The sequence below is a fragment of the Rana temporaria genome, chromosome 2 (assembly GCF_905171775.1).
Source record: "Rana temporaria chromosome 2, aRanTem1.1, whole genome shotgun sequence".
In the NCBI taxonomy this organism is placed as follows: domain Eukaryota; kingdom Metazoa; phylum Chordata; class Amphibia; order Anura; family Ranidae; genus Rana; species Rana temporaria.
This window is the reverse complement of record NC_053490.1, coordinates 11,337,757-11,626,114: the sequence shown is the minus strand read 5'-3', so window position 1 is coordinate 11,626,114 and position 288,358 is coordinate 11,337,757. Positions and strand designations below refer to the sequence as shown.

The window sequence follows — 288,358 nt, the reverse complement described above, 5'->3', positions numbered from 1 at the left end:
TGCTTAAGTGAGGGATAGGAGACTTACTGGCCAGGTATGTTCCTATACACTAAATAAGGTAAGTAGGTAACTAGTGACATATTAGTTAGTAATGATGTATACTTGAGATGTATACTAACTGAGGTGTATGTAGTCTATCTACATATATTGTAGGTATAATTAATGGATTAATCCCTATATCTTGCTGGGGGATATCCGAAATTAGGTCTGGCGGATCTACGCAACACCATTTCTGAGTTTTCTGGAGCACTGTTTTCTCCTTGAACACTTGCTTCTTCTGGACTGACAGCTGCACCTTCATCTTGGACAATGGGGGCCAGTGATGGCTCTTGACTTATGGAGCTTTCTCCCACATTAGAAGGTTCTGATGGGACTGCAGCAGGTGAGCGGATGGCTGGAGTAAACTCTGGAGCTTCTGGTGCCAAGACTGAGGTTGATGGAATGGAACTGATTGGCACATAACCAAAGAAGACGTTTTGGTCAGAAGGGAAGAGAGGATCATCTTCGAACATCAGGAGTGGCCTCTCAGACTCAACTGGCTTGGTGGGCCGCACTTGTGCTGGCTGAACTAGAGGTGGAAGACTTGGTGGTGCAGAAGGAGGCACCAACACAGGCAGGTTCCCTTTGTGACACAGCTTGATCCGGTTTCGGTGGACAACTTGTGGTGCATATCCGGCTTTTTGAACTGAGTAGACATCAGAGTCCGGATAAGGGATGGAAATCACTGTATATGGTTCAGTTTCCCAAAGGGAGTCCAACTTATGGGTTCTAGGATGCTTCTTCAGCCAGACTTTATCACCAACTTGCAACGGCTGGGCAGAGGCATGGCGGTTGTAGTCCTGTTGCTGCCTATAGTGTGCCTCGCCCATCTTTTTGTTGACTATCTCTCTCGCTTCCTGAATCCTTTTCTGATGTTCCGAGACCCACTCCGAAGAGGCTTGGGGGGAGTGGTTGAAAGGTGCTTGAAGTCCAAAGACCCTGTCTTTAGGCAGTTGACCGTGTCGGCCCATCATGAGGTAAAATGGAGTATAACCAGTGGAACAGTGGATGGTATTGTTGTAGATTTCCAACAATTCGGGCATTAGTTGAGGCCACTCTTCAGGTCGGGATACAGAAGCCGCTCTCAGCATGTGGATAAACACCTGGTTGATCCTCTCACAGAGTCCATTCCCTTGCGGATGATAGGCAGTGGTCCTGAGTTTCTTACAAGCATGGAACTGGCACAATTCTTGAAACAGTTGGGCCTCAAAGGCCGGACCTCGGTCGGACAAGACAGTTTCAGGACATCCAAGTATCTGTACCCAATGGGTGTAGAACTTCTGGGCTGTCGTCTTGGCTGTTAAGTCTTTGACTGGCACAACCACTACCCACTTGGAATAGTGATCCACCATGGTGAGAGCATATGAATACCCGGACCGGGTAGGTGACAGCTTGACATGATCCAAGGCGACCAATTGGTTGGGCCTCTCGCTCTGAATGGAATGGAGGGGTGCTTGCGCATTCTTGCGACCATTCTTGGTGATATTGCAGACTGCACACTCACTGCACCACTTTTCAACGTCGCTCCTCATTCAAATCCAGTAGAACCGGCGTCGGATGGTGGCTTCTGTTTTATGGACCCCAAAGTGTCCTGACTGGTCGTGGTAGGCATTCAATACCATGGCGGCATCTCTCCGAGGGATCAGAATTTGGTGTAGCCTTTCACCCGACACTGGGTCCAAGAAGTTCCTGTACACCATTCCTTTGTGCACAAATAGTCTTTTACTCTGACGCCACAATCGCTTCAATTCGTAGTCGTTCTGGCCCCGTCGCAACCGGGGAGGTACCCTCCTGGTCAATAAATACTCCTGCAGATCTCCCATAGTCTGACTTTCTTCCTGTAGGGTCCTCCAGGTATACAGGTCTTCCTGGATTGCTTTAGACCCAGATTCACTCCCCTCGACGACCACATCCTGATTCACGAATCTTTGATAGAAGGGAGGCATCTCCACATCTTCCCACTTGTCCTCCACTGGGGGATCTTCGCCAGGAGCCATGCGTGATAGCACATCCGCATTAATATTAGACTTGCCACTTCGGTACTTGATAGAGAAGTCATAGTTGGCCAGTCTGGAGGCCCATCTTTGCTCAAGGGCACCTAGTTTAGCGGTGTTCAGGTGAGCCAGGGGGTTGTTATCGGTGTAGACCGTGAATGAGGTGGCTGACAAATAGTCCTTAAATTTTTCGGTGACTGCCCACACGAGGGCCAGGAGCTCTAACTTGAAGGAACTGTAGTTAGAATCATTCTTCTCAGCCCCTCGCAGATTCCGGCTGGCGTAAGCTATCACCCTCTCTTGTTTTCCCTGCATCTGGGACAACACTGCCCCGAGTCCTTCAAAGCTGGCATCTGTATACAGTCGGAAAGGCTGAGTATAATCCGGATAGGCCAGGATGGGAGGCTCTGTCAATAGATGTTTTAGAGCCTGGAAGGCCACCTCTTGCTCTTTGGCCCATTCCACAGGCAGCTTGCCATTATAGTTCCCCTTCGCCGTGCCTCGCAGGAGAGAGGTCAATGGCTCGGCAATTTGTGCAAAATGAGGAATAAAGCGGCGGTAATATCCTGAAAATCCTAAGAAGCTCCGAATATCCTTAACGGTGCGTGGGATAGGCCAATTCTTGACAACTTCGACTTTAGCTGGATCAGGTTGGACCCCTTCGGCACTGACGACGTGGCCCAGGTAATGTACTTGTGGCTTGAGTAGGTGGCACTTGGAGGGTTTGACTTTCAGACCATGCTGGATCAGTACTTGGAAGACGTCGGACAGGTGAGTCAAATGTTCCTGATAGGATTTGGAATACACAATCACGTCATCCAGGTAGAGTAGGACACTCTGGAAGTTAAGGTGTCCCAGACATCTCTCCATCAGCCGTTGAAAGGTAGCTGGGGCATTGCACAGCCCAAAGGGCATACTTTTAAATTCGAAAAGACCCATGGGGGTGACAAAGGCTGTTTTCTCCCTATCTTCGACGGCCATGGGCACCTGCCAGTATCCGCTGGTCAGATCCAATGTAGAGAAGTAGGCCGCAGAACCCAACGCGGTGAGTGACTCCTCAATCCGGGGGAGAGGGTATGCGTCTTTATGGGTGATGTCGTTCAACTTCCTGTAATCAACACAGAAACGGATGGTCCCATCCTTCTTCTTAACTAACACCATGGGTGCTGCCCAGGGACTCTGGCTCTCTTGTATTACATCTGCCTCCTTCATGTCGGTTAACAGTTTCTTGACGGTTTGGTACATGCCTGGTGCCACAGGCCGATGCCTTTCCTTGATGGGGGGTTTATCGCCGGTCAGGATTCGATGCTTAATCATGGAGGTTTTTCCAAAATCGGTTGGGTGTTTGCTGAAGGCACTCTGGCACTCCTTCACCACCTCGATGACCCCTTCGACTTGTTCTGGTGGGGTGAGAGATCCTCCTATTTGCAGTTGGCGCCACCAAGGTTCTGGAGAATTTTCGGTAGCCCCTGACACGGTTTGGGCACTCAGCTGTTGGGCCGCCTTCCGTGAAGAGAGTATGTCACTGGAGTCCAAGAAAACAAGTTGGGCCACTGGAGTGTACTTTGGTAGGGTGGTGGCTACGCCGGACAAATTAACTAGGCGGACTGGGACCTGTCCATTCACCAACGTCACTAGGCTCCTTGCAGCTCGGACCAAAGGAAAATCTTCAGATTGTATGGGCTCCAGTAAGGCCTGATAGTCCTGATTCCTTACACCAGGGCGCGCCCGACACCACAAAATTGTCTCTGTGTTCGGCTGCAGGGTCACGGGCCTCATGTCTTGGATCCGAACTTTACCGATTTCTCCTCTCCGGTTCGCGAACTTCTGTTCTGCTTTTAGAATTTTGAGATGGTGTTGCGCAGTCCTCTGACCTGAGGAAGACATGTGGGGGAGAGAGGCATGCAAGGCATCCAAAATATCACTGAAGCAATGTCTCATTATATTCATCCCCAATATAAACTCTGTGGCCCCTGGTACCGTGACATTAGTGACAATTATACCTTGACCTCTAAGTGTGTGACCTCTCAGCTGAATAGTGGGCTCCCAGTACCCATGTCTGGGAATTGGTTTCCCGTCCCCTGCCAGGACACTAAAATCCATATCATCTGGTTCACACAATGAATCGACATTCCAGTACCTATAGAATAGGCCCTTAGAGATGGTAGACACCTGCGAGCCTGTATCAATCAGGGCCTGCAGTTGGACACCATCTATGGTAACATTTACATAGGGGCAGGATGCAATGTATAAGGACTGTCCTGAGTATATTGGCTCTTCTGCTGGACCTGTGATTCGTTTTCCTGAGGGCCGGTCCTCGACCTCAGGGGACGCCCGTTTAAAGCCCAGCATTGCATCTTCCAATGACCGGGTTTGTCACAGAAATCACAGTAAGGCCTACTAGATGGTCCCGAGCGAGGCCCGCTATAACGGGGAGGAGGGGCAGGAGTAGGTCTCTTAGTCTCTGGAGGCTCTCTAAGTACCCGAGTGGTGTGATTAGCCAACTCCTTTACCACTTGGGTAAGCTGGGCAATATCTTGTCTAACCTCTTGAATCTCAGTAATTGTAGTGGAGGCCGGGGTGACAGCCACGGGTGCGGGGGCTGGTGGTAACAGTGGTGCAGGGCACGCCGCCGCACCCATGGGTTCCGTTTTAGGGTCAGGATGCTCCTCAGGGCTTGCCCCCTGCTCTATAACTTGAAGGGCTAGGCGCTTAAAGGCAGAGAAAGACATATTGGGGTTCTGTACAGCTAACATCTTTAATTGCGCCTTGTCCCATTTATTTTGGACCCCTTCTATGAATCTATCCATCAATAGTTTGTTACCCTGGTCAGGGGTGATATTGTCCAGTTTCTGGACTGCCTCCAGGGCATTCTGCAAGGCTACTGCATATGCCCTTAGTGTTTCCCCCGGCTTTTGTCGCCTCTCGTACAGCCTGAGGCGGACCTCTGAGGGTGAGTGGGACTCAAATACCTGATGTAATCCCTCGAAGATCTGATCTACTGTAGTCTTCTCAGAAGTGGGCCAGGTACGGACTTCCTCACGTGCAGGTCCCTGCAACTGTCCCAAGAGCAACAGCACCTGTTGGTTAGGGGGGAGAGAGTAGAGAGAGAAAATGCTTTGGAAGCTCTCCTGGAAATCCTTGAGGGAAAAGGGATCCCCTCTGTAGTTAGGCAACACAGGTTTCCCCAGGTAGAATGGGGGGGCCCCACTGTCATGACGTCGCACTGGAGGTGATCCCGGAGGGGTAGCTTGTGCAGGAGCCGCAAGAGGATCTGGTACATCACCTGCATCTGGTGATCTTGGGGCTGACATGTTGTAGCCTTGTTTGAGTGCGCTGTCACTTTAAGAAACTTTGAGAGCGCTGTCTTTGAGTGCGCTGTCACTTTAAGAAACTTTGAGAGCGCTGTCACTTTAAGAAACTTTGAGAGCGCTGTCTTTGAGTGCGATGTCGTTGAGTGCGCTGTCTTTGAGTGCGACGTCTTTGAGTGCGCTGTCTTTGAGTGCGCTGTCTTTTATTGCCGGACACGTTGCTATGGCTGCGCCCGGCAACTTCCTTTTTTTTTGGTCCGGTCAGCAATTGTTTCCTCCGTGCAACACAGAGTGGATTCTCTAGTTCCGGCTTGCACACTGAAGAGGCGTCACCGCTGGGGCTTGACTGGGCGGAGCTGCGACCGCTCCCGCGCGCGGGAAATGCTGGAAACAATTTAACCCCTTCAGGTACAGACTTTCTCCACTTAACAATGGCAGCTAACAGTCTTTCCTTCACCTCCCCCACCACTTGTATATGCGCCTCGCTGAGTAAATTACTTTCAATGACACAGTTCAGATTCTGGGGGGGGGGAGGACTTGCTTTAGTGGCTGAATGGTTAAGGCGTACACCCGTATCCTGTTCGTGACGCCAGAAAACGATGTGGTGACCGGGGAAGGTGAGCCCCACGGCCACACACATGCGCTTGATGGTTAGCTACTTGGTTCTTGGGGCTAGGAGCCCAGGGTCAGGTGGTATTAACCCTTAGTGAGGGCCAGATGGTATTAACCCTCTCTGTCACGTGACGCCACTGTAGTCTTGGAATACCCCGGGAAACTACAGCTCCGGGGGCCTCCGTATCCCCGCTAGTTAGGATGGTAATAACACAGTCCACAACAGGGATTAAAACAACGAAGGCTTTACTGGCATGAAGGCAGGTGTCAAAATCTTCACATCGTTTAAACAGAGTGTCAAAATATTCTGCAGGCAGTCTCTGGATCACACAGCTGATAATGCTTGAGCTTAGTTGATCATATACTGTATATACTCGGCTGCAAAAGCCGGAATAGTAATTCAGGGCCTATGCTTAACTAGGCTGAAAAATAGATACACTTACTGAAGTGTCTGTAGACTTGAGGCTTTTCGCCGGAATAACGGATTGATCCGATAAATGAGCTGAAGTACTGGTTCTGTAATGTTTAGGGATACTCCACTCTTTGCTGTATTTTCTCCTGGAGGCTTCAGGCCTGCACTGCTTCTCCGACTGTGTTGGCTCTGCCAGGAACTGTGTGTAGTCTAGACTGGCTTAAACAGGAAGTACAATCCCTTATAAGGGCCTGCTCAGACTGAAGCCTATTGGTTGAGAGCTATGGATCATTGAGACTGACCTGTAGTATAACACAACACAATAAGGTATTGTCTAGCATTTAGTCCTCCCGACTCTAATACACATGAACATGAGATGGTAATACGCTCTGACTGAACATGAGATGGCTGGCTAAACCCCTTAAAGCTATACACACCTAATAAACGTATTATCAACCATAACAGTATAAATCACATCATAATTAGCTGAGTCCCTGCAGGGGAGACCCCACAAGCCGAGGGCCTCAATCTGACAGGGCCTACAGCAAATACCTGTACTGGGACACCACAAATAGAGTGAGCACTGAAGTGAGGAGTTGAGCGCCAGACGTCTACTGCAGGCGGCCGCGACTCCAGGCGCGTGCATGCGCCACCCACCCACGACGAGTCACGACGACAGAGTCACATGACCCGCCGGCGACGAATCACCAGACAAGAAGATGATGACAGACGTGATATGACCCCAGAGTCTGCCCGGACTGCCCCCACCCGCGCGCTTAATGTAATCTCGGTAACGCCGCCCATGTAATGGGAACGGCGTTGCCGAGAGGGTAAAAGTAATCTGGTAGATTACTAGTTACCCTCAGGAGGCCAATCGTTACGTAACGGCGTTTATTTAAACGCCGTTACTTACAACACTGCCAATAACTGAGAGCATGGGCCGATTTGATCTGGCGGGGGGCTGCCCCCCTGTCAGGACACAATAGATTATCAGGGGAGATCACGGTACTAACATTGGATCGTTAGTACAGTTTCTATTTTCGTTCAGCCCGCTGGGTGGAATAAAAAAAAACTCAGTGTGTACCAGGCTTTAACCACTTAAGGACCCCTTTACGCCGACATACGTCGGCAGAAGGGCATGGCTGGGCACAGGCAGGTACATGTACGTTGCCTTTAAGAGCCCAGTCGTGGGGTCGCGAGCGACCCGGTCCGAAGCTCGGCGACCGCACCTGCGGGACCCAATCGCCGCGATCGGTCACAGGAACTGAAGAACGGGGAGAGGTGTGTGTAAGCCTAGAGCCGCCTCTGACCCCCATAACAAGATATTACCACCCCCCCTCCCCCATTACAGGATATTACCACCCCCCATACCAGGATATTACCCCCTCCATGCTTTACTGTAGGAATGGTGTTATTTGGATGGTGAGCTGTATTGGATTTTCACCAGATGTATCGTTTGGTGTTGAGAGCAAACAAATTACTTTTTAATCTCTGCAACAGGGACTAGAGAATATAGATCAGGATAGAAGGATAAATTAATGGGGTAAAAAACAAAAAACTCAAAATATTGAGAAAAATCTGCTGCCCTCTGATCTGTGGAAAGACTTGATGACTGAAGTCCACAAACCGTCACCATCAAATGTAACTGAACTTGAGAAGTTCTGCAAAGAGTGGGCAAATATTGCAAAGTCTAGGGGCCAGATTCATAAACGATGTACGCCGGCGTAATTTCAAATGTGCGCCGTCGCATCTTTACGCCGATTCACAAAGCGAGATACGTCCAAAAACATGGCTTCAGCCGTCCGACGTAACTTGCCTACGCCGGCGTATCGCTGGACGCATTCGGCGTTCCCATTATAAATATGCAAATGAGCTAGATACGCCGATTCACGAACGTACTTGCGCCCGGCATATTAATATACGCTGTTTACGTAAGGCGTACGACCGGCGTTACTTTACCCCTCATAAAGCAGGGGTAAGTCATGTTAACTAGTTAAGCCCCGAGCCTGTTTTTCAGATTCGGCGTTTACAAGACTAAAACATTTTTTTTTGCTATAAAATTACTTAAAACCCCCAAACATTATATATTTTTTTTCTAACACCCTAGAGAATAAAGTGGCGGTCATTGCAATACTTTTTGTCACACCGTATTTGCGCAGCGGTCTTACAAGCGCACTTTTTTTGGAAAAAATTCACTTTTTTAAATAAAAAAATAAGACAACAATAAATCTGGCCCAATTTTTTTACATATTGTGAAAGATAACGTTACGCCGAGCAAAATGATACCCAACATGTCACGCTTAAAAATTGCGCCCGCTCGTGGCATGGCGTCAAACTTTTACCCTTAAAAATCTCGATAGGCGACGTTTAAAAAATTCTACAGGTTGCATTTTTTGAGTTACAGAGGAGGTCTAGGGCTAGAATTATTGCTCTCACTCTAAATATCGCGGCGATACCTCACATGTGTGGTTTGAACACCGTTTTCATATGCGGGCGCTACTCGCGTATGCGTTCGCTTCTGCGCGCGAGTTCGTCGGGACGGGGCGCTTTAAAAAAAAAATTCGGATTTATTTTTATTTATTTTAACATTTTTAACACTGAAATAAAAAAAATAAAACATTTGATCACTTTTATTCCTATTACAAGGAATGTAAACATCCCTTGTAATAGAAAAAAGCATGACAGGTCCTCTTAAAAATGAGATCTGGGGTCAAAAAGACCTCAGATCTCATATTTAGGCTTAAATGCAAAAAAAAATAAAAAAAAAAAATTGAAACTGTAATTTTTTCAAATGACAAAAAAAAAATGTTTCTTTACGTCACTTCCGCCCAGCAGAGCTATGGGGACGGGTGAAGGAGATTTTTCCCTCACTCGCATCCCCAGTCAGCAGCCGAGTGCACCCGATCGCCTCCGCCGCTACCGACGGCTACGCTAAGCGGCGGAGGGCGCGGGAGAGCGGCGGGAGGGGGGGCCTCTCCCGCCACCGATAACGGCGATCTCGCGGTGAATCCGCCGCGGAGACCGCCGTTAACGTTGACAGTACCGCCCACTGAACAGATGAATATCTCGGTTGTGGCAGCAGCTGCTGCCGTTACCGAGATATCCATCTTTAAAGTGCCGACGTATAACGACGGTGGGCGGTCGGTAACTAGTTAAGGTATGGACGTCGGAAACGTCGGAACAGCATCGTATTTTACGTTGTTTGCGTAAGTCTTACGTGAAAGGGGATGGGCGTAGGTTACGTTCACGTCGACAAAGCATTGAGCCGTCGTATCTTAGGGAGTATATGCAACGTGATTCTGAGCATGCGTGCGCATGCGCCGTTCTTAAGGCGCTTCATTTACGCGGGGTCACGATTCATTTCCATACAACACGCCCCCTACCAGCCTACTTTGAATTAGGCGGGCTTACGCCGGCCAATTTACGCTACGCCGTCGCAACTTACGGAGAAAGGGCCAGATTCACGTAGAAGTGCGGCGGCGTAACGTATTGTAGATACGTTACACCACCGCAAGTTTTCATCGCAAGTGCCTGATTCACAAAGCACTTGCAATGAAAATCTACGCTGGCGGCCTCCGGCGTAAGCCCGCGTAATTCAAAGGGGCGTGAGCCATTTAAATTAGGTGCGCTCCCGCGCCGGACCTACTGTGCATGCTCCGTTTCGAAATTCCCGCTGTGCTTTGCGCGAAGTGACGTCATTTTTCCGAACAGCGACGTGCGTAGCGTACTTCCGTATTCCCCGACGTCTTACGCAAGAAAATTTTTTTTTGAATTTCGACGCGGGAACGACGGCCATACTTTAACATGGGCTGTGTAAAGTTAGGGCAGCTAAAACAAAGTCTAACTTTGCGACGGCAAACTAGACTAGCAGCGACTTAGCGAACGCGAAAAACCGTTGTGGATCGCCGTCTCTCCTAATTTGCATACCCGACGCTGGTTTACGACGCAAACTCCCCCCAGCGGCGGCCGCGGTACTGCATCCTAAGATCTGACAGTGTAAAACAATTACACCTGTCGGATCAGTCGCATAGATACTCTGAGAGATACGACGGAGTATCTGAGATACTCTGTCGTATCTCCTTTGTGAATCTGGCCCAAAGTGCTTTGTGAATACTGCACTTGCCTGTCTAAGTTGCGGCGGCGTAGCGTAAATGTCAACTTTGACATGCATAGGAAACAGTAGCAGCCTCATCTTTTGCAGACTGTACACTTCCAGGGGATTACATGGACCTAAGCAATGGGTCCAAAATTATATATTTTTTTCAGTAAAGACATAGGGGCAGATCCACAAAGATCTGCCCCGGCGCATCGTATCTGAGATACGCTACGCCGCCGTACCTTACCTGGCTTTAAATCGAATCCATAAAGATTTTGCGCCGTAAGTTACGGCAGCGTAGTGTATCTCAAGCGGCGTAACGGCGCGGAATTCAAATGCGGCGAGTAGGGGTCGTGTTTCATTTAAATGAAGCGCGTCCCCGTGCCGAACGAACTGCGCATGCTCCGTTCCTAAATTTCCCGCCGTGCATTGCGCTAAATGACGTCGCAAGGACGTCATTGTTTTGACGTGGACGTAAATTACGTCCATCCCGATTCACAGGCGACTTACGCAAACGGAAAAAAAAATTTGAATTAAACGCGGGAACGACGGCCATACTTAACATAGCAGGTGTAACTATAGGCCACGAAATAGCAGCTTTAACTATACGCCAGAAAAAGCCGACTAGAGACGCCGTAAAAAAATGCGACGGCCGCTCGTACGTTCGCGGATCTAATAGCTCATTTGCATACTCGGAAAACAACGTGAACGCCACCCAGCGGACGCCAAAGAATTGCATCTTAGATCCGAAGGCGTACGAAGACGTACTCCTGTCGGATCTAACCCAGATGCCGTCGTATCTTGTTTTGAGGATTCAAAACAGAGATACGACGCGGGTAATTTGAAAGTACGCCGGCGTATCAGTAGATACGCCGGCGTACTCGCTCTGTGGATCTGCCCCGAAATTCTCTTTAGTTCACTGAAAAGCTTAGGTAAAATTTTCTTGAAAAATACAATTCTTTTAAATTCACACATTGGTTCACACATGTGCAGTGCAAATTTCCCCTCTGTTTTCACTGCAAATTTCCTAAGCAGCTGTTCAGTGGTTTATTTGCGATTTTAGATGAGGTTCTGATGCAAATTTTTTGAGGCAGCGGGCGGCTTTAACATTAGCTGGTTGTCAACTGGGGCGGGAGCCACGATGGCGGTATAGCGCCGCTAAAAATAGCGGCGCTATACCGTCGGATTTGCAGCGGGATTCGACCGCTAACGGTGCGGTATTAACCCTCGCTAGCGGCCGAGAAAGTGTTAATACCACCCGCAATGCGCCTCTGCAGAGGCGCATTGCGGGTGGTACTGCCGCGGTTTCCCATTGTTTTAAATGGGAAGGAGCGGTATACACGCCGCTCCTCTCACCGCTCCAAAGATGCTGCTGGCAGGAGATTTTTTTCTCTCCCGCCAGCGCATCGCCTCAGTGTGAAAGCCCTCGGGCTTTCACATTGAGTATGCAGTGCAGGGGTTTTTCAGGTGGTATAGCAGCGCTATTTTTAGCGCTGTACCGCCTGAAAAACTCCTCCGTGTGAAAGGGGTCTTAAGGAGCGGGCTGGGAAGCCCTCTTTAACCACTTAAGACCCGGACCTTTAGGCAGGTAAAGGACCTGGCCAGTTTTTGCGATTCGGCACTGCGTCGCTTTAACTGACAATTGCGCGGTCGTGCGAAGTGGCTCCCAAACAAAATTGGCGTCCTTTTTTTCCCACAAATAGAGCTTTCTTTTGGTGGTATTTGATCACCTCTGCGGTTTTTGTTTTTTGCGCTATAAACAAAAATAGAGCGACAATTTTTAAAAAAATTCAATATTTTTTACTTTTTGCTATAATAAATATCCCCCAAAAATATATAAAAAACATTATTTTTTCCTCAGTTTAGGCCGATACGTATTCTTCTACCTATTTTCGCAATAAGCGTTTATCGATTGGTTTGCGCAAAATGTATAGTGTTTACAAAATAGGGGATAGTTTTATGGCATTTTTATTAATTTATTTATTTTTACTACTAATGGTGGCGATCAGCGATTTTCTTCGTGACTGCGACATTATGGCGGACACTTCGGACAATTTTGCCATATTTTTGGGACCATTGTCATTTTCACAGCAAAAAATGCATTAAAATGCAGTTTGGGAGTTAACCAATAGGGGGCGCTGAAGGGGTTAAGTGTGACCTCATCTGTGTTTCTAACTGTAGGGGGTGGGGCTGGACGTGTGACGTCATTGATCGTGTTTCCCTATATCAGGGAACACGCGATCAATGACAGCGCCACAGTGAAGAACGGGGAAGCTGTGTTTACAGAGGGATACTGAGGGATACAGGCATATAACAGAGTATATATAAAAATAATGATTTTTTTATTAACAAAGTATACAAATATACAAAATTACAACATTAAAAACATGAAACAGTGATGCGTGGGTTCCCAAGATGAGGTCCAGAAAGCCCGACGTGTTTCAGGACACTGTTCGTCCCTTCGTCAGGGGCTAGTATGCGGACGGGATCACACTGTGCAACACAAATACAGTATGTGGCTAAAGTTAAAAAAGCTATAAACTATAAGAAAAGAGCTTTTAAAAAATATAAAAATGAAGGAACACTAGTGTCGTTCAAATGCTACAAAGAATTAAACAGGATATGTCAAAAGGAAATCAAGGATGCAAAAATTCAAAACGAACGACAGATTGCAAAAGATAGTAGGACAAACCCCCAAAAAATCATAAACCCATAAATATATTAATAGTAAAAAGGTCAAGTCTGAGCATGTAGGCCCCTTACAAAATAATCTAGAGTGGGTGACTGGGGACAAAGAGAAGGCAAATTTAATAAATGCTTTCTTCAGCTCTGTGTATACAATGGAGCATGGGGGAGCTCATGTCCATAATGGGGGTGGGAGTGACACAACCCCAAATGATACACAATGGCTCAAAAGTGATATGGTCCAGAAATATTTAGACAGAATAAAGGTGGATAAAGCACCTGGACCTGATGGCATCCACCCACGGATCCTAGGTGAGTTGAGCTCTGTCATTTCAAAGCCACTGTATCTAATTTTTAGGGACTCATTAATGACAGGAATAGTACCACTGGAATGGCATTGGGCCAATGTGGTGCCCATATTTAAAAAGGGAACAAAGGGCCAGATTCACGTAGAATCGCGGCGGCGTAACGTATCCTAGATAAGTTACACCGCTGCAATTTTTCATCGCAAGTGCCTGATTCACCAAGCACTTGCGATGAAAACCTAAGCCCGCGGCCTCCGGCGCAAGGCGGGCCAATTCAAATGGGCGTGTGCCATTTAAATTAGGCGTGCTACTGCGCATGCTCCGTTTCCTAACTCCCGCCGTGCTTTGCGCGCCGTGACTTAATTTTTTTGAACGGCGACGCGCGTAGCGTACTTCCGTATTCATGGACGGCTTACGCAAACGACGTTGATTTTTAAATTTCAATGCGGGAACGACGGCCATACTTTAGACAGCAATACACTTGCTGACTAAAGTTAGGCACCAAAAAAAAAGTGTAACTTTGCGACGGGAAACTATACTAGCGGCGACGTAGCGAACGCGAAAAATCGTTGTGGATCCGCCGTAACTCCTAATTTGCATACCCGACGCTGGTTTACGACGCGAACTCCCCCCAGTGGCGGCCGCGGTATTGCATCTTAAGATCCGACAGTGTAAAACTATTACACCTGTCGGATCTTCTGCCTATCTATGCGTAACTGATTCTATGAATCAGTCGCATAGATAGAACAACAGATACAACGGCGTATCAGGAGAAACGCCGTCGTATCTGCTCTGTGAATCTGGCCCAAAGTCTTTGCCAAGTAACTATAGACCTGTTAGTTTAACTTCTATAGTTGGGAAGATACTGGAGAGATTAATAAAAGACCACATGGATGAGTTCTTGCTGGAAAAAAAAAACTATTTAAGCAACAGACAGCATGGATTCATGAAAGACAGAAGTTGTCAGACAAACCTGATTTCTTTTTATGAAGAAGTAAGTAAAACCTTGGACAGAGGGGTGTCAGTGGACGTGGTATACTTGGACAGAGGGGTGGTGGACGTGGTATACTTGGACAGAGGGGTGGTGGACGTGGTATACTTGGACAGAGGGGTGGCGGTGGACGTGGTATACTTGGACAGAGGGGTGGAGGTGGACGTGGTATACTTGGAGAGAGGGGTGGCGGTGGACGTGGTATAGTTGGACAGAGAGGTTGTGGTGGATGTGGTATACTTGGACAGAGGGGTGGAGGTGGACGTGGTATAGTTGGACAGAGGGGTGGTGGTGGACGTGGTATACTTGGACAGAGGGGTGGCGGTGGACGTGGTATACTTGGACAGAGGGGTGGCTGTGGATGTGGTATACTTGGATTTTGCCAAAGCATTTCTTTCTTTGCAGATGACACCAAGCTATGCAGTGGAATAACGTCCTTACAGGATGTCTCCAATTTACAAGCCGACCTCAATGCTCTGTCTGATTGGGCGACTATGTGGCAGATGAGGTTTAATGTTGATAAATGTAAAGTTTTGCACTTGGGGGCTAAGAATACGCATCATACATACTAGGGGGAGTACAACTGGGGGGATCCGTAGTGGAGAAGGATCTGGGGGGATCCTTGGTGAAGAAGGATCTGGGGGGATCTGTAGTGGAGAAGGATCTGGGGGTTCTGGTAGATCATAAGCTCAATAATAACATGCAATGCCAAGCTGCGGTTTCCAAAGCGAGCAAAGTCCTTTCTTGTATAAGAGAGGTATGGACTCCAGAGAGAGAGATATAATTCCCCCCCCCCCCCTGTACAAATCATTAGTAAGACCTCATCTGGAATATGCAGTTCAGTTTTGGGCTCCAGTTCTCAAAAAGGATATGGGGGAACTGGAGAAAGTGCAGAGAAGGGCAACCAAACTGATAAGAGGCATGGAGGAGCTCAGCTATGAGGAAAGATTAGAGGAACTGAATTTATTCTCTCTTGAGAAGAGGAGAATTAGGGGGGATATGATCAACATGTACAAATATATAAGGGGTCCATACAGTGAACTTGGTGTTGAGTTATTCACTTTACAGTTAACACAAAAGACAAGGGGGCACTCTTTACGTCTAGAGGAAACAAGATTTCATCTCCAAATACGGAAAGGTTTCTTCACAGTAAGAGCTGTGAAAATGTGGAACAGACTCCCTCCAGAGGTGGTTCTGGCCAGATCAGTAGATTGCTTTAAGAAAGGTCTGGATTCTTTCCTAAATGTACAGAATATAACTGAGTACTAAGATTTGTAGGTAAAGTTGATCCAGGGAATATCCGATTGCCTCTCGGGGGATCAGGAGGGAATTTTTTCCCCTGCTGTAGCAAATTGGATCTCATGCTCTGCTGGGGTTTTTCACCTTCCTCTGGATCAACTGTGGGTATAGAATTGTGTATATGGAATTGTTCGATATATTTTTTATATATTTTTTTTCGACGTGACTAACTATGTAACCTTACAGGTCCCAGTGCTAATTTTCCACTTCCCTTTGTATGAATACGTAGATAACCTTTTGAAAACTTTCAAACCAGCTTAAACTATGATAATTCTGCCTTCTATATCTTTCTCATGCGTTTTGTTTAAATTACAAAACATATATAAAAGTCTTGCTCATCCCTACTATTTACCAGATTTGTGCCATACATTGATTTAAATTTACACCACATAAATATCCCTGTTTGAATGGTGGTTATTCCTATATCTCTGTGCATTGCATTCACCATGTTTGGTCCTTTGGGGATTTAATCAGAACAGCTAATGAGAAGGAAATCCCCAATGTAGCTCTATTTAAAGGAGTCGGTTGAATGTCTTGGAAGGCGAGGAGAGAAGAGCCTGAGAAGGTACGGCACAAATCTCTGTTGGGGGGGGGGGACGGGGATGATTTTCTTTGCCTTTAAAGTGTAACTAGTTCTGATGATCCTGATGTAGGTCTTTCTGGCACGTTTATCAAATTGGCTGCTAAGTGGGGGATCTGCCTTCATTATCACCACCGGATTAGTCTCAATAACAATATCAAACCCTACATTACCAAAAGTATTGGGACACCTGCCTTTACACACACACATGAACTTTAATGGCATCCCAGTCTTAGTCCGTAGGGTTCAATATTGAGTTTGTAGCTATAACAGCTTCAACTCTTCTGGGAAAGCTGTCCACAAGGTTTAGGAGTGTGTCCACAAGAATTAGGATCACCGCCACATGCTACACAAGCGCCCTGATTACCACCATACACAAGTCCTGATCACTGCCATACCTCATACCAGCATCCTAATCACTGCCATACCTCATATCAGTGTCCTGATCACCACCAGACGCAAAACGTCCTGACCACCTCTATACATAATTTCAGCGTCCTAATTGCGTTAATACCCAAAACCAAAATCCTGATCACCACCATAGACCATACTAGCATCCTGATTACCTCCATACACCATACTGGCATCCTGATCACTGCCATACCAAATACTGGCATCCTAATCATCACCATACCAGTCTCCTGATCACCACCATATCCCATATCAGGATCCTGATCACTGCCCTACACCATACCAATGCACTGATCACTGCCATAGCCCATACCATTGTCCTAATCACTGCTGTACATCATACCAGTGTTCTAAACACTGCTATAACCCATACCAGTGACTAGGCGATCCGAGCGGAAGTTGGAGCGGGTACCTGGCAAAACTAAGTACCCCCCAAAATGCAATGCATGACATTACAAATTTGGCAGGAGAGGAGTACTTAAAGCGGGAGTTCACCCATTTCTAAAAAAAATGTTTTTCTTCCCCTAGATTCCTGCTCGTTCGGTCTAGGGGAATCGGCTATTTGTATTAAAATATGAGCCGTACTTACCCGTTTTCGAGCTGCATCTTCTTCCGTCGCTTCCGGGTATGGGTCTTCGGGAGCGGGCGTTCCTTCTTGATTGACATTCTTCCGAGAGGCTTCCGACGGTCGCATCCATCGCGTCACTCGTAGCCGAAAGAAGCCGAACGTCGGTGCGGCTCTATACTGCGCCTGCGCACCGACGTTCGGCTTCTTTCGGAAAATCGTGACGCGATGGATGCGACCGTCGGAAGCCTCTCGGAAGACTGTCAATCAAGAAGGAACGCCCATTCCCGAAGCCCATACCCGGAAGCGACGGAAGAAGATGCAGCTCGAAAACGGGTAAGTACTGCACATATTTTAATACAAATAGCCGATTCCCCTAGACAAAACGAGCATGAAGCAAAGGGGAAAAAGTGCCCTCTAAGGGTGAACCCCCGCTTTAAAGCAGAGCTTCCCCTTTTTGCTATACTTGGGAGGAATAACAGAATATGTTTTTAGGTGTAATTCTAAGTATGCCTAATGCTGTGTGTTAGAATCTTCTTAATTGACAAATTTGTGTAAAAAAAATACAACTTCATTTTCTTTTCCCACTTTCTAAAAACTTGTGATTCAAAAAAATGACAATTCCAAAATATTTATTATTTGGGGTGTTTTCTTTCCAAAATGTGGTCATTTGTGGGCATTTTCATTGTTCTGGGGCCTCAAAAATTTGAGAGGTAGTCAGGAAATTAGAAGGGTCATTTATGCCTCTAGAAAGCCTGAAGGTGCTACTTGGATGTTGGGCCTCTGTGTGTGGCTAGGCTGTGAGAAAGTCTCACACATGTGGTATCTGCATACTCGGGAGGAGTGGCAGAATGTGTTTTGGGTTTTTAATTATAAGTGTGCCTATGTTGTGTGTGAGATTTAAATTATTAAAATGCCAATGGTTAAAAAAAAAAACATTTTATTTACTTTAATCATTTTCCAAAGTACTGTGCCAAAAACTACAACTTCCAGAAATTTCTTCTTACTAAATACCTCAGACTGCTATCCAAAAAGGGGTCATTTTGGGGATATTTGTACTGGCCTTAAGAAATTAGCTGTCAGTACCTCAGAATTGATAAATTTTCAAATATCGATACCATGGTTTGTAGACTCTATGGCCCAGATTCACGTACAGCAGCGTATCTTTGTGCGGGCGTAGCGCATCTCATATGCGCTACGCCGACATAACATAGAGAGGCAAGGCCAGTATTCACAAAGCACTTGCTCCCTAAGTTACGGCGGCATAGCGTAAATGGGCCCGCGTAAGCCCGCCTAATTCAAAGTCCCCTATGTAAATGAAGGGCCTAACGAATGGCGCATGCGTGCGCATGCTTAGAATCACGTCGCATATACTCCCTAAGATATGCCGGCATAATGCCTACGACGTGGACGTAACCTACGCCCGGCCACATTCACATACGACTTACGTAAACGACGTAAAATATGACGGCTGTTCCGACGTTTCCGACGTCCATACCTTAACAAGACTTACCCCTGCTTTAAGAGGTGTAACGTTACGCCGGACGTACGCCTTACGTAAACGGCTTAGATTACAGCGACAGGCGCAAGTACGTTCGTGAATCGGCGTATCTAGGTCATTTACATATTCGACGAGTAAATCAATGGAAGCGCCCCTTGCGGCCAGCGTAAATATGCGCCCAAGATACGACGGCGTAGGAGACTTACGTCGGTCGTATCAAGCCAAAATTCAGGCATATCTTGTTTCCTGAATAAGGCGCATAGATACGACGGCGCATCCGTGGAATTACGCGGCGTATCAGAAGATACATTGGCGTAAGTCCTTTCTGAATCCGGGCCTATAATTTTCAGTCAGACTAATAAATAATTTACACCTATTTGTTGTTTTTTTTCTTTTTTTTTTCATCAAAAAAATGTATCAGAATCCATTTTGGCCCAAATTCATGAGGAACGATTATTTATTTGCAAAATGTTATAAAAGAAATGAAGAAAAATAAGTTTTCTTTCAAAATGTTTGTCCTTTATTCGCTTAAAAAGCAAAAGAAAAAAAAAAAAAAAAAAGTTATATCAAATAATGCCCAAAAATTCATTTGGGTGTTGCATGGCTGAGTAATGCCCTGTACACACGATCGGTTCATCCGGTGAAAACGGTCTGATGGATTTTTTCATCAGATATCCGATGAAGCTGACTTTCATCAGTCTTGCCTACGCACTATCAGTTAAAAAAAACGATCGTGTCAGAACGCGGTGACGTAAAACACAACGACGTGCTGAGAAAAATGAAGTTCAATGCTTCCGAGCATGCGTCGACTTGATTCTTAGCATGCGCTGATTTTTAACCAATGGATTTCCCCACAGATGATCGTTTTTTTCTATCGGTTTTTTAACCATCAGATAATTTTAAAACAGGTTCTAAATTTTTTCACCTATGGGAAAAAAACTATGGGGCCCACACACGATCGGTTCGTCTGATGAAAAACGGTCCATCAGACCGTTTTCATCAGACGAACCGATCGTGTGTACGCGACATAATTGTCATTCACATTGTGACAGCGCTGAGATCTGAAAAGTGGCCTGGATTGGAAGGGGGGTGATTGGGTCCAGACTTCAAATGGCAGTACACCTTTTGATTTTAGAACCACGTTAAAGAAAATCTGTCCTCCCACCACCCATTGTCCACATGCTCCCCTTTGTCCAATTTAGTGAGCCGAGCAGTGGGCAATCAATCAGATATATCAGTGGGTGGGGGAGTGCTCAATCAAGAGAGCCTGTCCCTTTGCCCTCAATGAACAAAGAAAAAAGTTCCCTTTAATTTTGACTTGAAAGGTAGGGCCCATGTATATGGTTAGGCCTAAGGCAAGCCCCATTGTTTTTTAGTTTACTGGATATGGCACGGGACACATTAGATGCTATCAGTTGCCATTGTGCTGGACTGGGCTTCTGATGTATCCCTGAAGCATTATAGAGGAATGGGCCCCCTCCAGACCTATGTGCCCTTAAATTATCTATTGCTATATACACCCATCTGCCACAACAATAAGACCACTGACAGGTAAAGTGAATAACATTCATTACAATGACATCTGAAAGTGGGTGGGATATATTAGGCAGCAAACATATTGTCCCTGAAGTTGATGTGTTGAAAGCAGAAAAAAAATGGCCAAAGTATAGATTTGAGTGAGTTTGACAAGGGCCAATTTACAATGCCTAGACCAGTGGTTCTCAACCTCAGTCCTCAAGTACCCCCAACAGGCCATGTTTTGGGAATTTCTCTTAGATAAAATAGCTGCCGAAAATACCAAGCCATTGACTCTGATTTAAAGCTCCTGTGCAAGATAAAGGAAAATATGCAAACATGGCCTGTTGGGGGTATTTGAGGACAGAGGTTGAGATCCACTAGCCTAGACAACTGCACCGGAGCAACTCCAAAACTGCAGCTCTTGTGGGATGTTCCCATTCTGCAGTGGTCAGGACCAACCAAAAGTGGTCCAAGGAAGGAGAACAGGGTCGGGCGGTCAAGGCTCATTGATGGAGGTGGGGAGAGAAGGCTGGCCTGTGTAGTCCAATCCAATAGAAGTGCTGCTGGAGCTCAAATTTCTGAAAAAGGCAATGCTGCTTCTCATAGAAAGGTGTCAGAACACACAGAGCATGGCAGTTTGTTGTGTATGGGGCTGTGTAGCCGCAGACCGGTCAGGGTGTCCATGCTGACCTGTATTCACAACTAAAAGTGCCTACAATGGGCACGTGAGCATCAGAACAGAACTACGGAGCAATGGAAGAGGGTGGCCTGGTCTGATGAATCACGTTTATTTTCTTTTACATCATGTGGATGGCCAGATGTGTGTGTATCACATAGCTGGGGAAGAGATGACACCAGGATGCAGTATAGGAAGAAGGCAAGATGGCGGAGGCAGTGTGATTCTTTGTCTGGTGGAGTTCATGTCTTGATTATTCTGGGCTGTTTTGGCAGCAAAATGGGGACTTACTAAGTTTTAGTTGGGTGTTCATAATGTTAGGGCTGGTCTGTGTATGCTAAAACATGGAAACACTCATAGATTAGAGATAAGACTGCACTATACACAGGGGCTTTGATGAGACAGTGTTTTTTCCACATACAGTATATTCACAAATGTTGTGTAGCTAAAACCTCTGTTTTAAATGCAAATTGTTAGTGTATTTTTTTTTGCATAGGGGGACCCCTATGCAAGAGGGACTCCTGCACGTTTCAACTTGCTGAGTCTTCTTCAGGGGGTTCTTTTGAACAATGCAATAGATAGATTCTGTAAAGTACATAACAACCAACAAATAAAATAGAAAAGTACAAAAGATGTATACATACAGCATATCATATATACAAATATCACTCACAATGTGTCGGTTGGAGACCGAAATTATGCAGACACCACCGGGAGGTTTCCAGGTAGTTCTTGGGCTTCAATGCTTTTGTGATGGATCGATGGAGATATCTATGTTCTTGCTTCCATACAGAATATGCATCTGTTGTCTGTATGAATTTTCATCCATATATTGTTTTTTAACTTATTATATATTAAACTTTTTTGCATTTAATTCCATTATTGTTTTTTACTGGTGCCTTTAAAGTCCCTTCCATAGTATTTTTCCCCAGGATGTGGCACCAATAATATCGGGCAATGTAGGCACTTCTGATAGATTTGAGGTATAGCAGATTGATGGGCGGACGGGGTGCTTTCCCGTTATGATGTCGTTCACATCGTGCTGCTCGTGCTCGCTCCCGGGGCACACAGCGATCAGTGATGAGCTGTGTCCCTCGGACGCAGCGTATCCCTGATCAGGGTAACGAGCCAATGATCTAGGCTCTTTACTATGTATCAGCTGTAGGCTCTTTAATATGTGATCCCCGCTGAGCAAGCGGATGATAAAGGAACGGATCTTCACGGGATCCGCCAGTGTTAAAGGGCCTTAATGCCCCGTGCACCCGAGCAGTTTTCCCATCTGAAAAAGTAAGATGAGAGCTTTTTATCGGGAATCCCGACCGTGTGTATGCTCCATCAGACTTTTTCCAACTGAAAAACTGCCAGAAAAAAGAATGAGTGCAGGTTCTCTATTTTCCCATCGGGAAAAAATCCTAGAGGGAAAACCGTTCGTTTGTATGCAATTTCAACGCTCAAAAAAAAACATGCATGCTCCGAATCAAGTCGACGCATGCTCGGAAGCATTGAATTTCATTTTTCTCAGTTTGTTGTAGTGTTGTAGGTCACCGCGTTCTTGACTGTTGGAATTTGGTGTGATCGTGTGTACGCAAGACAAGCTTGAGCGGAATTCCATAGGGAAAACCATCGTGTTTTTTTTTCACAAGAAAACTGCTCATGTGTACGGGGCATAAAGAAAAAAAAATGAATGCAGCCACCACATCTAATGATTGGTAAGCTGTAATATTAGATTTTTGGTTTTGCATTTATTAGCACTTTAATGGCTTAACAATGTTATGACTGATGTCTTTCAAGACCTGCCTAACCAAGTATTCTGTTTGCCTTTTGTCCAGGATAAAAATTTTTACACCTACTCTAAGCTGAGCGAGTCACAATGGAGAATGGTTCCACCATTAGGAAAGACCTTGAGCTTCTTGGACTTGAAGAGATAGAAGGATTCAAATATTTTTACTGTCCTGTTCTTAGTGTTATCTATTTGTGTATTTTGATCTTGAGTATTGTAATTGTGTTTGTGGTATTGGCAAACCCCAGTCTTCATGAACCCATGTACATTCTCATCTGTAACCTGGCGCTCAACGGCATTTTTGGCAGCTCCATATTTTTTCCAAAGTTGTTGATGGACCTTTTGACTTCTACCAAGACCATTTCCCGTGATGGCTGCCTGACCCAATCCTTGTTCATCCTGTTTTATGTCTACCTTGAGATTATGACTTTCTCCGTCATGGCGTATGACCGTTACGTGGCTGTGTGTCACCCATTGCAATATGCTACCTTAATGACCAGTGTAAAGGTAATCAAAGTTTTGATCGGCTCTTCTTTGGTCTTGTTCATCTTACTTTTGGTTTCCATTCTCTTAACGATGAGATTAACACTTTGCGGGACACAAATCAAGAACATTTTCTGTGATAACATGTCAATTTTTATCCTGGCCTGCACAGACACCACTGTTAATAATATATATGGAACATTTATTACCATTATGATCACATGTTTCTTCATGTTAATCATTGTCTTTTCATATGTGCGTATATATATTGTCTGTCTTAGATTATCTAAAGAGTCACGTCACAAGGCAATGCACACCCTGGGCACACACTTGATAAATTTTTCTATTTTCCTCCTCGGATTTTTCTTTGTGGCTATCCGACACAAGTTTGGCCCCATCAACTTGCCTGTTAGTGCCCAAGTTGGGCTGTGTATGCCTTCCTTTGTGATTCCTCCATTAATGAACCCTCTAGTTTTTGGGGTAAGAACGAAGGCCCTGAAATCAAAAATGGTTTTACCTTTCAAAAAGGGTGGATGCACTTCAAAAACTCCTGCACCAAATTAAAAAATAAAACTAATAATAAAACAGTGAGGAAAAAAATATATTTTTTTGTTATTGAAATTGTGAATTCCTCAAGAACAGGGGTCTCCATACCTTCTAAACAAAGGGCAAGTTTACTGTCCTTCAGACTTTAGGGGGGCCGGACTGTGTGTTTTGCGTGTCGGAAAAGCATACAGACTAAACGTTTTCCTGCTAGGATTTTTCCTGGCGGGAAAAAAGAGATCCTGCTTTTTCCGGCAGTTTTCCTGTTGGAAAAAGTCAGATGGAGCATACACACGGAAAATTCCCGACCAAAAGCTCTCAGACTTTTTCCGACTTGAAAAAACGATCGTGTGTACAGGGCATTAGAGGCATACTGCATACCTGGATGAAATAGCGTTTGAGTGGTTGCTTTGCACAAATTTGGAATCAGAACCTAGGTTTGTTGACGGGGCCAGTCCGAGATATGCGCTACATACATATCCTCACAACTCCTCTCACAAGGTATTGGAATGGTACGACAAATAAAAAAATACAAGTACAAGAAAGGACCTTCAATGAAAGGTATCATGGCACAATTATGTAGCACTACCCCTGAAGGAGCTGCTGGTTTAATTTGGGGTCTGCCGTTACCTTACTGTTCACCATACTCGATCTAGGGGTTCAAAAAATGTCTGCACCAACACTTTGGTTTCTTTTTCTTTAAGAGTTTTATTAAACAGGTTCTCCAACAGAGGGGGTAGAGGGATAGGGAAGATTCAGGTACATTGCTTTGCGGATTACGGGTAGTCTTAGATCCAGAGGACAAATCGGTTCCACGCTGGATTTAGCAACCACCGGTTTAGGCCCACTCTCACTGACCTAGCAGCTGGTGCGAAGCTCATTTAAAGTCTCTGCCACAGACTTGATAAGTGTCGTTGGGTCGTTACATAGCCCTCTGCCACAGGATCGTGTAACCATGCACACACTTGGCGAAATTTCAAAGAAAGTACACAGCTCACAATGCCAGGATCTTTCAGCCAGGCCGGCAGCACAGTGAGGCAAGTTGGTCCTGATGCGTCCTTCAATTGAGTCCCCAATTGCTTGGCTTCTTCCCGCAGGCAAGACAGCACAGGACCACCCCTGGACCAGTAGGCCCCCAGAAACTCCTGGGCCTACTTTCAGTTGTGGAGCCTCGGGCCAGCAGGCCCCGAGACCGGAAAAACAGTGTCAGCGCATCCCTGAGGCCAGGAGGGTCATCAGGTCAGGATCAGAAGACCCTGCCAGAACGGTGTCTGTCCCTTAAGTACCCTCCCCCAGAATGCACAGCGGGTTGACCACGCCCACTGAGCTGTTTCTGGGAGAAAGACACCCAATGCACCCAGCCTATTGCATTTTCAATCTTGACTCCCGGTGACAGCGACACCTGCAGGCAAGGAGAACATGTGCAACACAGCTGGACTGGAACAGAAACCCACAATTTGGTATAATCCTCTGAGCTAAACTACACCTCAGGTAACTAAATTTACAAAATAGCCCTGTCGGTCATATGTATTGTCATAATAATCGGTTATGTCAGCTGAATTTTTTTTTGGTACTATAATTGTTACTGATATCTTTGCTCAATAAAGAACCCTTGTTTATTTATTTTTTTTACAAAATAGCGCCTACTAAACAGGAGCAGGGCGCTACACACTCCCCCACAGGCCCGGACTAGGACAAAAAATAGGCCCGGGCATTTTGGAATGAGCAGCCCATGACATCTTAACCGGCCCCTTCTCCACTCTTCATCCTGACTGATCCCCCGGGAGAGGGGGAAACCCTGCAAAGGTGCAGGGGGCGAGGGGAGAGGGAAAGAGCAGGGGGGGCAGAGAGCACCGGGAAGAACCTTGAGAACATGGGGTGGGGTGAGAGCACGGGGGAGGCGGAGAGCATGGGGGGGCAGAGAGCACAGGGGAGAGGCAGAGAACACAGGGAGGAAGAGGAGAGCACAAGGGGGCCGGAGAATATGGGGGCCTGGAGAGCACAGGGAGTCGGGGGTTGGAGAGCACAGGAGGAAGCAAAAACACAGGGTGGGGCAGAGAGCACAGGGAGGGCAGGAGAGCACGGGGGCAAAGAGCACATGGGGGAGGCGGAGATCACTGGGGGAGGCGAAGATGACTGGGGGAGGCGAAGATGACTGGGGGGAGGCGAAGGGCACAGGGGGGGCAGCAGAGAGCATGGGAAGAGGTGGAGAGCACAGGGGGTAGGTGAGGATCAATGGCAACGTAGAGCATGGGAGGAGGTGGAGAGCACAGGGGGGGCTGGAGAGCACTGGGGGGCTAGAGATCACTGGGGGAGAGGCAGAGGGTACAGGGGGCAGTGTAGAGCATGGGGGAGGTGGAGAGCACAGGGGGGGCTGGAGAGCACAGGGGGGGCTATAAAGTACTGGGGGAGAGGCAGAGGGCACAGGGGGCAGAGTAGAGAATGGGGGGAGGTGGAGAGCATAGGGGGAGAGACAGAGGGCATAGGTGGCAACGTAGAGAATGGGGGGAGGTGGAGAGCACTGGGGGGGGCTGGAGAGCACTGGGGGGGCACTGGGGGGATAGAGAGCACTGGGGGGGCTGGAGAGAATTAGGGGGAATTGAAAAAAGCACAGGGGGAGGTGGAGAGCACAGGGGGAGAGGCAGAGGGCACAGGGGGCATGGTAGAGCATGGGGGGAGGTGGAGAGCACAGGGGGAGAGGCGGAGGGCACAGGGGGGGCAGCGTAGAGCATTAGGAAGGTGGAGAGCACAGGGGAGAGACGGAGGGCACAGGGGGGCAGCGTAGAGCATGGGGAGGTGGAGAGCACTGGGCTGGGGTGTTAAAGAGCACTGGGGGGCTGGAGAGCACAGGGGGAGGTGGAGAGCACAGGGGAGAGGTGGAGAGCACGGGGGAGGCGGAGAGCACAGGGGAGGCTAGAGAGCACAGGGGAGGCTAGAGAGCACTGGAGGGGCTAAAGAGCACTGGGGGAGAGGCAGAGGGCACAGGGGGGAAGCGTAGAGCATGGGGGAGGTGGAGAGCACAGGGGGAGAGATGGAGGGCATAGGGGGCAGCGTAGAGCATGGGGGGAGGTGGAGAGCACAGGAGGGAGGCTGAAAGAAGAGGGGGGCTGGAGAGAATTAGGGGGAATTGAAAAGAGCACAGGGGGAGAGGCGGAGGGCACAGGGGGCAGCGTAGAGCATGGGGGAGGTGGAGAGCACAGGGGGAGAGATGGAGGGCACAGGGGGGCAGCGTAGAGTCAGATTCAGAGAGACTTACGCCAAAGTATCTACTGATACGCCGTTGTAAGTCCAAATGTGCGCCGTCGTATCTATGCGTGGTATTCAGGTAACTAGATACGCCTAAATTTTGCCAAGATACGACCGCGTAAGTCTCCTACGTCGTCGTATCTTGGGTGCATATTTACACTGGCCGCAAGGGGCGTTTCCTTTGATTTATGCCTCGAATATGTAAATGAGCTGGATACGCCGATTCACGAACGTACTTGCGCCCGTCGCTGTAATCTACGTCGTTTACGTAAGGTGTTTTTCCGGCATAAAGTTAAACCACCAAAAAGCAGGGGTAAGTCGTTTAGGGTATGGACGTCGGAAGTGCCGTCGGATTTTACGTCGTTTACGTAAGTCGTACGTGAATGGGGCTGGGCGTAAGTGACGTTCACGTCGTACGCATTGCGCCGTCGTTTCTTAGGGAGTATTTGCGACATGATTCTGAGCATGTGCGCGCATGCGCCGTTCGTTCAGGCCATGCATTCACATGGGGTCACGATTCATTTGAATACAACACGCCCACTGCCTTGCTACTTTGAATTAGGCGGGCTTACGCCAGCCCATTTACGTTACGCCGGCGTACATGGGAGCAAGTGCTTTGTGAATAAAGTACTTGCCTCTCAATGTTACGTCGGCGTAGCACATATGAGATGCGCTACGCCAAACTAAAGATGCGCCCGTCTCTCTGAATCTGGCTAATAGATTTTAGGCAAACATTTTTTTTCCTTTACAACTCCTTTAAATTCAGAGATAAGACATTGCCCAGTGTCAGTGCCTTTTTTGTTTGAAATCAGCCATCTGTAGAAATATTTTCCTTGAAATCAGGGACGCCCTCTGTAAAATGGGCAGATACCTACAGTACATACGTTGAATTTCATCAATTTCTAATCTATATCTAGATGAACATCTGAGGCCCCGTACACACGACCGAACATGTCCGCTGAAACTGGTCCACGGACCAGTTTCATCGGACATGTTCGGTCGTGTGTAGGGCCTACCGGACAGTTTTCCGGCCTAGCGTACAGGTTTCCAGCGGACAAAAGTTTCTTAGCATGCTAAGAAACTTGTCCGCTGGAAACATGTCCGTCGGACATGTCCGATGGTTAGTACGACTCATCGGACATGTCCGCTGGTTATGACGTATAACCAGCGGCCCGAAATCCCGCGCATGCGTCGAATTGATTAGACGCATGTGTGGAAGCATTGAACTTCCGTGTTAGAGAACGTCGGTGTGTTCTACATCACCGCGTTCTCTGTCCGCGGGGATTTTGGTCTGATGGTGTGTACAAGGCCTGAGTGTAACTGGTTGGGCATTCTGAAGTTTGATTCCTTTGTCCTTTAATTTTCAATCTTTCAAGAGATCATCCTTTGGGGTTATCTTATCTTCACAATAGACCCTATCAATGATACCCCCTTGGTAGCCTCCTACTCTACATTTCTGATGTTTCCTTTATGAAGCCTTTCCATATTGGAACATTCTCTGCATTAAGGTAAAAGCCTCTTGTGATTAGCTGCCCCCCAACCCCCCTTAAATACTTATCTGAGCCCGATCAGGCTGTGTCTGAGAGGAACAGTGCTGCTTTCTCTCTCTCTCCTCACTGGAGTCAGCAGTGAGAGCCATTTCCTACTGCTTTCAATTAAATCCAGTGAGGAGGGAGAGGGGAAGGGGCCAAGCTGCGCTGTATGTGTCAATAGATACAAACCGCCCATCTTGGGATCAAGCCCATATGAGTGCCCCCATAGCAAACGACTTTCTATGGGGGCACTTGGAAGGGAGGAGGAGCCAGCAGTGCCAGTGGGTAGCCCCAAAAGAAAGAGGTTCGGGAAACCATTGCATAGAACAGGTAAGTATAACATTATTATTATACAGGATTTATATAGTGCCAACAGTTTGCGCAGCGCTTTACATCAGGGAAGACAATACAGTCACAATACAAATCAATACAGGAGGGATCAGAGGGCCCTGCTCGTTAGAGCTTACAATCTAGAAGGGAGGGTCATGTGGAACAAAGGGTAGTAGCTGTGGGAGATGATCAGATGGACTCAAATGAAAATACAGTTGTTAGGTGTGGGAAGGGTAGGCTTCTCTATAGAGGAGGGTTTTCAGGGATCCTCTAAAAGCTAATAGAGAAGGAGATAGGCGGATAGATTGGGGTAAGGAGTTCCATAGGCTTGGAGAGGCTCTGGAAAAGTCCTGGAGACGAGCATGGGAGCAGGTGATGAGAGAGCTAGAGAGTAGGCGATCTTGAGAAGAACGAAGAGAACGATTAGGTTGGTATTTAGAGACTGGATCAGTGATGTAGCTGGGGCAGAGTTGTGGATGGCTTTGTAGGTAATTGTTAGTAGTTTGAATTTAATTTGTTGGGTGAGCGGAAGCCAGTAGAGGGATTGACAGAGAGGAGTAGCAGAGACAGAGCGGTTGGTAAGGTGGATGAGTCTGGCCGCAACATTCATGATGGACTGAAGGGGGGTTAGAGTAACATGTTTATTATTTAAAAAAATGAAGCCTTAGAATCACTTTAATATAAACAAGCTGTAACCCACCTGTGAAATTGAGATCATTGTTATGGAGAAAGTGGTTTAATGCTTGATGAGGTTGATGCTTGCCAGATGATAAATCAAGTGTAAAGTCAACTACGGCATTGAAGTCACCTCAAATTTTGGCCATGTTTATGGGTAGAGATTTGTTTACCACTTAAGGACCGCCTCCTGCACATTTACGTTGGCGGAATGGCACGCCTGGGCACAGGCACGTACCTGTACGTCCCCTTTAAGTGCCCAGTCGTGGGTCGCGCGCCCGCAACCCGGTCCGAAGCTCCGTGACCGCGGCCGCGGGACCCGCAGACCCGATCGCCGCCGGTGTCCCGCGATCGGTCACAGGAGCTGAAGAACGGGGAGAGGTGAGTGTAAACACACCTTCCCGGTTCTTCACAGTGGCAGTGTCACTGATCGTCTGTTCCCTGATATAGGGAAAGGCGATCAGTGACGTCACACGTTCAGCCCCGCCCCCCTACAGTTAGAAAAACATATGAGGTCACACATAACCCCTACAGCACCCCCTAGTGGTTAACTCCTAAACTGCAATTGTCATTTTAACAGTAAACAATGCATTTTTATAGCATTTTTTGCTGTGAAAATTACAATGGTCCCAAAAATGTGTCAAAATTGTCCGATATGTCCGCCATAATGTCGCAGTCACGAAAAAAATCGCTGATCGCCGCTGTAACGGTCAGGGGTTAACACCGTTACGATATTCCATTCCACCAACCCAAGACAGCTTATCGACACTCCACAATCCAGCAGACCGGACCCATTGGATTTCCCCCAGAAAACGAGACACACACAGCTCTGTTCTCTGGTTCCAAACGAATAGATTTTAATGACAAACTCAGGCTCTTTTTATACAGTCAGGGCCAGATCCACAAAAGAGATACGCCGACTTAACTCGATTTTTCTAATTTTACACGGCGTGTATCTTTGCGCCCGATCCTCAAAACGAGAAGCGCCTGAAATTCCGGCTTTTCCGTCCTACCTAAAAAAATTACACCGGCGCATTCTCGTGCGCAAATTACGCTAGGCACGCCGCTTTATTTGATAGGCAAAGATGCAAATGAGGGAGATAGGGCGATCCACAGAATTAAGTGTGTGCGCCGTAGATTACGCCCTGTGCGCACCTGTTAGTTTCCTGGTGGGAATTTACACTTTATAAAAGCAGCCCTAATTTTACACATGCCGTCTGAATGTCTGCTGAAGCAACACCATTCAGGAAGAGCTCAGCACACACACGTTCAGGACTAAAATCTCTCTGCCAAAATGCCAGGACCATCAATGATCCTAGCTGCATTAGTGTCTATAGAGGCACAAAGAAGGAGGAGGGCACAGAGGAGGAGGAGGAGGGCACAGGAGAGGGTATACCGCCCACGCCAAGATTTGTTTGGCATGCCTGCTTCTGAAGTATTCCGCAACTACAGATTTACCCGTGAGGCCATCCTGGAATTAACAACAATACTTCAGGATGATCTTACCAGCCCAACCCAACGCTCCCATGCACTGCAGCCACTCACCAAAGTACTGGCAACTTTGCATTTTCTTGCCACTGGCTCATTCCAACGCACAAGTGGAGGCGTGGCTGGGATGGCACAATCCTCCATCAGCAGGTGTGTGCACCAAGTGGTCCCTGCAATCCTGCGGCGCATGGGAAATCAGTTTCAAAAACCCACCCAGGAGGATCAGCGTTTAAAGACCATGACAGACTTTTATCACATTGCCAGATTTCCACGCACCATCGGGGCCATTGATTGTACCCATGTGGCACTACAACCACCCCATGATACTGAGCACATGTTCCGGAATCGTAAAGGCTGGCATTCCATCAATGTGCAAGTCATCGTAGATGCCCATGGCCTCATCTGGCACGTCTGTGCTAAATTTCCGGGATCCTGCCATGATAGTTATATTTACCGGCAGACCCAGATCTCAAGAGATTTGGACCAGAACATGTATGGAGACAGCTGGCTGATTGGTGAGTGACATGTGTGTCAGGTATGTCCCCCCCATGATGCTCACATCACAAGGGGCACATGCATGACTAATATCCTCCTGTCTTTTCCCTTACAGGTGACTCAGGATATGCCTTGGGACCTCATCTAATGACCCCATTCAGGAACCCCCAAACCCCAGGAGAGCAACGCTACAACCAGGCGCACATACGAACCCGGGGAGTGGTTGAACGGACCTTTGGGCTTATGAAGTCCCGTTTCAGATGCCTGGATAAGTCTGGGGGTACACTGCTGTATTCCCCTGACTTTGTGTGCCAAATAATTGGGGCATGTTGTATACTCCACAACTTTGCCCTCAGAAGGGGACTGCATATTGACCTATGTGATGACCTGACCCCTGACCCAGGCAATACCCCCCCAACCAACTCTACCCGGTCTGCTGAGGGCACAGCAGCCAGGAGACGCCTTGCAGAAGGCATTTTTTCCCAGTAAACGTACATGATTAATGTCACAATAAGAATGTATCTTTTCCCTGTAAATGCACATCAATAAAGTCACAATGATAATGCATGAATGCACACCACTGTGGTTCCTAGCACAGACACATCACATGCACATCGAATTGGATTAGATCCAAGTCCCCCCCCCCCCCTTTGGGACTTGGGAGCAGTAACGCCACGCCACGGCTCCAATTATGTCACTGTGCATTCATACACCATTCAGGAACCTGGGATTGCACTTCTCCCTGGTCCTGGGGATCCCTTCTCCACCAAAACTGAGGGTGACACCCTTAATTTCTCAGGAATGCCACCCCCCCACATTCACACATCATTCACACACATAAATCAAATCATAAGTACAGAAGACCAAATTAAATAATAAAAAAAAAAAATGCATAAACAAAAAAACAAACGTATCCCAGCAAATTAATTAGCGGCGGCGATTGCTACGCCTTGGCTGGGCAGGGGCACGGGCAGGGGCACGGGCAGGGGCAGGGGCACGGGCAGGGGCACGGGCAGGGGCACGGCCACGGCCACGCCGTCGCGGAGGATGTCCATTGGGGGGGGTGAGCTGGGGAAGGAGGAGCCTCCTGGGGGGGTTGAGCTGGGGAAGGAGGAGCCGCCCCTGCTGGCCTGCCCTCCATGGCCCCTGCAATGCGAGTGAGACAGGCAGTGAGGGCAGCCGCATTGGCCTGGCCAGACCTTGTATTGTCCTGCACAGCCTGGGTCAGGGCACTCAGCTCATGGGCCACGCGTGTTGTGGCGGTCTGTATGTCGTTCAAACATGTAATGACCGCCGTTGAGTTGGTGGCCACATCACCGAGTGCCTCCATCATTTCACCCTGGCTGTGCTCCATCTGCGTAAGTTTTTCCAGTATTTTTCCCAGAGTGCGGGTCTGCCGGGCATTGTCCTTCACCACACTGGCCGACAGACGCTCGCCCACAGCCACGGTCTCCTGGGTTGGCCCCCTGGCTGCCGCTGAGTCTTGCGGGCCTGGAGGAGGGAAGAGAGTGACCCTGGTGACTGGAGGCCTGTTGGGGGAGAAGTGGGAGGGGCTACCCCTGATGGTGGCCTGACTGGTGCCAGCCTCAGGGGTAGCCTCAGGGGAAGACTCAAAGGTCATCATATCAGTGGCCAGGAGGACTTCCCGGCCAATCTGCATATTTTCCTCCTCCTCCCCCTCATCATCCTCCTCCCACTCATACTCCTCCCCCTCAACCTCCTCCCCCTCAACCTCCTCATGAGTGGAGGTTTGGCCAATCCCCTCCCCTGGGGAATCCTGCCCTTCTTGGGACTCATCATCAGCCTGTCTTGGGGGTGGTGCTGCAGCCTGGCCCGATGGGCCTGCAACCTCCTGGCCTGCAACCTCCTGTCCTGCAACCTCCTGGCCATCTGTGGAGGACACAAAACAATCACATGTTTGAGGAACCACACACTTGGCACATCTTCCCTTCCCCCCACCCACACATGCTAATCAACAGAGAATAAACAAAAAAAACCTACCTGTCCTCCTAGGAACATCTGACGTATAGCCAGGCAGGCCCACCACCTGCTGTGGGTGGAAACACTGGGCCACTGCCCATTCCTCCTCCGTCAGTCTGACTGGGCAGGGTCCCCCTCCTCCAGTGCCCCTGGTATGGGCGTCGATCCTTGCCATCTTATTCCGGACGACGCTTCTCAGATCATTTATTTTTTTCTGTATGCCAGCGGGGGTCCTAGTCTCCCCCCCCCCGCCGCATTGATCTGGTCGGTGATTTTTTTTATAAGCTGCCTCCTCCTGGCCGGGGTGGTGTTCTGGCTCTCAGGGCCATGCAGAAATCGCCCATATTTCACAATGCCCCGAGCAAGAATTTGCTTCTCTCCCAGGGTGAAATTAAGCTTCCTGCGTTTGGGGGGCATCACATACACCACCCAGCAACAACAAACACACCCGACAAACAATCTACAATACACACCCAAAAACCTGACAAAAATATATACCACAAAAAACTAACCAAAATCTAAACACACAAGGACACAGCTAATAGTAATTCAAAAACAAACACGCACCAACAAACAAACAAAAAACAAACACCAAAAAACAAACACCAAAAAACAATCAGCAAAAACAATAACAAACAAATTAAATAAAGACACTTCTCAAAAACAAACAACAACTAGACTCTCCAACTCCTCAAACACTTTTCTCACAAACACAACTTACCAACACACAAACAAACAGAGCAGAAGCAAATTGCTCATGGAAGGGGAACAATGGGATATACTTTTGCAAGGGAAGTGTGTGTGTGTGGTGCTTTTTAAACACAGGGCGATCCTCAAACTAAGTACACTTGGCCTTTTACCTATCTCACTGATTGCGCCGAGACCAGTTCTGCACATGCCCAGTGAGGTCCCGATTCGTGCGCGCATGCGCAGTACGGCCGGCGCCTCATTTGCATGGGGTCACGGCTCATTACAATGAAGCACGCCCACTTCCTTCCCACTTGCAAAAACCCCGCCTTACGCCTCTGAATTTAAGTTACGCTGGCGCAAATTTAGACGCAAATGCGCTGTGGATACGGCACTTACGACACCAACTTAGGGCAACGTAACTTAAATGACATAAGTTAGGACAAACTAAATTTGCACCGCTGGCTGAGGATCTGGCCCTCAGTAACCAAGTGAACAACGAATCAACTCCACCCACAACACTACACAAGGAACTCAATACACATTTTTTGTCAGACTTTCTGGCACCGAATCTACATTAGTTAGTTACTATCATTTACCCAGACATTGTGACTCCGCAATAAGCTTTTCTCACCTTCTATACAATCCACATTCCTTTATTAAACATAAGTCGGACATCTGACCTTTAGATGGTGCTAAGTCACATCACATATTATCATCAATAGACTTTCACACAATACAGTGTCAATTAGCATAGCACAATGAAATATCTTAGGAGCCAGACTTAATTAACACAATAGACAATAGAATGCAATCACAGCAAGCTTTATCACTACAGCCAGGTAGGTGGAGGTGATTAACATCAATTAACATCTTTAACAATATGTGTCCCCACATTGAATGAATCACACTATATTTGACCTGTTGGGTTAGTTCAGAATTAACCACCTGTAATATTTCAAGAAATCCTGCAATGCATTGTGAATTATCCTTACTGTCCCATCTCATGTAATTTAAGATATCATTTCTCAGTCATCCTATGCCCCTAGTAGACATAGGATGACCCAAGAGTCATTGGTGAAGCTGAAACAGGAGTACCCCGCATCCTTCAAGAGCCTCTGGGTCCCACGGGCCATACCGTTACATCTCTCCCCTTTCGGCAGGATACTGACACAGGAGGGGACCCCAGACGGGTTGACTCCGAAGTTAGTCCATAGTTCCATTCCTCTAATGCCTGGACAACCCATCAGCATTGCCATTTTGCTTACCAGGTCAGTAGCTGATGGTGAAGGTGAATAATGGAATTCAGTTCTGGAACAGTCACTTGCTTTGCTCTCTCAATGGCTCCCAAAACCTGTTGTTGATGCTCTTGGGAGAGATTGGATTGGATTGGAATAAATACTTATAGAGCGCCGAATGCGAGTTGTGAAACTCGCGTCTAAGGCGCAACCTGGGCGCAAATCCCATTTAACCTTTTGACAATTTCAGCCTGTTTGTGCATTTCAATGTTCAAGCCATGGGACATCTCATAATACATGATGTAGTGTCGTTGCATCTCCGATTTTTCACTGGCCAACTTGTCACATTGCAATTTTAGACTGTGATATTGTGCCTGATCTAAGGTACATGTCGGGGAAGATAGTCTTACCCGGGTCTCAGCAGCAAGCGGGTTGGTTCCAGCAGCACGGGTCTGGGCACAGGTAGTCACTGTGTTGGCTTCAGCGGGGTACATCGGGGCGTAAGCAGAAACAAGGGGGGCCAAATCATTCCCCAGTAGTACATCCGCTGGCAAATCCTTCATCACCCCCACATTCACGTGTCCTGAACCAACCCCCCAATCCAGGTGAACCCGGGCAACGGGTAGCCGGAAGACGTGCCTCCCGCCAGTGTCTCCGGTGTGCTGGCTCTCTGGGATGAGGTTCTTCTGTAGCAGGGTCATGGTGGCGCCAGTATCACGTAGCCCATTGGCTACCTTTCCATTGACCCAGACAGTCTGCCTGTGTTGCTGCCTGTTGTCCTGGTTAGCTGCTTGTATTGGATCTGCCTCGTGCAGGACGCCACAATGTTCTTCCTCCTCAACGCAGTAGGTCGCAGGCATGGATGTGTGGGGGTTCCCTCTCTTTCTGGCTGCCTCCATGACTGTGACTGCCTGGGTGGATTCAACGGACAGTCTAGCTTTTTGTGTCCTAGCTGTTTACACCCAAAACACCTGATGGGCTGTGAGTAGTCCTGGGAGTTGAACCTGGGCTGCTGAGAATAAGTGGCTGCTGGAGGTGGTGCTGAAGGGCGGTACGACTGGGGTTGGTGGGCGATAGCCAGAGGGGATGCCGCCGATCAATAATCCACCCGAGCTGTTGTCTTGACCACAGGGTTATCCAGTTTGCGGGCGTCTGTGTATTCGTCCACCAGGCGAGCTGCTTCAGACAAGGAGAAAGGTTTTTGGTCTCGGACCCACTCTCTGACTTCCAGGGACAGTTTGTCAAAGAAGTGCTCCAGCAGGAACACCTGCAGCACCTCTTCCCCGGATTCTGCTTGGCATCCATCGACCCAGTGGGATGCAGTGTGGTGTAGGCGGCATGCCCACTCGGTATATGAGTCTCCAGTCTGCTTGCTTGTCTCTCGGAACCGCCTCCTGTATGCCTCTGGTGTGACGGCATACCTGGCCAAAAGTGCTTCTTTTACCAGTCCATAGTTCATAATATCCTTGTCTGGGATGGCCCTGAACGCTTCACTGGCCCGGCCGGACAATTTCTCAGACACAATGGTAACCCATTCCTCTGTGGGCACCCGGTGTAGGGCACATTGCCATTCAAAATCAGCAAGGTACCCATCAATCTCCCCTTCAGTTTCAATGAAATTCTTAAAAGGAGAAAAATGTATCTTTCTCCTTTCAGTTGGTGCTGCTGTGACTTCTGCTGCTGCAGAACCTCTTTGCCATAGCCAATTTGCGTCCACAGCAGCTATAACTCGGTCTATGATCTCCGGTGGAGGGTTAGGACCATAGTGTGCCAGTCTTAGTTTAACAGCCCGATCAAAACTTGCCTCCTCGGGTGTCCTGTCTGTTACGCTGGGCCTTTCCGTTAAGTTGGGTCTTTCAGCTCCATCCATTTGGACTAGTTCTATGATCACGTCCATCTTCTTACAGTTGCTGGCCGGTCTGTCATGGTTCTCCAGTAAGTCCTTGAGGGAAGGGAGCTTCAGCCGTTCCTACTGTGTCTCCATTGTCCTGTGTCCTCTTGCAGCCGTCCTTTAAGGCTGTGGAATCATCCCACTGCTGTGCCACCAATTGTAACGGTCAGGGGTTAACGCTGTTACGATATTCCATTCCACCAACCCAAGACAGCTTCCGACACACCACAATCCAGCAGACAGGACCCATTGGATGTTCCCCAGAATAACGAGAGACAGCTCTGTTCTCTGGTTCCAAACAGAATGAATACTTTAATGGTAAACTCAGCTCTTCTTATACAGTTAGCAACCAAATATGGACAATGACTCAACTCCACCCACAACATTACACAAGGAACTCAATACACATTTTTAGTCAGACTTTCTGGCACTGAATCTACATGAGTTAATTACTATCATTTACCCAGACATTGTGACTTTGCGATAAGCTTTTGTCACCTTCTATACAATCCACATTCCTTTAGTAAACAAAAGTCGGACATCTGACCTTTAGATGGTGCTAAGTCACATCACATAGTATCATCAATAGACTTTCACACAATACAGTGTCAATTAGCATAGCACAATGAAATATCCTAGGAGCCAGACTTAATTAACACAATACACAATAGAATGCAATCACAGCAAGCTTCATCACTACAGCCAGGTAGGTGGAGGTGATTAACATCAATTAACATCTTTAACAGTATGTGTCCCCACATTGAATGAATCACACTATTATTGACCTGTTGGGTTAGTTCAGACTTAACCACCTGTAATATTTCAAGATATCCTGCAATACATTGTGAATTATCCTTACTGTCCCATCTCATGTAATTCAAGATATAATTTCTCAGTCATCCTATGCCCCTATTGGACATAGGATGACCCTAGACCCAAGAGTCATTGGTGAAGCTGAAACAGGAGTACCCCGCATCCTTCAAGAGCCTTTGGGTCCCACGGCCATACCGTTACAGCCGCCATTAGTATTAAAAAAAAATAATAATAAAAATGCCAATAAAACTATCCCCTATTTTGTAAACGCTATAAATTTTGCGCAAACCAATCGTTAAACAATTATTGCGTTTTTTTTTACCAAAATAATGTAGAAGAATACGTATCAGCCTAAACTGAGAAAAAAAAATGTTTTTATATCTTTTTTGGGGGATATTTATTATAGCAAAAAGTAAAAAATATAGATTTTTTTTTAAAATTGTCGCTCTATTTTTGTTTATAGCGCAAAAAATAAAAACCGCAGAGGTGATCAAATAGCACCAAAAGAAAGCTCTATTTGTGGGAAAAAAAGGACGCCAACTTTGTTTGGGAGCCACATCGTACAACCGTGCAATTGTCAGTTAAAGCGACGCAGTGCCGATTTGCAAAAACTGACCAGGTCCTTTACCTGCATAATGGTCCGGGTCTTAAGTGGTTAAGAAGATATTTGCAAAAACGCACCTGTTTGGAGTATACACGTTTACCAGTTTGTATGGGATGTGGTTGATCTCTCAAATGATGAATGGAAACGTCCCAAAGGATCTGCTGTGTCACTCTGAAGCTGAAGATCCAAAGAGTCCTTAACCACTTGCTTACTGGGCACATAAACCCCCTTCGTGCCCAGGCGAAATTTCAGCTTCCGGCACTGCGTTGCTTTAACTGACAATTGCGCGGTCGTGCGACGTGGCTCCCAAACAAAATTGGCGTCCTTTTTCCCCCACAAATAGAGCTTTATTTTGGTGGAATTTGATCACCTCTGCGGTTTTTATTTTTTGCGCTATAAACAAAAAAAGAGCGACAATTTAAAAAAATATATATATTTTTTACTTGTTGCTATAATAAATATCCACATTTTTAAAAAACAAAAACAATTTTTTCTCTCAGTTAAGGCCGATACGTATTTTTCGACGTATTTTTGTAAAAAAAAAAAATCGCAATAAGCGACTGGTTTGCGCAAAAGTTATAGTGACTACAAAATGGGGGATAGATTTGGTTTTTTTTTACTTGTAATGGCGGCGATTTGCGGTTTTTTTGTCAGCTCTGCGATATTGCGACGGACGTATCGGACACTTTTGACACAATTTTGGGATCATTCACATTTATACAGCGATCAGTGCTATAAAAATGACCTAATTACTGTATAAATGTGACTGGCAGTGAAGGGGTTAACACTAGGGGGCGAGGAAGGGGTTAAATGTATTCCCTCCTTGTGTTCTTACTGTGTGGGGGGAGGGGACTGACTGGGGGAGGTGACCGATGCTGTGTCCCTATGTAAAGGGACACAGATCGGTCTCCTCTCTCCCTCACAGCACGTAGAGCTCTGTGTTTACACACAGAGCTCCACGTCCTGCTGTGTTACCGACGATCGCGAGTGTCTGGCGGACATCGCGGCCGCCGGGCACTCGCATCGGCTCCCGAGCGAGGCGCCGGGCACGTTGTTTCCCCGCTGCGCGCCCCCAGCGGCGCGCACAGGGAACAACAACAGCAGGACGTCCATGGACGTCCACCCGGCACTTGAGAGCCGCGCTGTGGACGTCTTTCGACCATAGCGCGGATCTCAAGTGGTTAATAGCAGTTAAAAAAAATCTTGATGTTGGAGGCGAGAAACACTGTAGGGAAAGCCAGGAAAAACACAGGTACAAGTAGTAGAAGTTGAGTAGTGTGCAGGGTGTCATCCAAGCCTTAGGACTGCGTTCAGGTCCACTCAGTTTCCAAGTGTTGTGGTGCCTTAGAGCAGCGGTCCGAGGGCCAGATGTGGCCCTTTGCTAGCCTTTATCCGGCCCTTGCTCCTACTAATAGGGGGAATACCCCTATTGACCACCAACCCTGAGGCCATATTTATTCTCACTGATGCTGGGCCCGTGACATTTTCTGCCCCTGCTGGCCACAATCCGGCCCTCCCAAAGTCTGAACAACAATAAAGTAGCCCTTTGTTTGAAAAGTTTTGAGACCCCTGCCTTAGAGGTAAGTGGCAAGTTGTCGGCAGGTAGAATACGCCATTCTTTGAGAATGTCTAGGCCAGCTTCAAGGCTGTGGATAGTGAAAGATTTGCCTTGGCAGATTGTGAGTTTAGTGGGAAAACTAAAACCCCATTGATAGCCTATGCCATGGTTCCAGAGGGCTCTGGTTATGGATACCAGCTTCTTTCTGTTAAGTAATGCAGCTTGAGAAAGATCCGCATAGAGCTTAAAGGGTCACTAAAGGAAACATTTTTGTTTTGCTGAAATGGCTGTTTACAAGGTATAGAGACATAATAGTTAACTGATTCCTTTTAAAAACGATTAAAAATAGATACAAATCAATCATATAATGTGCCTCCTAGTTTCAGTTTAGTTTTTGCATCTAGCTTAGTTTTTGCATGTTATTTGATGCCTCTGTGCTGGACAGACCCATAGAGCAGTATTGGTTTGGAAACTGAAACTAGAATCTCCCAGTACTGTGGTGATCAGGAAACAGACAACCAGGAAGTGTCCAGAACAGAGAGGAATTACAGCAACATCAGAGCAAAAACGAACAATGAGGACATGAAACCAGGACTGCAGTAAGGTAAAGGAAGCTATTTAGCTAAAAAAAAAATTCCTTTAGTGATCCTTTAAAGGGGTTGTAAATGTTTGTTTTTTTTTCCTCAGTAAGCTGGGGGCAAGCTTACTGAGGAGAAACAGGAAGTGAGAAATTCAGACAAAGAAAAAAAACATTTAGAAGGGAAATGGAAGGAAAAGGTAAGTGAACCAACAATGCACTAGCTTGGGCGGAGCCAACGGCCGACATGTGAGCAGCGCTGGTCCGGAGCTCCGTGCAGGGCAGACGAATCCTGACCTAATCCTGGGCGACAGAGCAGCCAAACACCGCAGGCAGAGACATCCCCCGACTCCGGATCCTGTGCTGCCCATGCTGGGATGGTCAAATACGGCCGTGCACCGATGGCAACTCCGGAACAACGCCCGGTCCACTTTGCCTGGAAGTCCCAAGATGGCGGCCGCCATGAGGCAGTAGTACAGGGCCCCAGCGCGGAACGGCCTCCGGAGGACGAATGGCCCTCACTATCCGACAACCAGGTGAGCCAGCTACCTCCCAGAACTAAGGGGCCGAAGCGGGGCACAAAGCAGGCCGGATTACAGCCACAGGAGGGGGGGGATGAGGCTTCTGAAGCAGGAGGAGGGGAGCCCTCCCTGAAGCAGATTATGGAGGCCATATACACGTGCCAGACTACCCTCACTGACCACATTGATGGTATCAGGACTGAACTGTCGTTCCTTAAACATGACGTGCAAACCATCAGGGAGAGAGCTGGGGAAGCTGAGCAGAGAATTAGTGACCTGGAAGATGTGGTGCGCCCTTTGGAGAATAAACTGCAGAACGTTCACTGTGAGGTGGGGGCTCATACAGATAAGCTATGGGACATGGAAGACCGCCAAAGGAGGAATAACATACGCTTGGTAGGCTTCCCTGAGAAGGCAGAGGGCAAACAGCCTGAGGACTTCCTTGAGCTCTGGCTAAAAGATACCCTGGCTGACACTACTTTTTCCCGTCTGTTTGCTATAGAGAGGGCACACCGCATTCCGTCTAAACCCCCTCCACCAGGTGCCCATCCGCGTCCTATGATTGCACGTATCCTACACTTTAGAGATCGTGAAAATATTCTGAGGGCAGCTCGCACTGTAGGAGATCTCCAATTCAATGGGAACAGGATCTCTATTTATCCTGATTTCTCTGCTGCTACGCAGAAACAGAGAGCCAGTTTCCTGCATGTTAAAAAGAGACTGAGAGATATGCATATGGCCTACAGTATGATGTACCCTGCGAAGCTCAGAGTGGTCGACGAGGGCAAAGTGTTCTTCTTCAATTCCCCTACAGAGGCTTCAAGATGGTTGGACACCAGGGGGAGGCCCAGTCCAAGAAATGACCACTAACTATATTACATAGGCTGGGCTCTTAATTTGGGCCGTTTTGTTTGTTTCTGCCTGCGCTCTGTTTGATGCTGAGACGGGTGTGGTCAATCCCACTGTGACTGTATGGCTCTGACACCCCGATTTTCCTGAACCGAGCCCTGCCCGGATTCACCAGCACACTTTATATATTGGTTTTTGAGTGGTTTGGGGGTAATTTTTCCTCCCCCCTTTTTTCCAATTTTTTTTTTGCTTTGCTGTTTTTTTTGCTATGGAACTTTGACTTACTGAGTCCGTGTCAACGGCTGTGTTAACATAGACTCCCTGGAGGGAGTAGGTGGTTGGGGGGTGAGACTGATATAATCCCCTGACAATTTGTTTGCTAAAGTTATGGGATACAGGCACTCGGCAGGTTGGGGCTGTGTGCAGGGTGGGGGGAGGGGTTCTATTTCTCTCTGTGAACTTGGGTCGTGTGTCGTTGTCTCTCTCTTGTTAAATCTCCACAGGTTACTATGGTGGACCGCACCGGAGGGGCCCGGAGAAGCCCTGGGTATGCACCTGCGATCCGTTACTTTACAAGATGACGGGTAAGATAACTGTGTTGTCCTGGAATGTCCGGGGTATGAACTCAAGGATTAAGCGTTCCCTGGTCTTTGACTTCATAAAGAGGTATAAACCCCATATTATCATGCTACAGGAGACACATCTCCAAGGTTCTAAGGTATTGGCGTTGAAAAAAGCTAATGTAATGAGGGTAATACATGCTGAGTATTCTACTTACTCTAGGGGAGTGGCCATTCTAGTCACTAAGAAGGCGGCTGCACATATTTTACAGGTTAAGAGCGACCCAAAGGGAAGGTATGCTGTTCTTGTCTGTCAAATGTTCGAGATCTGCATGACGCTAGTGTGTGTATATGTCCCTCCCCCCTTTTCCTTCCAGGTACTTGAAGAAATCCTTACAGCTGCAATACAGGTGGCCCAGGGTCCACTATTACTGTTAGGAGATTTTAACGTGGTGTCAGATGGGTTACTCGATAGACATGGGAGTGTGACTGGTCCACGCCATACTCTTTCCACCTGGTTGGACAACTACGCCCTCACTGATGTGTGGCGGTGTCGCAACCCTGGGGTCAGGGAATACTCATGTCACTCGGGGACGCATAGGACACTATCCAGAATTGATATGGTACTGTCCTCTGTGGATGCGTTACCTCTGGTCTCAGGAGTTAGATACCTCCCCAGGGCTCTCTCAGATCACTCTCCCATGGAGGTCACGCTGACTTTAGGTGTACCTGCTGGGAGACGTTTGTGGCGTATGAAAACGCAGTGGTTGGAGGAGGAATATGTGAAGATCAAATGTAAGACGGCTATTGATCTGTATTGGAGGGAGAATAGCTCCAGCACCTCTGTACCGATTCAATGGGACGCTTTTAAAGCAACTTTGAGGGGGGTGTTTGCCAAGGAAACTAGGGACTTTGCAAGGGCCTTAAACTTAGATGTGAAGCAGGCTGAACAGGCTACTGTAACTGCAGAACGACAGTATATTCAGACCCCATCCCCGGATACCTATAGCTCATGGCAGGACTTAACAAGACAATATAAAATACTACTGACAGATCAGACTATGAAACTGCAACTGAAACAGGCTAGGTCCATTTTTGAGTTTGGGGATAAGAGCGGCCGTCTGCTGGCATTTTTGGCAAAACCCCTATATGCCCCTACATCGATATTGCAGATTAAGCGCCCGACTGGGGAATTAGTGAGCGACTCTCAAGATATCCTGTCCACGTTCCGAGACTTTTATAATACACTATACCAGTCCCAATCTAGCTCTACAGTTCAGGACGTCTCTTCCTATCTAGACGATATGACTCTCCCATCTCTGACGCAAGGTGAGAGTGCTGCTCTTGACCAACCCATAACATCAGAAGAGGTGGCGGGGGCCATTGCTTCTTTTAAACCGGGAAAGTCGCCAGGCTTGGATGGCCTCCCGGCCGAATGGTATCAGTTGTATAAGGAGAGCTTAATCCCTCGCCTCCAAGCGGTGTTTAGCGACGCAGAAAGGGGGGGCATATTACCAGAGTCGATGCGTGAAGCACTGATTGTGGTAATACCGAAGCCGGGTAAGGACCCACTGGAGTGCGAGTCCTATCGGCCGATCTCTCTGATCAACACCGACGTTAAGGTGTTGGCAAAGATCTTGGCGGGTAGGCTACAGTCGGTAATACTGAAACTAATCCACTCAGACCAAACCGGCTTTATACCGGGGAGGTGCACTCAGATGAATCTGAGGAGGTTATATGTCAATTTGCAAGTGTCCCATGCTAACTCTGGTCGGAGGGTGGTGGCATCACTGGATACAAAAAAGGCATTCGACTCTGTGGAGTGGACCTACCCTTTTCCCCTACTTCAAAAACTGGGCCTGGGACCGAGATTTGTGAACTGGGTCAGGTTGCTCTATGCGGAGCCAAAGGCTAGTGTCAGGGTCAATGGCCTCGTGTCGGACTCGTTTCCGATCAGGCGGGGAACTAGGCAGGGTTGCCCCCTGTCACCACTTTTATTCGCACTAGCCATAGAACCCCTGGCGACTAGGCTCAGGGATCGGGCAGACATTGCAGGGCTGCTGGTCGGGGACCTGGAGGAACGCGTGTCACTATACGCGGACGATATGCTCCTATACTTGGGCGATCCCGAGGACTCCCTGACAACCGCGTTTTCCTTGATCCGAGAATTCGGTGATTTCTCTGGATTCCGGATCAATTGGTCTAAGTCGGCGCTCTTTCCTCTGGATCCACAGCCAGATTTAGCTCTACCTGCTCAGTTCCCCCTACAGGTGACAGACCGATTTAAGTACTTAGGAATAACCGTAGAATTACCTATAGAGAAATTTTCGAAGACAAACTTATGGCCAATCATACGAGACTTCGAGGACAGGGTGAAAAAATGGAGGGACCTCCCGCTTACAATGCTGGGGAGAGCCAACCTGTTTAAAATGATCTTCCTCCCAAAATTTCTGTACATCCTTTCTAACGCCCCGGTGGGCATCCCCAGGAAGACCTTTAGATACATCGACTCCCTGCTGACCTCCTTCTTGTGGGGTGGTGGGGCAGTCCGGGTAGCACTGGCTGTGCTGCAGTTGCCGGTGGGGAGAGGAGGTCTGGCGATTCCTGATCTCCGTCTGTACTACCTGGCGTCGCAGCTGGTTCCTGCCCACTGGCGTATGTTCCCCCAGCTGAACAATGCCGCTGTAGCGGTGGAGGCAGCTGTGGCAACCTCATATGAGACATTGCTGAACTTTTTTCATAGAGGGGAGGTCCCGACAACAGATGGAATGGTAATCCTTAGATCAGCCAAAGCGGTGCTTGAGATATGTAGGAGACACACTTTAGACACCCCCCTGCACATGTCCCCTAATGCTCCGCTGTGGTTTAATCCCAGATTAACCGACATCTCTCTGCTGGAAGATGGACATAGGTGGGCCAAATTTGGCCTGGTTTACTTACATCAACTATTTGACAGAGGGGAGTTGAAACAGTTTACGCACCTGAAAAGGGAATTGGGGGTACCCGAAACTTGGAGATTTCAGTACACAAGATTGAGACATGCAACTCAGGCGCAGCTTGGCACCGGGGTAGTGGTGTTAGAAAACACTAAGTTAGAAGCATTACTGTTGAATCCTGAACATACCAAGTTAGTCTCTACCTACTATACTATGCTCATGAGTAAGACAAGACCGAGAGAGGAAAAGACGAGACTTAAGTGGACTATGATAATACCAGAACTGACAGAACCCCAGTGGGAGGAAGTCCTAGTGTCATATCTCCCTACTGTGATCTCGGCAAGGGACAAACTGATACAGCTGCGATACCTGCATCAAATGTATTACACACCACACAGATTATATAGAATGGGCAGAAGAGAGAACCCTGTTTGTCATAAGTGCTTGGTGGCAGAGGGCACCTTTATACATATGGTGTGGGACTGTAATAGGATTCGACCGTTCTGGTCGCAGGTTACGCAATTTATCGCAGACACTTTTGATCTTCCGAACATATGCAGCCCACTCTTGTGTCTCTTAGGTATTATAGAGGATGATATCATGAGTAACAATATGCGAATCTTCCTGAGACTGCTCTTCTACTATGCCAGGAAGCTCATTGTCTTGAACTGGATAAAGAGGGATTTCCTCACTATATCTGCCTGGAAGGGGTTAATCAATGCTAATATTACAATGTACAAAATGACCTATGAAGCGAGGGGAAGCAAGAAAAAATTTCATAAAGTGTGGGGTAGTTGGGTAGACTCCAGGGACACTAACTCTGGAGAGGTGTAAGGGAATATGTTTTCTTGTCCTCTATATACAATGTATGAGACGTATTGTGCAGCTCTGGTGCGGGCGGATCTGGGGAGATGGGGAGGCAACGACACACGACGCTTGGGAGAGAGGGTTTTCTTTTTTTATGTTTGTTTATATGCCCTAAGTTTGGTGGTTTTTATTACTTTACTTTCTGACGGGCATGATGATCTGAACTTAAGATGTATGATATAATCTAGCTACACTGATCTTTTTGTTCAGGAGCCCGAAGTTTGAATAACTAGTTCTCTGTTTACAATAAAAAAGGCTATATGCACTTTAGAAGAATCCATGTTAGGATTACTCCTTACTACTGTTATGGACATGGAAATGCAGGACGGGGGAAACCTTGTTCCTTTAACCTTTTTCCGCCAAATTTGCTACTTTTGACTGTCCTGCATAAGTATTTGTCATTTATATGCAATGCTATATCCTGTAACTGTGTATATGGCTAATAATAAAAACCTTTTAAAAAAAAAAAACAATGCACTAGCTTAACCACTTAAGCCCCGGACCTTTAGGCAGCTAAATGCCTAGGCAAGTTTTTGCGATTCGGCACTGCGTCGCTTTAACAGACAATTGCGCTGTCGTGCGACGTGGCTCCCAAACAAAATTGGAGTCCTTTTTTCCCCACAAATAGAGCTTTCTTTTGGTGGTATTTGATCACCTCTGCGGTTTTTATTTCTTGCGCTATAAACAAAAATAGAGCGACAATTTTGAAAAAAATGCAATATTTTTTACTTTTTGCTATAATAAATATCCCCCAAAAACATATATAAAAAAAATATTTTTCCTCATTTTAGGCCGATACGTATTGTTCTACCTATTTTTGGTAAAATAGGTAGAAAATAAATAAGCGTTTATCGATTGGTTTGCGCAAAATTTATAGCGTTTACAAAATAGGGGGTAGTTTTATTGCATTTTTATTATTTTATTTTTTACTACTAATGGCGGGGATCAGCGATTTTTTTCGTGACTGCGACATTATGGCGGACACTTCGGACAATTTTGACACATTTTTGGGATCATTGTCATTTTCACAGCAAAAAATGCATTTAAATTGCATTGTTTATTGTGAAAATGACTGTTGCAGTTTGGGAGTTAACCACAAGGGGCACTGAAGGAGTTATGCTTCACCTAGTGTGTGTTTACAACTGTAAGGGGGTGTGGCTGTAGGACTGACGTCATCGATCGAGTCTCCCTATAAAAGGGATCACTCGATCGATGCGCCGCCACAGTGAAGCACGGGGAAGCCGTGTTTACATATGGCTCTCCCCGTTCTTCAGCTCCGGGGACCGATCGCGAGGGGGCGACTCGAAACGAATAGCAGCGCCCTCGTCCCAGGATCGCTCCTCGACCGACGCATGTAGTGCGGGGGGGCCCCGATCGGACCCCCGACCCGCGGAAAGGCAGGGACGTACGGGTACGCCCATATGCCTGTACGTGCCATTCTGTGGACGTACATATACATGCGGCGGTCGTTAAGCGGTTAAAGGAACCTATTTAGAAAATAAAAAACAAACCTTTATAACCCCTTTAACTGTGGTATGTGGCACAGGGAGTGAGGGAGAACTTCTTGCCCTAGACATGAGCTTCTCCTTCACATGATAGGAATACATAGCTCCCAAATGTCCCTGATTTCAAGGGAATGTCCCTGATTTGTAACAAAGTCCATCTGTCCATCTTTCCTCCTTGTTTGTCCTTCGTTTTGGTCTGATCTATATAGTTGTATATAAAATTTACTTTGTATCTTTTAAAAAGTGAATCCCAGTGCTAAATATTTCATCCAATTTCTAAATTGATGCATTTGTAAAATAAATAAAAAAACAATATAAAGGAATAGTAGTGGCAAAAAAAGCATTTGTGGGTTTAACTAATTTTTTTTTTTTGTATAATTCTCCTCTAAGGGGGCATGACAGGGTGTGTGTCCCATGCCTTCATAGTTTTGCTAATAAGTGTCTGACGAACCCTTGTCCTCAACAGGACTATGTGCGCCGTAAATGCTTCCTCTATCCAGAACCAGCACTATCCAATACTTTTTTAGTCCAACCAGTCACCAGCCGTACTTCAGTGTAGGGTAAAACATCAGATAGTTCATTAGAACAAGAATACAGTCTTATATACAGTTGAAGAGGAGGTTCCCCCCTCCTGCTCATATTACTCTAACAATACACCTGTAACCAGAAACATAAATTAACATGAGATAATGAACTAATTATCTCCAGACTAGGTGACTCTGAGATATGACCTTTCAGCTCCTAGCCTTGCTGTCTCCTAGCTCCCTGACTACAATACACATTATCATAAATATCAACACAGAACTCCTTCACACAATAGCAGAGTTAATTAACACAAACAACAATGGGTGAAAGACTCTTAGAGCCCACACTAGCCTTATTTACAATAAACACATCATAGCAGACAACAGACAGACAGGTGGCTGGAGTTGATGACATCAGCATCTTCTATGAGCCCCAACATTATGAAGCAGTCACCAATTATAATATGGCACATACGGGGTTCCCAGAGTCTGTGTGTTTTGGGGGGACATGGACTTGAATCCTACCATTACTTCAAGGTCCCCAGGCATACACCTCGCAAAGAGTATTATTCCCTTAAAATCCAGTGCCCATAATCAGTAGGCAAGAGGCTAGCATTCAGTCCTCTCCAAAAGCCTCTGTCTCGGCTAGGTCTGTCACACATCTACCCTTTTGGCAGGAGACTAACACAGGAGGAGACCCCAGACGGGTTGACTCCAAAGTTAGTCCATAGTTCCAGTCCCCTAATGCCTATACCCACACAGTACCCCAAACAAATTGTTCCAAACAGAGCATTACCCACCCAGCCAACCTCTGCCTCTCTCATAGAAGATACCCTCTGCTGGGAGGAAGTGCGGACTGGTCCATCCCCCTGGAATCCCTTCAGCCGCAGGAGAGAAGACAGGATCGGTAGGCTCAGTCCGTCATGCTGCTGGGCATCTGGGCCGACTGCCCAGGCCCCAGCATCCCTGGGGTATACAGGTGGACATTGGAGTCCCATCCACCTTTACAGGAAATCCATCCTCTGTTAGTTGAGGGAAGAGGCCAGAAGCACTTTGCCATGTTGCCAGCACTTCTGCTGGGAACCCCACATCATCTGCTCCGGCTAGCTGTTGGAGAGGGAGGCCTTCTGCCCCGGGTCCCTGGAACTCTGTAGTTGTTGCCGATGCTGGGCAGAGGCAACAACTATAACTATTTCATGCAAAAGGCCCCTCCATGCTGATCTTTCTGAAGTGATTTCTCCATTTTCTTTAAGGTAAGATAGGAATAAGACAACCTTACAGGTCCCAGTACTATTTTTCCACTTTCCTTTGTATGAATACCATTTGAAGACTTTCAAACCAGTTAAACTATGATAATTCTGCCTTCTATATCTTTCTCATGCACTTTGTTTAAATTACAAAACATATAGAAAAGTCTTTCTCATCCCTACTATTTACCAGATTTGTGTCATACATTGATTTAAATTTACACCACATGAATATCCCTGTTTGAATGGTGGTTATTCCTATATCTCTATGCATTGCATTCATCATGTTTGGTCCTTTGGGGATTTAATCAGAACAGCTAATGAGAAGGAAAGCCCCAATGTAGCTCTATTTAAAGGAGTCGGTTGAATGTCTTGGAAGGCGAGGAGAGAAGAGCCTGAGAAGGTACGGCACAAATCTTTGTTGGGGAGGACAGGGGTGATTTTATTTGTCTTTAAAGTGTAACTAGTTCTTATGATCCTGATGTAGGTCTTTCTGGCACGTTTATCAAATTGGCTGCTAAGTGGGGGATCTGCCTTCATTATCACCACCTGATTAGTCTCAATGACAAAATTAAACACTACATTACCAAAAGTATTGGGACACCTGCCTTTACACACACATGAACTTTAATGGCATCCCTGTCTTAGTCCGTAGGGTTCAGAACTGAGTTGGCCCACCCTTTGCAGCTATAACAGCTTCAACTCTTCTGGGAAAGCTGTCCACAAGGTTTAGGATCACCTCCACATGCTACACAATTGCCCTGATTACTACCATACACACGTCCTGTTCACCGCCATACCTCATACCAGCATCCTAATCACTGCCATACCTCATATCAGTGTCCTGATCACCCCCATATGCGAAAAACTGTCCTGACCCCCTCTATACATCATTCCAGCGTCCTGTTGGCTGCAATACCCCATACCAAAATCCTGATCACCACCATAGCCCATACTAGCATCCTGATTACCTTCATACACCATACTGGCATCCTGATCACCACTATATCCCATATCAGGATCCTGATCACTGCCCTACACCATACCAATGCACTGATCACTGCCATAGCCCATACAATTGTCCTAATCACTGCTGTACACCATAACAGTGTTCTAAACACTGCTATACCCCATACCAGTGACTAGGCGATCCAAGCGGAAGTGGGAGCTCTACTTTAAGGCGCTTCTTGGATTTTGGGCCCCTGTAAAAAAGTATCACACATGTGGTATTGCTAGGAATAACATAATATGTTTTTAGGTGTAATTCTAAGCATGCTTAATGCTGTGTGTTAGAATCTTCTTAATTGACAAATTTGTGTAAAAAAAATACAACTTCATTTTCTTTTCCCACTTTCCAAAAACTTGTGATTAAAAAAAAAAAAACAATTCCAAAATATTCATTATTTGGGATGTTTGCTTTCCAAAATGTGGTCATTTGTGGGCATTTCCATTGTTCTGGGGCCTCAAAAAGTTGAGAGGTAGTCAGGAAATTAGAAGGGTAATTTATGCCTCTAGAAAGCCTGAAGGTGCTACTTGGATGTTGGGCCTCTGTATGTGGCTAGGCTGTGAGAAAGTCTCACACATGTGGTATTCGCATACTCGGGAGGAGTAGCAGAATGTATTTTGGGTTTTTAATTACTTTAATCATTTTCCAAAGAACTGTGCCAAAAACTACAACTTCCAGAAATGTACTACGTCTTCTTACTAAATACCTGACTGCTATCCAAAAAGGGGTCATTTTAGGGGTATGTGTACTGGCCTTAAGAAATTAGCTGTCAGTACCTCAGAATTAATCAATTTTCAAATATACTGTAGATACCATGGTTTGTAGACTCTATAATTTTCCGGCAGACTAAATAATTTACACCTATTTGTTGTTTTTTTTTTCATCAAAAAAAATTATCAGAATCCATTTTGGCCCAAATTCATGAGGAAAGATTATTTATTTGCAAAATGTTATAAAAGAAGTGAAGAAAAATAAGTTTTCTTTCAAAATGTTTGTAATTTCTTCGCTTGAAAAGCAAAAAATAAAAAACCCAGTGGTGAAATAAATACCACCCAAATAAAGTTATATCTAAAAATGGCCAAAAATGTATTTAGGTGTTGCATGGCTGAGTAATTGTCATTCAAAGTGTGACAGCGCTGAAATCTGAAAAGTGGCCTGGACTGAAAGGGGGGTAAAAGGGTCCAGACTTCAAATGGTGGCACACCTTTTGATTTTAGAACCACGTTAAAGAAAATCTGTCACTTGACTCATTCTGGCATTCTGTGTAAAGTACCCCGCAACACCCCCCACCACCCATTGGCCACATGCTCCCCTTTGTCTGATTTAGTGAGCCGAGCAGTGGGCAATCAAGTAGATATATCAGTAGGTGGTGGAGTGCTCAATCAAGAGAGCCTGTCCCTTTGCCCTCAATGAACAAAGAAAAAGGTTCCCTTTCATTTTGACTTGAAAGGTAGGGCCCATGTATATGGTTAGGCCTAAGGCAAGCCCCATTGTTTTTTAGTTTACTGCATATGGCACAGGGCACATCAGATGCTATCAGCTGCCATTGTGCTGGACTGGGCTCCTGTTGTATCCTCAAAGCTTCATAGAGGAATGGGCCCCCTCCAGACCTACATGCCCTTAAATTATCTATTGCTATATAAACCCATCTGCCACAACAATAAACCACTGACAGGTAAAGTGAATAACATTCATTACAATGAAAGTGGGTGGGATATATTAGGCAGCAAACATATTGTCCCTGAAGTTGATGTGTCGAAAGCAGAAAAAAAAATGGCCAAAGTATAGATTTGAGTGAGTTTGACAAGGGCCAATTTACAATGCCTAGACCAGTGGTTCTCAACCTTAGTCCTCAAGTACCCCCAACAGGCCATGTTTTGGGAAGTTCTCTTAGATAAAATAGCTGCCCAAAATACCAAGCCATTGACTCTCATTTAAAGCTCCTGTGCAAGATAAAGGAAAATATGCAAACATGGCCTGTTGGGGGTATTTGAGGACAGAGGTTGAGATCCACTGGCCTAGACACCTGCTTAGGAGCAACTCCAAAACTGCAGTTCTTGTGGGATGTTCCCGTTCTGCAGTGGTCAGGACTAGGGATGAGCCAGACCCCCACGTGTTCGGTTCGCACCAGAACCTTCGAACGGACCTAACGTTCGCGCAAACGTATCGAACCCCATTGACGTCTATGGGACTCGAACGTTCGAATTCAAAAGTGATAATTTTAAAGCCCAATATACAATTTATTGTCGGAAAACTGGTTTGCGGACCCGGGTCTTGCCCCAGGGAACATGTATCAATGGAAAAAAAACTTTTAAAAACTGTCGTTTTTTCTGGAGCAGCGATTTTAATGATGCTTAAAGTGAAAAAAAAATGAAAAATTCCTTTAAATATCGTACCTGCTGGGTGTCTATAGTAGTGGTACGTGTTTAGAACTGTTCCTGCACAAAATAAGATTACTATAAGAAAAAAGTAATTTAAGACTGCTTGCGGCTTTAATGTAATGTTTGGTCCCTGCAATATGGATGAAAATCACTGAGGAGAAATAGCATGGGTTTCCCCACCCCTCCCCCCCAGGTCATTACAAGCCCCTTTGGCCCTATATACTTTGAACAGCAGTATACAGGCGGTGCAAACAAGACAGGCACTGTAGGTTTGTTGTTAAGTAGAATCTGTTTGTAATTTTCAACTGGTACTTCTTTAAAGTGTAGCTTCAGCCATACAATCTTTTTTTAGGCTTTTCTGAAAACATAGAGAAGGGTTATCACCCCTGTAACATTTGTTTTGCTGTCTGTGTGCTTCTGTTCAAAAGATTGCACCTCACTTTCTGTCCCAAAGTCAAATGATTTTTAAAAAAATATAAAAAAAATTGTGAAACAAGGATTGTGATTTGTGATAAAGCATCAGTGGAAGGAGACACCTTTTACAGAAGAGAATTTCCCTTCCTAGGGGTAGATTTCCTCTCACTTCCTGTTGTCTCCTTCCGTTTGCAAGTAGGAGTCGTTTGTAAGTTGGATGTTTGAAAGTAGGGGCCTGACGTATATACTCTGCAGAAATTTGGGCCCTAGGTGTTGGTGTTGCCACAATACTGTAAGCCCTCACAGTTAGTCTTGGTGGGCGCTGGAACGCCCTGCTGTGAAATATTAGATCAAGAATTGTAATTACACGCCCCAGTTAAACAGGGGCAGAAAAATTGGGCCTTAGACACTGGTGCTGGTGCCACAACACTGCTACCCCTCACAGATACTCTAGTTGGAGCACAGTAATGAGCCCGCTGCAAAGCATAGCATCAAAAATTTTAATTACACACCCCTGTTAAACAGGGGCAGAAAAATTGAGCCTTAGCCACTGGTGCTGGTGCCACAACACTGCAACCCCTCACAGATACTGTAATTGGAGCGCAGCAAAGAGCCACATGCAAAGTATTGCATCAAAATTTTTTATTAGACTCCCCTGTTAAACAGGGGCAGAAAAATTGGGCCTTAGGCACTGGTGGCGGTGCCCAGAACCGACAATGTTCTTACTAGCTATCAGCAAGATCATTGAGGAGAAAAAGGATATTCAGTCAGCATAACAGGATAGTCACTCAGCATTAGCATAGGCAGTCTCTAAAGGACACTTCCAAAAAATTATTCAGTTACATCAGCATCAGGTGCTTGGTAGCTGGTGTTGATCCAAGCCTGATTCACTTTTATGAAGGTCAGTCGATCGACGGAGTCGGTGGAGAGGCGCACCCTGTGATCGGTCACAAAGCCTCCAGCAGCACTGAAATTGCGTTCTGAAAGAACGCTGGATGCAGGACAAGCCAGTAGCTCAATTGCGTACTGTGCAAGCTCTGGCCAGTGATCCATCCTCAAGACCCAGTAAGCCAGAGGATTTTCGGTGGGGAAGGTGTCCAAGTCTGATTTTGCCCCTAGGTATTCCCGCACCATGTAAACCAGACGCTGGCGATGGTTGCTGGAACCGGTCATACCTTGGGGCTGCGGACTAAAAAATTGTCTGAACGCATCAGTCTGACGGCCACCTTCTCCACCGCTCCTTCTGTGACTCACCGAAGCCTCAGCAACACGTTGTCCAGGACCAGGATTTAGTAATCCCCCAGGTTCTGGGAACGCGTTGCACAGACCTTTCTGCAAGGCCTCCCGAAGATGTTTCATCTTCTGCTCCCTCTGCGACGGCAAGATAAGCTCCGCAACCTTACTCTTGTAACGTAGATCAAGGAGAGTTGCCAGCCAGTAATAATCCCTCTCCTTGATACCACGAATACGAGGATCCTTACGCAGGCTTTGCAGGATCAGGGAGGCCATGCAGCGTAGGTTTGCTGAGGCATTCGGGGCACAGTCCTCTGGGTCACTGAGGACAGGATCCGCAGCCACCTCATCCCAGCCACGTAAAAGTCCATGGGTTCCTTGGGACTGTAAATGATCCCTTGAAGACTGCTGCTGCTGAGTGGTAGGTTCCACCTCCATGCTGATGATACAATCATCATCCTCCTCCTCCTCCTCCTCCTCCTCTTCCTGTGTGCTAGGCGGGCAAGCAGGACCACTGTCTGGATAAAGGGGGCCTTGAGAGGTAAGAAAGTCCTCCTCTTCCTCCCTCTGTTCTGCCTCAAGGGCCCTGTCCATTATACCATGTAGCGTGTGCTCCAACATGTGAATAAGTGATGCATGCACTGTCACTGCTCACCATCCTTGTGGCCGCCTCAAATGGTGACAGGACAGTGCATGCATCCCTGATCAAGGCCCACTGGCATGGGGGGGGAAAAACAAGCTCCCTTGACCCAGTTCTGCTGCCATATTGGCACAGGTACTCATTGATGGCCCTCTGCTGCGTGTGCAGCCACTACAGCATGGCCAATGTAGAGTTCCATCTGGTGGGCATGTCACAGATTAGGCGGTTCTTGGGCAGGTTGTATTCCCTTTGGAGGTCTGTCAGCCGAGCAGTGGCATTATATGACCTTCGGAAATGCACACAGACTTTCCTGGCCTGCTTCAGGACATCCTGTAAGCCCGGGTACCTGCCCAGGAACGGCTGCACCACCAAATTCAGAACATGAGCAAAACAGGGCATATGGGTCAGTTGTCCCTGTCGCAGGGCAGAGAGGAGGTTGGTGCCATTGTCGCTAACCACCATTCCTGGCTTAAGCTGGCGTGGCGTCAACCACCTCTGAGCCTGCCCCTGCAGAGCTGACAGAACCTCTGCCCCAGTGTGGCTCCTGTCTCCCAAGCACACCAGCTCTAGCACCGCATGGCATCGCTTTGCCTGCATTCCTGCGTAGCCCCTTGTACTCCTACGGAGCACGGCTGGTTCAGAGGACACATCAGCACAGGAAGAGGCCACAGAGGAAGAAGAGGAAGGGGTGGAGGAGAGAGGTATGTCACAACCAGTAGTAGTGTTTTGGAGGCGTGGTGGCGGAACAACCTCCAACACTACTGTACCTTGCCCTGCGTCCTTCCCAGCTGCCAGTAGAGTCACCCAATGCGCCGTAAAAGATAGGTAACGTCCCTGTCCATGCCTGCTGGACTATGAGTCAGTACTATGCACCTAACCACTGACCGCCCTGTCCAGCGAGGCATGGACATTGCCTTCCACATGCCGGTAGAGAGCCGGAATCATCTTCCGTGAGAAAAAGTGGTGTTTGGGAACTTGCCACTGAGGTACCACACATTCCACAAACTCACGGAAGGGGGCAGAATCTACCAACTGAAAAGGCAGCAGTTGAAGTGCTAGCAATTTAGCTAAGCTAGCATTCAACCGCTGGGCATGTGGATGGCTGGGAGAGTACTTATTTCGGCGCTGCAGCAGCTGGGGCAGGGAAATTTGGCTGGTACAATCTGACATCGGTGTACCGATAGTAGATTGCCCGCATGTACTACTAGGTTGTGACACACCTAATTCTACACCTTCAGTCCTATCAGTGCAGGCTTCAGAGAGGACTGAGGGTATAGTGGGGTTGGAGATCCCAGCTGATGAGGGGCAAGGGGAGGTCCGCTTTGTTCTTTGGTGTGGGTCTTTCAGGTATGCTTGCCAATGAACTGCATGGCAGGTCGACATATGTCTGGTCAAGCATGTGGTGCCCAACCGGGTGATGTTTTGGCCACGCGAGATACGCTTGAGACATATGTTGCAAAAAGCAATGGTGCGATCTGATGCACATGTCTCAAAAAAGGCCCACACCAAAGAACTTTTGCAGTAACGCTGAGACACAGCAGCGCCCTGCAGAGGCGTAGCTCTTCGATGTAATGCAGTTGGTGTGCTGCCCTTAAGCTGTGCCCTGGAGGGCATCCTGCCTCTTTGGAGATGTGCCTGTGCCTCCTCCTCCTCTCTCCTATCAGGCACCCACGTAGAGTCAGTGAACTCATCATCCCCTCCCTCCTCATCACTGTCGAAAAACTTGGCAGTATGCTGCAGCTGGGGGAACATGACTGCCAGATTGCTGTCCCTCTTGAGCACCCCCTTTCTCTGGGCTCACATTACTGCCTTCCCCTATCTTTGTTCCATCATCGGAGCCTTCAAAACGCTGCGCATCTTCATGCAGCATGTACCCAACACTGTGTTGATACAGTTTGGGGGACTGCTCAGGAGGATATGGTGGGACTAGGGAAGGAGTAAGTGATGCCATTGAGCAGAGAGAAGAGGACGCCTTGGCAGCTAATTTGCCAGACAAAGTAACCTGAGCCTGGGTGAGAGAGGATGAAGACGAGGACGAGGATGGCTTGGTCATCCACTCTACCGATTTGTCTGCATGTTGAGGCTCAACACGGGCAGGTCCCGAAAAGAAGGACGAGCGTGTGCAACGGCCACGTGCTGAAGAGGATGCACCGTGTCCACCACCAGCACTGTTGCCTCTAGATGCAGAGCCTGCTTGCCCTCGTGACTCTCTGCCTCTCTTTGTTGTCCTTCCAGACATTATAAATGGCCTGCAGAGGACAAAGTCAGTACACACACCTCGTAGCTTTAGGTGCAAACTGCAGAGGACATGTGCAGTACACACCAAGTGGGTTTAGGTGCAAAGTAATTAGCACACTGCACCTAAACCCACTTGGTGTATAGTGCAAGTGTGCTAATTACTTTGCACCTAAACCCACTTGGTGTATAGTGCAAAAGTAATGAGCACACTTGCATTATACAAGAAACGGGTTTAGGTGCAAAGTAATGAACACACTTGCACTATAAACCAAATGGGTTTAGGTGCAAAGTAATTAGCACACTTGCACTATAAACCAAGTGGGTTTAGGTGGAAAGTAATTAGCACACTTGCACTTTAAACCAAGTGGGTTAAGGTGCAAAGTAATAAGCACACTTGCACTATGCACCAAGTGGGTTTAGTTGCAAATGAATGAGCAGCACACTTGCACTATCCACCAAGTGGGTTTACTTGCACTGAGCACACATGCAATACAACATGTGAAAACACTGCAGCTAGCACAATCAACTGCCTGACAGATTAGGAACAACTAATCTAACTAAAATATACAGTGTATTTATATATGTACAACTCCTGGGATGTATATATATCCTCTACACACTGTAAATTTAACTAACTAGCCTGCCTGCTCTATCTAGCTAGAAAAAAAAGACAATCTCTCTCTCTCTGTCTGATCTTTAACCAGCGCTGGAACACACTAGACGGGGCCGCCCAGCGGGCGCCCTTTTATAGTGTGGGGCGTGTGCTAAAGCCCTGAGCCATAATTGGCCAAAACCACCCTGGCTCTGGCCAATTATGGCTCTCCGTTTTTTGCGCGCTGTGATTGGCCAAGCAAGCGGGTCATAGTGCATGCTTGGCCAATCATCAGCGCGCAATGCCGCAGTGAATTATGGGCCGTGGCGCGTCACTCGAATTTGGCACGAACGACCCGTTTTGTTCGAATTTCGACGAACAATCGAACAGGCAATGTTCGAGTCGAACATGGGTTCGAGTCGAACGCGGAGCTTATCCCTAGTCAGGACCAATCAAAAGTGGTCCAAGAAAGGAGAACAGGGTCGGGCGGTCAAGGCTCATTGATGGAGGTGGGGAGAGAAGGCTGGCCTGTATAGTCCAATCCAATAGAAGAGCTGCTGGAGCTCACATTTCTGAAAAAGGCAATGCTGCTTCTCATAGAAAGGTGTCAAAACACACAGAGCATGCCAGTTTGTTGTGTATGGGGCTGTGTAGCCGCAGACCGGTCAGGGTGTCCATGCTGACCTGTATTCACAACTAAAAGTGCCTACAATGGGCACGTGAGCATCAGAACTGAACTACGAAGCAATAGAAAAAGGTGGCCTGGTCTGATGAATCATGTTTATTTTCTTTTACATCATGTGGATGGCCAGATGTGTGTGTATGACATACCTTACATCACATCACATACATCACATAGTTGGGTGTTCATAATGTTAGGGCTGGTCTGTGTATGCTAAAAAAAATGGAAACACTCATAGATTAGAGATAAGACTGCACTATACACAGGGGCTTTGATGAAGCAGTGTTTTTTCCATATACAGTATATTCACAAATGTTGTGTAGCTAAAACCTCTGTTTTTAATGCAAATTGTTAGTGTATTTTTTTGCATAGGGGGACCCCTATGCAAGAGGGACTCTTGCACATTTCAACTTGCGGAGTCTTCTTCAGGGGGTTCTTTTGAACAATGCAATGGATAGATTTTGTAAAGTACATAACAACCAACAAATAAAATAGAAAAGTACAAAAGATGTATACATACAGCATATCATATATACAAATATCACTCACAATGTGTCGATTGGAGACCGAAATTATGGAGACACCACCGGGAGGTTTCCAGGTAATTTTTGGGTTTCAATGCTTTTGTGATCGATGGAGATATCTATGTTCTTGCTTCCATACAGAATATGCATCTGTTGTCTGTATGAATTTTCATAAATATATTGTTTTTTAACTTATTATATAATAAACTTTTTTGCATTTAATTCCATTATTGTTTTTTACTGGTGCCTTAAAAGTCCCTTCCATAGTTTTTTGCTCCAGGATGTGGCACCAATAATATCGGGCAACGTAGGCACTTCTGATACATTTGAGGTATAGCAGATTGTTGGGCGGACGTGCTCGCTCCCGAGGGCGCACAGCGATCAGTGATGAGCTGTGTCCCTCGGACGAAGCGTATCCCTGATCAGGGTAACGAGCCAATGATGTAGGCTCTTTACTATGTATCAGCTGTAGGCTCTTTAATATGTGATCCCCGCTGATCCTCACCGGATACGCCAGTGTTAAAGGGCCTTAAAGCCCGGTGCACACGAGCAGTTTTCCCATCTGAAAAAGTAAGATGAGAGCTTTTCATCGGGAATCCCGACCGTGTGTATGCTCCATCAGACTTTTTCCAACAGAAAAACTGACAGAGAAAAGTACAGGTACTCTATTTTCCCATCGGGAAAAAATCCTAGCGGGAAAACCGTTCGTCTGTATGCAATTTCAACGCTCAAAAAAACATGCATGCTCCGAATCAAGTCGACGCATGCTTGGAAGCATTGAATTTCATTTTTCTCGGTTCGTTGTAGTGTTGTACGTCACCGCGTTCTTGACTGTCGGGATTTGGTGTGACCGTGTGTACGTAAGACAAGCTTGAAAACCATCATTTTTTTTTCCACAAGAAAATCGCTCATGTGTACGGGGCATAAAGAAAAAAAATGAACGCAGCCACCACATCTAATGATTGGTAAGCTGTAAAATATTTTTTTTGGTTTTGCATTTAATAGCACTTTGAGTGAGTGAGTGAGAGACTTGTAAAGCGCAACACATGCGAACTGAATCACCTCTGGGCTTAATGGCTTAACAATGTTATGACTGATGTCTTTCATGACCTTCCTAAGTATTCTGTTTGCCTTTTGTCCAGGATACAAATTTTAACACCTACTCTAAGCTGAGCGAGTCACAATGGAGAATGGTTCCACCATCAGGAAAGACCTTGAGCTTCTTGGACTTGAAGAGATGGAAGGACTCAAATATTTGTACTGTCCTCTTCTTAGTGTTATCTATTTGTGTATTTTGATCTTGAGTATTGTAATTGTGTTTGTGGTATTGGCAAACCCCAGTCTTCATGAACCCATGTACATTCTTATCTGTAACCTGGTGTTCAACGGCATTTTTGGCAGCTCCATATTTTTTCCAAAGTTGTTGATGGACCTTTTGACTTCTACCAAGACCATTTCCCGTGATGGCTGCCTGACCCAATCCTTGCTCATCCTGTTTTATGCCCACCTTGAGATTATGACTTTTTCCGTCATGGCGTATGACCGTTACGTGGCTGTGTGTCACCCATTGCAATATGCTACCTTAATGACCAGTGTAAAGGTAATCAAAGTTTTGATCGGCTCTTCTTTGGTCTTGTTCATCTTACTTTTGGTTTCCATTCTCTTAACGATGAGACTACCGCTTTGTGGGACACAAATCAAGAACGTTTTCTGTGATAACATGTCAATTTTTATCCTGGCCTGCACAGACACCACTGTTAATGTATACGGAACAATTATTACCATTGTAATCACATGTTTCTTCATGTTAATCATTGTCTTTTCATATGTGCGTATATATATTGTCTGTCTTAGATTATCTAAAGAGTCACGCCACAAGGCAATGCACACCCTGGGCACACACTTGATAAATTTTTCTATTTTCCTCCTCGGATTTTTCTTTGTGGCTATCCGACACAGGTTGGGCACCATCAACTTGCCTGTCCGTGCCCATGTTGGGCTGTGTATGCCTTCCTTTGTGATTCCTCCATTAATGAACCCTCTAGTTTTTGGGGTAAGAACGAAGGCCCTGAAATCAAAAATGGTTTTACTTTTCAAAAAGGGTGGATGCACTTCAGAAACTCCTGCACCAAATTAAAAAAATAAAACTAATACTAAAATAGTGAGGAAATAAATTAGGAAAGAGGAAGAATAGGAAAAAAAGGAGGAAGAGAAGGAAAAAGGGGGGAAAAAGAGGGGGGGGAGTAGAAACACGAGGATAGCACTCACATGGGCCACATCTGTAATTATATTAGGAAAGAAACAATATCAAGCAGGTGGACATTGATGGTCAGACTTTCAGGCCGAGGAAGTATGTTTTTTAAAAAAAATATAGTTTAATAGCATATAGATAAATTGAACAAAATATACAAAGAATAAAAATAATAATACAAAAAATAATGTTGATTTACAACAATTGACCACTGTACATTCCTCAGAATTTCGCCGTGGGGCTTCACGTAGGTTTTCACATGTCGGGAATCTTTGGTTGACCAACAAGGGGTCAAAATAGAGATCCAGGGATTGGAAATTATGCACCACAGGGAGAGTTGTAGCTCTAAGGTAGACTATATACCTTAGAGCTACAACTCTCCCTGTGGTGCATAATTTCCAATCCCTGGATCTCTATTTTGACCCCTTGTTGGTCAACCAAAGATTCTCGACATGTGAAAACCTTTACTGAAGCTTATTTCTTGACTTGATTGTCTCCACCTGTGTCTTATATGCCCCATGGATGCATCCGCTAGAGGATCATTAGTCATATAAGTCTCTATCTCTCTGCTAAAACTTGTACTCCTCGTCTTCGTCCTGAAGAAGCCCCACGGCGAAACGTGCGTTGGCGACTTCTGAGAAATGTACAGTGGTCAATTGTTGTAAATCAACATTATTTTTTGTATTATTATTTTTATTCTTTGTATATTTTGTTCAATTTATCTATATGCTATTAAACTATATTTTTTTAAAAAAACATACTTCCTCAGCCTGAAAGTCTGACCATCAATGTCCACCTGCTTGATATTGTTTCTTTCCTAATATAATTACAGATGTGGCCCATGTGAGTGCTATCCTCGTGTTTCTACCCCCCCCCCCTCTTTTTCCCCCCTTTTTCCTTCTCTTCCTCCTTTTTTTCCTATTCTTCCTCTCTGGTCCTCTTCCCTTCCCCCCTTTTGAACCATAATAGTGAGGAAATAAAAATATATATATTTTTTGTTATCGAAAATGTGAATTCCTCAAGAACAGGGGTCTCCAAACTTTCTAAACAAAGGGCCAGTTTACTGTCCTTCAGACTTTAGGGGGGCCGGACTGTGGCAAGTGGAAGCAGAAATGGTCCCGATGTCAGTAGGAAAAAATAATGCCCCATTGTTTGTTTCAGTGAAAGCAATTGTGCCCCATTATTGGTGTAAATGGGAGGAATTGTGTCCCCATTGTTGATGTGAGTGAGTGAGTGAGTGAAAAACTTGTGTAGCGCTACACATGCAAACTGAATTGCCTCAAGGAGCTTGGTATCCATTTCCTTCGATTTTTTGCCTTCAGAATAGGTGGGTTTTGAGTTTTTTTCTGAAGACCTGGTGATTCATTTCCATTCGGATATTGGTTGGTAATGTGTTCCACAGTCGAGGTCCTTGGACTGCAAATCTTTGTTCTCCTTTGGACTTGTAGCAGGCCTTGGGTATTTGAAGTAGATTTTGGTTGGTAGATCGGAGAACGCGATTGGGGTTTTGGTATTTTATTTTCTCACATAAATATTGGGGAGCAATTCCTTGTACACATTTGTGCGTCAGGCAGAGCACCTTAAATGTGATTCGGTTCTTTACGGACAGCCAGTGGAGGTACCTGAGGGAGGGAGTGATTGATTCCCAGGGTTTTTTTCCTGTTACAAGTCGTACCGCCGTATTCTGGACGACTTGTAGACGAGCAACCTGGTATTTTGGGAGTCCGAGGTAAAGGGCGGTTGCATAGTCGAGCCTGGAGTTGATTATTCTTCCAACCACTACTGCTGTAGTTGGGCCCATCGTTGGTGTCATTAAAAGGAATTGTACCCCATTATCGATGTCACTGAGCTCCACCTTTAGTGTCATTGAGAGGAATTGTGCCCCAATGTTAATGTGATTTGGCCCCATTATTTGTTTCGGTGAGAGTAATTGCTGTAAATGAGAGGAATTGTGCTCCATCATTGATGTCATTGTGCCCCATTGTTGGTGTCCTTGGGAGGAATTGTGCACCATTGTTGGTGTCAGTGGGAGGAATTGTGCCCCCTTCATTGGTGCCAGTGGGGGGGGGGGTTATGCCCCATTATTGGTATCAGTGGATGAAATAGCTCAAGAATAACATATAGTCCATATTCCCATCACACACGCTCCTGGAATAATCTCTTTAGGCTACCGAGTGCTGTAGCGATCACCAGCTGGATATTGGAACCTCTATACCAGGGGTGCCCAACCAGTGGCCCGCGGAGCCCTCTGATGTGGCCCGCGACCTCCTGCTCTGGGATGGCTGGTTGGCAAGCCCAGATTGCAGGTTGCTGACCTTCCATCTGAGAGCATCAGTGTTGTAAATAAAGCTGGCGGTAGAGGAAGCAATCGGCTTTTCAGAAAGTGCACCACACCTGCAAGATATAATAGACGTTTATGGCAAAGTGCAGCTAACCGCAGGAAAACCACAGGTACACTGCGCCGCAATAGACCAGAGACCATCAGTATAAAAGCAGCCTTAGGCCCCTTTTAAGCGATCGATCTGACCCAATCGGACCCTCCATTCACTTCTATGGATCGGCAGATGTAAACAGACTTTTGTCCATTTACACCTGCCTACCTCCAATCCGATCTGCTAAAAAAAACAGAAGTGGATCTGTCCCCTTTCATCTGATTAGATCAGAGAGCCCATAGAGTAGATTGGGCTGTGTCTGCTTGGCACATGCACAGACACAGACCTGTCATCTGCCCACTCCGCTCATTGTGGCCCGCAACTGGTTACTAAGTCGCTTTAAGTGGCCCTCGGCCTTCAGAAGGTTGGGCACCCCTGCTCTATATTAATTGTAGATATTCGCTAGCACACCAAGGATCATCGATTTCGTCCAAACGGTTTTCTATTTAAGGAAGATCATATCACAATCAATTGATTATCCTTGGAGTGCTGGCTAATATCTACATTTCTCAAGGATAAGTCTACTTTTTCGACAGAGCTTTTCAACTGTATTAAAGTATATACTGTATATAAGCCGAGTTCTTCAGCAAATTTTTTTGTGCTGAAAATGCCCCCCTCGGCTTATACTCGAGTCCTCCTGGCGCTGTGCCCATCTGCAGCCTTATTATCTCCCGGCGCTGTGCCCATCTGCAGCCTTATTATCTCCTGGCGCTGTGATATATTCAGTCTAGTCAATGGCCATGCAGTGTAAAAAAGCCCCGCCTTCTCCTCATCCCCATCCGTGATAGGCTGAACATTGACTGCTGGGAAACCGAGTCAGTGTTCCATCGCAGACAAGGACAAGGAGGAGGTGGCGGCTCTTTGTCACACTGCACGACTAGACTGAATACATAATAGAAAAAACAAAAACTGCGCTAATAGTCACACTAAATAAACACACTATTCATCATCAAGGCATCAACATATAAATGATAGGGTACTCTTACCATGTGTTGTGGACTCAAAACTGCTTTGCAACAGTGAGTCTCAAAAGCTTGGTGGCCTCTTAAGGACCTGGGTCACTGCAACGAGGACTCCCCGGATGTTGCATTACTGTGTGGAGTTACAGACAGAAGAACAGGAAGTGAGGATTTCTCAGAAGAAATAAGGACATTTAAAAGCAAAATGGAAGGATGAGGTAAGTGAAGGAGGACTGCACTAAGGTAAAGGAAGCTATTTAGGGAAAAAAAAGTTTCCTTTACAACCCCTTTAAATAAGGGTTATCAGCCAGTGCATCCCAAAGGGTAATACATTTAAAAGAGGTATTAAATGCCCTGGGTGGCTTAACGCCAACGTTAAAAATGAATATAAAAGCAAAAGAGAAGGCCTTCAAAAAAATATAAGGCTGATGGGACATCATCAGCATTCCGACTGTACAAAGAACTCATAAAGAAAAATAATGCCCCGTACACACGATCAGGCTTTTGCCCGGCCAAACTAACATTTTTTTTTTGTTTCTCCCCCTTCTTCCTGTTTTTTTTCTTATCTTCTAGTTCTTTTTTTTAATTTTTTTTATTTATTTTTTTTTTTTTGTTTTTTTTACTACTCTCTTTCCCTTTTTTCTGTCTTTTGCTGTGTATCAAAAAGATATGTATTGAAGATATGTAAGAAGATGTAAAGTATTCTACTAGTATATGTAGATAGCCCTCACATGAATATATCTGCTGTGTATAGGGTAAAACCCCTGTAATATTTTATGAAAATAATAAAATAATATTGTACCAAACTAACATCGGAATGCCGATGGAATTCCATCAGAGTATGTTCTCTATCTAAACTCCAATGGAATTCCTCGGAAAAAAGTCAGATGGGGCATACACACGGTCGGAATTTCCGATGGAAAAAGTCAGTCGGACTTTTAGAAGCAGACTTGAAAAACATACATAAATAAGTCACTGGGACCAGATGGCTTGCACCCTAACTCAGTTAAGAAACTCAGTCAAATAATTGCCAGACCGATCTTCCTAATTTTTACCAAAAGCTACTGACTGGTATGGTAGCAGCTGATTGGAGAAAAGCCAATGTAGCACCAATCTTTAAAAAAGGACCAAGATATATCCATGGGAACTACAGACCAGTTAGCCTAACATCAATGCAAGCTCTTGCCGGCGAACCGGAGGAAACTGGAGGCTGGAAGGAAAAAATCTGTTTGGTGGACAAGAGAGAAACTCTATCTTGTATCTGGGCGAGTGCAGACCTTCATGCGGAAGCAGGTTTGTCCGCAGGCTTGCAGAACCAGGGGCGCTTCTGCCCTGCAGCGGGCGCCTTAGCACCTTGCAAACTTTTTCCTGCAGCACAGGGCGCATGAAAAAAACGCTTTGGGGTAGTAAAAGAGGGCCCTTGCCTACGACGAGGCTCCTTGCCCTCCCCAGACTGTGGGAGCAGTGTGCTCTTACCACCTGTGGCATCCTTAATGATGTCATCCAGGGACGCCCCAAAAGGCCGCTCACCCTTAAAGGGCAAATCCACCAAGGCCTTCTTGGAGGATCGGTCCGCAGACCAGCATTTCAGCCACGCAAGGCGGCGTAGTACCACCGCGGAGGCTCTGGAAAGCAAGGGAAGCGTATCCAGGGCCGACTCACAGACAAATGTTAGACCCTGAACCAATTATTCAGCCAGGTCCTTGCAGGTCTCGGAAGCATCCTGCTCCTCCAGCTTCTGCAGCAACAACTTTGCCCGTTCAGTCACCAGAGACCCCGCCACAACCGGTCTCACAGCCGAACCCACAACCGTGAACATAGAGCGGGCCACAGCCTCCACTCTCCTGGGAGCAGGAGAGTGGAGGCTCCCACCACAGGCAATGTGGTGGCCTTACCCAGTCTGGACAAAGGAGGGTCCGCTGACAGAGGAGAGACCCACTTTATTTATTTTTTAAGTCCTCCTCAAAGGGATAACGAACCGCAAAGTTTTTTAGGAACAGCAAAAACTTTTTGTGGCGTGTCCCATCCTTACATAGCAAATGCTCCAAATAAGGAGCACAGGGAAATACTTTTTTGCGGTGCTGGGTGGCTTGCGGAACCCAAAAGGGACCGGCGCAACTGGTGCTCCCGCCAAATCCTCAAGTTTGTGAGTATCACGCACCGCAGAATAAGAGCTCCAACAAATTCTATCATTTACTGACCCTGAGGCAGAGTCATCCTCACAGTCCATGTGGGTTAAGCCTGCATTGACAGAGACATCCCCAGAAGCAGGCTCAGGGAGGGGGTACTTTGTACCCACCTACTGGGCACCAGCTGCTTCAAACCTGGCGAGAAACGCCTCAAGTACAGCCGACATTGCCTCAACAGATGCGGCAAGAGCAGGGGAATAAAGTATAACTCAGGCATTGCTGGGGCAGAAACACCAGGTTCAGGTTCCATATTGCCCCACCGCTGTGTACTGCAAGACAGAACAACCCACCGGTCACCTCCTGGCTGCAAAAATAGAAGCAGAGGCCTCCCAGGGACTCACCACCCCACCCAGCTGCAGAGAGAGCTGAAAACCTGAGGTGTGCTCTGATGTGCTGGCTGTGCTGTGTCTGTCACCTCAGGGAAGAATCACAGCGTTTCACAGCGCTAAAACTGTCACAAGAGACCAAGAGATTTCCAAGATGGCCGCCATCTGAGGTAAAAATCACCTCATACAACACAACAGCACACAGCAGCACCCCCCAGAGTAACAACACAGTTCCCCAACACCACATGGGCCCCGGCGGTAATAAAGAAAACTCAGGAGGCCCCCATTCACAGCCGCAACCCAGTCAGGGGAAGGGGGGAGAGGAAGGGGAGAGAGGAAAGCAGGGCGGACCCTCAGTCGACCTCCCCAGGGAAAACACCAGCCATACCACCTTAACTGAGCAAGGGGCCACTACTTACCTGTCCTGCGACCACTGGCTGGAGGTATCCCAGACAGAAACAACGTCCACTAACGGCATGGCTGTCGGCCAGACACACTGTGACAAAGCCATAGAGACCGTTCATATGTGTGTCCTGGAACATGTAGTTCCCCGGCCGCCCCTGGAGCAATGGGGCCTGTCCTGGACGACCCAGAGCTGAGCTGAGGGCCGGCACATGCTCGATGGCCAAACATGGGGGACTACAAGAATCAAGACCCAGCCTGTCACCCAGTCGGCTGTTGATAGAAGAATCACAGGATTCAAAAGTGCAGGAACAAAATAATAAAAAGCGAGAAAATTGCAAGAAAAAAATCTCCAGAGTACAGGAGTGCCTGACTCTCCTGTTAGGCAGAAAAAAACTGGAGCTGCTAGAGCAGGGTGTGGGTTATACCCGGGGAACAACGCCCCCTGAGAGGAGCTGCACTGAGGAAAGTGTTGTTAACACTTAAAGTGCTTTGTTTCTGCCTAACTCTCCTGGAAGGAAGCGGATATAACCCTAAGGTCAAAGGCTGCTGTGTCCGTCCATGAACGGAAGAGAAATCAGTTCTCTTACCCTACCAGACAAGGCTATGCTCTGCGGCCGATCTCAGGACTAGATGGACAGAAATAGAAATCCTTTCGCTACTAAAACTGCTTCCATATGCAGATCACCTGTGTATTAACCACTTGCCGACCACGCTATAGCCGAATGACTGCTACAGCACGACCTGCAGACACAGCTGATCACAGATTGGGGTAATGATCCACTGCTTGGCTCTTTACCACGTGATCAGATGTGTCCAATCACAGCTGATCACGATGTAAACACAAGCTGGTTATTAGCATTCCTTTTCTTCACACTGGCAGCGAGGGGAGAGGAGAGAGTCGAAAACCGGCCTGTGTGACATCTACACTGATAATCAAGGCACTGATCATCAGTGCTGCTTCACCAGTGTCCACCAGAGCCGCTTCACCAGTGTCCACCAGTGCACATCAGTGAAGGAAAAAAATTACCCATTTGCAAAATGTAATAATTAAAGCGGAGTTCCACCCAAAAGTGAAACTTCCGATCCTTGTTCTCCCCCCCCTCCGGTGCCTCCGGGGGGGGAGAGAGGGAGACAGGCTTCCTACCTTTCACAGGTATCCTGTTTCCACTTCCGGGAGCCTCAGCTGCAGGTATTGAGGTCATCTCCCAGGCTCCCTCCGCCACGTTCCCCCGGCCAGTAGGATAGAAGAGCGGAGCCTTGCGCATGTGCAGTATTTAATCACCACTGTTTTTTTTTTTGCTAAATATATGAAAAAATACCAAAAATTTTAAAGAAAAAACATTTAATTATAAACTTAAAAGCAGAGGTCCACCCACTGCTGCAAAAATGAAAAGCCAGCAGCTGCAGCTGCTGACTTTTAATAATTGTCTGTTTTGACCAGCTGTCGGGTACATGCCACCTCCATTGCATGTAAGGGAACCCGGCAGTGTAGTCTTACGTAATTCCTTCAAAATTTTCAGTCTTTTTTCATTTATTTAGCAAAAAAATTAAATTGTGGTGATTAAATACCACTAAAAGGAAGCTCCATTTGTGTGAAAAAAATTATAAACATATACGAGTGCAGTGTTGCATGACTGCTGATATTCAAAATACGACAGCGAAAAAAAAAAATGCTCTGGAGCTCACAATGGATAAAGTCCATATAGTTCCAAAAGCCTCTTTCCGAACAGCAGAGGTTCCCACAGATGTCCTGTTGATAATGCACTTCTTTCATGCCAAAGAACACTTTCTACTTACCGTTCACCGAACACCCGAATTTGCAGGGTGTTGCCAGGTGTTCACCACAACAAACACCCTTCAATACACAAGCTCTGTACAGTGCATTCTGTGCCCTGATTGGGCAAAGCTTTTATCCTCCAAACAAAGCCACATGGATAGTTGCATAACACAGAGGTGAAACCTGGTAGTGGGATTTAAAGGGAAAAAAAGGAGGTTAAAGCTGCGCATTAAACCCGGACTCAGTGTAAACAATAGTCCATATAATAATATTGTTGTCCTTCCTCAATAAGGACTCTGTTGGTGGGGAGAGAAAGTCAATATCCTTCACACTATTTGCATGAGGCTGTTACACATGAAAAACTTCCATCACCACCGTGAATCACTTCAGTCTTCAGTGAGAGCCCACCACCATAATCTCAAGCCGCTTACCAGATACACTGAAATAGAGAGCAGTAGACTATAACCTAGCCGCGGCCTTTGGGGAGACAGCCCACTCCCTGGATGCGAATCTACAACTTGTTCCCGCAGAGGTAACGGCACACCACCATACGATCATATATGGAAATAGCAGGACATAGTGTAATTCCGCCAGGGAAGATTTATTTAAAACCACAAAGTATATAAAACAGGTACTCACATTGTTGAAGTACAAAACGAGCATTTAAAATTGGTTGTTGCTGGCCGGCGAACAGATGGAGCGGAGCCCTTCCTCCAGAACGTGATGACGTCACCGCACGTCCTCCCAGACGAGTTTCGTCATTGGACGTTGTCATCCCATTGACGTCCAATGACGAAACGTGTCTGGGAGGACGTGCGGTGACGTCATGCTCGTTTTGTACTTCAACAATGTGAGTACCTGTTTTATATACTTTGTGGTTTTAAATAAATCTTCCCTGGCGGAATTACACTATGCCCTGCTATTTCCATATATGATCGTATGGTGGTGTGCCGTTACCTCTGCGGGAACAAGTTGTAGATTCGCATCCAGGGAGTGGGCTGTCTCCCCAAAGGCTGCGGCTAGGTTATAGTCTACTGCTCTCTATTTCAGTGTATCTGGTAAGCGGCTTGAGATTATGGTGGTGGGCTCTCACTGAAGAGATTCACGGTGGTGATGGAAGTTTTTCATGTGTAACAGCCTCATGCAAATAGTGTGAAGGATATTGACTTTCTCTCCCCACCAACAGAGTCCTTATTGAGGAAGGACAACAATATTATTATATGGACTATTGTTTACACTGAGTCCGGGTTTAATGCGCAGCTTTAACCTCCTTTTTTTCCCTACAAGTTCTTTTGCACAAAAGCTGCTGCCTCCCCATTGTTTGAGTGATTTTGGTCATCACCAACAACCAATTCCTGTGACAAGCGCAATTTTTCTGTTTTTATTAGTGGGATTTATACATGCATTACATGTGATCTGTTGGACCTTGTTCTATGCTATGTTTTTACTCAAATGTGAGTACATTATATGAAAATAAAAAATATGACAATGCTGAAAGCTGTCCCCGGCAGGAAGGGGGTAAATGTGCCCAGTAGGTAAGTGGTTAAGCTGTTTGCTTGGAGTTGAGCTTTAGGGCCAGGTTACATTTCAGTGTTGGGTTTCGGGATAGCGTGAAGATCAAGTGTGTGGTGCAGTCCGGTACTTGAGAACTAGTTGGCACTGTATTCTTGGCATCCCATATCGGAAAGTTGTGCCAAAACAGGCAGTAACAAAAATGACAGCACAAGCCATGGTTCAAATAGAATAACCAGAATTTATTAAAACACAAAGTTCACAATATCACAAAAAAATGAAAATACAGTTTACAGGGGTAGAAAAGAGAACACAAAGCTTTACAATGAGGTAAACAGAACGAAAAGCAAAAAAAAGGAATCCGGTAATATCTTCCTTACCGTCACTGAGCTGTATACTGCGCCTCATTATAACCGAGGCCTAGAAAACTGCCTGCGAGGAGGTGCAAGAGCCGATAAATCAGAATCATATAGACTGATGAATTGAAGCCATTCATTACAATCACAAATAACGTGTTATATCCAGTAGTCCTCCAAGGCACGGGTCCCCAAACTGAGGCCCAAGGGCCAGATATGACCCTTTGCTAGCCTTAATCCGGTCCTCGGGGCACTATTTATCCCACCAATACCAACAACGGAGCACCATTTCTTCCACCAATACCAATGATGGGATACTATTCCTTCTACTAATTAGGGGCACTCCTCCTCCTCCTATTGACCACCAGGCCATATTTATTCTCAATGATGCCAGGCCCGGGAAATTTTCCGCCCCCGTTGGGCACTATCTAGCCCTTCTAAAGTCTGAAGGACAATAAACTGGCCCCTTTCTTTGAAAAGTTTGGAGACCCCTGCTCTAAATGATAGATAACCCTAGAATATTAAAGAGGGTTTCCCGGTATGGATATTGTTACATAGTCCCATTGGCCCAGCTTGTAGCCATGACTAAGCACTAAATCGGAGTGTGAAACGCGTAGGCTGTTTTCCCTGTGTTCTGCTTGCTTTGTAGTGCATTTTTTATCAATTTTTTAGAATAAAGACAACCTTATGTTTTTTTTAGAGTGCGGCTGTCCATCCCGTCTTTCCTTCTATCAATTGTTTTGTGCATTACCAGCACCCTTGCTTTCCAGAACCATCGCCGATTTTCCAAACATACCCATCTGGAGCGGTTACTCCCTTCCCTTCATTGGTCCAGCTTGACCTAAATGCAACTATGTATATATCCTACCTGTGGGATCCATCTAGAAATGGCTGTATAGACATCACTACTCCAGTGATCTCCAGCCAACCAGCTGCCCATTGTGAACACAGGAAATCAAATGGAAAGCGCAAAAGTTGCGAAGGCACTCTGAACAGTGCCTGTGCCCAGCAACCAACCTCCCGTGTCCACAGTGCAGCAGGACTGCCAACTGGCGTAGGACTAAGTGGAGATCGCTATAGTAACAGCATCTACATCACCGATTTCCAGGGATCACACGGGTATGGTATATGCATAGTGACCAGACAACCAATAAGGGTGCTGCTCAAGGCTCCAGCCGGGTCCTCTCCTGTAGCACACCCATGGGAGAGCTGGCAAGAACAGAGCTCATCCCAGCTCCAAGGATACAAGAAAAGAAGAAAAATTTGCCAATATGTATTTGTATGTAGAAAACGCGTTATATGTGGTTTGACATTAGTAGTTATGAAGCTTAGAGCAGTTTATTGTTCTAGGCCAGGGATCTCCAAACGTTCTAAACAAAGGGCAAGTTTACTGTCCTTCAGACTGTAGAGGGGCCAGACTGTGGCCACCCAGGAGTACAAAATGTCCCAGACTTTGTAAACAATCCCCCGTCATTGGTGTCAGTGGGAGGAACTGTGGCCCATCATTGGTGTCATTGGGGCCCCATTGTTGGTGTTATTGAGAGGAACTGTGCCCCATCGTTGATGTCATTGGTAGAAATTGTGCCCTTTATAAGTGTGAGGGAACAAAATATTTCCCAGAGGGCCAGATAAAAGAAAGTAAAGGGCCACATTCGGCCTCCGGGCCGCAGTTTGGGGACCATTGTTCTAGGCCATCGGCCATTTCAGGCTCATTAGAATAAGCCTGCAGGGTCCTCCAATGAAAAGTGTTGTGTATGAAAATCTCTCTACTTTATCTCAATTATTTTCAGTTCTGATCTCCAGATTTTAGACCTTAAAGTGGAGGTTCCCCCTAAAAAAAAATTCTAACAATACACTCAGAAGACTGATTACACTGCGGGTAGGCTGGGTTTTTTTTTTTTTTCCCGTACATACCTCGTTATCGCCGTTTCATCCCTCGGCTTCCGGGTATGATTCTTGCGGGTCTGGGCGTTCCTAGTTGATTGACGTTCGTCCGACCGACGCATACTTGACATCACGACTTTCCGAAAGAAGCCGAACGTCGCTGCGCAGGCGCCGTATAGAGCCGACTCTATACGGCGCCTGCGCAATGACGTTCGGCTTCTGTCGGAAAGTCGTGACGCGCAGTATGCGCCGGTCGGAGGAACGTCAATCAACTAGGTCCAGCAAGAACCATACCCAGAAGCCGAAGGATGAAACGGCGATAACGAGGTATGTACGGAAAAAAAAAAAAAAAAAACCCAGCCTACCCGCAGTGTAATCAGTCTTCTGACTGTATTGTTAGAATTTTTTTTTTAGGGGGAACCTCCACTTTAAACCTCTGATAACAATATGCAGTTCGTATTCAAATGTCTTTTACACACAGACCTGCACGTTGTAAGGAAAGCAACATCACCCTGGACAGACATCAATAACCGTATGAAAAGTGCGGAAAATGCAATCCCGTGTGATCAATGCCACGACCCGAGATAAGATATCGAATAATTTACAACATGGACAGAAAGCAATATACAAATAACAGCGACGACAACGTCAAATTTTCTTTAAAGAGCGCTTAGGACGGCTCTGCAATAACAAACCCCAGTGATAAACCGAGGAGAATATAATATTCAGAAGAGAACGTTGAGGCTCCAGCGATAGTCTACAGCAAAGCGGCACGCTGGCTGCGGATGTGCGTTTATTGTGCGTTCACCTAAATCTTGAGCTTCTAGCCGTAGAATGCCTTTTTTACACTATTGCGTTATCAGACTAGATTAACATTGGTGTGTTTTATATTGAAAGCCGTCTTAAAAGCACAGCTAATATTTCAGAATCAACATTCACCTCCTCAAGTGCCTTAAAGCGGAACTAAACCCTTCTATTCATTTCAGCCAAGGCGGCTGACAAGAATGTAGCTGAAAGATGGCGTCTACCCCCTGCTGCCCACGCACTGGAGGTATGAGGAAACACAGGAGAGGACGAGCACAACCAAACTTCGGACATCAAGTTTCTACATTCTTCTTGTATTTCAGCCAATTAAGATGTGCTTTTTAGACTATCACATTTGCATAGTAGTGATGTATACTCCATTGTTTCTCAACTCCAGTCCTCAAGGCGCCCCAACTGGTCATGTTTTCAGGCCTTCAATTATTTTGCACAGGTGATTCGATCAGTTTCACTGCCTTAGTAATTACCACAGCTGTTTCAATTGAGGGAAATCCTGAAAACATGACCTGTTGGTGCGCCTTGAGGACTGGGGTTGAGAAACACTGGTATACTCCATTGTTCCTTGTGTAAAGAGCTAAGCACTGGCTTGCAATAAACCAGAGATAAGGAAGTGATTGAACTGAACAGACGTCCAGTGGCCTGGATTCAGAGAGCAATTGCGCCTGCGTAATCATAGTTACGCAGCGCAATTGCTTGCTTGCGCCGGCGTTACGAATACTCCTGATTCAGGAACATCGTAACGCCGACTGCAGCCTAAGGCTCTTATGCCACGCAGATTTTAGGCTGCATTCTTGCGATGACCGCTAGGGGGCGCTCCCATTGTGCTCAGTGTATAGTATGCAAATTGCATACTTACGCCGATTCACAACGTTGCGCGGGCCCTGCGTACGCAAGTTACAGAGTTTCCGTACAGCGTCTTTAGCTTTAGGTTGCCCCTGTAGGGGCAGTCAATGCTAAAGTATACCCGTCGTTCCCACGTCGCGAAATTTGAATTTCACGTCATTTGCGTAAGTGATTCGTGAATGGCGCTGGACGCCATTCACGTTCACTTGGAAGCAAATGACGTCCTTGCGACGTCATTTGCCGCAATGCACGTCGGGAAAGTTTCCCGACGGCGCATTCGCTTTACGATCGGCGCGGGAACGCGCCTAATTTAAATTGCGCGCGCTTACGCCGGGCAATTTTGGCGGCGCGCCCTCGCAATTTACGGAGCTACTGCTCCGTGAATCGAGGGCAGCCGTGCAAATTTGCGGGGGCGCAGGGCAAAATCGTTGCCCTGTGCCTCCGTAATTTATGCGCAATTCTTACTGAATCCGGGCCAGTGTGATTACTCCAGACGTGCACATCTCTACACTTTACAATGAGAAGCAGCAGCAGATATTCAGCTTGAGCTCGATTGCACCTCTGAACCATTACAGCTGGCCCCCTTGGCCTGTGTTTGATCTGCAGCTGCCATGATGCTGCAAATGTGATCGGTAAGACCCCTTTCACACTGGAGAGGTTTGCAAATGCTATTGCGCTAAAAATAGCGCCTGCAACCAACCCTAAAAGCCAGAGGGTTTTCACACTAGAGTGGTGAGCTGGCAGGACGGGAAAAAAAAGTTCTTTAGAGCGGTGTGTATACCCGCTCCTTCCCCGCTCTCGCCCATTGAAATTCACTGGGACAGCGCGGCTATACCACCGGCAATGCGCCTTTGCAGGTTTTAACCCTTTGTGGCCGCTAGCCAGAGTAGCACCCCACAAATGGGCTCTAAATGCTTGTAAGGCATTCTAGGTGTTGCAAAGGCTTCAGATTACACTATACAAAATGTCTCCTAAACCCATCCAGACCAATATTTTGGGGCTGCAATGGCAGCTAAGGTTTGCACCAGCTCGGGACTGGCATATAACGAATATTTTTAGCATTCCTTATAAAAAAAGACGCAGATTATTCTTCTTCAGAAAGGCAACAATTATCCCCCAATTTCACCAGTAAGTAGGAAATCTGACCTGATGCATTAGATTTGCATATGGTGAGGGACTTGGACTTTCAGGAGTTCTCTATTTCTATGTATTACAGTGGAACCTCAGATTACGAGCATAATACGTTCCAGCAGAATGCTCGCAATCCAAAGTACTCTCATATCAAAGTGAGTTTCCCCACAGAAGTCAATGGAAATGAAATAAAAAAATTCCGCATGCGGCCAGAGGTGGGGGGGCACCGGAGAGCCTCAGAAAGGCCAGAGGACACCTCAGCTGACCTCGGCAAACCTCAGAAAGGCTCGGAAACTGAGTAGTTCCGTGTCTTTCCGAGCATTGCCGATCGGCGCTGTTCGGCTCTGCTCGGGTCCCCCGCACCGCAGGCCAAATGCGGTACTGCAGGCCCTATTAGCTTGAATACTGCTTGTCTTGCGAGACACTCGCAAACCGAGTCAAAATAAAAAAATAAAAAAAAAAAGAAGAATTTCAAAATGCTTGTTACTCGTAAACCAAAGTTCCACTGTATATGGAAGAAAGAGAAGGTTGTAGATAAATGTAGAGCGGTTCTACCTTAGCTGCTGAGCGTGATCTCCTACTGCTTCCAAAGGCACATTCTGAACATAGGCTGGTCATCAATAATCCTACTTGCCTGACAACCATCCATCTAGAAGACAAACCCCACCAATGTAGAAGACACCAAAAACCCATAAGTGGTGTTTTATTAGACAAAAAAAAAAAAAACTGGGGTTGTGGTCTTTGGCAACCAATCAGAATTCTTTCTTCAACTGTCCATAAAATGATTGGATGCTGTCGGGTACAGCTCTGGTCTTTCTTGTCTGCTGCTTTCCTAAATGGGCCCGGTAATGAGCGGCTTATCTCATCTGGGAGACCTCCAACAGGTATGGCTGTCCAGACCACATAAGAGTCTTTCACTTGGCCTAAAAAGTCTCATTTGGAGCACAAGCGGACTCGAGGTGCAGCAACAATCAGGAGTGATAAATGCAACATGAATTCGGATTGGTTGCCCCGTCAGAGAGGATAAGAAGCCAAGAGAGAGGGCAAGAAGCCAAGAGAGAGGGCAAGAAGCCAAGAGAGAGGGCAAGAAGCCAAGAGAGAGGGCAAGAAGCCAAGAGAGAGGGCAAGAAGCCAAGAGAGAGAGCAAGAAGCCAAGAGAGAGGGCAAGAAGCCAAGAGAGAGGGCAAGAAGCCAAGAGAGAGAGCAAGAAGCCAAGAGAGAGAGCAAGAAGCCAAGAGAGAGAGCAAGAAGCCAAGAGAGAGAGCAAGAAGCCAAGAAGCCAAGAGAGGGCAAGAAGCCAAGAAGCCAAGAGAGGGCAAGAAGCCAAGAAGCCAAGAGAGGGCAAGAAGCCAAGAGAGGGCAAGAAGCCAAGAGAGGGCAAGAAGCCAAGAGAGGGCAAGAAGCCAAGAGAGAGGGCAAGAAGCCAAGAGAGAGGGCAAGAAGCCAAGAGAGAGGGCAAGAAGCCAAGAGAGAGAGCAAGAAGCCAAGAGAGAGGGCAAGAAGCCAAGAGAGAGGGCAAGAAGCCAAGAGAGAGAGCAAGAAGCCAAGAGAGAGAGCAAGAAGCCAAGAGAGAGAGCAAGAAGCCAAGAGAGGGCAAGAAGCCAAGAAGCCAAGAGAGGGCAAGAAGCCAAGAGAGGGCAAGAAGCCAAGAGAGGGCAAGAAGCCAAGAGAGGGCAAGAAGCCAAGAGAGGGCAAGAAGCCAAGAGAGGGCAAGAAGCCAAGAAGCCAAGAGAGGGCAAGAAGCCAAGAAGCCAAGAGAGGGCAAGAAGCCAAGAGAGGGCAAGAAGCCAAGAGAGGGCAAGAAGCCAAGAGAGGGCAAGAAGCCAAGAGAGGGCAAGAAGCCAAGAGAGGGCAAGAAGCCAAGAGAGGGCAGCCACTGCAGATAAGGAAACGTCACCTACTGTAAAGCAGAGATATAGGCGAGGATAATCTCCAGCATGTCTGGGGTATTTATTTAATCTGTCCTTCACTATAAGACTGCATTCCAAGGCACATCGTCATAATTCTTCATCAAGCGGCATAGCATTGCTGTAACAATAAACATGCCAACAAATACATTGGCTACAGCATGCAAACTCAAAGATGGAGGCAATGCAAAATACCAGCGTGATGCATAATGGGACTCGACGTTCCTCATTGGCTGGCTTACAGTCTGCGCACATCTCACCAACCGATCTTACATTATAATTACAAATATTGTTTTCCCTCACACTAATGTGATAGCAAGTGCATTAAAATGTATAGTGCAATTCAGGCCCCCCCCAGCCCGAGAGCTGCATCTTCAGACCGGGGGAACCACATCATATTACAGTGCAAAACGCTTCTATTACATCAAGCTGAGACCACTTTGAGCCCCCCATTGGAGAATGCCAGACATGGTGCAGTGATCTCCGATCTCTCTGCATTACCAATCTCAACAACGAAGATCTTTCCTGTCTGCTATTAGACCATGGAATGGCCCCAAGTGCATGTCCTGCTCACTAACAGGCCGTATATTCAAAGGGATTCTAATGGGAAGATAAAAGTGGAACTCCGTTCAAATATCTAAACACACTACCTGCCAAATATTCCTAATAAATACCTACACAGCTTCTTACTTCTATATGCAAGGCTTAATAAATGCACTATAGGTTCCAAATTTTTTCTTTTAACCTTTTTTATTTTCAACATTTTCTTTTTTTCTTAAGAATCCTCTCAACACTTAGAATTTTTTGTTTGAAAAAACAATTTCAAGCCCATCAATAAAAAACAAAACAAAAAAAATCTGCATTTCTAGCAAAAAGGACAAGAGAAGAAAAATAGATACAGCCAAAGACCAATGGGAGAAGAGAGTGAGAACAAGAGAAAACAAAATAGCAGATGTAAGAGAGAGACGGAGAGGGAAAGCGAAGGGAGCGGATAAGAGAAGGCAAAGGGAGCGGATAAGAGAAGGGAGCAGATAAGAGAAGGCAAAGGGAGCGGATAAGAGAAGGGAGCGGATAAGAGAAGGCAAAGGGAGCGGATAAGAGAAGGCAAAGGGAGCGGATAAGAGAAGGCGAAGGGAGCAGATAAGAGAAGGCGAAGGGAGCGGATAAGAGAAGGGAGCGGATAAGAGAAGGCAAAGGGAGCGGATAAGAGAAGGCAAAGGGAGCGGATAAGAGAAGGCGAAGGGAGCGGATAAGAGAAGGCAAAGGGAGCGGATAAGAGAAGGCAAAGGGAGCGGATAAGAGAAGGGGAAGGGAGCGGATAAGAGAAGGCAAAGGGAGCAGATAAGAGAAGGCAAAGGGAGCGGATAAGAGAAGGCAAAGGGAGCGGATAAGAGAAGGCAAAGGGAGCGGATAAGAGAAGGCAAAGGGAGCGGATAAGAGAAGGCAAAGGGAGCGGATAAGAGAAGGCAAAGGGAGCGGATAAGAGAAGGCAAAGGGAGCGGATAAGAGAAGGCAAAGGGAGCGGATAAGAGAAGGCGAAGGGAGCGGATAAGAGAAGCCAAAGCGAGCGGATAAGAGAAGGCAAAGGGAGAGGATAAGAGAAGGCAAAGGGAGCGGATAAGAGAAGGCAAAGGGAGCGGATAAGAGAAGGCAAAGGGAGCGGATAAGAGATGGCAAAGGGAGCGGATAAGAGAAGGCAAAGGGAGCGGATAAGAGAAGGCAAAGGGAGCGGATAAGAGAAGGCAAAGGGAGCGGATAAGAGAAGGCAAAGGGAGCGGATAAGAGAAGGCGAAGGGAGCGGATAAGAGAAGGCGAAGGGAGCGGATAAGTGAAGGCAAAGGGAGCGGATAAGAGAAGGCAAAACGGATAAGAGAAGGCAAAGGGAGCGGATAAGAGAAGGCAAAGGGAGCGGATAAGAGAAGGCAAAGGGAGCGGATAAGAGAAGGCAAAGGGAGCGGATAAGAGAAGGCAAAGGGAGCGGATAAGAGAAGGCAAAGGGAGCGGATAAGAGAAGGCAAAGGGAGCGGATAAGAGAAGGCAAAGGGAGCGGATAAGAGAAGGGGAAGGGAGCGGATAAGAGAAGGGGAAGGGAGCGGATAAGAGAAGGCAAAGGGAGCGGATAAGAGAAGGCGAAGGGAGCGGATAATAGAAGGCAAAGGGAGCGGATAAGAGAAGGCAAAGGGAGCGGATAAGAGAAGGCAAAGGGAGCGGATAAGAGAAGGCAAAGGGAGCGGATAAGAGAAGGCAAAGGGAGCGGATAAGAGAAGGCAAAGGGAGCGGATAAGAGAAGGCAAAGGGAGCGGATAAGAGAAGGCAAAGGGAGCGGATAAGAGAAGGCAAAGGGAGCGGATAAGAGAAGGCAAAGGGAGCGGATAAGAGAAGGCAAAGGGAGCGGATAAGAGAAGGCAAAGGGCGCGGATAAGAGAAGGCAAAGGGCGCAGATAAGAGAAGGCAAAGGGAGCGGATAAGAGCAAGAAAGGGAGTGGATAACGAGGAGCGAATAAGGAACAGCGAAGGGAGCCGATGTGAGAGAAAAAAAAATACGAAAAATCGGATAAGGGAGCAGATGTAAAAAAGAGAAAAGGAGAGGATAAGAGAGAAGGAAGTAGAGGAGATAGAGAGCAGAGCCATCATTATCTTTAGCCTTCAGCTACATCTATTTAACCGACTCATTTATAGTGGTTTTTATTAAGAAATATTAAAAGTTTAAGGCATCCAAAAGGATCAAAAGTATTTAGTCTTGGTTCACTTTACTGCGGGTGCAGAATCGCAGGATCTCAACCTGCAGGCAAATGCGCTGCCCTTTAGCAGACACGTGGTGGCGCAATTAACTCTTAATGGCACGCCCATGTATCAGCAAACATGGCAGGGACTTCTTTCCCCTGCGTTCCTGCCGGTGGCAAAGTCCATTGAAATGAATGGGCTGTCTACATTCAGAAGGTCGTAATGTGAACTGAGACTTAGGCCCCATTCACAGAGGACCTGGTAGGACCCCTCCATTCACCCTATATGGACAGGCGGGTATAAACTGACTTGTGCCCATTTATACCTGCCTACCTTCAATCCAGTCCGCAAAAAAAAAAAAAAGCAGAAAAGGGTCGGTCCTCCCCCATCTAGGAGGATCAGATCGCTGAGGATCCTCCTCCCACTCTGCTCTGAGCAGGCGGCGATCGGCGGGCAGATGTGAAAGGGGCCCAATACTTGGCGGAACAACCTTCCAAACACCAATATTGTTTATAAAAATCTATGGAGACTGCACACAAGTGGAGCAGGAAACCTTGGCTGTGAGGTAAAAACAAAAGGTTTTTGTCTGGAAGGGCTTCAAATTGTTTTTTTTTTTTTTTTTTTTTACTTTACCTAAATCTTTTAAAGGAAAAGCACTTTTCATTTTAAAGCAAATAACAAAGCTTTAAAGCAAAATATGACCGTGATATTTCGGCCTTTTATGTATTTTCAACTTGCTTTTTATTGCAGCAAGTTGCTACAAGCAACAAAAAAATAAAAATAAAAATTCTGCTGTAATATCAGCTTACCACAAGAGGGCGCAGAGGACACATTTGTAAAGTGGAGAAGTAAACATTCAGAATGACAATTGTAGCAAAGTCATCAAAAGTAATCAGCAAGGAACTCGGGGTCTTCATAGACCACCCAGCATCATGAATATCATTGGACAGCTATAAAACACAATATTGATCTGTAACTGCTAAGCTATATTGATGAAAGAAGGACCACAACCTAAAGGGGATCCCCACTGTACAACACAGGCCCCCTTTAACACAGAGAACCGCCTTCATGCTGCAACTATGCTGGTAAGTATACCGTATCTGATGAAGGTCCACAATGTCAACTCCTAAGGAGCCGGTGTTTCAAGAGGCCCTGTCTAGATTTCAAGAGCAGTTTGGTTAACAGAACAAGAATGCAGCCTTTGCATTCCAAAGATACTTATGACATCACTGTGATGTGATGATGTCACCAATTGCTTGGAAAGCGAAGGACTTGATAATAAATTTGCTCTCTGGGTAAAAAGCTAAAGACGATGAAACACAGATGTTTACCAGTTTTACCTGCTGGAAGATCTGGCCAGTCTTGTGATTCATAAATCTCCCACACTGCACTGCCAAACAGAACGCCCGTGTGTTTCCTGATCCAGCTTGGCGGCATCCTGTGTCCCCTCTCTGCCTCCAGCCTGCTCATTGGACAACCAAGCAGCATCATCACCTACATGGAATGAGCAACAAGGAGACCCAGGAAGCAGAAAAGCTGAACCAGGAGGAGTCTGAATCCCAGGACTAGCTGAACACAGTTACAAATATTTAAAGTGGTTGTAAAGCGTTAAAGTGATACTAAAAGGTTCACTTTAAAAAACAAAACCAACACGTCATATTTACCTTCACTGTGCAGTTCGTTTTGCACAGAGTAGCCCCGAAGCTCCTCTTCTGGGGTCCCTCCGAGACTCCTCCCCGCAATAGCTAACCCCCTCTGGAAATCTGTCTCCCGAGAGGGTTACATTGCGGGCGCGCTCCCGTGTCATACACTCGGCATACATAGCCGCCCAGTGTGCGAATCAACCCCGCCCCCCGCGTCATTGGATTGGAAGCAGTGGGAGCCAATGGCGGCGCTGCTATCAATCTATCCAATGAAGAGCCAAGAAGACCTGAGACAGATAGCGACGCGGGATCACGCCCACCGAAATTCGGAGCTCAGGCAACTAAAATGGGGGGGGGGGGGGGCTGGACACTGCAAGGTGAAAACACAAAGCTTTACAACCCCTTTAAAGTTTTTCACCTTAATGCATCAAGATGAAAAACCTTTTGTGCTGCAACTCCCCCTAGACCCCCACCCCCTTTCTTACCCGAGACCAATCCAGATACAGCAATGCACACAAGTGCAGCGGCTCCAGCCGCTGTCTCCCTCCTCATTGGACAGATTGATAGCAGCACAGCCATTGGCTCCCGCTGCTTTCAATCAAATCCAATGACGTGGGGGCAGGGCAGAGTCACGCTATGTACGCCGAGTGTATGACACAGGAGCGCGCCCGCAAGGTAACCCCCTTTAAGGAGCCACTGCATCTGCTGCTGTTAATCAAAAGCGGTGACACGGGAGCGGGGGGCAGGGCTGAGTGAATGGACGCAGCAGTGGGATTCGGGAGCAAACACGCACGGGTGCCCCCCATTGAAAGCGGCTTTTTGTGGGAGCTCCTTCTGAAGAGGTAGGGCCTGGAGTGCCGGGGGGGGGGACCCTGTAAGGCAGGGATATGAAATTAGCGGACCTCCAGCTGTTGCAGAACTACAAATCCCATGAGGCATAGCAAGACTCTGACAGCCACAAGAATGGCACCCAGAGGCAGAGGCATGATGGGATTGTAGTTTTGCAACAGCTGGAGGTCCGCTAATTGCATATCACTGCCATAAGGAGAGGATCGGGGCCACTGTGTGCAAAACCATTGCACAGAGCATTTTTAAATGAGGCTTTAGCATCACTTTAATGCGGTAAAACCCGAAACCTACAGGTATTTGCACGCCGTTATTCACCCAGAATTCCAATTTAGAAGCAGCCAATTAAATGGCTCCCTCCCGTAGGCTGACATGACATTGCTCTTCAAGGGACCATTACAAAGTGTGTATCCCCCCCATACACCCTCCTTGTGTCTTCTTGCTGGTTTACATGACACCCCCATCTAACAGTGCCTCAGCAGAAAAGCACAGTAAGCTTCCTATTCTGAAAGTAGAACCACTGAAATGACAGTATAATACTAAACTAAGACAAGTCCACATCACTGTACAGCACCACGATACAGCTAAACGTCTCAGTCTACAGCAAATACACACAAAAAAATACATAAAATGGTACAGAAAAGAATAAATAACAAAAACATCTTTAGAACACAACAAAAAAAAAAGCTTAACACAGGATTTCAGCTTTGGGATCCATCCCTCACTAAAGGCAGCCATTGTGTGTCACTTATTAGGAACTGTTAAAGTGACGTCATCAAGGCATGCAGCATATCTCCCTTGGGAGCGGGCAATCGGCACGGCGTCCTCTGCTATGAAGAATTAACATGCCCTGTCACCTTGCCCATTCTGCTTTTCCCGACTCACGGATTCTTGCTGTACCGGACAGAGCAAATAACTAACCGTTGCCGGATTGTGCCATTTTTGAGTCCTTATAAATTTTATTTAAGCCCTGAAGAAAAGGGGGGGGGTCGTCTTAGAGCCCCTGAAATGCGTTTCATGTTCTACAGGGTTGTCTGTAAATTAAAACGTTTTTGGACTCTCAGACTTTGTTTGGTGGCCTCATTAGACTTTGTACACACGAGTATTCCGAGAAAAAGTAACAGGGTCTGGTTAAAGCTGAATTCCAAGTATGGGGCATAGCCGTGCGCATGGGGTTTGCCGGGTGTGCCTGGGCACACCCTAATCACCTCATGCACATTAGTACTATCGCTCTGTGCGGCGGCACGAAGATGGGAAAGATCTCTCTTGCCGGCTATGCTATAAGTGCTTGCGCTCTTCTTTCACTGGAAAAGAAGGGAGATCAATGTGCCGGTGATCTGCCGATATGGTTCCGGCTAACGTGAAAGTTCGTGCGCAGGCGCAATCTGATCTGCCGATATGGTTCCGGCTAACGAGAAAGTTCCTTTAAGGACTGCGCAGGCGCAAAGTTGCCGACGGAAATCTCCAAACCTCGGCCGGCATCCAGGGCGACGTGGATTTCGAGGAAAGTGGCCAGTCGGCCTCACTTCCTCGCTTTGCTCGGACGGCTCGCTCCGCTTGCTCGGCCTCCTGGCTCTTTTTTTTAACATCCTCCAATCCACGGGGATGTTAAATGAGCCTGGATGCCGGGCGAGGTTCGGAGATTTCCGTCGGCAAGTTTGCGCCTGCGCAGTCCTTGAAGGAACTTTCACGTTAGGGGAACCTTAAGGACAAGTCACCGGGTCATATATATGAAGACACACACACACGTGTTTGAGCTTTAGGGTGCACACGCTAATGCAATAGGCTGCACACACCTTCGAACCAATGTAAGTATGCACGTTCCAAACCCGTGGGATCCCTCTGGAACACTGCAGTAGGTATTGCTAATAACGTCTGCCGCTGGCTTTTAGATCCCGTCCTGAGCAGCTCCCCTGCTGCTTAATGAACACAGGAGGTAGCCTGCTCAGCCACAGAATACATTGCATTTTATCAATGAATGAAATGGTGGAAAAGTGGGGTGTTGATGTCACAACCTCCTTGCCCAATCAAATGAGCATGTGCATTGAGAAAATGCAAAGTGTTCTCATATCACCGGTATTTACACAGCATCAGGGCAGCCGCTTGGCATGGGGACTTGAAGCTAGAGGAGATCACTGTAATAGCGGTGTAGTAGTAATGCCTTACACCAGTGGTCATTAACCCTGTCCTCAGGGCCCACTAACAGGCCAGGTTTTATGTATTACCTTGGGGAGATGCAGACTAGAATCCTGCAATCACTGAGCAGCAAATTATATCACCTGTCATGTATTTCAGTTATCCTGCAAACCTGGCCTGGCGGATTTATCCGCGGATCAGTTCCAGCAGATAGATCCGGTCGTGTGTACGTCCGAGCGGACATTTCCCAGCGGATTAAAATCCACCCGACGGATTTCCAGCGGATTAAAATTTCTTAGCATGCTAAGAAATCTATCCGCTGGAATCCAGTCCAGCGGACTGATCCGGTCGTCTGTACAGACTCACCGGATCAGTCCGTCCGCTCCCATCCCTCGCATGCGTCGTAATGATTTGACGCATGCGTGGAAGTAGTTACCTTCCAGGGTCGTGCACGTCGCCGCGTCATCGTCGCGGCGACGGCGCGGCCACGTCACCACGGATGTATTCCGCGGGGATTTCGATCTGATGGTGTGTACAGCCATCAGATCCAAATCCGCCAGAGGATTTATCCGCTGGAAAATCCTCTCGTCTGTACGAGGCCTAAGTGAGCCCTGAGGACAGGGTTGATGACCACTGCCTTACACTACAGTGATTTCCAGCTTCCATGGGTATCCCAACAGGTATGGCACACACAAACTTACATTGGTCCAAACTATACAACAAAATAGCAAAATAAGAACACAAGGGGGGCGCCAGCTAACTGCAGTATCAATAGGTTTATTACAATTATAAATAATAATAAACCCATTGATACTGCACATAGCTGGCGCCCCCCTGTGTTCCTTTTTGTATATAAAATTTGGCATACTTGGAATTCATCTTTAACGCCTACCCCCTGACCACCTTATATTTTTTTTAACAGTGCTCCCCTGATTTTCCTTTTTTAGTGGCCGTCCCCTCCAAAGATCCAAAGCTTCTGCATATGGGGAGAGCATAGGGCAGTGATGGCGAACCTTGGCACCCCAGATGTTTTGGAACTACATTTCCCATGATGCTTAGCTACTCTGAAGAGTGCATGAGCATCATGGGAAATGTAGTTCCAAAACATCTGGGGTGTCAAGGTTCACCACCACTGGCATAGGATATCTTCTTCCACGATGCAGTGCTCATAGTAGTGGCCAATACTAAACCCAAGTAAAGTCATATGACTAAATGAGGTGAGGTCACTAGATCCCTATAACTTTAATCACGGTGTGCTTTCTGACAATAACTGCAACAGAGGAAGGTTCTATGGGGGAACGCTGTGGAGGTCGGTATAAGGTGGTTGGGGGAAAGGCGGGGAGAGTATTAAACGGACCCTGAACACTTGGGCCTGAATGGGCAAGGCAACAGGTCCTCTCTAAGACAGACCAGGGTTTTCATGGATAGTGAAACTCCTCCTGGCTATCCGTCAAGCATTGGATTTGGTCAAAGCCGACAAACACAAAACATTACAGGGGTAAGCCTGAGGGACACACAAACAGATAAGCAAATCCCTTTTTAGTGTAGTGATGCCCATCACATCAGTAGTGACCTTTTATCACCGCAAGGAAACTGCTGAGCTTGCGATTGTCCACTCAACACAAAAACCTCCCAGAATGGAGTAAACCCACGTGACAAGGCCGTGATCCTGACATGTGGAAACATCTGGACAGTTTGCACTTCACTTCCTGATGATACATTCAGAGGGTTAAGACAAAGCATGAATGGGGTCAGAGAACCGTCAAGGATTCTACATTGCTGGGTCTCCTCACATCGCTCTCCAAATCAGACCATTCTTACTGGGCTCCAAAAATTCCTCCACCAGAACCTGAATGACCTTCTTCAGCTCCTCTTCCAGGAATAGTTTGTCACTGAAAGTATTAAGGGAAAACATATTAATGGGAATGTGTAGAGGTTCTGTACATATTTATTTTTTTAATTATGGTTAGGCCTGGAAAAAATAAGATTTCTTATAGTCAATTGAGGGGCACAGGAATTCAGAAACAGTTGGGTTATACTGCCAAATACAGGAGATCAGGACACTTGCAAACCGAAAAATTAAGTCTATGGCCCAGATTCACAAAGCACTTAAGCCGACGTATATCAAGTTACGCCGAAGTAAGTGCAAATGTGCGCCGTCGTATCTGTGTGCAAGACCCACAAACAGATATGCGCCTTAAAATAGGCTTCACCCTGCCGACGTAACTTGCTTACGCCGGCGTAGAGTGGGTGCACATTTAGGCTGGGCGCATGGTGCGGCTCCCATTGATTAGCCATTCAAACATGCAAATGAGGGAAATACGGCGATTCACGAACCTGCGTGCGCCCAACGCAGCCTACGAGAGGTGCGCGCAAGTTGTACATCCGGCGTAAAGTTATGCCCCATAAAGGAGGTGCAACCCAGCAGCAGACATGCAAAGGTTTGCACCAGGGAACACAGGGAACGTTGGACGTGTGTCTGGCTGGGCGTAGGATACGTTCATGGCATACACAGTGATCCGGCGTATCTTAGGCAGTTGTTCCGACATGGTTGTGAGCAGGCGCAGGGGGATGCGTCCAAGTCACGGCGCATGCACAGTCCGTTAAACGTACTTGTCTGGCGCTCGGCCCATCATTTGCATGGGGTCACGCCTCATTTGCATGGGTCACGCCCACTTGCACCTACGCCGGCCTGCGCCTTTGAAACCCACGCCACGCTGGTGCAACGTTGGGAGCACTGGCTTCCTGAATTCCATGCTTGCCTCTCTGCGCTGCGTCGGCGTGACGCACGGCGTTTGCATTACGGCGGCGTAATATGCGCCCAGCTCTCTAGGAATCTGGGCCTATAAGTCCAAAGATCTTACTTTCTTGCTTGTCCACTAGGGGACGCAGGCAAACAGACTGGACATTCATAGGCATTCCAAATCAGGGGGGGGGGGGGGGGGTGGAAAACAACCACTGATCGGTTCATGAGAATGAATTACGAAGTGTCTGCAGCTCATGACGACCTTAAAGCGGAGGTTCACCCTAAAAACATGTATATAACATTACATTCTGCATACTTCCAACATTTACAGAATGCCGTTTTTTTTTTTTTTGCTGTACATACCGTATTATTGCTATTTTCCACCCGGCGTTCCTATGCAAGGGCGCAGTGTCATGTGGGACTTCGCCCAGATGATTGACGTCTTGAGAAAAGCTTCCCCCCCGGCGGATAAGGCGCGTCACGAAAGTAGCCGAACTGCGAGTCTGCTCTATACGGCGCCTGCGCAGTCAGCTCTACACGGCTCCTAGGTCGGCGCGCAGGGGCCGTATAGCGCCGTATAGAGCCGACTCGCAGTTCGGCTACTTTCAGAAACTTGTGACGCGCCTTATCCGCCGGGGGGGAAGTTTTTCTCAAGATGTCAATCATCTGGGCGAAGTCCCACATGACACTGCGCCTCTGCATAGGAACGCCTACTCCCGCGGGAGTGAGCACCCGGAAGCCGGGTGGAAAAATAGCAATAATACGGTATGTACAGCAAAAAAAAAAAAAAATAGCTTTTTTTTTTTTTTAGATTTGCCCTGATTTCCCCTTTACAGATTACAGAAATCATGGCAATATATGATAACAACATACAATGTACAAGACACTGCAGAACACTCACCCCTGTCCGGGGCTCCCACACATCTCTGCATAGTACTTGATCTTTGGTTCCGTCCCGCTCCTTCTCAGGGTGGCCACACAGCCATTCTGAAATGTGAAGGTGATCATCTGACTGCTCTTACTCACCGGAAGCAACTACAAAAAAGAGGAGGAAAGGTGAGTACAACGTCGGTCATTATCATACAGCAACATACAAATCGCCATCGCTTCATCTCATTCATTGTAAATTCCCATTCCATCTGAAGCCACTTCATGCAATACTATTGGTGTGGTGCATCGCCCACACACTATAAATCACTATTGAAGCCAATCATAAAGAGTTTGTTTGGGCCACAAACAGATTCTAGGAATTCGCTGTGATATACAGTGAGGGAAAACAGTATTTGCTCCTCTGCTGATTTTGTATGCTTGCCCGCTGACAAAGAAATGATCAGTCTTATAATTGTATTGGTCAGTTTATTTTATCAGTGAGAGAGACAGAACTACAAAAATATCCAGAAAAACGCATCTCAAAAAAGTTATAAATTGATTTGCATTTTAATGAGTGAAATAAGTATTTGACCCCTTCGCAAAACATGACTTGGTACTTGGTGGAGAAACCCGTGTTGGTGATCACAGAGGTCAGACTTTTCTTGTAATTGGCCACCAGGTTTGCACACATCTCAGGAGGGATTTTGTTCCACTCCTCTTTGCAGATCCTCTCCAAGTCATTAAAGCGACACTAAAGTTAATAAAAAACAAAAAAAAACAAACAAACATGTTATACTTGCCTCCACTTTGCGTTTCGTTTTGCACACAGTGGCCCCGATCCACGTTTTCTGGGGTCCTTCTGCGGCTGTCTCGGCTCCCCCTCAGCAAGGTGGAAACACCTTCATGCGAGTGAGGTGGAAAGCTCTAGCGGGCGCACTCCCGTGATACAGCGGCGGCCATAGCCACCAACTGTATCACTCGGCCCTGCCCCCCGGCGCGCTGCATCATTGGATGTGATTGACAGCAGCGCCAGCCAATGGCTGCGCTGCTTTCAATCCATCCAGTGCAGCCAATCAAGGGCCAGGGAACCGAAGAGGATGACGGGGACGAGCACAGGACTTTCAAGGGGTCAGGTAAGTAAGGGGGGGGGGGGGGCGGTACTGTCGGATGTTTTTTCACCTTAATGCATCCTATATATTAAAGGTTAAAAAACACCTTGCTCTTCATTGGATGATTGATAGCAGCACAGCCATTGGCTTCCGCTGCCGTCAATCAAATCAATGACGCAGGGCTGAGTGATACACTGTATCACACAGAAGCGTGCCTGCAAGCCAACCCCCCATGGGAGAGTGCTTCCCAGACGGGGGGGGGGGGGGGGGGGGGGGGGGGGTATCTCTTGCGGGGAGGAGCCGAGACAGCCACCAAAGGACCTTAGAAGACGAGGATCAGGGCCACTCTGTGCAAAATGAGCTGTACAGTGGAGGTAAATATGGTATGTTTGTTATTTAAAAAATAAACAACCTTTACAACCCCTTTAAGGTTTCCAGGCTGATGTTTGGTGACTCGAACCTTCAGCTCCCTCCACATATTTTCTATGGAATTAATGTCTGTAGACTGGCCAGGCCACTCTAGGACCTTAATGTGCTTCTTCTTGAGCCACTCCTTTGTTGCCTTGGCCTTGAGTTTTGGGTCATTGTCATGTTGGAATACCCATCCATGATCCATTTGCAAAGGCGGAGGTTCTCACCCAAGATTTAAATGGTACATGGTCCTGGCCATCGTCCCTTTGATGCAGTGAATTTGTCCTGTCCCCTTAGCAGAAAAACACCTCCAAAGCATAATGTTTCCCCCTCCATGGATGACGGTGTTCTCCATGGATGACAGTGGGGGATGGTGTTCTCCATGGATGACAGTGGGGGATGGTGTTCTCCATGGATGACAGTGGGGGATGGTGTTCTCCATGGATGACAGTGGGGGATGGTGTTCTCCATGTAGGACGGTGGGGGGATGGTGTTCTCCATGTAGGACGGTGGGGGGATGGTGTTCTCCATGTAGGACGGTGGGGGATCGTGTTCTCCATGTATGACGGTGGGGGATGGTGTTCTCCATGGATGACGGGGATGGTGTTCTTGGGGTCATAGGCAGCATTCCTCCTCCTCCAAACACGGCGAGTTGAGTTGATGCCAAAGAGCTGTATTTGGTCTCATCTAACCACAACACTTTCACCCAGTTCTCCTCGGAATCATTCAGATGTTCATTAGTAAACTTCAGACAGTCCTGTACATGTGATTTCTTGAGCAGAGGGACCTTGCGGGCGCTGCAGGATTTCAGTCCTTCCCGGTGTTGTGTGTTACCGATTGCTGTCTTGGTGACGATGGTCCCATCTGAGATTATTAACGAGATTCCCCCTTGTAGTTCTGGGTGGATTCCTCACCGTTCTCATGATCATTAGAACTCCACGAGGTGAGATCTTGTGTGGAGCCCCAGACTGAGGGAGAGTGACCGTTGTTTTGTGTTTCTTCCATTTGTGAATAATCCCAACTGTTGTCACCATCTTACCGAACTGCTTGGCGATGGTCTTGTAGCTCATTCCACCCTTGTGTAGGTCTACAATCTTCTCCCCGACATCCTTGGACAGCTCTTTGGTCTTGGCCATGGTGGAGAGATTGAAATCTGATTGATTGATTGATTTCTTCTGTGGACAGGTGACTTTTATACAGGTAACAAGCTGAGATTAGGAGCACTCCCTTTAAGAAAGTGCTCCTAATTTCAGCTTGTTGCCTGTATAGAAAACAACTGGAAGCCAGAAATATTGCTGATTGATAGGAGATTAAATACTTATTTCACTCATTAAAATGCAAATCAATTTATAACTTTTTTGAAATGCGTTTTTCTGGATATTTTTGTATTTCTTCTGTCTCTTACTGTTAAAATAAACTGACCATTAAAATTATAGACTGATAATGTCTTTGTCAGCGGGCAAACGTACACAATCAGCAGGGGGTCAAATACATTTCCCCCTCACTGTAATGTGATTATTTACCAGCACTGATGTCCTTTGACAGAAAATAACTAAGAGATGAAGCTGGTCCTAGGAGAAGAACATGGCTGCTAGAGCGAGGATGCCCCGTAGCATACAGTATGAATAATCCTCCATGAGGCAGCCAACAATAAATGCTCAAGTGCTGTAAATGACAGCGGAAGTAACACTTTACAGCTAACAGGAGAAAACTGCAAACGAAAGTTGTGATTAAAGGAAATAAAGGAAAAGGAAAGGCCAAAGATGATGCTTAGGCTATAGGGGGGGGGGGGGGGACAAAGGCTTACACTTTTCTTGCTCTGCTGGCTGCTGTCGTAGCCGGTGGTCACATCCCTGACGTGGAGAACGCCGTACATTCCACAAGACTGCGGATATCTCTTTGGCCCGGTGTAATTTCTCAGCCGATCAAATATCCTCTTGTTAGTGGCGGGGTCGTAGCTCAGGAAATAGGACGTTTTTGAGATGTGATAACCGTACCTGGAAATTGAAAAAAAAATAAAAACACTACAATGGTGAGAGACTGAACACAACAGAAAGTCCCACCTGTCCAAGGACAGTCAGTATCAGGAGTGTCCAAACTACAGCCTGCGGGGCCACATGGCGGGCCCACTACAAGATTTTAGCCAGCCTGCAGCTGATGTGCACATTCTCTGCTTATTTCCCCCCCCCCCCCCCCCCAACACACAAAGGCAAATGTGCACAGCCCCTGCTTCTCCTCCTCAACAGCCAATGTGCACAGCCCCTGCTTCTCCTCCTCAACAGCCAATGTGCACAGCCCCTGCTTCTCCCCCTCAACAGCCAATGTGCACAGCCGCTGCTTCTCCTCCTCAACAGCCAATGTGCACAGCCCCTGCTTCTCCCCCTCAACAGCCAATGTGCACAGCCGCTGCTTCTCCTCCTCAACAGCCCATGTGCACAGCCACTGCTTCTCCACCTCAACAGCCAATGTGCACAGCCGCTGCTTCTCCCCCTCAACAGCCAATGTGCACAGCCGCTGCTTCTCCCATCAACAGCCAATGTGCACAGCCGCTGCTTCTCCTCCTCAACAGCCAATGTGCACAGCCCCTGCTTCTCCCCCTCAACAGCCAATGTGCACAGCCGCTGCTTCTCCCCCCAACAGCCAATGTGCTCAGCCGCTGATTCTCCCCCTCAACAGCCCATGTGCACAGCCGCTGCTTCTCTCCCTCAACAGCCAATGTGCACAGCCGCTGCTTCTCCCATCAACAGCCAATGTGCACAGCCGCTGCTTCTCCTCCTCAACAGGCCATGTGCACAGCCGCTGCTTCTCCCCCTCAACAGCCAATGTGCACAGCCGCTGCTTCTCCTCCTCAACAGCCCATGTGCACAGCCACTGCTTCTCCACCTCAACAGCCAATGTGCACAGCCGCTGCTTCTCCCCCTCAACAGCCAATGTGCACAGCCGCTGCTTCTCCCATCAACAGCCAATGTGCACAGCCGCTGCTTCTCCTCCTCAACAGCCAATGTGCACAGCCCCTGCTTCTCCCCCTCAACAGCCAATGTGCACAGCCACTGCTTCTCCACCTCAACAGCCAATGTGCACAGCCGCTGCTTCTCCTCCTCAACAGCCAATGTGCACAGCCGCTGCTTCTCCTCCTCAACAGCCAATGTGCACAGCCCCTGCTTCTCCCCCTCAACAGCCAATGTGCACAGCCGCTGCTTCTCCCATCAACAGCCAATGTGCACAGCCGCTGCTTCTCCTCCTCAACAGCCAATGTGCACAGCCGCTGCTTCTCCCCCTCAACAGCCAATGTGCACAGCCGCTGCTTCTCCCCATCAACAGTCCATGTGCACAGCCGCTGCTTCTCCACCTCAACAGCCAATGTGCACAGCCGCTGCTTCTCCCATCAACAGCCAATGTGCACAGCCGCTGCTTCTCCTCCTCAACAGCCAATGTGCACAGCCGCTGCTTCTCCCCCTCAACAGCCAATGTGCACAGCCGCTGCTTCTCCTCATCAACAGCCAATGTGCACAGCCGCTGCTTCTCCACCTCAACAGCCAATGTGCACAGCCGCTGCTTCTCCCCCTCAACAGCCAATGTGCACAGCCGCTGCTTCTCCTCCTCAACAGGCCATGTGCACAGCCGCTGCTTCTCCCCCTCAACAGCCAATGTGCACAGCCGCTGCTTCTCCTCCTCAACAGGCCATGTGCACAGCCGCTGCTTCTCCACCTCAACAGCCAATGTGCACAGCCGCTGCTTCTCCTCCTCAACAGCCAATGTGCACAGCCGCTGCTTCTCCTCCTCAACAGGCCATGTGCACAGCCGCTGCTTCTCCTCCTCAACAGCCAATGTGCACAGCCGCTGCTTCTCCCCTCAACAGCCAATGTGCACAGCCGCTGCTTCTCCCCATCAACAGCCAATGTGCACAGCCGCTGCTTCTCCCCTCAACAGCCAATGTGCACAGCCGCTGCTTCTCCTCATCAACAGCCAATGTGCACAGCCGCTGCTTCTCCTCAACAGCCAATGTGCACAGCCGCTGCTTCTCCTCAACAGCCAATGTGCACAGCCGCTGCTTCTCCCCCTCAACAGCCAATGTACACAGCCGCTGCTTCTCCCATCAAAAGCCCATGTGCACAGCCGCTGCATCTCCCCCTCAACAGCCAATGTGCACAGCCGCTGCTTCTCCTCAACAGCCAATGTGCACAGCCGCTGCTTCTCCTCAACAGCCAATGTGCACAGCCGCTGCTTCTCCTCCTCAACAGCCAATGTGCACAGCCGCTGCTTCTCCTCCTCAACAGCCCATGTGCACAGCCACTGCTTCTCCTCCTCAACAGCCCATGTGCACAGCCGCTGCTTCTCCTAATCAACAGCCCATGTGCACAGCCGCTGCTTCGCCTCCTCAACAGCCCATGTGCACAGCCGCTGCTTCGCCTCCTCCTCAACAGCCCATGTGCACAGCCGCTGCTTCTCCTCCTCAACAGCCAATGTGCACAGCCACTGCTTCTCCTCCTCAACAGCCAATGTGCACAGCCGCTGCTTCTCCTCCTCAACAGCCAATGTGCAGGAAAAATACAACATGTTCTACTTTTTTTCCTGGAACTGCAAACACTGGTGTGAACTATGCTACTGAAGACCATATAACCTACTTTCCATGTATTTTTGATGCACTGGACTGCATGTGATGTGAACTGGCCCTAAATCCTGTTTAATAATTATTATAAAAATAATAATAATAATAATAATAATAATAATAAATTGCATTAATTTAATTAAATTGTATTAATTCATTTGACTGTTATTTTCTGGGCTGATTTCTTGTGAAGAACAGAACTCACTTCTCATATATTTGGACGAGCTGTTGATTTAGGCTCATATTGATGCCGTCTAGATAAGTGGCCATTTCTGCAACCACCGCCGCCGCGCTGACTCCATCCTTGTCCAGCACAGCCGTCCCGCACATATAGCCTGGGGAGATAAAAAAGGAGGCAAGTAATCCAAAGCAATGCAGACAGAGGTAAGGAAGGATATAATAAAATAACATTGTACAAGAGAGATAGAAGAGAAGAGTAGATATGGTGGCCTAGGACATTATTGGACAATTCCAGAGCCAACAGGGCTCCATTTATTCTATAAATGACAGGATGTGAAAGTAGAATAAGATCAGCAATGAAGACTCACCTATCGATTCCTCAAATGCAAACAAGACGGTTTTCCCTTTATCCAAGAGCTCTTTCACTCTTTTTCCGATCCATTTAAATCCTGGCAGAGTATCCTGTGAGAGAAAAGGCCGGGCTTACTTATATTTTGGGAATACTATGCAGGGATCTCCAAACTTTCTGAACACAGGGCCAGTTTACTGTCCTTCAGACTTTGAGGGCAGAGTGTGGCCAGTGAGAGTACAAAGTCAGTAGGAGTAAATAATACCCCATCTTTAGTATTAGGGAAGGAATCGTGCCCCCCGGTGTGGGTGTCAGTGGAAGGAATCGTGCCCCCCGGTGTGGGTGTCGGTGGAAGGAATCGTGCCCCCCGGTGTGGGTGTCGGTGGAAGGAATCGTGCCCCCCAGTGTGGGTGTCAGTGGAAGGAATCGTGCCCCCCAGTGTGGGTGTCAGTGGAAGGAATCGTGCCCCCCAGTGAGGGTGTCAGTGGAAGGAATCGTGCCCCCCAGTGTGGGTGTCAGTGGAAGGAATCGTGCCCCCCAGTGTGGGTGTCAGTGGAAGGAATAGTGCCCCCCAGTGTTGGTGTCAGTGGAAGGAATAGTGCCCCCCAGTGTTGGTGTCAGTGGAAGGAATCGTGCCCCCCGGTGTGGGTGTCAGTGGAAGGAATCGTGCCCCCCAGTGTGGGTGTCAGTGGAAGGAATCGTGCCCCCCAGTGTGGGTGTCAGTGGAAGGAATCGTGCCCCCCAGTGAGGGTGTCAGTGGAAGGAATCGTGCCCCCCAGTGTGGGTGTCAGTGGAAGGAATCGTGCCCCCCAGTGTGGGTGTCAGTGGAAGGAATAGTGCCCCCCAGTGTTGGTGTCAGTCGAAGGAATAGTGCCCCCCCCCCAGTGTTGGTGTCAGTCGAAGGAATCGTGCCCCCCAGTGTTGGTGTCAGTGGAAGGAATAGTGCCCCCCAGTGTTGGTGTCAGTGGAAGGAATAGTGCCCCCCCAGTGTTGGTGTCAGTGGAAGGAATAGTGCCCCCCAGTGTTGGTGTCAGTGGAAGGAATAGTGCCCCCCAGTGTTGGTGTCAGTGGAAGGAATAGTGCCCCCCAGTGTTGGTGTCAGTGGAAGGAATAGTGCCCCCCAGTGTTGGTGTCAGTGGAAGGAATAGTGCCCCCCAGTGTTGGTGTCAGTGGAAGGAATAGTGCCCCCCAGTGTTGGTGTCAGTGGAAGGAATAGTGCCCCCCAGTGTTGGTGTCAGTGGAAGGAATAGTGCCCCCCAGTGTTGGTGTCAGTGGAAGGAATAGTGCCCCCCAGTGTTGGTGTCAGTGGAAGGAATAGTGCCCCCCAGTGTTGGTGTCAGTGGAAGGAATAGTGCCCCCCAGTGTTGGTGTCAGTGGAAGGAATAGTGCCCCCCAGTGTTGGTGTCAGTGGAAGGAATAGTGCCCCCCAGTGTTGGTGTCAGTGGAAGGAATAGTGCCCCCCAGTGTTGGTGTCAGTGGAAGGAATAGTGCCCCCCAGTGTTGGTGTCAGTGGAAGGAATAGTGCCCCCCAGTGTTGGTGTCAGTGGAAGGAATAGTGCCCCCCAGTGTGGGTGTCAGTGGAAGGAATAGTGCCCCCCGGTGTTGGTGTCAGTGGAAGGAATAGTGCCCCCCAGTGTTGGTGTCAGTGGAAGGAATAGTGCCCCCCAGTGTTGGTGGCCACATGCAGCCCTCAGGGTGCAGTTTATAGCGTCAGTGACAACTCTGACCCTGCTGACATCCAAGATGGCGGCACCCAGCAACAGTCTCAGGACTTTTGGATGTCTACACATGGGAGGATTTTACAGGTAAATAACATGCATAACATTTGTTGAATGCATGTATAATCTTATGGGAAGAACGTTGATGAAACAAATGGGTCTCTCCTACTATTCCCCATCTCACCTCATAGTGTAAGCCTTCACGTTTGGCGATGGCTTCCAGGATTTTGGAAGAGACGGTGGTGGCCAGCATATACACATCCCCCGCCTCACATCTCCCTTCTGATTTCTGCCAGCAGAAGAACATCCACCAGCCAAGTAGAGCCGCCAGCTCGTTCCCTGTGAACACCTTCCACTGGTCACTGCAAGACAAAAATGGGTTTATCTTGTAAAACGAATCACCGGAGACAGAAATAAGGGAGCCACCACCGCGGATTTCTAGATGCACTACACCATGGATGCCCTCCAGCTGTTGCTGAACTACAAGTCCCATCATGCCTCAGCCTTTGGGAGTCATTCTTGTAACTGTCAGCCCTGCAATGCCTCATGGGACTTGTAGTTCCGGAACAGATGGAGGGCCACAGGTTGAGCACCCATGCACTACACCATGCATGCCACGTGCTCCTTCATAGCCAGAAGCACCGGGTATTTATCACTGGATGGGATGGAGGAGGACCAGTGAGGAATCGCTGGAGAGGCGACTCTCCCATTAACCCCCCCCCGAGATGAGATGTACGCCAGTGCAGAGGACCAGGCAAGGTGTGTGCTTCCACTGGTATGCAAGGTACCAATTCTGTGCCCTTGCAGTGACTAGTCAACTACTGAAAAACACCAGTCACCGCATAGTCTGAATGGACCCCAAATCAGCCCAACACATTTAAAATGTTATAAAACAATAAGGATTGCAAAGTTTTTTGGTTCATTTTCTTTAAAAAATAGTAGAGAAGCCTTTACCCTGCCAGCATGCTGCAAATAAATAGAGATCCTTGCTTTCTGTTTGGAAGCAGTGGCCCATTTACAGAAGTCTAACACCCCTACCGGAGACAGATCAAGAGTTCTATAACCAGCAGGGAGCACAAGATTTTCAGATTGCAGAACTGTAGGTCTGACTCACCAGGGGACATGCAAGTAGAAAAGCCATTACCCTGCCAGCATACTACAAATAAGGATACTTGCTTTCTGTTTGGAAGCAGTGGTCTCTCTGCAGAGGTCCACCCTTCAAACCCCCACCCTTGCGGAGACAGATCAAGAGTACTATATGTGATGGGAGTCACTTGGAGCGGGGGGCCCGTGGAACCCAGAATCCCTTGGAGAGGTTGGGAAACCATTGTTTCAGCTTCTCATGCACCTCCTATGTGTAAGTAACCCTAATTATATATATATATACACATACACACATACACCGTATTTATCGGCGTATACCACGCACTTTTTTGCCCTGAAAATCAGGGCAAAATCGTGGGTGCGCGGTATACGCCAATACCCGCGCCGAGTTTGAATACTGCACCGACATATACAGAGCGCAGTACACGTGTATCGTCGGGCAGTCTCGGCTCCTCTCGCTCTGACGTCCTGGACTTACAGGACGTCAGCGCGAGAGTAGCCGAGCCTGCCCGACAATACACGAGTGTACTGCGCTCTGTATATGTCGGCGCAGTATTCAAACTCGGCGCGGGAAACGAGCGGGGAGGACGCCGGACCCGACGAAGGAGGACACCCGAAGCCGCAGACGGACGCCGGACCCGACGAGGCCGCCGATGGACGCCGCGCAAGACACCAAAACTGTAAGTACAAAAAAACTTTTTTCCACAGGAATTCGGGGCAACTTTAGGGGTGCGCGCTATACGCGGGAGCGCGCTATACCCCGATAAATACGATATATATATATATATATATATATATATATATATATATATATATATATATATTTATTATACCCCATATATACTCGAGTATAAGCCGATCTAAATTTTACCACAAAAAGCTGGGAAAACGTATTGACTTGAGTATAAGCCTAGGGTGTCCATCTGCATGCCTCACTGTGCCCATGACTAGACTGACGTTTAACATGGGAGTCTATGGAAGGGGTGCCCGGCTTCGAAAAAAATCGGTGCTCCCAGCCGTAAGTCCCCCAGACAACAAAGGTTGCACACTTGTAGAGGAGAAATAGTGCTACATGTGTGCCAAGTTTGGGATCCAGGGGACCTACGGCCGGCCGGTACCGGGTCCCAAAAGACATCAGAGAAATTACCGTTTAACACGGGAGTCTATGGAAGGGGCCTACGACCAGCCAGTACCGGGTCCCCAAATTCCGGGAGATCAGGCACAAAAAAGTGACTCGAGTATAAGCCGAGGGGGGCATTTTTAGCACAAGAAAATGTGCTGAAAATGTTGGCTTATACTCGAGTATATATATTATATTGTCTCATACTGTTGTGAACTCTTTACTGGGTCGTTTGGGGTGTGGCTGTATTCCATTATTCTATTATGTCTGTCTGTCTTGGGAGAAAAGTGTTATGGGATATGTGTTTGCTGTGAGGAGGTAGAGGGGAATTCCTCCAACAGCTCTCCCTGCTGATTGGACAGTATACCCCACCCTGAATGCAAAGGGAGGGGGGATTGTCCCGAGTGTTACCTGTGTGTCAAAGCAGTTCATGTTCAGCAGCCAAAACAAGTACTGCCTAGTTCTTGGTTGTCAGCGGTTGCAATATCCAATATCTATATTCAGACTGGAGGAAGCAGTATATGACGAAAGCACTCAAGCAGAGTGTCGGACGGGGCTCCATTACACTACAAGCAGTAGGGAGCACCTGCTTTTCAGATTTTAGAACTGTAATTCTGACTCAGCAGGGGACATGCTAGTAGAAAAGCCTTTACCCTGCCAGCATACTGCAAATAAGGATCTTTGGAAAATTCTGGCATTCTTATCAATGTTCAAAAAAGATAAATAATTCACAGTAGCGCATTTACCCTTTTTTTTTTTTTAACACTTATTAGCTAGATTCAAGTACATGGCCGCAACTTTGCGGCGGCGTAACTTAAGGCATTTAAGCTACGCCGCCGTAAGTTAGCGAGGCAAGTACATGATTCACAATGTACTTACCTGCTAAGTTACGGCGGCGTAGCCTAAATCGGCGGGCGTAAGGGCGCCTAATTCAAATGTGTTTAAGGGGGGCGTGTTTTATGTTAATAAGGCTTGACCTTAAGTTTTTTACGTTTTTTTTTTTAACTGTGCATGCGCCGGGCGCCTACATTTCCCAGTGTGCATTGCGGCTAAGTACGCCGCACGGGCCTATTGATTTTGACGTGGACGACTTACGCAAACGATGTAGAAAATTCGAATTTCGTAGCGGGAACGGCGGCCATACTTGACATTACTATTCCAATAGGGCCCAGCTCTAACTTTACGCGGCCTATCTCTTACGTAAACGGCGTAAAAGTACTGTGTCGGCCGGGCGTACGTTCGTGAATCGGCGTATCTACACATTTACATATTCTACGCCGACCGCAATGGAAGCGCCACCTAGCGGCCATTCGAAATATTGTAATCTAAGATAGGACGGCGCAAGCCGTCGTATCTTAGATATATTTAAGCGTATCTCTGTTTGAGCATACGCTTAAACATAAGTCGGCGTAGATAGTTAAGTCGGCTTATCTACTGATAAGCCGGCCTAACTCTTACTGAATCTACCTATTATAAGTAGAGGTGCACCGAAATGGAAATTTCAGAACCAAAACGAAACCAAAATAAAAAAAAATGTCAGGCCGAAACCGAAAGACTTTTTTTTTTTTGTATAATGTTAAAACAGTACAGTCGGATTGCAAAAATGTATGGAGCATCGTATCGCTGTCCCCCAATTGCCGCCTATTGTTTCTTTTTTTTTTTTTTTTTTATTACTTTATCACTTTTTTTTTGTAGCTTGTCGTTTAACTTTTTTTATTTTTGTATAATTTTCTTATTTTTAATATTATTTTTCTTATTCTTTACTTTTTAACCACTTAAGCCCCGGACCATTTTGTTGCTAAATGCCCAGGCCAGGTTTTGCGATTCGGCACTGCGTCGCTTTAACAGACAATTGCGCGGTCGTGCGACGTGGCTCCCAAACAAAATTGGCGTCCTTTTTTCCCCACAAATAGAGCTTTCTTTTGGTGGTATTTGATCACCTCTGCGGTTTTTATTTTTTGCGCTATAAACAAAAATAGAGCGACAATTTTGAAAAAAATGCAATATTTTTTACTTTTTGCTATAATAAATATCCCCCAAAAACATATATATAAAACATTTTTTTTCCTCAGTTTAGGCCGATACGTATTCTTCTACCTATTTTTGGTATAAAAAAAAAAATCGCAATAAGCGTTTATCGATTGGTTTGCGCAAAATTTATAGCGTTTACAAAATAGGGGATAGTTTTATTGCATTTTTATTAATTCTTTTTCTTTTACTACTAATGGCGGCGATCAGCGATTTTTTTCGTGACTGCAACATTATGGCGGACACGTCGGACACTTTTGACACATTTTTGGGACCATTGTCATTTTCACAGCAAAAAATGCATTTAAATTGCATTGTTTATTGTGAAAATGACAGTTGCAGTTTGGGAGTTAACCACAGGGGGCGCTGTAGGAGTTAGGGTTCACCTAGTGTGTGTTTACAACTGTAGGGGGGTGTGGCTGTAGGTCTGACGTCATCGATCGAGTCTCCCTATAAAAGGGATGACACGATCGATGCAGCCGCCACAGTGAAGCACGGGGAAGCCGTCTTTACATACGGCTCCCCCCGTTCTTCAGCTCCGGGGAGCGATCGCGACGGAACGGCTATAAACGAATAGCCGTGCCGTCGTCCCAGATCGCTCCCCGCGGGAATCCGACTGCCGCATGTAGCGGGGGGGTCCCGATCGGACCCCCGACCCGCGGAAACGTACATGTACGTCCATCTGCCTGTACGTGCCATTCTGTGGACGTACATTTACATGCGGCGGTCGGCAAGTGGTTAATTACTTATTTTATTAATTTAATTATTATTATTTCTTATTTTTTTTACACTTAACTTTATTGCCATCACACAGGAGAAAAAAAATTACCTGTGTGATAGCAATTGGAGGTGACAGGTTCTCTTTATTAACCTCGTCACCTACAAAAACAGGAGTGCATTGGCGGCAGGGACAGGAGCCAGACTAAGCAGCCAGGTGGAGGAAGGGGGGGGGGGGGCCAGAGTGCCGAAGATAGAGCCAGCCGAGGGAGGTGTGGGGGGGGGGGGGGGAACGGATGGCTGCACAGTGCACACATGTTCTACTAGAAAAGAAAGCAACTCACCGCCCGTATGCTGAAACTGTCTCCACGCTGCTCGCACACAGCCCTGCCTCCTAACCCCACGCTGTGATAGACAGAACACATTTCAGCATTAGACCCGCATTCTGTCTATCACAGCGTGGTAAGAAGCAGGCGGGGCTGTGTGCGAGCAGAGCGGAGACAATTTCAGTATGTGTTTTACCGCTCTGCAATCCCGCGTTGCACCACTAGTCGTTATCGCCAATATTTAAGTTGTTTCTGCATTTCCCCAAAACAGCTATTTTCGGCCAATCTGTATCGGCCGCCGATATATCGGTGCATCCCTACTTATAAGAATTCCATAATTTTCCAATAAGACATTTATAGCAAGTAGCAGCAAGATTTATAAATATTGATTCAGGTTGTATACACAATTTATATATTAAATAAAAACAATTGCTTTCGGTTTGGAAGCAGTGGTCTCTATGCAGGAGTCCAACACTGCGCCCCCCCCCCCCCCCTGCTGAGACAGATCAAGAGGACTACAACCAGCAGGGAAGCATGGGCTTTGCAGAATGCAGAACGACATGTCTGACTCAGCAGGGGATGCTGGGATCAAGGGTCCTTCTCTGCAGCATGCGGGTAGGGGGGACAGGCTTTACTACTCAGGCTGCAGCTTCTTTATATTAAAAAAAATTAACTGTGCGAACAAGATTTTTTTTTTATTACCACTTTGGTTTTGATGCACTTATAATGGCTTTAGATCAGGGCTCGACAAATCCCGGGCGCCAGGTCGCCATGGTGACTAGAAATAGTGTCCTGGCGACTTGGCTTGAAAGGTGGGCAAAAAAAAAAATGACGCCATCTGGTGGTGGCCGTTGGTATTACAAGTTAAGCATTACAAGTTAAACAGCAATTCTAATGTCATTTTTCATTATTTTCACTGCCATCTTCTTCCCTCTAATTAGAACCCCCAAACATTATATATATTTTTTATCCTAACACCCTAGAGAATAAAATGGCGATCGTTGCAATACTTTCTGTCACGCCGTATTTGCAGCGGTCTTACAAGCGCACTTTTTTGGTAAAAAATTACACTTTTTTAATTAAAAAAATAAGACCACAGTAAAGTTATTCCCATTTTTTTTTATATTATGAAAGATAATGTTACGCCGAGTAATTTCATACCCAACATGTCACGCTTCAAAATTGCGTCCGCTCGTGGAATGCCGACAAACTTTTACCCTTTAAAATCTTCATAGGCGACATTTAAAAAAATCTACAGGTTGCATGTTTTGAGTTACAGAGGAGGTCTAGGGCTAGAATTATTGCTCTCGCTCTACCAATCGCGGCGATACCTCACATGTGTAATTTGAACACCGTTTACATATGCGGGCGCTGCTCACGTATGTGTTCGCTTCTGCGCGCAAGCTCGTCGGGACGGGGCGTGTTTTCTGGCGCCTAACTTTTTTAGCTGGCTCCTAGATCCCAAGCAAATTTGTCAAACCCTGCTTTAGATTACATGAATTATTGCAGATAAAAATTTTGTATTTACAATTCCTGTCAGCAGATGGAGCTCTGGGATTAATTGCATGTCTCCCAGGCTATCTTTAGCTTCTTTACTGAAATAAAAAAATAAATAAAAAAAAGACTGTATAAAGAAGCTCCTGCTCTCTCTCTGTCTTTTCAGATGGTTGTATGAAGTTTGATTTAGAGAGAATGAATCCTAAAGCAAGAGGCTTCTGTTGTAGCTTCTCTTTAGAAAACGTTCAATGCTCTGTAAAGCCAGTGTCAGGCATTTACACTGCATTAGATGGTCCGGATTCAGACACAATAAGTTGTAGGCGGGCGTAGCGTATCCGAGATACACTACGCCGCAACTTAGGGCGCAAGTTCTGTATTCAGAAAGCACTTGCGCCCTACGTTACGGCGGCGTAGTGTAAATGTGTCGGCGTAAGCCCGCCTAATTCAAATTTGGCTAGTAGTGGGCGTGTTGTATGTTAATCTATCATGACCCCACGTAATTGACGCTCTTTACGAACGGCGCATGCGCCGTTCATGGATGTATCCCAGTGCGCATGCTCCCAATCACGTCGCAAATAGTCAATGCTTTTGACGTGAACGTAATTTACGCAAAGCCCTATTCGCGAAAGTTTTACGCAAACAACGGAAAATTCAGCGCTGTCCCGACGTCCATACTGAACATTGGCTACGCCTCAGAGATCAGGGGTAACTTTACACCGGTCCGACGTCTTACGTAAACGACGCATATAGATATGCCGGGCACAACTACGTTCGTGAATCAGCGTATCTACCTAATTTGCATATTCTACGCCTAAATCTACAGAAGCGCCACCCAGCGGCCAGCGTAAATATGCAACTAAGATACGGCGGTGTAAGAGACTTACGCCGGACGTATCTTAGTAAAATTCTGGCGTATCTTGCTTTCTGAATACAGAAAGAAGATACGCCGGCGCTTCCTAGAACTTACGCGGCGTATCAATCGATACGCCGACGTAAATTCTATCTGAATCCGGGCCGATGTTTCTAACCAGGCTAACAATTTTTTCCTTTCCCTGATGTCTATAAAGGAGAGCTGTTGTCTGTACAATGCGCGATTCGTGAACAGAAGGGAGACAAAAAACACTTACGAGTCTTGTAGCTCAGCCACAGCCAGCCTATCGGCATCGGGGTCCGTAGCCAGCACCACCCGGGCCCCCTCCTTCTCCGCCAACCTTAGAGAAAGCGCCTAGGGGGAGAAACAGGGAGAGAATGTCATCGCTAACTGAATTAAAATAAATAAAATAAAATTTCAAGCTTTTTTTTTTTTTAAGGCAGAACTAAAGTCAAGGATAAAACAAAGACATAAAATGGCACAGAGGGGCAAGTTACAGCACAGAGAGGAGAAGCAGATTGGTGAAAAAAAAAAGACGAGGAAAAATAGGATTTTTTGTACTCACCGTAAAATCCTTTTCTCTGAAGTCCATGGACGGACACAGCTCCTTAAATCTTGACAAGTGGGTTATGTTCCCTGTTTACAGGAGAGGACTAGGCAGAAACATGTTAAATAGTTAAATACATGTTACATTAACAGAGTTGAACAGCCCCGCCCAGGGGGCGGTCCCTCCAGACATAACCCTCCTCACTGCAGCTTGCAGCCTCAGTTCGTAACAAGCAGTACAAACCTAAAAAGGAGGGGTGGGAGCTGTGTCCGTCCATGGACTTCAGAGAAAAGGATTTTACGGTGAGTACAAAAAATCCTATTTTCTCTTATCGTCCATGGACGGACACAGCTCCTTAAATCTTGACAAGTGGGACGTCCCCAAGCAGTGTCAAAAAACGAGGGGTGGGAAATATATCAGTAAAAACAATTTTAACTTCACCCCAAAACAAGCAGAGCTCCTCAACGGAGGAGGTGCAACTTTAAACAGCCGCCGGCAAAAACTAGCGGCTGAAAAAAACATCATAAGATGCACTCACAGCAACCATGTAAATTCTGGAAAAAGCGTGAACGGACGAGCAAATCGCCGCCTCGCACACCTGTGAGACCGACGCATGATGTCGGGAAAAAAAAAAAAAAACCCAGGAAGCACCAATTGCCCTGGTCGAAAGTGCCGTGACCGGAAAGGGGGGCCCGCCCTTGGGAGCATAGGCCTGTATGACGGCCTGCCCGATCCACCGAGAAATGGTGGTCGACGAGACCGCCAGGCCCTTTTGTGGACCAGACACCGACACAAAAGAGAGTCAGAAGCTCCGAAATGGAGCCGTAGTAGGCTGGTATACCCGCAAAGCGCGTACCACGCCTAAAGTATGAAAGGCCGAAACCTCCTTCGGAAGAAGGGAAGGTCGCGGGTGCACCATCACCTAATCCTTATGGGGGATCAAGCATGGCGGCTTGCAAGACAAGACCGCCAACTCAGAAACCCCTCTAACAGAGGTAAAGGCCACTAAAGGGGCCACCTTCTGAGATAGTGTCAAGAGAAAATCTCTCTGATGTTTCCAAAAGGAAGGTTCCTGAAGAACCGAGAGCACCAGAGTCAAAACTCATGGGGGAAGAGATGGGCCAAGAGGGGAAAGTATATGACAAACCCCTTGCACACAAAAAAAGGGGACCCACCAGGGAACGGGCCGCAAAAAGGCCACTAAAAACACAGCCAAGGCTGAAATCTGCCCCCAAACGGTGCTTTAAGCAATTTTTAGATCCAATCCAAGCTTTAAAAACAGCAGGACCCTGGACATTGAAAGTACGCCCGTGGACGTCACTCCATCCCTTCGCACCAAGAGAGGTGCGACGGTAGATCCTCCGGAAGAAGACTACGGTGCCCTGTTGAGATGACCGAGTCAGACAGACCCTGGTCACCTAAAGTCTGGCTTCCAATAACCATGTTAAGCAAGTCAGTGACTGTACAACAGGAGGAAGTATGGGACCTTGAGACAGGAACCTCCTGCCCTGGCAATCGCCAGGGTGCCTCCGCTACCAGGCGCCCGATATCAGCGTACCAAGGACGCCGAGATTAATCTGGAGCGATTAGAATCATCGGGATCTCCTCAGCATCCACTCTGTGGAGCGGCCGAGGAAGCAACTACCATGGAGGAATGGCAAAAAATCACCGATACAGACAACACAGGGCCACCAGCGCGACTGACGCGTCTGTACAAGATCACTAGACCTGGCCACTAACTGACACCCTTGCGGCGGAGACAAGCTGCCAGGAGATCCATGCCATGTGAGGCTCACCTCCTGCAAGGGAGCCGAAACACCCCAAGCACAAAGACCAGTCGCCCTGGTCCAGCATCTGGCGACTCCAGTAGTCTGCCTGCCGGCATACCTGATGGTAGACTGAAGCCACGGCCGTGGCGTTGTCCGGCTGAAACCAGATTGGTCGACCACAAGGAGAAGCATAGCCTGATCGCCTAAAATAGTAGGACAATGAACAGTAGACAGCACCTGGTATTCCCAGGCGGTCTTCCACCAGGCACTAGCCAGGCCCGACCCTGGGTAGCTACCGAGACCAGACACATTCAAGGAGGTGTGGTCATAGGTCCACGCAAGTCCAGCGACTCAGGGCCGACTGGACCCCCCAGTTTTGTGAACCTCCAGGTTCACAACCCGTGAGCTGGCATTCGTCGTAAACACCGACCACTGGAAGGAAGGAACAACTTCCCGGACCGAAGAGTCGGGAATCTCTGTCACCAACTCAGAGAGACTCTGACTAGGTGGCGCACAGGAATCTAATGATTTCAGAGACAAGAGATTTTTACCACCTGGACAGTAGTTCCACTGGAAAACCAGGGTGTGGAACTGGGCATACAGTACCACCTTGAAGGAGGCTACCCACAGACCCTGAACCAGCAGGCGCCCGGAGAGAAGACCGATTGCGTGATGCCAATACCTTCTCCGCAGACTGAAGAGTCTGCAATTTCTCCAGGGGAAGAAGGACCTTTGCCACTGAGGAGTCTGGATCAACACTAGATACTCCTACGCTGAGTCGGAACCTAGCATGCCCATAATTTGAACCCTGGGTCGCACACATGTAGGGCAGGCTTGCTGCCACTGAGCTACACTTTCTGGCCTAAACGTTTAACATCCACCCGAATCTTCGGAGGGTCTGAATGGGAATAACCCATCCACTAGGTCGGAGACAGAAGCTGCTCTCAGAAGAAAGTCGTCAAAGTAGCCAATGAGGCAAAGCCTCGCTGTCCCAACAAAATTCAAATAAGTGCGAGCTCCTAGCTGAAAACCCATGGTGCTGACGCCAAATCAAAAGGGAGGGCCACAGGCTGACAGAGACCCTTCTCTCATCACGAAGCACAGAAAAAAACACTGTGACATGTGCAAAACGGGACATGCATGTATGCGTCCCTGATGTCCGAGGACGTCAGGACATCCCCCGGATGAAGCGCAGCTACCACCGAACAAATGGATTCCATGCGGAACTACCCGACGTTCACAAAGGTATTTAGGGCCTGAGGCCCATAGAAAACCCCAAAACTCTCGTCCTGCAGGAAAGGTAAAATTACCTTGCAGCTTAGCAAATCCCACACTGCCCAAGGCAGACCGACGTGCCGGGAGGGGAAGACACAAGGACAGAACTTTGTTCTGTGGATAGGAGGAAACCCTATCTAGTACTCCGAAGAGACCACCTCGCAGACCCACTAGTCGGAGAGCAGGGAGGTTTCACTGAATTGTGAACCTGCAAGCCGCCCCTCCCACCTAGAGACAGGGAGGGAAGGCTATATACATTGGCAGGATTTGGGTGCCGGCGTGATCGGCTTATGCACCCAGGGACAGATTAGTCCCCCAGCTGGGCCTTTGACGGCCTGGGAGGGTTGCCCCTAAATAATACACACACATAGTGTGTATGTATATTATGTAGGTGTATGCACACATGTCTTTGGAGGAAACCGGAGTACCCGGAGGAAACCCACACAGACACAGGGAGCGACAATGCAAGCTCCAGGCAGATTGGCGTCAGTGTGCAGATTTGAACCAATGACTCTTTTGCTGCCAAGTAATGGAGTTAAGCACTACACCACCGTGTGCATAAAACCATTCTGAAACAGACGCCCTGGATAACAAGGGCGCAGCATTCAATGAAGCATCACAGACCTATATGAGGCCCTGGACCAGCTGGTCCGCTAGGCTAATAACCTCAGGAGAGAGTCGGTGCTCCTCCACTGTCTGGTGCAAAATGCTCACTCTGTGAGTTGTATACAGCACTAGGGGTCAGGACTACTCCAAGATGGCCGCCGAGCGTTCAGAACGCGGCCACAGGAAAAAGGCCAGCACAATGTAAGCTGCGCCATAGCGTGGCTACGACAAAATGGGCGCCAATGGGAGTTTTCAATGTAATTGAAAAATCTCCCAAAAAATAGCGCCAGCGACCACTGAGACCCCAGTGTAGTGGCCACAATAGGCCGCAAGCCAGACCCCAGCATGGTAAACATGGAACGGGTCAGTACTTCGGATCTTCTATCAGTCAGATCCATACAAGTAGGGGTTCCCGCCCGGCGGTGAGGGACTACAAAAGCCCTCAGTGGCTTTTCTCATTCCGCATCTCAGAAATTATCAAAGAAGGGCACAGAAGGAAAAACCTACACAGCGGTCTGATGTGTGATCCAAAAAAAGACCGAGCCCTCAGCGGAAACCCAGCTGCACTATGCAGCTTAGGAGAGTCCCTTGCAGCAGTAAAAAGCGCACCCATAAATGCCTTATTCTGCCTTTTTTTTTTTTTTTTTTTTTTAACTAGGTACCTAGTCCATGGCTCCATAACAGAGCATTCCCCAGGGGATAACGGGGGAAGGGGGCACTCTTTTACCGCCCGCCCGCAGTCCACCCCCACCCTGGCACAAACTGTGTCCAGGACTAACAATAAAAACTCTGTGGGAATCACAGGTGCCAACACCTGCTGCCACCACTAGCATGTGGGGAAGGACCCAGATACTGACTCCAATATTTACATATAATGTGTATTATAATATGCACACCTGTCCATACAAATAGACAAAAGCTCCTAGAGCCCTATTCAGGGCCTCTCACCCACTTGCTGCGCTGACCAGGGGTAACCAGGGGACTCCCTCAGGAGGAGACTGCCCAGTGCTGTCTGTGAGAGGAAAAGAACCGTGAGGTAACTTTTGCAGGGACCTGTGTTTAAACAGGAAAAGCCTCCTAGGGCTGTTTTATTTAAGGACAAGTCACAGATACAGCATAAAAAGCAAAACCATTACAGGTGTCACCAATCAGTCAGCGTCTGCTGAAGTATAATCATAAACATCTGTGCTCATCACAGGGCTTTTTACCTCACAGGAAAGCCCAATACAAAAAAGAAAAAACACAGGCCAGATAACACAGTCCCCTCAGGAAGGCCCCCTCCCCCCTGACAGCGGCAATGTTAGCAATGCAGCAAGGGAAAGGAGCAGGGAAGTAAGGGGAAGGGACCCCCGAACCCCAGGAATGCCCAGCCGTACCAACCCACCGAAGCAGGAGGGACTGTACTTACCCGTCCGAGCGAGGACTCGCTGACGCATTCCTGACAGACCTACAACCGCAATGGAGGTAGCTGTCGGCCCGGTCCACTGTGATTGAGGCAACACCACAGCTCAGTCATATGTGGACCTCGGAGCAAAGCTCACCGGCCACCCCAGGAGTCATGGGGTATGGCGTGGCAGACCAAGCCTCTTTGCAAAGGTGTGCCCACGCTTGCTGGTCGGACTGAGTAGACTACAAGGATCTATAATATCCAGCCTGTCTCTCAGCCAACAGTTGAAAGAAGATTCTTCAAGAAAAAGTAAAGTAAAATAAAATAAAATTTCTCCTCAGGGCGCTGGGCCCAAAGGGAGCCATACGTCCTTCTCCTTTGCTAGGCAGAACGAAACTGAGGCTGCAAGCTGCAGTGAGGAGGGTTATGTCTGGAGGGACCGCCCCCTGGGCGGGGCTGTTCAACTCTGTTAATGTAACATGTATTTAACTATTTAACATGTTTCTGCCTAGTCCTCTCCTGTAAACAGGGAACATAACCCACTTGTCAAGATTTAAGGAGCTGTGTCCGTCCATGGACGATAAGAGAAATACCGTATTTGCCGGCGTATAAGACGACCCCCTAATGTTCCAGCTAAAATGTTGGTTTTGGGATATACTCGCCGTAAAAGACTACCCCCTTCCTAATAGTCATGCCTCACCTCACGGTGCCACCATTACATGCCAGACTGTGTCACTACATGCCAGACTCACTGTGCCCCATAACATGCCAGACTCACTGTGCCCCATTACATGCCAGACTCACTGTGCCCCATTACATGCCAGACTCACTGTGCCCCATTACATGCCAGACTCACTGTGCCCCATTACATGCCAGACTCACTGTACCCCATTACATGCCAGACTCACTGTGTGCCATTACATGCCAGACTCACTGTGTGCCATTACATGCCAGACTCACTGTGCCCCATTACATGCCAGACTAACTGTGCCCCATTACATGCCAGACTAACTGTGCCCTTATGACATGCCTGACTGTGTCTTGACGATCCCTTACCTTATCCCTTAGGAGGAGGATGAGAGGGCCTCCGTGATAGGCGGACACTAAACACAGTGCCTCCTGGGAAGCCGAGTGTTACGCCTATCACGGAACAGAAGAAGTAGGAGGCGCGGCTTTTGAAAAATGGACGGCCGCGATTCTGCACGTCTTAGGATAAGGTAAGGGATGTTAGGATACCGGCATATAAGACGACCCCCGACTTTTAAGAAGATTTTAAGGGGTTAAAAAGTCGTCTTATACGCCGGAAAATACGGTAGATCATGTTTTTACTCCTTACTCATGTACACTGCTGCTGGTAAACGAAGGTTTAGGCGCAGTTGGGCGTTTATTTTTTTCAGCTGCCCCTGATCTCTCTTATCAGTACACAGGGATGTTTATAGTCCTTTCCAGGCAGTTGAGTTTAGAAGCTTTTTTTTGAAAAGCAAAAATAAAAATGTGTTCAGCATGGATTTTCAGAGAAATTTGAAACGCCAAAGGCCTCTAACAGCTTGTAAACGCGGTAAAACTCACGTTTATCCTCGTTTCTTTTACAGCCTTTTTTAATGGAGATACATTTTTGACTATTTAGGGGAAAAAAAGCATGCGCTTCTAAAAGATGCAAACGCGCCATGTAAACGCGGCAAAACTGAAGTTTTTAAACGTTTGACTATCTGTCAAGTTAAAGAGGAGGTTCATCCTTAAAAAAAGATTCTGACATCACATGGAGTCGCGCCATCCTACCGACAGAATGCCGGTGTTTTTTTTTTTTTTTTTTCAGCACATACCTCGTTATCACGATTTTCACCCCCACGGGACTGGGCGTTCCCAAGCACTGCCTGTGATTAAGTGAAAGGGAATAGGTACAGCGCAAAAACTGATAGTGATTGATAGTGATACCCACGCTGTGAACTGAGGTGTATATATATAAAACACAGACAATATATATATAAAGGATTACATATATAAATGAAAAATGTCCAATGATGTAAAAAAGGAAAAGTTCATAATAAAAAAAAAAAAACATGTGAATAAGTGCAATCCATACACATATGGTGGTGAATGGTGTGGGAAATCCAAAAAGTGAATACAAAATCCAATGTGAATCGCCGATATAATATTCAAGATGTGACATCTAAAATAATCCAAACGATCTATCCACCAAAACAAAACACCCAAGTGATGAGGTATTGTAGTCTGCTTACCGAAGTTACTGACCACTACAGCGGTCAATATGGGCACAGGATATTTTTATAGTCTCCCAACGAGACTGAAAAGTGTCCGGTTCCTAGATCCTAGGTAGTACCATCAAACTGTGTCTCAGGATGGAGAAAAGAAATGGAATCCCCATAGCGTGATACTGTTTAACCAGCGGTATTTAATAAAAAGTAATGCACTTACATTTGAGCTGATATAACATGCACATAAAAGTATAGCATCCGCCTATACGAACGGCTGATCTCGGAGTCTTCTCCTCGAATTCTCCCGCTGTCCCTGCTTACTATGTGAGACGAGATGGCGTCGGGACGCAAGCCACGCCTACGCGTTTCGTCACAGGATAACGTCTTCGGGGATTGGAGAATTCCGAGATCAGCCGTTCGTATAGGCGGATGCTATACTTTTATGTGCATGTTATATCAGCTCAAATGTAAGTGCATTACTTTTTATTAAATACCGCTGGTTAAACAGTATCACGCTATGGGGATTCCATTTCTTTTCTCCATCCTGAGACACAGTTTGATGGTACTACCTAGGATCTAGGAACCGGACACTTTTCAGTCTCGTTGGGAGACTATAAAAATATCCTGTGCCCATATTGACCGCTGTAGTGGTCAGTAACTTCGGTAAGCAGACTACAATACCTCATCACTTGGGTGTTTTGTTTTGGTGGATAGATCGTTTGGATTATTTTAGATGTCACATCTTGAATATTATATCGGCGATTCACATTGGATTTTGTATTCACTTTTTGGATTTCCCACACCATTCACCACCATATGTGTATGGATTGCACTTATTCACATGTTTTTTTTTTTTTATTATGAACTTTTCCTTTTTTACATCATTGGACATTTTTCATTTATATATGTAATCCTTTATATATATATTGTCTGTGTTTTATATATATACACCTCAGTTCACAGCGTGGGTATCACTATCAATCACTATCAGTTTTTGCTCTGTACCTATTCCCCTTTTCACTTGTTCTTTAATTTGTATTTGCAATTTTTGGTACTTGGCAGCATTTACATTTTCATTGTTTCTGCGCAGTGTTTTTGCTGTTAGAAATGTTATTTCTTTGAAAAAGTTTTTTCCACTGCCTGTGATTGACAGGCTTCCGAACGGCGCATACTGCACGTCACAGGTTGCTGAAAAAAACCCGAACGTCGGTGCGGGTCTATACGGCGCCTGCGCACCGACGTTCGGGTTCTGTCGGCAACCTGTGACGCGCAGTATGCGCCGTTCGGAAGCCTGTCAATCACAGGCAGTGCTTGGGAACGCCCAGTCCCGTGGGGGTGAAAATCGTGATAACGAGGTATGTGCTGAAAAAAAAAAAACAACCACCGGCATTCTGTCGGTAGGATGGCGCGACTCCATGTGATGTCAGAATTTTTTTTAAGGGTGAACTTCCACTTTAAGTCGTTCAGGGGAGATTTTAAAACATCCCATGAACATTAAAGTAGTTGTAAACCCTTTACAATCACTTTAACCTACAGGTACACCTAGATTAAGGCTTACCTATAGGTGCAAGAAATATCTCCCAAACCAACACGGTTTAGGAGATATTTACAAAAAGTGGCAGACGTCGATGTCTACGGCGCAGGCACATTTTAGCAACGGCGATCATGCCATTCCTAATGAAGGCCGTGCCATGACTGGCAGCTCCCACGCGGGAGTGACGGCATTGCGGCTCCGGCCAATCACAGCGCCGGAGCCACGATTCCCGGAAGTAACCCCTGGGAGAGATGTCGGCCGCTGGAGTGAGTATTACATAATGAGCTTGTATGCTATGCATACAAGCTCATTATGTTTTTGTCTTGCAGGTGGTGTTTTTTTTCCTTTCGAAAAGCGGGTTTACTTTAGGGCCGAAACAACTAATCGATTAATCGACAATTAATCGATTATGAAATTAATCGATTACAATTTTTATAATCGATTAATCGGCCAGTAACATAATGGGGTTAAAAAAAAAAAATTGCCCTTTATAGTACAAAAAAGCAAATCGCTACTGTAAATATTACTTTCACTGTCCCACAGTAAAAAAAATGAACCCCTTACAGTAGCGATTATTTGCTCTTTTTGTACCTATTTTTGTTTTTTTAACCCCATTATGTTACTGAACATCTTAGGCCGGGGTCACACCTCTGTTTTTTGGTGCTTTTTGCAGAAACACACTACAGATCATTTACATGTTTTCCTATGGGACACGTTCACATCCATGATTTTTTATTTAATTTTTTTCGGCTGCTGCGTATTTGGAAAGGGCGAGGACTTTTTAATGCAAAACAATGCTATTTTGTTTTTTTTGGTTCAATATACTTCAATGGAGAAGCTGCAGAAAAGCATGTCATGTGTTTTTGCGGTAATTTGGGTTATGTAATATGCCCAACAAATTGGCCCAAAAAAAATTAAAAATTCGATTTTTTTTTCTTTTAAGGCTATTATCCAATTAATCGATTAATCGAAACAATAAATCGGCCAACTAATCGATTATGAAAATAATCGTTAGTTGCAGCCCTAGTTTACTTCTTCCTCATTAAGCCTAATGGTCCGTACACACGATACAAAAATCGGATGACAGATCGTCTTTTTTTTTGCATGCTAGTCACATATAGAATATGGAGAAATTACTAAAGTTACAAAAATTCTCATACGACAGAATAAAAAATAAAAAAAAAACGGAAGGGATGGATTTGCCTCGGTATCACTGCAGTCTCTCTCCCCCTGCCGGCGGATGTGTTCCTGGACATCAGTAAGCACTGGACAAAACTGGAAAACACAGGAGGAAGGCGGGGCACTGCGTGGTGGGCTGAGAGAAAGTAGTCAGCTTTCACTTTGAAGCCAATTTCTGACTATTAGGGATGAGCTCCAGCGTGTTGGCATAGTACACGTACAGAGCCCGCCAGGAAGTCTGCACGGCGCTGTGCTAATCACAGCCAGGGAGACATTGTCCCGATGCTCGGCTGCAGAGATCGGGAAATGTCTTCCTGGCTGTGATTAGCGCAGCGCCGTGCAGACTTCTTGGCGGACTCTGCACGTGTACTATGCCAACACGCTGGAACTCATCCTTACTGACTATACAAAACCTGCACAGGCAGCATCAGCTTGTGATCAAAGGTTCACTCTTTGGGCGTACATAGTACGCCCAAAGAGCTGAACGGGGTAAGTCTATTGGTGCTCTGGATTACACTAAATTGTTTGAGTATGGGCGGGAAAGTGGTGTAGTGAGTAGCACTCTCATCTAGCAGTAAAAAGGGCCGCTGGTTCGAATCCTGACCACGACACTACCTGCCTGGAGTTTGCATGTTCTCCCTGCGTCTGCGTGGGTTTCCTCCGGGTACTCCGGTTTCCTCCCACACTCCAAAGACATGCTAGTAGGTTAATTGGCTTCTATGTAAATTGGCCCTTGTATGTATGTATGTATATGCGTTAGGGACCTTAGATTGCAAGCTCCTTGAGGGTAGGGACTGATGTGAATGTACAATATATATGTAAACACTGTGTAAATTGACAGCGATATACAAGTACCTTAAATAATAATAAGAAAGTATAGGAAAAAAAGGGATTTTTAATAACAGCTTACCTGTAAAATCCTTTTCTTGTAGTACATCACGGGACACAGAGCAGCATAGCCATTACATATGGGTTATATAGTGTACCTTCAGGTGATGGACACTGGCACTCTCCGACAGGAAGTTCCCTCCCTATATAACCCCCACCCATAGTGGGAGTACCTCAGTTTTGTAGCAAGCAATATGCCTCCCAAAATTCCCCATAAGAGGGGTGGGAGCTCTGTGTCCCGTGATGTACTACAAGAAAAGGATTTTACAGGTAAGCTGTTAATAAAAATCCCTTTTTCTTTATCGTACATCATGGGACACAGAGCAGCATAGCCATTACATATGGGATGTCCCCAAGCAATGCTCCATGAGGGGAGGGAGACAACCAGAAAAAACCAAACAGGAGGTGCCACCGGACAGGAGGAGGTTAAATTGCGGCCTGGAAGACTGCCTGCCCAAAAGCTGAATCAGCGTTCCTCCTAACGTCCATTGGATAAAACTTTGCAAATGTGTGGACAGACGACCAGGTCGCTGCCCTGCAGACCTGAGCCATAGAGACCTGGTGATACGCTGCCCAAGAGGCGCTCACAGCTCTAGTGGAATGAGCCTTAACCGATAAGGGTGGACTCTTCCCCTTCAGGCCATAGGCCTGTATAATTGTCTGCCCAATCCACTTAGAAATAGTGGCTTTAGACGCTGCCTGGCCCTTCTGGCAGAATGAATAAGACGTCCGTCTTACGAATCTGGGCTGTAGCTTCCAAGTAACTCTTTACAGCTCTAACTACATCCAAGGAATGTAGTAATCTCTCTTCCTTAGAAGAAGGCTTTGGAAAAAATGATGGAAGAATCACATCTTGATTAAGGTGAAAATTAGACACCACCTTAGGCAGGAAGGACGGAAGCGGCCGCAAAACGACCCTGTCCTTATGCAGTAATAAATAAGGTGCCTTACATGACAAGGCTGCCAACTCAGACACTCTTCTGGCGGATGCCATGGCCACCAGAAACACTAGTTTCCTAGTCAAAAGGACCAAAGGGATCGCGGACAAGGGCTCAAAGGGCTGCCTTTGCAAGGCCGATAGAACCAAATTTAGATCCCAAGGATACAGGGGAGCTTTAATCGGGGGATTCACCCTAATAACACCTTGTAAAAAGGATTTCATTAAAGAATGGGCAGCCAAAGGTCTCTGGAAGAAGACCGACAAGGCAGACACCTGCCCCTTGATTGTGCTGACCGCCAAACCTTTTTCCACTCCCAACTGTAAAAACTCCAGGATTCTCCCAATGGTATATTTGCGGGGATCCCATTTCCTGGTCTCACACCAGGTAATATATGCCTTCCACACCCTATAGTATATTAACCTGGAAACTGGTTTTCTTGCGCTTATAAGGGTGGAAACGACCTGCCCTGAAAGGCCTCTGTTTCTGAGAATCAGGGACTCAGCCGCCAGGCCGTTAAATTTAGGGCCTGTAAGGCAGGATGGTAGAATGGCCCTTGTGAGAGGAGGTCCGGACGTAGAGGGAGGACCCAAGGCTCCTCTACCGTCATCCTTTTTATCAAGGAGTACCAAGGTCTTCGGGGCCACGCTGGGGCCACTAGAATCGCTGGCTTGCGGGGTAGCATCCGTATTGGAGGGAAGGCATAGATTAGCGCAAACTGATGCCAAGGGCACACCAAGGCATCCGTCCCGCAGGCCAATGGATCCCTCGTTCGAGAGACAAACTTTGCTACTTTGGCATTGAATCTGGACGCCATAACGTCCACCTGCGGAGTACCCCACTTCCGGCAGATGTCCTGGAACACTTCGGGGTGGAGGGACCACTCCCCTGGGGACATCTGTTGGCGGCTGAGGAAGTCCGCTTGCCAATTGTCCACCCCGGGGATAAAGATAGCCGAGATGCAGGGGACATGGGCTTCTGCCCATGAAAAGATACGATCTACCTCCCTCTGGGCTGCCTGACTCCTGGTGCCGCCCTGGTGGTTTATATAAGCCACGGCAGTGGCATTGTCGGATTGTACCCTTACTGGGGGGCCCTGCAGAATCTCCGTCCAGCCCAAAAGAGCCAACCGAGCTGCTCGGATCTCTAAGACATTTATGGGTAGGGCTGATTCTGCCCTTGACCATTTCCCCTGTAGGGTTAAATCGTCTAGGACTGCACCCCAGCCCGATAGGCTGGCATCCGTGGTTACTATCCTCCATGAGGGGGGACTGACCGATCTTCCTTTCAGAAATTTGTTTTGACTAGCCACCAACACAGACTCTGCCTTACCGCATAGGGAAGAGAAATGGGAAGATCCAAGGCCTGGAGTCTTTTGTCCCAGGCCGTGAGAATTGCTCTCTGTAGCCTCCGAGAATGGATCTGGGCATAGGGCACTGCCTCGAAGGTGGCCACTAGCTTTCCCAACAGGCGCATGCAGAGGCGTATAGATGGCCTTGTGCTGCTTAGGACTACCTGGATTAACTCCCTTATCGAGTCTACTCTGGACTGGGGCAGGAAGATCCGTTGTCGTCTTGTATCTAAAATTAGACCTAGATACTCCAACCTTCTTGTGGGCTGTAAGGCCGATTTGTCCCGGTTTAGAACCCAACCCAGGGACTCTAGGCAGTTTACTACTAGCAACACTGCCCGATTTAAGCCGGCCGCTGAGTGGTCGACTACCAGAAGATCGTCTAAGTAGGCCATGACCAGAATGCCCTGTTCCCTTAGGATGGCTAACACGGGGGCCAGGATTTTCGTAAAAACCCGAGGGGCCGTGGCTAGTCCGAACGGAAGGGCCACGAACTGATAATGCCGATAGTTTAGGGCAAAACGCAGAAACCTGTAATGGCCTGGGAAAATCGGAACGTGCAGGTACGCGTCCTTTATATCGATGGAGGCCAAGAACTCCCTTCCTTGAAGGGCGGCCACCACCGAGCGAATGGACTCCATTCGAAAGGACCGGACTCTTAAAAAGCGGTTTAATGACTTTAGGTCCAGTATAGGCCTGACGTCGCCGTTTGGCTTCGGGACAATGAAGAGGTTTGAGTAAAACCCTTGTCCTTGCTCCCCTGCTGGTACTTCCATAATCACTCCTTGAGATAGGAGTCGCTCTAGGGCGGACAGAAGTGATGCCTGCTTTTGAGGGTCGCCTGGAAGTCTTGACGCTTGAAAGTGAGGAGGGGGGAACTCCCGAAACTCCAGCTTGTACCCCTGAGTCACTGAGGACAGAACCCATTGGTCGGTAACTTTGGCCCCCCACAGCTCCGAGAAGAACCGGAGTCTTCCCCCCACCCGAGAGAGTGGGGGCGCCCCTTCACAAGGCTGCCTTAGGGGCAGCCTTAACCGGCTTACGGTTCCATGGTCTCTTGTTCCCTGCAGCTTGCCCCTGTGGCCTGTTTGCAGCTGCGCGTCCAGGAGGCCGTCGATACTGCCTAGAGAATGAGGGCCCTGGGACTGGAGAGGTTGGACGCTTAAAAGAGGGACCCCGGAACCTTTTCTTAACCGGCAAGAGGGTGCTCTTACCACTAGAGATCTTTTGTATATATTTGTCAAGATCTTCTCCAAACAATCTTTCTCCCTGAAAGGAGAATCCAGTAAGGAGTTTCTTGCAGGGGGTTTCTGCAGACCAGTTTTTCAACCAAAGCAATCTCCTCATATCAACCAAAAATAGGGATAAGCGAGAAGCTTGTTGGATCGAATCCTTGATTGCGTCTACCGCGAAACATAAGGCCCTAGGTAGGTCAGCCAGCTCCTGAGCTTGTTGGGCTGGGAGGTCCTTTAGGGCCTGCTTTGCTTGGTCCTTTAAAGCCTGGCAGACGCCAATGGCGGCTACAGCCGGCTGGACCACTGCCTCCGCTGTGGCAAAGGATGCCTTCAATAAGGTCTCAAGCCTTTTATCCACAGGGTCTTTAAACATGTGGGTATTGTCTACTGGACACGTTAAAGACTTATTGACACATGAGATGGCCGCGTCCACAGTAGGGACAGCCCATTTCCTCGAAAACTCTTCCTCTAAGGGGTACATGACTGCGAACCTTTTGGGAGGCAGAAAAATCCTGTCTGGCTTAGCCCAGTCCTGAAATATCAGGTCCTTTAACAAAGGATGTACCGGGAATACCAAATTGGCTTGGGGCGCTTTCAGGGAGCCCAATGAGGATACCGCGGAGGCCAGAGGCTGAGGCACAGGTATCTTAAAAGCCAACCGCACCATATCCGTTAGGGACTGAACCCACAGTCTTTCTGCGTGAGAAGCTGAAAAAGGTTCCTCTATTGTAGAATCCTCAGAACCTAAATGGTCAAGGAGATCCTGAGTCTGGTCTCCTGGATCTTCCAATTCGTCAGCGGAGAGGATATCCTCCTCCAGAGACTCAGACCTGGGAGATGGGGATCTAACCCGCTTCTTCCCTGACAAAGATGCCGTAATTAGAGCGGCCATCCTCCTTTCCAATCCACCCAAGGTGGAGGCTAACATCTCTTCCGTCACATAGGAAGGAGCTGGTTGAGTAGGGCCAGCCGTAGCACCTAGCAACCCTGATGGCTCACCTAGGACAACAACCTCCGGGCACTCCGGAGCAGTAGGGGCCGCTGGATTTTGGATATCCTCAGAGCCTGATGGAGAACCCTTTGGTTTTTTAACGGTCTTAGCGTTCTTAGCGCTACCTGCACCCTTAGGAGCCATAATATACAAATTCTGAGGCACTCCGCTAGTATACAACTGACTGTAATAGCTGGAGGAAATACACATATAATCAAATAAATGTGAAACAATAGGGTAGGGTAATGTTAGAGAGACTCCAAACCTCCCATAACCTATAAAAAAGGAAAATCAATACTGAGCCCCAAGGGCCTCAACTACCAGTCTGGTATTGACCCCCTAATGCTGGGCTAGGTGAGCACCCCTAAGTGTTCAAGGCGCTGCTTAGTACACAGGCTTTGAATGCAAACTTTAAGCCAGAGGCTCTTTTAGTAAGGTGTACTTCCAACAACTGCCACCGGGTGTCACTGTGCCAGAAAGCTTTGTCAAACCTTCCTATGCTGTAGCCAGCATCGCTGCTCCGTGTCCCTCCACAGCCTTCACAGACTGAATGAATGAATGAATGAAAAACTTATATAGCGCGGCACATGCGAACTGAATCGCCTCTGGGCGCTTGATGTTTCGTGTCTCATGACATCAAAAGAGCAGAGTTTTAATCCGTCTTCTGAAAGTCAGGTGGTTTTCCTCCAACCGAACGCTGGTTGGTAAAGCGTTCCATAGTCTCGGACCTTGAAAAGCAAACCTTCTTTCTCCTTTGGACTTGTATTTGGTTTTTGGCACCTTGACCAGATTTTGGTCGCTGGATCGCAGAACGCGATTAGAATTGTGAGGTTCTATCTTGTCGCAAAGATATTGCGGCGCCTTCCCATGGATGCACTTATGTGTCAGGCAGAGTGCTTTAAATGCAATTCTGTCTTTTTCTGGCAACCAGTGAAGGGTTCTCAGTGAAGGTGAGATTGATTCCCATTTTTTTTTCCCAGTCACCAGTCTGGCGGCCGTATTCTGTACGACTTGCAGACGAGCGATTTGGTACTTTGGGAGCCCGAGGTAAAGGGCATTTGCATAGTCCAGTCTGGAATTCACGATTGTTCCCACCACGACTGCTACGTCTTCTTTGGGAATAAATGGAATGAGTCTGCGTAGTAGGCGCAACAAATGGTGCGATCCGCTGACTACTGACCCTATTTGTGCATCCATTGTCATGAAGGTGTCAAAAATGACTCCTAGACTTTTGACTTTGGAGCTAGGGGTGATGCTTTGGCCCAGAATGGGCGGCGGTGTCCAGGTTGTTGCCAGTTGACTCTTGCGGCTGGCGTGAAACATAAGAAGTTCTGTTTTGGAACTGTTGAGTTTAAGATAACTCTTAGTCATCCAGTTTTCTATCGAAGAGAGACATTTCTCTAAACTGAGATGATGATCCTTTTTGTTGCAGATGCGAAAATACAATTGCGTATCGTCTGCATAAGAGTGATAAAGTAGTTCTTGGCTACTGATAATATCAAAGAGAGGGCGAAGATAGATGTTGAACAGTACCGGTGACAGGGGGGATCCTTGGGGGACTCCACATGGCACCGTGCGTTTTTCCGACGTGAAAGATCCCAGTTTCACTGTTTGTGAACGGTTTTCAAGAAAGGAGGAAAACCATGGTAAATCACCTTCTGCGATTCTGGCTACCTCGGCCAGTCGCATCAGTAACATTTTGTGGTCTACTGTGTCAAAGGCTGCGCTTAGGTCCAGCAGAACCAGGAGACAGGATTCTCCCTCGTCTGCGGCCTCGAGGGCATCGTCCCATATTTTGAGTAAGGCCGTTTCTGTCCCGTGTCCGGGATGGAAACCTGATTGAAATGGATCGAGTAGATTGTGGGTATCCAGATGCTGTTGCAGCTGTTGTACCACTATTTTCTCCATTATCTTGGAGAGAATATTTAGGCCTGTTATGGGGCGGCGGTGAGTTGGGTCCTTGGGATCCAAGTTAGGTTTTTTCAGGATGGGCTGGATTGTGCCCTCTTTCAGCAGGGATGGCACTATGCCTTCCTTAAATGACTGATTTATAAGCTGTGTGATGGGAGGCGCCAGAATGTCGGCGCATTCCTTCAGCAGCTTGGTGGGAATGATGTCATTGGGTGCTGTGCTGTTCCGCAACGCACCAATGATATTTTTGGTGGTATCGATGGAGATGGGTTCCAGAGTGAACTTAGTTGATTGTAGAAGGTTTCTGTTGGTGTTTTGTAGTTGATTGAAGAGGGGGCTGAGGGTGGTATTATTTTGCAGAATACTTACCCGGATTCTTTCGATTTTGTCGATGAAGAAATTCGATAGTTCATTACAGAACTCTTGGGTGTCTAAATTGGGGACTTCAAGACATCCCGGATTCATGGTCTGGGTGACCATCTTGAATAGTTCTCGGGGGCGGTTCATGGCGCTGTTAATCGTCATAGAAAAATGATGTTTCTTTGCTTTGAAGATTTCTTTATGATATTGTGTTGTTATTGCCCTGTAGATGATGAGGTGATCTTCTGAAGGGCTTCTTTTCCAGGCGGCTTCCGCCCTTCTGCGCTCTTGCTTCAGTAGGGACAGCTGGTTGTTGAACCAGCCAGACTTTTTTTTCCGGATGCGGACTTTGCGTTTCGGTGCTACTAAGTCAGCTGATTGTAGCAGAGCTGCATTTATGGCATCCAGTGTATCTGAGGCTGTCAACTGAGGATGAATAGTTTCGATTCGGTTTCCCAAGGTAGATTTGAAGAGTTCTGAATGGAGCTTCTTCTGAGATCTAGCCCAGTGTATTGTCACCGGCTTGGGTGCTTTTATAACTGGTGGAATTTTGGAAATTATGAAACTAATTGCATGGTGGTCTGTCCATGGCAAAGGTTCATTTCCCAAAATGTTTATTTTCAGATTTTGTCTGAAAATTAGGTCGAGTGTGTGACCTGAAGCATGCGTGGGACCGCATATAAGTTGCTGTAGTCCTAATCCTTCCAGGTGATCGATGCAGGCATCCGCAATGGGATCCTGTGAGGAGTTGGCCCACAGATTGAAGTCCCCGAGCAGCAAAAGATGTTTGCTGTTAAGGGTATAAGTGGATATGAACTCCGTTAATGATGGTAGAAGCTGTGATTTTGGCCCAGGTGGCCTATAGCAGAGGAGAATGTGAACAGTCTCCTGGGGGGAAGTTTGAAGTTGAAGAGTAAGGGTTTCCATAAATGGAAGAGGATTTTGAAGGACCGGCTTAGTGATTGCAATATGAAACTTATGGATCACCGCCAGGCCTCCTCCTCTTTGCCCTATTCTGTTTTCCGTTATAATTCGATAATTTTCTGGCACCAATTCTCCAAGAATGGTGTTGCAGTCGTCTGAAAGCCAGCTTTCTGTGATAAAGAGGCAGTCTAGATCGTTTTGTAGTAAGAAATCGTGGATTTCTGATCGGTGTTTTACTGCCGATCTTGTGTTGATCAAAGCACATGATATGTGCTTGAGCTGGGTTAAATGGTTGAAATTTTTGATGGTCGATCGTTGATCGAATCTCAAAAGTTGGTCTATTTTTAAGGCCTTTTTGGTGACGGCTGGTAATACTGTTGCGAATTGTCTCAGACCCCAAATCGTTTCTGCAGAGTATCGCAGTTTAACCATTGTTGCCAGTCACCGGGGGGGGGATTAATTGCAATAGAGGGAAGATTCGCTGAATCCTCTCGCTTGGCCTTGGTCCAGAGGAAGGCAAAAAAACCCTGGCAGTGCTAAGCCAATTTGCTGCCGCAGGGAAAGAAATTCCTTCCTGATCCCTGAAAGGCGATCGGACGAAACCCTGGATCAAGTACTGTTTGGAATGGGGGGAAGGGGGGGAAGAAGGGTGTCACTGTAGCTGAGGAGTACCAAGATGGCCGCCGACCGGGCCACAGGCCTCAGGTTTGGGGGCTGTTTGGCTTGGTGGGTATGAGCTGGTTGTTAATCCAGGGGAGGATGGGATCCTCCAGGGATAGGGGGATGATCCCTGACAATTCCAGGAAAATTTCCAGGCTGTCAGTGCTCCTTTTTGCGGCGCACCGCTAGGCCGCGGCTGAAGCCGCGGTCTTTCCTAATTGCGGCGGCCGCGAATAAGGCCTGGTCTGGCGCGGATGCGGGAAAGAGCCGCAGATCGCCAGAAAAAAGCGCTGCTATGCGCGGCGGGTGGCCGGGGTGATTATGGGTGACTGATTGGGGTGCATGCGGCTCTAAGAGAGCCGCAATTTGGATCGCTGGAGTGGCTGTCCTGAAAAGGACGGTCACTAGCGATTCCTGGGGGTGGAAAGATGGCCCTGAAAGACAGGGTCTTACCTGAAGAGAGGGGCCCACGCAGGGAAGGAAGGAGCCGGTCCTATGGGCTGCAAGTTGATTCATGCAGCAAAGATTGTAGGAGCCTGCCTGTCTGCAGTGTCTAGCTGGCTATCTGTCTGGTCCCTGGAGAGAGCAGACTCGTCGGGAAGCGTCCTACTCCCTCACTGAACTGACACTGACTGATTATCCAGCTAAGCCTTGTCAGCCCTTCAGGATTTATCCTCCCTGTATGCAGGGAGGAGGAGCCGTCCGGAGTCACCCGCCCCTCCCCGCGGCGTCGCCGCGCGCACGCATGCACGCGCACAAATAAGTAAAGCGCACGCGCGCGCGCGTCAGACGCCGCCAGGGGAAGCAGGAAGCCATGTGGAGAGGAGCATCAGGAATGGAATCCCATGACTCCTGAAACGCTGGAGCAGCAGACACAGGTAAAAAGGAAGCTTTCAACTGTCTCCCTAATGGTATGGTACCCTCTCTGTGGAACACCCTGCCCAAAAAAGGCACTCCTTGTGACAGAGGCAGCAGCAGCCTACTAGCCCAGCCAGGGGAAACTATACCTGGGTGCTTTGAGCCATCCCGTTTAAAAACTTTGTGGTTCTCCTTTGCCCATGCACAGAGGCATAAATAGGCTGCCCAAGAATCCCCTGTAAGAAGCCTACTGACAAACCAAGTTCCGTAGGCCCCCTGCTTACCTTTCCACCCCGCAGGGTATTGCTCTGCAAGAGGCCCAATCTTCCCCCTTCACCGTGGGTATGGTTATAGACCTTCAGGGACCGGGGTCTTAAAAGAACACCACACACCTGGACCTATACAGCACCACTGGCAACAGGTATTCTCTAGGTATAGAAACCAGACCTGGAACCCAGGGTCCAGCCCTCCAAGGAGAGGCATTATAGGCAAAACCCCATCCACGAATTGGGGCCCGGGTACCGTCCACTTTGGCTATGAAGCACCTTGGACGGATCCGGTCAGCTGGCCCTGGTCCCAAGGACTACTACAGGCACAGCCTCAACGTGCACCAACACCTAAGACACTGGCGAAAAAACTGAGGTACTCCCACTATGGGTGGGGGTTATATAGGGAGGGAACTTCCTGTCGGAGAGTGCCAGTGTCCATCACCTGAAGGTACACTATATAACCCATATGTAATGGCTATGCTGCTCTGTGTCCCGTGATGTACGATAAAGAAATTGTATTGGTTCTGTTCATATTTTTTTTTTTTTATACACTGTATAGCCACTAGATGGCACCTTCTGCACAGTTCTCATCATAATAAAGTACATAAATCTGGTTTGGTTACACACAAATAGATTATTACCATACTCCTGTTCTCCATCCACACGCCTGACTTCTCTTAATGTCCGTACACACGATCGTATAGTCTGCCAACAATTGTGCGACTGACGTGTTTTGTCAGATAATCCAACTGTCTGTACGCTCCATAGGACAATTGTTGTCGGAATTTCCGACAACGAATGTTGGATGGTCATGCTCTCAAATTGTCCGACAATGAATGCGTTCCGTCGGATTATCCGATCGTGTGTACATAACTCTGTCGGACTAAAATCCAAAGTACAAACACGCATGCTCCGAACCGATGCCAACCATCAGACAATATTAGCGGAAGTTGCCCAAAGGGTGAAGCTAAAGAGCAGAAAAAAACACGTAGTTTTGTGTATGTTGGCTGAAAAAGTTCTGCCGTCTATGGCCCAGATTCACGTAGGAGATACGCCATCGTATCTCTGAGTGTGAGGCGTCGTATCTTGGCGCCTGATTCAAAGAATCAGATACGCCAGAATTTCTCTAAGATACGACCAGCGTAAGTCTCCTACGCCGTCGTATCTTAACTGCATATTTACGCTGGCCGCTAGGGGCGTGTACGCCGATTTACGCCTAGAATATGTAAATCAGCTAGATACGCCTATTCACGAACGTACGCCCGGCCGTCGCAGTACAGATACGCCGTTTACGTTAGGCTTTTCCCGGCGTAAAGTTACCCCTGCTATATGAGGCGCAGCCAATGTTAAGTATGGACGTCGGGCCAGCGTCAAATTTTCTGTTGATTACGTCGTTTGCGTAAGCCGTTCGCAAATAGGGCTGGGCGTCATTTACGTTCACGTCGAAAGCATTGGCTTTTTGTGGGTTAATTTGGAGCATGCACACAGGGATACTTTCACGGACGGCACATGCGCCGTTCGTAAAAAGCGTCATTTACGTGGGGTCACAATACATTACCATAAAACACGCCCACGTTCCATATTTGAATTAGGCTGGCATACGCCGGCCTATTTACGCTACGCCGCCGCAACTTTGCTTTGTGAATACAGCACTTGCCTGTCAAACTTGCGGAGGCGTAGCGTAAAAAGGATACGTTACGCCCGCTCACAAATACGCGCTCCCTACGTGAATCTGGCCCTATATGTAGAATAAGTTCAAAGGCCAACACCCTTCAGACAAAAATCCACGGATTTGTCCGATGGAAGTCTGATTGTGTGCAAGAGGCTTAACACATAATTTTTCCTTCTGGAACAGTCCTGATCTGGGATACTATAGTCCAGTGATGGTGAACCTTGGCACCCCAGATGTTGCTCACCTACACTGCAGAGTGCAAGAGCATCATAGGAAATGTAGTTCCAAAATATCTGGGGTGCAAAAGTTCACCATCACTGCTATAGGCTTTGATGTGTCACACATCATATAGATCAGGGGTCGCCAAACTTTCTAAACAAAGGGGCAGTTTACTGTCCCTCAGACTTTAGGGGGGCAGGACTGTGGTCATTGGGAGTAGAAATTGTCCTTGCGTCCGGGGGAATAAACAATGCATCTTTGGTGTCCATGGGAGGAATACTGCCAATCATTGGAACCAGGAATGGTGACCCGTCATTGGTGTCAGTGGGAGGAATGGTGACCCGTCATTGGTGTCAGTGGGAGGAATGGTGACCCGTCATTGGTGTCAGTGGGAGGAATGGTGACCCGTCATTGGTGTCAGTGGGAGGAATGGTGACCCGTCATTGGTGTCAGTGGGAGGAATGGTGACCCGTCATTGGTGTCAGTGGGAGGAATGGTGACCCGTCATTGGTGTCAGTGGGAGGAATGGTGACCCGTCATTGGTGTCAGGGGGAGGAATGGTGACCCATCATTGGTGTCAGGGGGAGGAATGGTGACCTCTCATTGGTGTCAGGGGGAGGAATGGTGACCCATCATTGGTGTCAGTGGGAGGAATGGTGACCCATCATTGGTGTCAGTGGGAGGAATAATGTCTCGTATCAGTGGAAGGAAAAGTTTTCCAAGGGCCAGATAAAAGGTGAGCAAAGGGCCGCATTCGGCCCCCGGACCGCAGTTTGGAGACCACTGATATAGATAATAATGACATAACTTGCTCAATTGTTGGGGGGGGGGGGGTTAATACTCCAGAAAAAAGAACCATATACTACTTTACCATTTTCACAGAGCCAAACCGCAACTACCGGTATTAATTACTTCTACTAGAACATCTTTTCTATTCTGAGGGTATTGGCACATATCATACGACATCCCCAGGTTTAAGTGGTGATACAGGGATGATGATTGCAGCTGCAAGTGAACATTATCCTAGGAATAAAAAAACTTTCAGCAGCCGATGTGCTTTCATGTAGAAGTGATTTGTGTGGCAATACACCAACTCAATCACTTCTACAGGCGGCAGAAAGGGGAGTCGTGTCCCACCCACCCGTCACCACCGCCGTCTTTCCCGAAACCACTGCGACTGGCGGCATCTGAGAGGAACGGACGTCATTCTTCCCTCCCTCCCTGTGGAGATCAGAAACTGAAAGCGACAAGGATTTCCTCATTTTCCAGGTTTGATGTTTACAAGTCGTTCCCGGCTTTGTACAAGCATCTGAACAACCCGATCTCAAATTGATCTGATGCTCTGGAGGCCAGAGGAAACATCCGAGGTCTAAAAGACCTCACATCACTCCATAAAGAGGACCTGTTATGCTTATTGCTAATAAAGTGCATGTTGTTCATCCCTTGTGATATCAATAAAGTTGACAAAAAAAGAAATAAAGGGACAGTGGTAAAAAAAAACAAAAAAAAAAACACGTTAAAGTGTCCCCATCCACTCATGCTCACGCACAAATGCATACGCAAGTCCCATGCACATATGTAAACCATGATCTCACCACACATGAGGGAGAGTACTTCAGATCTCCTGTGTAACTTTTTAACTAGTAGACTGTATTTTTAAAGTGTCACTTATGGAAGCTTTAGAAGTACTAGGTATTGTAGTTGGGTGCCATTCCACAGGTGTACACAATTTTAAATCCTGACATGTTGGCATAATATCATCTTTTATATTTTACCAAATAACTGGGCATTATATTGGGTTTGCACTAAAATCCATTAAAGGCCCCTTCCACACTTGTGTGACTTGGGACTGCAAAGTCACATGACAAGTCATACCCCATGATTTCCAATGAGTACCATTCATATCTGTGCGACCGACTCATAGCTGCATCAACCGCCGCCAAGGATTTGTTTACTGCTTCCTCAAGGGGTATAGTAGTCTTCTCAATTCTGCATGTTTAGATGCTGGGCACCTCCAGGGGCAGACTGAGCCCGCCCCCCCCCCCCCACCTCAGGGCCCTCGGACAGTTGCCCGAATGGTCAGTCCGCCCAGGTCAGTGTCGGTGTAGGTCAGTGTAGGTAGGTCATTCCAGGAAGGTCAGTGTAGGTAGGTCAGTGTCGGTGTAGGTCAGTGTAGGTAGGTCAGTCCAGGAAGGTCAGTGTAGGTAGGTCAGTCCAGGAAGGTCAGTCCAGGAAGGTCAGTCCAGGAAGGTCAGTGTAGGCGAGTTTAGTGGTCAGCATTGATGGGCACTGGTAAGCAAGGCAGCAACCAGCAAGTGAGCTTACCCCCCCCGCCACACAACACCACTGCCCAGCCAAAAAAAAAAAAAAAAACCCACACCACTACCAAAATGGTCCATAGACCTCAAGTTTACACAGCTATTCCCTAAAATCACAGAAAAATCACAGCAGTGTGAAAAGGGGCCTAAAGTGCATCTTTTTTGTTTTTAAATGCATTTAAAAAAAACACACTGCAAAAATACTGTGTAACATAAAAAAAACACCCACCATTCTATTCTCTAGGGCCTCGGCAGAGCATGTAAATAACATTTCTATTGTGCGTCATATACTTTTGTTGTTTTATGGATTCGATTGGATGTTTTTTTTATTCCTTTAATCCCTTCTCACCACAACCTGTCTGTGTATACTGCCTTGCCTTACTGTGTACAGCCTGAGCTGTAATATAAACCACCCTCTATGTAATCTAATCACAGACCCCCCCTCATTTACCAGGACACATTCTCCTTCCTCGGGGTTCGGACATTTCACCGATGAAAAATTGGGGTCGGGGTCCTTCTGCTCCGGGACGGGAATGGGGGGGTTAAAGCCGAACACTTTGAACGCTGACTGGACGTAGTCGTGGCCGACCCCGTGAAATGAGGTGTGAACAAACTTCATTGGGGTCTTCTGGTTCATCTCCCTGGAAGAGAAATACATAAGACTAGATTAGCTAAAGGGAACATCTAAAAACCAGGCAAAACAAAAGCGATCAGAAATCTGAATCCCCTCTGACCCCTGATAGAGAAGACAATCGATCTACCATATGCATACTGCAGCTGGCTGATTGGACCCACAACAATCTAATCAATATACAGAGATTCATCAAACCAAGGGCAGCATTGTGCACATGCCGATCGATCTGAAAACCAATATTTCTTTGTATTATTAACAAAAATAAACAAACAGCTAGCTACATATGGAGAAAGCATTGGCCCCTAATGAGGACCCTGCAGCTGATCTTTTCCCCATTACTAGCTTATCAAACCTTGTTCTGCGTTGTCTCTCTTTATGGAGGTGGCCATCATGGCAGAGGCAGGGCTTTGATTCTTCATGTCTTCAGCAAGGAGAACTTTGAGCAGAACAGTAGTGGCGTCACCAAATCTGACTTACTTGAGTCGGATCTCGATCCAGAACTGTGCCCATCCACAGCAGCTCTCACCTCTTCTCCCCGCTTTCACAGGCATAGGAGCTTATGGGGCCCACCCCGGGGCAATAGGAGCTTATGGGGCCCACCCCGGGGCAATAGGAGCTTATGGGGCCCACCCCGGGGCAATAGGAGCTTATGGGGCCCACCCCGGGGCAATAGGAGCTTATGGGGCCCACCCCGGGGCAATAGGAGCTTATGGGGCCCACCCCGGGGCAATAGGAGCTTATGGGGCCCACCCCGGGGCAATAGGAGCTTATGGGGCCCACCCCGGGGCAATAGGAGCTTATGGGGCCCACCCCGGGGCAATAGGAGCTTATGGGGCCCACCCCGGGGCAATAGGAGCTTATGGGGCCCACCTCGGGGCAATAGGAGCTTATGGGGCCACACAGTACTCATACACACACACACACACACACACACACACACTGAGAAGGTACTGGAGAGGCGGGGCAGCTATAATCTTGGGATTTTTAGACCAAAAGGATGTCGGGTAAGGGACGTTTCAGGGACAGATAGAAAAAAAAAATAGTATTTTTGTACTCACCGTAAAATCCATTTCACTGAGTTCATGGACGGACACAGCAGCATTGACCTTAGGGTTATATATCCTTCCTTTCAGGAGAGACTAGGCAGAAAAAACAGCACTTCAAGTGTTAAAACACTTCTCTCAGTACAGCACCTCCCAGGGGGCGGGTCCCCCGGGTACATCCCACTCTCTGCATCATGCAGCTCCAGTTCGTAAACAAGCAGTACAAACAAAGAAGGGGAGGGTGCTGTGTCCGTCCATGAACTCAGAGAAATAGATTTTACGGTGAGTACAAAAATCCAATTTTCTCTTCCATTCATGGACGGACACAGCAGCATTGACCTTAGGGACGTCCCCAAGCAGTGTAAAAAATTTCGAGGAGTGGGAAAAAAAATACAACAAACCAAGCTTCACCCCAAACAAACCAGAGTTCCTCAACGGAGGAACATCAACATTAAACTGCCGCCTGCAAAAACCTTTCCGGCCAAAGGAGGCATCCGAAGATGCACTCACATCCACCTTGTAAAACTTTGAGAAGGTGTGGATTGACGACCAGGTCGCTGCCTTACACACCTGTAAAACAGACGCTTGATGGCGGAAAGCCTAAGAGGCACCAATCGCCCTGGTCGAATGCGCCGTAACCTAGAAGGGAGGCGCCCGCCCCTTTAGGGCATAGGCCTGGAGCACGACCTGTCTGATCCACCTAGAAATGGTGGCCGACGAGACCGCCAGACCCTTCTTAGGACCAGTCATCGACACGAACAGTGAGTCAAACTTCCGAAACGGAGCCGTAGCAGACAAGTGCACCCGTAGGGCCCGAACCACGTCCAAGCAATGCAAAGTGGCCTCCTTCGGGTTTTTCGGCCGAGGACATAAGGATGGCAAGACAATGTCCTCATTAATGTGAAAAGCCGAAACAACCTTTGGAAGGAATGACGGCTGCGGCCGCAGCACCACCTTATCCTTATGGATGACCAAGTAAGGAGCCTTGCAAGACAAGGCCGTCAGTTCAGATACCCGTCTGACCGAGGTAATTGCCACCAGAAAAACCACCTTATGGGACAGAGTCAACAGAGGAATCTTCCGAATGTCCTCAAACGGAGCCTCTTGAAGCACCGAAAGGACTAAATTCAAGTCCCATGGAGGCAGTGGAGGACGCACAGGAGGGGCCACATGCCGAACCCCCTGCACAAACGTACGCACCAGGGAGTGCGCTGCCAAGGGTCGCTGAAAGTAGACAGCTAGAGCCGAAATCTGACTTAACCGTACTCAAGGCGAGAGCCTGATCCATTCCACGCTGTAAGAACAGCAGAATCCGGGACATCACGTATGTACGGGGGTGCCATTTCATCTCTTCACACATAGAGAGATGTAGGCCTTCCACGTACGATGGTAAATCTTTCGTGAAGTAGACTTCTGTGCTCATAGCATGGTAGAGATCACCGAGCCCGACAGGCCTCGGTCCTTCAGCACCTGGCTCTCAACAGCCACACCGTTAAAGCCAGCGACTGTAAAGCAGGGTGAAAAATAGGACCCTGCGACAGAAGATCTTCTCTCAGGGGTAGACGCCAAGGGACGTCTGCCACCAGACGCACCAGGTCCGCGTACCAGGGACGACGCAGCCAATCCGGAGCTCCCCTCGGCTTCCACTCTGCGCAGCAGGTGAGGAAGAAGCTTCAGGAGGAGGGAAGGCGTAGATTAGGCGATAGTGACCCCATGGTGCCACCAACGCGGCTGACGCATCCGCCCACGGGTCTCTTGACCTGGCCACGAACCATGACACCTTCCGATTGAGACGGGACGCCAGAAGATCCACGTCTGGAGTGCCCCATTTCAGACACATATTCTGAAACACATCCGGGTGTAGCGACCATTCTCCTTGGTCTAGCGTTTGGCGACTTAGGTAGTCGGCTTGCCAGTTCCGCACCCCCGGAATGTACACGGTCGACAGAGCCGGAACGTACCTTTCGGCCCACAGGTGGATGTGCGCGACTTCCGTCGCTGCAGCCGAGCTTCGCGTGCCCCCCTGATGATTGACGTACGCCTCGGTCGTGGCGTTGTCGGACTGGATCCTGACCGGTCGGTCCTGCAGACCCAGAGACCACTTGGAGAGACACAACTTGATCGCTCGGAGCTCCAGTACATCGATTGCTAGGCGGGACTCCTCCTGAGTCCAGCGCCCCTGGGCTGACTGGACACCCCAGACACCCCCCCAGCCGGAGAGGCTGGCATCCGTCGTGACCACTGTCCAATGGCACGGCAGAAACGATTTCCCGGTCTGAAGTACCGGAGATATCAGCCATCACACTAAGGAGGACCTGACCAGTCGACTCACCCGAATCTGGTAGTCCAGAGACGAAGGAAGCTTGTCCCAACGTGACAGAATCTCTTTTTGCAACACTCAAGTGTGAAATTGGGCATACGGAACTGCCTCGAAAGAGGCCACCATCAGACCCAGCACTCTCATGCAAAAGCGAAGTGACGCCCACTTCTGGGTCGCCAACCACTGCACCACAGACTGCAGTGTCTGTAGTTTTTCCGTTGGGAGGAAAACCCTCGCCTCCGAGGAGTCCAGGACTAACCCCAGGTACTCCAGCCGCTGAGACGGTACCAGTACTGACTTCTGGGTATTCAGTAGCCAACCGAATTCTCGGAGGGTCTGACAGGTGATAGACACATCCTCTTCTAATTCTGAGCTTGAAGAAGCTCTCAGAAGAAGGTCGTCCAGGTATCCCACGATAGCGATCCTGCGTTGCCTCAGCAGGGCCAGATTAGGAGCGAGCACCTTGGTAAAAACCCGTGGTGCCGAGGCCAGGCCGAACGGGAGGGCCACAAATTGAAAGTGGTCCTCTCCGACCGCAAAATGCATAAATCTCTGGTGTTTTGCACATATGAGGATATGCAGGTACGCGTCCTTGATATCCAAGGATGCTAGGAAATCCCCCTGATGGAGCGCTGCCACTACTGAGCGAATCGACTCCATCCTGAATTTTTGCACTTTGACAAAACAATTGAGGGCCTTGAGGTCCAGGACTGGACGAACCCCTTCCTTCTTGGGGACTACAAACAGATTGGAGTAAAACCCCTGAAACCGTTCCGTTGAGGGAACCGGTACCATCACTCCCCTGACCAGCAGATCCTGGACAGCCCCTGACAGATCCTTCCGGCGATCCGGAGGAAGTCGGAGGTTGGAGGGAAAAAAATCTGTTTTGGCGGACAAGAGAGAAACTCTCTTGTACCCCGAGGAAACTACTTCGCAAACCCAACGGAAAGAAGAGACCTCCACAGAGCCGCGAATTCGCGAAGCCGGCCCCCCACCCGAGATGCGGGCGGGGGCAGACCTTCATGCAGAGGCAGGCTTGTCCTCAGGCTTGCGGTACCAGGTGCGCTTTTGCCCTTTAGCGGGCGCCTTAGCACCCTGAAAACTTTTTCCTGCCGCACTTGGCGGGCGAAAAAAACGCTTGGGGGTAGTAAAGGAGGGCCCTTGCTTACGGCGAGGCTCCTTACCTTTTCCAGATTGCGGGAGCAGAGTGCTCTTACCGCCTGTGGCATCTTTTATGAGGTCATCCAGGGACGCCCCAAAAAGCCGTTCACCCTTAAAGGGTAAGTCCACCAAGGCCTTTTTAGAAGACTGGTCCGCAGACCAACACTTCAGCCACACAAGGCGGCGTAGCACCACCGCGGAGGCCCTGGAGAGCAAGGGTAGCGTGTCCAGGGCCGACTCACAGGTAAACTATAGGGCCTGCACCAACTGGTCGGCCAGGTCCACACAGGTCTCAGGAGCATTCTGCGCCTCCAGCTCCTGCAGCAAGGACTTTGCCCATTCGGTAATTGTCTGTGACACCAGAGCTCCGGCCAATACCGGTCTAACCGCCGACCCCACTACTGTGAACATGGAGCGGGCCACAGCCTCAGTTCTCCAATCTGCGGGGTCCTTAAAAGCGGGAGCCCCTTCCACAGGTAACGTGGTAGCCTTCTTCAGTCTGGACACAGGGGGGTCCACTGACGGAGGAGAAACCCACTTCTTTAAAAAGTCCTCCTCAAAAGGGTAACGGACCGCAAAGTATTTTGGAACAGCAAAAACTTTCTGCGGCCGATCCCATTCCTTGTACAACAGTTTGTCCAGATATGGAACACAAGGAAACACTTTTGCGGTGCGGGGTGGCTTGCAGAACCCAAAAGGGACCGGCATGTCTGATGCCTCCGCCGAATCCTCAAGTTTCTGAGTATCCCGCACTGCAGTGATAAGAGCTCCAACAAACGCCTTATCATGCGCTGACCCTGAAGCAAAGTCATCCTCACTGTCCCTGTGGGCTAAGCCTGCATCATCTGATATGACGGAACCTGGGCCAGACGCAGAAGCAGGGCCTGATTCCATGTCAGAGACATCCCCAGAAGAAGGCGTAGGGAGGGGGCGCTTTTTACCCCCCTTCTGGCCACTCGCCGCTTCAACCCTGGCAACAAACGCCTCAAGGACTGCCGTCATAGCATCCACTGAGGCCGCAGGAACAGGGGCACTAAGGGTTAACTCTGGCATGCTTGGGGTAGAAGCCTCCAGTTCGGACACCATGCTAACCCACCGTATATATGCCGCCCTTGTACTGCAAGGCAGGACCCAAAGGCCACCCTCCCAGCCGCAACAGAGAGCAGGGGACCCCCCAGAGGACTCGCCACCTGACCAGGCTGTAATGCTGCTGAGAAGCTGAAAACGCTGCCCGTGCTGTGCCGTCCCTCAGGAAGTGTGCTGAGGCCAAAACATTTCCAAGATGGCCGCCGACATGCAGAAAAAACAGCATGCGGGCTACAAGAAAATGGCCGCCGAGTCAATAGAGGCGCAACACCGGCAAAATGGCGGCCATACACGTGTTTTAAACATACAGTGACAAAAAAAAAAAGGATTTTTGTACTCACCGTAAAATTCATTTCTCTGAGTTCATAGACGGACACAGCCTTCATTGACCTTAGGGTTATGCTTCTTCCTACCAGGAGATTTAGGCAGAATTCTACAGCACTTAAGGTGTTAAAAACTTTCCTTCATGCCGCTCCTCCCAGGGGGCGTGGCTCCCCCAGGCATAACCCACACCCTGCTCTAGCAGCTTCAGTTCGTAACAAGCAGCACAAACCAAGGAGGGGTGGGTGCTGTGTCCGTCTATGAACTCAGAGAAATGGATTTTACGGTGAGTACAAAAATCCTTTTTTCGCTTTCGTTCATAGACGGACACAGCCTTCATTGACCTTAGGGACGTCCCCAAGCAGTGTCAAAAAAAATTCGAGGGGTGGGAAAACAACACAGCAAAAACAGGTTACACCCCAAACAAAACCGGAGTTACTCAAGGGAGGAACTCCAACCTTAAACTGCCGCCTGTAACACCCTGCGGCCGAAGGAGGCATCAGAAAATGCACTCACATTCACCTTATAAAAATTTGAAAAAGTGTGGACCGACGACCAGGTTGCAGCCTTACACACCTGTAACACAGAGGCTTGATGTCGGAAAGCCCAGGAGGCCCCGAACGCCCTGGTCGAATGCGCCGTGACCCGAAAGGGAGGCGCCCGCCCCTTCAGGGCATAGGCCTGAAGCACAACCTGTCGGATCCACCTTGAAATGGTGGCCGACGAGACTGCCAGGCCCTTACTGGGACCAGACACAGACACGAACAGCGAGTCCGACTACCGGAACGGAGCTGTCGCCGACAAGTAAACTCGAAGGGCCCGAACCACATCCAGAGAATGTAAAGTGGCCTCCTTCTGGTTTTTCGGCTGAGGACATAAGGATGGAAGAACAATGTCCTCGTTAATGTGAAAGGCCGAAACGACCTTCGGAAGAAAAGAGGGCTGCGGGCGCAGCACCGCCTTATCCTGATGGATGACCAAGTAGGGGGCCTTGCAAGACAAGGCCGCCAGTTCAGACACCCGTCTGATAGAGGTAATAGCTACCAGAAAGACCACCTTCTGCGACAAAGTCAGCAAAGGGATCTCCCGAATGACCTCAAAGGGGGCATGCTGAAGCGCCGAGAGGACCAAATTCAAGTCCCAAGAAGGCAGCGGAGGGCGCACCGGGGGGGTCACATGCCGGACCCCCTGCACAAACGTGCGAACCAAAAAGAGTGCGCTGCCAAGGGACGCTGAAAATAAACAGCCAGAGCAGAAATCTGGCTCTTGATCGTGAGCCTGGTCCACTCCCCGCTGTAGGAACAGCAAGATCCGGGACACCACGTAAGAACGGGGGTGCCACTTCATCTCCTCACACATAGAGATATATGCTTTCCATGTACAATGGTAAATTTTCCGAGAAGTGGACATCCGTGCACGCAGCATGGTAGAGATAACCGGGCCCGACAGGCCCCGGTCCTTCAGTACCTGGCTCTCAGCCGCCACGCCGTTAAAGCCAGTGACCGTAAAGCAGGATGGAAGATCGGACCCTGAGACAGGAGATCTTCCCTCAGAGGCAAACGCCAGGGGGCGTCTGCCACCAGACGTACCAGGTCTGCATACCAAGAGCGACGTGGCCAGTCTGGGGCGATCAGGATTGTTGGAATCCCTTCGGCATCCACCCTGCGCAGCAGGCGAGGGAGGAGCCTTAGAGGATGGAAGGCGTAAATCAGGTGATAGCGACCCCAGGGAGCCACCAACACGTCCGACGCGTCCGCCCACGGGTCTTTTGACCTGGCCACGAACCGTGGCACCTTCCGATTGAGACGGGACGCCAGAAGGTCCACGTCTGGAGTGCCCCATTTTTGGCACAGGCTCTGAAACACCTCCAGGTGGAGAGACCACTCCCCTTGATCCAGAGTCGTGCAACTTAGGAAGTCGGCTTGCCAATTCTGAACCCCCGGAATGTATACGGCCGACAGAGCCGGAACGGACCTTTCAGCCCACCGAAGTATGTGAGCGACCTCCGTCGCTGCAGCCGAGCTCCTTGTGCCGCCCTGATGATTGACGTACGCCACGGCCGTGGCGTTGTCGGACTGGATCCTGACAGGACGGCCCTGCAGTTCCAGGGACCACCTGGCAGGGCACAGCTTGATTGCTCGGAGCTCCAGGATATTGATCGGCAGGCGGGACTCCTCCCGAGTCCAGCGCCCCTGGGCTGACTGGGTGCCCCAGACGCCCCCCCAGCCAAAGAGACTGGCATCCGTCGTGACCACTGTCCAGCGGCACGGAAGAAAAGACTTCCCGGACCGAAGCACCGGAGACGTCAGCCACCACGCCAGGGAAGACTTGGCCAGATGGCTCAACCGAATCTGGTGATCCAGAGAAGATGGGACCCTGTTCCAACGTGACAGAATCTCCTTCTGTAGTACCCTGGTATGTAATTGGGCATACGGAACCGCCTCGAAGGAGGCCACCATCAGACCCAGAACCCTCATGCAGAAGCGAAGAGATGACCACTTCTGGGTCAACAACTGTGTCACTGCAGATTGCAGGGTCTCCAGTTTTTCCGATGGGAAGAACACTCTTGCCTCACCCGAATCCAAAACCAGACCCAGGTGTTCTAGTCTCTGGGACGGAACCAACACTGACTTTCTGAGATTCAGAATCCAGCCGAACTCTTGGAGAGTCCGACACGTGATGGACACGTCCTCCTCTAACTCTGAGCCTGAAGAAGCTCTCAGGAGAAGGTCGTCCAGGTATCCCACGATAGCGATCCCTCGCTGCCTTAGCAAGGCCAGGATCGGGGCGAGCACCTTGGTGAAAACCCGTGGTGCCGAAGCCAGACCGAACGGGAGGGCCACAAATTGATAGTGGTCCTCCCTGATCGCAAAACGCAGATACCTTTGGTGTCTTGTGCAAATGGGAACATGCAGGTATGCGTCCATGATGTCCAAGGACGCCATGAAGTCCCCCTGGTGGAGGGCCGCTATGATCGATCGGACCGACTCCATCCTGAACCTTTGTACTTTGACAAAGGAGTTGAGGGCCTTTAGGTCCAGGATAGGGCGAACCCCTCCCTTCTTGGGGACCACGAACAGATTGGAGTAGAACCCCTGAAAACGTTCCTGCGAGGGAACCGGCACAACCGCCCCCTGTCCAGAAAATCCTGGACAGCCCCGGGCAGGGCTAGCCGACGATCCGGAGGAAGCTGGAGGTTGGAGGGAAAAAATCTGTTTGGGGGACAAGAAAGAAACTATCTTGTACCCCGAGGCAACCACCTCGCAAACCCAACGGTCGGATAGAAGAGAATTCCACCGATCCGCGGAGTCGTCCCCCCACCCGAGACCCGGGCGGGGGCAGACCTTCATGCGGAAGCAGGTTTTTCCGCAGGCTTGTTGGGTTTGTTGAACCAGGGGCGCTTACGCCCGGCAGCAGGGGCTTTAGCACCTTGCGGACCTTTTCCCGCTGCACTGGGCGCACGAAAAAAACGCTTAGGGGTAGTAAAAGTAGGACCTTGCTTGCGGCGAGGTTCCTTACCCTTCCCAGACTGTGGGAGCAACGTGCTCTTACCACCTGTGGCATCCTTAATGATGTCATCCAGGGACGCCCCAAAAAGCCGTTCGCCCTTAAAGGGCAAATCCACCAAGGCCTTTTTTGAGGACTGGTCAGCCGACCAGCATTTCAGCCACACAAGGCGGCGCAGAACCACTGCGTAGACGGAAGCCCTGGAAAGCAAAGGTATCGAATCCATGGCCGCCTCGCAGAGAAACTTTTGACCCTGAACCAACTGTTCAGCCAGGTCCCTAGAGGACTCGGAAGCACCTTGGATTTCCAGCTCCTGCAGCAGGAGCTTCGCCCTTTCAGTTAGCGTCTGTGCAACCAGGGCTCCGGCCAGAGCCGGCCTCACCGCCGAACCCACTACCGAGAACAGGGAGCGGGCCACGGCCTCCACTCTCCTATCAGCGGGGTCCTTGAAAGCAGGAGCCCCCTCCACAGGCAACGTAGTAGCCTTGCTCAGTCTGGACACAGGAGGGTCCACTGACGGAGGAGAGACCCACTTTTTCAAGAAGTCCTCCTCAAGGGGGTAACGGGTAGCAAAGCTTTTAGGAACAGTAAAAACTTTTTGCGGTGTATCCCATTCCTTATACAACATATTGTCCAAATAAGGAACACAGGGGAATACTTTAGCGGTACGCGGTGTTTTGCGGAATCCAAAAGGGACTGACACCGCCGGTGTCTCCGCCACATCCTCTAATTTTAGAGTCTCACGCACCGCAGTAATAAGAGCTCCAACAAATTCTTTGTCAGCCGACTCCGCAGCAGAGTCATCCTCGCTGTCCATGTGGGTTAAGCCCGCATCCTCTGACATGACAGAACCAGAAGCAGCAATAGCATTGTCAGATTCTGCGTCAGATAAGTCCCCAGAAGCAGGTTCGGGGGGGGGGGGGGGCGCTTTTTACCCCCCAACCGAGCACTGGCTGCTTCAAACCTGGTGAGAAAGGACTTCAGGACAGCCGACACCGCCTCAACAGATGTGGCAGGGGAAGGGGCGTTAAGGGTCAACTCCGACATCGTGAGGAATGAGGGGCCCGATTCAGGCTCCATAGTGTAGCTGCCGTGTCACCCCCACTGCCAAGGGCAGGAAAAAAGTCCCCCACAGGTCACCTCCCGGCCGCTAGAAAAACAGTATGGGGTCCCTTGGACTCACCACCCCCCTGGTACAGCGCGGTCTGTGAAGGACAAGTGTGTGCTGAGAAGAAGCTGCCGCGCTGCGTCTGTCCCCTCAGAGGATTTGCGGTCTTTTTTCCCCCTCGCCAAAACGGCCACCAGAGGCCGAACTAGAGCTGAAAACAGCGCTGGCCACAAGAAAATGGCCGCCGAACAATGCAATCGCGGCTCCGGCAAAATGGCCGCCGTGGCGCAGATTTAAAAAGACAGTGTACCCAAACTGTCAGCACACAAAATACAGCACACAGCACACAGAAAAACGTCCAGAATGTCCACCACAGTCCCCTGCAGTGACACAAAACAGCCCCCGCCATACCACGGGTCCAGTGAAAATGAGCCCCAGAGAAAAAAAAAACCCCGTACAGCCGTCACCAAAAGGGGGAAGGAGGGAGAGGAATAAGGGAGAGAGGAAAACAGGGAAAAACTCTCAATCGACCTCCCAAGGGAAAATTCCAGCCAGACCACTTACCTGAGTAAGGGGCCACTACTTACCTGTCCTGCGACTACCCGGCTGGAGGTATCCCAGACAGAACCAACGTCCGCGAACGGCATGGCTGTCGGCCAGACACACTGTGACAAAGCCATAAAAGACCGGTCATATGCGTGCCCTAGAACCGAAGTTCCCGGCCGCCCCTGGAGTAACGGGGCCTGTCGTGGACGTCCCAAAGCTGAGCTGAGGGCCGGCACACGCTCGAAGGCCGAACCTGGGGGGACTACAAGGGTCGAGGACCCAGCCTGTCACCCAGTCGGCTGTTGATAGAAGAATCGCAGGATTCAAAAATGCAGGAACAAAATAAATAATAAAAAGCGAGAAAAATCGCAAGAAAACTCCAGAGTCCAGGACTCCAGAGAGAGCCTGACTCTCCTGTCGGTTAGGCAGAAAACAAACTGAAGCTGCTAGAGCAGGGTGTGGGTTATGCCTGGGGGAGCCACGCCCCCTGGGAGGAGCGGCATGAAGGAAAGTTTTTAACACCTTAAGTGCTGTAGAATTCTGCCTAAATCACCTGGTAGGAAGAAGCATAACCCTAAGGTCAATGAAGGCTGTGTCCGTCTATGAACGAAAGAGAAAAGCAGAACACAGTGAAAGCACCAGAACCTGCAGCCCCCCCCCCCCCCAGCACACACGGCATCATAAAGGACAAGAAAAAATAGCACCCACAGCAGCACAGCTCCCGGTAGTAACGAAGCCCCCCAGGCAGACCCCCCACCTCACGGCCGCCACCCAGAATGCGGGGAAGGAGGGAGAGGGAGGGAGAGGGAGGGAGAGGAAGGGAGAGAGGAAAGCAGTGCGGACCCTCGATCGACCTCCCCAGGAATGCACCAGCCAAACCACCCTGCCAAGGCAAGGGGAGGGAGAGAGAGAGAGAGAGAGAGAGAGAGAGAGAGAGAGAGAGAGAGAGAGAGAGAGACACACTTGTAAAGCGCAACACATGCGAACTGAATCGCCTCTGGGCACTGTATCCATTTCATGGGTAAGGAACCCCTTGACTTCAGAAGAGGTGGGTTTTAATCTTACTCCTGAAAGGCCAAGTGGTCCGACTCCAGTCGGATGGTAGTTGGTAGCGCATTCCACAGGCGAGGTCCCTGGACTGCAAATCTTCGATCTCCTTTTGACTTGTATCTGGCTTTGGGTATCTGGAGGAGGTTTTGATTGGTGGATCGCAGAATGCGATTGGGGTTATGGGCTTTTATTTTTTCGCATAGATATTGGGGGGCGTTTCCTTGAATACACTTATGTATTAGGCAGAGTGCCTTGAAAGTGATTCTGTCTTTTACTGGCAACCAATGAAGGGATCTCAGTGAAGGCGAGATTGATTCCCATGTTTTTTTCCCAGTCACAAGTCGAGCGGCCGTATTTTGAACGACTTGCAGACGAGTGATTTGGTATTTGGGGAGTCCTAGATAGAGGGCATTTGTGTAGTAGAGTCTGGAATTGATGATTGTTCCCACCACGACTGCAATGTCCTCTTTCGGGATAAAGGGCGTGAGTCTGCGTAGTAGGCGCAGCAGATGGTGGGATCCGCTGACTACTGACCCTATTTGTGCATCCATTGTCATGTAGGTATCGAAAATGACTCCGAGACTTTTGACTTTGGTGCTAGGGGTGATAGTTTTACCCAGAATGTGTGGGGGAGTCCATGTTGACGCGGGGTGATTTTTACGGTTAGCGTGAAACAGGAGAAGTTCTGTTTTCGAACCATTGAGTTTAAGATAACTGTTTGTCATCCAGTTATCTATTAGAGTGAGGCATTTCTCTAGTCCAAGAGAATGATCCTTTTTGTTGCAGATGCGGAAATACAGTTGTGTGTCGTCTGCATAGGAGTGGTAAAGTAACTTCTGGTTACTGATGATTTCAAAGAGAGGGCGAAGATAGATATTAAACAATACGGGCGATAAGGGAGATCCCTGAGGGACTCCGCACGACACCGTACGTTTTTCAGAAGTGAAAGACCCCAGTTTCACTATTTGTGATCGGTTTTCCAAGAAGGAGGAGAACCAGGGTAAAACACCTTCAGCGACTCCGGCTACTTCAGCTAGCCTAGCCAGTAGCCGTGGTCTACAGTGTCAAAAGCCGCGCTTAGGTCCAGCAGTATCAGGAGACAAGATTCTCCTTCGTCTGCGGCCTCCAGAGCGTCATCCCATATTTTGAGCAGTGCCGTTTCTGTTCCGTGACCCGGACGGAAGCCTGATTGAAACGGGTCGAGTAATTTATGGGTGTCTAAATGCAGTTGCAGCTGTTGTACAACTACTTTCTCCATTACCTTGGAGAAGGCATTTAGAGCTGTTATGGGCCTCCGGTTGTTTGGGTCTTTGGGGTCGAGGGTAGTTTTTTTTAGAATTGGTTTTATTGTACCTTGTTTTAGCAAGGTGGGCACCATGCCCTCCTTGAATGATTGGTTTATGAGCTGCGTGATAGCTGGTGCCAGTATATCGGCACTTTCTTTCAGCAGTTTAGTGGGGATGATATCATTGGGTGCTGTGCTATTACGCAGAGTCCCAATGATGTTTTTAGTGGCATCGATGGAAATGGGTTTTAGAGTGAATTTTGGTGATTGCGGCGGATTTATGTGAGTATTAGGTTTGTGATTTGGGGGGGGAGTTGGTGACGGTTCCATTTTGCTGAATACTTTCACGGATTTTTTCAATTTTATTAATGAAATAATCAGATAATTCGTTGCAAAATTCTTGTGAATCAGAATTGGGGGCCTCTAAACAAGCTGGATTCATAGTCTGAGTGACCAGCTTGAAGAGTTCTCCGGGGCGGTTAAGGGCATTTGCGATGATGTTGGAGAAATGATTTTTTTTGGCCGTGAAGATTTCTTTGTGATATTTCTTTGTTATTATCTTGTAAATGGTGTGGTTTTTATCTGAAGAGCACCTTTTCCACGCAGCTTCTGCTCTTCTACGCTCTTGCTTTAGCAACGTCAGCTGGTCATTAAACCAGCTGGAGTTGTTTTTCCGGATGCAAGTTTTGCGTTTTGGTGCAACTAAGTCAGCTGACTGTAGTAGCGCCTTGTTGATGGCGTCAAGTGTTTCTGTGGCTGTTTGTTTTTGTTGGGTTGTTTTTATTTTGTTCCCTAGTGTTGTTGTTTTGAAGAGTTCCGAGTGGAGCTTCTTCTGAGATCTAGTCCAGTGAGTTGTCACCGGTTTTGTCGTTTTTTTTGGGCTGGCATTTTTGGTGATTGTGAATTTGATGGCATGGTGATCGGTCCATGGTTGCGGCTCATTTCCCAGGACGTCAATTTCCAAATCTTGTTTGAAAATGAGATCAAGCGTATGGCCTGAGGCATGAGTGGGGCCTTGTATTAGTTGCTGCAGACCCAATTCTTCCAGATGGTCGATGCAGGCGTCGGCTACGGGGTCCAGCGAGGAGTTGGCCCAGAAATTGAAATCCCCAAGCATCAAAAGGTGTTTGATGTTTAGGGTATATGTGGAGATGAATTACGTCAATGACGTGAGAAGGTGCGGTTTTGGGCCTGGTGGTCTATAGCAAAGTAGCATATGGACCGTATCTTGGGGATTTGTTTGCAGCTGCAGAGTGAGGGTTTCCATGAATGGAAGCGAGTTTTGAAGGACTGGTTTGGTGATCGAGAGGTGAGTCTTATGGATCACCGCCAGGCCCCCCCTCTTTGCCCCACTCTGTTTTGCATTTGAATGCGATAATTTGCTGGCACCAATTCTGTTAGAATGGTGTTGCAGTCGGCTGTCAGCCAGCTTTCTGTGATGAAGAGGCAGTCTAGATCGTGTTGAAGGATGAAATCATAGATTTCTTGTCAGTGTTTTACTGCCGATCTTGTGTTGACCAAAGCGCATATTATGCGCTTGGGCTGGGGTACCTGCGCATAGTTTTTTAACTGTTGATCGTCGATTGATTCTCAACAGTCGCTCATTCCTTAGAGCTTTTTGGTGACAACTGGGAGTATAGAGGCAAATGGTTTTAGTTCCCGGATGGTTTCTGCAGAGTATTTTAGGTAACCCATGTTACTACTTACCCATCCTGCTACCACCGGCTGGAGGCATTCCAGACAGACCCAACGTCCGCAGCAGACACGGCATGGCCGTCGACACAGCATACTGTGACTCAGCCATAGAGACCGGTCATATGTGTGACCTGTAGCATAAAGCTCACCGGCCACCCCTGGAGCAACGGGGGCGCGTCGTGGACAGCCCAGCGTGTAGCTAAAGGCCAGCACACGCTCGATGGCTGAACATGGGGGGACTACAAGGATCGAAGATCCAGCCTGTCACCCAGTCGGCAGTTGATTGTAGATCCCAGGATCCAAAAATTCAGGAAAAATAAAATAAGAGCGACAAAATCGCAGAAAAAAAACCTCCAGAGCACATGGGCCCAGAGGAGCCATGTCTTCTCCTAACGCTAGGCAGAAAAAAACTGGGGCTGCATGATGCAGAGAGTGGGATGTACCCGGGGGACCCGCCCCCTGGGAGGTGCTGTACTGAGAGAAGTGTTAGAACACTTGAAGTGCTGTTATTTCTGCCTAGTCTCTCCTGAAAGGAAGGATATACATCCATACTGTCCCTGGTTTTACTGAGGCTGGCAACTCTGATGCGACCCCCTAGTGGCATGGGGCCCTCGGGTAGTGCTCGAATGGCCAGTCCGCCCCTGTTTGGGATCAAGGCCGCAGGTGTGCCACCATAGGAAGCTGGTTCCTAGGTGGCACACCTCAAAAAGAGGAGAGGCCTGGAGCACTGGCAGGGAACACCAAAAGGAGGATGATGGGGGCTGCTCTGTGCAAAACCAGCACAGGCAAGTATAACATGTTCTTTAAAAAAAAGAAAAATTGGACTTTACAAGCACTTCAAATCTCATACTGCAGATATACAATAGGCACAGAAGAGCCTAGGCGCACACACATATTAGTAAGTGAACTCCTATTTCTTCCAGGACAAATTCCAAGCAAAACGTACATTATTCAGGGAATTTTCAGGCACAAAGAACATTTCTAAATTTTCTCTACACCATAGAAGTTTTCACTTTTTTAGTTTTGTTACAGACACAATCTACCTGGATATAAATAATGAAATGAGGAGCATGCAAAGGGCCTACAGCTAGATAGAAATCAATAGAGAACAGATCGCATAGCCCGCTACAAGCCAGAAATCATTATGTGCAATTATCACAAAGAACAACCCATAAACTCTATAATACAAATGCTGTAACAAAGCAAAAAAAGCATTCCTGACAGAGACCTCTAATGTGATTGTATCAAATAGTAAATGCAGTGTGCAGAAATATGTCTCAATGTATAAAAAAAAGCTTCAACAGTTAACTAAACCCTACTGCTGACTACATGCCTTGTACAAAGTGCTGAGGAGATCGCCCAATCAGGATCCAAGGCCCAAAGGATCATTACAGGCCCCATGACCAGGTACGGCTACCGAAGTTTTACTGAAGTTGCACCGATCCGAAAGCAGGAGCAAAGGGCGATTTCTCCATAAGGGAGAGCAGGCCCCACGCCGCCCCCTCACAGACCAGGCCCCCCCCCCCCCCATCGCTTCCTCACACACTAGCCCCCCCCCACCATCGCTCCCTCACACACCAGGCCCCCCCCCCCCCCCATCGCTCCCTCACAGACCAGGCCCCCCCCGTCGCTCCCTCACAGACCAGACCCCCCCCGTCGCTCCCTCACAGACCAGACCCCCCGTCGCTCCCTCACAGACCAGGCCTCCCGTCGCTCCCTCACAGACCAGGCCTCCCGTCGCTCCCTCACAGACCAGGCCTCCCGTCGCTCCCTCACAGACCAGCCCCCCCCCCCCCGCTCCCTCACAGACCAGGCTCCCCCCCCCCCCGCTCCCTCACAGACCAGGCCTCCCGTCGCTCCCTCACAGACCAGGCCCCCCCGTCGCTCCCTCACAGACCAGGCCCCCCCCCCCCCCCCGTCGCTCCCTCACAGACCAGGCCCCCCCGTCGCTCCCTCACAGACCAGGCCCCCCCCCCCCCCCCCGTCGCTCCCTCACAGACCAGACCCCCCGTCGCTCCCTCACAGACCAGGCCTCCCGTCGCTCCCTCACAGACCAGGCCCCCCCCCGCTCCCTCACAGACCAGGCCTCCCGTCGCTCCCTCACAGACCAGGCTCCCCCCCCGTCGCTCCCTCACAGATCAGGGCCCCCCCCCCGTCGCTCCCTCACAGACCAGGGCCCCCCCCCGTCGCTCCCTTACAGACCAGGGCCCCCCCCCGTCGCTCCCTCACAGACCAGGCCTCCCGTCGCTCCCTCACACACCAGGCCCCCCCCCGTCGCTCCCTTACAGACCAGGCCCCCCCCTCTCAGACCAGGCCCCCGTCGCTTCCTCACACACCAGGCTCCCCCCGTCGCTCCCTCACAGACCAGCCCCCCCCCCGTCGCTCCCTCACAGACCAGGCCCCCCCCCCCCGTCGCTCCCTCACAGACCAGGCCCCCCCCCCCGTCGCTCCCTCACAGATCAGGCCCCCCCCCCCGTCGCTCCCTCACAGATCAGGCCCCCCCCCCGTCGCTCCCTCACAGACCAGACCCCCCGTCGCTCCCTCACAGACCAGGCCTCCCGTCGCTCCCTCACAGACCAGGCCCCCCCCCCCCGCTCCCTCACAGACCAGGCCTCCCGTCGCTCCCTCACACACCAGGCCCCCCCCCCCCCCCGTCGCTCCCTTACAGACCAGGCCCCCGTCGCTTCCTCACACACCAGGCTCCCCCCGTCGCTCCCTCACACACCAGGCCCCCCCCGTCGCTCCCTCACAGACCAGGCCCCCCCCCCGTCGCTCCCTCACAGACCAGGCCCCCCCCCCCCCCCGTCGCTCCCTCACAGACCAGACCCCCCCCCCGTCGCTCCCTCACAGACCAGACCCCCCGTCGCTCCCTCACAGACCAGGCCTCCCGTCGCTCCCTCACAGACCAGGCCCCCCCCGCTCCCTCACAGACCAGGCCTCCCGTCGCTCCCTCACAGACCAGGCCCCCCCCCCGTCGCTCCCTCACAGACCAGGCCCCCCCCCCCCCGTCGCTCCCTCACAGACCAGGCCCCCCCCCCCGTCGCTCCCTCACAGACCAGGCCCCCCCCCGTCGCTCCCTCACAGACCAGGCCCCCCCCCTCGTCGCTCCCTCACAGACCAGGCCTCCCGTCGCTCCCTCACAGACCAGGCCCCCCGTCGCTCCCTCACAGACCAGGCCCCCCCCCCGCTCCCTCACAGACCAGGCCCCCCCCCGCTCCCTCACAGACCAGGCCCCCCACCGCTCCCTCACAGACCAGGCCTCCCGTCGCTCCCTCACAGACCAGGCCCGCCGTCGCTCCCTCACAGACCAGGCCCCCCCCCCCCCCGTCGCTCCCTCACAGACCAGGCCCCTCCTGCTCCCTCACAGACCAGGCCCCCCACCCGTCGCTCCCTCATAGACCAGCCCCCCCCCCGTCGCTCCCTCACAGACCAGGCCCCCCCCTGCTGAACTGGGGAGCAAGGCAAGAATTACACCTTATTCCTCTACTTCTACAAAAAGCAGCATTTAATGCAAGGGCATGGTTTGTTCTTGTGCCCCTGTTGGAAGACCCTTTCAGCGGACGGTGGCATGAACATTTTACACAGCACAGGTATTTGCACTCAAAAGCACCAAAAATTAACTAACATTCGGAGTCCCCCCCCTGGTACTCGTTACATTGTGAAATACCTGTGGAAACAGACGGCTCTCAGGTCCTCCATGTAACCCCTTGTGATCTCCTCCAGGGGGTCTCTGTTCAGTGGGCTGGTATCTGCCAGGTTCTCACGCCAGGAATCGGCCCAGGGTGTCGGATCTTCTTCCACACATTTCAGGATCTCTTTATCATGAGGAGAGGTGATTTGAGCCCCGTTCTCCCAATACACCTGTATGGAGGGAGAAACAAGGTGTGTTCTACCAAACCGACAATATGGAACAACCACACCTGTTTAACCACTTGACCTCCAGAAGATTTTACCCCCCTTTATGATCAAGGCATTTTTTGCCATTTAGCACTGCGCTACTTGAAAAACTCGGCTTATACTCGAGTATAGACGATATATTGATTGCATGCAAAGTTGTGTTTATATGAATATTTCTGGGGAGGGGTCCGTAGCTTTCATCAGATTCTTAAAAATGCATTTAAAGCGGAGGTTCACCCTAAAAAACATATATGTACCATCCCATCCAGCATACTTGCGTCAGCTACAGTATGCTTTTTTTTTTTTGCGCTGTACTTACCGTTTAATCCTTCAGTTTCTTTTCCGACTCCCGTGGGGAGTAGGCGTTCCTATGAAGAGGGGAACATGATTGATGTCCGGCTATGGCGCGTCACGCGTTCCGAAAATAGCCGGACTAGGTCTCTGCATTTCAGGGCACTATACGGCGCCTGCGCACGGACTAGGAGCTGACTGCGCAGGCGCCGTATACAGCCGAGTCCTATTTCGGCTATTTTCGGAACGCGTGACGCGCCATAGCCGGACGTCAATCATGTTCCCCTCTTCATAGGAACGCCTACTTCCCGCGGGAGTCTGGAAAGAAACTGAGGGATTAAACGGTAAATACAGCGCAAAAAAAAAAAACATACTGTAGCTGACGCAAGTATGCTGGAAGGGATGGTACAGAATTCTTTTAGGGTGAACCTCCGCTTTAATATGCCAACCTGCACTGAGTATACTGTACTTGTTTATCACTTTGAGCTGCAGTAATCACACCGGTAAATCTCATGAGATCAGCAGTCACAGGCACCTTACATGAACTGTAGCTCATTGATTATATATCTCTACCTTGTACCCGTTGTCTTCCTTGCGGTTGTGCGAGGCTGTGATCATCACGCCAGCGATAGCTCTGAGTTTCTGAACGGCGTACGGCTGGAAAAAAAACAAGATACCAATTTTATTACAGAAATCAGATCCCGATTCTCGTCTAACAGAGTAACACCACAATCACATAATAAAGTTAAATGGAAATTTTTGTAGGTGAACATCACTACCATACACAGACTTGCCAGCCATCACTACCGCGTTTCCCCGAAAATAAGTCCTAGCGTTATTTTCCAGGAGCGCTCCAATATAAGCCCTACCCTGAAAATAAGCCCTAGTTTAAAATCCTATAATCCACTCTATTACAGTATTATATAATGTACAATGTGTGCGTTTCTGTAATATAATTGCGGGGAAGAGAAGCGTACTATAGGCGCACAGAGCGGCGCTATAACGAAGGTAGTTGGCACAATTATATTACAGAAACACACACATTGTACATTATATCAGGGTTTGACAAATTTGCTTGGAATCTAGGAGCCAGCTAAAAAAGTTAGGAGCCAGAAAACGCACCCCGTCCCGACGAGCTCGCGCGCAGAAGCGAACACATACGTGTGCAGCGCCCGCATATGTAAACGGTGTTCAAACCGCACACGTGAGGTATCGCCGCGATTGGTAGAGCGCGAGCAATAATTCTAGCCCTAGACCTCCTCTAACTCAAAACATGCAACCTGTAGATTTTTTTTTAAACGTCGCCTATGAAGATTTTAAAGGGTAAAAGTTTGTCGGCATTCCACGAGCGGACGCAATTTTGAAGCGTGACATGTTGGGTATGAATTTACTCGGCGTAACATTATCCTTCATAATATTAAAAAAAATGGGGATAACTTTACTGTTGTCTTATTTTTTAGTTAAAAAAGTGTAATTTTTTCCCAAAAAAGTGCGCTTGTAAGACCGCTGCGCAAATACGGCATGACAGAAAGTATTGCAACGATCGCCATTTTATTCTCTAGGGTGTTAGGATAAAAAATATATATAATGTTTGGGGGTTCTAATTAGAGGGAAGAAGATGGCAGTGAAAATAGTGAAAAATTACATTAGAATTGCCATTTAACTTGTAATGCTTAACTTGTAATACCAACGGCTCACCACCAGATGGCGCCACCTTCTAAGCCAAGTCGCCAGGACACTATTTCTAGTCGCCATGGCGACCTGGATTTGTCGAGCCCTGCATGATATAATACTGTAATATAGGGTTTTACAAGCATTTTAACTCGGTTCACACTGGAGATTCCTGACAGGCAGGGAGGGAGAGGGGGAGAGAAGACAGCACATTACATGGTAAGACCTACCCCGAAAATAAGCCCTACTGTGTCTTTTACCAAAATTAATATAAGACCCGGGCTTATTTTCAGGGAAATCTATAGGGAAAGGACTACAATTTATCCTTATTCAGAGAAATATTCCACCATCAGCCAGTTGCTATGAAATAAAAGCATCCACATATCATATCTGTAATCTTCTCTTGTTGAGCCTCCATGATTAAAAGAACCGATATCCAATAAATGAAAAGGGGTGGGGGGGGGGGCAGAGACAGGGCCGGGCAGGAAAGCGCTAGATGATGCTGGATGTCCTTCACCTAGGAGGGCTTTATTTGACCTGCTGCAGCTTCCAATGCACATGGTGAGAAGCTCACAGTGTGCAGTGATATCAGAATAAAACATTTCAGTTCAGGAGATGAGCCGGTACAACTGAGCAAGACTGAAGGGAAGGCTGGAGGTCAGACAGAATTGTGGGGGTGGTCTTACTTAAGTAGGAGCGTACAGCAGGGTTTGACAAATTTGCTTGGAATCTAGGAGCCAGAAAACGCGCCCCATCCCGCCGAGCTTGCGCGCAGAAGCGAACACATACGTGAGTAGCGCCTGCATATGTAAACGGTATTCAAACCACACGTGAGGCATCGCCGCGATCGTTAGAGCGAGAGCAATAATTCTAGCTCCGGACCTCCTCTAACTCAAAACATGCAACCTGTCGCCTATGGAGATATTAAAGGGTAAAAGTTTGTCGCCATTCCACGAGTGGACGCAATTTTAAAGCGTGACATGTTGGGTATCAATTTAATCGGCGTAACATTATCTTTCACAATATAAAAAAAAAATTGGGATAACTTTACTGTTGTCTTATTTTTTAATTAAAAAAGGTGTATTTTTTCCCAAAAAAAGTGCGCTCGTAAGATCGCTGAGCAAATTAGGTGTGACAGAAAGCGGCGGGGGAGGTGGGGGCGCACGAGACACAGGATCCTGCGGCCTCAATTACCGGCGGGCGCCAGGTCTCAATTACCGGCGGAATGCACAGGTTCCAAAGGGACTGAATGAGGAAAAGATGGACGCTTCCAAGGACTTAAAGCGGATCTCCCACGCAAAAACTTTTATTTTTAAGGGCTATTTAAATGGTTAATGCAAGTTATTGTTTTAACTCAGGTTTTTTGTTTTCCGCGGCCGCTCCACTGCCATTCTGTGCGAAATATGTACTTATATTCCCCGTTCTGTTGATTTGCCATTTTAACTGTGGGCACAAGCAGGCACTTCCTTGTTCGGGGGGATGCTGATGTCCCAGCATCCACCGCTCGATCTCGCGCATGCGCACGAGCAACGGGGAGGAGAGGCGGGAGCGTCTGTGTTGCCATGACAACGGCAAGGCTAGGAAGTAAAAGTTACCGCCCCGTTGTGACACAGCCTCCTCAAACACAGCCTCACTACAATAGCGCGATATTTGACATCACGGCTGCGCAGTGAAGACAGGGAGCTATGGAGAGAAGCTCCCAGAGTGCACTGCATCGAACGGGAAGTGACGCAATGCCTGTAAAATTCCCGCAACGATACAGACCGGAAGCCTCAGCAATGTACAGGTACATATTTAGAAAACCAAAACATCCGTTTTTAGCATTTTAGATAGTGCAAGTGTAATTGAAGTACTGTTGTAATTAGGGTGGAGCTCCGCTTTAAAGAGACAGACAGTTCAGCATTACTGCTAGCATATGTTGCCCTGACAGATTTACTATGAAGCACCCCCACCACCAAATAAGCTTCAAAAGCCGTTCACTTTTGGCGCTCCGTCCTCTCCCCTGAGGCTGCGCTGGCTGATGCAGGGGAGCCGGTTCACGTGAGTGGACCGGAGCGGCCTGTGTATATATACACATACATACATACATACATATACACACACACACACACACAGGACTACAGTCTGTCTTATGCATGTTAGCATAGGCAGAAGGAGGGGACGGGGACAGTTTTAAGTTTAGTTAGGTGTATAGCTGGAATTCCACTTTAAGATATGCATTTCTCCTGGCAATACCACCACCTAGATAAATGAAGCACTAGATGAGGGTTTCTCAACAGGGTTCCTTCAGAGGTTGCTAGGGGTTCATTGAGTAAGGACCAATTTATACCTCTCACATAAGTTCCCTGTGACAACATTCATCTTTTATAGCTATGTGTAAGAGGGAAATTCTTCCCAATGCCCACAAGTGTAAGGAGAATTCTTCCCACTGACCACCACACTAATGTCCATGGAGTTGTAGATACAGTCCCCCGAGACCAGGTACAGTCCCCCGAGACCAGGTACAGTCCCCCGAGACCAGGTACAGTCCCCCGAGACCAGGTACAGTCCCCCGAGACCAGATAGATATTTCAAGGGTTCCTCCGTAATGGAAAGGTTCAGAAAGGCTGATCTAGATCCTTCATTCACTGGAAGGGAGGGAGACCCATTCATATATTACCTGCCTGCAGTTAGGCTTCAACTAAACATAGTTTTTGTATTGGCCTACAGCCTTGCTGCAAGTATACGGGATAAATCCAAAAGGCCAAGAAAAGAACCTTCAACCACAAGCAACACCATCACACATCAAATCTTTTAATCCGAAGGCTTATAACAACAATAACAATTAGAGAAGAAGAGGAAATGAGAGATCCGGGATCTTACCACAAACGGAGTCGGGACGTATCTAGAGAAAAGGTAGACCTGCACACCTCGGCTGAGGAAGACGGCGGCCGTCAGCTTAGCCAATCTGAAATGAGACAGGAAAATCGGGGGGCATCAGTCAGCTGATATCAGAACATAAATGAGAATTACATCTACTGTCCTTCCAATGAGATTTTATGTCTGGGAAAGCCCAGGACTTCTGTCCATCACAAGTAACGGAGCAGTGAACTGCCAAACTACAGCAGTTTGGATGTACTTTCCATAGATATGGTAACATAATCCATAGGGATCCCAGTAGCAAACCACTGCCCCCCCCCCCCCCCCCCCACACAGTAAATCACTGGGCTCCCCCCCCCCGCAGCAAACCACTGGCTCCTCCCCGCATTTGATTTTTTTCCCTCATTACTGACATGCCTTGTCCTGCACAGTCTCTCTGTGTTGAGGCGACCATTTTGGTAGTCAGGGGTGTATTTAGGTTTTGTGCTGCCCTAGGCCTGGTGAAACTTGCGCACCCCCTATTTTATATATGACGCACCACTTCCTTTTTAAGACTCGTCCTGTCATTTTCATGGGATGAGGACAGAGGGACAGGGCGGGATGAGCACAGGGGGACAGGGCGGGATGAGCACAGGGGGACAGGGAGGGATGAGCACAGGGGGACAGGGAGGGATGAGCACAGGGGGACAGGGCGGGATGAGCACAGGGCGGGATGAGCACAGGGGGACAGGGCGGGATGAGGACAGGGGGACAGGGAGGGATGAGGACAGGGAGGGATGAACACAGGGGGACAGGGTGGGATGAAGACAGGGGGACAGGGTGGGATGAGGACAGGGGGACAGGGTGGGATGAGGACAGGGGGACAGGGTGGGGTGAGGACAGGGGGACAGGGTGGGGTGAGGACAGGGGGACAGGGTGGGGTGAGGACAGGGTGGGATGAGCACAGGGGGACAGGGTGGGATGAGCACAGGGGGACAGGGTGGGATGAGCACCTTTTAATTTGGGGGGAGAGGGTGGTATGGGGATATGTGCTGGGGAGTAATTTGAGAGGGAAGAAGATATGTGCTAGTGGGGGGGGGGGGGAATCGGACCCCATACCACCCTCTCCTCTCCCATCACTTTATTTGTTCACCTCGTATCTGCCCCCCCCCCTTACCTCCTGGTTACTGTGCAGCACGGCTCTCTCAGTTGTGTCTCTCCTCGGCTCCTCCTCCTGGCTGTGTACACAGGAACATTGAGCCAAGAGGGGGGGAGGAGACGAAAAGTGACTGTGTATTGCAGTCAGTGGAGAGAGAGGGACGGCTGCACTGAAAGCCGAATGACGCTGCGGAACCCCGGGCGGCAGATGTCCCGGATGACCGCGCCACTTTGCGGGGGTGGCGAAAAAGCGCCCCCCCGCGCGAACCCCCCTTCTTCCATACGGAGAGCCGCACAGCTGAATCCTGGAGTTCAGTGCAACTGCATGCTTCGGCACTGAACTCCACGATTAAGCCGTGCGGGAGGAGGGGGTTCGCATGGGGGGGGGCGCTTTTCCGCCGCCCCCCGCAAAGTGCCGCCCTAGGCCTGGGCCTTGTCGGCCTAGGCCATAATACATCTCTGGTGGTAGTGTACCGTTGCCTTCTCAGGTCACAGCACCCACTCTAATCATTGATGACCTGATGAATGGTGGGGTAATTATCAGAAGCAGGAATGGTGGGGGGGGGGGGGAGCACAGATCCACAGAATAGATGGAGAAGCAGGAAGATCCTCAGGTACAGCTTCCTTTTCAGCAAGGAGAAAAAGTAAGTAATGGATGTACCCGCCACATCACTGGAGGGTGGAGGAGAGAATTTCGAGGGGTTTAGTTACGCTTTAAAGGAGCTCCGCCATAAAACTGGCCAGTGAGGCTGCCTATCAGTGATGAGCCAACAGAAATGGATGAAGCTTAGTGGCAAACTTCCAGCCTGCCCAGAAATGTCAGAGCTTTACATCTCCAAACAGCCTAAGACTTAAAGGGGTTGTAAAGGCAAAAGGTTTTATTTTATTTTTTTAAATAACAAACATGTTATACCTACCTCCACTGTGCGGCTCGTTTTGCACAGAGTGGCCCTGAACCTGATCTTCTGGGGTCCCTCTGTGACTGTCTCGGCTCCTCACCACAAGAACTAACCACCTTCAAGGGAGCCCTCTACCATGGGGGTTAGTTCTTGTGGGCGCACTCCCGTGATACAGCCGGCAGCTATAGCCGCTCACTGTATCACTCGGCCCTGCCCCCGATTATATTATATTATATTATACACACACACGATCCTGTGCAGGATAAAAAATTGCTATTGGGTGGCCAGCTAGAGGTTAAAGGGGCTGTAAACCCTCAAGGTTTTTTAGCTTAATGCATTCCATGCATTAAAGGGGTTGTAAAGGTAAAACAAAAAAAATCCCTAAATAGCTTCCTTTACCTTAGTGCAGTCCTCCTTCACTTACCTCATCCTTCCATTTTTCTTTTAAATGTCCTTATTTCTTCTGAGAAATCCTCACTTCCTGTTCTTCTGTCTGTAACTACACACAGTAATGCGAGGCTTTCTGCCTGGTAGTAGTGTAAAACAGATAGATTATACGACCAGCCAATACATCATAGAGATGGTATATAAACCCTAATCTGCAGGCGGCGATGAAGCGGAGGGGGTCATATAGATCAGGATCTATATGACCCCCTCCGCTTCATCGCCGCCTGCAGATTAGGGTTTATATACCATCTCTATGATGTGTTGGCTGGTCGTATAATCTATCTGTTTTACACTACTACTGTTGTAATTTTAAAATACTGTGTACTCCTTAATCCCCTTATGTTATGTCTATTTTTTTATAAATTGAACTTTTTTACTTTACTATACTCTTTTGTATAACTGATCTATCTAGTACCGATACAGTCCACCAGCCCCCACCCATTCCCCTTGGCTTCTTTGGGTCTCTGGGGTCCCAACGAACCCTATTTTTATTCACATTTAAAAGCAAAATGGAAGGATGAGGTAAAGGAAGCTGTTTAGGAATTATTTTTTTTACCTTTACAATCCCTTTAAGCTGAAAGACCACTTGTGATGCAGCAACCCCCCAGAGCCCCCCTTTTACTTACCTAAACCCGGTCTTTACAGCGACGTGGAACGAGCACACATACTCCAGCCGGTGTCTCGGGTTCTGATTGGATAGATTGATAGCAGCACAGCTATTGGCTCCTGCTGCCGTCAATCAAATCCAATGACACAGGAGCCGAGGGGAGGTGCCAAGTCCTGCTGTCTGTGTCAATAGATGGAGGACACGGGAGCGCGCCCACACGAGTGCCCCGAGGGAGAGCGGCTCTCCATCCTTTAACTGTGACAAAAAAGGTTTTAGAGAACGGTGATGTGCATAGGACAAGACAGGTCAGAGAAAGAAAAAAAAAACGTTGGGCTGGATTCAGGTAGATTTGCGCTTTTTTTACGGAGGCGCAGGGCAACGTTTTTGCCCTGCGCCCCCGCAAATTTACTGCACTGCCCTTGATTCACGGAGCAGTAGCTCCGTAAATTGTGTGGGCGCGCCGGCAAAATGCCCGGTGTAAGCGCGCGCAATTTAAATGATCCCGCCGGGGGCGGGAATCATTTAAATTAGGCGCGTTCCCGCGCCGATCGTAGGGCGCATGGTCCGTCGGGAAACTTTCCCGACGTGCATTGCGGCAAATGACGTCGCAAGGACGTCATTTGCTTCAAAGTGAACGCGAATGGCGTCCAGCGCCATTCACGAATCACTTACGCAAACTACGTAAATTTGAAATTTCGCGACGCGGGAACGACGGGTATACGTAACATTGGCTGCCCCTGCTAATAGCAGGGGCAGCCTTACGCGAAAACCACCGTACGGAAACGACGTAAACTGCGTACGCAGGGCTCGCGTAACGTTGTGAATCGGCGTTAGTATGCAATTTGCATACTATACACTGACCACTACGGGAACGCCACCTAGCGGCCATCGCAAGAATGCAGCCTAAGATATGCGGGCATAAGAGCCTTATGCCGCGCATATCTTAGGCTGCAGTTGGTGTAACGAGCTTTCTGTATCAGGAGCATTCGTTACGCCGGGGCAAGTAAGCAATTGCGCTGTGTAACTATGGTTACACAGGCGCAATTGCTTCTTGAATCCGGCCCGTTGTCTTTGTCAGACTGTTTAACATTCAAAATTTCCAGAAGTGTCAGATGCCGTGTCCCCTGCAGCATGATGTGGTTGCATCCACTGACCAGGAATCAGTAGTGAGGTAGGAGGTGGAGGATGGAATGACAGCGTGCGGAGAGCACACAAGGGTCACCAGGGCTGGACTGGGACAAAAATTTGGCCTTGGACTTCATCCAGACTGGCCCACTTTGACAGGTCTCTCCTATGGCGTCCGGACAACTCCCCCCTCCCCCCCCCCCCGGCCACCCAAGCCCCCTCTCCCCCTTCACTAGCCGTTTTACTTTATTACGGCTGGTACTTTTATAGGCAGTACCAGTGGGGAAGCTAGACATTATTTCACCCGGGGCAAAGAATCAGTTTGGTGCCCCCCCCTCATGGGACAAGATTCGGCAGAAGTGAGAAACTCCCAGGCCGCTGTCACTGAAGCCGGTCCACTGAGCCATCGGCCCACCGGGAAACTCCCTGTAGTCCCAATGGCCAGTCCATCCCTGTGGGTCACTATAGATGAGTATACCAACTATTCTATTACAGAGAACTGCTCTGGACAATTTAGGGGGAGGCTGATGACAGAATTGTAATTAAAAGGCTCTATTGTGCTTCACATTGTATCCATACACAAAACTACAAAGACCTAGAAATCTTATCTTCCTGACACACAAGAGGTGATACTTGTTGCACATTCAGCTGCGCTCAGCAAGGTTTCTAAAGAACGCATACTTGGTTTGCAGATAAGACTGTGACCTCACACAGATATCTGACACATCAGCAGACTCTGATCACAGCCCTGGGTGACTTCTGTAGCAGAGATAATTCTATGAAGATCTAGCAGTGCACGCAATTCTGATCCCTGCTCAGGCCACAGTCTAAAGAGCCAATTTCCTTTATTAACTACTTGAGTCCCGGCCAATGTAAAAAGACGGCCTCAGGGTGGCTCTATAAATCCGGGAGGCATCGCGTCCCCGAGATGCCGATGCGCGTGCCTGGCGGCCGCGATGTCCGCCAGGTAACCCGTGATCGGCAATGACAGAGCAGGGACGAGGATCTCTGTGTGTAAACAACACAGAGCTCCACGTCCTGTCAGGGAGAGGAGACCGATCTGTGTCCCTTGTACATAAGGACACAGATCGGTCACCTCCCCCAGTCAGTCCCCTCCCCCCACAGTAAGAATCACTCCCAGGTAGAGCAGCACGATTCTGGTCAAAATGAGAATCACAATTCTTTTGCTTAGACTAAAGATCACGATTCTCAAAAAATGTAATGCCAGAACCCCCCCCCCCCCCACCCCACCCAAAAAATAAAAAATAAACCTGTGATTTATCTGAAAATATGAATATATAAAAAAAGAGACCAGTGATATGTCTATAATGTTAAAGATCATATAGCTCCTATGAAAAAAGCAATCAAACTTTGATTCTGCTTTTTTCATAGGAGCTATATGGTCTTTAACATTAAAGACATATCACTGGTCTCTTTTTTTATATATCAGAAGAAGTACCGCCCGCAACCATTGGGTGGCGCATGGATACACACAGTTGTACAGAACTGTGAGAACGATTAAAGCGGGGGTTCACCGTATAAAAAAAAAAAAAAAAAAATGTTTCCTCTAGCATAAAATGAGGCATAGTAGCGCGAGCTACAGTATGCCTGTATTTATTTTTTTAGCCCCGTACTCACTGTGCAATCGTATATTGAAGATTCCGACTCCCCGCAGGGAATGGGCGTTCCTATCCAGAGGGAGGATGATTGACGGCCGGCTCTGGCACGTCACGCTTCTCCGGAAATAGCCGAAATAGGACTTGGCTCTTCACGCCGCCTGCGTATAGTCTGTGCGCAGGAGCCGTATAGCGCCGTAAAGAGCCGAGACCTACTCCGGCTGTCTTCGGGGAGCGTGACGTGCCAGAGCCGGCCGTCAATCACCTTCCCTCTGGATAGGAACGCCCATTCCCCGCTGGGAGTCTGAATCTTCAATATACGAGTGCACAGTGAGTACCGGGCTAAAAAAATAAATACAGGCATACTGTAGCTCGCGCTACTATGCCTAATTTTATGCTAAAATCTTGTTATGGAGGGTGAACCACCGCTTTAATACATCAGAAGCAGTACCGCCGGGAACCACTGGGTGGCGCATAGATACAAACGACTGTTGTACAGAACTGTGAGAGAAGCTCAGGCATCTATCCAGCGGCGCAGGCTGCTGACGTCGGTTTCGATATCGGCGCAATTTGCGTTCCACGCTGGTTACGTGGAACCAGCGGTGAACACAGAAGAATCGCGGGTCATCCCACGCGGAGAATCGAGATCGCGATTCTCTCCGTGATTAATCGTGCAGCTCTACTCCCAGGATACACATTTAACCCCTTCCTCGCCCCCTAGTGTTAACCCCTTCCCTGCCAGTCACATTTATACAGTAATCAATGCATTTCTATAGCACTGATCGCTGTATTAATGTGAATGGTCCCAAAAAAGTGTCCGCCGCAATATCGCAGTCCTGACAAAATTCACAGATCGCCGTATTACTAGTATAAAAAAAAAAAAATAATAAAAAAAAATTCAGAATTCTATCCCCTCTTTTGTAGCTGCTATAACTTTTGCGCAAACCAATCTCTATACGCGTATTGCGATTTTTTTTTACCAAAAATATGTAGAATACATATCGGCCTAACCTGAGAAGAAAATAGTTTTTTTTTTTTTTTTTTTTAAATGGGATATTTATTATAGCAAAAAGTAAAACAAACATATTGGGCCGGATTCAGATAGATTAGCGGATCTTTAGATCCGCGTAATCTATCTGATTTACGATCCGCCGGCGCAATTTTGCGAGGCTAGTGCATGATTCATAAAGCACTTACCTCGCAAACTGCACCGTCGGATCCTAACTCCCCCCGGCGGAATGCAAATTCCGCGGCTAGGGGGAGTGTACAATTTAAATCAGGCGCGTTCCCGCGCCGATTTAACTGCGCATGCGCCGGGGCGAAAAAGCCCAGTGCGCATGCTCCAAATGACGTCGCTACGACGTCATTGTTTGCGGCGGGTACGTCGTTTGCGGCCATCGGTATTCCCGATCGCGGTACGCAAACGACGTAGAAAATTTAAAAATCGGCGCGGGAACGTCGGCCATACCTTTAGCTATACATTAGCTACCCCTCATAGAAGCAGGGGTAGCTATCCGCCGGAAAAACCCGAACGCAAACGACGTAGAAAACGAGCGACGGGCGGGCGTACGGACGTGAATCGGCGGTTTTCCTCATTTGCATATGCGACGGGTAAAAAAATCGTGACGACACCTAGCGGCCGGCGGGAGATTACAGCCTAAGATTCGACTGGTGTAAGTCACTTACACCAGTCGGATCCAAGGGAGATCTATGCGGAAATGATTCTTATGAATCAGTCGCATAGCTCCGACGGTGGGATCTCACAGATCCGACCGTCGGGTCTCACAGATACGACGGCGGATCAGGAGATCCGCCGTCGTATCTCTTGATGAATCTGCCCCATTGTGTTTTTTTTCAAAATTTTCGCTCTTTTTTTGTTTATAGCGCAAAAAATAAAAACCGCATAGGTGATCAAATACCACCAAAAGAAAGCTCTATTTGTGGGGAAAAAAGGATGTAAATTTTGTTTGGGAGCCACATCGCACGACCTCGCAATTTTAATTTAAAGCAACGCAGTGCTGAAAGCTGAAATTTCGCCTGGGCAGGAAGGGGGTATATGTGCCCAGTAAGCAAGTGGTTAATCTGTATGCAAACCTGAAATCTAGTTTAGTATGTATGGCAGGAAGTTGGCAATCCATGGGTCGCAGGCTGCACCCGGCCCACCGCTGTTAAATGTCCGGCCCGTCCGTACATGTGATGAATGGGAGCACCCGGCTCGTGGTCGGCTTTTTTATTATAACAACCGATGCAGCCGTTATCCCGAGTAGCGGAAGGGGGGACGTCCCCCTACCTTCGCGGCTTGCCCGGGGCTCAAACCCAAGCGACCAGCCAGCGCATCCACTGACTGGCCTGAGCCCCGAATGAAGATCGGGGCTCAGATCTAGTAACCCAGAAGCTATTTCATGACATCACTTCCGATTTACAGAAAGCTTAAAGGCTCCAATGTTTAAAACGGAAAAGTTAGATCTGGTGACAGGTAGCTAGATTCAGGTACAATGGACTAAAGTTACGGCGGTGTAGCTTAGCGTGTTTAGGCTACGCCGCCGTAAGTTAGCTAGGCAAGTAATGATTCTAAATGTACTTGCCTGCTAATATACGGCGGCGTAGCCTAAATCGGGCGGGCGTAAGGGCGCCAAATTCAAATGTGTATTAGGGGGGCGTGTTTAATGGTAATGTGGCTTGACCTTACCGTTTTGAAGTTTTTTTGCTACTGCGCATGCGCCGGGCGCCTACATTTCCCAGTGTGCATTGCAGCTAAGTACGCCGCACGGGCCTATTGATTTCGACGTGGACGTAAATCCAGATTCGCGGACGACTTACGCAAACGACGTAAAAATTTCTAATTTTGCGGCGGGAACGGCGGCCATACTTGACATTACTATTCCAACTAGGGCCTAGCTCTAACTTTAGGCGGCCTATCTCTTATGCAAACGGCGTAAAAGTACTGCGTCGGCCGGGCGTACGTTCGTGAATCGGCGTATCCCCTCATTCACATATTCTACGCCGATCGCAATGGAAGCGCCACCTAGCGGCCATCCGAAATATTGCAATCTAAGATAGGACGGAGCAAGCCGTCGTATCTTAGATATGTTTAAGCGTATCTCTGTTTGAGCATACGCTTAAACATCAGCGTAGATTCTGAGTTAGGCCGGCTTATCTACTGATAAGCCGGCCTAACTCTTACTGAATCTACCTAATAGTCTCTTTAAACAGAAAAGTGTCTAAAAGAACACTTCCCATACAGAAAAAAAAAAAAAAAAAAAGAGGTGAATTCCTCCCTCATAAACATCCCCTATGATACAAGGCGACAATGATTACAGGTGATGTCAGGTACAGAACAAGAACAATAGTCATTTAGGAGTAATCGGCCCGGGATGAATTGCCCGGAGGAGTCTGTGGCAACCTGGGTGTGTGAGGCCATCACTGCACACAGCCCTAGGAGGTGCATACTGGCTGACACAGAACATTGTGTGACTCAGGAGATCTGCACACAGGTATCCTCATCCTGATAACGTAAAGGAAAGACTCAACTCAGCGACTTTTCTTTATAACATCTAATATAACCTAACATTTTAATATTTGAAAAGTCATTTTCAGTCTTTTTTCAAATCTGCAAATGTCAGTAAAATTCCCAGTGATGATCTCCCCATGAAGGGCCGGGCTCAGGCCCTTGTTATAGGGTGCCAAGGATATTCATGGCCTTCCATATTCTACTAAAGAACTCCACAAAACACAATGGGCTAGATTCAGCAAGCAGATATGGCGGCGTATATCCAGATACGCCGCCGTAATTTGAAATCTGCGCCGTCCTATCTTTACGCGGATTCTCGAAGGCAGATACGTAAAAAAATAGGCTTCCTCCGCCGACCTAACTTGAATACGGCGGCGTATAATTGTGTGCTATTTTACGCTGGCCGCTAGGGGCGCTTCCGTTGTTTTCAGCATAGAATATGCAAATGACCTAGATACGCTGATTTACAAACGTACGTACGCCCAGCGCAATTAAAGTAAGGTTGCTCCTGCTATTAGGAGGCGCAGCCAATATTAAGTATGGACGTCGTTCTCGCTTCGAATTTTGAATTTTTTACGTCGTTTGCATAAGTCGTTCGCGAATAGGGCTGGACGTAATTTACGTTCACGTCGAAACCAATACGTCGTTGCGGCGTACTTGGGAGCAATGCACACTGGGATATGTACACGGACGGCGCATGCGCCGTTCGTAAAAAACGTCAATCACGTCAGGTCATCATACATTAACATAAAACACGCCCCCTCATCCACATTTAAATTACGCGTGCTTACGCCGGCCCCATTTACGCTACGCCGCCGTAACTTAGAAGGCAAGTGCTTTGTGAATACAGCACTTGCCTCTCTAACTTACGGCGGCGTAGCGTAAATACGATACGCTGCGCCGCCGTAACTACGCGCGCCCCTACCTGAATCTAGCCCAATGAGAACAATACGGTTGTTGTATGTAACCCAGGACTCTTCTGCTATCTGCTTAACCGCTTGCCAACCAGCCGCCGTCATACTACAGCAGGTTGGCTCGGCTGCGCGTGTCGTCGTAAGGATTATTTAAGAGAAATAGCAGGCGCGTGCCCGCATCGCTTTGCTAGAGCCGATGCGTGTGGCTGATGGCCGTGATGTCCGCCCCCCAACCCGCCCCCCCAGGGAGCCAGAACAGGGATCTCTCAACGCGTAAACAGACAGATCCCTATTCTGACAAGGGGGGGGGAGAGAGAGTGATCGTCTGTTCCCAGTGATCAGGAACAGCAATCTCTTCTTCTCCCAGTCAGTCCCCCCCCCATAGTTAGAAACACCTTCCAGGGAACATTTAACCCCTTGATCGCCCCCTGGTGTTAATCCATTCCCTGCCATTGTCCTTTATACAGTAATCAGTGGCTATTTTTAGCTCTGATCGCTGTATAAATGTCACCGGTACCAAAAAAGTGTCCGATCTGTACGGCACAATGTCGCAGTTCTGGGAAAGAAAACAAAATAAGAATATAATCGCTGATCACCGCCATTACTGATAAAAAAAGAAAAATAATTAAAATGCCATAAATCTATCCCCCATTTTGTAGACGCTATGGGCCGGATTCACAAAGAGTTACGCCGGCGTATCAGTAGATACGCCGACGTAACTCGGAATCTAAGCGCGTCGTAAGTTTAAGTGTATTCTCAAACTGAGATACACTTAAACCTAGCTAAGATACGACGGCCTGCTCCGTCGTATCTTGGGGTGCAATTTTTCCACTGGCCGCTAGGTGGCGCTTCTGTTGATTTCGCCGTAGAATATGTAAATGACTAGATACGCCGATTCACCAGCGTACGCTTGCCCGTCGCAGTAAAGATACGCCGTTTCCGTAAGAGATATGCCGCGTAAAGATAAAGCTGCCCCCTAGGTGGCGTAGCCAATGTTAAGTATGGCCGTCGTTCCCGATACGCTAAATTCGATACGCTACGCCGCCGTAAAAATGCGCAAATCTACGTGAATCCGGGCCTATAACTTTTACGCAAACTAGTCAAGTTTGTTGCAATTTTATTTACCAAAAAATATTTATAAGACTACATATTGGCCTAAAATGATGAAGAATCTTTTTTTTATAATTTTTTTGGGAAATTATAGAAAAAAAAAAAAAAAAAAAAATGTATTAATTTTTTCAAAATTGTTAGTTGTTTTTTGTTTATAGCACAAAAAAAACAGAGATGATCAAATAGCACCAAAAGAAAGCTCTATTTGTAAAAAAAAAAAAAAAAGAATGGGGGGGGGTGGGCTTGACATAAATTTTGTTTGGGTACAGCGTTGTTAGGTCGGGCTTCTTCTCTGGGTCACAGGAGTGCAATTAATTTTACACTTCGGTGACCCGTTTCCAGCGGAGATCGGTCTAAAGTCCTCTCTGCTGACATCACTGCCATCAGTCGGTGTAGCGCGTCGTCATGACTTCCAAGCCGAGATCCGCCAGCTGCCTTGATTGATGGCAGTCTCAGCAAGCCACTTAGACAGTCGCTCCCCGCCCCTCCACGGGTCAGCGCTCCAATGAGCGCAGAGAAGTAGAGCAGAAGCCATGCTCGCTGACAGTCAGCATCTATCCGCTCGGGGAGGAGTGAGAACCGAGCCATCAGCGTTGTTCGGTGGCTCGGTTCTCAGTGCAGAGACGGCCGGGGACAGCTGCAGCATCGGTCTGTTTTGATGCTGCATCCACCGAGGAAAGTATGATTGGCAAATAAAATAAAAATAAAAAAAAACACACTTCTCTTTTAAAAAAAATACTGAGCCATTGTCATAGAGAAATAACGCCTGTGTAAATGGGCTTGGGGCCTTGCCAGGGCCAATTCATACTATGTGCTGTGATAGACATAATAAAACGTCTGTCATCACAGGGATAAAAACAGGAAACAATTGTTTTCTAGGTGCCCAGCCTAGCGTTGCATTGCAGTGTACTGCAATAAGATAAGACGGGCTGCATTTTATCGCAGCACAAAATCACACTGCAATGTCAGGCACCGCATTGCGCCGCCCAACATTGCAGTGAATGAAGTGTAGGTTTTGTACACTTCAAATAAAGCTTGTACAAAAAAAAAAAAAAAAAAACAGTGATGTGTAAATCGTGCAGCAAACTGCTCCCTAGCCAGCCGGCAAGGCAGAGTGGCGAGGCAGGACTCGGCCCCGCCCCCGGCTCCCATATCACTGGATTTGATTGACAGCAGCGGATGCCAATGGCTGCGCTGCGATCAATCTATCCAATCAGGATGCGAGACAGCAGCTGGAGCTGCTGTGCTTGTCCCCGATGAAAAGATCGGGGTCAGGTAAGTAAAAGGGGGGCTCTGGGGGGGTCAGCTGCACTACGGACGTTTTTTCACCTTAACGCATTCTATGCATTAAAGTGAAAAACAAAAAAAACACGAAAGTTTAAAACCCCTTTAACAGCATTGCAGTGTGAACGGGCCCTCAATCGGTTTCAGAAGCTTCTGAAATCGTTCAGAATTCACCGACAGATGTATTTGACCAGCAGGCATCCTGCTTCTGACCTGCATCTCACCTGCTACTAGTAAGTTTTACAATCTCATGAATTAGTATGGGAAGGCAAACTCTTTTAGCCCCAGTTCACATTAGAACATGGCGCAGGAAACCTGCACCATGTTCAAAATGCAGTACCCTTGCGATCTACAGCAGGTGTCAGTGCAATGGAAACACTCCAAACACAGGTAGCAAACTTGGTGCGCTTGCCTGCACCAGATTGCTTACTACAAACCTACCACGCGATCGATTGCAGTGCGTTTCCAAAAGTAGTGCATGCTCTACTTTGGTGTGATGCAGTAAGAATTTAGCCCATTCAAATATGAATGAGCTCAAAACGCAATTCCAATGAATCGCATGTGAATCGCACAGGAATGCGGTGCGCATTCCTGGGCGATTCATAGGTGATGCATAGTGTGAACCCAGCCTTAAAGGGTTGTAAAGAAAAATTTTATTTTATTTTTTAAATAACAAACATGTTACACTTACCTCCACTGTGCAGCTCGTTTTGCAGAGTGGCCCCGATCCTCGTCTTCTGGGGTCCCCTCTGCGGTTGTCTCTGGTCCTCCCCGCAAGGACTCAACACCTTCATGCGAGCTCCCTCGCATTGCGTGGAGTCCTTTTTGGAGCGCTCCCGTGAAACAGCGAGCGGCCATAGATACATTACTGTATCACTCGGCCCCGCCCTTCGGCGCCCCACGTCATTGGATGTGATTGACAGCAGCGCCAGCCTATGGCTGCACTGCTTTCAATCCATCCTCTCTAGCCAATCAACGGCCAGGCTGAGCGGCGAAGAGAATGTCGGGGCCGATCACGAGACTTTCAAGGGGTCAGTATAGTCGGAAGTTTTTTCACCTTAATGCATAGAATGCATTAAGGTGAAAAAACTTTTACCTTTATGTAACGGTCAGCACCGTTTACGACCTTCCATCAACCCACGACAGCTTATCCGACACACCGACAAACCAGCAGACACGATCCATACCAATTCCCCAGAAAATGAGACTGACCGCTCTATTCTCTGCTTCAAAATGTATGAACACTTTTAATGGTTAGCTCTCAAGTTTATATACAGTTTACAAGGCATGTTTCAGTAATCACAGGAACAATCAAACTCTCCACCCACACATCACACACTGGGGGGGGCTTCAATACACCTTCAGATGGGCTAATTACTAAACATTCCAGACATTTTGGCGCTGGTCTATAATTAACATGACCTAATCACTACACCTGAGAAGTCACATTCCTTTAATAATAGAATTCAAACAAAACACCATCACCCAATGAGTTCCCCTCAATCCACATCTGTAGATAGACGGTCTGTCTCCGACAGAAAGGTATTCACACCTGAGCATCATTAGGCTTTACACAGTGTTATCACACAATGAAAGGTCTTTCAGGAGCCAGCCTCATTTAACAACTCAATAGCCTGGGCTAAGCATTGAAAGAGTCATTCTATTGACCGGTAGGGTCAGAATTAGGGGTGCAACGGATCGTCACCGATCCGTGATCCGAACGGGTCACCCTGTTCGGATCGGCACACCACGCGATCCCCGGAGCGCTCCGGAGCCTCGGCCGTAGGAAAGACCCGGAACTGCCTGCAGATATGTGGAGACAGCATCGATGAGCTCTGCACCTGCAGGTAGGAGCTACACCATCACCTGGGGAGCATGTCTGTACACCAGAGTGGAGGGGTGTGACGCCAGGGTGGAGGGGTGTGACGCCAGGGTGGAGGGGGGTGACGCCAGGGTAATGATAGTGATTAGGTGGGAGTAACAAGATTTGGCTTATTTTTTTTTGCTGATCCGAAAATGATCCGATCTGTGACTCCTGATCCGAGGATCGATCCGATCCGTGATTTTTTTGATCCGTTGCACCCCTAGTCAGAATAAACCAACACTTTGCAATATCTCAAGATAATTTCTAATTAATATTTCGCAGTCACCCTATGCCCAAAAGGGACACAGGGTGACCCTAGACACAAGAGTTATTAATGACGCTGGCACAGGAGTACCCCTCATCTTTCCAAAGTCTCTGTTTGTCACGGGTCATTCCGTTACACTTTACAACCACTTTAAAAGTGAAAAGTCCATCAATACAGACCCTGAAAGAAATAATAAGCCATGGCTGGTGGTGTGTTGTAGGTGTGACACTTACCTCTCACTGGTACAATTACTTGCAGCATGTCCGCGTGTATCGTACCCCACCACAATGCCCCGATTCCGGAGATCAGGAAAACATCTCTGCAGATAGTGGTACATCCCCTGAAGAGAAAACACAGCACAGGTGGTTACAGATCAGGAAACATTGGTGCTGGACTTCAGGGTGAACATGAAGAGCAAAAATCTTTCTACAATGTGTCTGAAGTATTGAGCTTGTGGTGTATCTCTGTGACTGACTACTATACAAGAGCACAAGGCCGTTCATTCAGTAAAGTCAATATTCACTTTGCAAAGTAAATTTCGGTGAAGATGAAGCCGAGTTCACTTTGAATACTTTTCAGTTTTTATTATTAGATCTTATTTTGGACCCATAGACATCATCAATGATTCTCTATGTAATGCAGGCAGATCATGGCTGGTGGGAGGGGTCAGCAGGGCGCTCTATATGGCTTCCTGAAAGCATTCCATCCCCCGGCCCCAGTACTCCTCTCAACAATGATCACACAATGGGCTGGATCTTAGAAATCTTGTATTGCTCATTAAAGCAGAGTTCCGGACACAATTTCACTTTTTAAATATAAATACCCCTGTAATACACAAGCTTAATATATTCTAGTAAAGTTAGTCTGTAAACTAAGGTCCGTTTTGTTAGGTTGTTACAGCATTTAGACACTTTATAAAATAGAAATTGACTGGGGCCATCTTAAGTGTGGGCATCATGAAGCCAGACTGTATGACTTCCTGGATTTCAGCCTTCCAGATCTCGCACATGCTCAGTGCTGCACAAGCAGTGTCAGATCAGGTTTCAGCACCTGTGCTGTCCAAGTCACATGATTCTTTGAGACTGGGGAATGCACAGACTCCTGGAAAGTTACACCCACTACATTCCCAGGAGTCTGTGCGGTGTAGGTTAGGAAGCATTAAGCACCTAGGTGCAGGAAGTGGGAAGATTAACTATTCTGCCTAGCAACAACACTTTGAAGGCATCTAAAAAAAAAAAAAAAAAAAAAAAATTCGTAAAGGACTAATGACATTTTTTTAAAACTACTGATGTAATGTTATATTTATGGGTGGAACTCCACTTTAAAGTGCATTGCATTAGGGCCAGTTCATGCTGGAACACGCCCGGTCTCACGCGGTCCCTCACGTTCTCGTTCATCTGAATGAGCTACGTAACGCACTAAAATGTGCAAAGTGTAGTGCAAATCGCACTACGCCAAACTGCAGAGCAGTGTGATACCATGCGGTTTAGTGACTGCAAAATGCGCTGCATTTGTGAGATGCGCTTGGGTGCCACCAACACATGCGTGGCGTGGGAAATGCGCACCAAACGCCCCTTTCCTGCCCCTGCATTCTGGTATGGACAGACCCTAAAAGAATACGTAAGCCAGAAATCTACTTTATTTCTGTGAGAGCTTGCATCACTTCTCATCTGGTAAAACAGGACAGGAAGTGAGAGGAAGGGGAGGGAGAGGCACCAAACCACAAACAGTGTAGCAAAATGTATTAAATGAGCAATAAAAATAACATAACGTGCATCCACAAGATTCTCAGTATTAAAGTGGTTTTAATGCATTGAAAAGATATGTAAAGGTTAGTTTAAAAAAAAAACAACACATACAAACATGTTATACTTAGGGTGATCACTGTCCCAAACGGCCATTCAGGGACCCCCTTCCCAAAAATCAGCTTGTGCTGTAATGAATCGGAGCACAGCTGGGGCGGCGGATGCGCGCTCTACCCAGAAGAACTGATCACGCCCCCAAAAAAGGCAGCCGCATCGCCACTTTACTCACTGACAGCACTTGTCCTGACTGGCCGAGACCCGTTTGCCTTGTTCCAACGCTGGCTTTACACTGCCCTGCTGTAATTAGACACAAGAGGCGGGATTTGTGATTTCTCCAATCACAAGCAGGGGGCGGGGACTGTGCTCCTCCAGGCATTCCCGGCCAGGACAAGTGCCGCCAGTGAGTAAAGCAGCTATGTGGCGGCCTTTTTTGGGGGCAACAGATAGAGGGGAGAGTGGGTGGCTGTGTCAGCTTCATTTCGGGACACTGTATTGTCCTGGAATGAAGGTGCACGGGACCTGGGACAGACCTGAAAAATGTGGGCAATCCGGGACACGTGGTCACCCTAGTTATACTTACCTCCTCTGTGCAGTGGGTTTTGAACAGAGTGGCCCCGATCTTCCTCTTTTGGGGTCCCTCAGCGGTGCTCCAGGGTGTGCCTTTCCTCCAATCAGCTGTCTGCCAATAATCCACTCCCAGTGCTGAACAGGAAGAGAAAATCTTCCAACATGATCTGAACTTTCTAAAGAATATATAAAGCTGAAGAGAGCAGAAAACTTATGTAGGGAGATTTGTTTAATCTCTGTGTATAATGTGAGGCTGGGTATATGTGAGTGTTTACATCCACTTTAAGGCATGTAGGTAGCTCGTGGGTAACCTCTAGTCCCAATCGGAGCCACTGGGAATACAGGTGTACTGCAGAAGGTAGTATGAGGATCCAGAGAAGACGCCAAGGAGCCACTGCAGGGGGGGGGGGGGTCAGAAGAGCTGTCAGATGCTAGGACGCTTGGACCCATCAGGATGTGAGGAAGGCACTGGCACTAGTACAGCTGAAGCTTCTAGAGGTGCAGATGCCCGCTTGCCTGTGTACAGCTGTGCGTGAGTCTTCACCTGCGCGCACCCGTCGCTAATGTTGGCGTCAAGGAAACCATTTAAACTGTAGCAGTGCTATAAGCCACTGCTGTCTGATCTGCAGCTAGTACCTGTATGGACTCCCGTTAATGGCCTGGCTTGCCTTGACCTTGCTCTGGATTTGTTCTGTCTCCTGTTCATCTGCCTGATTCAATGTTGCCAACCTCGGCTTGTACCCCGATTCTTTGCCTGTCACCTATGCCTGGATCAGACAGTCTGTTGCCGACTTAGCTTGTCTGACCTTGCATCCAGTTACTCTCCAGCTCTGCATGCTACCTAGTCCTTCACTTGCTGACTGTTACCAGTCCTGCTGCACCAGCCATCAACTAGCTGCCCATCAAGCATCTGCCACCTGCTGTTCCAGTGGTGTGACCTGCTCCTGGCGACGCACCTGCTTCTGCCGAAAAATCCTACAGACACTCATACCTCAACGCGTTCTCGTGCCACTGTCCCAACATCAGTGGTCTCAGAGCCAGGGCTGTGTGAGAGACCCCCCCCCCCCCCCCCCATCTACACGTCAGGCTCTGCCACAAGGTACGTGACACAGGAGCGCGCTTCGAAGGCCAAACCACACCTCCTTCGTCAGCCAGAAAACCTCTCTAGAGACGAGCAAAAACCTGACCTGACCACCACTCCACCTAAAACTTAGAAAAAGGTTTGGCTGGCCTATACATATTATGGCAGCCCAATTATCTGAATGGGCTTCCAAGGCACCACAACGGACCAGAAAACGCATAACTTTTCCCTGACAGTGTAGAGCACTGCAATGCAAGTACATGTAAAGGTGCCGTTTTTTAATGCATGAAGATAAAATTTAGAATGAATGGAGCCTTCTGCATGGTGCGTTACTGTGCACAGGTATGAAGGCAGTCTAGGACAGGGTTTGACAAATTTGCTTGGAATCTAGGAGCCAGCTAAAAAAGTTAGGAGCCAGAAAACGCGCCCCGTCCCGACGAGCTTGCGCGCAGAAGCGAACACATACGTGAGCAGCGCCCGCATATGTAAACGGTGTTCAAACCACACATGTGAGGTATCGCCGCGATTGGTAGAGCGAGAGCAATAATTCTAGCCCTAGACCTCCTCTGTAACTCAAAACATGCAACCTGTAGATTTTTTTAAAGGTCGCCTACGGAGATTTTAAAGGGTAAAAGTTTGTCGGCATTCCACGAGCGGACGCAATTTTGAAGCGTGACATGTTGGGTATGAATTTACTCGGCGCAACATTATCTTTCATAATATTAAAAAAAAAAAATGGGGATAACTTTACTGTGGTCTTATTTTTTTAATTAAAAAAAGTGGAATTTTTTCCCCAAAAAGTGCGCTTGTAAGACCGCTGCGCAAATACAACGTGACAGAAAGTATTGCAAAGATGGCCATTTTATTCTCTAGAGTGTTAGGATAAAAAATGTATATAATGTTTGGGGGTTCTAATTAGAGGGAAGAAGATGGCAGTGAAAATAGTGAAAAATTGTGAAAAATTACATTAGAATTGCTGTGTAACTTGTAATGCTTAACTTGTAATACCAACGGCCACCACCAAATGGCGCCAGCTCACACATCTGGTGGTATTAACTTGTAATACCAACGGCTCACCACCAGATGGCACCAGCTCACAAAAAAATGGGTTTTTTTTGCCCACCTTCCAAGCCAAGTCGCCAGGACACCATTTCTAGTCGCCATGGCGACCTGGCGCCTGGGATTTGTCGAGCCCTGGTCTAGGGGGTGGGGTATTTTTTTGCCAGGTGTCTTTATCCTATAAACAGTGCAGTTTATGGTTCTGGACTCTTCCTTTATTCTGTTCTCGTTGGGTTTGTTACTATATAAACACACAAAACTACCTGCGTGGAACAGACCGGTTTTATTTTACGTGCACCAAAACACAACATTTGCAGCACAGAACCGACAAAAGCCGGATATTTAAAAGTGTATAATCTCTGTACAAATCACAATGAGAATTCGGTGGGAGGACGATGAAAAGAACCAAGTCAAACATAAATATAGACCAGTTAGATCCAGAGACATGACAGAGGAGACCGGAGGTAACAAGGCCATAGAAAGGATCGTCTATAAACTGTTCTACTTCTGCTAATCTGTACCGGTAAGAGGAAACGTGATGTGATATAAAGCAGAACTACAGACAGTAGAAGGCCTGGCTTCAGAAACTTCTGCAACACAACCTCTTGGTGGGTCACCGAGACATCCAAAGTTCCAAGTTGGTGAAAATTGCCTTTTCCCATGAACACCTGGGGTTTGTGGTATCCTAGGTCAGCATTTCTCAACCGTGGCCCACTGCCAGGCCGTGCCCCCCTCCTCTCAGACCTCCAGCTTGCACAGTGTCCACAGTGCCTCTCAACTTCTGTCTCGGGGGTCCTCCAGGAGCCCTCGTTCTCCACAGTGCTCCACACACTTCACAGTGCCCCCTACTTTGCCGAAAAACTCCACCCTCCCCCCAATAGTGCCCCCTAAGAGTGTCCCACAGTTCCCTCAAGTCACTCACATTGTCAACCTTCTGGATTGACATTCAGCCCCCTCCAGAGACTTTATCCCCCACAGCCGCCCCAAGCTCCCTCAAGAAACCTACAAGGCCCCCCAAGTCTACTGCAGAGTCCCCCAACCCCCTCCAGAACCTTCATCCCCCACATAGTGCTAATCCAAAGCCTTCCAGAACTTTAATACAAATTATGCATCACCATACTTTTATTGTGGGAGGATAAACTTTAAAAAAAATGTACACAGTTCGGGAACAGATGGTTGTAAAAAGCATTTACTAGGTCCTGGTCTAAAAAAAGGTTGAAAATGATGGACTTGGGGGGACACTGGAGCAGAAGTCTAACAAGGTTGGGGGTGCCTACGATGAAACGTTCATTTATACAACTTTTTATAGGAAAAGGTTCGTCCTCTTCTGGGGTCCCACGGCGGATGTCTCGGCCTCGGGAAGCTCTCTCCTGAGGGGGTTACCTTCAGGCGCGCTCCCGTCTCATACACTCTGCATCCATAAACACAGAGTGCATCTCTCGGTCCCGTCCCCCCCGGTGGGCGCGTCATTAGATTTGGCCGACAGCAGCGTGAGCCAATGGCTGTGCTATCAAACTATCGAATCAACGCTGAGAAGACGCGGAGAAGAGGATGCCGGGGGACGCGCACAGCAGGTGCACGGGCTCAGGAAAAACGTGGGGGGGGGGGGCGTCATTACCAGGTGTTTGCCTAGGATGCAATAAGGTGAAAAAAACAAAGGTCAAAGATGAGCTTTAGACCCCTTTCACACGGGGTCGTTTTGCACGTGCTATTGCGCTAAAAATAGCGCCTGCAAACCGACCTGAAACAGCCGCTGGTGTGTCTCCAGCGTGAAAGCCCCGAGGAGCGGTTCACTAGCAGGATGTAAAAAAAAGTCCTGCTAGCCGCATCTTTGGAGCTGTGTGTACAACGCTGCTCCACCGCTCCTGCCCATTGAAATCAATGGGACACCGCGGCTATACCGCCGGCAAAGCGCCTCTGCAGAGCCGCTTTTTGGTGACCCTTTCTCTGCCCACTAGTGGTCGATTAGCAGAAATAAAATAGGCAGTAAAGCGCCTCTAAAAATAGCGGCGCTTTACCACCGGCACACCTCCCGCCCCAGTTTGAAAGGGGTCATAGAGAAACCAGGCAATAACTCAAAAATGTATAATCACGGACTATGGTCCTTTTTTATCTTTAGAAGGAACATTTGAGGGGTGATCTCCTGACCCAAAGCAAAGTTTGATTCTTACAGTAGACACTTTTAGGTTCCTGTTTGACTCCTATGATCATCTTCACTATACCCAAGGACCCCCAAAACACAGGGTATAAATACTCTACACAGTCCTATGACCACTTCCTCCCCCATCCATGACCTCCGACTGGCCGCCTGGAGGCACCAATGAGGATCAGGGGCTGCTTTGAGAGATAAGAATCTCCCACGTGTTTCTTTATAGAAGATATAAACCCAATCAATAAAATCTCATATGAACTTTAACCCTGACAATGTAAAAGGATTGATACCACTCATCTTTACATACAATACAAATTAAGAAATTCCAGTTCTCCGACTGTTGTACGTGATGACGTCAGCACATCTGGCTCCGCCCTATGGATTTAGTCATTCGATTACATAGTTCAAGAAAAGTCCATCTAGTTCAACCAATAAAAAAAAGGGGGGGGAAATTATATACACACACACCTATAACCCACAGTTGATCCAGAGGGGGGGACAAGACATGAACCAATTTGCTCCACCAGGGGAGAAAAAAAAATCCTTCCCGATCCCAGAGAGGCAATCGGATATTCCCCGGATCAACTTTACCAGTAAATGTCAGTATCCAGTTGTATTATGTACATTTAGGAAATAATCCTGGCCTTTTTTAATCACTTGCCTACCGGGCGGCGGGCACTTCACCCCTTTCTTGCCCAGATACATTTTCAGCTTTCAGCACGGTCATACTCTGAATGACAATTGTGCGGTCATGCAACACTGTACGCAAACAACATTTCTATAATAGCCAGACAGAGCTTCGGTTTGGTGGTATTTAATCACCACTCTGTCTTTTTTTTTTCTAAACAAAAGGGGAAAAAAAAAAAATTGTAAAAAAAAAAAAAAAGTTTTTTCTTTAACTTTTTTTTTTTTGTCATATACTATATTGTCAAAAGTATTGGGACACCTGCCTTTACACGCACATGAACTTTAATGGCATCTTAGTCCGTAGGGGTCAATATTGAGTTGGCCCCGCCCTTTGCAGCTATAACAGCTTCAACTCTTCTGGGAAGGCCGTCCACAAGGTTTAGGAGTGTGTCTATGGGAATGTTTGACCATCCTTCCAGAAGCACAATTGTGAGGTCAGGCACTGATGTTGGACGAGACGGTCTGGCTCCCAGTTGTGGTTAGCATTTTGAATTTTACACGGTGGGGTAGGGGAAGCCAGTGAAGGGATTGGCAGAGAGGAGCAGCAGTCACAGGTCGGTTAGTGAGGTGAATTAAACTAGCAGCAGAATTCATAACAGACGGAAGGGGGGGGGGGGATAGCCTGAGTAAGGCTCTGTTCACACCTAGGCGTATATACGCCTGAAGCGCGACGCCGGAGCAGCCCCGAGACGCTGGAGGGATGATTTTACATTGCCCTCTATGGAGATGGTTCACATCTCCACGCCAAACGCTGTACGCCTGCTGCCTGAAAACAAGTCCCGGACCTTTTTTTCAGGCGGCTTTCGGCATAGGAGATGTGGACCTGGGGGTAAGCTGCATTCACAATCGCGGCGTTTTGTCGCCGCGATTAGGTACGCCAAGGTGTGAATGCAGCCTTAGGGTAGGCCATTAAGGAGATAGTTGCAGTAGTCAAGGCGGGAAATAATGAAGGAGTGAATAAGTTTCTTTCTGGTGTCATTAGTCAGGAAGGGTTGAATTCTAGAGATGTTGCAGAGGTTAAGGTGGCAGGATTTAGCCAGTGATTGGATGTGGGGGCTGAAGGAGAGGTAAGTGTTAAAGCGGTAGTTCCCCCGCCAAAACATTTTTACCCTTAGATTGATGCTCATTTTGTCTAGGGGAATCGGCTAGTTGTTTTAAAATCGACGCTGTACTTACCGTTGTAGAGAGCGATCTTCTCCGTCGCTGGAACTCCCCTTTAAGTTATTCAACAGGTGGGGTCTAGTGAGGGTTTTTTAAGTATGGGGGTAACCAGTGAATGTTTCAGCGGGGAAGGAAAGGTGAGGTTGAAGATGTGGGAAGGAGTTGAGGATAGAGCGTGAAGGTGGTCGCAGTAATTGAGAGAGGACAGGTAGTGAGGTGGGCCATAGAGAGGAATTTATCGACTTCATTGGTGGCAACTGGGCAGAAGGAGGAGAGTATTGAGAGTGGTGTTGGACCTGATGTGTTGGGTAGGGGAGGAATTTGAATGCTGGATCTCTCCTTGCAAATTATGTTGATTTTGCTTTTGAAATGGTTGGCAATTTGTTGAACGGTAAGCAAGTTGGTGGGAGGGGGCAGTGGGGGGGGGTGAAGTGTAGCGCCCTGCTACTTTCATAGCTGGTGCTGCCTTAAGAGGGTGGTCAGAGATTTAGTTGCCTCTGACCGTGTTATTTTTGCCAAATTTGGGCCTCTGTTCCAGCCATGGCTGTACTGTGAGTGACCAGTATTGCTGTCTGGGGTGTTGGTACCACCCCAGACCAAGGGTGGCAGCAGTCGAGTCAGGGCGTATTGGGTGTTTTTCCTCGGCAGCCAATCAGTGGGGGTTGATCGCTTCGCTGAGCATGCTGGGGGAGAGTACTTAAGGGACAGACGTCATTGGTTCGCGGTCGTCGATCGCTGGCATGTCGTCCCACCACCCCTGTGTGTGGTCCTCATGGCCGGGGGTGCGTGTTCAAGTGTTCCTGGCTCCAGGACCACGTTGGTCCGGGGTTGTGATCTACCATGTAGGCCTGCTAGTCAGACTGGGTCTGCAGTTGCAGAGTGGTCCTGTGCTGTCCATCCTGAGGGAGGAGGGTAGTGCTACATAAGGAATTTTTAGGGTAGAAAAGAGCTGACGAGGTTTGGGTGAGAGGGTTTTGATGAGAGTGTTGTAATAGGTTTGTTTTAGCAGTGTGGATGTATTTGTACATGGGGATCATATCCCCCCTTATATATTTGTACATGTGGATCATATCCCCCCTTATATATTTGTACATGGTGATCATATCCCCCCTTATATATTTGTACATGTGGATCATATCCCCCCTTATAGATTTGTACATGTGGATCATATCCCCCCTTATAGATTTGTACATGGTGATCATATCCCCCCTTATATATTTGTACATGTGGATCATATCCCCCCTTATATATTTGTACATGTGGATCATATCCCCCCTTATATATTTGTACATGTGGATCATATCCCCCCTTATATATTTGTACATGGAGATCATATCCCCCCTTATATATTTATACATGGAGATCATATCCCCCCTTATATATTTGTACATGGTGATCATATCCCCCCTTATATATTTGTACATGGTGATCATATCCCCCCTTATATATTTGTACATGTTGATCATATCCCCCCTTATTCTCCTCTTCTCAGGAGTGAATACATTTAGTTCCTCTAATCTTTCCTCATAGCTGAGCTCCTCCATTCCTCTTATCAGTTTGGTTGTCCTTCTCTGCAACCTCATTTAATCCTTTTACATTGCAAGTGTTCACTTTAGAAATCAAAATAAATAATTTTACGCAAAATGCTGCACTATGGAGGCTGCTTTAATTTAAGTTTTGTCTCCTGGCTGCATGATTTTATAATGAGGGGCGGAGGCCATACTTGGTACCAGGACATCAGATCCATTTTCCATGTTCAGCTCTTCTGACCCACTCATGGTAAGCAAGCTTGCCGATTGTTCACAATGTGATTTTATTAGGGCCGAAACAACTAATCGATTAATCGGCACAACTAATCGATTATGAAATTAATCGATTACAATTTTCATAATCGATTAATCGGCCAGTAACATAATGGGGTTAAAACAACTAAAATTAGCCCTTTATAGTACAAAAAAGCAAATCGCTCCTGTAAATATTACTTTCACTGTCCCACAGTAAAAAAAAATCAACCCCTTACAGTAGCGATTATTTGCTCTTTGTACTTATTTTTGTTTTTTTTAACCCCCATTATGTTACTAAACATCTCAGGCCGGGGTCACACCTCTGTTTTTTGGTGATTTTTGCAGAAACACACTACAGTTCATTTACATGGTTTTCCTATGGGACACATTCACATCCATGATTTTTTTTTTCAGCTGCTGCGTATTTGCAAAGGGCGAGGACTTTTTAACGCAAAACGGTGCTATTTTGTTTTTTTTGGTTCAATACACTTCAATGGAGAAGCTGCAGAAAAGCATGGAATGTGTTTTTTTGGCAATTTGTGTTTTGTAATCTGCCCAACAACAAATTGTCCCAAAAAAATGAAAACATGTTATTTTTTTTTTTTTTAAGGCCATTATCCGATTAATCGAAACAATAATCGGCCAACTAATCGATTATGAAAATAATCGTTAGTTGCCGCCTTAGATATTATCACTGCTGATGTTCCTCTGGATACACAGATTGCTGCAGAGTCTGCTGCTTCTTTTCTGGTCGGATGTATTCCAATAACATTTACTTGTATACAGGATTAGTGCCGCACTTCTGAGTTTAATTTAATAAAAGTTTGTGTGAACCAGCAGTAACCAGTTTCCCCCCCCCCCTCCCACACAGGACTTGTAATTACACAACCCAAACACGCTGGGGTCACGCTGTGCTCGTCTCCGCTACATGAAGGCTGCACGCGGCAGGCGGAGTCTGGCGATGTCACTGATCTACAATTTATGGAATGTAAACAAATTCCTCGCTGGAGGAGAGACATGTCAGTGAGAACCGAACCTACTACAGAGCACAAAACACAACACCCCGGGGTGACACGAGGGACCAGGCTCTGCTCTCAGGTTTAGATGCACTCTAAATGTTAAGTGCACTTTAAAACAAAAGCACTTTTATTGTTTTTGCCCCCTTTCCCTGACCTAACCCCTCCCCCCCCCCCCCCTCCACAAATTTTATATACTTTTATTTACCCACACGTTTTGTGTTTTTTTTTTTTTTTTTTTTTTTTTCATTCAAGTTTAAGTTTATTTTCAGAAAAAATAGGATTTTTTGTACTCACCGTAAAATCCTTTTCTCTGAAGTCCATGGACGGACACAGCTCCTTAAATCTTGACAAGTGGGTTATGTTCCCTGTTTACAGGAGAGGACTAGGCAGAAACATGTTAAATAGTTAAATACATGTTACATTAACAGAGTTGAACAGCCCCGCCCAGGGGGCGGTCCCTCCAGACATAACCCTCCTCACTGCAGCTTGCAGCCTCAGTTCGTAACAAGCAGTACAAACCTAAAAAGGAGGGGTGGGAGCTGTGTCCGTCCATGGACTTCAGAGAAAAGGATTTTACGGTGAGTACAAAAAATCCTATTTTCTCTTATTGTCCATGGACGGACACAGCTCCTTAAATCTTGACAAGTGGGACGTCCCCAAGCAGTGTCAAAAAACGAGGGGTGGGAAATATATCAGTAAAAACAATTTTAACTTCACCCCAAAACAAGCAGAGCTCCTCAACGGAGGAGGTGCAACTTTAAACAGCCGCCGGCAAAAACTAGCGGCTGAAAAAAAAACATCATAAGATGCACTCACAGCAACCATGTAAATTCTGGAAAAAGCGTGAACGGACGAGCAAATCGCCGCCTCGCACACCTGTGAGACCGACGCATGATGTCGGGAAAAAAAAAAAACCCAGGAAGCACCAATTGCCCTGGTCGAAAGTGCCGTGACCGGAAAGGGGGGCCCGCCCTTAGGAGCATAGGCCTGTATGACGGCCTGCCCGATCCACCGAGAAATGGTGGTCGACGAGACCGCCAGGCCCTTTTGTGGACCAGACACCGACACAAAAGAGAGTCAGAAGCTCCGAAATGGAGCCGTAGTAGGCTGGTATACCCGCAAAGCGCGTACCACGCCTAAAGTATGAAAGGCCGAAACCTCCTTCGGAAGAAGGGAAGGTCGCGTGCGCACCATCACCTAATCCTTATGGGGGATCAAGCATGGCGGCTTGCAAGACAAGACCGCCAACTCAGAAACCCCTCTAACAGAGGTAAAGGCCACTAAAGGGGCCACCTTCTGAGATAGTGTCAAGAGAAAATCTCTCTGATGTTTCCAAAAGGAAGGTTCCTGAAGAACCGAGAGCACCAGAGTCAAAACTCATGGGGGAAGAGATGGGCCAAGAGGGGAAAGTATATGACAAACCCCTTGCACACAAAAAAAGGGGACCCACCAGGGAACGGGCCGCAAAAAGGCCACTAAAAGAACACAGCCAAGGCTGAAATCTGCCCCCAAACGGTGCTTTAAGCAATTTTTAGATCCAATCCAAGCTTTAAAAACAGCAGGACCCTGGACATTGAAAGTACGCCCGTGGACGTCACTCCATCCCTTCGCACCAAGAGAGGTGCGACGGTAGATCCTCCGGAAGAAGACTACGGTGCCCTGTTGAGATGACCGAGTCAGACAGACCCTGGTCACCTAAAGTCTGGCTTCCAATAACCATGTTAAGCAAGTCAGTGACTGTACAACAGGAGGAAGTATGGGACCTTGAGACAGGAACCTCCTGCCCTGGCAATCGCCAGGGTGCCTCCGCTACCAGGCGCCCGATATCAGCGTACCAAGGACGCCGAGATTAATCTGGAGCGATTAGAATCATCGGGATCTCCTCAGCATCCACTCTGTGGAGCGGCCGAGGAAGCAACTACCATGGAGGAATGGCAAAAAATCACCGATACAGACAACACAGGGCCACCAGCGCGACTGACGCGTCTGTACAAGATCACTAGACCTGGCCACTAACTGACACCCTTGCGGCGAAGACAAGCTGCCAGGAGATCCATGCCATGTGAGGCTCACCTCCTGCAAGGGAGCTGAAACACCCCAAGCACAAAGACCAGTCGCCCTGGTCCAGCATCTGGCGACTCCAGTAGTCTGCCTGCCGGCATACCTGATGGTAGACTGAAGCCACGGCCGTGGCGTTGTCCGGCTGAAACCAGATTGGTCGACCACAAGGAGAAGCATAGCCTGATCGCCTAAAATAGTAGGACAATGAACAGTAGACAGCACCTGGTATTCCCAGGCGGTCTTCCACCAGGCACTAGCCAGGCCCGACCCTGGGTAGCTACCGAGACCAGACACATTCAAGGAGGTGTGGTCATAGGTCCACGCAAGTCCAGCGACTCAGGGCCGACTGGACCCCCCAGTTTTGTGAACCTCCAGGTTCACAACCTGTGAGCTGGCATTCGTCGTAAACACCGACCACTGGAAGGAAGGAACAACTTCCCGGACCGAAGAGTCGGGAATCTCTGTCACCAACTCAGAGAGACTCTGACTAGGTGGCGCACAGGAATCTAATGATTTCAGAGACAAGAGATTTTTACCACCTGGACAGTAGTTCCACTGGAAAACCAGGGTGTGGAACTGGGCATACAGTACCACCTTGAAGGAGGCTACCCACAGACCCTGAACCAGCAGGCGCCCGGAGAGAAGACCGATTGCGTGATGCCAATACCTTCTCCGCAGACTGAAGAGTCTGCAATTTCTCCAGGGGAAGAAGGACCTTTGCCACTGAGGAGTCTGGATCAACACTAGATACTCCAACGCTGAGTCGGAACCTAGCATGCCCATAATTTGAACCCTGGGTCGCACACATGTAGGGCAGGCTTGCTGCCACTGAGCTACACTTTCTGGCCTAAACGTTTAACATCCACCCGAATCTTCGGAGGGTCTGAATGGGAATAACCCATCCACTAGGTCGGAGACAGAAGCTGCTCTCAGAAGAAAGTCTTCAAAGTAGCCAATGAGGCAAAGCCTCGCTGTCCCAACAAAATTCAAATAAGTGCGAGCTCCTAGCTGAAAACCCATGGTGCTGACGCCAGATCAAAAGGGAGGGCCACAGGCTGACAGAGACCCTTCTCTCATCACGAAGCACAGAAAAAAACACTGACATGTGCAAAACGGGACATGCATGTATGCGTCCCTGATGTCCGAGGACGTCAGGACATCCCCCGGATGAAGCGCAGCTACCACCGAACAAATGGATTCCATGCGGAACTACCCGACGTTCACAAAGGTATTTAGGGCCTGAGGCCCATAGAAAACCCCAAAACTCTCGTCCTGCAGGAAAGGTAAAATTACCTTGCAGCTTAGCAAATCCCACACTGCCCAAGGCAGACCGACGTGCCGGGAGGGGAAGACACAAGGACAGAACTTTGTTCTGTGGATAAGAGGAAACCCTATCTAGTACTCCGAAGAGACCACCTCGCAGACCCACTAGTCGGAGAGCAGGGAGGTTTCACTGAATTGTGAACCTGCAAGCCGCCCCTCCCACCTAGAGACAGGGAAGGAAGGCTATATACATTGGCAGGATTTGGGTGCCGGCGTGATCGGCTTATGCACCCAGGGACAGATTAGTCCCCCAGCTGGGCCTTTGACGGCCTGGGAGGGTTGCCCCTAAATAATACACACACATAGTGTGTATGTATATTATGTAGGTGTATGCACACATGTCTTTGGAGGAAACCGGAGTACCCGGAGGAAACCCACACAGACACAGGGAGCGACAATGCAAGCTCCAGGCAGATTGGCGTCAGTGTGCAGATTGGCGTCAGTGTGCAGATTCGAACCAATGACTCTTTTGCTGCCAAGTAATGGAGTTAAGCACTACACCACCGTGTGCATAAAACCATTCTGAAACAGACGCCCTGGATAACAAGGGCGCAGCATTCAATGAAGCATCACAGACCTATATGAGGCCCTGGACCAGCTGGTCCGCTAGGCTAATAACCTCAGGAGAGAGTCGGTGCTCCTCCACTGTCTGGTGCCAAATGCTCACTCTGTGAGTTGTATACAGCACTAGGGGTCAGGACTACTCCAAGATGGCCGCCGAGCGTTCAGAACGCGGCCACAGGAAAAAGGCCAGCACAATGTAAGCTGCGCCATAGCGTGGCTACGACAAAATGGGCGCCAATGGGAGTTTTCAATGTAATTGAAAAATCTCCCAAAAAATAGCGCCAGCGACCACTGAGACCCCAGTGTAGTGGCCACAATAGGCCGCAAGCCAGACCCCAGCATGGTAAACATGGAACGGGTCAGTACTTCGGATCTTCTATCAGTCAGATCCATACAAGTAGGGGTTCCCGCCCGGCGGTGAGGGACTACAAAAGCCCTCAGTGGCTTTTCTCATTCTGCATCTCAGAAATTATCAAAGAAGGGCACAGAAGGAAAAAACCTACACAGCGGTCTGATTTGTGTGATCCAAAAAAGACCGAGCCCTCGGCGGAAACCCAGCTGCACTATGCAGCTTAGGAGAGTCCCTTGCAGCAGTAAAAAGCGCACCCATAAATGCCTTATTCTGCCTTTTTTTTTTTTTTTTTTAACTAGGTACCTAGTCCATGGCTCCATAACAGAGCATTCCCCAGGGGATAACGGGGGAAGGGGGCACTCTTTTACCGCCCGCCCGCAGTCCACCCCCACCCTGGCACAAACTGTGTCCAGGACTAACAATAAAAACTCTGTGGGAATCACAGGTGCTAACACCTGCTGCCACCACCAGCATGTGGGGAAGGACCCAGATACTGACTCCAATATTTACATAGTGTGTATTATAATATGCACACCTGTCCATACAAATAGACAAAAGCTCCTAGAGCCCTATTCAGGGCCTCTCACCCACTTGCTGCGCTGACCAGGGGTAACCAGGGGACTCCCTCAGGAGGAGACTGCCCAGCGCTGCCTGTGAGGAAAAGAACCGTGAGGTAACTTTTGCAGGGACCTGTGGTTAAACAGGAAAAGCCTCATAGGGCTGTTTTATTTAAGGACAAGTCACAGATACAGCATAAAAAGCAAAACCATTACAGGTGTCACCAATCAGTCAGCGTCTGCTGAAGTATAATCATAAACATCTGTGCTCATCACAGGGCTTTTTACCTCACAGGAAAGCCCAATACAAAAAAGAAAAAGCACAGGCCAGATAACACAGTCCCCTCAGGAAGGCCCCCTCCCCCCTGACAGCGGCAATGTTAGAAATGCAGCAAGGGAAAGGAGCAGGGAAGTAAGGGGAAGGGACCCCCGAACCCCAGGAATGCCCAGCTGTACCAACCCACCGAAGCAGGAGGGACTGTACTTACCCGTCCAAGCGAGGACTCGCTGACGCATTCCTGACAGAACTACAACTGCAATGGAGGTAGCTGTCGGCCCGGTCCACTGTGATTGAGGCAACACCACAGCTCAGTCATATGTGGACCTCGGAGCAAAGCTCACCGGCCACCTCAGGAGTCATGAGGTATGGCGTGGCAGACCAAGCCTCTTTGCAAAGGTGTGCCCACGCTTGCTGGTCGGACTGAGTAGACTACAAGGATCTATAATATCCAGCCTGTCTCTCAGCCAACAGTTGAAAGAAGATTCTTCAAGAAAAAGTAAAGTAAAATAAAATACAATTTCTCCTCAGGGCGCTGGGCCCAAAGGGAGCCATACGTCCTTCTCCTTTGCTAGGCAGAACGAAACTGGGGCTGCAAGCTGCAGTGAGGAGGGTTATGTCTGGAGGGACCGCCCCCTGGGCGGGGCTGTTCAACTCTGTTAATGTAACATGTATTTAACTATTTAACATGTTTCTGCCTAGTCCTCTCCTGTAAACAGGGAACATAACCCACTTGTCAAGATTTAAGGAGCTGTGTCCGTCCATGGACAATAAGAGAAAATAAATCAGTACAATGTAATGAACATCAATTAAAATTATTACATTGTGGCATACAGTCAAAAACAACAAGGTACATTTAGTTCATTTCCTGCCCTTCCATTCCACATTGAAACAAAGTACCATTAAAACGTAAAAGAAATTGTGAATAACAAAAAAGAATAAATATATTGAAGAAAACAAAATCCAACCCAATTGTCCTCCCCAACCTCCAGAGATACTATAATCCGTATAATCCAATCCAGACCCATGAAATTTAAAAAAATATAATAGATTGTTTGTTTAGATCTATAAGGAGGATAGATGCCGTTTTGTGGTTTTTGAGTCACACGACCTATAAAAACCTTGGAAAAAATCGCAGCACAATCGTGTGCGTTTTTTGGTGGCCATTTTCAGCACCTTTCTTTCTATGGGCAAAACGCTGACAGCCTGATTTTCAGCTGACAATTTTTGGCGGCGGATATATTGGTGCTTTTGTTGCCAGCGGTTTAGACATTGAGTGAGTGAGCAACTTGTATAGCGCTACAATGCAAACTAAATCTCCTCATGGCTGTGTGTTGCGTTATTTTGAGGAGACAGCAAATTTACACCGTCATACAAGCTGTACACTCACTACACAACATTGTAGCAAAGTGTCATTTCTTCAGTGTTGTCACATAAAAAGATACAAGAAAAGTTTTACAAAAATGTGAGGGGTGTACTTACTTTTGTGAGAGATTATATATATATCAATCATCCAATAAAGAGCCGACAAGAGCTGGGGGAAAGCAACGCAGGATCACACCTACGGATATTCGGGGGGCTGGGGGGGGGGGGGGGCGGTGACTGCACTGTTTTTTCACCTTCATGCATAAAAAAACCCACAAAGGTTTACAACCCCTTTACGGTGAAAAACCTCCTGGCATGCAGCAGCCCCCCGAGCCCCCCTCTTACTTACCCAAGCCCCATAATTCCTGCGACGAGAGCGAGCACAGTGTCTCATGTCCTGATTGGATAGATTGATAGCAGCGCAGCCATTGGCTCCCACTGCTGTCCATCAAATCCAATGACGCAGGTGTCGGAGGCGGGGGCCCGAGTCCTGTGTTTTTGAGGGGTATCCATCACAGCGTTGTCGATAAGCTTACAATGTTGCTCTCCTTGTGTGTAGTTTTTTATTCTATTTTTATGCTATTAAATTGTCAATGGTAACACACTAGGCTGGTGCGCCTTTTTCTTCTCTTCTCTTTTGTTTGCTACCAGGATATTCCCCATCCATGAAGGGCAGCAAGGCCACTGTTACCGTTATTGGCATTTTTCCCATGGAACATTGACCGTTGGACAATCCACTCGTGCGCAGGAGTTTGTTTTCTGTGCCCGAGTCCTGTGTCAACAGACGCAGCAGCAGGACACGGGAGCGCGCCTGCGCGGGTGTCCCGAAGGAGAGCGCTTCGTTATGACGAAGCACTCAAGAAGAGGAGGAGCCATCAGTGCTGCTGAGGGATCCCAGAAGAGGATCTGGGCCACTCTGTGCAAAACCAGAGGAGGCAAGTATGATACGTTTTTATTTTTATTTTAAATAACAAAGAAAATAAAAGAGGGCTTAGCAAACCTTTAAACTGGCCACGCTGTGTGCATCTTCGGACAGGTAGCACAAGGAGGAGCCAGCATCTCTGGAACCATAGATCCTAGGAACCCCAAGTGGTGGGGGAGGATTTCAGCTGCCTACCCTCCAAATTTGGGGTCTCTGTGACCCCAGGTCACCGAGCTACGACCCTCGAAGCTTGATCGCTTTTTTTTTGTTTTTTATGTTCGTGGCTCTGCCTCACCCGTCAGTGACCTCCTTCTGGGAATGTATGACTATGATGCCGATCTTTGAGTTTTAGCTATTTCGCTGCCACCAGCCTATGTCATACATCGGGGGCGTACACACACACACTCCCAGCTGCTACAGCAGAGAGGATTGTGTGTACACTTCACAAGTAAATTGCTAGCTTACAGATCAAAGTGTACAGCAGCCTGGTCACCCCCCCCCAACCATGCTTTCCAAGCTCCGCTGTCCCACCTGTGGGCTGGAACCCACATGGCAGGTGCCACCATGTGAAGGGGAGGGGGACCTGCAAACATCCATTTACTGATCTCCTCTAGCTTAAGGTGACCAGATTTTTAAAATGAAATCCGGGGACATATTTTTTCTTTACTAGTATTGGCAACAATCAGCGACTCTCTGCCCATCGCCGTCCGCCTCACAGCCTCTCAAGTCTCACTCTTCGGGCCCCGGCTGCTACTGGATGGGGAGCGGAGGAAGATCACTCCACCAGGGAAGGCAAGGAGATAGGTAGGCGGCTGGCCAGGATTTGAGCCAAGGCAGAAGAACATGCGAGCAAAGCTGAATGGGCATGCACCCGGAACTGAAGAAATATTCCCTCCGCTCAGCACATGATCATCAGAAAGGGGCACCGATAATGGAAAAAATACAACCCCCCCTATGCTAGTAGGCACGGTGGAGTGGGGGGGTGTAATTCTAATTTTTTTATTTTAATTCTGAACTGATTGTCTTTGAAATTGCCCCTGCCCCCAATAAATCTAATCTGGGGACAAAACCAGGGACAGACTTGGTCCGGGGACAGTGTCCTTAATCAGGGGACTGTCCCCTGAAACCGCTGACGTCTGGTCACCCTACTCTAGCTGCAAAGAACCTGGAAGCCATGTGTAAAATACGACTTCCCGTCTCTGATGTCACCTTTCCTGGTTGCTGTGGCCAGGAAAAAAAGGAATACGATCTGTGTGTCATTAGCTTCAAAAGGAAGGCAGGGGAGAGAGCAGGGGTCTAAAAGAACCCCAATGTCTCATCAAAGAGAACCTGTCACAAATAGTTTATATCACAAGGAAACTTTTGTCCCCACGTAATAAAAGCAAAAAAAAAAAAAGTGTGGCAAAAAATTAATAAGTTACACCTAAGCAGTAAGAACCCCCCCAAAAAATGTTTTGAGCCTGCCCCCACATACACAGGGATGTAAACACACCTCTGTTACAAGAGGCGGGGTCCTTCCTCACTGCTTGAGTTGAACCCTTCCTATTGGTTGTTTAGGTTCAGGGTTCTCTCAGGGTCCAGAAGAGTCGTCTGTAGTAGTGATGTCACCCCGAGGACCGTCCAAACGCAGGCAGCAGCACTGGATTAGCACCCCTTGCACCTGGAAGTGGTGATGGCAAGGGACCCAGATGGGGGGCTTAGGTGAGAATATCTTGCTTCACAAGGTAACAAAGTACAATGTGCTGGATGGGTTAGGGCAGGGATTTGCAATTAGTGGACGTCCAGCTGTTGCAGAACTACAAGTCCCATGAGGCAAAGCAAGACTCTGACAGCCACAAGAACGACACCCAGAGGCAGAGGCATGATGGGACTTGTAGTTTTGCAACAGCTGGAGGTCCGCTAATTGCTTACCCCTGGGTTAGAGCAAGGATCTTCAAACTACGGCCCTCCAGTTGTTCAACAACTACAATTCCCATCATGCCTAGTCATGTCTGTGAACGTCAGAGGTTTACAATGCCTCATGGGATGTGTAGTTCCGAAACAGCTGGAGGGCCGTAGTTTGAGGATCCCTGGGTTAGAGGGTGTTTGAGGCGGTGGCAGGGGTTTAATATTCACCTAAAAAAGGGGTTTAAAAAACGAAAAAGCTCAAGTAAAAAAAAAAAAAATTACATTGAGAGAAGAATTTTATTTGTGATCGGGTAAAGCAGAAATGCAATGACTGATCCACTTGAATACAAATGACACCAGCGCGGCACAACATCCACTTCAATCCTCTCAGGCTGGACTGATTGCGGTTTGTGGTCGGCTTTAATGTGCGGTGAGAATCTTCAATAAACGTTTGTTTGAACCGCCAGTAACCGGTTCACACACACAGGACTTGTAATTACACAACCCAAACACGCCGGGGTCACGCCGTGCTCGGCTCCGCTACACGAAGGCTGCACGCGGCAGGCGGAGTCTGGCGATGTCACCGATCTACAATTTATGGAATGTAAACAATTTCCTCGCTGGAGGAGAGACGACTACAGAGCACAAAACACAACACCCCGGGGTGACACGAGGGGACGCGGCTCTGCTCTCAGGTTTAGATACAGGGGCCCCGGAATCTAGTATTACAGAACCAGCCCTTTCAGGGCAGACATAATGCTGATGTGGCCCAGGATGAGATGGAGTGTCACCCCCCGGCTCTAAGGCTACATTCACACCTGAGCCAATCGTTTTCAGGCAGAAAGTCGTGCGATTTTGTACAGGTCAAAAGGTCACCAATGTAAAAAGCAGAAAACCGCCCAAATCTGCGCGAATTGAGCTACAAAAGGAAAAAAAAAGGTCCAGGACTTCTTTGAGCATTTGTAGCTAAATTCACAGAGTTACGGCGCCGTATCAGTAGATACGCCGTCGTAACTCTGAATCTACGCCGTCTTAAATTAGGCTAAGATACGAGCGGCGTAAGTCTCCTACGCCGTCGTATCTTAGGGTGTATATTTACGCTGGCCGCTAGGTGGCGCTTCCGTTGTTTGCAGCGTCGAATATGCAAATGAGCAAGATACGCCGATTCACGAACGTATGTGATTAGTTACGCCGTTTACGTTAGAGATACGCCGGCATAAAGATAAAGCTGCTCCCTAGGTGGCGCAGCCCATGCAAGGTATGGACGTCGAAACAGGCCTATCTTTTTACGTCGTTTGCGCAAGTCGTACGCGAATAGGGCTGGACGTAATTTACGTTCACGTTGAAACGGCGTACTTTGGAGCAATGCACACTGGGATAAAGAGATTTTTAATACAGCTTACCTGTAAAATCTTTTTCTTGGAGTACATCACGGGACACAGAGCGGCATTCATTACTATATGGGTTATATGGAGTACCTTCAGGTGTAGACACTGGCAATCTCAAACAGGAAATGCCCCTCCCTATATAACCCCCTCCCATAGGAGGAGTACCTCAGTTTTGTAGCAAGCAGTATGCCTCCCAAAATGGTCCTCAAAAAAGAGGGGTGGGAGCTCTGTGTCCCGTGATGTACTCCAAGAAAAAGATTTTACAGGTAAGCTGTATTAAAAATCTCTTTCTTTATCGTACATCACGGGACACAGAGCGGCATTCATTACTATATGGGATGTCCCAAAGCAATGCTTACAATGAGGGGAGGGAGAACATCTCCAAGACAAAAGGATTTAATTTAGAGATATACTCAAATCATAATAAATCCAACTTAGTTGAGAAAAATAAAATTTTTAAATTTAACTCGAACAAGAGGAGCCCCCGGAATCCGAGGGTCTCAAACTGCAGCCTGCAGCACTGCCTGCCCGAAGGCAGTATCAGTATTCCTTCTTACGTCCAACTTGTAGAATTTTGTAAACGTGTGGACAGAAGACCAGGTTGCTGCCTTGCAAACTTGAGCCATAGAGATCTGGTGGTGTGCTGCCCAGGAGGCGCCCATGGCTCTAGTAGAATGAGCCTTTAATGATACTGGAGGAGGCAACCCTTTCAAGCCGTAGGCCTGAGTGATTAATTGCTTAATCCACCTAGAAATGGTGGACTTTGCAGCTGCCTGCCCCTTCTTGGGCCCATCCGGTAGAATGAACAGCACATCTGTCTTCCGGATCTTCTTTGTAGCTTTAAGATAGGCCTTCATGGCCCTGACAATATCCAAGGTATGCAGCAACCCTTCCTTTCTGGAAGTAGGTTTAGGGAAGAAGGATGGTAATACCAAATCCTGGTTCAAATGAAAACTGGATATGACCTTCGGAAGGAAGGAAGGAAGGATGAGGGCGGAGAACGACCCTGTCCTTATGAAAAACAAGATATGGTTCCTTACAGGATAAGGCTGCCAGCTCCGAAACTCTTCTTGCGGAAACTATGGCAACCAAAAATACTAACTTCCTTGTCAGTAGAACCAAAGGAATATCAGCCAACGGCTCAAACGGTTGTTTCTGTAAACTTGACAGAACAAGATTTAAATCCCACGGACAAAGCGGGGATTTAAATGGAGGTCTAATACGTAAGACCCCTTGAAGGAAGGTCTTAACCAGCGAGTGGGTGGCCAGCGGCCGCTGAAACCACACTGACAGAGCAGAAATCTGTCCTTTGATTGTGCTTAATGCCAATCCTTTATCCACTCCTAGCTGGAGAAAACTTAATACTCTATCGATGGTAAATTTGCGAGAAAGCCATCGCTTGGACTCACACCAGCCTACATAGGCCTTCCAGACCCTGTAATAAATCACCCTAGAGACCGGTTTCCTGGCTCTGATTAGGGTAGAGATTACTTTCTGAGACAGACCTCTACCCCTGAGAATCAGGGATTCAGCTTCCAGGCCGTCAAATTTAGATGCCGTAAGGCAGGGTGGAGGATCGGACCTTGCGATAGCAGGTCTGGCCGTAGAGGAAGAGTCCAAGGGTCTCCCACTACCATCCTTAAGATTAGTGAGTACCATGCCCTTCTGGGCCATGCTGGAGCTACCAGGATGACTGGTATGTGCTCCACCCGGATCCTGCGCAGCAGGCGGGGTAGTAACTGGAGCGGGGGAAACGCATAAAGAAGTTTGAACTGATGCCAAGGGCAAACCAACGCATCGGTTCCGCAGGCCATCGGATCCCTTGAGCGGGACATGAACCTGTCTAGTTTCTTGTTGAGTCTCGATGCCATGATATCCACGTCCGGCACTCCCCATCTTTGGCAGAGTGCTTGAAAGACTAGTGGATGCAGAGACCATTCCCCCGGCCATAGAGTCTGGCGGCTTAAGAAGTCCGCCTGAAAGTTGTCCACTCCTGGAATGAATATTGCCGATATGCAGGGCACATGAGCCTCTGCCCATAGAAGAATCAAGCTCACCTCTCTCTGAGCGGCTTGACTCCTGGTTCCCCCTTGGTGATTTATGTGTGCCACGGCCGTGGCATTGTCTGATTGAATTCTCACCGGGAACCCCTGCAATTTTGACGTCCAAGCCCTGAGGGCTAGTCGAGCAGCTCTGAGCTCCAAGATGTTGATGGGCAACTGCTTCTCTGGCTTTGCCCAAGTACCTTGGCGAGTGCAACCATCCAAAATTGCTCCCCAGCCCGTCAGGCTGGCGTCTGTGGTCACTATCTTCCAAGCCACTGGGCTGAAAGACCTCCCCTTCAGTAGATTCTGAGGGTCTAACCACCAACACAGACTTTGTCGGACTCTTGATGAGAGCGGCAACGGGATATCCAAGGCCTGTGGCCTTCTGCTCCATGCTGACAGGATGGCTGCCTGTAGGATGCGAGTGTGGCTCTGGGCGTATGGTACCACCTCGAATGTGGCCACCATCTTGCCTAGTAACCTCATACATAGGCGAATAGTCGGTTCTTTCTTGCTTAGAACCAGTAGGATTAATTCCTTGATGGCTTTTACCTTCCTCAGAGGTAGGAACACTCCTTGTTGTTCTGTGTCTAATCTCATGCCGAGATATTCCAACTGCTTTGTGGGCTGGAAAGCTGACTTTTCTCGATTTAGGACCCAGCCGAACCTCTCGAGGTATTGGACCGTGAGGGCCACTGCTCGCTCCAAGCCGGGAGACGAGTGATCTATGACTAGGAGGTCGTCCAGGTATGCTAGGATCGTGACCCCTTGGATCCTTAGTTTGGCTAGGATTGGAGCTAGGACCTTCGTGAACACCCGGGGGGCCGTAGCCAACCCGAAGGGAAGCGCCACGAATTGGAAGTGACGCGAAGCCACCATGAAGCGTAGATATCTTTGATGTGGCTGATAAATTGGAACATGAAGGTAGGCATCCTTTATGTCTATGGACGCCATGAAGTCGTCCTTCTGGAGTGTGGCAGCTGCTGACCGCACGGATTCCATCCGAAATGAGCGGATCTTTAGATATGCATTTACCATCTTTAGGTCCAAAATTGGCCTGACATCTCCATTGGATTTTGGGATGATGAATAGGTTGGAGTAGAAACCCAGCCCCTGTTCCAGGACTGGTACCTCTACTATTACTTCCTGGGAAAGTAGATGATCTAATGCCGATCTTAATGCGGCTCCCTTTTCCGGATCGTTTGGAATCCTCGACTTCTGGAAATGAGGAGGAGGAAACCTTAGGAAATCTAATTTGTAGCCTGTGGCCACGGAAGACCGTACCCACTCGTCGGGAATGCTGGCTTCCCAAATCTCTGAAAAGAGTCGCAGCCTTCCCCCCACCTTCGTGGGTGGGGGCGCCCCTTCATAAGGTTGGCTTGGGGGCTGGTTTTGCTGGTTTGCGAAACCACTGCCTTTTGCCTCTAACAGCCTGTCCTTGTGATCTGCTGTTGAAGCCGAAGTTTGCTTTTGCAGGAGGCCGTCGATACTGCTTGGCATTAGAGGGCCCCTGCCCAGGGGAATACTGTCGTTTAAACGCAGGTCCCTGAACCTTCTTCTTAGTTGGCAAGAGAGTACTCTTGCCGTTTGAAATGGTCTGAATGTATTTATCTAGGTCTTCTCCGAAGAGTCGTCCTCCATGGAAGGGGAACCCTACCAGGAGCTTCTTGCATGGGGGCTCAGCCTCCCAGCTTTTTAACCATAAGAGTCTTCTCATATGGATAAGGGATAACGATAAACGTGACGCTTGCTGGATAGAATCCTTGATTGCGTCTACCGTAAAACATATGGCCTTAGGGACATCCGAAAATTTTTCTGCCTGCTGGGCCGGAATAAGTTTAAGCATCTGCTTAAATTGATCCGATAATGCTTGAGCGACCCCAATCGCAGCCACAGCTGGCTGTACTACTGCCCCTGCAGTAGTGAAGGAGTTCTTAAGTAGTGCTTCCAAGCGCTTATCAACTGGATCCTTGAACACCTGTATGTTTTCTACAGGGCATGTTAACGATCTGTTAACACATGAGATGGCTGCGTCCACTGCAGGAGTAGCCCATCTTTTGGAAAATTTTTCTTCCATAGGATATAGGACAGAGAACCTTTTAGGTGGTAAGAAGATCTTATCTGGCTTGTTCCAATCTTGGAACAAAATTCCCTCTAATAGAGGATGGATCGGAAACACAGCATTGCTTTGAGGCGCCCTCAGTGAGCCCAGAGCTGAAACCGTTGATACCTGGAGATCTGGTACTGGCAAGTTGAATGCCTTATGGACCAAGTCCGACAATCCTTGAATCCACCAGCTCTCCCTCAGGGAGACTGCCCCAGACTCCTCTGTATCCGGGTCTTCGATCCCTGAACCTACTTGGTCCGTGTCCAAGAGGTCGTCCAATTCCCCTGAGGAAAGGACCTCCTCTTCTGAGGGTCCGCGCTCGGGCGACGGAGATCTATTCCGCTTACTGCCCCGCATAGCTGCGGATATCATTTTTCCCATGCTTTTCTGCATCTCTTTTAAAGAGGTGAGTAATACCTCCTCCGTGACCATCTTAGGGTTGGACTGACCCGCGTCAGCTCCAGCCCCAGATCCCGATGGCCCCAAGGCTCCCTGTAGGGAAAACAGCGGCATACCATGGTACAATACCGAGGTACCCCTGCTACCTATTGGTATTTGGAACTATAAAAGTTAATTGTCCAAACACCTGTTTGGGGGATAAAAAAATGCTTCCTCTCCCCTAGATGACTTTTTTTTTTTTTTTTTTTTTTTTGTTTTTGTTTCAAATCCAGGAAAGAAAAAACATTCTGTCCCCCTGAGTAGTATTGCAAAGAAAAACTATGAGATGGAAAAGAAACAGCCTATTTCTAGGCTTGACAAAACAGTCCTCTGAAGACTGCAATATCCTTTCTGGCCACTGTGTGTCCTCGGCGCCCCGTGCTGCCGCTCTGGTCTTTCTCCTCAGTTCCAAAGTATTGATGGAACAAACAAGGAAGGGCCGCCCCTTCCTTTAAGCCACTGACCCGCCCTTCCCCCCCAGCAACCTCAAACAGGAAATGCCCCTCCCGACAGGGGGAGGGGGGGGGGGGGGCGATTTTGGGAGGAAGGGACCTCTCTGTTCCAGCAAACTGCAGCCTGCAGCCTGGAACCATGAGGAGGTCAGCGTTTTGCCTGCTTGCAGGCTCTGAGGAGGAAGACTGAATGGAGCATCGCCTGGAGGCCTGCAGGTAAGCAAAGCTCTCTGACACACACATATATTTTTATATAACACAGGCCCCACTCAATGCTTTTCCAACACTACAAGGGAGGTCACATCTTATGGGGAATAATACATAGAGAGCCATCCTATCTTTATGATATGTGACTAGTTTGCCAGATGCAGTGCATAACTTTAGGCATGTCCCCTGTGACCCCCCAGAAAAAAACCTGCTAAGAACCAAGTTCCGCAAGTTTTCCCCTCACTTACCTGCTCCATGCCGCAGGACTTTGCCAAGCAAGAGGCCCAATCTTCCCCCATCTCCGTGGGGATGTCTAGACCTTCAGGCCCTGGGTTCCTATGAAGGATCCACTGTCCTGGGCCCATATAGCACCCTGGCAACAGAAAACTTTAGGTACCCAAAGGTTTCTAAGTTCTGGGCCCAGGGTCCAGCTCTCTAAAAAGAAAAGCATTATGGGCTATACCCCAAGGGTTTGGGGTCCGGTTACTGACCACTTTAGCGCTGAGGCTTTTTTGGACAGAACCGGTAGCTCACCTAATCCCAAGGATGCGGAGGCAAGCTAAACCATGACTAACACCTAAGACACTGGCGTAAAAACTGAGGTACTCCTCCTATGGGAGGGGGTTATATAGGGAGGGGCATTTCCTGTTTGAGATTGCCAGTGTCTACACCTGAAGGTACTCCATATAACCCATATAGTAATGAATGCCGCTCTGTGTCCCGTGATGTACGATAAAGAAATGTCCACGGACGGCGCATGCGCCCTTCGTTAAAAACGTCACTCACGTCGGGTCACCAGTCATTAACATAAAACACGCCCCCCCTCATCCTCATTTGAATTAGGCGCGCTTAGGCCGGCACATTTACGATACGCCGCCGTAACTTAGGAGGCAAGTGCTTTGTGAATACAGCACTTGCCTCTCTGACTTACGGCGGCTCAAAATTACGCCGACATACCTGAATCCAGCTATTGGAGTCGAGATGTGAACCATCTCCATACAGAATAATTGATTTTTTTTTTCTCCTCCAGCATTTTGGAGCTTCAGGCTTCAAGCTACAAAACGCTGAGGTGTGTGAATGAGACCTAAAGGATAAGTGTACTTTAAAGAGGAGCTCCACCAAGAAAAAAAAAAAAAAAAATCTAAAATGCTGCAAAAAGAATTATAAAAATATATATATATTTTTTTTTATACATACCTGAAGTGCCTGTTGCTAGGCAGATTGTCCTAATCTGCCACTTCCTGATCCACGGTCCGTATTCTTTCTTCTCCTCAGCTGCCTCCTGAGGAATGGGGGAGCGGTGTCTTCTGGGTCCTTGTGTGTGTTCCAGGAGACATCACCCATTCACGGCGCGCCGCATGCGCAGTAAGGAATCGTGCGGTGAAGCTACTTCCTGATTCCCTCACCGAGGATGGCGGCGGGTCAGCCGAGACCCGCGTGATTGCTCGGCATCGGCTGTCGTCATCGCGGGCATCCTGGACAGGCAAGTCTCCTTATTAAAAGTCAGCAGCTACAGTGTTCGTAGCTGCTGACTTAATTTTTATTTTTTTTAACCAGACCTCCGCTTTAACTCAAAGCGCATTGTTCTTTTTGCCCCCCTCCCCCTGACCTAAAAACTAAAAATGATCTTCACTAGCATCCGAGTCCTGTGTTGAGCAGCTCCAGGGGGTCTCAAACTGGCGGCCCTCCAGCTGTTATAAAACTACAAGTCCCATCATGCCTCTGCCTGAGGGAGTCATGCTAGTACCTGTCAACCTTGCAATGCCTCATGGGACTTGTAGTTTCGCAACAGCTGGAGGGCCGCCAGTCTGAGATCCCTGAGTCATTGACTGATGCATTCTGAACACAGGAGGTCGATTATTCAGCACAGCCACCAGAGAATACATTAACATTTTCTAAATGAATTCAATGTTCTCTGATTGGATAAGGTGGAGATGAGGGGCGATGACATCACAGTCTCTACCTTGTCCAATCAGAGAATGCTTTGCTTTCATTGAGAAAATGTTAAGTATTCTCTGAATGGTGCCTGTGCCGAGTAACCGACCTCCTGTGTTCAGAATGCATCAGGCCAGCCACTTCGCAAGCTGGACCAATGTAACTATGTAAAAATAGATCATCCTGGGAATTCTCTGAAAAAAGTAAAAAAATGTAATTAAAAAAATCCCAGAAGAGGTGAATTAAAGCGGAGTTCCGCCATTTATTTTTATTTTTAAGTCAGCAGCTACAAAAAGTGTAGCTGCTGACTTTTAATAATCAGACACTTACCTGTTCCACGGTCCATTGATGTGGGTGAACGAAGCCTCGCTCCTCTCCCCTCCTGTCCATGGCGCCGGCATTCTTACTGTGGGCGCCCGGCTGTGGCTTTACAGACGGGCACACACTGCGCATGCTCAAGTTGCGATGCCTGTTGTAAATGGCCGAGCAAACTTTTGGGACCTGCGATGTGTCCCAAAAGACGGGAAGGGGGGGGGGGTAATCTTCCTTCCGGCGCCACAAACCCCCGGGAGCTGGATGCCTCTAAAAGAGCCCCCCTCCCCCAAAAAAATGACATGCCAAATGTGGCATGTCAGGGTGTCACTTGAAGCAGAAGTTCCATTTTCGGGTGGATCTCCGCTTTAAGCTGGCCATACGTTGATCAAAATTTGGCTGGTTCAGCAGGGACCAGCTGAATTTCTTATGCTAGTATGGTTAGCAAAAAAGTCAATATACCATTTGATTTCTGTATAACTACCCCGTAGGGTGTTTTCAGAACGATCAGTGCCACCGGCTATAGCTGGCAACGCTCATCATTGTGTTCTCACGACAGGGAAGCTCCATTGCACAGCGAGAGTACTTCCCTCATCGACTGCAAATGTGTGGATGGAGGAATCAGCACTTTTATTGGGTTCAACACGCCAACTGAATGAAAAATAAAAAATGTTTAGTGTACGGCCTGACTAATCGTTCAGCAAAGTATATCTAATCAGCTTGCCCTATTCCTGAATCAGGATCTCACACACGCACGCACACGCACACGCGCATGCACAGGGGCTGATTAGATGTGATGAATGTTGGTGAAGTACTAAAGGTCAATGTTCAGTTCCTGTGTAATGATTTCTAATAGGAGAATAATCCTTTCAGGTTACAGTCAGTTATGTAATCAGCAGCATGGACTCTGAGGTGACGGTAACACTCCGCTGTGTGTATTTACACAGGTAATACCTAAACCTGTCATCATTAACCCCGCACATCCACCGCTCAGGGGAAAATCCCAGGATCCCAAAATAAAAGGGTTCGCCTGGACAAAACTGATCATTTCCCGGCTTTGCGCCTGTCCACCTTCGTGTATTGCAGCTCCTCCTATTCTATTGTCCATAATACGACACTAGAAATAGTCTCCGATGTCGGGGGAATTCCAAATTCCAAAAGAAGTGTCATAGAAGGAAGAATGTGTGAGAAGTACATGTAAACAGTATGACGATGGTAAGTACACATATTGCCTGCGGTCACCCCCTCTCCATACTCTTCCTGTACATAGTGCCCACTGTCATACCCTCCACACTCCTCTCCTGTACATACCACCCCATCATACTCTCCACACTCCTCTCCTTTACATACTGCCCACTGTCATACCCCCACACTCCTCTCCTGTACATACTGCCCACTGTCATACCCTCCACACTCCTCTCCTGTACATACTGCCCACTGTCATACCCCCACACTCCTCTCCTGTACATACCACCCACTGTCATACCCCCACACTCCTCTCCTGTACATACCACCCCCATCATACTCTCCACACTCCTCTCCTTTACATACTGCCCACTGTCATACCCCCACACTCCTCTCCTGTACATACTGCCCACTGTCATACCCCCACACTCCTCTCCTGTACATACCACCCCCATCATACCCTCCACACTCCTCTCCTGTACATACCACCCCATCATACTCTCCACACTCCTCTCCTTTACATACTGCCCACTGTCATACCCTCCACACTCCTCTCCTGTACATACTGCCCACTGTCATACCCTCCACACTCCTCTCCTGTACATACCACCCCCATCATACCCTCCACACTCCTCTCCTGTACATACCACCCCCATCATACTCTCCACACTCCTCTCCTTTACATACTGCCCACTGTCATACCCCCACACTCCTCTCCTGTACATACTGCCCACTGTCCTACCCTCCACACTCCTCTCCTGTACATACCACCCCCATCATACCCTCCACACTCCTCTCCTGTACATACTGCCCACTGTCCTACCCTCCACACTCATCTCCTGTATTTATTTATTTTTGGGGGGGGGGGGCTGAGCCACACAGCCTGGCTCAGGATCAAGCCCACACAGGTGCCCCTATAGCAAGCAGCTTGTCATGGGGGCACTTGGAAGGCAGTGGGAGCCAGGTGCATCGGCGGGGGGACCCCAAAAGAGGGGGATTGGGGGCTGCTCTGTGCAAACCATTTCACAGAGAAGGTAAGTATAACATGTTTGTTGTTTAAAAAAAAAAAGTTAAATGGGTTGTAAAGGTTTGTCTTATTTTCTAAATAAGTTCATTTAAACTAGTGCATTGTTGGTTTACTTTCCTTTTCCTTCCATTTCCCTTCTCTTCCCTTTTTTTCCCTTTGTTTGAATTTCTCACTTCCTGTTTCTCCTCAGTAAGCTTTCCACCATCATCCGAGCAGTGGAAAGTCATTTAGAACAGATTCATGAACAGCTTACTGAGGAGGAACAGGAAGTGAGAAATTCAGACAAAGAAAAAAAACATTTAGAAGGGAAATTGAAGGAAAGGGTAAGTGAACCAACAATGCACAAGCTTAAAGGAACCTATTTAGAAAATAAAAGACAAACCTTTACAACCCCTTTAACTGTTATACGGCGGCAGGTCAGCTCGGCTGTGCGAGATCACGTAGCTATACGTCATCTCGCAGTTCAGCACCCCCCGCTCGCGCCCGGCAGTCGCGATCACCGCCGGGCCCCCGCGATCGCTCGTTACAGAGCGAGAACCGGGAACGGTGTGTGTAAACACACAGCTTCCGGTCCTGTCAGGAGGAGAAATGACTGTTCGTCTGTTTATACAATGTATGAACAGCGATCAGGCATTTTCCCAAGTCAGTCCTATCCCCCCCTACAGTTAGAACACACCCAGGGAACATACTTAACCCCTTCCTCGCCCCCTAGTGTTAACCCCTTCCCTGCCAGTGGCATTTTTATAGTAATCAATGCATTTTTATAGCACTGATCGCTATAAAAATGCCAATGGTCCCAAAAATGTGTCAAAAGTGTCCGAAGTGTCCGCCATAATGTCGCAGTACTGATAAAAATCGCTGATCGCCGCCATTACTAGTAAAAAAATAAAAATGCCATAAAACTATCCCCTATTTTGTAGACGCAATGACTTTTGCGCAAACCAAACGCTTATTGCGATTTTTTTTAACGAAAAATATGTAGAAGAATACGTATCGGCCTAAACTGAGAAAAAAAAAATTCATATATTTTTGGGGGATATTAATTATAGCAAAAAGTAAAAAAATAAACATTTTTTCAAAATTATCGCTCTATTTTTGTTTATAGCGCAAAAATTAAAAACCGCAGAGGTGATCAAATACCACCAAAAGAAAGCTCTATTTGTGGGAAAAAAAGGAGGCCAATTTTGTTTGGGAGCCACGTCGCACGACCGCGCAATTGACAGTTAAAGCGATGCAGTGCCGAATCGCAAAAAGTGGCCCGGTCATTGACCAGCAATATGGTCCGGGGCTGAAGTGGTTAAACCTTTACAATCACTATACCCACAAATGACAACCCATAGAAATGGCTGCAAACTAATGTAAAAATCACAGACAGATCTTCTGACTGGATGCAGCAAATAATCACAGCTCACTAGATATGGGTATGATGGATGGATGGATGTTCCGTATTTCATCGCTCAAAGCAGATCAGAATCCCAAATTCTTTAGAATGGAGGATATATCCTTTAATTACACCGTCACATTCACAATCAACCTCAATAAAATGTACTGAACAAAGTTCCTACACACATGTCCCGTTCCAATTTGTAGCGGTTGTGATTTTCTAAAACTGACAATCGTTTTTAGTAACCCTGAAAATAATATTCCAGCTGTTCTCGCAGAACGAGGCTTGAGAGGACGGAGGGGGTGGATTTGCACGTCGTCAGCCGTCTATCCCTTGGGATCTGGTGATTATTTTTAGATCTATTTTTCTTGTTTGCTCAGTTAAAGTCTCAAGATTCTTCACCTTAATGCATTCTGTTCATTAAAGTGAAAAACCTCCTGTAGTGCAGCCCCCCAGACCGTCCCTTTTTACTTACCTGAAACGATCTTTCCAGCGACGGGGACGAACCCACCAGCTCCAGCCACTCTCTCGGGTCCTCATTGGATAGATTGATAGCAGCGGGAGCCATTGGCTCCCGTTGCTGTCAATCAAATCCAGTGACACGGGAGGCAGGGCTGAGTCCTGCTGTCTGTGTCAATGGACGCAGCAGCAGGACTTGGGAGCGCGCCCGCACGAGTGCCCCCATGGAAAGCGCTTCTCCGTGGGGGCACCCGATGCGGAAGAGGAGCCAGGAGCACCACCGGGGGAGCCCAGAACATGTTTGTTATTTATTTTTTTATGAACCTTTACAATCACTTTAACCTCTTGCCGAATGCCGCACAGCAATTTACGTTGGCAGAATGGCAGTGACAGGCAAATGGGCGTACCTGTACATCCCTTTAAATTTGTCGCCTAGCAGGCGCGCGTGTGCCCGCGAGTCTTGCAAACTAAATTTTCGACGGCGGCCCGCGATTTCGGCGAGGAGAGGCAGAACGGGGAGATGTAAACAAGCTATTTCCCTGTTCTGCTTAGCAACATGACCGGGATCTACTGTTCCCTGTCATCAGGAGCAGTAATCTCTGTCAAGTTGTAGTGAGACCACCCCCCACAGTTAGAATCACTCCCTAGGGCACACTGATTGCCTCCTAGTGTTTAACCCCTTCCCTGCCAGTGTCATTTGTACAGTAATCAGTGGCTATTTGTAGCTCTGATCGCGGCTTAAATGACAATGGTCCCAAAACAGCGTCAAAAGTGTCCGATGTGTCCGCTGCAATGTCGCAGTTCCGGTAAAGATGGAAGCTCCTTCAACGGTGACAGCACACCACTGGAGGATTTCCTTCTAAAGCAAGTTTCACATAATGTGCTAGTATGCGATGCATATTAGCACATTATAGCATTGCCTTGCAGGATTCAAATAAAAAAAACAGCAGTTTACTACCGCTTTAAGTGAAATATCAGGTTTTGGGTGGGCAAGACATTCAAAAGTGGCTGCTGAGGCAGAAGGTTGTTTTGTTTACCTTCATGCATTAAGGTAAAACACATTCTGCATGCAGCTCCGTCCCTCAGCACCTCTTAATACTCACCTGAGCCCCGTCTCAATCCAGTGATGTGCACTAGAGCAGAGGCTTTCTCAGCTCTCTCTCCCCTTATTTGCTCAGACACAGCAGCCAGTGTGAAGGCAGTGGGGGGTATGGCTGAGCTGTGCTCTGTGCATCATATAAATGCACAGAGCCGGCTTGGAAACGTGCATGCATAAGTGCCCCCATAGCAAGCGGCTTTCTGTGGGGACACTCAGCAGTAGGGAGGAGCCAGAAGCAGGGGGGGCCCAGAAGAGGAGGATTGGGGCTGCTCTGTCCAAAACCACTACACAGAGCAGGTAAGCACGACGTGTCTGTTATTTAAAAAACAAACAACAAAAAAAAACCTTCCTGCGCTGTCCCTCTGGACACGTTCAGATAAGACAGAGCCTTTGGAGTCAGGCTGCACATGCTCAGTTTGGCGTTTATTGCTAAAGAGGTTTTTTTTTTCCTTGGGAGGGTGCATGTGATCAGAACAGGGCCAATCAGCACTGCTCACACAGAGGGTCAGGACCCCTGCAGCCTCATCGGTCAGCTCAGTACAGTATGAAAACTCCTCCTACAAGCTTTACCAGGAACTGATAGAAATTACAAGACTGCTATATACTGCTGATGAGAAAAGGTGTTTGGCATTTCATATTTACATTTCCATGTTCCGTGTACTGGGGAGACCAGATACAGTGAATGCAGGATCCTGGGTTTACTAACACTTTTTGCTCCCTGCAAAGCCTTCCAATTAAAAGCATTGCATACTAGTTCATTATGTGACACTCACCTGCAAACAAATCCAGCGATGTCCCCTGTGCAGGCTGCGTCCATCTTCTCACCTCTCTTCCTTCTGGGGCCACAGACTCCGGCTCTGTGATTTGCAGAAACCGCGAGACGGCACTTCCACGCACGTACGCGGGAGCCGCCAGTAACGGCACAGTCTAACTGAAGCAACGGCACGCCGTGCCATTGATTCAGTGCGCATGTGCCGATGACTTTGGCAGATACAGGGATATATCCTGGGTAGCTACAGGTAAGCCTTAATCTAGGCTTACCTGTAGCAAAAAGTGGTATGTAAGGGTTTACAACCACTTTACCACCTGCAGACTTTGATGATGAGGATCACACCTCTCTCTCTCTTATTTGCATAAATTTACATTATATACAAATTGTGAGAAGCGCACAGAACCGACGGGATTTACTTGGAGATCTTTGAAATCCGAGTCGCTTGATACAAGAAAATCCAGTCTGCTGCCTCTTACCTGTGTGGTCTGTATGATGGTCAGGTCATTGATTCTGGAGAATCCGCCCCCCATGGCGGCACGTAAGCCGGCGGTGCCAAAGGACATGCGGCTGCACAGCCGGTCCCGCAGCTCCTTGTTCTTCCCATCCTGCAGGAGGCTCTCAATCTGCACTCTGGTTTTAGGGTTCTGTAACAAAAAATAAATAAAAAGTATAAATACAGAAACTGTATACTTATTCCAGGTGTAGTCCCTTTACCCCCCCCCCCCCCAAGCATTTCTCTTCCACTTTAACCACTTGCCAACCATCTGCCCACAATGTACTGCAGACAAGTGGCCGCTGGAGGCAAAGCCATGTACCTGCATGTGGCTGCCTACTTACTTCCGAGTCAACAGTGCTGCTGTCAGAATACACCGAGCAGTAACGGCAGCCGCTGATCGACAAAGTCAACCTGTCCGCCTGACAAAAGTCGATCAAGCACTTGAGAAAAAAAAAAGAGAAAGAGAAAAAAAAAAAGAAGAAGAAAAGAAAAGAAAGAGAAAGAGAAAAAAAAAAGATAAAAAAGAAAGACAAAGAAAAAAGAAAGGAAAGAGAAAGAGAAAAAAAGAGAAACAGAAAGAGAAAAAGAGAAACAGAAAGAGAAAAAGAGAAACAGAAAGAGAAAAAGAGAAACAGAAAGAGAAAAAGAGAAACAGAAAGAGAAAAAGAGAAACAGAAAGAGAAAGAAAAAAGAAAGGAAAGAGAAAGAGAAACAAGAAAGAAAAGGAGAAAGAGAAAGAGAAAAAGAAAGAGAAAGAGAAAAAAAGAAAGAGAAAAAAAAGAAAGAAAAGAAAGAGAAAGAGAGAAAAAGAAAAAAGAGAGAAAGAAAAAAGAAAAAAAAAGAGAAAGAAATAAAAGAGAGAGAAAGAGAAGAGAAAAGAGAAAAAAGAAAAGAGAAAAAAAAAAGAGAAAAAAAGAAAGGAAAAAGAAAGAAAAAAAAAAAAAACAAAAAAAAAAAAAAAAAAGAAAGAAAAAGAGAAAAAAAAAAGAAAAAAAAAAAGAGTAAAAAAAAAGAGAAAAAAAGAAAGACAAAGAAAAAAGAAAGGAAAGAGAAAGAGAAAAAGAGAAAGAGAAACAGAAAGAGAAAGAAAAGAGAAAGAAAAAAGAAAGAGAAAGAAAAAAAAAAAAGAAAGAATGAAAATAAAAAAGAAAGTGTATGTCTACAAGCTAGCGCACAAGATATGTAAATAACCTGTCACTCAAGCAAGGACTTTGGTCTTTATCCGGAAGTCTGTTTTATTTCACTGAACAATAAAAAGAGGATTGCTCAGAGCTGGATTAACTGTGTGGCAAGACTGGGAACAGATGATAGGAAATCTTATTCTCAACATTGTGACATCAAAAAAATAAAAACTTTTTTTGGGTTTACATCCACTTTAAAGCCCTGCAACACGGTTATCAGAGGTTTATGGGAAGAGCTGAATGCTGGTTTGCTTTTCCGGGTTATTGAGGGATCTCCAGACACACAGGGGCAGATTCAGATAGAGATACGCCGTCGTATCTCTGAGTCCGGCCGTCGTATCTATGCGCCCAATTCGTAGAATAAGGTTCCGCATAGATCTCCCTAACATCCAACAGTGACTTACACCGTCGGATCTTCCAGGCCGGCCACTAGGTGGCGTTTCTTTTTTTTTTATGCGTCGGATATGCAAATGAGGATTTCCGCCAATTCAGAAACGAACGACCACCCGGCGCATTTGTTTTACGTCGTTTGCGTTCAACTTTTTCCAGCATATAGTTAACCCTGCTATGTGAGGGGTATCCAATGTTAAGTATGGCCGTCGTTCCCGCGCCGAGTTTTGAATTTTTTACGTCGTTTGCGTAAGTCGTTCACGAATACGGATGGACGTAATTTACGTTTACGTCGAAACCAATGACGTCCTAGCGACGTCATTTAGAGCAATGCACGCTGGGAAATTTTACGGACGGCGCATGCGCAGTTCGTTCGGCGCGGGGACGCGCCTGATTTAAATGTTACACGCCCCCTAGCCGCGGAATTTGAATTCCGCCGGGGGATTTACGATACGCCGCCGCAACTTTAGAGGCAAGTGCTTTCTGAATAAAGCACTTGCCTCAAAAACTTGCGGCGGCGTAACGTAAATCAGATAGGTTACACGGATCTAAAGATCCGCTGACCTATCTGAATCTACCCCACAGAAAGGAGAAAAGGATCTGCTGGGTTCTCTTCCTATACAAACCCTCTGATCCCCCCATATGACCAATACTATGGAAAGTCTCCCATGTCCAATTATCCAGAAATCATGGACTGTCAGAAGTAAACATTCTGTGTGTGATCAGCTGACAAGAAGAGGAGTCAGAGAGAGAGAGAGAGAGAGAGAGAGAGAGAGAGAGAGAGAGAGAGAGAGAGAGAGAGAGAAGCCGCCAGGTGACCTCTGACCTGAGAGAGAGGAAATGGAACATCCAATCCCAATAACCTCTGACCTGAGAGAGAGGAAATGGAACATCTGACCTGCACATGTCTGATCCTTTCCTTTTCTAAGAAATAGCACCAGTGTTCTGTCAAAATATGCAACTCGTCAGAAACTCCAACTTCCAGTTTCATCAGCAATTGGAGATATTGAAGAATTGCTGTTTGGACACAACACCAGCAACCGAATAATGTCCTGTGCACGATATTATGAGCGGAGATTGTTACTTCGCACTGAAACCGGCCAATAAAATGGCCGCCTCTGACGCGGCGACAACCTTGTCCTCGTTAGCCTGTGTGTTGTCAAAGCAGCTCAATCCTCCTGCACAGGACTTTATTTGGTTGCCGGTGTGGTGTCGTTACAGACCGGAAGATTTTCCACTTTAATGACCAGGGGGTGGATTCAGGTAGGGGCGCGCACTACTACGGAGGCGCAGCGTACCGTTTTAACGCTACGCCTCCGTAAATTACTTGCGCTATGCTTCATTCACGAAGCAGTAGCTCCGTAATTTGCGTGTGCGCTCCCTAAAATTGCCCGGTGTAAGCGTGCGTAATTTAAATGATCCCGTAGGAGGCGTGGATCATTTAAATTAGGCGCGTTCCCGCACCGAACGTAATGCGCATGCTCCGTCGGGAAACTTTCCCGACGTGCATTGCTGCAAATGACGTTGCAAGGACGTCATTTGCTTTAACGTAAACGTAAATGGCGTCCAGCGCCATTCACGATTCACTTACGCAAACAACGTAATTTTCAAACATCGCGACGCGGGAACGACCGGTATACTTAGCATTGGCTGCCCCTGCTAATATCAGGAACAGCCTTACGCGGAACCCGACGAACGCAAACAACGTAAAATGCGAACGCCGGGCGCGCGTAGGGTTGTGAATCGGCGTGAGTATGCAATTTGCATACTCTACGCTGACCACTACGGGAACGCCACCTAGCGGCCTGCGTAAGAATGCAGCCTGCGATACGACAGCATAAGAGACTTATGCCACGCATATCTTAGGCTGCAGTCGGCGTAACGAGCTCTCTGAATACATGAAAAGTCGTTACGCCGGCGCAAGTCAGCAATTGCGCTGCGTATCTATGGATACGCAGACGCAATTGCTTACTGAATCTACCCCCAGGCTATTTGTTGCGATTCGGCACCGACTGCCAGCACTTGCATAAAAGGAGATTTTTATTTATTTTTTAAATAATCTCATATTGGATTGTCATAAAGAAAGATTATGTATATTGTTACTACAAGGCTGATGTTCTAAAATGAGAAAATGTGTTGTGACCAGAGATCTTTCTATTATAAAATGGAAGAAATCCTTCAGGAGAGGCAAGAGGGAACGGCGCAGAGGAACGGCGCAGAGGAACGGAGCAGAGGAACGGAGCAGAGGAACGGAGCAGAAGAACAGAGCAGAAGAACAGAGCAGAAGAACAGAGCAGAAGAACAGAGCAGAAGAACAGAGCAGAGGAATGCCCTCAGCAGAAGAACGGAGCAGAAGAACGGAGCAGAGGAATGCCCTCAGCAGAGGAACGCAGCAGAGGAACGCAGCAGAGGAACGCAGCAGAGGACAGGAGCAGAGGAATGCCCTCAGCAGAGGACAGGAGCAGAGGAATGCCCTCAGCAGAGGACAGGAGCAGAGGAACGCAGCAGAGGAACGCCCTCAGCAGAGGACCGGAGCAGAGGACAGGAGCAGAGGAATGCCCTCAGCAGAGGACCGGAGCAGAGGACAGGAGCAGAGGAATGCCCTCAGCAGAGGACCGGAGCAGAGGAACGAAGCAGAGGAGCGGAGCAGAGGAATGCCCGGAGCAGAGGAATGCCCTCAGCAGAGGAACGGAGCAGAGGAACGGAGCAGAGGAGCGGAGCAGAGGAATGCCCGGAGCAGAGGAATGCCCTCAGCAGAGGAACGGAGCAGAGGAACGGAGCAGAGGACTGCCCTCAGCAGAATTATATCCCGATTGTCAAAAACAATATTTTTAATGAGAAAAAAAAGAATCTGATTCGGCAGTTTTCATTCTTCATAAACAGACCACAGAGAGGAAGTGCAGAGAGGAAAAACAGGAAGTGAGGGAGTGTCTCCTGTACTCTGCAATCTACACTCCTTCCATGTGACCTGTAATGATGGAGAGATCCGCCTGATGGGGATATTATGGGGGGGGGGATCCGCCTGATGGGGGGGGGGATCCGCCTGATGGGGATATTATGGGGGGGGGGGGTCCGTCTGATGGGGATATGATGGGGGGGGGGGGATCCGCCTGATGGGGATATTATGGGGGGGGGTCCGTCTGATGGGGGGGGGGGGATCCTGTTGGTCATACAAAATGGAAATCCCAGACACGACTACTGCAGGTTCCTTGTTGTCTCACATACAGCAACGATGTCAAATCATCCCTCTATCCTATAAAACTATCCCCTATTTTGTAGACGCTATAACTTTTGCGCAAACCAATCGTTCATCGCTTATTGCTATTTTTTTTACCAAAAATAGGTAGAAGAATCGACCTAAACTGACGAAAAAACATATTTTTTTTATATATTTTTGGGGGATATTTATTATAGCAAAAAGTAAAAAATATTGCATTTTTTTCAAAATTGTCGCTCTATTTTTGTTTATAGAGCAAAAAATAAAAACCGCAGAGGTGATCAAATCCCACCAAAAGAAAGCTCTATTTGTGGGGAAAAATGATTTTGTTTGGGAGCCACGTCGCACAACTGTCAGCTAAAGCGACGCAGTGCCGAATCACAAAAAGTGGCCTGGTCATTTAGCAACAAAATGGTCCGGGGCTGAAGTGGTTAATATAAGCTGTAGTACAGTTCTGGTTGGAATGGACAGGCTTCTTTTGAAAGCCTGTGACAGCCTGTTAGCTGTAATAACCCTCACTGCACAGGAAGATTACAGCGACGAGGGATGCAGGAAGACTTTGGCTAACAAAAGAGAAATCAGCACAAGGGACACAACCTACTGACCAAGTTATGTCTCTTGTGGTGATTTTTCTGCTTGTGATTCTGTCTGCAATTTAAAGTGGTTCTAGAGGCTTTTTTTTTTTTTTTACCTAAAAGGGGTTGTAAATGTAAATGTTTTTTTCACCTAAATGCATCCTATGCATTAAGGTGAAAAAACATCCGACGGTACCCCCCCCCCCCCCCCCGTTTTACTTACCTCACCCCTCGAAATTCCCGGGCGCGTCCACATGATCCTCTTCGTTTCCAGGCCTGGCCGTTGATTGGCTAGGCTGGACGGATTGATAGCAGCGCAGCCATTGGCTGGCGATGCTGTCAATCACAGCGGATGGCACGCCGGGGGCGGGGCCGAGTGATACAATCGGCAGCTATGCCCGCCGCTGTATCACGGGAGCGTGCTCGGAAAAGCTTTCCATCATGCTCGCTCGCATGAAGGTGGAAAGCTTTCGCGAAGGAGGAGCCGAGAAAGCCGCCGAGGGACCCCAGAAGACCGGATTCGGGGACACTCTGTGCAAAACGAGCTGCACAGTGGAGGCAAGTATAACATGTTTGTTATTTAAAATAAAAAAAAAGTTTGCCTTTAGTTTTCCTTTAATGCACTTTAGCATTAGAAGGTAAGTAAAAAAAAAGTTTGTACGCAGTCCCCCCCTTATACTTTCCTGAGCCCCATTGCGATCCAGCACTGTGCACAAGAGCAGAGGCTCTCTCCCTTCTCACTGGCTCAGAGACAGCAGTCAGTCAACCACCACCACCAGGGAGAAGGGGGTGGAGCATGGGAGTAAGCATGCAGGGGGGAGGAGCTAGGAGCATGAGCAGATGGGGGGGACCCCAGAAGAGGAAGATTGGGGCTGCTCCGTGCAAAACTATTACACAGAGCAGGTAAGCATAACATGTTTTATTATTATTTCAACCTTTACAATCCCTTTTAAAGATGATGAGGTGGGTAGAGACTCCATTCTCATCAGCAGGAACACAGACACCGCTTTGTAATCCATGTGATGTGGAGGAAGTTCTGTAACCCGCAGCGCTTTGGATTCTTCCCCAACGCATTGCAGCATTCTATAATCCGCACTCGTGACCCGCCGAGGACACAAAGGATTCCGAAATCTGCTTATGAAGCTAAAATTACACAGAAAACAAGAATCTCCTATTTAGAGGACACAAACCTCACATGACCTCCCACCAACCTCCCCAAAATAGATTGTTTACCAAAACCTTTGTTATGAGAGATTGTGATATTACACGAGACCAAGCCACGCAACACACAAGGCTCTCCAGTACACCATATTATCAAAAGTATTGGGACGCCTGCCTGTACACACATGAACTTTAATGGTATCCCAGTCTTAGTCCGTAGGGGTCAATATCGAGTTGGCCCCGCCCTTCTCATCTATAACAGCTTCACCTCTTCTGGGAAGGCCGTCCACAAGGTTTAGGAGTGTGTCTATGGGAAGCGAAATGAAAAATATAGTGTAGCGCCAATAGAAGACCCACTATACAGTGGACCTATTACACTAGGCGACCCTAATTGACATATCGCATCCAAAATGAAGTGGGTGTGTCGACTACCAGGGTGACCTGTATTTAGTGTAGAAGGACAAACAAATATCCACAATGTGTAGGCAATAACGCCACTACATGTGCCAAAAAAAGGTAAAATGATACAAATAATTGAGTGAAAGTGGCCAATATTGACAATGTGATTGTCAGGCAGGCTCTATTTCCCACGTGTGAGCGTGTGATACAAATAACCCAACAAGTGACAGCTGACAAAAATAGTGCAAATCAAAATTCTGCCCCAATGGTGATACCACCTAACTGTAACAGCATATAGATCACAATAGCACAGGCCCAGGTCTCAGGTATCTGTGTGTCGCTGTTTAGATTGAACAATACAGCGCCTTGAGGCGATTAACCACTTCCATACCAGGTACTTACGCACCTTCCCGCCCAAGCCAATTTTCAGCTTTCAGCACTGTCGCACTTTGAATGGCAATTGTGCGGTCATGCTACACTGTACCCAAACTAAATTGGCGTCCTTTTTTCCCCACAAATAGAGCTTTCTTTTGGTGGTATTTGATCACCTCTGCGATTTTTTTTTTTTGCGCAACAACTAAAAAAAGGCTGAAAATTTGGAAAAAAAATAAGTTTTTATTTTTTTCTGTCAATTTTTTTGTAAATACGTTTTCTCTTTCAATTACGGGCACTGATATGGCGGCACTAATGGGCACCGATGAGATGGCACTGATGGACATCGATGAGGTGGCACTGATTGGCGGCGCTGGTATGCGACACTGATGGGCACACATAGGCGGCACAGATGGGCACTCATAGGCGGCACAGATGGGCACTCATAGGCGGCACAGATGGGCACTCATAGGCGGCACAGATGGGCACTCATAGGCGGCACAGATGGGCACTCATAGGCGGCACAGATGGGCACTCATAGGCGGCACAGATGGGCACTCATAGGCGGCACAGATGGGCACTCATAGGCGGCACTGATGGGCACTCATAGGCGGCACTGATGGATACTTATGGGTGGCACAGATGGGCACTGCTAGGTGGGCACTGGGCATGGATGGGCACTGTGGGGTGGCGCTGATGGACACTGGGGTGGCAGCACTGATTGTTGCCAGTCAGTGCCCATTTGTGGGCACTGACTGGCATCTTTTTTATTTATGCTTTTTTTTTTATTTATTTTTTAGACTTTTTTTTTTTTTTTCTGGCTTTTTTTTTTTTTTTGCTCACCCTGGTGCTCCAGGGTGGACATCCCTGGTGGTCCAGTGTGGCGATCCGAGGGGGGGCTGCGCTGATAAACAATCAGCGCGAACCCCCCCTGTCAGGAGAGCCGCCGATCGGCTATCCTCTACTCGCGTCTTTCAGACACGAGTGAGGAACAGCCGATCAACGGCTCTTCCTGTTTACATCGTGATCAGCCGTGGTTGGACACGGCTGATCACGTGGTAAAGAGTCTCCGCCGGAGGCTCTTTACCGAGATCGGAGATGCAGGGTGTCAGAATGACACCCCGCATCACCGATCGCCGCGATGCGCGCCCCCACGGGCGCGCGCGGCATGAAATCCTGCAGGACGTTCTAGAACGTCCTGTCAGGATTTCATAACCACTTCCCGGACGTAAATCGGCCATAGGCCGGGCGGGAAGTGGTTAAGTTCGCATTTGTTTGCGCTATATAAGTTTCTCACTCACTCAATAAAATGGCAAAATGAATGTAAATGGTCATAAATGACAATAATGAACTTCATGTACACCCAAAGGATGCAGCCAAACAACCGCAACTGTAAGTTGCTAACTGACAGTGATAAACCTCATATATTCATGATGGAAAATACAGACATCAACCGCAAGTATGAATTGCCATCTGATACGAGTCCCAAAGGAAGAAGCTCTGTCATAAGTCCATACACCTGGATGGTGGTATCAGTATAAATATCCTTTCTGGTGATCCCAGGTGACGATATATATTTCCAAAAGCAATATTCCAAATACTTGAAAATACTTATAGGTGAAGTACTCTTACCAGACTTGGTGGACCCCCAGTCCACCGTACGATGGGGGGGGTCTTAAGACTTTTGGAAATATATATCGTAGCGTGGGTTGTCATCAAACAAGGCAAAAACAAGTCATTTGCACCCCTAACTCATGGAAATGTAGCGCTCCCCGAGTCCCTTTCACTCGTACAGTATTAAAACCCCTTATGGTACATTTTAGGATGTACTTCTCTTTTTTGTTTTCCTTTCCCTTTTATCTCTCTCTATCCTAATTCCCCCCCCCCCCATCCCACTCTCTAGGCATCTTTGTTTTTTTCTCTCATTCTTTCTCTCCCTTCCATGTATTCTCTATTTTTATTATTTCTCTAAAACAACGTTTTTTCCAACTTCATCATTAAAACAACGTTGCCCACACACCATCGTTTTTAAAAAATGCTCTAGCAAAGCGCGGTGACGTACAGCGGCACTATAAAGGGGAAATCCCATGCGGATGGCGCCACCCTTGGGGCTGCTTTAGCTGATTCCGTGTTAGTAAAAGGTGATTTGCGCTTTTCTGTCTGTTACAGCGTGATGAATGTGCTTACTCCATTATGAACGGTAGTTATACCAGAACGAGCGCTCCCGTCTCATAACTTGCTTCTGAGCATGCGCGGGTTTTTCACGTCGTTTTAGCCCACACACGATCATTTTTTACAACCCGAAAAACGACATCGCTTTAGGGTCCTTTCACACGGAGCGGACCGTTTCTGTGTCCGCCAAAGCTCAGCGGGGATCCTCCGTCATCCCCGCTGAGCTGTCGGCGGATAGGGCGGTCCCCGCACACAGTGCAGAGACCGCCCTGTCTCTGCTCCGCTCTCCCCTATGGGGGATCGGATGCAGACAGACCGTCTGTCCGTCTGCATCCGATCCGTTCCACCGGACGGAAGAAAAATAGGGTTTCTTCCGTTCGCAAAAGCAGATCCCGACGGACGCGGATGGTCGCGGACGTTAGCAGATGCTCCATCCACTAACGGACGCGATCCCATAGGGATTCATTAAAAGTCCGTAAACGACTTGTAATGAACGGACGAACGGTCCGCTAGTGTGAAGGGACCCTAAAACGTTGTTAAAAAAAATGCAGCATGTCCGGAATTTTTTTTTTGTCATACGATCATTTTAAATGACATTTTTTAAAAACGTTTTTCATGCCGAAAAATGATCGTGTGTACGCGGAATTACTCCTTGGTGGGGGGAGTTAGGATTAGTGCTGGGGGGGGTTCTGATCAGCCAACTCAGGTGCTCCCGATGAAGGTCATCTGCTGATCTGAGAACTGTAGTGGGGACTTTTAATGGCAACTCTAATCACAGGTAGTGTTACCTCCAGCCCCTCCCACTTCACAATCCTCACCAGTCAGCTGACCTCTAGTCTCTGCCCCCCCAGCAATGCCTTGAACTGAATGGGTGGCTGCGAAAAGCCTGAGTGGGCGGCCGCGGGCTTCAGGAACAGCCCAACTTGGTGTGGCCACAGGCTCCAGAGACAGCCCTGCTGGGCAGCCGCAAACAGGCTGAAAGAGTGGTGCAGGCTTCAGGAACAGCCCAGCTGGGTGGCCACAGGCTCCAGAGACAGCCCTGCTGGGCAGCCGCAAACGGGCTGAAAGAGTGGTGCAGGCTTCAGGAACAGCCCAGCTGGGTGGCCACAGGCTCCAGAGACAGCCCTGCTGGGCAGCCGCAAACGGGCTAAAAGAGTGGTGCAGGCTTCAGGAACAGCCCAGCTGGGTGGCCACAGGCTCCAGAGACAGCCCTGCTGGGCAGCCGCAAACGGGCTGAAAGAGTGGTGCAGGCTTCAGGAACAGCCCAGCTGGGTGGCCACAGGCTCCAGAGACAGCCCTGCTGGGCAGCCGCAAACGGGCTAAAAGAGTGGTGCAGGCTTCAGGAACAGCCCAGCTGGGTGGCCACAGGCTCCAGAGACAGCCCTGCTGGGCAGCCGCAAACGGGCTGAAAGAGTGGTGCAGGCTTCAGGAACAGCCCAGCTGGGTGGCCACAGGCTCCAGAGACAGCCCTGCTGGGCAGCCGCAAACGGGCTAAGAGAGTGGTGCAGGCTTCAGGAACAGCCCAGCTGGATGGCCACAGGCTACAGGGACAACCCTGCTGGGCAGCCGCAAACAGGCTGAAAGAGTGGTGCGGGCTTCAGGAACAGACCATGATTTGGTGACCCTTGGCAAATCATCATTCGACCCCAGAGGGGGTCCCAACCCCCAGGTTGAGAACCACTGTGTTAAAGACTGGCAACATCTTGTAATAAAAAAATAAAAACACGGGAAGAGACTCCTGTCAACTTACAGGACACCACTGGCACATGACAGGAGACCAATGCCATATTATATTGTACATGGCAGACATCTGCTGCTCACCAAATCAAGACACTCGGTGGACACAGCAATGAAAACTTGACAGAGGCCCCAATTCCCCCCCGGAGATTAAAAAAAACGACTCTAACTACTTGCGGGCGATCAGCTCATCCGTAAATGAAGTGACTGCTGATCGGATTAAACGTCTTAGCAGAAATCGGGTTAAACTCCCCCGTCTCAGCTGGACCTGAGGTTACAGATACACCGAGGCCCCGGGGAGAAAGAAGCTCAGGATTGCAGGAAACTGTCAGCGAAGTTACAAAAAAATATAGAAATGCAAAAAAGTAGAAAGATTGTAATATTTATGTCCTGCATCTGATCTGTTCTGTTGCACACCGGGGTTCATTTACTAAAACTGGAGAGTGCAACATCTGGTGCAGCTGTGCATGGAAGCCAATCAGCTTCCAGGATTTTTGTTAAATATAACTAAAAGGCGGGTGATGTGGGGTGACGTGATTGAATCCTGGAGAGGAATGGGAGGCGGAACACCTGACAAACTTCCGGTGGTCTCATGGGAGGGAGAGTGGGAGCTGAGCAAAAAGGGTGGGGGGGGGGGCTAGGGTGTTATGTTAACTTAGTAGCGGGGTGTGTAAGTAGGCCATGTTGGCCTTTCACCGGCCCAGTGTTGTGCTGGGGCGGCTGCCTTTTTATTTTATGTTGTTTTTTTTTTGTGTTATATAAACTGTCAAAATCAATAAAAAGAATTTTACAAAAAAATATAACTAAAAGGCAAAACTTTTTTTTTAGTTTTGAGTGGAGAGGGATAAGAACCCCTGTCAGTTTGTATTGCCGTCTGTGGCCCCACTAGGGAGGTGCACCCTCTACTTGTTCTGTTTACCATTATCTCCGAAAGTGAAAAGTAAAAGAAAATCCCAAATTTTGGCTTGTTCCCAGTAAAGTAATAGAGGGGAAATCTTCCAATGGGGACACTAGTTCTGGTGACCTGGGGGACCCCAATAGATTCCCTTAGTTTGCAGGGCCTACACACACGCCCAGGGCAAGGGCCTACACGCACGCCCAGGGCAAGGGCCTACACGCACGCCCAGGGCAAGGGCCTACATACTAGGGCTGGGCAATTTTGGCCAAAAAATTTAATAAAAAATAAAAATAAAAATAAAAAAAACATAAAAAAAATATTGCAGATTCACGATTGAAATCGAGTTTTCTTCTTTGCTGATGAACACCGCGCCCGCAAGAGTTTTCAGGCGAGCCCGCGGCTTCGGCTTAGTCCTCCGCGATCCTGGTAAAAGACAGCGGACTAGGCCGAAGCTGCCACCTCGCCTAAAAAAATCCCGCCCGCAGCTCGCTGCGACCCTGGGAAAAGGCAGTGGACTAGGCTGAAGCCGCGACCTCGCCCCAAAAAAATCCCGCCCGCAGCTCGCCGCGATCCTGGGAAAAGGGCAGGTTTTTTTAGGCGAGGCCGCGGCTTCGGCCTAGTCCGCGGAGTGCCGGTCCTATGAAAAGAAAAATAAATAAACAAACAAAATAAAAACTTCCGCTGAAAGTTTCCTGCAATCCTGAGCTTCTCCCCGGGGCCTCTGTGTATCTGTAACCTCAGGTCCAGCTGACACGGGGGAGTTTAACCCGATTCTGCCCAATTTGCCCTTGCAACTCGATTCAGATTTTAAAAATCGATTTTTTCCCCAGCCCTACCACATACACGCCATGGGCAGGGCCCACATACACGCCATGGGCAGGGCCCACATACACGCCATGGGCAGGCCCCACATACACGCCATGGGCAGGGCCCACATACACGCCATGGGCAGGGCCCACATACACGCCATGGGCAGGCCCCACATACACGCCATGGGCAGGGTCCACATACATGATTCTGGCTAAAATGAGAATCGCAATTTTTTTGCTTAGAAGATAGATCACGAATCTCGCGGCGTAACATTGGGCTAACTTTACAGTTTTGTTCTATTTTTATTTTTTTTATTAATTGATGTGTATTTTTCCTCCAAAAATTGCATTTGAAAGACCGCTGGGCAAATACAGTGTGACATAAAATATTGCAGCAATTGCCATTTTATTCCCTAGGGTCTCACTGACCCCCATTATCTTACTGTAAAGAGGACCTGTCATGCCATATTCCTATTACAAGGGATGTTTACATTCCTTGTAATAGGAATTAAAGTGATCAAAATATATATATATATTTTTAAAGTATAAAAAAAAAAAAAAAAAACTAAAATTAACATTTTTTTTTTTAAGTGCCCCTGCTCGCACGCAGAAGCGAACGCATACGCAAGTCCCGCCCACATATGAAAACGGTGTTCAAACCACATGTGAGGTGTCTCAGCGAACGTTAGAGCGAGAGCAATAATTCTAGCCCTAGACCTCCCCTGTAACCAGTAAAAAAAAATTAAATGTCGCCTATGGAGATTTTTAAGTGCTGAAGTTTGGCTCCATTCCACGAGCGTGTGCAAATTTTTTTTTTTTTTAACAGAAACGTTTTTATTAATGCAAAAAAGAAAGAAAAAAAACACAATACAGAAATTAAAATCAACAAAACTGTGGTACAGCAAGGTTCAATACAATATAGAGCACAGCACAAAGTGATTACCGAGATAAGTACAGAGTAACATACTGGAGTTAGACCCTGGCGGGTCTAGGTCGGGTAGCCGGATAAGGTGAAGACTACCTACTTAAACTTCAGGGCGGTAAGCATCATCCCCAATGGTGGGGGGGGGGGGGATATGGGTCTCCGCAGAGACACAGGAGGAGCAACAAACATGCATCCAAAGGTCACACAGGGTCATTGACAGATGATATCTAGTGTCTCGGGGCCCGAGGATCCCGGTCCGAGGGGGGAACATTTCAAGCACGTGGGGGGTGGTGCGCAGATCCAATCGCGCCATAAGGCACCAGAGAGTACCTAGCCAGTCATGGAGATCATTCCAGAGTCCAAGGTTATCTTCAGTTATGTCACTATGCAGAGGTTGCCCTAGCCGTCACCCACCACCCCCAGACCCTGTCAAATTTCTGAGGGCACTTACGGCCCATATATGTCAGTTTGTAAAGAGGCAGTACTGAGTCAACCAATGCAAGCCACTGAGCCACCGTAGGGGGGGTCGTCAGCTTCCACTGGCGTAACAGCGCTTTCCTGGCGTAAAAACAGAGATAAAACAATTGCAGTCCAGCATGCAGTCCATCTGGTGGTGGCCGTGGGCATTACAAGTAAAACAGCAGTTATAATGTGTTTTTTCACTGTTTTCACTGCCATCTCCTTCCCTCTAATTAGAACCCCCAAACATTATACATCATTTTTATTCTAACACCCTAGAGAATAAAATGGCGCTCATTGCAATACTTTTTGTCACACCGTATTTGCACAGTGGTCTTACAAGCGCACTTTTTTGGGGAAAAATACTGTTGTCTTATTTTTTAATAAAAAAAAAAAAGTATAAGTTATTCCAATTTTTATTTATATTATGAAAGAGAATGTTACGCCGAGTAAATTGATACCCAACATGTCACGCTTCAAAATTGCGTCCGCTCGTGGAATGCCGACAAACTTTTACCCTTAAAAATCTTCATAGGCGACGTTTAAAGAAAATCTACAGGTTGCATGTTTTGAGTTACAGAGGGGGTGTAGGGCTAGAATTATTGCTCTCGCTCTACCAATCGCGGCGATACCTCACATGTGTGGTTTGAACACCGTTTACATATGCGGGCGCTGCTCACGTATGTGTTCGCTTTTGCGCGCAAGCTCGTCAGGACGGGGTGCGTTTTCTGGCTCCTAACTTTTTTAGCTGGCTCCTAGATTCCAAGCAAATTTGTCAAACCCTGCCATAAAAGACGGCCTTTTACCTGCTAAAGGATTTGTATTTCTGCCCATTCAGGCCTGAGATTTACACGGCTCCAACACACAGCAGTCCTCTCTAGCAGGAGAAGGAACCAAAACTTTCTGTGCTGCAGTTGCCCTTTCACTTACAAGTCTCTTCCCCAACCTGACTCTGACTGGATAGTGAAAAGAAAAGCAGCACACTAGTGATCTCACCTCACTGTCACTCTGCTCTTCCCTCCTATCAGCATACTTTTTGCACTGTCCCCCTCTGCCAGTGGCTTCTTGTTGCTGCTTCGCCCTCTCAGTCTGAGCTCTGCTGTGCAGGGACAACAAGAGGATGACACCAAGCCATGTTCAGGTATAACACTTCTTGCATTCAGCAAAAAGTTCATTAAGGCCCCTTTCACACGGGGCAGTGTGGGTGTGCGGTGACGGTACAGCGGCACGATTTTTAGTGCTGCTATACCGTCGTATTTACCGCGATATTCCACCGCTAGTGGTGCGGTTTTTACCCCCGCTAGCAGGCGAAAAAGGGTTAATACCGCCGGCAATGCACCTCTGCAGAGGCACATTGCGGGCGATATTACAGCGGTTTCCCATTGGTTTCAATGGGAGGGAGCGGTATACACCCCGCGCTCCTATACCACTCCGAAGATGCGGCTAGCAGGACCGCTCCAAAAGTCCTGCTAGCGCACCGCTTCAGTGTGAAAGCCTTCGGGGTTTCACATTGAAGACTGCAGGGCACGATTTTTTCATCCGGTATAGCAGCGCTATTTTTAGCACTGTACCGCCTGAAAAACGTGTGGGTGTGAAAGGGGCCTATATGATAAATGGAAAGTTGCATTAATGTGTGCCTGGGGATCCGCTATAACCACTATGCACTCACTCTCATTTATAGAAGGACTGTTTGTGTTGCCTCGTAGCAACCAATGAGATTCAGATTTGCACCGTGTGCACGCGATATACGGGGCCCCATGTAATATTTCTGGTTTACATGTGACTAACTATTCCCAGCAGAGTCTGAGGATCCCGCGCTCTATACTGTCTGTTCCTATGACACAAGCAGCCATTACATGGGAAGAGGGACGTCAGGCTGCAGCTCTGTCATATATATTTATATATACACACACATACATATATACACACGCACACACACACATACATATATACACACGCACACACACACATACATACATACATGCATATATACACATCCTCCATGTATAGATCTGCCCCGGTCTGACACACAGCCGCCTCTGGCTGACCCCCTCTGGGAAATGTCACATGTATTTCTGTCCCACATGCAGCATTTATTACCTGCTTCATCCGTCAGCGCAGGCCGGGGGGGGGGGGGGGGGGGGGGGGCAGTCATTGGGGGGTTTTATAGGAGAACAAGGAATCTCAGGGGGAAGAGCACATTGTGGGATCTGCCGGTAATAAGACTAGGGCTGCAACTAACGATTATTTTCATAACCGATTAGTTGGCCGATTATTGTTTCGACTAATCGGATAATCTTAAAAAAAAAAAAAAAAAAAGAGTGGTGTACAATTTAGTTAATATGTAAATAAAAAAATAAAGGCAATTTATTCTTAAATATCCATACACAGTGGTAATGCCTTCTCTATTACCTCCACTTTCTGAGTCTTTAAAGCGGTTCTCCACCCTAAAGTGGAGTCCCGCTGATCGGAACCCTCCCCCCCTCCGGTGTCACATTTGACACCTTTCAGGGGGGAGGGGGGTGCAGATACCCGTCTAAAGACAGGTATTTGCACCCACTTCCGGCCCGGCATTCACGGGCAAAAGACGGGCATTGCGTCACATCCCGTCGCCCCCCCCCGTTGTGTGCTGGGAACACTCGCGAATGTGCCGGCCGGCGGCGCGACTCGCGAATGTGCCGTAGGGAACCGGGCAGTGAAGCCGCAGCGCTTCACTTCCTGGTTCCCTCAGCGTGGATGGCGGGGGGAGCAGCAGGGTGACGAGCGATCGCTCGTCCTCTGCTGCGATCGGCGCTGTACTACAGGACAGGTAAGTGTCCTAATATTAAAAGTCAGCAGCTGCAGTATTTGTAGCTGCTGGCTTTTAAGATTTTTTTCCCATGGCGCATCCGCTTTAAAGTGTTTTTTTTTTTTAACAAACTTGTTATACTTACCTGCTCTGTGAAATGGTTTTGCACAGAGCAGCCCAGATCCTCCACTTCTGGGGTCCCTCACTGATGCTTCTGGCTCCTCCTGCCTTCAGAGTGCCTCAATAGCAAGCTGCAAAGTATGGTATAGAGCGCCCGCTATAGCAAGGTAAAAAAAACTTCAGCCTTTAGAACCACTCACTTCCTGCCCAGGACTACATGTCCCATGAGGCATTGCTCCTCACACTTTCACATTCACAAATTCTCAGGCACTTAGTGACATGTATGGATGGTGTACTGAGCTGTATGTGAGCTGCACTGTATTTCCTGATATGTAAACAAATAATGCATACTATATGCAGGCCGATTAATCGATTATGAAAATAGTTGACAACTATTTTCAATCGATTAGTTATCGATTAGTTGTTTCTGCCCTAAATAAGACAGAACAGGAAAACCAATGGGACCTTCTAGGTACAGTCACTGGAATTCATAAAGAATGTAGTGGACTCTATAGAATGGTGCTGTGCCTCTGCAACAAAAATCTCCCTGTCTGCAACAAATTCGCCTACCCTTGTTTGGTCCCTGTGCTGCGCAGAATTCCTGGTTGCCACGGCGCCGGCGACTGCGCAGCACCCTTGGTTGCTGCGGCGCACAGCATCACAAATGTCCCTGTCTGCAACAAATTTGCCTACCTTTGTTTGGTCCCTGTGCTGCACAGCATCCCTGGTCTCTGCGGCGCCGGCGGCTGCGCAGCATCACTGGTTTCTGCGGCGCCGGCGGCTGCGCAGCATCACTGGTTGGCACGGCGGCTGTGCAGCACCCTTGGTTGCCTCGGCGCACAGCATCACAAATGTCCCTCTCTGCAACAAATTTGCCTACACTTGTTTGGTCCCTGTGCTGCGCAGCATCCCTGGTTTCTGCGGAGCCTGCGGCTGCGCAGCATCACTGGTTTCTGCGGCGGCTGCGCAGCATCACTGGTTGGCACGGCGGCTGTGCAGCATCACAAATGTCCCTGCCTGCAACAAATTGGCCTACCCTTGTTTGGTCCCTGTGTTGCACAGCATCCCTAGTTTCTGCGGTGCCGGCGGCTGCGCAGCATCCCTGGTTGCCGCGGCGCCGGCGGCTGCGCAGCTTCACTGGCTGCCGCGGCGCCGCCGACTGCGCAGCCTCACTGAAATCCTGTTGGCTGCGGTCATAGCAACCATTGATCATTCCTCAGCCTGTTCAGCTGCTGATCAGGAGATTCCCATTACTGACCAAACATAGCAATTACCATAATGACATCATTCAACAACAGCTGGGGTGCCAATCACAGAACACCTTGTATATTTCTCTATGAATGCAAGGCGTTCTCTGACTGGATAAGGAGGAGAGGCAGGATGGCAAGGTCCTGATTTCTACCTCATCCAATCGGAGAATGTGTTACACTTGTTGAGAAATGCAAGCCGTTCTGTGTTGCTGCAGATTATTGCAATGAGTGTGAATGGGCCCTAAATGGGTTAGGAAGGAACCATGAAGCATCTCTGGAGTTGGGCACCACATGGCAATGCCCTATAATGCTCTCCTACACGTGGGCATTGGAGCTGCGCTGTCTTGGTGCAATGGGGTGCCAGGAATCTGCAGACTGCTAATGCACATGTGTGTTACCACAATGCACCCCATGAGGTGTTTCAGCCCCATAGGCTGGTGTAGGTGGGCACTTGAAGTACTGACCTGTATGCAGCCTCAGTATGGCCGCCCTCCCAGGGATCACATCAGACTGACCTACAATGATATAAGCCTCTCCAGTGTAACACAAACATGTGTTCCTGGCTGATAACCAGGAGCACATGATGGAAATCACACAGAACTATGGCAGCCCCTCAGATCAGTGATAGCCAGGGGGATCTGAAGCTGAGGTGGAACTACAAGTCCCAGAATACTCTGCCAAGCAGGCACCTTAATAGGTTTGGCAGTAAGCCAGCAGGGCACGCTGCCACTTGTAGTTCCAGCACAGAGCTCCTTCCCTCTCTCACTGATCTCTCCTCCTCAAACCTCCGCACTTTCCTGCTGATGATCTTTACGGGAAACGTCACGTCCACGTCTCCGACATCCACGTCTCCGACATTCATGTCTCCGCACAGCTTGTCCAAGGCCTGGGCCTCATATCTACCAACAAGACACAGCCAGTCACCCGGCATTTCCAAACCAAGGCCATAAATAGCAGAATACAGATTTCTCTTCTGATAACTGTCATTTATACTAGCCTGTCCGCAGCCATCATTCTGCAAAGAAGGGTTCCTGATCTCTGCGTGGAAGCAGTGGTCTCTCTGCCACCATGCCCCCTGTTGAGTCAGAGTTGGAGCTCTTCAATCAGTTGATCAATGAAAAGCTCTAGCTCTGACTCAACAAGGGGTATGTTGGACCTTTGCAGAGAGACCACTGCTTCCACACAGAGATCAGGAGCAGTTCTTTGTAGAATGATGGCAGGGGGAGACCACTGCTTCCCTAAAAAAAAGCAAGGGCCCTTCTGTGCAGCACGCTGACAGGGGGCCAACATTTCTTGTGCAGCTTCCTAAAGAAAACAATTGGTAGGTAATACTCTTGAACAGGTACCCCCCCCCCCCCATAGAACACACTGCACACCTTCTCCTTGGACTGGTATACACCCCCCCCATCCCATAGAACACACTGCACACCTTCTCCTTGGACTGGTATACACCCCCCCATCCCATAGAACACTCTGCACACCTTCTCCTTGGACTGGTCCCCCCCCCATAGAATATTCCACACACCTTCCCCCCCCCCCCAATACTCTGCACACCTTCTCCTTGAACAGTTACCCCCCCCCCCCCCATAGATCACTCTTCACACCTCCTCTTTGGACTGGTATACACCCCCCCCCCCCATCCCATGGCTCTACTTCTCTGGGACGCCGTCTTTTTACGGCCCCCCCTTTCCTCGTTCCCCGTGAACGGCCAATCGGAGCGGCTGTTTCCTAGGCGATCTGTGCGGCCAATGAGAGATGATCTCATATGTTTACATATGAGATCATCTCTCATTCCCGGCTCTCGCAGACAGCGTCCTGTCAGGGAGAGAGGAGACGGATCTGTGTCTCTTGTACATAGGAACACAGCATCGGTCACCTCCCCCAGTCACCCCCCTTCCCCCACACAGTTAGAACACACCCAGGATACACATTTAACCCCTTCCTCACCCCCTAGTGTTAACCCCTTCCCTGCCAGTCACATTTATACAGTAATTAGTGCATTTTTATAGCACTGATCGCAGTATAAATGTGAATAGTGCCAAAAATGTGTCCGATGTGTCCGCCATAATGTCGCAGTCCCAATAAATAAAATCGCAGATCGCCGCCATTTCTAGTAAAAAAAAAAATAATAAATTCTGTCCCCTATTTTGTAGACGCTATAACTTTTGCGCAAACCAGTCGCTTATTGCGATTTTTTTTGTTTTTTACCAAAAAAAATGTAGAAGAATACGTATCGTCCTAGACTGAAATTTTTTTTTTTTTTAAATTGCGATATTTATTATAGCAACAAGTAAAAAATATTGTATTTTTTTTTCAAAATTGTCGCTCTTTTTTTGTTTATAGCGCAAAAAATTAAAACCGCAGAGGTGATCAAATATCACCAAAAGAAAGCTCTATTTGTGGGGAAAAAAGGACGTCAATTTTGTTTGGGAGCCACGTCGCACGACCGCGCAATTGTCAGTTAAAGCGACGCAGTGCCGGAAGCTGAAATTTCGCCTGGGCAGGAGGGGGGTATATGTGCCCAGTAAGCAAGTGGTTAAAAAACGAAAACAGGTGCATCGGTGGTTTTCACAACGTATACGGAGAAGCATCCTTCAATAGAGAGGGGGGGGGGGGGCTTCTTTTTGTACAGCCCCTCTTAAACTTTATTTGGTTTCTACTACTGGCTGTGGAGGGGGTAACCTGTTGAACAGTCTAATGGGGGCTGGTGAAGAGGAGGATGACGGCCAGGAGGACAGCAGCCATATTGAATTAGATGGAGAGAGAATCTGACTAGGAGCTGCATGAAGAGAACAATGTAAACTGGAGCTGAAAACGGACGACTTTCCGTGAGGAGTTTCATTCATGCCGGCACTGGGCAGCCCTCTTATCCCAATGATGGAGGAGTTTAAGGCCCCTTTCACACGGACGGATAGAATGGTGCTTTTAGCTGTGGATTTTACCGCAGCTAGAAGCACACAATGCTTTCCTACGACATCATTCACACACTACGGTTACCTGCAATGTTTTTCCCCGCGGTTTTGTGCGGATAGAAAAAAAATAGAACTGGATGCGTCCATCTGCGAAATTCCGCAGCTATCGGCACATAACCGCAGGTAACCGCAGTGCACTGTGTCAGCTGCGCTTGGTATGAATCTTGAGGGGGAACTCCACGCCGGCATGGGTCCCTCCTACAGGAGCATACCAGGCCCTTGGGTCTGCTATGGATTTTAAGGAGACACCCCCTGCGCCGAAAAACCGGCGTGGGGGGGTCCCCCAAAATCCATACCAGACCCGTATCCGAGCAGCAGGCCGGTCAGGAAAGGGGTGGGGACGAGCGAGCAGCCGCCCCCCTCCTTAACCGCGCCAGGCCGCATGCCCTCAACATGGGGGGGGGGGGGGTCGGTGCTTTGGGGCAGGGGGGCGCCCTGTGGCCCCCCACCCCAAAGCACCTGTCCCCATGTTGATGAGGACAGGGCCTCTTACCGACAACCCTGGCCGTTGGTTGTCGGGGTCTGCGGGAGGGGAGCTTATCGGAATCCGGGAGCCCCCTTTTAATAAGGGGGCCCCCAGATGCCGGCCCCCCACCCTAGGTGAACGAGTATGGGGTTTGCTCTACATAAATTGTCACGGGGGTAGCTGATAAAGAATAGTTAGAGTGAAGGGGGCAGATTCAGGTAGGGGCACGCAATGATACGGCGGCACAGCGTATCGTATTTACACTACGCCGCCGTAACTTACAGGAGCAAGTGCAGTATTCACAAAGCACTTGCTCCGTAAGTTGCGGCGGCGTAGCGTAAATGGGGCCGGCGTAAGCCCGCGTAATTCAAATGTGGAAGGGGGGGCGTGTTTTATGTAAATATATGATGACCTGACGTGATTGCCGTCCGTGTACATATCCCAGTGTGCATTGCTCCCAAGTACGGCGCAACGACGTATTGGTTTCGACGTGAACGTAAATTACGTCCAGCCCTATTCGCGAACGACTTACGCAAACAACGTAAAAAAATTCAAATTTCGAAGCGGGAACGACGTCCATACTCAACATTGGCTGCGCCTCCTAATAGCAGGAACAACCTTACGCCTAAAAAAGCCTAACGTCAACGACGTAAAATAAATTGCGCCTGGCGTACGTACGTTTGTGAATCGGCGTATCTAGGTAATTAGCATATTCTACTTCGACAACAACAGAAGCGCCCCTAGCGGCCAACGTTATATTGCACACAATTCTACGCCGCCGCAATCAAGTTACGTCGGTGGAGGAAGCCTATTTTTTTTAAGTGTATCTGCCTTTGAGAATCGGCGTAACGATACGCGGGCGCGGATTTCGAATTACGGCGGCGTATCTGGAGATACGCCGCCGTAAAAGGTACGTGGAATCTACCCCAAGGTTGGCAATCTTACCCAACCTGCTCTATATATTTGTTATTCTTTCTATGAATGCCAAGCAAGCACATGGTTTCCTTACAGCGTGACAGCCAATCAGATCCACCTATCACACTCCTCCCTGCACTTGTATGTCTCTTTCCAACCTATCACACTCCTCCCTGCACTTGTATGTCTCTTTCCAACCTATCACACTCCTCCCTGCACTTGTCTCTTTTCTACCCGTCACTCCCCTATATAGCTTAATGGCAAAGCCAAAAAGGTTACCATGGCGACAAGAACTCGGTTAATGTCTCAGATCAATATGAGGATTTGGGGCTTTTTAACAGCCAATATAAACACCTCTTACATACAGTGGACTTTCTTTTCATATGCGATATTTATTACAGACGGGATGATTTTGTACATTTCCTCCCGTCACATCCACCACAATGATCAAGACGTCACATTGCCACTGAAATTATTGTATGTGATATAAAAATAATAAAAGGGGAGTAGTGCTGGTACCAGTGGAAGATACAAAACAGTGCTACAAAATAAATACATTGTATCTTAAAAGTAAATAAAAATAAAATACAAAAACGTCAATTTTTTGCCCAAAATAATTGCGTTTGAAAAAAACGCTGTGCGACAAAGAATTGCAACACCCACCAATTTATTTTTCTAGGGTTTCTAGACATAATATTTGGGGGTGCTAACAAATTTTCGGTGTGATATCGGTCTGAATTCGGTGTGATATCGGTCTGATTCCGATATCACACCGGATTCAGACCCATAACACACCGGAATCAGACCCATATCACACCGGAATCAGACCCATATCACACCGGAATCAGACCCATATCACACCGGAATCAGACCCATATCACACCGGAATCAGACCCATATCACACCGGAATCAGACCCATATCACACCGGAATCAGACCCATATCACACCGGAATCAGACCCATATCACACCGGAATCAGACCCATATCACACCGGAATCAGACCCATATCACACCGGAATCAGACCCATATCACACCGGAATCAGACCCATATCACACCGGAATCACACCCATATCACACCGGATTCACACCGGATTCAGACCCATATCACACCGGAATCACACCCATATCACACCGGATTCACACCGGAATCAGACCCATATCACACCGGAATCACACCCATATCACACCGGAATCAGACCCATATCACACCGGATTCACACCCATATCACACCGGAATCAGACCCATATCACACCGGAATCAGACCCATATCACACCGGAATCACACCCATATCACACCGGAATCAGACCCATATCACACCGGAATCAGACCCATATCACACCGGAATCAGACCCATATCACACCGGAATCAGACCCATATCACACCGGATTCACACCGGATTCAGACCCATATCACACCGGAATCAGACCCATATCACACTGGAATCAGACCCATATCACACCGGAATCAGACCCATATCACACCGGAATCAGAGTAGTAGCAGGTTATAGTGTAGTAGCACTCCCAATGTAGTAGCGTGTACAATGTAGTAGTGTTGTACAGTGTAGTAGCGGTGTACAGTGTAGCTCCAGCTCAGTGTAGTAGCGTTGACAATATAGTAGCACTCTCATATGTAGTAGCGCTGTACAGTGTAGTAGCGCTGTACAGTGTCAGTCCCGGTGTAGTAGATCTGAACAGTGTTAGTCCCAGTGTAGTAGCGCTGTACAGTGTCAGTCCCAGTGTAGTAGCGGTGTACAGTGAGTGGCAGCCCCAGTGTAGTAGCGCTGTACAGTGTCAGTCCCAGTGTAGTAGCGGTGTACAGTGTCAGTCCCAGTGTAGTAGCGCTTTACAGTGTCAGTCCCGGTGTAGTAGCGCTGTACAGTGTCAGTCCCAGTGTAGTAGCAGTGTACAGTGAGTGTCAGTCCCAGTGTAGTAGCGGTGTACAGTGTCAGTCCCAGTGTAGTAGCGGTGTACAGTGTCAGTACCAGTGTAGTAGCAGTGTACAGTGAGTGTCAGCCCCAGTGTAGTAGCGCTGTACAGTGTCAGTCCCAGTGTAGTAGCACTGTACAGTGTCAGTCCCAGTGTAGTAGCGCTGTACAGTGTCAGTCCCAGTGTAGTAGCGCTGTACAGTGTCAGTCCCAGTGTAGTAGCGCTGTACAGTGTCAGTCCCAGGGTAGTAGCGCTGTACAGTGTCAGTCCCGGTGTAGTAGCGCTGTACAGTGTCAGTCCCGGTGTAGTAGCGCTGTACAGTGTCAGTCCCAGTGTAGTAGCGCTGTACAGTGTCAGTCCCGGTGTAGTAGCGGTGTACAGTGTCAGTCCCAGTGTAGTAGCGTTGTACAGTGTCAGTCCCAGTGTAGTAGCACTGTACAGTGTCAGTCCCAGTGTAGTAGCGCTGTACAGTGTCAGTCCCAGTGTAGTAGCGCTGTACAGTGTCAGTCCCAGTGTAGTAGCGGTGTCCAGTGTCAGTCCCAGTGTAGTAGCGGTGTCCAGTGTCAGTCCCAGTGTAGTAGCGCTGTACAGTGTCAGTCCCAGTGTAGTAGCGCTGTACAGTGTCAGTCCCAGTGTAGTAGCGCTGTACAGTGTCAGTCCCAGTGTAGTAGCGCTGTACAGTGTCAGTCCCAGTGTAGTAGCAGTGTCCAGTGTCAGTCCCGGTGTAGTAGCGCTGTACAGTGTCAGTCCCGGTGTAGTAGCGCTGTACGGTGTCAGTCCCAGTGTAGTAGCGCTGTACAGTGTCAGTCCCAGTGTAGTAGCGCTGTACAGTGTCAGTCTAGGTGTAGTAGCGCTGTACAGTGTCAGTCCCAGTGTAGTAGCAGTGTCCAGTGTCAGTCCCAGTGTAGTAGCGCTGTACAGTGTCAGTCCCGGTGTAGTAGCTCTGTACAGTGTCAGTCCCGGTGTAGTAGCTCTGTACAGTGTCAGTCCCAGTGTAGTAGCGCTGTACAGTGTCAGTCCCGGTGTAGTAGCGCTGTACAGTGTCAGTCCCAGTGTAGTAGCGCTGTACAGTGTCAGTCCCAGTGTAGTAGCGCTGTACAGTGTCAGTCCCGGTGTAGTAGCGCTGTACGGTGTCAGTCCCAGTGTAGTAGCGCTGTACAGTGTCAGTCCCAGTGTAGTAGCGCTGTACAGTGTCAGTCCCGGTGTAGTAGCAGTGTCCAGTGTCAGTCCCAGTGTAGTAGCTCTGTACAGTGTCAGTCCCGGTGTAGTAGCTCTGTACAGTGTCAGTCCCAGTGTAGTAGCAGTGTACAGTGTCAGTCCCAGTGTAGTAGCGCTGTACAGTGTCAGTCCCAGTGTAGTAGCGCTGTACAGTGTCAGTCCCGGTGTAGTAGCACTGTACAGTGTCAGTCCCAGTGTAGTAGCGCTGTACAGTGTCAGTCCCAGTGTAGTAGCGCTGTACAGTGTCAGTCCCAGGGTAGTAGCGCTGTACAGTGTCAGTCCCAGTGTAGTAGCGCTGTACAGTGTCAGTCCCAGTGTAGTAGCGCTGTACAGTGTCAGTCCCAGTGTAGTAGCGCTGTACAGTGTCAGTCCCAGTGTAGTAGCGCTGTACAGTGTCAGTCCCAGTGTAGTAGCGCTGTACAGTGTCAGACCCAGTGTAGTAGCACTGTACAGTGTCAGTCCCGGTGTAGTAGCAGTGTCCAGTGTCAGTCCCAGTGTAGTAGCGGTGTCCAGTGTCAGTCCCAGTGTAGTAGCGCTGTACAGTGTCAGTCCCAGTGTAGTAGCGCTGTACAGTGTCAGTCCCGGTGTAGTAGCAGTGTCCAGTGTCAGTCCCAGTGTAGTAGCGCTGTACAGTGTCAGCCCCAGTGTAGTAGCGCTGTACAGTGTCAGTCCCGGTGTAGTAGCAGTGTACAGTGTCAGTCCCAGTGTAGTAGCGCTGTACAGTGTCAGTCCCAGTGTAGTAGCGCTGTACAGTGTCAGTCCCAGTGTAGTAGCGCTGTACAGTGTCAGTCCCAGTGTAGTAGCGCTGTACAGTGTCAGTCCCAGTGTAGTAGCGCTGTACAGTGTCAGTCCCGGTGTAGTAGCACTGTACAGTGTCAGTCCCAGTGTAGTAGCGCTGTACAGTGTCAGTCCCAGTGTAGTAGCGCTGTACAGTGTCAGTCCCGGTGTAGTAGCAGTGTACAGTGTCAGTCCCAGTGTAGTAGCGCTGTACAGTGTCAGTCCCAGTGTAGTAGCGCTGTACAGTGTCAGTCCCGGTGTAGTAGCGGTGTACAGTGTCAGTCCCAGTGTAGTAGCGCTGTACAGTGTCAGTCCCGGTGTAGTAGCGCTGTACAGTGTCAGTCTAGGTGTAGTAGCGCTGTACAGTGTCAGTCCCAGTGTAGTAGCGCTGTACAGTGTCAGTCCCAGTGTAGTAGCGCTGTACAGTGTCAGTCCCAGTGTAGTAGCGCTGTACAGTGTCAGTCCCAGGGTAGTAGCGCTGTACAGTGTCAGTCCCAGTGTAGTAGCGCTGTACAGTGTCAGACCCAGTGTAGTAGCAGTGTCCAGTGTCAGTCCCAGTGTAGTAGCGCTGTACAGTGTCAGTCCCAGGGTAGTAGCGCTGTACAGTGTCAGTCCCAGTGTAGTAGCGCTGTACAGTGTCAGACCCAGTGTAGTAGCAGTGTCCAGTGTCAGTCCCAGTGTAGTAGCGCTGTACAGTGTCAGTCCCAGTGTAGTAGCAGTGTCCAGTGTCAGCCCCAGTGTAGTAGCGCTGTACAGTGTCAGTCCCAGTGTAGTAGCGCTGTACAGTGTCAGTCCCAGTGTAGTAGCGCTGTACAGTGTCAGTCCCAGTGTAGTAGCGCTGTACAGTGTCAGTCCCAGTGTAGTAGCGCTGTACAGTGTCAGTCCCAGTGTAGTAGCGCTGTACAGTGTCAGTCCCAGTGTAGTAGCGGTGTACAGTGTCAGTCCCGGTGTAGTAGCAGTGTCCAGTGTCAGTCCCAGTGTAGTAGCGCTGTACAGTGTCAGTCCCAGTGTAGTAGCGCTGTACAGTGTCAGTCCCAGTGTAGTAGCGCTGTACAGTGTCAGTCCCGGTGTAGTAGCGCTGTACAGTGTCAGTCCCGGTGTAGTAGCGCTGTACAGTGTCAGTCCCGGTGTAGTAGCGCTGTCCAGTGTCAGTCCCAGTGTAGTAGCGGTGTCCAGTGTCAGTCCCGGTGTAGTAGCTCTGTACAGTGTCAGTCCCAGTGTAGTAGCTCTGTACAGTGTCAGTCCCGGTGTAGTAGCTCTGTCCAGTGTCAGTCCCAGTGTAGTAGCGGTGTCCAGTGTCAGTCCCGGTGTAGTAGCTCTGTACAGTGTCAGTCCCAGTGTAGTAGCGCTGTACAGTGTCAGTCCCGGTGTAGTAGCGCTGTACAGTGTCAGTCCCGGTGTAGTAGCTCTGTACAGTGTCAGTCCCGGTGTAGTAGCTCTGTACAGTGTCAGTCCCGGTGTAGTAGCTCTGTACAGTGTCAGTCCCGGTGTAGTAGCTCTGTACAGTGTCAGTCCCAGTGTAGTAGCGCTGTACAGTGTCAGTCCCAGGGTAGTAGCGCTGTACAGTGTCAGTCCCGGTGTAGTAGCAGTGTCCAGTGTCAGTCCCAGTGTAGTAGCGCTGTACAGTGTCAGTCCCGGTGTAGTAGCTCTGTACAGTGTCAGTCCCGGTGTAGTAGCTCTGTACAGTGTCAGTCCCGGTGTAGTAGCTCTGTACAGTGTCAGTCCCGGTGTAGTAGCTCTGTACAGTGTCAGTCCCGGTGTAGTAGCTCTGTACAGTGTCAGTCCCAGTGTAGTAGCGCTGTACAGTGTCAGCCCCAGTGTAGTAGCGCTGTACAGTGTCAGTCCCGGTGTAGTAGCGCTGTACAGTGTCAGTCCCAGTGTAGTAGCGCTGTACAGTGTCAGTCCCGGTGTAGTAGCGCTGTACAGTGTCAGTCCCGGTGTAGTAGCGCTGTACAGTGTCAGTCCCGGTGTAGTAGCGCTGTACAGTGTCAGTCTAGGTGTAGTAGCGGTGTCCAGTGTCAGTCCCGGTGTAGTAGCGCTGTACAGTGTCAGTCCCAGTGTAGTAGCAGTGTCCAGTGTCAGTCCCAGTGTAGTAGCGGTGTACAGTGAGTGTCAGTCCCAGTGTAGTAGCGCTGTACAGTGTCAGTCCCAGTGTAGTAGCGCTGTACAGTGTCAGTCCCGGTGTAGCAGCGCTGTCCAGTGTCAGTCCCAGTGTAGTAGCGCTGTACAGTGTCAGTCCCGGTGTAGTAGCGCTGTACAGTGTCAGTCTAGGTGTAGTAGCGGTGTCCAGTGTCAGTCCCGGTGTAGTAGTGCTGTACAGTGTCAGTCCCAGTGTAGTAGCGCTGTACAGTGTCAGTCCCAGTGTAGTAGCGCTGTACAGTGTCAGTCCCAGTGTAGTAGTGCTGTACAGTGTCAGTCCCAGTGTAGTAGCGCTGTACAGTGTCAGTCCCAGTGTAGTAGATCTGAACAGTGTCAGTCCCAGTGTAGTAGCGCTGTACAGTGTCAGTCCCAGTGTAGTAGTGCTGTACAGTGTCAGTCCCAGTGTAGTAGCGCTGTACAGTGTCAGTCCCGGTGTAGTAGCGGTGTACAGTGTCAGTCCCGGTGTAGTAGCGCTGTACAGTGTCAGTCCCAGTGTAGTAGCGGTGTACAGTGTCAGTCCCGGTGTAGTAGCGCTGTACAGTGTCAGTCCCGGTGTAGTAGCGCTGTACAGTGTCAGTCCCAGTGTAGTAGCGCTGTACAGTGTCAGTCCCAGTGTAGTAGCGCTGTACAGTGTCAGTCTAGGTGTAGTAGCGCTGTACAGTGTCAGTCCCAGTGTAGTAGCGCTGTACAGTGTCAGTCCCAGTGTAGTAGCGCTGTACAGTGTCAGTCTAGGTGTAGTAGCGGTGTACAGTGTCAGTCCCAGTGTAGTAGCGCTGTACAGTGTCAGTCCCAGTGTAGTAGCGGTGTACAGTGAGTGTCAGTCCCAGTGTAGTAGCGCTGTACAGTGTCAGTCCCAGTGTAGTAGCGCTGTACAGTGTCAGTCCCAGTGTAGTAGCGCTGTACAGTGTCAGTCCCAGTGTAGTAGCGCTGTACAGTGTCAGTCCCAGTGTAGTAGCTCTGTACAGTGTCAGTCCCAGTGTAGTAGCGGTGTACAGTGTCAGTCCCAGTGTAGTAGCGCTGTACAGTATCAGTCCCAGTGTAGTTGCGCTGTACAGTGTCAGTCCCAGTGTAGTAGCGCTGTACAGTGTCAGTCCCAGTGTAGTAGCGCTGTACAGTGTCAGTCCCAGTGTAGTAGCGCTGTACAGTGTCAGTCCCAGTGTAGTAGCAGTGTACAGTGTCAGTCCCAGTGTAGTAGCGCTGTACAGTGTCAGTCCCAGTGTAGTAGCGCTGTACAGTGTCAGACCCAGTGTAGTAGCAGTGTCCAGTGTCAGTCCCAGTGTAGTAGCGCTGTACAGTGTCAGCCCCAGTGTAGTAGCGCTGTACAGTGTCAGTCCCGGTGTAGTAGCAGTGTACAGTGTCAGTCCCAGTGTAGTAGCGCTGTACAGTGTCAGTCCCAGTGTAGTAGCGCTGTACAGTGTCAGTCCCAGTGTAGTAGCGCTGTACAGTGTCAGTCCCGGTGTAGTAGCGCTGTACAGTGTCAGTCCCAGTGTAGTAGCGCTGTACAGTGTCAGTCCCAGTGTAGTAGCGCTGTACAGTGTCAGTCCCGGTGTAGTAGCACTGTACAGTGTCAGTCCCAGTGTAGTAGCGCTGTACAGTGTCAGTCCCAGTGTAGTAGCGCTGTACAGTGTCAGTCCCGGTGTAGTAGCAGTGTACAGTGTCAGTCCCAGTGTAGTAGCGCTGTACAGTGTCAGTCCCAGTGTAGTAGCGCTGTACAGTGTCAGTCCCGGTGTAGTAGCACTGTACAGTGTCAGTCCCAGTGTAGTAGCGCTGTACAGTGTCAGTCCCAGTGTAGTAGCGCTGTACAGTGTCAGTCCCAGGGTAGTAGCGCTGTACAGTGTCAGTCCCAGTGTAGTAGCGCTGTACAGTGTCAGACCCAGTGTAGTAGCAGTGTCCAGTGTCAGTCCCAGTGTAGTAGCGCTGTACAGTGTCAGTCCCAGGGTAGTAGCGCTGTACAGTGTCAGTCCCAGTGTAGTAGCGCTGTACAGTGTCAGACCCAGTGTAGTAGCAGTGTCCAGTGTCAGTCCCAGTGTAGTAGCGCTGTACAGTGTCAGTCCCAGTGTAGTAGCAGTGTACAGTGTCAGTCCCAGTGTAGTAGCGCTGTACAGTGTCAGACCCAGTGTAGTAGCAGTGTCCAGTGTCAGTCCCAGTGTAGTAGCGCTGTACAGTGTCAGCCCCAGTGTAGTAGCGCTGTACAGTGTCAGTCCCGGTGTAGTAGCTCTGTACAGTGTCAGTCCCAGTGTAGTAGCGCTGTACAGTGTCAGTCCCGGTGTAGTAGCGCTGTACAGTGTCAGTCCCAGTGTAGTAGCGCTGTACAGTGTCAGTCCCAGTGTAGTAGCGCTGTACAGTGTCAGTCCCAGTGTAGTAGCGCTGTACAGTGTCAGTCCCAGTGTAGTAGCAGTGTACAGTGTCAGTCCCAGTGTAGTAGCGCTGTACAGTGTCAGTCCCAGTGTAGTAGCGCTGTACAGTGTCAGTCCCAGTGTAGTAGCGGTGTACAGTGTCAGTCCCGGTGTAGTAGCAGTGTCCAGTGTCAGTCCCGGTGTAGTAGCGGTGTACAGTGAGTGTCAGTCCCAGTGTAGTAGCGCTGTACAGTGTCAGTCCCAGTGTAGTAGCGCTGTACAGTGTCAGTCCCAGTGTAGTAGCGCTGTACAGTGTCAGTCCCGGTGTAGTAGCGCTGTACAGTGTCAGTCCCGGTGTAGTAGCGCTGTACAGTGTCAGTCCCGGTGTAGTAGCAGTGTCCAGTGTCAGTCCCAGTGTAGTAGCGGTGTACAGTGTCAGTCCCGGTGTAGTAGCTCTGTACAGTGTCAGTCCCGGTGTAGTAGCTCTGTACAGTGTCAGTCCCGGTGTAGTAGCTCTGTACAGTGTCAGTCCCAGTGTAGTAGCGGTGTCCAGTGTCAGTCCCGGTGTAGTAGCTCTGTACAGTGTCAGTCCCGGTGTAGTAGCTCTGTACAGTGTCAGTCCCGGTGTAGTAGCTCTGTACAGTGTCAGTCCCGGTGTAGTAGCTCTGTACAGTGTCAGTCCCGGTGTAGTAGCTCTGTACAGTGTCAGTCCCGGTGTAGTAGCGCTGTACAGTGTCAGTCCCAGTGTAGTAGCGCTGTACAGTGTCAGTCCCAGGGTAGTAGCGCTGTACAGTGTCAGTCCCGGTGTAGTAGCAGTGTCCAGTGTCAGTCCCAGTGTAGTAGCGCTGTACAGTGTCAGTCCCGGTGTAGTAGCTCTGTACAGTGTCAGTCCCGGTGTAGTAGCTCTGTACAGTGTCAGTCCCGGTGTAGTAGCTCTGTACAGTGTCAGTCCCAGTGTAGTAGCTCTGTACAGTGTCAGTCCCGGTGTAGTAGCTCTGTACAGTGTCAGTCCCGGTGTAGTAGCTCTGTACAGTGTCAGTCCCGGTGTAGTAGCGCTGTACAGTGTCAGTCCCAGTGTAGTAGCGCTGTACAGTGTCAGTCCCAGTGTAGTAGCGCTGTACAGTGTCAGCCCCAGTGTAGTAGCGCTGTACAGTGTCAGTCCCGGTGTAGTAGCGCTGTACAGTGTCAGTCCCGGTGTAGTAGCAGTGTCCAGTGTCAGTCCCAGTGTAGTAGCGCTGTACAGTGTCAGTCCCGGTGTAGTAGCTCTGTACAGTGTCAGTCCCAGTGTAGTAGCGCTGTACAGTGTCAGTCCCAGTGTAGTAGCGATGTACAGTGTCAGTCCCGGTGTAGTAGCGCTGTACAGTGTCAGTCCCAGTGTAGTAGCAGTGTCCAGTGTCAGTCCCAGTGTAGTAGCGCTGTACAGTGTCAGTCCCAGTGTAGTAGCGCTGTACAGTGTCAGTCCCGGTGTAGCAGCGCTGTACAGTGTCAGTCCCAGTGTAGTAGCGCTGTACAGTGTCAGTCCCGGTGTAGTAGCAGTGTCCAGTGTCAGTCCCAGTGTAGTAGCGCTGTACAGTGTCAGTCCCGGTGTAGTAGCGCTGTACAGTGTCAGTCCCGGTGTAGTAGCGCTGTACAGTGTCAGTCCCGGTGTAGTAGCGCTGTACAGTGTCAGTCCCGGTGTAGTAGCGGTGTACAGTGAGTGTCAGTCCCAGTGTAGTAGCGCTGTACAGTGTCAGTCCCGGTGTAGTAGCACTGTACAGTGTCAGTCCCGGTGTAGCAGCGCTGTACAGTGTCAGTCCCGGTGTAGTAGCGCTGTACAGTGTCAGTCCCGGTGTAGTAGCAGTGTCCAGTGTCAGTCCCGGTGTAGTAGCGGTGTCCAGTGTCAGTCCCGGTGTAGTAGCGCTGTACAGTGTCAGTCCCGGTGTAGTAGCGCTGTACAGTGTCAGTCTAGGTGTAGTAGCGGTGTCCAGTGTCAGTCCCGGTGTAGTAGCGGTGTACAGTGAGTGTCAGTCCCAGTGTAGTAGCGCTGTACAGTGTCAGTCCCAGTGTAGTAGCGCTGTACAGTGTCAGTCCCGGTGTAGCAGCGCTGTACAGTGTCAGTCCCAGTGTAGTAGCGCTGTAGTGTCAGTCCCGGTGTAGTAGCAGTGTACAGTGAGTGTCAGTCCCAGTGTAGTAGCGCTGTACAGTGTCAGTCCCGGTGTAGCAGCGCTGTACAGTGTCAGTCCCAGTGTAGTAGCGCTGTAGTGTCAGTCCCGGTGTAGTAGCAGTGTACAGTGAGTGTCAGTCCCAGTGTAGTAGCGCTGTACAGTGTCAGTCCCGGTGTAGTAGCGCTGTACAGTGTCAGTCTAGGTGTAGTAGCGGTGTCCAGTGTCAGTCCCGGTGTAGTAGTGCTGTACAGTGTCAGTCCCGGTGTAGTAGTGCTGTACAGTGTCAGTCCCAGTGTAGTAGCGCTGTACAGTGTCAGTCCCAGTGTAGTAGCGCTGTACAGTGTCAGTCCCAGTGTAGTAGCGCTGTACAGTGTCAGTCCCAGTGTAGTAGCGGTGTCCAGTGTCAGTCCCAGTGTAGTAGCGGTGTCCAGTGTCAGTCCCAGTGTAGTAGCGCTGTACAGTGTCAGTCCCGGTGTAGTAGCGGTGTACAGTGTCAGTCCCGGTGTAGTAGCGCTGTACAGTGTCAGTCCCAGTGTAGTAGCGGTGTACAGTGAGTGTCAGTCCCAGTGTAGTAGCGCTGTACAGTGTCAGTCCCAGTGTAGTAGCGCTGTACAGTGTCAGTCCCAGTGTAGTAGCGCTGTACAGTGTCAGTCCCAGTGTAGTAGCGCTGTACAGTGTCAGTCCCAGTGTAGTAGCGCTGTACAGTATCAGTCCCAGTGTAGTTGCGCTGTACAGTGTCAGTCCCAGTGTAGTAGCGCTGTACAGTGTCAGTCCCAGTGTAGTAGCGGTGTACAGTGTCAGTCCCAGTGTAGTAGCGCTGTACAGTGTCAGTCCCAGTGTAGTAGCGGTGTACAGTGTCAGACCCGGTGTAGTAGCGGTGTACAGTGAGTGTCAGTCCCAGTGTAGTAGCGCTGTACAGTGTCAGTCCCGGTGTAGTAGCGCTGTACAGTGTCAGTCCCGGTGTAGTAGCGCTGTACAGTGTCAGTCCCAGTGTAGTAGCACTGTACAGTGTCAGTCCCAGTGTAGTAGCGGTGTACAGTGTCAGTCTAGGTGCAGTGCCTCACCTTGTCCCATTGCAGCCAGCGGTAGACGGCGTTGTCCAGCTCGGAGTCCCCGGTCCCGGTGGAGATGAGCAGGTTGGAGTTCACATCACCCCCCGGGTCCCCCATCCTCCTCACCCGCTGCCTCAGCCCGGACTGCGCCACAGGCTGGAAGAAACACCGCGCATGCGCAGAGCCGGTGCTGCGCCGAGAATGGTTCCCGTCGGATCTGCACTGCCCATGCGCCAAGTCTGAGCTGCGATTCGTATTGCGCATGCGCGGGTTTCTGAGGAGACTGAAATGTGCTCAGACAGCTCCTAGTGTTATGTAATAAAGATCAATCCTGACTGCACTTGTCACTGGTCCGGGATATTGGGCGCTATACCGGCCCAGTACTCATATTATTCATTGCATGGGATTCAGAGAATGTTTAGCATCTTTTATGGGGGGGGGGGGGGTTCAAAACTCCCAGGGCCAGATTCTCAAAGGCGTTACGACGGCGCAACACCATTAGCGCCGTCGTAACACCTCATCTGGCCCCGGGTATCTATGCGACTGATTCTCAGAATCAGTTGCGCATAGGTACCCATTAGATCTGACATGCGTAAGGCTGTTACGCTGTCAGATCTTAAAAGTAATTTTTTTTCCCGCCGCTAGGTGTCGCATCGTCGCTTTTTCCCCGTCGTCTATGCAAATGAGGTAAGTACGGCGATTCCCGAACATACGCGAGGTCGACGCAGCGAATTAACGTCGTTTGCGTAGCGTACCCGACGTGTAAGGTTGCCCCTGCTAATTAGCAGGGGCAACCAATGTTAACTATGGCCGTCGTTCCCGCGTCGAATTCAATAAAAATTACGTCGTTTGCGTAAGACGTCCGTGAATGGCGCTGGACGCCATTTACGTATACATCTAGGCAAATGACGTCGGGGCGACGTCATTTAGCGCAATGCACGTCGGGTAATTTCCCCGACGGAGCATGCGCAGTACGCTCGGCGCGGGAGCGCGCCTAATTTAAATGGTGCCCGCCCCATTTGAATTGGGCGGGCTTGCGCCGAGCAATCTAACGCTACACCGCCGCAAGTTTACAGGTAAGTGTTCTGAGAATCAGGATGTAAACCTGTAGACCTGCGGCGGTGTAAAGTAGAGCTCATACATTACGCTGCCCAGGAGCAGCGCTAATGTATGAGAATCTGGGCCCCAGTATACAAAGGGCCAGATTCACAAAGAGATACGACGGCGGATCTCCTGATCCTCTCTGATATCTCTGAGATCCGTCGGTCGTATCTATGCGACTGATTCATAAGAATCAGGTTACGCATAGATATCCCTAAGATCCGACTGGTGTAAGTGACTTACACCGTCGGATCTTAGGCTGCAATCTCCCGCCGGCCGCTAGGTGTCGCCTCGCTCTTTTACGCGTCGGATATGCAAATGAGGAGATACGCCGATTCAGAAACGAACGCCCGCCCGTCGCTTTTTTTTTTTACGTCGTTTGCGTTCGGCTTTTTCCGGCGGATAGTTACCCCTGCTATATGAGGGGTAGCTAATGTTAAGTATGGCCGTCGTTCCCGCGCCGAGTTTTACATTTTTTACGTCGTTTGCGTAAGTCGGTCTGGAATACGGATGGCCGCAATCGACGTTGCCGCCGAAAACAATGACGTCCTAGCGACGTCATTTGGAGCATGAGCACTGGGTAATTCCGCCGGCGGCGCATGCTCAGTTAAATCGGCGCGGGAACGCGCCTGATTTAAATTGTACACTCCCCCTAGCCGCGGAATTTGAATTCCGCCGGGGGAGTTACGATCCGACGGTGCAAGTTTCGAGGTAAGTGCTTTGTGAATACTGCACTGGCCTCGCAAAAGTGCGCCGGCGGATCGTAAATCACATAGATTACGCGGATCTAAAGATAATCTATGTGAATCTAGCCCAAAGAGACCCCAGTATGGTTCCAGTCCCTCCACTGGTCATTATCCTTGTATTATATGGACTGACCAATCCCAACAGGTCTTTATCCTTGTATTGTATGGACTGTCCAATACCAACAGGTCTTTATCCTTGTATTGTATGGACTGTCCAATCCCCACAGGTCTTTATCCTTGTATTGTATGGACTTTATCCTTGTATTGTATGGACTGTCCAATCCCCACTGGTCTTTATCCTTGTATTGTATGGACTGACCAATCCCCACAGGTCTTTATCCTTGTATTGTATGGACTTTATTGTTGTATTGTATGGACTGTCCAATCCCCACTGTTCTTTATCCTTGTATTGTATGGACTGTCCAATAATTACCATGTCTATACATCCCATTGTGTGTATAGCACAGTGTCTCATCACACAATGCAAACACAGCAGGAACCTGTTCCCTTCTATCCCATGGATGCCTAATGTCACCACAAAAAGTCTTTATAAATCAGCTTTCATTAAAATAATCCCTAGTGATCCTGCCATAAAGGTTCTTCTTCCTGTTACAGGGTGACAACACACTGTCCCTGTCTCCCAACTATGCTCCGGCGTTGTCACCAGAACGAGCCAGCCTGACAGGGTGACAACACACTGTCCCTGTCTCCCAACTTTGCTCCGGCGTTGTCACCAGAGTGAGCTAGCCTGACAGGGTGACAACGCACTGTCCCTGTCTCCCAACTATGCTCCAGCGTTGTCACCAGAGTGAGCCAGCCTGACAGGGTGACAACACACTGTCCCTGTCTCCCAACTACGCTCCGGCGTTGTCACCAGAGTGAGCCAGCCTGACAGGGTGACAACACACTGTCCCTGTCTCCCAACTACGCTCCGGCGTTGTCACCAGAGTGAGCCAGCCTGACAGGGTGACAACACACTGTCCCTGTCTCCCAACTTTGCTACTGCGTTGTCACCAAAACGACCCAGCCTGACAGGGTGACAACACACTGTCCCTGTCTCCCAACTATGCTCCGGCGTTGTCACCAGAACGAGCCAGCCTGACAGGGTGACAACACACTGTCCCTGTCTCCCAACTATGCTCCGGCGTTGTCACTAGAGTGAGCCAGCCTGACAGGGTGACAACACACTGTCCCTGTCTCCCAACTTTGCTCCTGTGTTGTCACCCTGTCAGGCCAGTGTTGAGTCAGAATGGGCGACCTGTCAGAAATTGTAACCTGCCGCCATCTTGCTACACCCCGCACTCCTCCACAGTAAACATACAGTGACAAGGCAGGAAGCGGACATCTTGTTACACCCACAAGAGGCTTGCATTTCAGGATTATTTTTCAAAGTAAACTCGGCTTATGCGACGGACTGTTTTGATGTTGAATTTTAAAAGCGGCAGGAAGCTTGGCAATCTCAAAGGTTTGCTAATCTGACAGAACACTGCTGCTTTCAAATATCAACATCAAAACAGCCTGACGGATTTCAATATACCGGATTTCACTATATAAGCTGAGTTTACTGTGAAAAATAACTCTGAAACCCACTCCTGTGGGTGTAACAAGATGTCCGCTTCCCGCCTTCTACCTCTGGTGACAACAAGCGTTCATTTCCACACATGAGACGCAGGTCCATTGTTGTCACCAAAAAAATAAGAAAATTAAGGCCTTGTTGTGCTTTTGTACCAAACCTCTCCTGTGTTGTCCCTCTTGTTGGTCAGACATATAGAACTTATAGGCCCAGATTCTCAAAGGACTTACGACGGCGTAGCGCCATGTACGCCGTCGAAAGTCCGAATGAGAGCCGTCGTATCTATGTGACTGATTCTTAGAATCAGTTAGGCATAAATTCGGCTAAGATACGAGCGGCGTAAGTCTCTTACACCGTCGTATCTTAGGGTGCATATTTACGCTGGCCGCTAGGTGGCGCTTCCGTAGATTTCTGCGTAGAATATGCTAATAAACTAGATACGCCGATTCACGAACGTACGTGCGCCCGGCGCAATTTATTTACGTCTTTTACGTAAGACATACGCCGGCGTAAAGTTACCCCTCATAAAGCAGGGGTAAGTCATGTTAGGTATGGACTTCGGAAACGGCGGAACAGCGTCGTGTTTTACGTCGTTTGCGTAAGTCGTCCGTGAATGGGGCTGGACGTAAGTTACGTTCACGTCGACTAGGTATTGAGCGGGCGTAATTTAATTTGAAAATTCGACGTGATACTGAGCATGCGCGCGAATGCGCCGTTCGAAAAAAGCGTAATTTACGTGGGGTCATGATTAGTTTAAATAAAACACGCCCCCCTGTTCCTCATTTGATTTAGGCACGCTTACGCCGGCACATTTACGCTACGCCGCCATAACTTTAGACGCAAGTGCTTTGTGAATACAGCACTTGCCTCTCTAAGTAACTACGATACGCTACGCCCGCCTACATTTACGCCGCTGACTGTGAATCTGGCCCATAGAACTTTCATCTGAAGATGTGTTATTTAGCTACCAAAGAATTAGGCCTCATTCACACAGGGGTACTACAGCGCACACGCATGCCGGTTCCGTGTTTGCTTGTGTGGATACAGAGGTGTTCTGTACATTCAGTCCCATTCATGTCAGTTGGGAGGCAGCGGCTGCACAGACACGGGCGCTCCTCCCAATTTGACATCCGTGCGTTTTCACGGCTACAGACGCAGACCGCTTTCAGTCATATATACCCCCCAGAAGACTCCTCCTACAAATGCAGGCTAGCCTCAAATGCCCCAGTGTGAAAGGGGTCTTAGCGTTAAAAAATTAGCCTGTAAAGCGCCTGAAAGAAGCCTCATCTGCAATCCCAATTTGAAAGCCTGAGTGCTTCCCCACTGAGGCGCTGCACTGAAAGGGCGCAGTGGCGTAGCATGGGGGGGGCAGGGGGGCATGGCCCTGGGCGCGACATTTAGGGGGGCGCGAAATTTCATTCCAGTAGTGTCACTACTGGTTGCCTTCTCCTAATTTTCATTTCCGTGTCCCCCAATCTCCGGCCGCCATGTTTAGTGTCCGGCACTCTGTGATTGGGCGTATGGGGGTCATGTGCGGCGTGGGGATCGCCTGTCTGCTATCATGGTTGCTTTTGAAGTCCCGCCTCCGCACATGACCCCTATACGCCCAATCACAGTGCGCTGGGAAACACTGAACATGGCGGCGGGACTGGGGAGACAAGAATTGAAAAGTGTGAGCCGCCGGGGCTTCTCCTCTGCCTGTCCCTCTGGTACGGCGCTGTGTGTACAGCGGGCGGAGAGGCGGGGCTCGGTGGAGATGGGAATCATGGGAGCATGGAGGTGCAGCGGCTGTCAGCTGACCAGTACTATTGTAGGAAGGGAAGGGACTCGGGGAGTCCGCAGGTTAGGGGGAGCAAATTTCTTGCCTTGCCCCGGGCGCTGACAACCCACGCTACGCCACTGGCAGGAGCGTGAAAAAAAATCCTGCAAGCAGCTTCTATGCAGCGCTTTAGGAGCGCTTTATTTAACTCCAAAGCGCCTTAAAAATGCCCCAGTGTGAAAGGGGTCTTAGCGGAGCTTTATCAGCGTTTTTCGGGCGCTGGCAGTGTGAAAGGGCTCTGAAAGCACTCATGCTTTCACATTGGGATTGCAGACGAGGCTTCTTTCAGGCACTTTTTTTTAATGCCAAAGCGCCTGAAAAACGCGTTTTGTGTGAAAGGGGCCTTAATGTATACAGAGCTTTCCATCAGGCCTACAAAGGGGACAACTGGAAAGGGAACAGGGACGGGGCGGGTGGGATGCAGCAGAGGGACAGATAGGCGCTCCGCACTCTCTACAGTTCCCATGCTTTTTACTCTTCTCCTCTAAGAATATTAATGAGTCGCTCTCCTGGGCCTATTAATAGCTTTCTTTAGGAAATCCGCAGTAATCTTAGCGGTTAAACATAAGACAATGAAAGCAAATCTGCAGTACTGAACATGGCGTGTCTAGACTGCAGTGACAGGTAAATCCAAGGTGTAGGAGTCATATAGAGGAAACATTGAGATTTGCTTGTTTAGTCTATGTGGCTCCGGCGTTTAGCCTCGTTGCATGGGGCTCCGGCGTTTAGCCTCGGTGCACGGACCGCTGGGCATTTTGCTTTGGTGCATGGAGCTCTGGTGTCTAGAATGGGTGCATGGGACTCTGGCGTTTAGCCTTGGTGCATGGGGCTCCGGCATTTAACCTTGGTGCATTGAGCTCTGGTGTCTAGCATTGGTGCATGGAGCTCTGGTGTTTAGCCTCGGTGCATAGGGCTCCGGCGTTTAACCTTGGCGCATGGGACTTAGGTGTTTAGCCTTGGTGCATGGGACTTTGGTGTTTAGCCTTGGTGCATGGGGCTCCGGCGTTTAGCCTTGGCGCATGGAGCTCTGGTGTCTAGAATGGGTGCATGGGACTTTGGTGTTTAGCCTTGGTGCATGGGGCTCCGGCGTTTAGCCTCAGTGCTTGGGGCTTGCATTTAACCTTGGTGCATGGAGCTCTGGTATCTAGCATTGGTGCATGGGACTCCAGCGTTTAGCCTCGGTGCATGGGGCTCCGGCGTTTAGCCTCGGTGCATGGAGCTCCGGCGTTTAGCCTCGGTGCATGGGGCTCCGGCATTTAGCCTCGGTGCATGGGGCTCCGGCGTTTAGCCTCAGTGCCTGGGGCTCCGGCGTTTAGCCTCGGTGCATGGGGCTCCGGCGTTTAGCCTCGGTGCATGGGGCTCCGGCGTTTAGCCTCGGTGCATGGGGCTCCGGCGTTTAGCCTCGGTGCATGGAGCTCCGGCGTTTAGCCTCGGTGCATGGAGCTCCGGCGTTTAGCCTCGGTGCATGGAGCTCCGGCGTTTAGCCTCGGTGCATGGGGCTCCGGCATTTAGCCTCGGTGCATGGGGCTCCGGCGTTTAGCCTCGGTGCCTGGGGCTCCGGCGTTTAGCCTCGGTGCCTGGGGCTCCGGCGTTTAGCCTCGGTGCATGGGGCTCCGGCGTTTAGCCTCGGTGCATGGGGCTCCGGCGTTTAGCCTCGGTGCATGGGGCTCTGGCGTTTAGCCTCGGTGCACGGACCGCTGGGCATTTTGCTTTGGTGCACGGAGCTCTGGTGTCTAGAATGGGACTCTGGTGTTTAGCCTTGGTGAATTGGGCTCCAGCGTTTAGCCTCGGTGCATGGGGCTCCGGCGTTTAACCTTGGTGCATTGAGCTCTGGTGTCTAGCATTGGTGCATGGGACTCTGGTGTTTAGCCTCGGTGCATAGGGCTCCAGCGTTTAGCCTTGGCGCATGGGACTTTGGTGTTTAGCCTTGGTGCATGGGGCTCCAGCGTTTAGCCTTGGTGCATGGAGCTCTGGTGTCTAGAATGGGTGCATGGGACTCTGGTGTTTAGCCTTGGTGCATGGGGCTCCGGCGTTTAACCTTGGTGCATGGAGCTCTGGTGTCTAGCATTGGTGCATGGGGCTCTGGTGTTTAGCCTTGGCGCATGGAGCTCTGGTGTCTAGAATGGGTGCATGGGACTTTGGTGTTTAGCCTTGGTGCATGGGGCTCCGGCGTTTAGCCTTGGCGCATGGAGCTCTGGTGTCTAGAATGGGTGCATGGGACTCCAGCGTTTAGCCTTGGTGCATGGGGCTCCGGCGTTTAGCCTCGGTGCATGGAGCTCCGGCGTTTAGCCTTGGTGCATGGAGCTCCGGCGTTTAGCCTCGGTGCATGGGGCTCCGGCGTTTAGCCTCGGAGCATGGGGCTCCGGCGTTTAGCCTCGGTGCCTGGGGCTCCGGCGTTTAGCCTCGGTGCATGGGGCTCCGGCGTTTAGCCTCGGTGCATGGGGCTCCGGCGTTTAGCCTCGGTGCATGGGGCTCCGGCGTTTAGCCTCGGTGCATGGGGCTCCGGCGTTTAGCCTTGGTGCATGGGGCTCCGGCGTTTAGCCTCGGTGCATGGGGCTCCAGCGTTTAGCCTCGGTGCACGGACCGCTGGGCATTTTGCTTTGGTGCACGGAGCTCTGGTGTCTAGAATGGGACTCTGGTGTTTAGCCTTGGTGAATTGGGCTCCAGCGTTTAGCCTCGGTGCATGGGGCTCCGGCGTTTAACCTTGGTGCATTGAGCTCTGGTGTCTAGCATTGGTGCATGGGACTCTGGTGTTTAGCCTCGGTGCATAGGGCTCCAGCGTTTAGCCTTGGCGCATGGGACTTTGGTGTTTAGCCTTGGTGCATGGGGCTCCAGCGTTTAGCCTTGGTGCATGGAGCTCTGGTGTCTAGCATTGGTGCATGGGGCTCTGGTGTTTAGCCTTGGCGCATGGAGCTCTGGTGTCTAGAATGGGTGCATGGGACTTTGGTGTTTAGCCTTGGTGCATGGGGCTCCGGCGTTTAACCTTGGTGCATGGAGCTCTGGTGTCTAGCATTGGTGCATGGGACTCTGGTGTTTAGCCTTGGTGCATGGGGCTCCGGCGTTTAACCTTGGTGCATGGAGCTCTGGTGTCTAGCATTGGTGCATGGGGCTCTGGTGTTTAGCCTTGGCGCATGGAGCTCTGGTGTCTAGAATGGGTGCATGGGACTTTGGTGTTTAGCCTTGGTGCATGGGGCTCCGGCGTTTAGCCTTGGCGCATGGAGCTCTGGTGTCTAGAATGGGTGCATGGGACTTTGGTGTTTAGCCTTGGTGCATGGGGCTCCGGCGTTTAGCCTCAGTGCTTGGGGCTTGCATTTAACCTTGGTGCATGGAGCTCTGGTATCTAGCATTGGTGCATGGGACTCCAGCGTTTAGCCTCGGTGCATGGGGCTCCGGCGTTTAGCCTCGGTGCATGGAGCTCCGGCGTTTAGCCTTGGTGCATGGAGCTCCGGCGTTTAGCCTCGGTGCATGGGGCTCCGGCGTTTAGCCTCGGAGCATGGGGCTCCGGCGTTTAGCCTCGGTGCCTGGGGCTCCGGCGTTTAGCCTCGGTGCACGGACCGCTGGGCATTTTGCTTTGGTGCACGGAGCTCTGGTGTCTAGAATGGGACTCTGGTGTTTAGCCTTGGTGAATTGGGCTCCAGCGTTTAGCCTCGGTGCATGGGGCTCCGGCGTTTAACCTTGGTGCATTGAGCTCTGGTGTCTAGCATTGGTGCATGGGACTCTGGTGTTTAGCCTCGGTGCATAGGGCTCCAGCGTTTAGCCTTGGCGCATGGGACTTTGGTGTTTAGCCTTGGTGCATGGGGCTCCGGCGTTTAGCCTTGGCGCATGGAGCTCTGGTGTCTAGAATGGGTGCATGGGACTTTGGTGTTTAGCCTTGGTGCATGGGACTCTGGTGTTTAGCCTAGGTGAATTGGGCTCCAGCGTTTAGCCTCAGTGCATAGGGCTCCAGCGTTTAGCCTTGGTGCATGGGGCTCCGGCGTTTAACCTTGGTGCATTGAGCTCTGGTGTCTAGCATTGGTGCATGGGACTCTGGTGTTTAGCCTCGGTGCATAGGGCTCCAGCGTTTAGCCTTGGCGCATGGGACTTTGGTGTTTAGCCTTGGTGCATGGGACTTTGGTGTTTAGCCTTGGTGCAAGGGGCTCCGGTGTTTAGCCTTGGCGCATGGAGCTCTGGTGTCTAGAATGGGTGCATGGGACTTTGGTGTTTAGCCTTGGTGCATGGGGCTCCGGCGTTTAGCCTTGGCGCATGGAGCCCTGGTGTCTAGAATGGGTGCATGGGACTTTGGTGTTTAGCCTTGGTGCATGGGGCTCCGGCGTTTAGCCTCGGTGCTTGGGGCTTGCATTTAACCTTGGTGCATGGAGCTCTGGTATCTAGCATTGGTGCATGGGACTCCAGCGTTTAGCCTCAGTGCATAGGGCTCCAGCGTTTAGCCTTGGTGCATGGGGCTCCAGCGTCTATCCTCACTGCATGGGGCGCTGGCATTTAACATTGGTGCATGGGACTCTGGTGTTTAGCCTTGGTGCATAGTGCTCTAGCGTTTGGCTTCATTGCACGGGGCTCAGGGATTTAGCCTCATTGCACAGGGCTCAGGGATTTAGCCTCAGTGCAAGGGGCTCCACCATTTAGCCTCAGTGCACAGGGCTTCGAAGTTTAGCCTAAGTGCATTGGGCTCCAGCATGTAGACTGCGTTTAGTCTCAGTGCCTGGAGCTTCCGGCACTTAGTCACATTGTATGGGGCTCCAGCGTTTAGCTTTGGTGCCTGGCGTTCCAGCATTTTGTCTCATCGTATGGGGCTCTGACGTTTAGCCTCTGTGCTTGGAGTTCCGGCGTTTAGTCACCATGCCTGGGTTTCCGGCGTTTAGCCTCCGTGCCAGGATTTCCGGTGTTTAGTCTCATTATATGGGGCTCCGGCGTTTTGCCTTCGTGCCTGGTGTTACAGCCTTTAGTCTCATTGTATGGGGCTCCAGCATTTAGCCTCAGTGCATGGAGCTCTTGCATTTATCCTCGGTGCATGGGGCTCCAGCATTTAGCCTCAGTGCATGGAGCTCTTGCATTTATCCTCGGTGCATGGGGCTCCAGCTTTTTGCATCAGTGCATTTGGCTCAGACATTTAGCCTCAGCCCACGGGGCTCTGCTGTTTCAGAAAAGAAAAAGGAGGGCGCCCGACCTAGTGCATTCTCACTTAAAGGGATTTTAGTAGATAAATGAAAACAATGGTCATACTCACAAACGGAGTTGAAAGACAGCGCTTATCAGACAATTGAACTGGTATACAGTATCGCCCAGCGACCACGGTAACAACACGGATCAGATGGCATCAGACCGGCATCTATGGCTTACGCGTTTCAGAGGCGAACCTTTTTCATCAGAGCCTCGGTGGTCAGTAGTTGCTCCCTCATACAAGAAGCTCTTAAGTATAAATAGCCATACAAACACACAAGTGAGCATGTGCGGAGATGCCCGGCCAAAGGTCCAACCACCATGAACCTGGTTAGTGGTAGGGGGGGGGGGGGGAGAGATATGGCTGCTGAGCGCCCGTAATTAATCATTCACTAAGCGGCGTTAGGGTTCCCAGGCGAACCGGAAGTAGCGGGTGGAACGCATATACACCCGCACTTCCGGTTTCGCGGCAAGAATATTTGCGCCGTTGTAGTGTCACAGTTTGCTGCCTATCCTAGAATGCTGCGGAAGTCACGAGGCGGCCAACTGCGCATGCTCGATTCGTTCCAAACGCAAGTGCGATGCGTTCCAATGGATTTTCGACAGTACACACCAGCGAACCCGGCATTCAGGGCGACGTGGATTTAGAGGAAAGTGGCCAGTCGGCCTCACGTCCTCGCTTCGCTCGGACGGCTCGCTCGGCCTCCTGGCTCTTTTTTTAACATCCTCCAATCCACGGGGATGTTAAAGGGGAGTTCCAGCCAATTTGTATGTTTATTAAAAGTCAGCAGCTACAAAAAGTGTAGCTGCTGGCTTTTAATAAACAGACACTTACCTGCTCCAGCGCTCCAGCGACGCGCCGGCCGGGGCTCCGCTCCTCTCCCCCCCCTCCCCGGCCGGCGTCTTCATTCTCAGTGTGGGCACCCGGCCGTGACAGCTTTCGGCTTCACGGCCGGGCACCCACTGCGCATGCGCGAGCAGCACTGCGCGAGCGGCGCGGCCCGGCGCTGCGCCGTGTAATTGGCCAGGAGATCGCCTAGGACCTGTGACGTGTCCTAGGCGATCGCCTACAGCAGCCCCTTCCTGTAGGCGATTAAGCTTAGTCGCCTACAGGAAGGAGGAAGTGGGACAGGAAGTCCCACTCTCCCTGAAGCCCCCACTCCCCCCCCAAAAAAATTACATGCCAAATGTGGCATGTAAGGGGGAGAGGAGTGGGTTAAGAGGAAGTTCAAATTTGGGTGGAACTCCTCTTTAAGGAAAGAGCCTGGATGCCGACCGAGGTTTCACTGGTGTGCACTGTCGTGAATGCATTGAAACGCATCACATTTGCGTTTGGAACGCATCGCGCATGCGCAGTTGGCCGCCACGTGACTTCCGGAGCATTCTAGGATAGGCAGCAAACTGTGACAATACACCGTGTTTCGCACGCACATGCGCAAAAGCGGAAGGGGACGTTCCGGCCCATCTAGCAGTGAGGGCTGGAACGCACTCACTTCCTGGTATAGCGATGGTGTGCGTTCCATCGCACGCCTATGGAGGAAAAAGAAGGGCTGTTAATGGAGTTTCTCTGTCCCCAGACCCACAGAGCTAGAGGAGGAACCGCTATTGTCTGGTAAGGAGACGCGCTGTGTGCGCTGTATGTGCATCATTTACATTTACTGGTCGGCTTCTTGCCTTTGGAATTCGCTGGTTTGGCAATGTACACGTGTGGGCTCTTGTGTCCATATACTGATCTGCATGCGTATCACAGTGATGCCCACTTAGCGAATAGGATTAGCCCTTGAGACATAATTAATGCCTTTTCTTTTTAGTGGGGAAATTCTCTGGCCACACCCCTCAGGACAAGAGTGGCTGAGGGGTCAATGGGTGGGTCCGGCCGATGGGGGCGGACCTTTGGCCGGGCATCTCCGCACATGCTCACTTGTGTGTTTGTATGGCTATTTATACTTGAGAGCTTCTTGTATGAGGGAGCAACTACTGACCACCGAGGCTCTGATGAAAAAGGTTCGCCTCTGAAACGCGTAAGCCATAGATGTCGGTCTGATGCCATCTGCTCCGTGTTGTTACCGTGGTCGCTGGGCGATACTGTATACCAGTTCAATTGTCTGATAAGCGCTGTCTTTCAACTCCCTTTGTGAGTATGACCATTGTTTTCATTTATCTAATAAAATCCCTTTAAGTGATAATGCACTAGGTCGGTGCGCCCTCCTTTTTTTTTTTCTTTTATAGCTTTATGAATTCCCGTGATTCTGAGGAGGGCTGCAAGATTTTAGACTTTACACTGAAACTGGATGACGTTGCCCTATAGCAGGAAAACACCAGAGCGCAGGAGAATTTTATGGGTCCTCTGCTGTTTAGCCTCACTACATGGCGCTCCTGCCTGGAGTTCTGGTGGTTTGTCTCATTGAATGGGGCCTTGGCATTTAGCCTCGGTGCATAGGGCTTCAGTGCTTGGCCTTAGTGCATTGGGCTCCAGCATTTAGCACTGGAGCATGGAGCTCCGGTGTGCAGCCTCGGCGCATGGGGCTTTGACGTTTAGCCACAGTGCTTGGGGCTCCATTATCTTGCTTTAGCCTCAGTGCATCAGGCTCTGGCGTGAGCATCTAGCCATAGGAGGAGCACAGAGGTGTCCTGTCCAACCCCACTACCATTAGCCATTGAAACTCTATTATAGTTTGACAGCCATTAAGGCTGGACAGTGCAGCTAGCTGTACTTACCTTCAGTGCAGTATGTGCCCATTGATAAATGCCCAGAATGCAAAAAGTCTGTGTTCAAAGCATTCGTCCGGGGCACATACTGCCCTAAACAGAAGTACTGCTGAGTGCACCGTCCAACCACAGCAGCTGTCTCACTCTCAAAGAGTTTGACAGGCTGCTGGCAGCGGGGCGAGACGGAACACCTGTGCCTTCCAGCCGCCAGAGCCCAACCAAAAAAGGATTAACACAAAATAAACCCTTCGTGTCTGGGATGCTGCATACCATTATTGCCAGAACACCTTTTACAGTATGTTTTTTTTATATACTGTATATATTTATATAATTATTTATTTATTTCAAAATGTGGTAATTTTTTTAATAATATTTTTTTTTGTATTTACCACATGCAGAGAGCACTAAACAAGAGCACGCATTTTTAGAGGGCTCAGACAAGAGCAGCTGTAGGGAATATCATTCAATAGCAGGGAGATCAGACCCACCAGGTGAAGCACCTTGTGATATTTTAAAATTGCATTTTATGTAGAAGGCAGATGGAGTCAAAGACCCCCACCCCCATTTAGGCTGGGTTCACACTACTACACTACTTTCATCCTACTTTGCTCTGTGTTCAATGTTTCCCTATGAGAGCGTCTTGTAGCGTCCTACACAAGTCGGTCCGACTTTGAAAATGCTCCCTGTACTACTTTTGGTCCTACATTGATCCTACTTCAGGCCCATTGAATATCATTGAAGTCGGACCAAAGTAGTATCCTGTTCATGAAAGTAGGATGGATGTAGGACCAATGTAGGATAAATGTAGGACCAATGTAGCAGAGCAAAGTAGGATGAAAGTAGTGTAGTAGTGTGAACCCAGTTTGATGTAGATGACCTCTTTCATGCCTCGTGTGAACCAGTTGTTCTCTCTAGGCTTGTGCCATTCGTTTCGTAACTGTGACAGACTCACCCGGGACAGAGGCTTTTGGAGGGGACTGAATGCCAGCCTCTTGCCTTGCGATCATGGGCCCTGGCACTTGGGGGAACGGTGCTCTTTGTGAGCTGTATGCCTGGGGACCCTGTATATGCCACATTAGAGTGACTGATTCATACTGTTGGGACATACAGTGTAAGGAGATGCTAATGCCGTCACCTCAAGCCATCTGTCTGTTCTCTGTGCTAATTGACCCTGCTATTGTGTTACATAGTTACATAGTTAGTTATAGTTACATAGTTAGTCAGGTTGAAAAAAGAAACAAGTCCATCCAGTCCAACCATAAAAAAATAAATAAACAAACAAAATAAAAAACACAGTACAATCCCATACACCCAACTCCATACCCACAGTTGATCCAGAGGAAGGCAAAAAACCCCAGCAGAGCATGATCCAATTTGCTGCAGCAGGGGAAAAAATTCCTTCCTGATCCCCCGAGAGGCAATCGGATTTACCCCGGATCAACTTTACCTACAAATCTTAGTACTCAGTTATATTCTGTACATTTAGGAAATAATCCAGGCCTTTCTTAAAGCAATCTACTGAGCTGGCCAGAACCACCTCTGGAGGGAGTCTGTTCCACATTTTCACAGCTCTTACTGTGAAGAAACCTTTCCGTATTTGGAGGTGAAATCTCTTTTCCTCTAGACGTAAAGAGTGCCCCCTTGTCCTCAGTGTTGACCGTAAAGTGAATAACTCAACACCAAGTTCACTATATGGACCCCTTATATATTTGTACATGTTGATCATATCCCCCCTTATTCTCCTCTTCTCAGGAGTGAATAGATTCAGTTCCTCTAATCTTTCCTCATAGCTGAGCTCCTCCATGCCTCTTATCAGTTTGGTTGCCCTTCTCTGCACTTTCTCCAGTTCCCTGATATCCTTTTTGAGAACTGGGGCCCAAAACTGAACTGCATATTCCAGATGAGGTCTTACTAATGATTTGTACAGGGGCAAAATTATATCTCTGTCTCTGGAGTCCATACCTCTCTTATACAAGAAAGGACTTTGCTTGCTTTGGAAACCGCAGCTTGGCATTGCATGTTATTATTGAGCTTATGATCAACTAAAACCCCCAGATCCTTCTCCACTACAGATCCCCCCAGTTGTACACCTCCTAGTATGTATGATGCATATTCTTAGCCCCCAAGTGCATAACTTTACATTTATCAACATTAAACCTCATCTGCCACTTAGGTTTAATGTGAAGATGTCCTGTGTTTACACTTATGGTAATGTGTATTGTATAGCAGGTGAGCGAGGAGACGTGATGTCTACCCTGAAAGGTCATATCTATGAGTCACCTAGTCTGGGTAAATGATTAGTTAATTAGCTCATGTTAATTTATGTTCTGGTTACCTCCTCTTTAACTGTATATAAGATTGTATTTTTGGTTCTAATAAACACTCCATGTTCAGCAGACAAACAAGTCTTGTCTCGTTGTGTGCTTGTGAGCAGCTGGAATATCTGATATCTATATCCAGACTGATAGGAAGCGCTATATGACGGAAGCACTCAAGCGGAGTGTGGGACATTCCGTTACAGTAACGAATCGAAATTCTGACGAATTTAGCAATTTTTGGAGGTTCGGAAGCATTCGAATTTCCGAACAAAGCAATTACGGATAAAACCAAATCTGAAATAAATTATTTTGCAAATAGCGAATGCCCAAATGCCTTCGGCATAATTAGTTGTGTTAATGCGACCTAATTCAACAGCAAGTCGACTTGTTGTGATCCCAACCACACATCCAACAATAACACTCTCTGCTTCTCCCTCACCGTGCTGAACTCCCTCTCAAAATGGTGTACAGGGGCGGAGGCTATAGCCGCATGTCAAAAAGGAAAGTTAACCGCTTCCCGACCGCCGCATGTACATATACGTCGGCAGAATGGCACGTACAGGCACATTGGCGTACCTGTACGTCCCTGCCTTTCCGCGGGTCGGGGTCCGATCGGGACCCCCCCCGCTACATGCGGCGGTCGGATTCCCTCGGGGAGCGATCCGGGACGATGGCGCGGCTATTCGTTTCTAGCCGCCCTGTCGCGATCGCTCCCCAGAGCTGAAGAACGGGGAGAGCCGTATGTAAACACGGCTTCCCCGTGCTTCCCCGTGCTTCACTGTGGCGGCGTATCGATCGAGTCATCCCTTTTATAGGGAGACACAATCGATGACGTCACACCTACAGCCACACCCCCCTACAGTTGTAAACACACACTAGGTGAACCCTAACTCCTACAGTGCCCCCTGTGTTTAACTCCCAAACTGCAACTATCATTTTCACAATAAACAATGCAATTTAAATGCATTTTTTGCTGTGAAAATGACAATGGTCCCAAAAATGTGTCAAAATTGTCCGAAGTATCCGCCATAATGTCGCAGTCATGAAAAAAATCGCTGATCGCCGCCATTAGTAGTAAAAAAAAAAAAAATAATAAAAATGCAATAAAACTATCCCCTATTTTGTAAACGCTATACATTTTGCGCAAACCAATCGATAAACGCTTATTGCGATTTTTTTTACTAAAAATAGGTACAAGAATACGTATCGGCCTAAACTGAGGGAAAAGAAAAAAACTTATATATGTTTTTGGGGGATATTTATTATAGCAAAAAGTAAAAAATATTGCATTTTTTTCAAAATTGTCGCTCTATTTTTGTTTATAGCACAAAAAAAAAAAAAACGCAAACGTGATCAAATACCACCAAAAGAAAGTTCTATTTGTGGGGAAAAAAGGACGCCAATTTTGTTTGGGAGCCACGTCGCACGACCGTGCAATTGTCTGTTAAAGCGACGCAGTGCCGAATTGTAAAAACCCCTTGGGTCATGTAGCAGCATATTGGTCCGGTCCTTAAGTGGTTAAATACGAGATTTCGAATCGTTACAAATAAGCGCAATGTATTTAGAAAAGTACAAATCCATTTGAAGCACGTTAGGCAGCGCCATTGTGAGCGAGTCACGGAAAATTATGAATCAACAAACCAAAAAAAAGTTACGAATCAACAAAAAACAATGTACTCTACCGAAAGTACGAATTATAAATCAACTAAAAATAAGGCTTACATTAATACGAATCATTTCAGTTCAACGAAAAATGACGCTTGCGAAAATACGAATTAGTCCATGAAAAATCCCGTTTAGCAAAATTACGTATGATTACGAATCAACAGGACGGAAAAGAAACTAAACTAAACTAAACAAATGTTTCCGTTGTGCACAAGTCTAGTCCTCTCTGTCCATCTCACTGGCCTTGAAAGAGTGTCCCTTTTACTTAACCACTTGACCACTAGGCACGTAAACCCCCTTAATAACCAGACCAATTTTCAGCTTTCGGTGCTCTCACAATTTGAATGACAATTACTCAGTCATACAACACTGTACCCAAATGAAATTTTTGTCCTTTTTTTCACACAAATAGAGCTTTCTTTTGGTGGTATTTAATCACCGTTGGGTTTTTTATTTTTTGCGCTATATAAGAAAAAAGACTAAAAATTCTGTAAAAAAAAATAATTTTTCTTTGTTTCTGTTATAAAATTTGGCAAATTTAGTATTTTTTCTTCATTCTTTTGCATAAATGTGAAAGATGAAGTTACGCCGAGTAAATAGATACCCAACATGTCACCCTTCAAAATTGCACACGCTCGTGGAATGGCGCCAAACTTCGCTACTTAAAAATCCCCATAGACGACGTTGCAGGGTATTTCGGAGTATTGTGGGGTATTGCGGGGTATTGTGGGGTATTGTGGGGTATTGCGGAGTATTGCGGGGTATTGTGGGGTATTGCGGAGTATTGCGGGGTATTGCGGGGTATTGTGGAGTATTGCGGGGTATTGCGGAGTATTGTGGGGTATTGTGGGGCATTGCGGAGTATTGCGGGGCATTGCGGAGTATTGCGGGGCATTGCGGAGTATTGCGGAGTATTGCGGGCATTGCAGAGTATTTTGGGGTATTGCAGAGTATTTTGGGGTATTGCACAGTGTGGGGGCATTGCAGAGTGTGGGGGCATTGCAGAGTATTTTGGGGTATTGCACAGTGTGGGGGCATTGCAGAGTGTGGGGGCATTGCAGAGTGTGGGGGCATTGCAGAGTATGGGGGCATTGCAGAGTATGGCTGGTACTGCAGAGTATTGCACAGGGAGGGATCGATGGCTGGATCTGTGACTGCATGTGTCACAGATCCAGCCCGCAGCAGCTGCTGCTGCTTCCGCTCTCTCCCCTCTCCTCTCTCACACTATACCGTTCGGTACAGAGAGGAGAGGGAGGAACCGGCGTCATCACATGACGCCGGTTTGTTTACTAGTGATCGCTCCGTCATTGGACGGAGCGATCACGTGGTAAACCGCCGCTATCAGCGGCGATTTACCGTGATCCGTGATCAGCCGGGTCCGGAGGACCCGGCGGTCACGGAGACTCCCGTGTGCGCGCCCCACAGGGCGCGCGGGAGCGCGATTCTAGGAGGACGTACATTGACGCCCTCCTAGAGTTAAGCAACCGCCTTGTAGACGTATTTCGTCTATAGGGCGGTTGCTAACTGGTTAAAATGCAATTCCTATACCGTGCCTTGCAAAAGTATTCACCCCCTTGGCTTTTTACCTATTTTATTACATTACAGCCTTTAGTTCAATGTTTTTTTAATGTGAATTATATGTGATGGATCAGAACACAATAGTCTAAGTTGGTGAAGTAAAATAAAAATATATACATAAAACTATTTCTCAGAAATAAAAAACTGATAATTGTCATGTGCGTATTTATTCACCCCCTTTGTTATAAAGCCCATAAAAAGCTCTGGTGCCACCAATTTCAGAAGTCACATAATTAGTGAAATGATGTCCACCTGTGTGCAATCTAAGTGTCACATGACCTGTCATTACATAGACACACCTTTCTGAAAGGCCCCAGAGGCTGCAACACCTAAGCAAGAGGCACCACTAACCAAACACTGTCATGAAGACCAAGGAACTCTCCAGACAAGTAAGGGACAATGTTGGTGAGAAGTACAAGTCAGAATTAGGTTATAAAAAAATATCCAAATCTTTGATGACCCCTAGGAGCCCCATCAAATCTAATATAACCAAATGGAAAGAACATGGCACAACAGCAAACCTGCCAAGAGACGGCCGCACACCAAAACTCACGGACCGGGCAAGGAGGGCATTAATCAGAGAGGAGAACAGAGACCTAAGGTAACCCTGGAGGAGCTGCAGAGTTCCACAGCAGAGACTGGAGTATCTGTACATAGGAAGACAATAAGTCGTACGCTCCATAGAGTTGGGCTTTATGGCACAGTGGCCAGAAGAAAGACATTACTTTCAGCAAAAAACAAAATGGCACGTTTTGAGTTTGTGAAAAGGCATGTGGGAGACTCCCAAAATGTATGGAGGAAGGTCCTCTGGTCCTTCCATCCCCACTGTGAAACATGGTGGTAGCATTGTGCTGTGGGGATGTTTTTCAGCAGTCAGAGTTGAGGGGAAAATGGATGGTGCTAAATACAGGGATATTCTAGAGCAAAACCTGTAGCACTCTGTGTGTGATTTGAGGTTCACCTTCCAGCAGGACAATGACCCCAAACACACTGCTAAAGCAACACTTGAGGGGTTTAAGGAGAAACATGTAAATGTGTTGGAATGGCCTAGTCAAAGCCCAGACCTCAATCCAATAGAAAATCTGTGGTCAGACTTAAAGATTGCTGTTCACAAGCGCAAACCACCCAACTTGAAGGAGCTGGAGCAGTTTTGCGAGGAGGAGGAATGTGCAAAAATCCCAGTGGTAAGATGTGACAAGATCATAGAGACTTATCCAAAGGGACTTGGAGCTGTGATACCCGCAAAAGGTGGCTCTACATAGTATTGACTTTAGGGGGGTGAATAGTTATGCACATTGATTTTTTCTGTTATTTTGTCCTATTTGTTTACTTTACACAAAATAAATAAAAAAACATCCTCAAAGTTGTGGGCGTGTTCTGTAAATAAAATGATGCAAATCCTCAAACAATCCATGTTAATTCCAGGTTGTGAGGCAACAAAACATGAAAAATGCCAAGGGGGTGAATACTTTTGCAAGGCACTGTATCTAACTAATCTTAAGGCTGCATTCAAATCTAGACGGACAAAATCGCGGCGTTTTGTCGCCGCAAATCGCGGTAAAAATAGCAACGTTTTGTACCGCGATTTGCGGCGACAAAACGCCGGTATTGTCCGCCTAGATGTGTCCCAAGATGACCCCCTCTATGGAGATGATTCCCATCTCCTAGCCGAACGCTCGAAGTCGCCTGAAAAAAAGGTCCGGGACCTTTTTTCACGCGGCAGGCGACAGGCGTCCGGCGTTCGGCGTGGAGATGTGAACCATCTCCATAGAGGGACATCTGTTTTCAGCCCTCTGGCGGCAGTGGCGTAGCGCTACAGGCGTAAAAACGCCTAGATGTGAATGCAGTCTAAATCTGCTCCTACCCCACTTCTAACTCCTGTCCTAGATACCCTGTAGAAGAAAGAAGTTTATACTCCGGCTTCATGGGTGGAGAGATCGCTGACAATGGATACAATCTCTGGGTGGTGAAGTCACCCATAGGCTTAGTATAGGGCAGTCATTGTCAGCTGTCCCTCCTTTCCCCTAAAGCCACCCATAGTAGCCAACCACGTGACCGTTCCGGTGAGCGCCCTGAGAATAGGTAAGTATGTAGGCAGGTGCAGTCTGCTTCCTCCACTGTAGGTGGCGCTATCACAGTTTACAGAGGAAGTCAGGGGAAACTCGGTTTCTCTGTCGCGTTTCCTGGTTCCTGGAGACAGCCGTCCAGTTGACTGCGCTGCATCATCCAGATGACCCTTGGCGGTCGTCTTGGGTCAGCAATACGTGGTGGGTTGTGAGGCATAGTGGGTGTAAAGATGGTAAAGTCATTGGGCGCCAGACACTTCTTGGATGCAAAAGAGTTTTTATTTCTTTTAACAGACCCTTTTGAGGTTTGGGGGAAAGAGGGTTAGGGCCAGGACACCCTTAGGTAGTTGCAAATTCAATTGGCAGACTCCAAGACTTCAACAGCCGTGCAGGGAAAGGCCCCAGCAAAAAGCCACACCGGCAGGTGCAGGAATGCTGTCTCCTATGGTAACAGTCTTTAACAGTTCCTAACTCAAACATAATGCCCCGTACACACGGTCGGAATTTCCGACAAGAAAGGTTCGATGTGAGCTTTTGGTCGGAAATTCCAACCAGAACCGTCCCTTCTGGTTGGACTGCAAGCCTCAATCCCAACCCTGTGCTACTCTCATTACTTCTGGATAGGCCCTTACACAGCCTAGCAGCCAGATGCCCCCGGGATAGGCCCAATCTCCAGCCTAGCAGCCCGGGGCATACGACACATGTCCACCCAGACAGCCGTCCAGGGGGCACAGAACAGAGATCACCTGATCTCACCCGAATATATAGGTTCTCCCAGCAGGCCAAGGGATTCAAGAAAGCCCCTGCCCATTGGCTGAGATACCCCATATATCCATAACCTCACCTTGGGTTGCCCTTCTCGTATCTAGTACCGCCAAGTACCCAACCACCTAGTGGTAGAAGAGAAAAGTGCAACAAGGCCAAACTTAGGGAGGAATCAATAGATCTCTAGCAATTGACCAGGGTAACTACTCCTGGCAAGTAAATTTGTGAGGAGCTCCATGACTAAACCCCCGGGGTGCTACAGATATAAATGTTGGGGTATCTTCCTGACACTCATTACAATTTACGAAGAGGTTTGGTAAATTACGAAATGTCTTCAAAATTACAGAAGAAGTCCAGATAAAGCGGGGGTTCACCCAAAAAACAAGTATATAACATTAGATTCAGTATACCTCAAACATGTACAGTATGCCGTTTTTTTTTTGGGGGGGGGGTGTACATACGGTATTATCAGTATTTTCCTCCCCGCTTCCAGGTACTCACTCCAGCGGGACTGGGCGTTCCTGTGCAGTGCCGCAATGTCATCTGGGACTTCGCCCATATGATTGACGTGCCTGAGAAAAACTCCCACCGGTGGATAAGGCGCGTCATGACTTTGCGAAAATAGCCTGCGCACCGACTAGGAGCCGTGTAGTGCTGATTGCGCAGGCACCGTATAGAGCCAACTCACAGTTCGGCTATTTTCGGAAAGTCATGACGCGCCTTATCCGCCGGTGGGAGTTTTTCTCAGGCACGTCAATCATATGGGCAAAGTCCCAGATGACATTGCGGCACTGCACAGGAACACCCAGTCCCGCGGGAGTAAGTACCTGGAAGCCGGGAAGAAAATACAGATAATACCGTATGTACACCCCCCCCCCAAAAAAAAACGGCATACTGTACATGTTTGAGGTATACTGAATCTAATGTTATATACTTGTTTTTTGGGGTGAACCCCCGCTTTAATTCTGAAATAAACTGTATCTGAGTACCAAAAACTAAAAATGCTATTTAATTCATTTTTTTAAATCTTTTTTTTTTTAGCATTTTTTGAATTTTGACTTTGCCATGTGGGGCAATTATGAAAACAAGAAAAAGTTAGTACAGCGTGGTACAGACATAATAAACAGCATCAACCATCGAATATTATATCATTACAAAAGCTTGTAAAGAAGCCTTTCTCGACACAGAGAAACCCTTGAAATATCTTTACAATCTCAGGAAACCCCTGATGCATTAATATGATGGCCAGTGGTAAGAATACTCCCTATAGTTGTAGTCATTGGGAAGAATCCCCCCCCCCCCTGTAACGGTCACCACCGTTTACGACCTTCCATCCCATCCACGACAGCTCATCTGACACACAGACAAATCAGCAGGCATCCCATTTTCCCAGAATCAAGACGAGACACAGCTCTGTGTTTGTTCCAAATGTAATGATAACTTTAATGGTTTCTTCTCAGCATTTTATGCAGTTACAATCATGTGACAGTATTCAAAGGGACAATGAGATCTCCACCCCCCTAATCACACACTAAGGCTAATTACTAAACATTCTAGACGTGTCGGCGCCGGCCTATAATTATCATGGTCTAATCACTGCACATTCCTTCATTAACAGCATAACAAACAAAACACCATCACACACTGAGTTCCCTAGACAGACGTTCTGTCTCCGACAAGTACATTCCACACATAAACAGTATTTAGCATACATAATTAGAGGTCTGGGAGCAGACCTGGATTAACACCTCTACAGCCTTACACAATGGTTAATGGAATATCTTAGGAGTCTATGCAATTAACACCTTTAAAAAGAATGTGTCCCCACATTGAATAAGCCAACAACTTGTGATATCTCAAGACATCCTGCAATATGAACTATTATTAATGTCCCATCTCATGTAATACATGAATTATGATTCACTTGCCACCCCATGCCCAAAGGGCACAGGATGGACTCAGACCCAAGAGTTATCAGTGACACTGACACAGGAGTATCCCCCATCCTCACAAAGTCTCTGGGTGTCACGGGTCATCCTGTTACACCCCCCCTTACAGATAGCTAAAAGTATCAGTGGTGTCAGTGAAAACTTATTGCTCAAGGAACCTCTAGCAACGTGTGATGGAACCCTGGCTACATAGTAGGTGAGGTTGAAAAAAGACACAAGTCCATCAAGTCCAACCTATGTGTGTGATTATATGTCAAGAATACATTGTATATCCCTGTATGTTGTAGGCGTTCAGGTGCTTATCTAATAGTTTTTTGAAACCATTGATGCTCCCCACTGAGACCACCGCCTGTGGAAGGGAATTCCACATCCTTGCCGCTCTTACAGTATTAATAACCCTCTACATAGTTAAAGGTTAAACCTCCTTTCTTCTAATTTTAATGACGTTGCCATGTATCTTGTTGAACTCCCTTCCACGACAAGGTTTTATCCCTATTGTGGGGTCACCAGTACAGTATTTGTAAATTGAAATCATATCCCCTCTCAAGCGTCTCTTCTCCAGAGAGAATTAGTTCAGTGCTCACAACCTTTCCTCATAACTAATATCCTCCAGACCGGCCGGACCAGAGTCTTGTAGAGGTTGAGAAAGGATCGCTATAACCAACCATTTTAGAGATGGGTGACAGGTTGGCTAGACATGGCGAGGCACATATGTGTGCGATTATATATCAGTATTACATTGTATAGGGCAGGGATATGCAATTAGCGGACCTCCAGCTGTTGCCAAACTACAAGTCCCATGAGGCATAGCGAGACTCTGACAGCATCAAGCATGACACCCAGAGGCAGAAGCATGATGGGACTTGTAGTTTGGCAACAGCTGGAGGTCCGCTAATTGCATATCCCCGGTATAGTGGGCCAATATGGACTCAAATTTATATATAGCATTACGTAAGAACATAGGTGTGCGCACAGGGTGTGCCAGATGTACCGGGGCACACCCTAATCACCCCAACACATATTAGCATTGTCGCTCTGTGTGCCAACAGGAAGATAGGAAAGATCCCCCTCTCACTGGCTCTGCACTTCTTTTTCACTGTGGCGGCAGGCAGATCAATGTGCCGGGGCAATATATATGAAGAAACACCTACATGTGTTTTTGAGCTTTAGAGTGCACACTAGGGATGTCCCGATTCCGATACTAGTATCGGTATCGGTACCGATACCAAGCATTTCCCTGAGTACTTGTACTCGGGGGAAATGCTCCGATGCCTCAGCCGATACCTGGGCAGGCAGGGGAGTTGCAAGACTTCTCCCCCCGTGCTGCGTGCTGTCTTTCCCCCGTGCTGTCTCTCCCCTGTGTTCCGTGCTGTCCTCTCTTTCCCCTGTGTTCCGTGCTCTGCTCTCTTTCCCCCCGTGTTCAGTGCTGTCCTCTCTTTCCCCCGTGTTCCATGCTGTGCTCTCTTTCCCCCGTGTTCCATGCTGTCCTCTCTTTCCCCCGTGTTTCATGCTGTGCTCTCTTTCCCCCGTGTTTCATGCTGTGCTCTCTTTCCTCCGTGTTCTGTGCTGTCCTCTCCCCCCCTCAATTTGTCAGGATGGAGAGCGGAGGTAGGAGCCGCTAAATCCGGTTCCTACCTTTTCCGAATGAACAGAGTCAGTGATCACTGACTCTGTCCATTCACATAACTGAGCATCGTAACCTGTGTTTACGATGCTTCAGTTTATGAATGGAGAGGAGCTTATCTCCATTCATTTCAGCTGAGGCTGCTGAGAAAGGGACTGGGGAATCTGTGTCCTTAGTCTATTTCTCTGTCTTAAAGGGGAGATGTCAGAGGTCTGTTAAGACCCCTGATATCTCTCCAAAGACCCCCAACAGGGCTGATTTAAAAAATAAATAAAAAATTGCAATAAATCGCAAGGTCGCAAGGACGTCATTTGCTTCAAAGTGAACGTGAATGGCGTCCAGCGCCATTCACGAATCACTTACGCAAATGACGTGAAATTCAAATTTCACGTCGCGGGAGCGGCGGCTATACTTTAGCATTGGCTGCCCCTACTATTAGAAGGGGCAGCCTTGCGCTAAAGTTGCCGTACGGAAACTCCGTACCTGGCTTGCGCAGGGCCCGCACAAGTTTGTGAATCAGTTGGTAGTATGCAATTTGCATACTACACGCTGATCACAATGTGAGCGCCCCCTAGCGGCACACGCAAGAATGCAGCCTAAAATCTGCGAGGCATAAGAGCCTTATGCCGCGCAGATTTTAGGCTGCAGTTGGTGTAACGAGGTTCCTGAATCAGGAGCACTCGTTACACCGGAGCAAGTAAGCAATTGCGCCGTGTAACTTATGGTTATACGGGCGCAATTGCTTCTTGAATCTGGGCCACTGTCACATGACATTAAAAAAAAGTATCGGTAATCAGTATCGGCGAGTACTTGAAAAAAAGAATCGGTACTTGTACTCGGTCTCAAAAAAGTGGTATCGGGACAACCCTAGTGCACACCCTAATAAAAGAGGCTGCGCACACCTATGCCTAAGAGGTTCTGTAAGTATGTCTCTCCATTGATATTCATCTGTTGAGTTCATTAATCCATTGCCAAAGTCGGGGTGGATTAGGAGAAAATAGAGATCTGGTGATTGCCAATGTCAGGTGTTTGTCCACAGAGGCGGTTCCAAAATGGCCCAAAATGCGGGTACGTGGGTCAGCATTTAAATGGATTCCCAGTAGGCCATTTAAAGTACCAGTCACCTCTGCCCAGTATCTCCTTAGTCTGGGGCATCTCCACAAAGGATGAATAAGAGTCCCTTTGGGGTGTCCACATCTACCGCAGCAAGTATCAGTTCTGGCACCTATTCTGTGGAGGAATATTGGGGTACGGTAAACCCCATGTAGAATAAATATCTATCTATATATACACTGCTCAAAAAAAATTAAAGGAACTCTTTGAAAACATATCAAATCTCAACGGGCAAAAATCTCATGCTGGATATCTATACTGATATGGACGGGGTAGTGTGTTAGGAATGAAAGGATGGCACATCATTTGATGGAAATGCAAATTATCCACCTAGAGGGTGGAATTCAAAGACACCCCGAAAATTAAAGTGAAAAAATTATGCAGCAAGCTCGTCCATTTTGCTGAAATTTCATTGCATCAACTCAAAATGGTCCTCAGTAGTTTGTATGGCCCCCCCAAGTGCTTGTATGCATGGCAGACAACATCAGGTCATGCTCCTAATGAGACGACGGAGGGTGTCCTGGGGTATTTCCTCCCAGATCTGGGCCAGAGCATCACTGAGCTCCTGAACAAACTGAGGTGCAACCTGGCGGCACCAGATGGACCGAAACACAATGTCCCAGAGGTGTTCTTTTGGATTTAGGTCAGGTGAGCGTGGGGGCCATTCAATGGTATCAATTCCTTCATCCTCCAGGATGCATGCTCTCACCACATGAGGCCGGGCATTGTCGTGCACCAGGAGGAACCCAGGACCCACTGCACCAGCGTAGGGTCTGACAATGGTTCCAAGGATTTCATCCCGATACCTAATGGCAGTCAGGGTGCCATTGTGTAGCCTGTAGAGGTCTGTGCGTCCCTCCATGGATATGACTCCCCAGACCATTACTGACCCACCACCAAACCGGTCATTCTGAACGATGTTACAGGCAGCATAAAGTTCTCTGCGACTTCTCCAGACCCTTTCACGTCTGTCACATATGCTCAGGGTGAACCTGCTCTCATCTGTAAAAAGCATGGGGCACCATTGGCGGACCTGCCAATTCTGGTGTACAATGGAAAATGCCAATCGAGCTCCACAGTGTCCGTCAGTGAGCATAGAGCACACTAGAGGACGCCTGGCCCTCAAGCCACCCCCATAAAGTTCGTTTCTGATTGTTTGGTCAGAGACATTCACACCAGTGGCCTTCTGCAGGTTATTTTGTAGGGCTCTGGCAGTGCTCATCCTGTTCCTCCTTGCACAAAGGAGCAAATACCGGTCCTGCTGATGGGCTAAGGACCTTCTACGGCTCTGTCCAGCTCTCTTAGAGTAACTTCCTGTCTCCTGGAATCTCCTCCATGCTCTTGAGACTGTGCTGGGAGACACAGCAAACCTTCTGGCAATGACACGTATTGTTGTGCCATCCTGGAGGAGTTGGACTGCCTGTTCAACCTTTATAGGGTCCAGGTATCGCCTCGTGCTACCAGTAGTGACACTGGGCCAGATTCACCAAAGAGATACAACAGTGTATCTCCTGATACGCCGTCGTATCTCTGTGATCCGCCCCTCCTAACTATGCGACTGATTCATAGAATCAGTTACGCATTGCTAGCCCTAAGATCCGACAGGTGTAATTGAATTACACTGTCGGATCTTAAGGATGCAATTCTAGGCCGGCCGCTAGGTGGCGAGGCCATTGCGGCCGGCGTAGAATATGCAAATAAATACTTACAGCGATCCGCGAACGTCCGAACGGCCCGTCGATCTAACTGTACGTCGTTTCTGTCGAGTTACGTCGCGTAAAATTAGGGCTGAGCCCTAGTTATCCTAAGCCATGTTAAGTATGGCCGTCGTTCCCGCGTCGAAATTTAAAAATCAACGTTGTTTGCGTAAGACGTCCGTGAATGGCGCTGGACGCCATTTACGTTAACGTCTAAGCAAATGACGTCGGTGCGACGTCATTTAGCGCAATGCACGTCGGGTAATTTACCCGTCGGAGCATGTGCAGTACGCTCGGCGCGGGAACGCGCCTAATTTAAATGGTGCCCGCCCCATTTGAATTGGGCGGGCTTGCGCCGAGCGCATTTACGATACACCGCTGCAAGTTTACAGGTAAGTGTTCTGAGAATCAGGCACTTACGCTGTAAACCTGCGGCGGTGTAACGTAAATCACATACGTTACGCTGCCCAGGAGCAACGTAATTGTATGTGAATCTGGCCCACTGACCCTAGCCAACTAGTGAAAAACAGTCAGAAAAGATGAGTAGGGAAAAAATGTCAGAAACCTCCACTTGAAAAACCATTCCTGTTTTGGAGGTCGTCTCATTGGTGCCCATCTAGTGCACCTGTTGTTACATTTCAATAAACAGCAAAGCAACTGAAACTGATTAACAACCCCCTCTGTATACACCCCTCCCCCTCTGTATACACCCCTCCCCCTCTGTATACACCCCTCCCCCTCTGTATACACCCCTCCCCCTCTGTATACAATCCCTCCCCCTCTGTATACAATCCCTCCCCCTCTGCTACTTAAAGCGGGGGTTCACCCTATCGACAGGAAAAAAAAAAAAAATTTTTCTTTTACCTTAAAATCAGGCACTGTAGCGCGAGCTACAGTATGCCTGTCCCGAATTTTTTCCCCCCATACTCACCTTGTAGTCGTCCATCGAAGATACCGGGGAATGGGCGTGCCTCTGGAGACGGAGGATGATTGACGGCCGGCTCTGGCGCGTCACGCTTCTCCGGAAATAGCCGAAATAGGCTTGGTCTTCACGACGCGTGCGCATAGCCTGTGCGCACGCGCCGTGAAGAGCCGAGACCTACTCCGGCTGTCTTCGGGGAGAGTGACGTGCCAGGGCCGGCCGTCAATCATCCTCCCTCTCCATAGGCACGCCCATTCCCCGCGGGAGCCGAAATCTACGATGGACGACTACGAGGTGAGTACGGGGTTAAAAAAATCGGGACAGGCATACTGTAGCTCGCGCTACAATGCCTGTCTCGATGGTAACATCATGTGGGTCAGGGTGAACTACCGCTTTAACTGACCAGATCAATATCCCAGGAGTTCTCATTCAAAAGTGTTCCTTTCATTTTTTTTCAGCAGTATATATAAAACATAAAGCCACACTGTGAAAAGTGTTCCAATGATGACGGTATGAAGCATCTCAAACACGAAGGGTTTATTTTTTGTTAATCCTTTTTTTTGGGTGTTGTGGGTGAGGCCAGTCTCACCCCACCAGGTTAATTTAAAGCCATTGACCTGACTTGTACCGTGTCTGTGTCTTCCTGTTTATACAGGCCCAACATTGCCCTGCAGTTACCTGAGCCGTGATTGGTGGCTTTCCCCTGAGATGACAGCAGATGCTGCTGACTCCATCCATCCGCTGCCAAAAAAGCTGCAGGTTATCGGCGGTCCTTGGCAGACATACCTTTATAGCGAGCGACCTGTGCGCTAAAAATAACATGCGATTGCTGTGTCACGCTGCGTGACCCTAGAGGGGAAAGTCATTGATTTACAGTGTATGACAGATAAGAGTCACAGAGTCGTCTTGGCAGGTGCATCCGCAGTATATTAGCGTCCATATAATTAATTTTTCATGAGCTTCAGTGCGTAGACTTGCAGGACTTCGTGTTCTGAATTCAGCACACCCAAAAAATCTCCTTAACCACTTAAGCCCCGGACCAATATGCTGCTAAATGCCCAAAGGCGTTTTTACAATTCGGCACTGCGTCGCTTTAACAGACAATTGCGCGGTCGTGCGACGTGGCTCCCAAACAAAATTGGCGTCCTTTTTTCCCCACAAATAGAGCTTTCTTTTGGTGGTATTTGATCACCTCTGCGGTTTTTATTTTTTGCGCTATAAACAAAAATAGAGCGACAATTTTGAAAAAAATGCAATATTTTTTACTTTTTGCTATAATAAATATCCCCCAAAAATATATATAAAAAAATGTTTTTTCCTCAGTTTAGGCCGATACGTATTCTTCTACCTATTTTTGGTAAAAAAAAATCGCAATAAGCGTTTATCGATTGGTTTGCGCAAAATTTATAGTGTTTACAAAATAGGGGATATTTTTATTGCATTTTTATAATTTTTTTTTTTTTTACTACTAATGGCGGCGATCAGTGATTTTTTTCGTGACTGCGACATTATGGCGGACACTTCGGACAATGTTGACACATTTTTGGGACCATCGGCATTTTCACAGCAAAAAATGCATTTAAATTGCATTGTTTATTGTGAAAATGACAGTTGCAGTTTGGGAGTTAACCACAGGGGGCGCTGAACGTGTTAGGCTTCACCTAGTGTGTGTTTACAACTGTAGGGGGGTGTTGCTGTAGGACTGACGTCATCGATCGAGTCTCCCTATAAAAGGGATCACTCGATCGATGCGGCCGCCACAGTGAAGCACGGGTAAGCCATGTTTACATACGGCTCTCCCCGTTCTTCAGCTCCGGGGAGCGATCGCGACGGAACGGGTAGAAACGAATAGCCGCGCCATCGTCCCGGATCGCTCCCTGTGGGAATCCGCCCGCTGCACGCAGCGGGGGGGGGGGGGGCCCGGTCGGACCCCCCACCTGCTAGAAGGCAAGGACGTATATATACGTCCTTCTGCCTGTCCGTGCCATTGTGCGGATGTAAATAGTCGTGCGGCGGGCGTTAAGGAGTTAAAGGGTTACTATAGGAAAAAAAAAATTGCTTTAAAATAACAAACATGTTATACTTACCTCCACTGTGCAGCTCGTTTTGCACAGAGTGGCCCCGATCCTCGTCTTCTGGGGTCTCTCGGCGGCTGTCTCTGGTCCTCCCCGCAAGAACTCACCACAGTCATGCGAGAGAGCTCGTATGGTGGTGAGTCTTTGCGGGCATGCTCCCGTGATACAGTGAGCGGCCATAGCCTCTCACTGTATCACTCTGCCCTGCCCCTTGGCGCGCCGCATCACTGGATGTGATTGACAGCAGCGCCAGCCAATGGCTGCGCTGCTCTCAATCCATCCGCTCTAGCCAATCAGCGGCCAGGCTGAGCGGCAAAGAGGATATCGGGACCGCACGGGACTTTCGAGGGGTCAGGTAAGTAAAACGGGGGCTCGGGGGGGGTGGCGTCATCAGATGTTTTTTCACCTTAATGCATAGATTGCATTAAGGTGAAATTTTTTTTTTCTTTACAACTCCTTTAATCACACCCCAAAACGTCATGGGCCCACCAATAGCAAGATTCCTGGCTTTTCCTGTAGTCCTGTCAGATTCACAGACTTGGAACAACCTTCAGCGGGCGCCTTAGCACCCTGGAAACATTTTCCTGCCGCACCTGGGGAGCGAAAAAAGCGCTTGGGGGCAGTAAAGAAGGGCCCCTGCTTACAGCGAGGCTCCTTTCCCTTACCAGACTGCGGGAGCAGAGTGCTCTTACTCCCTGTGGCATCCTTTATGATGTCATCCAGGGATGTCCCAAAGAGCCGTTCACCCTTAAAGGGTAAGTCCACCAAGGCTTTTTTAGAAGACTGGTCCGCAGACCAACACTTTAGCCACACAAGGCGGCGTAACACCACCGCGTAGGCGGAGGCCCTGGAGAGCAAGGGGAGCGTGTCCAGGGCCTACTCACAGACAAACTTTAGGCCCTGCGCCAACTGGTCGGCCAGGTCCACACAGACCTCAGGAGCATTATGCGCCTCCAGCTCCTGCAGCAGGGACTTTGCCCGCGACACTAGAGCCTCACCGCCGACCCCACCACTGTGAAAATGGAGCGGGCCTCAGCTCTCCTATCTGCGGGGTCCTTAAAGGCGGGAGCCCCTTCCACAGGCAGCGTGGTAGCCTTGTTCAGTCTGGACACAGGGGGGGTCCACTGATGGAGGAGAGACCCACTTTTTTTAGGAAATCCTCCTCAAAAGGGTAACGGACCGCAAAGTATTTTGGAACAGCAAAAACTTTCTGTGGCCGATCCCATTCCTTGTACAAAATTTTGTCCAGGTATGGAACACAAGGAAACACTTTTGCGGTGCGGGGTGGCTTGCGGAACCCAAAAGGGATCGGTATCTCTGATGTCTCCGCCGAATACGTTTTTGAGTATCCCGCACCGCAGTGATAAGAGCTCCCACAAACGCCTTATGCGCTGACCCTGAAGCAGAGTCATCCTCACTGTCCATGTGGGCTAAGCCTGCATCATCTGACATAACAGAACCTGGGCCAGACGCAGTAGCGGGGCCCGATTCAGTGTCAGAGACATCCCCAGAAGAAGGTGTAGGGAGAGGGCGCTTTTTACCCCCCTTCTGGCCACTCGCCGCTTCAACCCTGGCAACAAACGCCTCAAGGACTGCCGTCATAGCATCCACTGAGGCCGCAGGAACAGGGGCACTAAGGGTTAACTCTGGCATGTCTGGGGTAGAAGCCTCCGGTTCGGACGCCATGCTGACCCACTGTAACTGCCACCCTTGCAAGACCCACAGGCCACCCTCTTGGCCGCAACAGAGAGCAGGGAACCCCCAGGGGTACTCACCACCCGACCAGGCTGTAGTGCTGCTGAGAAGCTGAAAACGCTGCCCGTGCTGTGCCGTCCCTCAGGAAATGTGCTGAGGGCATTCGCGCCGTTATTCTGGTCACTAGAGGCCAAAACCTTTTCCAATATGGCCGCCGACATGCAAAAAAAAAAACGTCAGGGGGGGCTACAAGAAAAGGGCCGCCGATAGTCAGGGAGCGCGTCACCGGCAAAATGCGTGTTTTAAACATACAGTGACAAAAACAGCAGAAAAATCACGGCAAATGTACCAGACCCTGCAGGTCCCCCCCCACCCCGCACACATGGCATTATAAAAACAAAAGAGCAGCACCCCACAGCAGCCGCAGCCACCCGGTAGTAACGGAGCGCCCCAGGCGGACCCCCCACCTCACAGCTGCCACCCAGAAAGCGAGGAAGGAGGGAGAGAGGAAAGCAGGGCGGACCCTCGATCGACCGCCCCAGAAATGCACCAGCCGAACCACCATGCCAAAGCAAGGGGATACTACTTACCCGTCCTGCTACCACCGGCTGGAGGCATTCCAGACAGACCCAACGTCCGCAGCAGTCACGGCATGGCTGTCGGCCCGGCACACTGTGACTCAGCCATAGAGACCGGTCTAGGGTTGCCACCTGTCCAGGATTCATCCAGACAGTTCGGGTTTGGGATCTTGTGTCCGGGTTTCAGTCTGCCTGAAACCCGGACACATTATTTAGACTGGGCTGTGGCTCCCCAAGTAACTGAGGTAGTCACACAAAAATCTGTTGCCATTCTGGAGATGCGGGCCGCTGTCTGGGGGCAAGTTTGGCATCACTGAGGGGGAGCCCCGAAGTCAGCAAGAGCAGTTTGGCCACACCCACTGTTTGCCGCAGCGCGCTGCAATACCACTGTCCTTGAGGCGCCCAAAGGTGCCCCTAGGTCTTTTATTATCCGATTGTGTATACTACGGAAAAAAAACGTGCCCTGTGCCGCTAAAGTGTTCGGGTTTGGCTCGAAGAAAAGGTGGCAACCCTACCCCCCCCCCCCCCCGAAGTCTGAAGGACAATAAACTGGCCCTTTGTTTGGAAAGTTAGTGTGGAGGAGAACCCGTCATGGTGGCGTCGCACCTTTTCATTGTCGGAGCACGCCGCCTGCAAAGAACAAATAAGCACAATGCCAGGAGGGACCGCCAGCGAGTCTACAAGGTCGTTGTGTCCTCTGCCATGCCAACCGCCTCATGTCGCCGCCGTTGTCTGAAGTCTTCTATCAGTATTGTTCTGACCGCCATCCACGCCGTTCTTTCCAGAATAAATATCATCCATACAAGGTGCACTCCACTCACTCAGGAAATCCCGGCACCGGAGCGGACGGACCTCCACCTCTGACAGAGGACTACTTCCTTGTAGCTGTCAGCGTCAGGTTTTTATGATTAGTCGAAGTTTAAACAGTTGGGGGGTCGGGGGCTTTAAAAGCAGGTAGTTGAGCCCCTCAATTGTCCCCCTAAACCACATCAATACCGGGCTGTTTCCCCCCCTTCCTGCCCAGGCCAATGTTCAGCTTTCAGCGCTGTCGCTGTTTGAATGACAATTGCGCAGTCATGCTACACATTTTTATAATTTTGTTCCCACAAATAGAGCTTTCATTTTGGTGGTATTTGTTCACCTCTGTTTCTTTTTTTTTTTTTGCCAAACAAATTAAAAAAGACTGAAAATGTTAAAAAAAAAATTTTTTTTCTTTGTTTCTGTTATAAAATTGTGTAAATAGGTAAGTTTTCTCCTTCACTGACGGGCACCGATAAGCGCGGGTGAGGTGGCACCAATGAGGTGGCACTGATGAGGTGGCCATGGGCGTCCACTCCATAGGGCAAGGGAGGGTGCTTGCCCCCCCCCCCCTAGAAATCAGTGCCATGATCCTCGTGAGAAAAACAGCGGGCAGGAAGCAAGATGGCGGCACGGCGAATCCAATTAGAGCCGCTCTCTCTCTCTCTTCTAGCTCCAGCTGACAGAGAGGGGGAGGGGGTTGTTATTTCCTTGGGGGGGGGGGCTCCATTTTTTATGATATCGTTATTCAAAGTTGCTAGTTGCTTGATAGTTGCATCAGGTTTCTCAAACCTTTGCATGCCTGCGCTTTATGTGATAATGACTAAGCCCCTCCCCTTCATGACATTGTCAAAAAGGGACCGAGCATGGATGACCTTAAAATGATGCCCCCCCCTGAAAAAAGTTCAGCGGACGCCCATGGAGGTGGCACTGATGGGCACTGATAGGTGGCACTGATATGGAGCACTGATGGCACTCATAGGCATCATGTGTGGGCACACATTGCCACCTATGGCCACCAGGTGGTCATCAGTGGTGACCATCCCTGGTAGTCCTGGTGGCATTTCTGGTGGTCCTGAGTGGGCATCCGCGGGGTGGCTATGCTGATAAATAATCAGCAGAGACCCGCCTTGTCTGGAGGGCAGCCGATCGGTTCTCCTCTACTCGCGTTTGTCAGACGCGAGTGAGGAAAAGCCAATCAACGGCTCTTCCTACTAACATTGTGATCAGCCGTGATTGGACACGGTTGATCACATGGTAAAGCGTCCCCGTCAGAGACCCTTTACCTAGATTGGAGTTGCGGTGTGTCAGACTGACACGCCGCAACAACGATCGCCGGCTTGTTATCCTGATCACGTCATATGATGTCCGGTCAGGATAACACAACCACTTTGCTGCCGTCATGGGTGGGGGGGTGGGGGGGGGGGGTGTGCAGCATTGAGATTGGGGGGAGGGGAAGGAAAAATAGGGTTTTCTTTCGTCTGCAGAATCGGATCATTGCGGAGGCGGGCGAGATCGGGTGTCAGCGGATGTTTATCCTTTTTCATCCGCAAAGGGATGGATGAAAAAGCGGACATACGGTCTGCACGGGTGAAAGGAGCCTAAAGCCTCGTACACACGATCGGATTTTCCGACGGGAATTGTGTAATGACAGGCTGTTGGCAGAAAATCCGACCGTTTATACGCTCCATTGGATTTTCCGTGGACAAATGTTCGATGGCAGGCTTTAAAATGTTCCGCCAACAACAGTGGGCCAGATTCACAGACAATTACGTTACACCGCGGCGGCGTAACGTATCCAATTTACGTTACACCGCCGCAGGTTTACAGCATAAGTGCCTTATTCACAAAGCTCTTACCTGTAAACTTGCGGCGGTGTAACGTAAATGCGCTCGGGCGCAAGCCCGCCTATTTCAAATGGGGTGGGCACCATTTAAATGAGGCGCGTTCCAGCGCCGAACGGTCTGCGCATGCTCCGTTAGGAAATTTCCTGACGTGCATTGCGCGAAATTACGGCGCCCCGACGTTTTTTTCTAAAATGCGTTGTGCGTTACGGCGTTTCAAATTCCCGGACGTCTTACGCAAAAAAAAAATTTGACCCGGGAACGACGGCCATCTAAAGATAAGCCATGTTAAAGCAGGTGTAACTTTGCGACGGGTAAAAACGACTAGCGACGACGTACGAGATTGCGACGAACGCGCGGATCTTCGTGGATCGCCGTAACTAGTCATTTGCATATTCTACGCCGACCGCAATGGAATCGCCACCTAGCGGCCGGCCTAGAATTGCATCCTAAGATCCGACGGTGTAAGTCAATGAATCAGCCGCATAGTTAGGACGGGCGGATCACAGAGATACGGCGGCGTATCAGGAGATACGCCGTCGTATCTCTTCTGTGAATCTGGCCCTGTCTGTTGTCGGATTATTTGATTGTCTATACACAAGTCCGTCGGACAAAAGTAAAAACACACATGCTCGGAATCAATGCTCACCAAACACAGCATTAGCAGAAGGTGCCCAAAGGGTGGCGCTAAAGAGATGAAAAAAACACGTTGTTTCGTGTTTGTTGGCTCACAATTGTGTATATAGTAAAAAAAAAACACAGAGGTGATCAAATACCCCCAATAGAAAGCTCTATTTGTGGGAAAAAAAGGACAGCAATTTTGTTTGTGTACAGCTTCGCACGACCGCGCAATTGTCAGTAAAAGCGACGCAGTGCCAAACTGTAAAAAAGTGCTCTGGTCAGGAAGGGGGGTAAAATCTTCTAGGGCTGAAGTGGTTAATGTAATGTACGCAATAACAACTTAGGGTCAGATTCAGGTAACACTTACGCCGATGTATGTGTAGATACGCTGCGTAAGTGCACAGATGCGCCGTCGTATCTATGCGCCTGATTCTTGAAGGTAGATACGCCTGAAATATGGCTTCATCCGACCGACGTAAGTCTCCTACGCCGTCAGAGCCTGGGCGCATATTTACGCTGGCCGCAAGGGGCGCTTCCATTGATTTACACGTCGAATATGCAAATGACCGAGATACGCCGATTCACGAACGTACTTGCGCCTGTCGCAGTAAGCTACACCGTTTACGTAAGGCGTACGTCCGGCGTAAAGTTATTCCACATATAGGAGGCGCATCCCATGCAAAGGTATGGACGACGGAACAGTCGTCATATTTTACGTCGTTTACGTAGGACTACGTGAATAGGGCTGGGCGTAGGTTACGTTCAGTGATTCGACGTATCTTAGGCATTCGTTCCGACGTGATTCTGAGCATGCGCACTGGGAAGCGTCCACGGGATGGCGCATGTGCCGTTCGTTCGGCCCCTCATTTGCATGGGGTCCCGGTTAATTTAAATGTATCACGCCCACTTCCTTCCTACTTTGAATTAGGCGTTACGCTGGCGCAACGTTGGGAGCGAGTGCTTTGTGAATACTGCCCTTGCCTCTCAGAGTTACGTCGGCGTAGCGCATATGAGATGCGCTACGCCGGCACAAAGATGCGCCGATCTACCTGAATCTGGCCCTTAATGTCCATAAACCAGAGACGTCAGGCTCACGTTGCAGTTTGGCTCTTAAAAGCTCATCTTCTTTGAGGCGCCAGATTGTAAAAAATGTTGTCGCAACCTACGTACGTGTAATGTACAATGTCTCCATCTAGAGGTCGACGTGCACACTACTTTGTTTAACCACTTAAGCCCCGGACCATTATGCAGGTTAAGGACCTTGCCCCTTTTTGCGATTCGGCATTCGTGCGCCGTGGCTTCCAAACAAAACTGACGTCATTTTTTTCCCACAAATAGAGCTTTCTTTTGGTGGTATTTGATCACCTCTGCGGTTTTATTTTTTTGCGCTATAAACAAAAATAGAGCGACAATTTTGAAAAAAATTCAATATTTTTTACTTTTTGCTCTAATAAATATCCCCCCCCCCCCCCAAAAAAAAAAAAAATGAATATATATATATAAAAAAAAAATTCCTCAGTTTAGGCCGATACGTATTCATCTACATATTTTTGGTACAAAAATCGCAATAAGCATTTATCGGTTGGTTTGCGCAAAAGTTATAGGGCCAGATTCACATAGAACTGCGGCGGCGTAACGTATCGTAGATACGTTACACCGCCGCAAGTTTTCATCGCAAGTGCCTGATCCACAAAGCACTTGCGATGAAAACTACGCCGGCGGCCTTCCGGCGCAAGGCGGGCCAATTCAAATGGGCGTGTGCCATTTAAATTAGGCGCGCTCCCGCGCCGGACCTACTGCGCATGCTCCGTTTCCTAACTCCCGCCGTGCTTTGCGCGTCGTGACCTCATTTTTTCGAACGGCGACGCGCATAGCGTACTTCCGTATTCCCGGACGTGTTATGCAAACGACGTTAAATTTTTAATTTCGACGCGGGAACGACGGCCATACTTTAGACAGCAATACGATTGCTGACTAAAGTTAGGGCAGGTCAAATGACGACTAAAATTGCGACAGGAAACTTGACTACGGACGACGTAGCGAACGCGAAAATCCGTCGGGGATCCGCCGTAACTGCTAATTTGCATACCCAACGCTGGTTTACGACGCAAACTCCCCCCAGCGGCGGTCGCGGTACTGCATCCTAAGATTCGACAGTGTAAAACAATTACACCTGTCGGATCTTAGGGATATCTATGCGTAACTGATTCTATGAATCAGCCGCATAGATAGAAACAGAGATATGACGGCGTATCAGGAGAAACGCCGTCGTATCTCTTTGGTGAATCTGGCCCTTAGCGTCTACAAAATAGGGGATAGTTTTATTGCATTTTTATTAATATTTTTTTTTTTACTAGCAATGGCGATGATCAGTGTTTTTTTTTGGTGACTGCGACATTATGGCGGACACATCGGACACCTTTGACACATTTTTGGGACCATTATCATTTTCACAGCGAAAAGTGCTATAAAAATGCACCGATTACTGTGAAAATGACAATGGCAGTGAAGGAGTTAACCACTTAGGGGCGCTAAGGGGTTACGTGTGACCTCATGTGTGATTCTTACTGGATGTGTGACGTCATTGATCGTCTTTCCCAGAGCTTTTTTTCTCAGAAAATAGGTGCAGGAACTCAACCACGACCCGTTCAGATTTCACAAACAGTAGAAGGGTCTTAACCACTTAACGACCACCGCATGTAAATATACGTCGGCAGAATGGCACGCACAGGCAGATGGACGTGCCTATACGTTCCTGCCTAGACATGGGTCCGACCGGGACCCCCCCCCCCGGTACATGCGGCGGTCGGTGATCGTCTGGGAGCGATCCGGGATGAGGGGGCGGCTATTCGTTTATAGCCGCCTCCTCGCGATCGCTCCCCGGAGCTGAAGAACGGGGAGAGCCGTATGTAAACACAGCTTCCCCGTGCTTCGCTATGGCGCTGCATCGATCGAGTGATCCCTTTTATAGGGAGACTCGATCGATGACGTCAGACCTACAGCCACACCCCCCTACAGTTGTAAACACACACACAGTGATCCCTAAATCCTACAGCGCCCCCTGTGGTTAACTCCCAAACTGCAACTGTCATTTTGACAATAAACAATGCAATTTAAATGCATTTTTTGCTGTGAAAATGACAATGGTCCCAAAAATGTGTCAAAATTGTCCGAAGTGTCCGCCATAATGTCGCAGTCACGAAAAAAATCGCTGATCGCCGCCATTAGTAGTAAAAAAAATAAAAAAAAATAAAAATGCAAAAAAACTATCCCCAATTTTGTAAACGCTATAAATTTTGCGCAAACCAACCGATAAACGATTATTTACCAAAAATAGGTAGAACAATACGTATCGGTCTAAACTGAGGGAAAAAAAAATGTATATATGTTTTTGGGGGATATTTATTACAGCAAAAAGTAAAAAATATTGAATTTTTTTCAAAATTGTCGCTCTATTTTTGTTTATAGCGCAAAAAATTAAAACCGCAGAGGTGATCAAATACCACCAAAAGAAAGCTCTATTTGTGGGGAAAAAAGGACGCCAATTTTGTTTGGGAGCCACGTCGCACGACCGCGCAATTGTCTGTTAAAGCGACGCAGTCCCGAACTGTAAAAACCCCTTGGGTCTTTAGGCAGCAATATGGTCCGGGGCTTAAGTGTTTAATGACCCGGTTAAAAAAAAGGTTGATTTAAAAAAAAAAGCAATATTTTTTACTTTTTTGCTATAATAAATATCCCCTAAAAAAATATAAAAAAATAATTTCTTCATCAGTTTAGGCCGATACGAATTCTTCATATTTTTTGTTAAAAAAATAAAACGAATGGACAGGAGAACCGTAATAGCTATTTTCCTTCCGGCAGGTAATGCAAATAAAAAGAACCAACGCTCACAAAGTGAGGAACGAGGATGGAACTCCAAAAAAACTTAATCCAGCCAGACATGTGAGGAAAAAGAAAACAGGGCTCCCAATGGTGCGGGTCAAAAAATAATCTGGGTTTTATTGTAAATAAAAACCAAGTAAAAAATGACATAAAGTGATCACTTAAACAAATAAAATGGATAAAAGCAATATGGGATGTAGGTGTACCAAAGCCCTACGCGTTTCGTCCAAAGGGGACTTCAACAGGGGCATCTACCTGCTCCCCCATACTGCTCGTATATATATATAATAAATACTCCTAATTGAACTGCGGAATTGGCCACTCAGACGAATTCCCCAGTGTGTGTCTGTGATTGGAGGAGAGTCCATCACATGATAATCACGTGACGGGTAGGACACATATGATCCTTCGAACACAGACCAATCAAAATGAATGCAATAAAAACATCCTGGGTCACACAATGACAACATCCTGTGACCCAGGTATTAATCCTCCCTTGACCAATGGTGCATGTTTAAAAAAAAACGCCAAATAAATGGAGGAGGGGCTAAAAGACATGCACCAGTAAGTACCAACATATCTCCTCATCACATGTCTAAAGACCTATAGAAAGGCCCAGACATATAACATACACTGGAAGGCACATAGACGGGACGGGGGAGGGACACCATGAGAAGAGGAGGGGCTAGAAAACGTGCACCAATGGGCAATGATATGTCCCCTCATCTCCCATCAAGTGGCCAATGGGGAAGCCTGAACATAGACCATCCATAGGAACAGGATGCAATGGGGGACAATGTCCGGTGATCTGCCGAGCTGGTTCCGGCTATCGTGAAAGTTCCTGCGCAGGCGCAATCTGATCTGCCGAGATGGTTCCGGCTAACAGGAAAGTTCCTTCAAGGACTGCGCAGGCGCAAACTTGCCGACGAAAATCTCCGAACCTCGGCCGGCATCCAGGGCGACGTGGATTTCGAGGTAAGTGGCCAGTCGGCCTCACGTCCTCGCTCTGCTCGCTCGGCCTCCTGGCTCTTTTTTTAACATCGTCCAATCCACGGGGATGTTAAAGAATGAGCCTGGATGCCGGCCGAGGTTCGGAGATTTCCGTCGGCAAGTTTGCGCCTGCGCAGTCCTTGAAGGAACTTCCCCGTTAGGGGAACCTTAAGGACAAGTCACCGGCTATAAACCGAATCCCCCTATTCGGCAACCACGCCGATTACTGACGTGTACAGGCAGCCGGAATCTGAGGTGGAATGTCGCTGCACCACACGTGACGCCACAACGTCCGCAACAAGGCCGTCCGCGTCACCTGGAGCGCACAGGTGAACCGCAACGCATCCAGTCATGCGCAGACGACGCGAGGGCGGCCAGTACCTGAAGCGGGACGCCATCGCGTCACACATGACGCCGCGGCGTCCATAATAACGCCACCCACATCACATGGAACGCAGAGGTGAACCGCAATGCGTTCCACTGTGCGCGGAAGACGCCCCCGATGCGATGCCACGACGTATTTACGTCGAGACGTCACACGCGGGGAAGCAACAGAAAAAGGCCTTCATAAAGAAGGATAAATAGATCAAATATGGCGAAATAATAAACTGAAATGCCCACTGGTAGGGTAGAGCAGCGCCACCTTAAGAAAAAAAAGGAAGGCACTGCACACATCCGCACCCAGCCATGTAAAGCCGCACCATTGAAGGTACCGACCAACAAAAAACACATAAGTGGCCCCTGGATGTGTGCCCATTGGATGACGACTTCTCCTCTATTACTTTTCTGGGGAGAACCCGAAAATGTGGGATTTTCTTTTACTTTAATTTACGATGGGAATGTTAAACAGGATAAATAGAGAAGGTGAATCTCCCTCATGGGGACACAGACAGCAATAAAAACCTGACAAGTGATCGAATCCCTATCCACTCCACCCAAAACTAAGAAACTAAACAATAAAAAAAAGGTTTGTCTTCAGTTATACTTGAAAGTCTTTCTGTATGTGGAGGGTAGACCTCTGTTATCCCTGGTGCAGAGCGCCCTCTTGTGGCTTCAGTGATAACCTTAAAGCGGAGCTCCACCCTAAAGTGGAACTTCCACTCATCGGATTCCTCCTCCCCCCTCCAGTGCCACAATTGGCACCTTTCGGGGGGAGGGGGAACAGAGTCCGGCCGCGGCCGTGACGTCACCGCGGGGCTCCCTCCTCCTCCTCCCCTGGCCTCCGGGCTAATAGGAGAGAGGAGCGGGTCCTCGCGCATGCGCAGTAGGGTTCCCGGCATGAAGCCAAAAGGCTACACTGCCGGGTTCCCATACCAGCAATGTTGGCGGCAGCACCCGACAGCTGATGGAAACATTATCTGCGGTGCCGCCAACGAGGGACACCAGGACAGGTAAGTCTCCGTTTATTAAAAGCCACCAGTATGTGTAGCTGCTGGCTTTAAAAAAAAATGTTTTCCCGGAACATCCCCTTAAAAGTCATTTTAACTACTTCAGCCCCGGAAGGATTTACCCCCTTTCTGATACCTGCACAGCTTAAGTCCTTTTGGGTATAGTCCATAAATAGAGAATCCAGAGTGGAGTTGTCCAATGTGGGATCCCGATGTGTCAGTGTTCCTAAGATGGACCATGGGTTCCAGCGCACTTCTACTCTTGTTCCCGTTCTTTCGCCCGCCGCTCTCGGGACCCAAACTTCTCCCCTTTACATGTCACGGGAAGGGAGGGCAGATACCAGAAATCCCGCAAACATGACCAGGGAAGACAGCAAAACATTGACCCCTTCCCCTTACCTGGGCAGCCGGACCAACTAACCAAACACAGTAGGCAACCTGCCCACAGACAGAGACAGAGCAAGCGCCTACAGAAAAAGATTTATGTACTCCTAATAAATACTTAAGATGGAATTCAATATATAGTGGTATTGCACCGATACTGGTTTTTTTTATCGGCGAGGGTCCATACTTTCGGTCAAGTACTCACCGATTCCGAGTACCAATACTTTGTGGTGCGATTTGCAATATTCGTCAATACAAAAAAAAGACCCAAATCGCACTGTAAAGAATAGCATGCAATTTAAAAAAAGAATGCGGAGTTATTCCTGCCTGAATCGATTGCGATTTCCCCCATTGTTCCTGTGTGTGTGTGTGTATAGAAATAGAAAGGCGCCATCTAGTGGGCAGTTTAAAAAATGTTAGAACTCACAGTACAAATCTGGCCACATGCAAAATAATCTACATAGGAGTCCTGGTCTGCCAATGATAGCAAATCAGGGCCGCTGGAGCAGTGTTGCCAACCTACCAGATTGAAATTTACTGGCACGACACCCGAAATTTACTGGCACAGCCGCGTTTTTACTGACATTTCACAAAAGTTACTAAATTACATTTTAGGTGCAAATTTCAGGATTTAGGCTACAAGGTAGATATTAAGGTAAAAAAAAACATATTTTTGTTATTTTCGATATAATAAGGGCAAATTATTTAGTCACATCACCCCCTGCCTCCATCCCCCTCTGCCACCAACACCCCCTGCCTTCACCCCACTCTGCGGTGCCACAATCTCCCCCTGCCTCCAATCTTCCCCAGGCCCTCTGCCTCCATCGTCCCCTGCCTCCACCCCCCTCTGCGGTGCCACCAACAACACCATCTCCATCCCCACCCTCTGCAGTGCCACCATCCCCCTCTGCGGTGCCACCAACACCCCTGCCTCCAATCACCCCCTGCCAATAACACCCCCTGCCTTCAATCTCTCCCTGCCTCCAATCACCCCCAGACCCCCTGCCTCCAATCTCCCCCAGACCCCCTGCCTCCAATCACCCCCTGCCTCCATTGTTCCCTGCCTCCAACCCCCTCTGCGATGCCACCAACAACCCCTGTCTCCATCCCCCACCCTCTGCGGTGCCACCATCCCCCTCTGCGGTGCCTCCAATCACCCCCTGCCTCCAATCACCCCTGCCACTAACACCCCCTGCCTCCAATCTCCCCCTACCTCCACCCCCCTCTGCAGTGCCACCAACACCCCCTGCTTCCAATCTCCCCCTGCCTCCATGGCCCCCTGCCTCCACCCCCCTATGCGGTGCCACCAACACCCCCTGCCACTAGCACCCCCTGTCTCCATTGTCCCCTGCCTCCAATCACCCCCTGCCACTAACACCCCCTGCCTCCAATCACCCCCTGCCACTAACACCCCCTGCCTCCAATCTCCCCCTGCCTCTATTGCCCCCTGCCTCCACCCCCCTCTGCAGTGCCACCAACACCCCCTGCCTCCAATCTCCCCCTGCCTCCACCCCCCTCTGCAGTGACACCAACACCCCCTGCCTCCAATCACCCCCTGCCACTAACACCCCCTGCCTTCAATCTCCCCCTGCCTCTATTGCCCCCTGCCTCCACCCCCCTCTGCAGTGCCACCAACACCCCCTGCCTCCAATCTCCCCCTGCCTCCACCCCCCTCTGCAGTGACACCAACACCCCCTGCCTCCATGGCCCCCTGCCTCCACCCCCCTCTGGGGTGCCACTAACACCCCCTGCCTCCAATCTCCCCCTGCCTCCACCCCCCTCTGCAGTGCCACCAACATCCCCTGCCTCCAATTACCCCCTGCCACTAACACCCCCTGCCTCCAATCTCCCCCTGCCTCCACCCTCCTTTGTGGTGTCACCGCAGCCACCATCACCCCTGCCTCCAATCGCCCCCTGCCTCCAATCTCAATTGCGCAGTTTCAAGCCGAACCGATCTCGGCTATTTTTACTGCCACGGACATTTACGAACAGGGAAAAAAAGTGCCCGTTTTTACGAACTGTCTGTAAAAATACAGACGGTTGGTAACACTGCGCTGGAGGTGCCCACATGTTTGAGAAATGTGAGAGAAATTCCGACCGTGTGTACACAATTCAAACGCACAATTCAAACGCACAAAAATCCTACGCATGCTCGGAATCAAACCAACGCATGCTCGGAATCATTGAACTTCATTTTTCTCGGCTCGTGGTACGCGTTGTACGTCACCACGTTTTTGGCGTTCGCAATTTCCGACAACATTTGTGTGACCGTGTGTATGCAACACAAGTTTGAGCGAACATCTGTCGGAAAAATATCCACGGTTTTGATGTCTGATAGGTGGATTCAGAAAGCCCGCCCTAACTTTGCGGCGGCGTAGTGTATCGTGTTTACACTACGCCGCCGTAAGTTAGCGAGGCAAGTACATGATTCGCAAAGTACTTGCCTGCTGAGTTACGGCGGCGTAGCGTAAATGCGGCGGGCGCAAGCGCGCCTAATTCAAAATAGGCTGAGGGGGTTTTTTTTTCTGTTAATTTTGGTTGACCTGACGTGATTGACGTGATGCGCCGTCTTCCTACATATCCCAGTGTGCATTGCGGCAAAGTACGCCGTACGGTCCTATTGGTTTCTACGTGGACGTAAATTCCGTAAATCCCTATTCACGGACGACTTACGCAAACGACGTAAAAAAAATTTAATTTTGACGCGGGAATGACGGCCATACTTAACATTACTATTCCAGCTATTTGATGGAATAACTTTAGGCCTGATAATGCGTTACCTAAACCGTTACGTAAACGGCGTATCTGTACTGCGTCGGCCGGGCGTACGTTCGTGAATAGGCGTATCTAGTGATTTACATATTCTACGCCGACCGCAATGGAAGCGCCACCTAGCGGTCAGCCTAAAAATTACACTTTAGGATACGACGGTGTAAGACACTTACGCCGCTCGTATCGGAGCCTAATTTAGGCGTATCTGGTTACCAGAATACGCTTAACCACTTCCCGACCGCCGCATGTATATGTACGTCCGCAAAATGGCACGGACAGGCAGATGGGCGTATATATACGTCCTTGCCTTTCCGCGGGTCGGGGGTCCGATCGGGACCCCCCCGCTACATGCGGCGGTCAGATTTACGTGGGGAGTGATCCGGGACGACGGCGCGATCGCTCCCCGGAGCTGAAGAACGGGGAGAGCCGTATGTAAACACGGGTTCCCCGTGCTTCACTGTGGCGGCGCATCGATCGAGTGATCCCTTTTATAAGGAGACTCGATCGATGACGTCAGTCCTACAGCCACACCCCCCTACAGTTGTAAACACACACTAGGTGAACCCTGACTCCAACAGCGCCCCCTTGTGGTTAACTCCCAAACTGCAACTGTCATTTTCACAATAAACAATGCAATTTAAATGCATTTTTTGCTGTAAAAATGACAATGGTCCCAAAAATGTGTCAAAATTGTCCAAAGTGTCCGCCATAATGTCGCAGTCACGAAAAAAATCGCTGATCGCCACCATTAGTAGTAAAAAATAAATAAATAATAAAACTACCCCCTATTTTGTGAACGCTATAAATTTTGCGCAAACCAATCGATAAACGCTTATTGCGATTTTTTTTACCAAAAATAGGTAGAAGAAAACGTATCGGCCTAAACTGAGGAAAATTTTTTTTTATATATATGTTTTTGGGGGATATTTATTACAGCAAAAAGTAAAAAATATTGAATTTTTTTCAAAATTGCCGCTCTATTTTTGTTTATAGCGCAAAAACTAAAAAAAAAAAGAGGTGATCAAATACCACCAAAAGAAAGCTCTATTTGTGGGGAAAAAAGAACGTCAAATTTGTTTGGGAGTCACGTTGCACGAACGCGCAATTGTCTGTTAAAGCGACGCAGTGGCGAATTGTAAAACTGCCTTTGGGCATTTAGCAGCATATTGGTCCGGGGCTTAAGTGGTTAAATTAGCGTCGGCGCAGATTCGGACTTAGGCCGGCGTATCTACTGATACGCCGGCCTAAGTCTTTCTGAATCTAGCTATGAATGTCCGATCGTCTGCATTACACTTTTTAGTACTACAGACCACAAGAGGGCGCTGATTCCACCCAGACTAGCTCTGGAATGTGAGATAGTATAATGGACCTCTCTGGGTAGACCTCCTGCCTCCATGCTAGCTGCGGGCCTGTTATCATGTTCCTTGCTTCATTACTCTAGTAAAGTGTATGCAGGTTGGGCCATGTGACTCACGTACACCCCACTCAACCCCTCCGGGTTTGGTAAACCGGGCCGTTTGATTAGTCAGCCATGGCATGTGCGCTGACCCCATTCTCCAGTACGATATGCTATGGAGGGCACGGATAAAGCAGGCCTGCTTCCAGGAACTTGTAGGCCTCGGGGACATTCCTACCTCACCCTGCCACCTATTCACCTCTGTTATTCAGCGTTATTGTGTTGCAATCCGGTGATACGTAAACCTTTGGTGTATTATATCTCTCTGACATCAATGGCGTTCCCATTGTGCTGTCACATTAGATGGCATTCCAACTCATTAGCTCCCGAACGCAGGAAGATACAGCCAAGTCAAAGACATTGAACTAATATTGATGGCTCAGCGCGAGTCTGAGAAATGTGGCGCAGCTCTGCCGCCCTGATTTTTCCCACCGTCATAATTAAAGATCTGTTACTGGAAACAGACTTCCCCCGAGTCTACGAGACAGCTGACTGTCTGGTGAGTTCCAATGCTGATTACAGGGGTTGAGTCTCAGTAGCAGGGCCGTCATTAAGGCAGGGCAAAAGGGGAAGCTGCCCCGAGCCCTGTCATTGTTGTGGGGCCCAAATCAGCTGCCTCAGACTTGCCAACTATCCCAGTGTAAATTCCCTTGTCCCTTGTCCTGTTCTGTGTCCTGATATCTCAGTGTGAAGTGCTGCTACCAGTGCTGCCCAAGTGTTGTGTACAGATGACTCACCCGCAGACCCTTTGTTTACATGTAAATAACCAGCATTCATATGTAAATAACAATGACATTCATATGTAAATAGTGGCGGCATTCATATGTAAATAGCTGAGGCCGGTGGCATTCATATGTAAATAAAGGCGGCATTCATATGTATATCATGCCCCTCTGCAGTGAAGAGATGATGTGCTGTAACCTCTAGCAACCAATCAGTGAGCAGTA

At 48.5% G+C, this 288,358-nt stretch overlaps 3 protein-coding genes across 3 annotated transcripts; 2 read left to right on the top strand and 1 right to left on the bottom strand.

Annotated features, from left to right (window-relative positions):
* The first annotated feature begins 22,828 nt into the window (after positions 1-22,828).
* On the top strand, positions 22,829-23,822 carry LOC120928144 (putative gustatory receptor clone PTE03). The gene has a single exon (XM_040339257.1). It carries the CDS (start codon positions 22,866-22,868, stop codon positions 23,820-23,822), a length of 957 nt encoding a protein of 318 aa, XP_040195191.1. The 5' UTR covers positions 22,829-22,865.
* A 36,958-nt stretch (positions 23,823-60,780) lies between these two features.
* Positions 60,781-61,771, top strand: LOC120928143 (olfactory receptor 52E8-like). Its single transcript, XM_040339256.1, has one exon. The coding sequence runs from the start codon at positions 60,818-60,820 to the stop codon at positions 61,769-61,771; it is 954 nt and encodes a 317-aa protein (XP_040195190.1). The 5' UTR covers positions 60,781-60,817.
* A 25,530-nt stretch (positions 61,772-87,301) lies between these two features.
* On the bottom strand, positions 87,302-240,306 carry PGM2L1 (phosphoglucomutase 2 like 1). Its single transcript, XM_040339842.1, has 14 exons — positions 240,139-240,306; positions 205,702-205,869; positions 170,026-170,132; positions 155,017-155,101; positions 151,057-151,140; positions 149,963-150,156; positions 130,991-131,180; positions 105,689-105,786; positions 97,954-98,131; positions 96,071-96,164; positions 95,728-95,857; positions 92,721-92,910; positions 89,425-89,558; positions 87,302-87,669 (listed from the first exon to the last, which is right to left on the bottom strand). The coding sequence occupies exons 1-14, from the start codon at positions 240,241-240,243 to the stop codon at positions 87,567-87,569; spliced, it is 1,860 nt and encodes a 619-aa protein (XP_040195776.1). The 5' UTR covers positions 240,244-240,306; the 3' UTR covers positions 87,302-87,566.
* Positions 240,307-288,358: the final 48,052 nt, after the last annotated feature.

Excerpts from the sequence above, each read along its gene's own strand:
- PGM2L1 (XM_040339842.1), bottom strand. The coding sequence starts at position 240,243 with ATGGGGGACCCGGGGGGTGATGTGAACTCCAACCTGCTCATCTCCACC. Across the intron at positions 95,858-96,070 it reads TGCATTTGAGGAATCGATAG|GCTATATGTGCGGGACGGCT; the intron begins GTGAGTCTTCAT and ends TTATCTCCCCAG. Across the intron at positions 92,911-95,727 it reads CTCGTCCAAATATATGAGAA|GTACGGTTATCACATCTCAA; the intron begins GTGAGTTCTGTT and ends TTCAATTTCCAG.
- LOC120928143 (XM_040339256.1), top strand. The coding sequence starts at position 60,818 with ATGGAGAATGGTTCCACCATCAGGAAAGACCTTGAGCTTCTTGGACTT.
- LOC120928144 (XM_040339257.1), top strand. The coding sequence starts at position 22,866 with ATGGAGAATGGTTCCACCATTAGGAAAGACCTTGAGCTTCTTGGACTT.